Raw genomic sequence first — 218835 nt, 5'->3', positions numbered from 1 at the left:
TTTAGGCTTTCAGTGTTTTAAGATCTATATTATAGCTCAGGCAGCTGCTATACCAAACTGGGCTTCAGTCTTATCACTAGAATGTGTAACAGTAAAAATGAAGGCATATTTCATTACTAGTTTAAAAATACAAATAAATATGATTGCAAATAGGTAAAATATGAATACATATAAACAAAAGCCAATATCTTTTAGATTTTGTGCTGAGGTGACTGTATTCAGGAAGCTTGTTAAAATAAGATTAAAAAACAGTTTTCTAAACCATTTTCATAATTTAAAATATAACAAATAAACTGGAAATGACGTAAGGAAGATGCGTGAATAAGAGCTAAGGCTTGTTTGGTAAAATAATAAAGTTTTGCTTTTACGATGTTCATTTTTCTTCCTCCTCTGATCTGAATTGAAGCTTCATGGCTCTATTTTCTAACAGCTAAGAGAAGATCAAACATATTCTTGAAAAGTGGAAACTGTTATCCTCTGAAGGAAAGAAGATCATGATCACGTGCATAAGAGCAGATACCTTCCTTCAGGGATTGTAAAAACAGTTCTAAGGTCTAGAGATTCATTAGCGTAATTTTCTGTAACTTTTGAATTTTATTAGAGAATAGGAAGTATTCCACTAGCTTAGCAACACTCAGATGCTCTAAACTGGAGGATATCCATGTTAATCACTTCTGGAAACCAAAGAAGTAATTTCATCTTTTTAAGAAAAGTAATATTTTCTAAAGAGCCTAGCATCTGGCTGGGCATGGTGGCTCACGTCTGTAATCCCAGAACTTTGGGAGGCTGAGGTGGGTGGATCACGAGGTCAAAAAATCGAGACCATCCTGGCATGGCGGCATGCACCTGTAGTCCCAGTTACTCGGGAGGCTGAGGCAGGAGAATCTCTTGAACTTGTGAGGCGGAGGATACAGTGAGCTGAGATTGTGCCACTCCACTCCAGCCTGGCAACAGAGCAATACTCTTGTCTCCAAAAAAAAAAGAGCCTAGCGTCAATGGTAATATTGTGAGCATATATAATATATAAATGAGTATTGAGACTAATGCAGTTTGTGATTTTGTGCCAAAATAACTCTACATCCTATGTTGATGGTTTTATTAGAAGGCTGATAGTATAGGGGCTGAATGTATCTTGGTTCCAGAGAAGCATTTTATAAAGTCTCCCTGACAGCCATGTATAGAATTATGACATAGGAACTACATGGTAGGACCGCTGGACACAATCACCAATGATGGAGGAGCTCCATCCAGCCAGGGTTGATTAATGACTTCTTGTCAACTTGGTGGGAGGTCTGCAGCAATGTGACATGGGAGCACTCCTGGGACCTGTCCTGTTTTTCCTTTTTATAATCAGTTCCTTGGGTTGAAAGTGTGCTTATCACATTTTCAGCTGACACTAAGTGGGGGAGAGATTGCTAATAGCATAGGTGACAGAACCAAAACACAGTATCAACAGGTAGGAACAATGGACTAAGAGCTAGAAAACAGAATTCAATAAGGAGAAATGATAGTCTTTTGGGGCTAATAGTAAAATCAGTAAGTTTAATACTGGAGACGTCAGATTTGGTTAGGAAGCAGGGAAGAGGGATTTGATTTTTTCACCTATTTTTAGGCTATATGTATCTTCGGAATAATGAAGACATTTAAATAGAAAATCACTGTTTATGTCATGAGATCTGCAGTCCAGCCTTTCTTTGCCTTCCTTTGCATTAGAGTCATCTGGAGGACTGTGTCTATGTGAGAGTCTCATGTTTCAAGAGGTTCATAAAAACACTAGAGAGAAATCAGAAAGATAAACAAAAGAGTGAAAGAAGAGAAAACCAACACGTCCTAGATACTTATTCTGTGCCTGGCACTATCCTGCACTGGGAACTTCATATTTGTTCTCATAAGTCCTATGGCAAGGATACTGTATTCCTCAATTTGTAGATTCAAATAGATAGAGACTCAGAATTTAAGGAACTTGCTCAAAGATTAATGGCTAGCAAAGAGCCAAAGTGAGGTTTGAGTCTAGAACCGTGGTTGCTTAAGCCCAGACTCTACTTTCTCTTTTAGAGAAACCACCCAAATTTAGCATTGCATTCATATCTTTCAAACATTATCACATTATTCTACAGAAGAGGTAACACGTACCTATGTGGCTCTCCAGATACGAGAACCAAGGTCTTTGGTGCAATTTCTTAGGGCAACCAATTTATGCTTCATTTAAGGAAGAGGTTATAATGAGTGGAATTATTCAGCAGTGCAAAGATTTGTTCACATATATCTTGAATTTTCTTTTATTAGAGCTGTTTAAACAGAGATAGAAGATCATCTGTCATAGATATGTGGAAAAGATTCTTTACTCTCTCTTACTGACAGAGAGATCGAACTCAAAGACCTGCACCATCCCTTATAACACTAATGATGTTGAGTCTGTAATCCAAGGCCACAAGAAACTCAACTGTATTCAGAAAGAACGAGTTTGCCAACTTCTCTTCTTTAGTACTGTTAAGCTTCTGCTGTTCAATCCCATGTAGCATTCCAGGTTGCTGGAATTTGGTTTGCAGCTTCATAACTTGGTAACCTGTGACTACAGCTCAGTTACCTGAACCCTCTAGCATGAGTTTTCACGTGTCCACAATGGGGATGATAATAATGTCTTCAAATATTGTGCAAACATTAAATGAAACATTGATTTAAAAATACTAAGCATAATCCCAAGACCATAGCAAAATTACAGTAACTGTTAATTATTGATAGTAATAGTGTTAGGACTATAGTTATGATAAACAGAGTGACTACAGAAGTTTGCTGGGGGTTTACGTTTTCATTTTCTTTGTCTTCTCTCTCTCTCACTCTCTTTTTTTAATGCTTCAAGGATTTCAGGCTATTTAATGAGGCAGTTTGGACCTTGAGTGGACCAGGATTTCTGGGGTGCTGCCTTTCCTGTGACTCTCCTGCACAACTGACCTTAGAATCGAGACAGCGCTGGAAGAGCCCCCATGGTTCTGAGGAGAGAAGGAACACAAGCATGGAAATCCACTTAGTTTCACTTAGTTCAGCAAACAAATCAAGAACCATGAACCCCTTCTTTTTGTCTTCTTGCCATTTTTATTCTTATATGTCTTGTTAATCTTTGATATTTACACATGAGGCATGTTCCTTTTCACATATCATTCAAATAGTTTGGAAGTGTGTAAAATATAAAATAGGAGTCCTTCATCACCCCATATACTCAGTCCCCTCCTCAAGATGCACCTTCACAAATCCTCAATACCCTAAAGGACAGTGTGGTTGAGAATTTGATATGTATCCTTGCAGATGTATTTTTTTCTTCTGTCCAACCACAAAGAGTACCCACTTCACTGTTTCACTTATAGCCCCAACAATCATGTGAAGGGTTACCACTTTCCTTATGATGAATATAAAGATCATAAAGGTAGAGTGAGTGGCATACTGCCGTTATAGGCTGTATGTAGCAGTCAGGGTTGAAACTCTGACCTTGCTGTCTAAATCAGTGGATTCTTACCTCAACACCAGGCTGCCTTGGGGTTGTGAAAACTAGCCTTCTGAATGATGACATTAAAAAATCATTAAAAAAGAATATATGAAATCAAAATTGAATTCATTAATATTGGCCACTGAAGCTTCCACATTTAAGAGAAAACTAATCTTATAAAACTCTGTGAAAAAATATATAATCAAACCTTTTACTATCCAAAAATGTGTCATAATTATTTTCTTTAAAATGGAAGACAAAGCAATAACACTGCTAAATTTTTAAGAGCCAATTTAGACATTTTGGTATCTTATGTTTGGAATGAAGAATGATTTGATACATTCTCAGCTTCTAGCTAGTTTAGTCTTTTCCTACCACCAACTCGTGGGAGGAGTTCAATACACTGCAATTCAGAGGGAAGAAAATGTTTGTCTTTCTTCAAAATACTTCCTTTTTTAGGAGTTGTTTATTTAATAATCAGAATAAGACATTTTTTGCAGGCTTGGCAAGTGGCTACCAGTTTCGAGTTCATTCTGATTTGATTAATTGGACCACAGAGAAGACACGGGAGTAGAACTGACTAGATGTTTCCATTTTTTCGAAACTAAACATTTGGGTGCTGCTGCATTTTTTGCCTGTGTACACGAGACCACAGTGTTGTTATATGCTCTTAAATCCACTGTTGAATTTAGAACATTTCATGTTTTATTTTGTGACGCCTTTCCTTCCTGATGAGTAACCATTTGATTTTAAATTCAGAGCTCACTGTACATGAAATGTGCAGACCTAGGGTGACATGTCTATGACAAGTCCTCAGTGTGGCTAACAGGCTCTCCCATCTGTCACAGGATGACATGTGGTCAGGTTATACAGACTGGAGTTTCCCAGGCAACCGAGTCATGCCCTATGGGGATTCCTTGGGAAGTTGAAAAAAGAAGTTGGAGATGAGAGGTCTGGAGCCACCACGTCTCCTAGCCATTGTTTGCTTTCTTTTGTCTTTTCTCCTGCATTCCCCATGGTCATTCTCACCAGAGTCTCCAATGTGGGGAATACAATCCATTTCTGGTGCTCCAGAACGTTCTTGGGGGCACACAGAATTTTTAAAAACTGTAATAGTTTGACACTTTAGACTGTTCTTATAGTCACATTAGATAAAATCATTTTAAAGTTTGTAAAGTGAATCATAAATATAAGTAATGTAAGTTACATAAATAGAAGTAAATAGTTCAGGTGGTATTTGGCAAAACAAACAAAACTGAGGTCAGCACACAAGCCATTGGACTCGGTTTCCAAAATCTCTGCTATTCTAGTTTTTTTCTTTTCTGAAAATTCCCATTGTTTTTCTTATTTCTTAACAACAACAATAGTAATGATACCTAAAATTGAAAGCTTCTTAAGCTGATAAGCAACTTCAGCAAAGTCTCAGGATTCAAAATCAATGTGCAGAAATCACAAGCATTACTATACAGCAACAACAGACAAGCAGAGAGCCAAATCATGAATGAACTCCCATTCACAATTGCAACAAAGAGAACCAAATACCTAGGAATACAGCTAACAAGGGAGGTGAAGGACCTCTTCAAAGAGAACTGGAAACCACTGCTCAAGGAAATCAGAGAGGACACAAACAGACAGAAAAAGAATCCATGCTCATGGATAGGAAGAATCAATATCATGAAAATGGCCATACTGCCCAAAGCAATGTATAGATTCAATGCTATTCCTATTTTCTTTCAAATTCACAAAATGTGTATATATCTAATTATATGATCTTCTGTTACTATTTTTTTTTAACAAGGAGGAAGAGTTATTTGTTGGCTAGAGGGAGAGACTTATAAAATTGCCCCCCAGTTCATGTTAAGAGAGCTTAGTCTGGAGTCATATAAGCCTTTTTGTTAATCTCAGTTTCATCATTCCCTAATCTACTGGCCTTGGGTTAGCGGCCTTGGATTATCTGATCTTTTTGTACCTCAGTTTCTTTCTCCACAAAATGAGGAGAGCAACAGTACCTTCCCTGTAGAATTACTGTAAGGATTAAATGGCTACTGCATAAAAAAGGCTTAGCATGGTTCCCAGCACACAATGTAAGCACCCGATAAATTCTAGTTATTGTATGTTCTTCTCATTATCATCATGTTTCTAAGATGCTACTAGTCACACAATACATTCTTTTTCACAGTGGTTAACATGTGAAGAGAAGCATATTTCAGAATGATGGTGCATGATATCTCTATACTGAGATTTTGGAGCCATTATAAATACTGTCAGATTGCATTATTCATTAGTATTATCCTTTTTAATTTATGAGATTCCAGGCAATATCCTTGGTTCCGTGACTTCCTCCAAAGTAGAGCCAACTCATGCCTGTTGACTGGGAACACGTTGGCATTAATCTTCAAGTCATTGTTTAAGAGATGACATTTATGACATGCCACTCCCATGTTCTCAGAGGGTCAAGCAAAGAGAAAGTGAAATTCCTTGAATCAATCCTAAGAAAATATTTATTTCTATCCAAAGATGCAATAGTGTCATCAATTGTTCTTTATGTTTGTTTTCTAGTAACAACCCTGGTTTTTAAAATTGTTACATTTCAGCCATTAAATGGATAGGCACTCAATAAAATACAATGACAATAGCTCTCAGGTCACTCTCATTACTATTTCTTTTTTAATCCATGCAGATGTCTGATGCTAATTAAAATGTTAGTATAAAGAGAAGGCTGGTTAGGCTGATGGACCCAAGTGTTTGCAATGAGAGGTCCCTCTTACTTTTGCTGGGTTCACATAAACCAGAATGTATGAGTTCAAGGTTACTTCCAACCTCCTAGAAACACCTCATTTGTCCAGTCATGTTGGTGTCTCTTATAACTTTTGATATTTTTTGCCTTTTTAACTGTGTCGTAAAAGTGCATAGGGAGATGATAGCTCTAAGAGATGAGGTCTCTCAAACTAATATGGACTTTTAAAAATTGTAAGTGTAGGCAGGGTGAAAAAGTTCAGTGGAGAAATTGCAAAATCCATCCTGAGATGTGTAACACAGGGTAATACAGGGTTGCTTTTACTTCCCTAGAGAAAAGGAACACAACACAGATTGTCTAATCTGTCTTAAAAAAAAATCATGCCTTAATATTTCCCATTTCTTTGATGAGATAGAGGCTTAAAATTCATGCTCCAGGTTACTCCATGAAATGCATAACTCACACGTACGCCGTCTACTCCGCCCTGACTCCATTACTCTTAATACAAATGGGATTTCAGAAAAAATAATTATATGAGAAAGGAGATAGTTACCATTTATTCAACCAATGATTTATTCATTCATGACTCCCATAAATAACATTAAGAGCCAGCCTTGTGCCATCCACAGAGTAATAATTGCTAAGTTCACTGAGCATTTGCTAAGTGTCAAATATTACATTATTTAATCCGCATAGTACATACATGAGATATGAACCACCTTCTTTCCATTTTACAGACAGGGAACTGAGGCTTGGAGGAATAAGAAACTTGTTGAGATGGCAGAGCCAGACCTTGAATCCAATACAGTCTCTTTCACTCTTATTTTTTCATCCTTTTCCCTCCTTCTCTTCTTTCTTCTTCATGTTATTATAAAAAAATTTTATTGCACTTCTGCTACACGAGTCACAGGTACTGGAGTCCCTCCAGGCTGATCCTGAGACCTGTTGTCTTCTCACTTCAGACTTTCTTTGTAAGCTTCAACCCTGAGACTTAGCTGTGTGAGTCATGCCACATTTTGATATCTTCAGCCCAAACCTTTTCTCTGAGATCCTATTCTAATCTTACATCTTTAAATCTCAAGGGCCGCTAAAACTCAACATTTTAAAAACTTAACTCTGTGTGTCTCACCACCCACCCTGTCCGAAACCTGACGCTTTTCAGAGATGTTACCTCATTGAATAGTTTCCCCATTCCTCCAGGCATGCAAGCCAGAAATGAGACCCATCCTTGTCACCTTTGTCACTCTCACCTGGGACCTGTGATAGACTCTTCCCAAGACCTTGTAATTCCTTCGATGTCTTGAATCTCCCCCTCCACTATGCTGGTCTCCCCTATCTCATCTCTGGCCTGAACAACTGCAATGCCCTCCCAACAGTCCTCTTCCAATCCATTCTCCATGCATCAACCAGAATGGGATTTTTCCAAATGCCATTTGCTCCCATTGCCCCTCCCCCATCTTCAAACTCTCTAATGGTGGCCAGGCATGGTGGCTCACACCTGTAATCCCAGCACTTTGGGAGGCTGAGGCAGGCGGATCATGAGGTCAGGAGTTCGAGACCAGCCTGACTAACGTGGTGAAACCCCGTCTCTACTAAAAATACAAAAATTAGCTGGGCGTGGTGGTGCACACCTGTAATCCCAGCTACTCAGGAGGCTGAGGCAAGAGAATTGCTTGAACCCAGGAGGGGGAGGTTGCAGTGAGCCAATATCACACCACTGTACTCCAGCCTGGGCGGCAGAGTGAGACTGTCTAAAAAAAAACAAAAACAAAAACAAAAAAAAACTTCAATGGTTGCCTATTGATCTTACAATAAAGATCAACATTTTTAACATGACTCCAAGTATCTTTTAATCATCCTGTCTCATAATTCTATGCCCTTTGATTCCTCTACTCTGGCCACCCTGATCTTGTCAGTTGAGTGAGACATTTTCACCCAGATGCAAGGTCTTGGCATGTGCTGTTCCCTTTGCCTGAAAAAGCCACCTCCATTCCAAATTTTACCAATGTAATTTCTATGCTTCCTTTATATCTCAACTTAAGTATAATTTCCAAACTTAAGTTTTCCTTAATCTTGCATACCGGATCAGGTCTTTTGGTATTGTTATTTAAGAAACTTTATTTTAGGCTGGGCACGGTGGCTCATGCTTGTAATCCCAGCACTTTGGGAGGCCAAGGCAGGTGGATCACTTGAGGTTAGGTATTCAAGACCAGCCTGGCCAACATGGTGAAACCTCATCTCCACTAAAAATACAAAAATTAGCTGTGCAAGATGGCGCATGCCTGTAATCCCAGCTACTCAGGAGGCTGAGGCATGAAAATCGCTTGAACCTAGGAGGCAGAAGTTGCAGTGAGCCAAGATCGTGCCACTGCATTCTAACTTGGGCAACAGAGTGAGCCTCTGTCTTAAAAAAGGAAAAAATAAATAAATAAACCTTATTTTATTCAAAGCAGCTTAAATAATTAGTACTTATGTACTTATTTGTGTGTTTATTTAATATCAGTTCTCTTGACTAAGAGGTAAGCTCATGAGAACAAGAACCATGTCTGTTTTTATTTACCATTACATCCTCCAATGCCTAACGTAGATCCTAGTACATAGTAGTATTTCAATAAGTATTTAGGCAAATACATTGTGATAAAGCATGTGTCTTAGTCTGTTTGTGTTGCTATAAAGGAATACCCAAGGCTGGGTACTTTATAACAGGGGTCCCTAACCCCTGGGCCATGGATCAGTACCTGTCTGTGATCTGTTAGGAACTGGGCCGCACAGCAGGAGGTGAGCAGTGGGTGAGTGAAGCTTCATCTGTATTTATAGTTGCTCCCCATCGCTCTCATTACCACCTGAGCTCTGCCTCCTGTCAGATAAGCAGCGGTATTAGATTCTCATAGGAACACAAACTATGTTGTGATCTGTGCATGTAAGGGAAATAGGTTGTACACTCCTTAAGAGAATCTAATGCCTGATTGGTCACTGTCTCCTATCATCCCCAGATGGAACAGTCTAGTTGCAGGAAAAGAAGTTCAGGGCTCCCATTCATCCTACATTATGGCGAACTATATAATTATTTCATTATATGTTACAATGTAATCGTAATAGAAATAAAGTGTACAACAAATGTAATGCACTTGAATCATCCCAAAACCCTCATCCTGCCCCTAATCTGTAGAAAAATTGTCTTTCATGAAACTGGTCCCTAGTGTCAAAAAGGTTGGGAACTGCTGCTTTATAAGGAAAAGAAGTTCATTTGGCTCATGATTCCGCAGGCTGTACAAACAGCATGGCACCAGCATCTGCTTCTGGTGAGAGCCTCAGCCTGTTTCCACTCATGGTGGAAGGGGAAGGGGGACTGGTATGTGCAGAGATCTCATGAAGAGAGAGGGGACAAAGATGAGTGAGGGGATAGTCTTTCTAATAATCAGCTCTTGCAGGAACTAAGAAAGTAAGAATTCACTCATTAGCATGAGAAGGGCACCAAGACATTCACGAGGGATCCACCCCCATGACCAACACACCTCCCAATAAGCCCCGATCAATTTTCAACATGAGATTTGGGGGATAAATATCCAAACTATAGCAGCATGACAGGATTATTCTATAACTAAGCAAACTTTTGTGTTCTACTTACTTGTGAACAACAACAAGCACCACCTTTGTCTCTAGAGCAGGGATTCTCAAACTTTAGTGGTGATCAGAACCTCCTGCTGAACTTGTTAAAACAGAGCACTGGGTCCTACCCCCAGAGTTCCTGATTCGGAAGGTGTGGACTGAATGTATCGCAACTCTGCATGTTTAATGAGTTTCCTGGTGATGCCGATGCTGCTGGTCTGGGAACCACACTTTGAGAACGACTGTACTAGTCCATATGGAGTTTCAAAGGTCAGTCCCTACATCTCTGTGTTCCAACATTTTTGAGAAATCACCACTTCCTCATCACCACACTAGTCACAGCCTTGGATGCTCCAGGAAATGGACAGGCCTGCCCTTTCCTTGGTAGTTTCTAGACCTAGGAGAAGCTTCAGTATTTCCACAATTGTGTGTGGCACTGCTCAGGAATCCAGTTTCCAGCAGCAATTTGCCGAGCAGTAATTCTCCTGATTTTCAGCAGGGATAAGTGCCTGCAACTGAAAATAAAATGGGGAGGGAAAATGAGGAGGCTTAGGTTTCAAATGTCTTTCACTGAGGAATTAATTTTAAAGAGACACATAACAATAAAACATGAAATGAGTCCAGACACCATCATTCAGGGCAAGCTTTACTCTCTGAAACTGGCACTGTGCCAGCCTGGAGCCAGGTGCCTCTCTTGGATCTGAGTCAAGTGCCCTGTGGCCACCTATGAAGCACTCAGGTAGGATCCTGAAAGCCCCTCACCTCCAGCTGCCCGCTCGATCACTATTTCAGGTCCTGCCAGAGGACTCCCAGCTGGCTGGCCAGGGTCCAGCAGCTCAGGCTGGCTCCTTCCATCATCTGTGCTGCTGTAAGGAGGACAGGCAGGACCGTCAGGACATGAGAAGGCTATTGGACTCCCTTGTTTGCTTGCAGCTCACCTCAGAGAGGTATTGTTTACACATGATTACAGTGTTTATAGCTTATGATCTCAGGACTAGTGGCTGCAGAAAGAAACACGAGGGCCAGACAATCAACAGTGAGATCCAGGTTTTGATATCAAACAAAACAAAATAATAGGACATTTTTGGCAGGGAGGTGGGGTGGAATGGAAGAAGATCAACTGTACAGAGAGGGGCATTTATAACATGTCCTGAAAGCTGATGAGCTCACTGGTTTTAAGCTAATTCTACAAAGTGGGCCTCAGGTGCAACTCAGAGGGCAGGCAGGTGATGTGCTGTTTGCCCAAAGGGCATGTGTTTGAGTACATGCATGTCTAGTTGAATTGAAAGCAGAGGATTTGTGCTTGTTTTATCCAACATTTAAAAGTGCCTGGTGTGGTGGCCATGAAGATGTGCCTCATAAACATTCAACTACGGGGTGGGTAATTGACCAAGGGCACAGGCCACACTTCTAGTGGATGGCCCCTAGCCAGTGAGCAGTGAGTGTGTGTAGCAGAGTTACTAAGGCAGACTCATTTCTTTCTTATTGTTTTTTTTTTTTCGAAATGGATTCTCACTCTGTTGCCCAGGCTGGAGTGCAGTGATCCAATCTCGGCTCACTGCAACGTCTGCCTCCTGGGTTCAAGTGATTCTCCTGCCTCAGCTTCCCGAGTAGCTGGGATTACAGGTGCCTGTCACCATGCTCAGCTAATTTTTTGTATTTTTAGTAGAGACAGGGTTTTACCACGTTGGACAGGCTGGTCTCAAATTTCTGACCTCAAGTGATCTGCCCACCTCTGCCTCCCAAAGTGCTGGGATTACAGGCATGAGCCACTGCATCCAGCCAGGCAGACATATTTCTAAGAGACACGGGACTCCTCTAATGTGGCTTGAGTCCTTTTCTGTGGCTTCTAGAACCTTCCTTCTACTGCACGGATGTCTAAGTTGAGTTAGAAGTCTAAGTGTAAGTTGAGTCTAAGTCTATGGCTCAGTGTACCCATTTCCATTTTTTCCCTCTCTCCTTCACTTGGGGTCATGCCCACCCACATTATGATCTGACGAGTTTCCCAGCCTTTCCAGCTCCTTCCCTACTTCTTTTTGCAGACATTTTCCCTAAGATCCTTGCATGTTTAATCCTGGTAATATGAGAAGGCACAGAACATTCTTTACTTGTGTGAAGATATAGAAACATTTACTGAAAAGAGGTGGATAGAGATTCTAAGAAATTATTTTGTCAATTGATCCAGGGTCTCATCAACATCATCTACCAGGATTCTTGCTCTGTTTTCTTCCATTCATCAAGTTTGCCTCTGTCCAACATACACATGCTCACTCTCCTGCAGAGGGTCTTCAAGAAAGTTTCATCATCTCTGGGGAATAATTTGGCTTCTAAATCCCCTGCAATCATGGCTGCTTTTTAAACTTCCTTATCACTCACCTCAAGTGACAATCTGGCATCTCTAAATCAGCTACAGTGTTGGGATCATTAAATACACCAAACAAGATAGCTTAAATAATCTTTTTAACAGCCCTATGACACAGATAGTATGATTCCCAATTGCTTTTAAGCTGGCAGGCAATTGTGTATAGTGGTTATGAATCAAGGAAACATAAATCAAATGTTGTGTTGCCTTGGGAAAGTTACCCAATCATTCTGAGCTTACCCTCTACCATTTGTTTAAAAAGGAAGAGTGAGGGGAGAAGTAGACAGTAACACTGTAGGGTGACTGTAAAGATTATATAAATGAATATTGTATATGTGGAGTTGATGTAGGAGGCTACATCCTTTAATGCTTACCGGGTATTTACTATGATTATCACAAAAATAATTACAGTAAGAAAACATGGGTGGGCATGGTGGCTCATGCCTGTAATCACAGCACTTTGGGAGGCCAAGGCAGGCCAGTCACTTGAGGCCAGAGTATGAGAGCAGCATGGCCAACATGGTGAAACCCTGTCTCCACCAAAAATACAAAAATCAGCTGGGTATTATGATGCATGCTTGTAATCCCAGCTACTTGGGTGGCTGAGGCACAAGAACTTCTTGCACCCAGGAGGTGGAGGTTGCAGTGAGCTGAGATCACACTACTGCATTCCAGCCTGGGCAACAGAGCAAGAGTTGAACATTCTCAAATGTCTTGGAGAGGGGGAAAAAAAAACCAGGCACAAGGTATTTCCATCCCTTAGCACAAGATGTGACACATACATAGTACTTAATATTTGTGAAATGAAAAACCTTAAGTATTAAAGTTTCTCAATCTTGGCATAATTGACACTTTGGGCCAAATAAATTTTTCTTGGGGGGGTTCTGTCCTGTGAAGTGCAGAAGGTTGAGCAGCATCCTTGATCTCTGCACACGATATCCCAACAACAACCCCCAGCCTAGTTGTGATGATCAATAATGTCTCCAGACATTGCCATATGTTCCCTGGGTGGAGAATGTCCCCAGTAAAGAACCACCATTAAAGATAGTGTGTACATAGCTCCTGGATCTCAGAGTCTTGAAGTCCAGCAGAGAAGTCATTCTACTTTATTTTAATTTTTGCTTTAATTTTCTATGTCCTGTGACAGAGTTTGAAGAGCCCTATGGATGTTCAAAGAGCACAAGGAAGGTTTATAAATCCATACTGGAGAAGTTAGGAATGGTTTGGAAGGCTTCCCATGAAGAAATCTGAGCTCAGGCTGATGCCAAATTGAGTGCTTCTCAAATTATGACCTATAGAATTGACCTTTCATTGGTTACATTTATAAATAGACCCACTGGGTCAATCTGAACCCATTTTGAGAAGACTGGGCTTGGTTTCACTCCAGCTCCATGGTGGAGAGAATGCATTCCAGCTTTCACATTTTAGAAATTGACAACAACAGCAATTTTTTGTGTTAAGCTGAAGCTGATGATTAACGTTTCTGCCTTTTCAGGGAAATGACACCCTTGATAGCCATGAAGTAATTCATCTCTTCTCAGCTGCTGGTCACTTGGGGGAACTGGGCAAGCAGAATGGGGGGCTGAGATGCCCTCTGTCAGTTATTCTGTTCTACTGAGGAATGAGCCAAGGAATTAACAATCTTTTATTTCTTCAGAGCACATTAATAAGTTATTTGATATGCTCAGATAGGTCTGGAACCGAATGGGATGGAGGCTAAATAGTTCTGCACATAAAATAGGGAAAAGGGAGAGGAAGGGGAGTCTCTGGGGAATACAGAGACTCAGGAAACATGGTGGGTGGTCAGTTGACTTGTAAGAAACGGGATATCTAATACTCATTTTAAGTTGGTTTCCACCTGTGTAATGCAAACCTCATTCTATGATGGGGATGGTTGCCCAACATCATGAATGCACTTAATGCCACTGAATTCTACACTTTCAAATGTCTAAGATGGTCAATTTTATGTGACATGTATTTTACCACGATAAAATAAAACCAGTGTGAGTTTTCAAAATTTAACAACAGCCAAACACATGCGTGCATGCACACACATACGTGCATGCCTTCCTTGAGTGGTTTGGGACAAACTAAAGGAGCTACCTTCTATGTCTGGGTTGATGTAGGACAGAGGAAAGAACAGTGGAAAGTTAGGGTGGGTGAACATGAGGAAGCAGATCCCTAGGATGTCACTCAAGTCCTGGCAAGGATGCTAGACTTCCTACACTATATGGGATTAGGGATCACATTGATGGTGTTCACATTTCAAGGGACAGGATGAACTCAGCTGTCCTCTGGCTTATATAGAAGGATTAAAAAAAAAAAAAAAGATTCAGCTGAGATGGGAGAATCGTCTAAACCTTGGAGGTTCAGGCCGCAGTGAGCCAAGATTGCATACCACACTCCAGCCTGGGCAACTGGAGTGAGACCCTGTCTTAAAAAACAAACAAACAAAAAAAGAAACAAAACATGAGATTCAAGGAGACTGCATTTTGTGCTCTAGCCTGGAGTTTATCAACAATCATTTACATATTTATATTACCTGTCTCAGAGGGCTGTTGTAAGGGTCAAAGGAGTTAGCTATTCCAATTTAATACATACCAACTTATATTACTCCATGCTACCTTTTCACATACTATTAATGGTTTATTTTACATTGTGTTACATCCCTTTGATGGTTGTTGGCTTTGATTTTTGCTCTCTAAGGTTTTTTTTCCTTCGTAAATTTTCTCCTCCCGCTGGCATGTCTTGATTTCTGCTTCCTTTAACTCCTTTTCCCTAGAATTTAAGCATATACATGCCATTTTGGGTCAGGCTTGTGACTGGCAACGGGGATAGCCCATGTGAACTGTGAAGGTACTTTTTTCATGTAATTCTGACTATTAGGGATGACTTCCAAACCCATTTCCACTGAGGTGTTTTCTGGTCAAGCCTTCAGGGATGGCTATACAGACATCTGTTGGCAGTTTCCTGGAGTACAAGGGGCTTCTCTTCCTACATTAGAGCACCTAGAAACCTGAAATGACTGCTGGCATGACTGGGGGTGGTTCACACCCACTGGTCCAATGCCTCAGGCTACCCAATAAAGAACGGGGAGATGAACCTAGCATGTGTTTCTAGAATACAACAGACTCAGATCTAGTTTCATATTCTACCATTGCCTCTTATCCAAATTATGTCAGCTGGTAATTACTTCTTTGCACATTAGACAGTCTTGCTTTCATTTTCCAGATTAGAAAACTAATTTGATGCTTATTTTCCTTAAATGGTAATGTAAAATTTGGCCCCATTCCAGGGAAGCAATCAATGAATGAGAGTATGTTTAATCGTTATCACTACTCTTCATTTCTAAACCGAACTAGGGTCTCTCTCCCCTACTATGGAACTTTCTGAGATATAGTCATGCCTTGTCTTGCTTCTATTTTCCTGGTTCTACATTATCAATGAAAGTTAAGATACCCTTCATATGTAAAGCTGAATTCTAAATTGTAGTGCTTGTGAAAAGATAAGGCCTTCCAAATGTAACATTTAGCAGGTGGAATCACCAGGTCTGTGAGTGATAGCATGCATAAAATTTTAATTAGAATAAAAAGCATTTAGGCAACAGGTATTTATCGGGCACCTAACATTTGCAAGGTATAAGACAAATCATACCTGGACTCCAAAACCATGCTCTTTTGACTTCACTGTTCTGTGTCTACACATGGATGAGGAATACAGATGAAAAAAGAATCTGACAGACTTAGGTCATCATCCTGGCTCTGCCTCCTTGCTCTGTGACCTCAGCCAGTGATCTCACCTATCAGTGAGCCCCAGTTTCCTTATCTATTAAAGTGGATGAGTAATAACCCCCTTACGGTGTTGGTGGAGGATTGAAGGATTGGGGACCCTATGGAACATGAGTCCCCATTTCCTTTCCCCATTATATGGTGCAGATGTTGCTACTGCTTATCATAGCTTAGTAGCCCCATGACAAAGGGACATCCAAATTTTTGCTAAGTGCATTACGTTACACTCCTTTAATGGATTATGTCCCAGCCATTAATGATAATTGTTCAGGGAATCTTAACATCTGCAACATATTCCATATATAGTACTAGTCAAGGTAGAACACAAAAGTATACACAATGCATTCTCAACTATGTAAAACAGTGTTTACAGAAGGAAGATATACCACATCATGTTCACTCTGGTTATTTCTGAGGGGTGGATGAATGGCTGCGGAGTTACTTTTTTTTTTTTTTAAGAGACAGAGGCTGGGTGCGGTGGCTCACTCCTATAATCCCAGCACTTTAGGAGGCCGAGGTGGGCAGATCACCTGAGGTCGGGAGTTCCAGACCAGCCTGACCAACATGGAGAAATCCTGTCTCTACTAAAAATACAAAATTAGCTGGGCATGGTGGTGCATGCCTCTAATCCTAGCTACTCGGGAGACTGAGGCAGGAGAATTGCTTGAACCCGAGAGATGGAGGTTGCACTGAGCCAAGATTGCGCCATTGCACTCCATCCTGGGCAACAAGAGTGAAACTCCATTTCAATTTAAAAAAAGAGACAGGGTCTCACTATGCTGCCCAGGCTGGTCTCAAACTCCTGGGCTCAAGGGATCCTCCTGCCTTGGCCTCCCACAGTGGTAGGATTACAGGCATGAGCCACAGCACCTGAGCCATTCTTAGTCTCTCATTATACTTTTCTGTGTTTTTCAATGTTTTCAGGAAGAGCTTGTATTGATTTTGTCATAAAAAGCAAATACTTATTACTATTTTAAGTGAAGAAATATCTAAAATCCTTCCATATTAAGCCTACTAGTCGATTCTATAGTGTATGTGACAATTTATTTGTTTTTTAGGGGTGGAGAAGGGGAAAGTTGCTTTTGTTTCCTCTTTATTCTGTTTTTGTCTTCTTTATGTGCTTTTAAACAAAATAAACATTTCATAATTAAAGCAGTATGCTCAAAGCTGTGTGTTTGTGAGAGATCTTTCATTTACTATACAGTTAACTCACTGGGCAAAGCAATATTTAGGCAATTCTGAAGTGTTTCTTTATGTTATAGAGGGTAAGGGGGAGGGAGGCATTTCAATTGTAATGATTTTCCTCTATGTCATTTAGCAATTTTCCAGGACTATTTCATTATGGCCGTGCTGGGCCATTTGAGGTACCTGCTCTCTAATCAGCCCTGGCTGACTTCCAGTCAGCCTGGGCGGAAACTCACTAGGCACAGGGTTTAATTGGGGCCACCCACCACGGAAGCGCTTCTCCCCTTTGTCCAGAGAGATGGAAGCTCTTAATGTAGTACACATAAAAACATCCAATAGTGCAGAGCAGGCACAAGCAGGCTCTGATGTCCCAAGGCTGCTGTTATGTCCCAGTTCAATGTTAGCTTTTCAGACTTTTCCAAAGGGCTCCTCTCCTCTCAGGGACAATGTAAAATGCGAGACACTCCATCCAATCACAGGGGACGGTGGGACCCTGCAGAAAGAGAGCAATATAAAGTACTAGGTTGCTCTCTGGACACAACCCTTATGTTTGCAACCTCTCTAAATAGATCCCAGACTGCTTTAAAAATAAGACACATGTCCCTCCCCACTCCATCTCTTCTACTATTCTCCCTCTGGCACCTTGGATTCCTTAAATTAATTCCTTGTAAAAGCCAGTTGAGTTCCAATAATTAGTTTTAAATGATCTGCCTCTTGAAATTGTGCCTTGCAGTCTTGTGGAAACACCAGTCTCACGCGTGGTGGGGGCCAAGTCACTATGCAGCTCTTGGAAACAAATTGCCTGTGTAATAGGGTGCAGCTTCACACGGCACTCTCAGCAGGATGGTGACTGCGTAACTGGGTAGACAGGGTGTCCAGAGGCCAGATCGTGGTGGGTGTTTTGGGTGATGCAGAAAGTCAAGGGAGTTGCAACCTGTTTGTGTGCTTATAATGGGAAATGTTTAATTTGGATGTGAATGCAGCATCTGCAAGCCTCCTATTAGCTGTGCTTCGTGGGATCCCATAGCCAGCATCCTAGGAGTAAACAGTGTACTTGCTCTGCTCCACCCCCACCACATCGGGCGGAGGGATAAAGGAGACAGAGAGAATGGTAACAAGGCTACTACTTAACAAATGCTTAATGTGGCATTTCACCTGATGATCATGATCCCCACATCCATGTGAGACAGCACTATTATTTTCACCATCATGTAGAGAGGGAAACTGAAGGTTACTGAGGGCAGGGGACTCTCCGAGTGCATCCTGTTACTGTCAAGTTTCTGTGTGACTCTACAACAGCATTTCTCAGACATTAATGTGTGCACACACTCACCTGGGGGTCTGGCTCCAATGCAGGAAGCAGTAGGTCACCTGAGACTTTGCATATCTAATGTGCTCCCAGGTGACGCTGCTGTTGATGGTCTGGGGACTACATGCTGATCACAGAGAGGCTAGATGATGGTTGGTTCTCATCTGGCTGGCTCTTATATTCACCTGGAGCCAGAGGGCTTTAAAAAGAATTCCAATGTGCATTCAGACCCATTAACTCAGTATCTCCGGGGGCAGGACTTGCTCAATGAGCACCAAGGTTGAGAAGATCTGCTAAGGTGGGGAATTGTATGGCTAAATAGGTGAGGGCAAGTCTCAAGGCACTTAGACTTATTTGAACAACAACAATAATGTACAGTTTAGTTTAAAAGGGAAGGAGAAAAAGAAACCACTGTGTATTGGAGAGTGAGAGATGGAATGAAAATGAGGAAAAAACTGGGGAATGAGGGAAGGAATAAAAACAAATAAAATCTCTGGACATAGTTGATAGGCAGGTATGGAACCTGCTTGGTCATGGAAGTTCTCCCTTATGGGGTGCAGGAATAGTAGTAAGATTCCATAGTTGGTGTTGGCTTAAGGGGTGGTTCAAAGTGCCTGTTTCAACAGCCTGGATTGTTTTCCTTCTGCGCAATGAGGTTTCAATTTAACATATTATCAAGCATGTATGTGCTAGCCCTTAGTATTAGAAACAAAGATGGCAATGACATCTCCCTGCTCTAAACAGCTGACACAGCAGCATTAGTTGGGTTGGTGGTCACGGCCTCTATTGTACTGTCTCATTTTTATGACAGAGACCATAGGGGAATGGTGGGTTATTATGGGGACACTTGGAGGTGTGCTTAATCCAGCCTAGCTCAGCCAGGGTGGTCAGGGAAGTCTGCCTGGATGAGACAATTCCTTTTTTGAGTCTTTAAGGGTGGCAGATGCTAATGGTCAGAAATAAGGTAATTGCAACGAGTATGGAGAGGAACAGAGTCATTGAGAAAGCATGATTAGGTGACTCCTTACACCCCCCATATCCTAGGATGACTCCCAAGCTTCCCAGTTTGGGATTCTGGGCATATGGACAATAGCCGATGACCTATGCTTGGTGCCTTATCAAGTTTAAGGTGCCTCCGAATTCATTTAGTTAAAAATGCTCTGTAAGTGGTAGGGAATAAGTGTCTAGAGCTTGGCACAGAAATTTAGGCTGAAATAATAGACCTGGGACTCATCAGCAGATCAGATGGGCCCTGATTGCTCAGGAAAAGAGGAGATTACCTTGTGAGAAAAAATGAAGGATAAGGACCAAAGTCTGAAGCCCAATATTTAAGAGACAAAAAGGTCAAAAAAAATTTATCAGTAAAAATTAAAAAAAAGAGGCGTGGGGGGAACTCAGAAAAACAGGACAAAGTAATGACCTGGAAGCTATGGAGGTAAGAGGGTTTCAAAAAACAGGCAGTGGTCATTAGTTTCAAATGCTACAATGATTTAAAGATTAGCATGGGTTCTCTTTCTCTAGCATTTTTAATGGTTCTCTCTGAGTGAAAGGAGAAAGGTCTACATCTCTCTATTTCTATTCATTTATTCATAAACTTTATTGCACTTTTATTTAGAAGAACATGTGACTGGGGACAGAAGCCAGATTGCAGGTTGTTGAGAATGAATGTTAATTGACAAAGGATATAATGTACTTATCTTCACCTTCACAGCCAAGCCTTTTGAAAGAGCCCCCGGAGACAGTGTGAGTACATGGAAAGGATGCATGTAAATGGAAGAAAAAAGCAGAATTGGTAGCTTAGAAATTGTAATGCAGTTCATAGAAGTAGGTGGACTGAATCTTTGCTCCTATTTAGTTCCCCAATCTAAGATGAGAAAAGGCCTGGCTGGGTGCTGTAGCTCATGCCTGTAATCCTAGCACTTTGGGAGGCTGAGACGAGCATATTGTCTGAGCTCAGAAGTTCGAGACCAGCCTGGGCAACATGGTGAAACCTGGTCTCTACTAAAATACAAAAAATCAGCTGGGTTTGGTGGCGGGTGCCTGTAATCCCAGCTACTCAGGAGGCTGAGGCATGAGAATTGCTTGAACCTGGGAGGCAGAGGTTGCAGTGAGCTGAGATGGTGCCACTGCACTCCAACCTGGGTGACAAAGTGAAACTGTCTCAAAAAAAAAAAAAAAAAAGAAAAGAAAAGGGCTAAGGAGATGGCAACCCATGCTGGGCATGATGAATGGCTGTATCCTGCCTTGAGGTGAGCTAAAATGAAATCCAGTAGGTCTTAGGCTTCTTCATTCTGTCCCCACAAGACTTTATTAGCCCAGAGGGCTGCTCTTTTCCTAATTTTCATAGCTTCCAACTTTTGGTCACGTTTTTTGTGCCTATGCAATAGGGAACATCATTTTCTAATGCTCACCCAGTCACTGTTTCTGGGAATTGCAATTCTGAAATCAAATGGGCAATATCAGGGCTCAGACTGAAGTATTCACCTCTACACAAGAGTTCACAGCCTTAGGAAGGGATTGGCTACAGGAATAAGAATCAAAGGAAAGTTAAGAAAGAGGAAGAACACTACCATTCATTGAGCAGTAGTGGTTGAGGATTTGCATTAGACACTTTACGTATGTTGCCTTATTCAATCCTCATGAAAATAAATAGATGTGAGGTAGGCATTGCTCCCCTGTGTTAGAGATGGCCATGCTAAGACTTCATGTTTAACATCACATAGTAAAAGTACTGACAACTTTCAATGAAAGAAATAGAAATGCAACAGACTAATATAAAGGGGGAAATAGGGTTGGAGAAAGATTTCTTGGCTTAACTGGTGGTGATTTCAAGGATCAAAGGAGAAGAGACAGAAATATTGGCCTCAGACTGGAACTTGTGTATTTTCCTTTCTTTTCTACTTTTATCTGTATTTTCTTTTTGCAGCTCAGGAGGACAGCCAACAACTCCAGGTTTAAATCCCTTTATTCTTTCTGCTATATTTTGCTTCCTCCACGAATAAGAAATGAGTCAAAAGCATCCAAAAGCTTTAAGTCCTATTGACTAGGAGGTGTTGCTGGCATTCAAGTGCAAGTACTGTGGGTCATAATTCTTGGTTTGTGATAATATTTAGTTACATCAGAAATCCTGACCCACTTAATGGAAATACTTATAGGGATGCCCAAGAATGTGTATTTCTAACCATGTTCTGGGTGTTCTTGATTAGCAGTAGTACCCAATCCTTGCTGTTCCAGGACAAAGGCTTAGTGGGGCCAAGATGGTGTTAGAGATGAGAGTTTGAGAATCGTTGGGGCAGACATCTGAGCTTGTTCATGATGGGCTCATGATAGTGGAAAAGAAGGAGAAAATACTCCATGTAAACAAAAGTTATTTGCCTTTCTTAGGCAGCCTGATATTTTCCAGAGCTTTTACAAAGAATATATACCACTGTTCACTGTGCAGAGAGGTCAGAACTTGGCCTCCAGTTCACTTGTGGAAATTAGAAGTCTAGTTCTAATTCTACCTCTTCAGCCTCTGGCAAGCATGCTACTTTTAATAGTAGGGCTTGGGAAACGACTAAAAATAGACCAAAGAAAGCAAGCCCATGCAGCCAGAGTACAAAGAAACAGAGAAAATGAGATGAGCAGAGAAAACCTTATCAGATAGATAAGTCAGACAAGCACAGGTTTTAAAGGGAAGAAATGGATACCAACGTCCTCAGAAAGTTAAGCAGAAGAATAAATAGCAGGTGAAGGAGAGCAGTTGGTAATTGCTAAATTGTGTGTGATGATGGATCTATTTATAAAACTATTTAAACTAAGGGGTTCTGCTTCCTGTATTGTTGCTAATAAGTAAACAGAAGTTTGTTTCCTGTCACTCGTTTGAATTTCATTCTTTGTGTGGCAAAATAAACTCTTTATCTTTCTGGATGGTTATCTCTGGAGGGAAAACAGTTAGGACCTGCTGCTCTGTTCTCTTTCACCTCCTCTCTCTCCTCCCCATTGTTTTTGAGGTCTGGGTTGCTAACTGGACTGCATTTCTGAGACATTGACCAGAAAGTAGCCCTTAGGTCTTAGGCCTTCAAGGAGGTAAATCCATTTCCATCTCTCTCTTTTCCTTTTGGCTACTGTGTTGAAATAAGTTAAGCCTTGTGTTCTATTTTACCCTCTTCTAGGTTTAGATGTGTGACTATGGACATCTATCTCTTTGGACATCAAAATGTTTTCTACAGGAAAGTACTGGACACCCGTTCAGTAAGACCCAGCCCACTGTTTGATGCAGCTTTGAGCAGCTAGAGGAGGAAGAGTTTCCCTCTACTCGCTGACGGAAAAGGAGAGGAGCAAATAAGGAGTTAGTCAGTCATAGCACAGAAAGTCAACTGCACCGGAAGAGGCAGTAAGTGTTTCTTACTTTCCATGGAAGGGATGTTTGCATCTTCATGAATCCAGGGACAAAGGAAAGTGAGTAAGCAACGTGGTTTGCCATTTATTTTTTGATCTGTCTAGGAGGAGGCAAGTATCTTAATGTTATTTGGCAAAAAAAATAAAAATAAAAATAAAAATAAAAAAATAAAAAAGCTTATGTCAGTAGAAAAAGAAAATCAATGCCTAGAACTGTACCATTGATTTTAAAGGAAGAGAAAGGAGGAATATTTTTCGTGGTTAAGAGTGAAACACTGTGATCTCTCTATCTCAAATTTCCCCCCATTCCTCCCTCCCTCCCTCCCTCCCTCTGCTCCTCTTACAAACATTTATGAATGTCTGTTACGTGGCATATTCTGGGCTACGTCTGACAGAATACAACACATCAGCGATGAGCTCTGCCCCCCCATATCCCCATTAGTTTATTGCAAACTTCAGATAGCCATTGTAGTGTCCTAGATTTATCATTTTAAAATCAGGTAAGACTGACATTCCCAAGTAACTTAAAAGCTACTTTGCAGTTTATAACTCCAAGACTGGAGCATGGGCTCATGATTCTCTGTCACCATCTAGAGACAATTTATACATATTGCAGGGCCAGTTCCTGGAAAACTACGTATAAAATCATCCCAGAAGTTATGGCTTTGCAAGTATTTATCAGCCCTAAAAAAGAGACTAGACATCTACAAATGAATGGAACTGCAAGTTTTTATCTTCCAGGTCTAGAACTATGCAAGAAATGAGTCTCAGTTTCTGTGCCCAATCATGGAGGACTTGAATCTGTGGAGAGCAAAGATTGACTGGGGTATGGAAGAAGAGCTGTAAAATCAGTTAAGGATAAACTACTTACATTAGGTTCAAGAGGAGCCCTCTAGACTCTCAAAAAAAAATGGGCACTCAACAAAAAAATGTCACAGAATAGGACTGGGAATCTGTACTATTTATCCAGGTTCTCACCTAGGGGAATTTTACCCACCAGGAAACATTTGGAAATCTCACAACATTTTGTTGCATTTTGGGGGCTGCTACTGGCATTTAGTGAAGTAGAGGCCAGAAATGCTGCTAAACATCCTATGTTTATAATGTACAGGATGATAGCCCCTACCACAAATGATTATCCAGCCCAAATCTCAGTACTGCTGAGATTGAGAAATTCCACAATTGAGCATAGAGCATAGTTAAGGGTTGTTCTCCGAGACTTCAGCCCTGACCATGGCAAGTAACCTATATTGTTAGCCCTAAAAGAGGAGGATCAGAAAAATATGGACAATTTCATGCAAATGTATCTTAATGGAGAGACACAAATCAGGGCCATGGTTATTTTTAGCTGAGTGTGGACAAGCCCTTCACCCTCCAGGTTCCGTCAGTGTTCACCTGATGATGTCGCTGACAGTGCTGTCAATCCCAGTCTCCTGTTTTATTCAGTCCGTTGCTTGGTGATGTGACCTCCAGCAGTGTTTTACTGCATGTCTTTGATGTCCAGTTTCCTCTTGTGTCCAGTTCTTCATGGAATCATATGAAGCACTTAAGTCACTTGTGTCTGAATCACCCACAAGTGCTTACTACAAATGCATGCTTGGGCCCTACACCAAATCCATGGAATCAGAATCACAGTGCTTCATGGCCTGGAAATCTGCATTTTTAAGCTAGCATTACAGGTGATTTTGACGTATATTCAAGTTTGACACAGGATGTATGAAATAACAGAAATACACCATCACTTCTTAAAGTCCACTTATAATGTGCTTTGAAAAATATATTCACTTACCCCTCAGGCTATCCTTTTGATGTAGCATGTTGATTCCTATTTTACAGATTATAAAACAGAGGCCACAGAGCTTAACCAGATTAAGTAGGGAAACCCAAATGATTTGTTTAGCCCTGATGTTCTGTGAGGCTTAGCTTCATGTTCCTTAGGCAGACACATCACCTTCTCTGCCGCTACAGCCTGGGTTTACCTCTTCCCAGCTGCATTCCATAAAACCGACTATGTGTATTGAGCTATCACTTAATCGAGGCTTGACATAGACCTCATGTTAACTACTTCAGTACCCACAGGACTGAGCAGAGTAATACATCTACTTCCACTACCACTACCCTGGTCCAAGCAAGACACTGTCATTGTACCCCTTCATGCCAGCAACAGCTGCGTGGTTTGTTTCTCTCTGACCCTGCCTCAGCTCGTCCAATCCCTACACTCGCTCAAAAAATGGTTCACATTTTTTTATTATTGGATATGATGTTGCCTCCTACACATACACAAACCCACATTCATTTAAATCTAATGGTTTCCAACATGCTTCGCCCCAGCTTACAAGGTCCAGCTGACCCAGCAACTGCTGTGTTTGCTTCTTCCTCTGGCCTGTAACACTTTTCACGTGGCAATCACTTAACTACCTTGAGACCTTCACTTATGCTGTGCCCCCTGTCCTAACATGCAAGATCCTACTCCCCTCTTCCCTTATAAAACCGATCCACTCTCTCTGGCCTTATTTTAAGTGTCAGCTCCTAACAGATGCCTTGCACGTGTATGTATGCGTGTGTGTGTGTATATATATGTGTGTGTGTATATATACACCCACACACACACACACACACACACACACACACACACATCTTATCCCATCTAAATTAGATTCTGCTGCCATCTAATTTAGGAGACTATTCTTTTCCTTTTTAGTATTTGTGTTCATTTTGCTTCTATTACCGTTGTCGAGCTATCCAATCAGATTCGTTTCCACTGGCCCGTGAGACTGTATTTTGTTCACCTCTGCAAACAGGGATCAAAGGATCAAATAAATGTCTTGAGTAAACGAACAGGCACACAGCAAACTGGATGCACATTCCTAGTGATGGCGTGCGCTGTTTGTTATAACTGATTTCTGTGGGTTTGGGTATCTGGGGCCAAGATTCAATCTCGAAGAGTGGGAAGCACGGTCACGTCAAGAAGAGAGAGAGAGATCCGGGAGAAGAGGGAGGCCCCCGCGTGCCATGAGTTTTTACATGCTGCAGACAGTGACAGCTCATTGTTCTGGTCCTCCCGGCTGCCTCAGATTTGCTGACTCTGGGAAGCTAGGTCAGCTTGTGCGCATCTGAGCCTCCTTTTCCTCATCTTTATCAAGGAATTAATAATTCCCACCTGAAAAAGGTAGGGCCTGAGGCAAATGCGATACAGCAGGGGATAGCTCCCAGCACTTAGGAGGTGTTGAGGACGCTATCTTGACTCTTTGCCAGAAGAGTTGAAAATGAGAAGTCTGCACAGGCAGCGAAAAAGTCGCGCCACTCACCTGAGCCTTTCGTCTTCCGAACTCATCTCCCAGTGCGCTTAAATTACGTTTTCCAAGCCTGACCCTGGGCGCTCCCCTCCTTCTCATGGCGGTCGGTCCCTCCCTCCCTATCACTCCCACCCAGCCTCCCCGCCCCCTTCGCCCCCTCCCTCAGAGCTGGAGCCGGGAATCCCACGCCCTTGCACCAGCCCGGGGGCTCGGACGAGCCCGGGAGCCGCTGGTCGCCAATCACCGCGCGGTGGAGAGGCGGGCGCTCGGCTCCGGCGCGCTGGGGGAGCCAGCTGGCGCTGTCTTCCCCATCGCCTCAGACGCTCACACCGACACAGACAGACGCACAGACGGGCGGGCAGACACCGACAGTCTCCCAACCGTTTGCGCTCCAGTCCCGGCCCAGGGAGCCCCCCGTACCCTCTGGGGTGCCGCAAACTGCAGCTCGGCAGGCCCGCGCCGGGAGAAGGGAGGGCGCGCAGGCGGCCGGAGGAGGGGAGGTCCCAGCGCGCCCCCGCTGCGATGTGAACGGCGGCGGCTCTCACCTGGAGCCGCACCTGGGGCGCCGAGCTCCGGGGCCGCGGAAAGAATGCGCGCCGCCCGTGCGCTCCGCCTGCCGCGTCTGGCCACCCGCAGCCGCCGCGTCCGCACCTGACCATGGAGTGCGCCCTCCTGCTCGCGTGTGCCTTCCCGGCTGCGGGTTCGGGCCCGCCGAGGGGCCTGGCGGGACTGGGGCGCGTGGCCAAGGCAGGTGCCGCCGAGCGGAGCTCCGAGAGCGGGTGGCAGGGGGCGCCCGACGCCAGCCCCGCCGCGCCCCTCACGCGCGATGTCACCTTTTCTCTTGCAGGCGCTCCAGCTGTGCTGCCTCTGCTGTGCGTCGGTCGCCGCGGCCTTAGCCAGTGACAGCAGCAGCGGCGCCAGCGGATTAAATGATGGTTCGTATTTGCCCCCCATCCCCAAGAAGGGCCTTTCGCAGCACTTTGACCCTTCCTTCCCCCAAAGAGAGAAAAGATGGAAAAGCGCACCCCCTAACCTGGCAGGTGTGCGCTGTCTTGGAAATGGTTCCTGTTTGGAGAGGGGGGAAGGTTGGCAAGGACTGAACTTATCAAAAGAATCAACGCCCCGAGCTGCAAGTCACATAAAAGCAAATACTCTCCCTCCTTCACAGGTGGCTTGTTAAGAAGAACAAGAAAAAAAAAAAAATCCTAACTGCAGTGAGAAATTCGAAGGGAAGTGGACATTAACTAAGGAATTACTTATTTCCTCCCTCTCCTAACTCTTGTTGGGGGAAGCTAATTCTTAGTGGGAGATGAAAGAATGTGAGCCTCTTTCCTCTCTCCATCTTTCCTCATTTTTCTCTCGACTTCTGTTCCTTTTCTATCTCTTCTTTTTTTTTCATTTCTGCTTCCCTTGTTTTACGGATGTCTAAGGCTGCTTTTAGAGAGAGGAAAGCAGGTGACTTCAGGTCTCTGAGTCCTTTATCTATCTTTTCTGACGTTCGCCAGCCACAAACTTCCAGAAAATCCCTCACTTCTGACATTTATTAACTTCCCAGTGGAGCCCAGAGGGAAATCCTTGTTTTGATTGTTTCCCATCAGCTACAGGAGAACAGCTGATTCCTGACGCAAGGTGTCTAGGAAAACCTTACAGCTCAACCTGGATTCTTTAGAATTCTGTAATTTTTAGTTTTGCAAGGTTATCTCCTTTTCTTGTCAGGGGAATGGGGAGTGGGGCAGGATGGAGTCATGGAGAAGGGATTCACCTTTTGTCCAAACAGAGAGGCTGCAGTTTCTAAAACCACCCCTCATTCTTATATCAGGATCAGATGGCTGGAGGCCACGTCCGACCCAGCCACAACCTTGTAAGGACCTCACCCTTACTCACCTCCTGAAGTGGTCAATCAGAGATCACTCTTTACAGGGGACACTGACTGCCCTTCTTCCATCAAGAACCGAATGTAACCGACAGCCTGTTATTCTCCCCTTGGAAACAAGCTGGTAGCAGGTGTCTGGGGCCGTTTGATGGCTGGTTCCATAGAAGGCTGGCTGGATAACGTTCCTACAGAGCCTTCCAAGTAAGAGCAGGCAGAGTTTCAGATGATTTGGGACAAGAAGGTGAGACACAGACTTCCTGCATATGTCAGGAATCTTTTTCATAGTTAAGTTTTAGTTTGACAGAAGGAGAAGGTAGACTTTCTCTAAGAAATTGCACATAATCAAGAGCCACATCCCTTTAAAGCAATGTATCAGATTTTTAAGAGAAGAAAAATATTGTATGTCTGGCTCAGATTTTCAAGGTTAAGAGAGGGGAAAAACTTTTCCCCCCATTATTGTAAAATATGTATGTCAATTATACAGCATTTTTAGTTAAAGGAGGGAGTCAAGAAGAAAAATGGGAGTGGGAGGACATAAAGAATATAAAAATGAAAGCTGCCCAAGGAATAAGTCACAGATGGTTCATAAACAGAAGAAAATTATTGTCTATTGTGGAGAATTCTTTTTTAATGTGAGCCTAATTAGGCCATCACTCATTGATCTTTGCTAGCTACAGGGGCTCCACTATTCCTTAGTTTTTTTTTTTTTATTGGAGGAGGGGGAAGGTTGTTGACTGTTTAGGGAAAAGAGAAATTTCTCTTCCTTTTCCTCCTCCAGTAACTGGGGACCCAAGTGACTCAAACATACCTCGTCATTATTCAACAGCTTTCTAAACACTTTCCAAAGTAGTTTCCCATTCTGTGCCTTGAAAGTGGAAATGCAGGCTGTTTTTTAATGCACAGAGGGCATATTCCAAATCATTTTGTGGGATGATGCTTTTCAGCTTCAATGTTTGGTGAAAGAAAACAGTGTGCTGGCTTTGCTTTTCAAATAGCAAATTGTATTTTAGCTCCTCCTCTTTGGAACATTCAGCAATTAGTACTGCTCTAGGGAGCAGTGGTGAAGGTATTTTTAAACATGCCTTTCCAGGTGTCCCCTGATCTGACACTCCCCCACCAACATGCCTGAGCAATTTTATACATCAGACTATATAGGAGGGTTCTGACAATTTTGAGGCATTTTTGTGCATGCACTGTATTTTATGCTTACAATTAAATGGGATCATCCCTGTGAAAGCTCACAGTAAAATGCTAAGGGTGATACAAGTGCTGGAGTTTTCTTATCACACATAAATAATATTGGAAAAATGAAAATGCTGTTGCTTGTTAATGATCTGAAATATCATCTGAGGCTACCCCACACTGTGAGTTAGGACTTGAAATGTAAACTCTGCCTCTGCCAAAATGTTCCCGATTCAGTTTAAGCACAGAGAAATTAACCTCCTTGAAGAAATTTCCCGATTTTGTAGTTTTATGTTTATTAACTTTATCTTCAAAAAAATTAAATTTTATATATATGAATGGTTCTGTGGCCAATATTATAAAAGGCCCAGACCATTAAACATCAAAAGAATGTTCTAAATCTCTCTCCAGACAATGAGAGGTGTTACATTTTTCCACAGACATCCATGAAATTCATCAAAATTGTGCTTGGCTTTCGGGCACCTGTAGAAATGACTGTGGCCGAGTTAGTTGTAGAGACAGGTCTTCTGCTGCCTGTGCTGCTCTGAATTATATTTGATCTAGGTGCAAGGCAATAGGAACAAAGATATCTTTGAGCTTTGTGTTGCTCTTTGCCAGCTTGCTGGAAAGAGACCATTTGGAATTGTGGGCTCTGGGTGCTGACAGCTGAACTTTTCCCATTGCAGATTACGTCTTTGTCACGCCAGTAGAAGTAGACTCAGCCGGGTCATATATTTCACACGACATTTTGCACAACGGCAGGAAAAAGCGATCGGCGCAGAATGCCAGAAGCTCCCTGCACTACCGATTTTCAGCATTTGGACAGGAACTGCACTTAGAACTTAAGCCCTCGGCGATTTTGAGCAGTCACTTTATTGTCCAGGTACTTGGAAAAGATGGTGCTTCAGAGACTCAGAAACCCGAGGTGCAGCAATGCTTCTATCAGGGATTTATCAGAAATGACAGCTCCTCCTCTGTCGCTGTGTCTACGTGTGCTGGCTTGGTAAGTACACCCCAGTCTGAGTTGAGCTCCCTCTTTCGTGTTTTGTGTAACTTGAATGAACAGATGTCTGCAATATAAATGCTCTTCCAGCCAACTCCACACATTCACACTGTCAGCCTTGATACTTCTAATATTCTCAATTGAATTAATCTAATGTGCTCCCAGAAAAAGAAAATATAATAGAACTTTAATTACCATTTAGAACAATCTTTTGATGTTTAATGGTCTGGGACTTTTCATTCTCCATGTTTGAGATGATCCCCAAGGAAATTAACTTGATGGATGCCATTCGCTTTGTAATGTCCCGGGAGACCAGGCATTCTATAAATCTAACAAGCTTCATGCGTCTACATGGCTTTGAAATGGGAAAACTGTATTTCAATGCGAAATTGCATTCAGCAGCACTGGTAAGATCAACCTTCACTTTGCTGAAGGGAGGCCTTTTGTCTTCTTTGAACTAATCTGTTGCTGGTGTCCTGCTCACATAAGACATCCTTTTAGAATGTGGGGTGCTGTGTTCCTGGGCTGGCAGGATTAAATGTGGCATTCAGGGAAGCAGAACCTTTTAAAAGCATTTGGGACCAGTGTTATTTCCTCCCTATGTAATCCTCATCTGCTGAGCACCAGGCCAAGAATATCAGTGTAAATGATACTCTTCTCAGGATTCAATCAAATATACGAGGCGGTAAATGTTGTTCTGGGTTGATTTCATTCTGTGTTGTGATTGAGAAGTGTCTTGAATTGACAGAAGAGTTTGTGTGTGTTGAGACACATGGTGATTGTGCTCTGGCATGGCCAGAAGAAGGAAAATGTGAGAAAGCCCAAGTGAGGATGTAGTGAGTAATGTACATGGTACATCATGGCACAAAGCAAGAGGGGTGGCTTGGGTACGGGTGAATGCGGACTCCCATGTTCTTTGTTAGTTGAAACTTTCAGTTACTTTTTAATTTTTTCCCCCTATTATGGCCTGAAATTTAGCTAAAACCTTTCATTACAACCACAATCACGGTATTCTTTCTTTGGTCTATTTAAAATGATGAACATGGCTCACCATTGACCTATATATTATAACATGGTTACATGCCCCTGTGTGTGCACACATGACTATATCTTGTTTTTTTGTTTGTTTGTTTGTTTGTTTGTTTTGTTGTGGCACATCTCCTTCTCTTTACTTAGCATCCCCTTTGTATTTCTCTTTCTTCTGTCTATTCCGGTGTCCTAAAGGAGGAGTTTACACAACCCACCGTAGTGGCTTAAACTATCCCATTCCACATACCAGTAGTTGAAAGCAGTCTGCCCAGGTTCTAATTCTCAGACCAGCATTTACTCATAGGACCTTAGACAAATTGTTTAACTCTGTGTTAAGTAGAGTTAACTATGCCTTAGTTTCTTTATTTCTAAGATGGGAATAACAAGAGTTTACATCACAGGGCAGTGGGGATTCAATTATTTCTTATGTGGAAAGTGCCATAGCAGTTCCTGGCAGGGAATAATTTCTCTATAGCTGTTCTATTTTCAGCAAAATTTAGCCTCCTCATGTTTAGCACTCTCAGGACTTCACTCTGTGAGTGATGGGAAATCTTATCAATTGTCTCAAATTAATAATCTCATAGTAATAGATTAATATTATCAAAATTTCACATGAGTAGAATCATAAAATTTTTCTGTATGAAGATTTCATGATGTTTTTATCCATTTTTTTTTAAAACTTTTAGGTTCAGGGGTACAAGTGAAGGTTTGTCACGTGGGTGAACTCATGTCACAAGGGTTTGTTGTACAGATTATTTCATCACCCAGATATTAAGCCCAGTACCCAATGGTTATCTTTTCTGTTCCTCTATCTTCTCCGACCCTCCACCCCCAAGTAGACCTCAGTGTCTATTGTTCCCTTCTTTGTGTTCATGAGTTCTCATCATTTAGCTCCCACTTATAAGTGAGAACGTGGGATTTGAATTTCTCCTCCTGCGTTAGTTTGCTAATGATAATAGCCTTGCTCTCCATCCACGTTCCTGCAAAAGACCTGATCTCGTTTATTTTTATGGTTGCATAGTATTCCATGGTGTATATGTACCACATTTTCTTCATCCACTCTGTCATTGATGGGCATTTAGGTTGATTCCATGTCCTTGCTATGGTGAATAGTGCAGCAATAAACATTCACATGCATGTGTCTTTATGGTAGAATGGTTTATGTTCTTCTCATACCTAGTACTGGGACTGCTAGGTTGAATGGTATTTCTGCTTTTAGCTCTTTGAAAAATTGCCATACTGCTTTCCACAATGGTTGAACTAATTTACACCCCCACCAGCAGTTTGGGGCTGTTATGACTGAACATTCTTGTATATGCATTTTGATGAACGTATGGACACATTCTGTTGGATACATGCCTAAGAATAAAGTTGTTGAGTCACAGAGTATGTATAAATTGAGTTATTCCTTATCTGAAATGTTTGGGACCAGAAGTGTTGTGGATTTTCAATTTGGGGAGGATTTTGGAATATTTGCAGAATATATTCTGGTTGAGCATCTCTAATGCAAAAAATCTGAAATGCTCCAATAAGGATTTTCTTTGAGTGTCATATCAGTACTCAAAAGTTTCAGATTTTGGAGCATTTCAGATTTCAAATTTTTGGATTAGGGGTACTCAACTTGTATATGTTCAGCTTTAATGAGTACTGACAAGCAGCTTTTCAAAGTGGTTGTACTAATTTAAACTCTCATCACCAGTGTATGAGAGTTCCAGTTGCTCCAAATCCTCCTGAAGACTTGATATTGCCTATTTTTCCATTTTAGCTGTTCTGATTGATAGTTGTGAAGTAGTACCACATTATGGGTGTAGTTTGCATTGTTCTGATGGTTAATGAAATTGAAAGCACTTTTTTGTTTACATTTTCTTAGACATTGCTCAGCTTCTTTGGTTAATCAGGGGTTCATAACTCCTCTGAAATTAATTAGCATCTATAGTAATAGATTCAGAATCATAGATGATTCAAGAGTTCAGAAAAGGAACAAGCCTTTAACAGGCTTGTTGGAGAGACTCATCGAGTTAACATGCCAGGAGAGACAGCCACCCTTCTCCTATTAATACAGAGACCGAGAAGAGATGAATGAGACTGGGAGATGAAACTTTTTCACCTGAAGTTTATATATCAGTGTTTCTCTGAGTGGGGCCAGACCACTGGCCTTAGGGTCCTTTTGGATGTGGTAGCAATTTTCTAGTGTGCATGCAGTGTATATTAGGAAAGCGATGTCACCTTTAAATGATTTGACAAAGTACTAATAGGAATCTACCATTATCTTGTCTGCTAGAGAAGTCCCCAAAGAAAGTGGAAAATGGTAGAATGGTTATAATAGTGAATACGTATGTACGTACATACATATAAGCAGACATGCGTGCATACATACTCCAGCTAAAATTTTGCTAGCAGACTGTTAGCCTTAATAATTCAGAATTAACCTGTTTGAAATATTTGTAATAATTTCTTAAAATGCACCCACCTCCCCTGCCAACTCACAGGTCTCCCTTTATTCCAGAATTGAGGTAGTTGTTACTTACTTGGAATAATTCATTCATGAAACAGGGGTTGCACACTTCCCTGAGTAAAAACTGCCTACTGTTATGTTTAGAGATGATTGTTTTAAAATTTTGAATGCTTTTATAGGGTAACCTAGAAAAGCTCACCCCTGTTTTTTATACCAGGTGGCCTTATAATCTGTGAAGGTGCTAGGATTTGCAGCCTTTGTCCCAGAATCTCAGAGGTACAGATTAACCTAATCTAATGGTGATCTGCCATGTCTGTCCTTTCTACTATATCCAGCCTCCCTCTGACTAGCACAGTGATGAGAAAGTCATTACATCCAGCAAGCCATGACATTGGTGGAGACTCTTCATCTTGCTGTTGAACCACAGTCTTAAAATTTTTACCTGTATTTCTTAATTTTGTCTTCCAACAGAACAAACTTGCATGTTTCTTCCTATGTACTAAGAGATCTAAAAATTTTACTGCTCAAAAATCATCTGTCTTAGTGATCCTTTTTGTCAGGACAGTGATTATCAGAGTGTGAACAACTATGATTAGCTTCACTTGAAGGGCTGAAAATGTGAATTCCTTTGTCTACAACAGAAGCTCAGGGAGGCTGGACACAGGAAGGTGTATTTTTAATTCTCCAGATGATTCTGATGCATACGAATATCTGAGAACCACTTAGTGAAAATGCTTGTATTTTTGGAACTTGTTAGACACATTGACTCATCATTTTTTATTGTTCTTATATTTTTAGAGACAGGGTCTTACTCTGTCATCTGGGCTTGAGTACAGTGGTATAATCATGGCTCACTGGAGCCTCAACTTCCCAGGCTTAAGCAATACTCCCAACTCAGCCCCCCAAGTAGCTGGGACTACAGGCACGTACCACCACACCAGGCCAATTTTTGTAGAGGCGAGGTTTTGCCATGTTGCCCAGGCTGGCCTCAAATTTCTGGGCTCAAGCAATCTTCCTGCCTCAGCCTCCCAAAGTGCTGGGATTACCAGGCTTGAGCCACCACACCCCACCCTATCCTTTTTTCATTGGACAACTATTAGCCTCTAGTGTGTCAGGCACTGTTGAGAGCATGGTAGATGAAGCTTACCAACAAGATGCATGTTAGATCCAGGTCGTAGAGCTTACAATCTAGGGAAGAGAATGGAGCAATACTTTTAGACCTGGCAACTGCTATTTTTATTGTGAACCAAGCTGTGATTCAACCCTGAAACAAGGAGTTTACACAGTATGGTTTTAGAAAAGTGGGGAGCTGGTGAAGTTATTGCCAAAATGCAACCTCTCTGAGCTGTACAATGCATATTAGCATATTGACAAGTCAGAAATGTCTTATATTAAAGACACCTGTTTAACTCTGTTTATACCTATAGTTTCCCTAACTTCTTTGGCCAATGAAATTTTTTTTTTCCAAGGAGCATCTCTTCACAGTTTGGTGGTGACATGAAAAACATCAACACAATGGTACCCAAAATAGATACTATAATATTATGTATTAATTTTTAACTGTTAAGAGATGCTCCAGGAATAAGTGGTTTATGGTCATACAAGTTAGGGAAAATTTAGAGGTTTAAAGGAAGCTAAACAAACATCTTTAACATATTTCATACCTTTTAATACACTAATATGCATTGTGAAGTGCCAAGAGGTAGGATTTCCATACTAATTTGACCACTCCTCCCCACCAACTCCCCGTTTCTGTTTGTTTGTTTGTTTGATGTGGAGTCTCGCTGTGTTGCCCAGGCTGGAGTGCAGCGATCTCGGCCCACTGCAACCTCTGTCTCCCAGATTCAAGCAATTCTCCTGCCTCAGCCTCCCAAGCAGCTGGGATTACAGGCATCCACCACCACGCCTGGCTAATTTTTTTGTTATTTTTAGTAGAGATGGGGTTTCATCATTTTGGCCAGGCTGGTGTTGAACTCCTCACCTCAGGTGATCTGCCTACCTCAGCCTCCCAAAGTGCCAGAATTACAGGTGTGAGCCACCGTGCCCGGCCCACTCCTCCTCTTTTTGAACCACACTTCCATCAACATCTTGTACCAGGGTTCTGCGGTTCACGCTAAAAGAGCAATTCCTAAGTCTGAGATTATTTGTACTTTACTTGTACCTGGACATGTGTTCCCGTTGGGGAAATGCACCCCTTGCTTAAGAAATTCTAAACCAAGCTCCATTCTTCATGTGAAGATTGATTGAAAAGACATGCAAAAAGTGTCAGTCATATTGCATTTCTGCCCAGCTTTGTAATACATGGGTGAGTTTACCACTGATGAATAACTTCAGTGAAGGCCCAGCTGGCAAGAGTAGTGGACTGCTTTGCTGTTTCTCTTGGATCTTCTGCCCGGTGTCTGATTACCATCCAGCCTTAGCACTGCATCTGATGCTCTGAGTGGAGTATGTACCGTGATCAAGGCTGCCATGAGAACTCCCTCCAGCCTCAATTCCTGATGCATCATCCAATTTTGTCACTCGGTTTCCCCTCGTTTCTCTTTTCTTTGTCCCCAACAATTAAACCGTAAGTGGCGTTTCTCCCCCATGGCTGGCTGCACTAATGTCCCCATTGTATCTTTGTTTTACTGGTGGCCTTTTTTAGACTATGACTGCAGTGACCCATTCTCCAGAGAGCCTGGGTTCTTGCAGAACTTTGGAAACAATTGGATTTCAATAGGCGGTAGGGACGCTTTGATCTCCCCCTTTCAAAAGTATTTTATGACTCAGAAAGCTCAGTCATTGAGTTGTCTGTTGCTGGTCACTGCCTGCCAAACAGTCTTTACAAAGCTGATTTCCATTCATAAAAGGGCTGAAGTTGAATGACCTTCGTCCATGGCGGGCAGAAAGAAACTAGGCTCAGCTGCTTTGGAGGGCCTTGTTAGCTAGTAGGGGTTTGTTGAATTACATACACCCCCTTGGAGCTTTTCGGTCACTTGAGAGGATCATGTGAAGTTAAGGATTAGACTGGGTTGTATTTATGTGTTTTGTGAGACAGACAAACTGAAATCAGTGATGTTTTCTTAGGCTATTACTCATTTCATCAAGAAAGGTTAAAAAGGTTTTTTTTTGTTATTTTGTTCTGGCTTCTCTCCTCTTCAGACATGATTTGTGAAGAGAATTATTTGCTCATAACAAACTTGAAGCAAAATGCCAGATCAAACTTCTTTTTAAAAAGAAGAGCCAAGGTTCTTGCCAGAGAGCAGGACCCCAAGGTGACTAAGGCCAGTTTGAGGGGTCTCACATGGGAGGCTGAAAGGCCAGTCCTTCCTGCCTATGTTGCTTGCTTTTTTTTTTTTTTTTGAGATGGAGTTTCACTCTTGTTGCCCAGGCTGGAGTGCAATGGCATGATCTTGGCTCACTGCAACCTCTGCCTCACGGGTTCGAGCAATTCTCCTGCCTCAGCTTCCTGAGTAGCTAGGATTACAGGCATGCACTGCCATGTCCGGCTAATTTTGTATTTTTAGTTGAAATGGGGTTTCTCCATGTTGGTCAGGCTGGTCTTGAACTCCCAACCTTAGGTGATCTGACTGCCTTGGCCTCCCAAAGTGCTGGGATTACAGGCGTGAGCCACCGCGCCCGGCCTGCCTGCCTGCCTTTTCGGGTATGACCACTAAGGCATCAGGCTCCCCAAGTCCTGTGTTGTAAGTACTGGGCTTCCTTCATGTCTCTGGGCCTTGGTTTTCTCATCTGTAAAGTGGGAACAGTACCTCTTTTTCTCTCATAAGATTGTGAAGATTTATGATTGCTTAGCTTGGTGTTTGGTGGAAGCTCCATGCTTGATTAGTCTTGACTTTGAACTAGGAGAAGGTCTGGGAAGGAAATGGCCATTGAAGTCACCCACAACACACACATATTCTCTCTCTCTCTTTACCAGCTACCATCCCTGTCTTGCCTTAAGGCCTTTTAAAGTTCAACCCTGTCAGAACAGGAAATGAACACTTTGATACTGGCAATTCTGCTTGCGGGAATGTTTGGAGATCTTGTGGGAGTGGAAAGTAACCATTACTTTATAAACTGAAGACATAAAATGAGAGAAAAAGAATCAAAGAGGAGTATCAACAGATAGATAATGATTTGCATCAATTCATGTATGATGAAGCAGCATAGTGTAATGTCTTTGGACTGAGACTCTGAAGTTCCATCTCTTGTCTTTGCTAGCTACGTAACACAGGGAAAACTCTTTATCCTGGCTATGCTTTATTTCTTCATTGATAAGTCGAGGATAATGATAGTACTTCTCTCATGGGGGCTATGGATGCTTAATTGAAAGAAAAATATTCTATGTGCATAGTTAGAATGATATTATTACTATATCATTATCAAAACCGATGTCATTACCTGGCACATAGTAATAATATCAGTTGTGATAATGATATAGTACTAATTATCATTATTGCAGACCTTCCTCTGCAGAGGACTTTTCAAAATTGACTGCTGACAGTTCTTACAATCCACAGGCAGAAAAGAGTTTCAGCCTAGATAAAAACATAACAGTTAATATTTATTAACTACTCTGGCTATTAACACTGGAGCCATTGAGAAGAGATTCAGCTAAAACACACAGGGAGGCCTTTAGAACATTTAACTGCAAGCTGGCGTTATAAGTAGTTAACGTCTGAGGTGTAGGATATTTTTTAGTAAGGCACTTCAAAAGGACCTGAGCACTTGAAAAGAAAAATATGTGTGGGTCCCACCTCTGAACATTCAGTAGGTCCTGGGTAGAGCCTAGGGATTCAAGTTTAATAAAGGAAAGAAAAGCTTCACCTATGGGGGACTCAGAGTCATTGTCCTCAAGGTGTCTGAACAGGACCTTCAGTGGAAACGAGACTGCCTGAACCTCTCTGGGAGAGTTGTTTTTGCTTTGTGGAATGCATCACACCATGTAAGTGTGACTGTCAATGCACAGACTAGCATTACCTGGTAGGTATTCTAAGGAGGGAAGTGGGGTGGCTAGTGTGAATCAAAATGTAGAGATTGTTCTTGTTTATATATTGTAAGACTTTCAGTAGTAAGTAGAAAACTTCATCTCAGGCTATGTTAAGCATAAAAAAATATGCATTTTTTTGGCTCTGGAATAATCTTCCTAATTCATCCTTTCCTTCCTCTATCCCTCCCTCCTTTCTTCTTTCCTTTCTTCCCTTCTTCCTCCTTTTTTCTCTCCTTTCTTCTTTTCCTTCCTCCCTACCTCCTTCCTTTCTTTCTCCCTCCCTTCCTTCCTCTTTTTTTTTCACTCTCCTCTCTTCCCTCCCTCCCCATCTCCCTGCATCTCTTCCTTCCTCCCTTGTACTAGGATTGGCTAGCTTTCAACAAGGCTAGATCCAAGCTATCCAATGATGTCACCACTGTTGTCTTTCTCTTGGCTCTTCTTGCTTCTGCTTGGCTTCCTTCTGCATGTGTGGCCACCTGAGATGAAGATTTCAACACTTCCTTGGGTACCTGGCATCTGCGGTGACTTATTCAGCAATAACTCCACAGGTGGACCCTATATAATACCTGAGAAGAAGTATGTGGGGCTGAGAGCTTTATATGGTCTCTCACCTGTCTGCGGGCCTCAGTGGACCACATTAAATTTGTCTCTGTATCCAAACAAGACTAAACCATATTTTTATTTATGGATTGGTCTGTGAATTAATGCACAGAAGCAGGTCTGGAACGATGCATAGCAAACTGAGGGCTGCATAGTTTTTGGCTGGACACTCTTCATGAAACCAGAGCTTATTATTTCTGGAAGTTGTGTGTGTGGTTAAAACATACATAAATTGCATTAGCCAAACATCTTGTTTGGTGGGGGAAGAGGGATTAATTAAAAACAATGTATATTTTGGAGGTTTTTTTGCATAGATCTATTTTTTGTATAGATCTATCTTATTCTTTTAATTACTGCATATTTATTTTCTTCTGATTAATGTTTATTTCCAGGATTTTTTTGTGATGCTGCTGAAAAATAACATGGAGATATATGACACTTCTTAGTTGCATGCAATTGTATATTTTATGAGGAGGGTAGGGAGAGAGAGACCTACTTTGTGAAAAGCTGACATGTCAAATACATATGGGACATCAGCTATAGCCAGATATGGCTTACCAACAGTGATATTAGCCACCCAGTATCACCATCATTAATACCTGGCTTGTATAACATGCAAAGTTACTGAGAACTCATTTCATCCTTGTTTTCCATGAGCCTAGGGCAGTGCCTTAGAAAGTTCTCTCCAGAAGACCCTAAATGTGGGTGAAATTGCGTGGTTTCCCACCATCAGCAATAAACAGTTTAAGAGAAAGTGGTACTGATAAATATCTGAAGTCTAAATATAAACAGGCCTAATGATAGCACTAAGGCTTTCATGACCAAAAACATTTGCTTGGACTTTGTACACGTCTCTGTGAACAAACCCAGGAGTTCCTCTTCAGTCACATCAAGTTTTTCCCATGAAAGCCCGTTCCCACGGTTTTCTATCCAATTACAGGGCAAAATACACTCAAATACCATAATGCAAGTCTGGTGAGAGTGTTCTGTCTGGACAGCAAGCTCACCTCTCCTGAAGGGATGCTTTTGATGTATCTAAGGATTTCGTTTTCAGCTGAATTCCTTTGATTGCTTTTTCATGCTGCTGAGCTTGGGAATATTTTATCTGCCCCTTATTACCACTACAAGTCAAGGGGGCATGCTTTCTAATATAAATTATGTAGTGCACATCACTAATTTACTACAAGTCAGCTATGTGCACACCCTTATTTGAGAGACGGCACTTGAAAGGGATTGAGATAAGCTGGTAAAAGGAGATTATCTTTCTGCTGATTTACCGAGTTCTGCTATAACAGAGTACTTTTTAGTGTCTATGGGTTCACCCTGTGATTTTACAATTCCTCATCTCCTTTTTCTATTTAACTTTGCCTCTTCTAGGAGGTAAATGAAGTGTTACTCAAAATTAATTTTCTGTGGGTAAATACTGCATGCAGTCTTTTCTTCCCCCTGCCTTAATTATTGAGTCTACGTGTTTTATGCTGTGAAGAGACATAATGGGAAAAAAATATTACCACAATATACTTTCACTCTTTAAATATGCTAATGAATATCTCTACATCTTGTCACAGGGTTTTCCTTTTGTCATTGTTTTCCAGTAAAATGCATTGAAGTAGGATGAATTCCGTCCTTGTAAAAAGTTTCTTTTGTGTGTGAAACAACAAATGTCTGTTTAGTATTACATATTTAACCTCGGTGTGTATGACTAGCACATAAGTCTAGAACAGTGATTCTTAGTGCACGGAGCTTTAAAAAACACAGACGCTTATGCTCAGGTCTCACCCCAGAACAATTAGAGCAGAATGTCTGAGGATGGGGCCCAAACATCTGTGTTATTTTAAAGACTCCCCAGGGTAGTCCTAATGCACAGTTGAGTTTGAGAAACCCTGGGCTAGGTAAATGTTACGGGCTTTAGAGATGCAATCATCTTAGACATGGTGGTGTCACAGCTTAACATGGCAGGATGGTATGTTCAAATGCTAGTTATTTGATCTTGGAGAAATGACTTTTTGAAGACATATTATTTTGAAATAATTAGACTTACTAGTTGCAGCATGTATGCAGAGAGTTTCCACATACCCTTCACCCACCTTTGGGAAATTATCAAATTGTCTGAGAATCTAGTTTGCTCGTCTGTAAAGTGGAGATGGAAGAAAAAAAGGCTTCGAAGGGGTGTTGTGAGAATTGAGATAATGTGTCTAAAATGTAGGAGGTCGATGTCTTTTTTTTTTTTTTTTTTTTTAATCTGCGACAGAGTCTCACACTGTTGCCCGGGCTGGAGTGCAGTGGCGTGATGCGGTTTACTGCAACCTCCGCCTCCTGGGTTCAAGCAATTCTCCTGCCTCGGCCTCCCAAGTAGCTGGGATTACAGGCGCCACTACCATACCCAGCTAATTTTTTCTATTTTTAGTAGAGACGGGGTTTCACCATGTTGGCCAGGCTGGTCTCGAACTCCTGACCTCATGATTCACCTGCCTGTCAAAGTGCTGGGATTACAGGCATGAGTCACCGCACCTGGCGAGGTCAGCTTCTAAGACAGCCCCCAAAATTGCTGGCTCCCAGTGTACCGACACTTTCTCCAAGTATTCAGTCTATTTCTGGGAAGGAGTTTTTGCAGATGTAACCATGACTGCAGATTGGTTAACTTTAAGATAGGAAGATTTTCCAGGTAGGTCTGACCTAATTACGTGATCCCTTTAAATTTGATTGGGTCCAGAGGTCAAAGAGAGGAGAAGAAGTCAGAGAGGTTCATAGCTAGAGGGGTTTAGCATATGAGAAATTCTCCATTGTGGACTTTGGAGATGGAAGAGGCCATGACACAAGGCACATGGGGCTCTAGGGGTGAGAAGGGGGTGTCAGAGAGCTGAGTGACCTCTAGCTGACAGCAGGGAAAGGGGGCTTCAGTCCTACAACCAGAGGGAAGTGAATTCTGCCAACAGCCTGAGTGAGCTTAGCAGTGGAATCTTTCTTGGAGCCTCCAAAAAGGAATGTAGCCTGGGTGACATCCTGAAGACCCTAAGCAGGGAACACAGTCACACTGTACCCACACTTCAGACTTACACAACTGGGAGTTAATAATTGATTTTTTTTCCCCCTGAGATGGAGTCTAGCTCTGTCATCCAGGCTGGAGTGCAGTGGCATGATCTTGGCTCACTGCAGTCTCCGCCTCCTGGATTCAAGCATTTCTCCTGTCTCAGCCTTCTGAGTAGCTGGGATTACAGGCTCCTGCCACCGTGCCCAGCTAATTTTTGTATTTTTAGTAGAGACGGTGTTTCACCACGTTGGCCAGGCTGATCTCGAACTCCTGACCTTGTGATCCACCTGCCTGGACCTCCCAAAGTGCCGGGATTACAGGCGTGAGCTGCCGCACTCGGCGAATAATTGGGTGTTTTTAAGCTGCTGAGTTTGTGGTAATTTGTTAGGCAGCAATAGAAAACAAATACAGAAAATATCTATAGTGCCCACTCTTTGGCAGGTGTTCACCAAATAGTCCCCTTTTCAGATTCATGGCCATCTTAAATTATCCTGTCAATGACTTGTAAGACAGTAAGCCCAAAGAGAAGAAGCAAGTTTTCTTAGATATTCACTATTTAAAATTGCTTAGGAAATTGTTATGTTTAGCTCAGGGTTTCTCAGTCGGGCATTGGTGATGTGTTAGAATGGATAATTCTTTCTAGGGGGAAGCTGTCTGGAGACATATTGGTTTGTTAGGATGGATAATTCTTTCTTGTGCAGGGCATGTCTGTGCATTGTAGGAGGTTTAGCAGCATTCCAGGCCTCTCTACCCTTTAGATTCCAGTAGCAACCCCCAGTTATGTCAGCTAAAAATGTCTCCAGACATAGCCTAGTATCTTTCCTGGGGGCACAGTTGTCCCTAGCTGAGAACTACTCATAGAGCACAATCACAAACTCTATTCTTTACGACAGTGCACTTATATGAGTTTATTTTTTTCAGAGTAACCTGCTGTTTATTTCATTGTCATTATGAATAATGATTTCAGGTAATCTATGTTTGAGGTACTTAGCTGCTGAGACTATGTATGAATGGTGTGTGTGGGCTGGGAGTCGATTGGATGGCAGCAGAAAACCCATCTGGGAATGTTTTAATAGATGTGTATTTGCTTTTGAATTTCACAGCATGACAACCCAGACTCCTGAAAATGACTGGATCTCTAAAGAAACAGAGATGTATTTATAATAAAATTCACCCTTGCATTTTTATGAGGAAAGGGGCCTAACCACGTGGATGTAGATTTGAAATGTGGATTCTGTTTCTGGGCTTTTGCAGTTGACCTAAGACCAAAGTTAAATGTCCTCTATATTCTCTTGACCTGTAAGAATAGGAGCGATGAGCTGTTCTGAAAATGAAATAAGGGATGTTTCCTGTGCTTTGCAAATGTGTGCCCTTGCCTGAGAACCTTGGAAAGGTGTATTAGGTTTTTCTATCTATTGTATGTAGTTGGGCCACTTACACTTTTTTTATTATGATGATGATTATTATTATACTTTAAGTTTTAGCCTAGTGCTAGATGATGAGTTAGTGGGTGCAGCGCACCAGCATGGCACATGTATACATATGCCACTTACACTTTAGTTCTTTTAAAAATAGTCGCCATACTTGAAGAGGCAAAGAGCTCTTTTGCAATTGGATTGTTAGATGTGGAACCTAATTCTTCCATCTGCATAGACTCACCAGCTGACCTAATCATTTAACCTTTCTCTGCCGTCCCTTCGTTGAATAGACCCATCAGCTAACAGTGAGTAGTACACTGGCATTTATATAATTAGCAGCATGTTCTAAATTTCTCAATATCTTTATAAATATATAAGGTAAGCAAAGTCAAAGTCACTTTGGGCTTGTGTTTCTAGCTGCCAGTAACTAACAACTTGACATTTCTTTTTCTTTTCCCTCTATGCCTTCTTCCATTCTCCCATCCATCCACCCACACACCCACTCACCCACCCAGCTATCCACCCACCCACCTATCCTCCCATTCACACTTCTAAAACATTTTTCTCAGCCTACTGTATGTCTTCACATTATGACAGACTATAAGAATGCCAAAATGATAGTTTGATTCCTAAATTCTTGGACATTTCAATGTGAGGGTGAGCAGTAATGATGTCATAAGGATGCTGCAACAAAATTAATATTACAGTTAAGGTATGTGCAAAGGACCCTGGGAACACAAATAAGTGATGAGACTGATTTTTAAAGGGCAAGCAATGTAAGCAACTGCCTCTGTGCCCTTCATGATATATAAATACCGAGTAATCTTATGCTCAAGGCCATGTAAACTTCATTGCTCCCAGGTCAGTTAAAAACATGCGCAATTCTGACCACTTCTTACCACTGCTGCCATCACTGTTCTAAATCATTCTCATCTCTCACCTGGATTCCTGTAGCAGCTTCTTCTCTAATGACTCTTTCATCTCTTCTGTCCCTTTAGTCTATTCTTCTCATAGTGGTGAGATGACTTCATTTTCCTCTTCTCTACCAGCTCATGGCTTTACATTGAGCATAGTATATGTATCAGTCTGTTCTCATGCTGCTAATAGACAAATTACCCAAGACTGGGTAATTTATAAAGGAAAGAGGTTTAATGGATTCACAGTTCCAGATGCCTGGAGAGGTCTCACAATCATGGCTGAAGGCAAAGGAGAAGCAAAAGCACATCTTACATGGTGGCAGGCAAGAGAGCTTGTGCAGGGGAACTCCCATTTATAAAACCATCAGATCTCCTGAGTCTTACTCACTACCATGAGAACAGTATGGGGAAAACCACCCCCATGATTCAGTTATCTCCACCTGGCCCTGCCCTTGACATGTGGGGATTATTACAATTCAAGGTGACATTTGGGTAGGGACATAGCCCAACCGTATCAGTATATAATCCAGATTTCTTACCATGGCCTACAAAGTCCCTTGGATCTAACTTCCTATCTCTTCCATTATTGTGCATGCCACTGAGCTCTTCCACTGGGCTCCACTGCCTTTCAACATCCCCAGATGTCCTACCTCAGTGACTGCACTTGGAATGCTCTTCCCCCAGGTATCCATCTGATTATTTCTTCCCTCAGTTCCCTATGCAAATACTGTCATTCCAGAATGGTCTTCCCTGACACTCCCATCACTCCCCAACCCCCTTCTCTGCTGTAATTTTCTTTATATTATTTATTGCCCAGTGCTTGACTCACTTGTTTATCGCCTAGCATATTCTGCCTTCCACCTTGAATATCAGCTCCATGAGGGCTGAGGCTTTATCTCTGCTATTCACTGCTGTATTTCCAGTGGCTGGAATCATCCCTGGCAAGTAATAGGCACTCAAACGTTTGTTACATGAATGTATGTAATTATCCTGGCAATTTAGAAATAGATAAATTATTTCTATGTTTGAAGTGCTTCATACATTGGATATTTCTCATTTTTTCATCCATTGGGAAAAACATCAATGGCGTGTCTTTTATGTGGGGACTCAAAAATGACAGTGGCCACCTCTGATTTTTTTTTTTTTTTTTGCCTACCCAGCATTCATTACTCCAGTCATCTGATAACGTTGAAGCTTTCCTTAAGGATCTACCCTCCCCACCTCTTCCTCAAGTCCATGCAGTCTGTGGGAAGGTGACATGTTTTACATACTGACTAGTCAGAACATCAGATATCGTTGACCTAGAGTAGTTGGTTCAGAAATAAACAGGCAACAAGATCGGTGCCAATAAAAATCAAATTCTGGGACACCTGGGGTTAGCAAAGAGGATGGAAGATAATCCCAGGGTTGCTGGCAACCATCTTGCCCCCTGAGAGTAGGGTCATCATAGTGGTGATATGCAGCTATGCCTGAAATTAAAGTACTGTGGGTATCTTATGCATAAACCCCTCTCCACTTTTCTGTTAATCTAGTTTAACTTTCATTTCTGACATTTTGAAATGAAAGTCCAAACTATGATAGAAATGAATGAGTTATAGACACTTTCCGCAAAGAGCTCCTAGTCTCATAGAGGAAGCAGGCAAGCATAGTGCAATAAGCGCATTGAGCATATACTGGCTGACAGGTAGACGCAATGGGCAATTTGCCTACACACTTCATGAATCAACATTTATTGGGTGCAGTGCCCACAGCACAGAGTATTATGGCATCTAGCATTGTCAATATTTGTTCCTCACAGTGCATCTTGGATACATTACTGGTCTTGTTGATTCACTACTTTCTATGTCAGTTGTCTTGTTATTACTCACCTCTCTGTGTCTGCCAACAATAACTGCAGATGCTTTTAAAGTAGTAAATACAAGTGAGCACATTATGTGCCTGTCTGAGCAGTTGGAGGGAGACAGAGGCTTCATGGTTGGCTTAGAGGATGACTTCACACTCTATAACCATTTTTAATTGATTTCTTTTATTTGTTTGGATGATGACATGTGGGGTAATGATGTAAACCAAGAATTCTTATTGATGGATTACCATTGCTCAACCTTCATATGCAGTTCATTTGTGTCTTTGAAGATGTTTATTTGAATGAATCTAATTTTAGTATGCAGTAGATCTTTATTTTTAAATAATGACAACAGAAGTTTGTTTTATTCCCCCATGAAATCTCCTATTTCTTTTTTGTGATGTGTGGAACTCTACCATCTCTTTGCTTCAGGCTAGCGCTGTACAGTAGAAATATAATGCAAGTCAACCGATATAATTTTAAATTTTTTAGTAGCCATAGGAAAAAATAAAGCAAAAAGAAATAGGGAAAATTTATGTTGGTATTATATTTTAATCCAATTCCTTAAAACTGGTATTTCAAAATAATAATCGGCAAAAATTAATGAAATACTTTTATTTTTCACATGAGTCTTCAGAGTCCAGTGTGCATTTTATACTTAATGCACTTTCAGTTCAGACGAGCCACATTTCAAGTGTCCACTAAGGGCTGCTGTCTTGGGCAGTACAGGTATAGCCATTTCCTACCCTGAAGTTCCCTAACAGATACAGTGAAAGCAAACAGGTTGAGTAATAGTCCCTTTGTATTGACTGGTTTGCTAAAATTGTTTGTCCTTCAAACAGTAGTTTCAGAGAATATGCAGTTTTCAGCTGAATACTCTGATGTGGACAGGTTGATATTTTGGTTTGGAGGCACTTGGCCATTATATACTTACGTTGGTTCTGTTTCTCTGCAGAATTCTGGCTAATATGCACCCATTATATGGGTCATATAGTTTCTATGCAGAAATTTCTATGTCATCATATTTCTATGTAGTTGTATAGAAAACTGTACAATTCTGATGGCAAAAACTGAATTTAAAATAGAGACTAAATTAAATGTTTCTTTTGAAGATAAATGAAATAGGCCATGTTCTGAACATTTTCAGAACGTACATGTTGATTTTCTTCTAATTATGTTTGGTTAAAACTTGCTAGTTTAATTAACTTTTGCTTTTTTTTTTTTTCAGATGGAAACCTCTTTATTAAGTGTCAGCCTTATGGTTTGTTTTTGTAATAACTTTCTTAGTTATACTAAATAGCTATACTAAATAACATATTTAAGTATACTAAATAACATATTTAAGTATACTAAATAACATATGTAGAAAGCAAAGCAATTATAGTTTTAAAAATATCCATGGTCAGGAAATTAAAACCCAATGTCCCACTATTATAAATTTCCCTCCCTAATAGAGGGGTTGAGTGACAAAAATAATTCAGAGCAGTGGGCATTCAAAAATAAATTGTATCTGACTTGAGGTCACATTTAGTGTATCAGAAATTTTAGTTAACCTGTATTTCTACTCAAATGGATTTGAACAAATTTTCCTTGCTGGTGGCAATGCTAGCACTGAAGCAGATAATTTCCACAGAAAGGCAGGAGAAGTCACCCCAGGAGTAAGGTTTTTCTGCACTCTACCCTAGAGGTGGTTTCTTCCATAGCTGGAGAGTTAGAGCCTGTCTTTAGTTTTAATGTTTTATTCCCTTGCTGAGTCCTGGTTTCCTTAGGCCCAAAAAGTAGGGGAGGGTTTTCTCAGGAATACTTGAAATGAGGAGCAGGTCAGGTGGCCTTTATTCTACAGAAAGAATTATCAGTTTAGGGAAATAGCAGTGGGTGCTCTTCAGGTGTGACTCCTCTGTCTATTCTTGTTGCTAGGATGAGCATGAATGGGTGCATATTAGCCAGAATTCTGCATGGAAACAGAACCAACAAGTTTTTTTTTATACATATAAATGTATATGTGTGTGTGAGTGTGTAAAGAAATGCATTATAAGGGCCAGGCATGGTGTCTCATGCTTGCAATCACAGAGCTTTCAAAGACGGAGGCGGGAGCATTGCTTGAAACCAGGAGTTCAAGACCAGCCTGGGCAACATAGTGAGACCCTGTGATATGGTTTGGCTGTATCCCCACCCAAATCTCACCTTGAACTGTAGCTCCCATAATTTCTATGTGTTGTGGGAGGGACCTGGTGGGAGATAATTGAATCATGGGGGCATTTTCACCCATACTGTTCTTGTGGTAGTGAATAAGTCTCATGTGATCTGATGGTTTCATAAGGGGTTTTCCCTTTCCATTGGTTCTCATTCTCTCTTGCCTGCTGCCATGTAAGACGTGCGTTTCACCTTCCACCATGATTGTGAGACCTTCTCAGCCATGTGGAACTGTGAGCCCCTTAAACTTCTTTTCTTTTATAAATTGCCCTGTGTTGGGTATGTCTTTATTAGCAAAATGAAAACAGACTAATACACCCCATCTCTATAATACATGAAAGAAATAAATCAGCTGGGTATGGTGGCATACTTCTGTAGTACTAGCTACTTGGTAGGCTGAGGCAGGAGGATCGCTTGAGTCCATGAATTGCAGGCTGCCGTGAGTATGATAGTGCCACTGTACTCTAGCCTGAGTTACAGCGAGACCCTGTCTCAAAAAAAGAAATTTATTATACTATTATAATATTATTTGACTCATGCGTTATAAAGACTGAGAAGTCCCAAGACTCGTTGAGAAGATGGAGACCCAGAAAAGCCAATGGTACGAGTTACAGTCTGAGTTAGAAGGCAGCAGAAGATGCATATCCCAGCTCAGAGACAGAGGGATTCTTCCTTACTCAGTCTTTTTGTTCTATTTAGGCCTTCAGTGGATGAATGAGACCCACCTGGTGGATGAATGAGACCCATTGGGGAGGGCCATCTGCTTTACTCAGTCTACTGAATCAAATGTCTGTTTCACCTGGAAACACCCTCACAGACACACCCAGAATGATGCTTAAATCTTTGGGCACTGGCTGGGCTCGGTGGCTCCTGCCTGTAATCCCAGTGCTTTTGGGAGGCTAAGGCAGGTGAAACACGAGGTCAGGAGTTCAAGACCATCCTGGCCAACATGGTGAAACCCCGTCTCTATTAAAAATACCAAAAAATTAGCTGGGCTTGGTGGTGGGCACCTATAATCCCAGCTACTCAGGAGGCTGAGACAGGAGAATCGCTTGAGCCTGAGAGGCAGAGGTTGCAGTGAGCCAAGATTGCGCCACTGCACTCCAGCCCAGGTGACAGGGCAAGACTCTGTCTCAAAAAAAAAAAAAAAAAAAAAAAAAAATTCTGGATACTCTGTGGTCCATCAAGTTGACAAATAAAATTAACCATCACAAGGCCTTTTCACCATTCAATGGTAAAGTTGACTTTGCACCTCTTCATAACACACTCCAATTGTGTTTTCACATTTAGTCATGTGCTTATTTGAATAATGCCTGTCTCCTGTACTAGATGGCTAGTGTCATGAGTGTATGAACTCCAAAATAATGATCTATTATTAAATATTTTTAAAGTCCAAGTCTATCTACTGACTCATGAAATATGTCTCAAGCGCCAAGCAGGTCCAACCAGAGAGTATCCAGAAAGCAATATGGCCCTAGTGGTCCTGCAAAAAGGCGTTGGCATGAGACTGACTCCAGCATGTTCTTTCATACAGAATGCCAGGAAAGGTCTTGCTGATGAATTGACAGAGACCGGGAGATATATATATGTCAGGGAGCCAGCCATGTGGCTATGATCAGGAAGAGCACCCCAGCAGGATGGCAGCGAGTATGAATGCCCTGTGGCAAGGTGGAATGATTGGTATACTCCAGGAACCCAAATACTCAATAAGCATCAAGCATCACAATAAATCATTGCTGCCATACTACTCTGTTCCACTCATCACCTAAAACAGGTAGTCAGTTGATATTCATGTTTCATTGGCATTTGCGGGAAAATGAGGGTTTCAGTTGGAATAAGTGAGCCAATGGAAAAGATGTAATGGTCTTCCAAAACTAGTGAATAAACAGGGAGTATCTGAAAGGCCAGAATGTTATATTTTTTGCCACACTGTGAAGTTTGATGATAAAAAGGAAGGTTTTAGAATGATTTGTCGCACTAAATGCATTTCTGTTGCCATATTGGCTGGGTGCTAGAAGGGGTTCCCAGCTACCTGTACTCAGTCCTGGGTCTGGGTCCAGCTCATTTCTGAAAAGGGACATCCAGTGTTATTAGTTTCTCCTTTCTAATGCTCAATTTTATTGTTCTTATACCATCGGTTTCTCAGCAGGGATTACAACAAGCAAGGGCGGTCTCTGGCTACCTGCCAAGATGGTAGGGGGGTCGAGAGACTTGGTTTTAGTCCCAGGACTCAACAAATATTGTGTTCTTGTGCAAATTATTTCCCGTTTCTAGGCTTCAGTTTACTCATTTGAAGATAGGATTAGGGATGCAGTTCTCAAACTGCCATCTTTAGTGTACCTCCATAGGCCTTATTTGGAGTGCTTGATAAAAATTCAGATTCCTAGGCCCCATTCCAGATCTGTTGAATCTGTATTTTCAATAAGCATGCTAGAGGATCCTCATGCTCACCAAATTTTGAGAATCAGTGAAATTTTTTAAAAAAGATGAGGCCTAGTCATACATTTAAACATTTTTGATTCTTTGTAGGAATTTTTTTTTTTTTTTCAAATTTGGGTTGCAACCAATTCTTGGGTCATAAATCAATTCAGTTGGTTATGACCAACATTAATAAGAAAGAAAATATCATAGAGTAACATAAAATAGAAGAGACTACATCTGATTGTATAATATCTAGGAAGAATGGGTATTCGTAAAACTTTGTAGTGTGTTTGTGCACTGAGCCATGTTATAAAATGTGTGTGGGTGTGTGTGGTAATTCTTAGCCATGGCTTTTAGTCAAAATAGTTTGAGACACTATTATAGAGCATCAAAATTTAATAGATCTATACAGTCCTATATGTAATTGTCCCCCAGGTAAGTAGTATCGGGTGAGTCAATTTGATCCCACCCAGACAAATACTGAGAATTCTAGTACGGTAATATTAGCAGGAGGTATGGAATCACCGAATAAATCTTTTCTAGCACTATAGGTCTTAAAGATTATAAACGTCTCTATACATTGGTGCCTTTTTTTTTCTTTACTCCAAAAGCACAAGAAAGATTTCTATTAAGCATTTGAACCAAAATGGAGCATTTTTCCTCCCATGTTAGTAAATGCTTGCCTTTGATAGCCTAGCTTTTAGCTGAGCTGAGATTCAAGACAAGGCTTGTTTGATGAAGCAGACCCGTCAGAGTGGTTCACCATAAATGCCATAAACCTGTTGATTTAAGGGTTTCAGTGTATACTGTAGGTCATCAAGCCCCGAACAGAGCACATGGTTTTTGATCTCAGGATTCAGTTCTCCATTGTAAATCTGTCAGCCTTGGCTGTTGAGTCAGCTACTGCGAGCAGAATGTCTGTGATACTATTTATCCTGTCATATCAGCTTAGGAGAACAGTTTTTTGTTATTCTCTGTGGAATAAGCCAGTCCCCAGTTAAATGCTACTTTTGACACTAATGCAGTTTCTTATCTCTATTTTCTTCGGTGTCTGTTTCGTAGGACAAGGCTTCAGGCAATGTAGCTTTAGTCTAAAGGTTTTGACTAAAATGTGGCCACTTAGTTTGCAAGGTGCTTCTGCAATCCTACATACCGCTTTCTCTCCTTTGAAGAATATTTCAGTTTCTGCTTTAAAAATAATTAATGGAAATAGCATATATGTTTAGAAAGGTACACAAATAATGAGTACGTAGCCCTCCCATTATCCTCAGAGGATACGTTCCAGTACCTCCGGTGGATGCCTGAAACTGCAGATGGTACTGCACCCAATATTAAACTGTTTTTTCTTTATTTTTATATATATGTGTGTATATATATACACATACTTATGATAAAGTTTAACATAAATTAGGCACAGTAAGAGATTATCAATAATAATAAAATAGAACAAGTGTAACATATACTGTATTAAAAGTTATGTGACTATGGCCTTTCTCTCAATGTATCTTATAATTACTCATCTATTTTAAGACTGTGGTTGACTTTGAGTAACTGAAACCATGGAGAGTGAAATGTGGTTAAGGAGGAACTGTTGTATACAGCTAATTGATTTTCAGAAAGTGGCCACACTCCTCTAACCACCAACCAGATGAAAATATATCATGTCACCATCATTGCAAAAGCCTTCACTCATACCTTCTCTCAGTTCCAAATTGTCTCACTCCACAGACATAATTGCTACCATGACTTCTGTCACTGAAGGTTAGTTTTGCCTTTTTTTGAACTTTGTATACATGCAATCAATAGAGTGCTCTAATTCTCTAATTTGTCGAGTTTCTTTTGCTCAACAGTATGTTCATAATATCCATCCATATTGTTATATGTAGCTGTAGTTTATTCTCGTTTCTTCAAAGTATCTCACCTCATGAATAAACCACTATTTATCTATTTTTTTGTTGACAGACATTTGGGTTGTTTCTGGTTTGGGGATATTACAAATAATGCTGTTGTGACTATTCTTTTTGCAGGTCTTATGGTTCAAATGTACTCATTTCTGTTGGCTATATTTATCTAGAAATGGAATTTCTCGGTCATCTAGCATGTGCAAATTCAGCTTCGGTAGAAAATGTCAGTTTTCTGAAGTGGTTCTACCAATTTACATTCCCACAAACTCTCCACACAAGTTCCACATGTTCCTCATCTTTGCCAGTACTTGGTATTTTTGTGTTTTTAAAGTTTAATCTAGAGTATGCTTGGTATATCATATAGTAAATCTGTGTCTCTCTGATGACTAAAGAAGTTGAGCAAATTTTTCACATTTACTGGACATTTAGATATCCTCTTTTGTCAAATATCTCCCTAAGTTTTTTGCCATTTTTCTATTAGATTTTTCTGGGTATGGCATCTCTTTGGATAATAGTATTTTCTTGTACATCCTGGTATGCCTTTTTATCCTTTTAATGGCTTTTTAATAATGAATCACTTTTTAAATTTTAATTTCTCGCAATTTATCAGTCTCTGGCTTCCTGTATTAAAATGCTTTCTTACATCCAAGATCATGAAAATATTTTCCAATGTAAAATTCTATAAGTTATATTTATTTGCCTTTACATTTAGTTTATAATCTGCTTGGAATTGAGTTTTTGGATGATAGGAAATGCAGGTCTAGCTACCATTTTCTCCCAATTGGAAATTCACCTGATACAGCATTTTATCAGAAAGACACTACAGGCACACTACATTGCTAGCTGATACTTGTCATAGGTGATTGTGTATGTGTTGGTTTGTTTCTGAGTTCTGTATTTTATTTCACTTTTTAAAAAAGTCTTTATTCTAATACCACACCTTATTAATTATGGTAGCTTTGTAACATGTCTTACACGTATTTAGGAGTATAAGTCCCTCATCTTTGTACTTTTGGATTGTCGTGACTATATTGTGTTCTTTGCATTTTAGCGTTAGTTTGCCAATTTCTACCAAAATTCTGCTGGGGTATTTATTTGGACTGCATTGAATTTACAGGCTAATATTTATGTTATTGCTTTTCCGTCTATGAACATGGTACATCTAATTTGGTTAAGTCTTAAATTCTTTTCAGTGGTGTTTTGTAGTTTTCATTATAGAGATCTTGCTCATTCTTAGATTGTTATTCGTGCCTGTTTGATATTTTTATGCTATTTAAAATGGAATAATTGTATTTATTTTCTAATTTTCTGCTACAGATAGGTATAAATAAAGTTGATTTTTGTATATAGACTCTTATTAAGAACACTCTCACTTATCAATTGTAGAAGTTTACTTATAAATTCCTTTCTCTTCAATTTTTATTTAGATTCAGGAGGTATATATGTGCAGGTTTGTTACATGAGTGTTTTGCATGATGTTGAGGTCTGGGGTATGAATAATCCTGTCACCCAGGTAGTGAGCAGAGTACCCAATAGGTAGTTTTTCAGCCCTTTCTCTTCTCCCTTCCTCTCCCTTCTAGTAATCCCCAGTGTCTAATTTTCCTACTTTATATCCATATATACCCAATGTTTAGCTCCCCCTTGTGAGAACATGCAGTATTTGGCTTTCTGTTTCTTTGTTAATTTGCTTAGGATAATGGTGTCCAGTTGCATTCATGTTGCTGCAAAAAAAATGATATTCTTTTTTATGGCTGTGTGTGTATGTACAAAATTTTATTTGTCCAGTTCACTATTGATGGGCTTTTAGGTTGATTCTGCGTCTTTGCTATTGTGTATAGTGCCGTGATGAACATATGAGTGCGTGTGTCTTTTTGGTAGAATGATTTATTTTCCTTTGGGTATATACCTGGTAATGTTATAAATTCTTTTCAGTTTTCTTAATATACAATCATGTTTCCTATGAATAATGACAGTCCTCCCCTTCCCCCAATCTTCATGGATTTATTTGTTTATTTATTTATTGTTTATTGTAGTGTCAAGGACCTCAAGTGTGGTGATAATTACAAGTGATAAAAGCAAGCATCTTTGTTTCAATCGTGATCTTGGAGGGCAAGATTTTATTTCACTATTATACATGATGTTAACTGTGGGTTTCTTTTGAGATACCCTCTATCAGATTGATGATAACACCTTTTATTTGTAATTCTCTAATAATTTATACCTATACATTATATTTTCAGCATCTATTTTGACCATATGATTTTTCTCTTTTTTTCCTCAGTAAATGGATTGGTTTTCCAAATGTTAAGCCAGCTTTGGCTTTCTGGTATAAAACTTACTTGGTTATGATGTAGTGTCACTTTTAGTCATTGCTAGATTTCATTTGTAAATTTTTAAGATTTCACATCTGTATGTTTGTGAGAAAATTTGGTCTGTAATTTTACTGTTGTACCCTTGTCAGGTTTGGGTATCAAAGTTAGACTACCTTCATAAAGTGAATTGAAAAATGTGGATTTTTTTTCTACTGCTTGCTTTGGGTTTAATATTTCTTTCATTTTCTTACATAGATTATTAGATCGTCACTTTCTCATCTTCCAACCCTGATATATTTGGAAGTAGGATCTGTGAGAGTGTAGTGAAGGTTAAATGAGGTCATAAAGAAGGGGCTCTAATCTGATAGGACCAGTGTGTCTTTATAAGAAGAGGGAGAGATACCAGAGATCTCCTTCTCTACCATGTGAGGAAACAGTGAAAAGGTGACCATCTGTAACCTAGGAAGTCAGCCCTCATCAGGAACCATAGTGGCCAGAGCTTCGATATTAGACTTTTTAGCCTCCAGAACTGTAAGAAAATAACTTTCTGTTGTATAAGCCACATGGTGTATGGTATTTTGTTAGGAAAGTCCTGGCAGACAATACAAGAGGTTAATCACTCAAGATCTCCCATCTATTAAAGCAGAGGAATAACTTTTGTAGGCTTAATACTGCTTTCTCACTTAGGAAAAGTTGAAATTAAGAACACACAGGAAGGGATCATTTCCTAAGGTTTATGTCCTCAACATCAAATTGAGTTGAAACTTGACTACAGGCCATCTGCTCATTCAAAGCATTACAATAAATCTGTCCTATTGATGATCAAAATGAGAGCTGAATTGGATGCAGGATTGGACATTGCAAGCTGTTCTCCCAAGTGGGATGGAAAGGTGCTCGAGGTATTGAAAAGGATTCTGCTGTTTCAGTTTGATTTTCATTCAGGATTGAAAAATTTTGAATGCAGTTGACCATGAGCTCCCTGTCTGGACATGAATTTGGATCCACTTAGCTGTCAACATGTGTCTGAGGAGTCCACATTTTCTCTCCCAGTCCCAGCCCAGGGGTGGCCAAGTGCTGCTTCAAGACAAATGCTCCCTTTGTCTGGATTTTAATGTCACCTTTAGTCAGAGCTGATCTGCCCAAAATCACTCTGAATTTTTTCCTCACCAGTGGCTAAGGTAATTAACAGCAGTGCTAAAAACATTCCCCCGCTCTGGGGGCTCTGGCCTTGTTAATTAAGACACTGTTCAAACATCCTTTTCAGCAAAAATTCTTCTGTGATACTCCCAGACTGTGTTAAGGATTCATGCTTTGAGCTCTTGGGGCTTATCTTTGTCATCATGCTGCACTGCAGTTACCAGTTTACTTGGCCATCTTCCTAGTAGATAAGGAACTTCTTGAGGATAGAGAGTGATTATTCTCATCTTTGCAGCTTCAGAGCCTAGCATAGAATCAGTCACCTTAGACGCAAAGGATCACAGAGTGCACTCTGTGAGAAATACATTAGAAAACAAGATGGACAGAATGACGTGGTTTGGGTTTAGGGAAGTTATATCCTTTCATTACACAAACAGAACAGACAAAACAGTCCAGCACTGTTAACTACTCCATCTACTATGTATTTGAGAGTCAAATTATGTTTGCTCTTATTTCCAGTGTTGATTCTTAGATGACATTTAGCCCCATAGTAAATTTTCTAAGATTTCCTTTCTTCTTTCTTGTAATTTTATTATGGCCATTGGTTCTGCAGACTTATAGAGAAGAACTTATAGAGAAATCCTAGGTATGTATGATTATATAGTACAGTGGAATTGAGGTTTGCACTCAAAATCTGTTTCCCCCCTAAATCTAATTTTTTGTGACCCTGAAAAGGTATCCTCCAAATCTATTTGCTTGTTGCCCTGAAAAGTTCCACCTTCCCTTTGGTCATAGGCATCTATTGGCTTGTGGAGTTTGATAATTGTTTTAGCAGAAATGCAGAAGTCAGTTCAAGCTCTTGATTTATTCATTCACGTTTTTTTGCTCCTCCACCTCCTCCTCTTCCTCCTGTTAGGAGACACAGTTGTCTTTAAAGGGCAAAGCTTTTTGTTTCACAAGAATTACCTTCTGAAGAATTTTCATATTGTACTCTGCAGAAAGCAGAGGAAAAGGGAGGAAGGGAGGAAGGGAGGACGGTAGGGAGGGAGGGAGGGAGGGAGGGAGGAAGGGTGGGTTGCTTCCAGTTTAAAACTCCAATTGTCATTCAGATCTCTGCTCCAAGGTCACACTCTTAGGAAAGCCTTCCTTCCCAGCCAACCCTCTTCTCCAACTAGATTCACTCAAGTCCCTTTGTTTTGTACTTGCATGGCATCGTGTCCCTTCCTTTCAAGTTACTTATTTGAAATTGTGTGATTCCTTGGTTATTTGTCTCTCACTAGACTGTAAGTGCTGTGAGGAGGGCTGTGTCTGATTTTTCCCAGCATCTCTGATGTATATGAATATTCAACATATCTATTTTGAATGAATGAATGACTCAGTCTCCCCTAACAGATAGTAAACTGGCTGAGACACACAGGTCATTTAGATGTTGTTCAGAGGACCTGACTAAGCCATCAACAGGCTCTATTCCAGGCAGAGGGGCAGAGATATTCAGAGGGCAGGGAACTATTACTATTGACTTTTAACTACATTGGTCCCTAAACCTTCTCTCCTCCCATTCTCTGATTTTCTATCTTTTCATGTCATATCATAGTGGGATGTGTAGTGAGTTAGAAGCACAGAGTCTGAGGATAGATAATCTTGAGTTCAAATACTGGCTCTGCCACTTGATAAAATTGTTGTGACATTGAGAAAGTTGCTTACTCTTCATACTGCCTACCTCCAAATTTCATTATGTGGATTAAATGAGGTGACTTAAAGGATGCTCAATAAGTGCTGGTCGTTATTATTAACAATTAGCCTAAGGATAAAAAAATTCTTTCTGGACTAATGGTACTAACACTTTCTTAATAATTAATTATTTTCTTTCCCACTTATCTATATGACCCTGGGTAAGTCATTTGACCTCTTTGTGCATCAGTTGCCTTAACTACAAATTTGACATTATTATCTGTCACATCGTTATAGTGAGTATGAAATTGCATTAACACAAGTACAAATGTTTAAACAGTACTTGGCACATAATAAGCGGTTAATATAGTGGCTACTGTTTGTTGTAATTTATGGTAATGGTGAAAAATTATTAATAATGTATCACCATGTGATTGCTGTCCGGCAGTTGCTCCATGTGTATTTGAGAGAGGTTGTGTTTCAGTGACATTTGGGGCATTTCCCATGAGGAAGCTGGACACAAAGGTAAAAAATTCAGGGCATTCAACCTTGGCTGGAGTTCTTGGTCTTGAGCCAGGTACCTTTTAAAAAGGCAGAGAGTTAGAATAATTTTGTAAAGATGAGACCTGGAAGTCAAAACTTTGCTTTTTGGAGGCCAACAGTGCTCATCCAGCCTTCACTTTGTTTTGTGAAAATGTATTTTCTATCATTAGTCTTTAATTATTCAAGTTGATCAAATGAGGGAAGGGAAGGCATGTAAATAAATCTTCTACTTAAAGTTATTTTTAAAAGTTATTTACATTCTGCCTAAATGTGGGACTTAAATTTGCTCGCAGAGTTGAAATCCCCATTAGTGATCTCGGCCACCGCTTACAAGTAGATTCAGTTTTTTCCTTCTCAACCTCAAATGCTCCAGGCCCCACCCAGGGATTTGCAGGAGCCTGGAAAAGCCCTCTCTATGTTAGAACCTAACACACGTAGAAGGGTGTTCCAGGACTATCGGGATAACAGACATTGCTGGCCCCTAGGCCTGCTTCCAGAAGAGGACAGGAGTGCTCAGAGGTGGAGGGACTGGACATCTGCCAGTGGAATATTCCTTTCACTGGGCAGGAAGCAAGTGATGGGTCATATTTTGTGCTGCAGCAGGAAACTTAGGAAATTGAGTATCTCATTATATAACTAAAGTTCTTTGTATACCTGTGTGTTTGCAACGGTTCTAGAAGGAGACCGAGTGTATTAGTCAGCGTTCCGTAGAAAAACAGAACCCATAGGACATACAATTAGGTAGGTAGGTAGCTAGGGAACTTATTATAGGGATTGGCTCGTGCCACTATGGAAGCTGAAAATTTCCACAATATGCTGTCTGCAAACTAGAGAACCAGAAAAGATAGTGATGTGATTTGACCTGAGTCCGAACACCTGAAACCCAAGGGAGCCAAAGGTGTAACTCTTACTCCAAGGCTGACAGCCTGAGAATGTGGGGGCTGCTGATGTAAGTCCTAAACTACAGAAGTCCAAGAACCTGGAGTGTGGATGTCCTAGGGCAGAAGAAGATGGATATCCTTGCTCAAGAAAAGAGAGCGAGAGAGAGATCAAATTCATCCTTCCTCTTCATTTTCGTTCTGTCTAGACCCTCAAGAAATTAGATGATGCTTCTCTGTGTCAGTGAGGGTGAATCCTCTTTAGTCTACTGATTCCCATGCTTTCTCTTCCTTAAATGCCCTCATAGACACACCCAGAAATAACATTTACCAGCTATCTGAGAATCCCTTAGCCCAGTCAATTTGATACATAAAGTTCATCTTCACACAGAACTTGTCAATTCTAGTGTAGAGATGGAGAGCATACTACAGTGACTGAGGCTCTGCAGCCAGAATTCCAAACCTGGCTTCACCATTTGGTGACTGTGGGATTTGGGCAAATTATTTAAATGTTCTGTGCCTTCCTTTCTATATCTCTGAAATGGAATCAGTAATATCATCCATTTCAAAGGAATGATGAATTAATTTCAGTAAAGGTCTGAAAATGGCATCTAGTACACAGTAAACATATTTGCTATTATCTTGGATTATTGTGGCTTGATTTATGTTACAATTTGGTTTCTTTCTTTCTTTTGTTGTTGTTGTTATTGTTGTTGTTTTGAGATGGAGTTTAGCTGTTTTGCCCAGGCTGGAGTGAAGTGGTATGATCTCGGCTCACCGCAACCTCTGTCCCTGGGTTCAAGCAATTCTCCTGCCTCAGACTCCTGAGTAGCTGGTATTATAGGCACCCGCCACCACGCCTGGCTAATTTTGTATTTTTAGTAGAGACGTGGTTTCTCCATGTTGGCCAGGCTGGTCTCAAACTCCTGACCTCAGGTGATCCACCCACCTCAGCCTCCCAAAGTGCTAGAATTACAGGCCTGAGCCACCATGCCTGGCAATTTGGTTTCTTTCAAAATAGAGCCTGAGATAAGAATTTTGGGTGCAGGTAGTTTATTTGGGAGGTGATCCCAGGAAGCAGAAGTGAGCAGACAGAGAGAATGAGATAAGGAAGGAACAACAGCAGTATAAGAATGCTTTCTAGAGGATTCTTCTGAGGGCACTGTGAGTTAAATTCTGCCATAATCTCTTAAGAACCACAGAGAGGCCAGGCGTGGTGGCTCACTCCTGTAATCCCAGCACTTTGGGAGGCCGAGGCAGGCGGATCACGAGGTCAGGAGATCGAGACCACGGTGAAACCCTGTCTCTACTAAAAATACAAAAAATTAGCCGGGTGCGGTGACGGGCGCCTGTAGTCCCAGCTACTTAGGAGGCTGAGGCAGGAGAATGGCGTGAACCCGGGAGGCGGAGCTTGCAGTGAGCTGAGATTGCACCACTGCGCTCCAGCCTGGGCGACAGAGCGAGACTCCGTCTCAAAAAAAAAAAAAACAAAACACACACACACACACACACACACAGACACACACACACACACACACACACACACACAATTCCCCCTGAAATAGGATGTTCACTGGGTTCTACCCTCCATTAATCAGGGGTAGTCCCAGGGGTCTTAACTCACTCCATCCCCAAAGGATGGCTGGAGGCTAAGTAGACTCTGGGATAGAAGAAAAGCATGGGGAACAGGTGCGAAGATATGTAATGCTGGCTCTAGGTGGGATGTGGTCTGCTGGAGGCAAGGCTGAGCTTAGCCTGAACTGTCTACTGCAGCTGGAGCTGAGATGTGAGGAGCCTATAGGGAATGGGTATAAGACCATGGAGGTCTTCTATGAGACCCCAAATTGGGGGGTAGATTTTCAAGTATGCAGGGTCAGAGATTCCATTTTAAATTGTATTAGCTTATTTGAGATATCTGGCTATGGGGCGTTGATTAACCAGTGCCACCATAGAGTTCTTGATCCTTGAAAGCCTTTTTGCTTATTTTAAAGAGCCCATACCTGGCAAGATGTTCATATAAGCCACTCTCTTCCTAAAGATAGACTCCTATAGGATTCCAGATTGTACAGACAAAGCTATCTGTAATTAGTTTATACTAGAGACTATTACTTAGGGACATTACAGTTATAGTTGTAAATATCATCATTAGTAGGAGTGGTAGTAGCAGCAGCAGTAGTGGTAATCAAGTCATGGTTGCATCCTGAATATAAGTCATGGTTGCATCCTGAATAGTAGCTATTGACATGTTTTGAATGCTTAGTGTAACCAAGGCATTTTACTACTTTGTGCTCGGCAGCATATTACTTGCAGCCCCAGACAACTCTATGAAGTGTATAGTGTTTTCTTCTCCATTTCTCGATTGAAACAGCAAAAGGTCAGGGTGATTAAGCAACTTTCTAGAACCCTAATACTAGCAAGTAGTAGTAGAGTCTCTTAATGAAAAGAAACAAAAGACATCACTTAGTTTTATCTTCTAGGGTAGGGAAACAACAACATAAAAACTTAAGTCAGAACTCCTCTAGCTTCTCTGAGGCTTTCTTTTAAGAGATAAATGCTTCATTCACCTGAATTTAAGTGAAAAAGAAGTGTCTAGTTCTAACTCTGGGGGATTGAGGTGCTAAGTGATGTCAGAAGGACTTGGTGTCTCTCCATCTCTCTGGCCTACTTTCCTCCTTGTCTGCTTCATCCTCACCATCCCCCACTGCCTGAAGTGGTACCTAGCCTTACTACCTATCAGTTAACAGTTTCAGACCAAAGACAGCAATGTGCACAGCGCTGGTGCCTTGGCTGGGATTGAGATAGCCTCATCTCTAAGCCTGAGTAAAGTGGCATCCCCCACACCTGGTGGTGGGTCTAGCTTCTAGCTGAATCACATGGAATGAAAGTGGGGTGGGAGGCATTTCCCACAAAGGATTGTTCCTTTTGGCCTGCAAGAAAAGATAGCAGTCAGGTCAGGATGCTGATGGCCACTGAACAGGATCATGTCAGTTCTATTTCTACATACCTAAGTAAATTATTTTTTGTATTTTCAACATCTCCCTGCAGCAGCTACCCTATGACGGTTTTTCTCATCCCACCCAAACATCTAGGTGCATATTTTCAGTCTTCTCTCTCTTTAGGTCTTAAACTTACACTTCTTAACACAGTTTCATCTGTTTTCTACCTACAACAGTAGCTGTCAACCATGGAGAATTTTGTACCCCAGGGGGTATTCAGCAGTGGCTAGAGTTATTTTAGGTTATCATATTTCGGGGTGTGTACTAAGGTCATCAAGTGGGTAGAGGCCAGGAATGCTGCTAAACTTCCTGTAATGAATGCACTGACAGCCCCCAACCCCCAACAGCAAAGACTTACCTGACCCAAAATGTCAACAGTGCAGAGACTGAGAAACCGTGATCTAGACCAATGCCTTAAAATGGTCGTTACCAAAGTTATCACAGCCTCCTCGTTGCAAAGGTGGTGGGTTGCTCTCAGGCTTTAGGTTATCTGACTTTTCTGAAGTGTCTGGCAGCTTTGATCACTGCCTTCTGGAAGCCCTCCGTTTCTCTGTCGTGTGTGATTGTTATACCACTCCCTGGGGTTCCTGCTCTTCTCTCTCTCTTTCTCTTTCTCTCTTTATTTATTTTTGTTGTTGTTGTTGTTGTTGTTGTTGTTTTTGAGACAGAGTGTCTCTCTGTTTCTCAGGCTGTAGTGCAGTGGCGTGATCTTGGCTCACTGCAACCTCTGCCTCTCAGGTTCAAGTGATTCTTCTGCCTCAGGCTCCCAAGCAGCTGGGATTACAGGCATGCATCACCACATCCGGCTAATTTTTGTATTTTTAGTAGAGACGATATTTCATCATGTTGGCCAGGCTGGTCTTGAACTCCTAACCTCAGGTGATCTGCCTGCCTCGGCCTCCCAAAGTGCTGGGATTATAGGTGTGAGCCACCATGCCCGGCCCTTCCTCTTCTTTAGATTACTTCTTCCTGATTTCTTACCCTTACCATCCTTTATATTGGGTGTCCCAAACTCAAATCCTAAGGTCAGGGAGGATACACAAGTAGGTAAAGCAATTTTGCTGTACATAGGACAACACAGAGGACCCTGTGGCAGACAGGGACAGGAGGCTACATCTCAGTAGGGAAGGTGCTTACTGTCTTCAGTTTTTCAGGATCAAGGTCCAAGTGTTGCCTGCTTTGAGTTTTCCAGACAAGCCAACATCTGGATATGATGTGAAATCTTCCAATGTTTAATGTGGGCAACTTACTCAACATTTTTTGTAAGCTCTGCATGGGCAAAACAAAGCACATGTCTGCTACCAGTTTGCAATCATCCTAAATATCAACATTTTCTCTTTTTTTGTATAAATCCTATTTTCTTCTCATGCTCTGTATAGTGGGCAGTTTTACTCAGTTCTTGGAATAGATTAACATCACTGTGTTAATGACTCCAAATTCTATGAGACCTACATAACTATCTAGTTAAGAAGAAACCATTAAACTTGTCAAAAAGAAGAGCATTCCCTTTAGCATGGAGTTATTTCTTTCTTTTAATATAACATCTGCTGAATGATAATGAAAATGTTTGCAGTGGAAAAGTTATATTAATTATAGCATTTTAACATTATAGCCATGGCCTGTGGGAAGTCTAACATCCTTTATATTTGTACTTGGGAAACTTGGAAAAATGAGGACTCTGCCCTTCTTTTGTATACAGTGTATTTCACTTATGTAGGAATAAATACACAAAGTTTCTCCTTTCTACACAGTTGATTTTTCTTCTTTCCCATGTCTAACTTAGATTCTAAAGCTATTTTTTCTTTACTCTACATGTAGAAATAATTGTGTTAGATTTGGGACAGTATGGGTCTCCTAGAAAGCAATCCAGGCCGGCCGTGGTGGCTCACGCCTAAAATTCCAGCACTTTGGGAGGCTGAGGCAGGTGGATCACCTTAGGTCAGGAGTTCGAGACCAGCCTGGCCAACATGGTGAAACCTTAGCTCTACTAAAAATACAAAAAAATTAGCCAGGCGTGGTGGCGGGCGCCTGTAATCCCAGCTACTCAGGAGGCTGAGGCAAGAGAATCGCTTGAATCCAGGGGGCAGAGGTTGCAGTGAGCCAAGATTGTGCCACTGCACTGCAGCCTGGGAGACAGGGTGAGACTGTGTCTCAAAAAATTAAAAAAAAAAAAAAAGGCAATGAAGACTGGCACTTGTTTAGTGAACAAAGCTGGAATAGCGTTTAATGTGCAGCTCTCTGACAACAGTAATGTTTTTGGAATTCACCTGGTCTCTGTGTTTTACAAAACAATCTCCATATCTTACATGCCTTCTTGGAATTTGGATTTCCCCTGTCTGCTGGAATTTTGAACTTCCTCTCTGCAGGTTTTCTCTTGACCAGCTTCAACATTTGTTTTTCGATTAAGATACCTACCTTCAAATATTTCCTGTAGTTTTGGTCTAAAATGATTTTTCAGCCTTGTGTTTCTAATAACGACTTCCTTCAAAAATTATACTACTCATGTGAAACTGGTTCATAACCCATATGGTATCTGGAAATAGTTATTTTTAAATGGCTTTATGCTGAAGTGCAGTCATATTTTTTGTAGAAAGGCTGTGATCTGTTTTAAATTTACAGCAGTTTGAAGCCATATTGATAAATTTCTTTCTGCTGATATTTCAAATTTCCCTTTACGGCAAACACAGTAAGTTGATTAACCTTTTGACTTCCCTTGCAGTCAAGTGGCAATAGTTGTATTTACCCAACTGGAATGTCTAGAGATTAAAAATTCTCTGATTCTAGGTAAAACTTGGGTGGAGTATGATAGGCAGTTATAGATTATGATTTAGTAACAGAGCTTGGTCGTCAATGGCTAGTGAAAATTCTGGCTTTCCCAAAAGAGTTGGGTGCCCTTGGCATGTTGCTAAACTTCTTTTGAGGCTCGATTTTGTCATCTACAAAATATTAATGGTCTTGTCCCTACCCTAGGGTGCTGTTAGGAATACTAAATGACATTGAGTAGCTGGGTACCCTGCCTGACTCATAGTGGTAAATGCTTCAAAAACATTAGAAAATATCATGACTATCATTGAAGCTTGGAGTAGCAGTGGTATTAATAATATCATATCTAACTCATATCCACCACATTTCTCTAGACCTAAAAATACCAAAAGGCTTTTCCAATTCAAATTTCTCGAGGGTCTTATTGCCATTGTCTATTTCCATCCTTTCATTATTACTATTTTTTTTTAAATCCTTAGTGTCAGGGCAGGCGCTAGAGATAAAATGATTGACTTTTTAAAAGGTGTGATCTTTGCCCTTCTGGAATGTATAGCTTAAAACACTGTCAAGGTGAGTGTTTCCATTAAAGAATCATGGAGCTATGTTTTTAAAACTGGGGCAAGTGCTTCAAAAGAAAGGAGCATAGTGCTATGAAGTTATGCTTTATGGGGAGTGAACGCAGCCCTGAGGGAAAAGGTGATTCAGTTGAGAGGTGATAGGAAGATACCTTAACTAGGCAGAGAGGAAACCTCACCAGCAGCCCCAGTGGAGGGAATGACTTGTGCAAGATGCTCTGTAGGAGGAAGAAGTATGGCTGACTTGGGGAACCAATGAGGCTACCATGATGGAGCCACACAGAGTAGAAAGCCAAGTAACAGAGTCCTTGACAGGCTGCAGAGGTTTTCAGAGGCCAGTCCTAAGGACCTTACTGGTTTTCCAGAGAACTTTGGCCTCCCCTACAAACGCTCCCTACCCACCTTCCAACCCCATCTCAGGTCACATTTACTAACTGCTAATTGATTCAGAAAGACCTAAGAAGAGTTTCCAGTTTCCCCAAATGTGAATTTCACCAGCCTTCCTCAGGTCTCTTCTGGTATGGCAGCTTGCTGTATCCTTCCTTAGACCTCCTTGGACCAGAAATAAAGTTGTTGTGAAGCTCTGCTGTTGAGGGAAGATCATCCATAGTCCCACTAGCCACAGGCAAATGCAGCTTCATGTGCCTAGGGTTTTCTGCATGTTGAGAGCCTAGATAGAAATGGTGGAAGGAACATGGACTTGTAACTTACAAGCAGATGGTCATGTTGTCTTGCAGTTTTGCTGTGCACTCAAGAGTGAGGATGGCCCAGTTGGCTCACCCATGGAGCTTGTAAAAACACGGATGCTAAAGGACCATCTCAAGCCTGATGAATTAATGATGGCAATCCTACATTAATGTTTATCAGTTATAGTTTATTATCGGGTTGTAGAATTCCAAAAATATAAGAATTGCCTGCTTTTTATGCTAAATACTTTCTTGAAATTTTCGTGGTAAGTCAAATTTTGGGTGAGAACGCTATTTTATTCTTATTCAAAAAGTAATTTCAAATGCACTTAAGTGTTTATCTTAATCTGTAATAGATTTCCACCCTCCTCTTTCTGTATATTAAGGTATTTTTAAATACTGATCACTTCCTTTTCACACAAATTTCTAATGGTTTAGTTTTTTTTGCTTTCCCTGAAAACTTTCTTCTCCATTAACACTAATAACTAACATTTTTCTGTGTACCAGGTACTAGACAAATAACTAATCCTCATGCCGGCCCCCAAATAAAGCTATTGTCTTTTTCATCTTTTAAATAAGATCCCTGAAGCTCGGAGAGGATATATAACTGAAAAATGTCACCTAGCTAGTAACCAGAAATTAAAACTAGGTCTTATTTCTTACCTGTTCTATGACCACCAGCTGTCTCCAGACACAAAGCAATGAATAGTCCATAAACAAACACACTTAAATGGACTAGACTGCATTTAAAAACCCTTTGGAAATGGGATCATTATCCTCCCCACTTCCACCCCAGCAAATGGCTGCTAAGGATGCATTTTAATGTGCAGTGATATCAAGTTTAATGGATTCCAGGGGATCAATCTTTATAATGAAGCTGATGGTCTTGAAAAACAAATAAAATCGTCATCAATCATGTAATGCCCTGTTAACTTGAATCAAATATCTCAGCAGCAGTAATCCAATTAGACCACATGTATGGTTCATAGCCAGGACCAGCTGAATATGGTGTACATCCCGGCTAAGTAAATCCTACTGGATGGATATGTTCCTCATGCTTGGCTTCTGTTTGTCAAAGGACAGTTGAAGAAAGAATGGACCTACAGCCAAGAGTCGACAGTAGAGGCCTTTGGACCATAATGGGCCCAGCCCACAGAAGTGTTTTGTTTGGATGGTGTCTTAGTCCACTTGGGCTGCCATAACAGGGTAACTTATAAACAGCAGAAATGTATTTCTCACAGTTCTGGAAACTGGACGTCTGAGGGCAGGATGCTAGCATGGTCCAGTTCTGGAGAGGGCCCTCTTCTGGGTTATAGATTGTCACCTTCTTGCTGTGTCTTCACGTGGTGGAAGAAGCAAGGCAGCTCTCTGGGACCTCTTTTATAAGGGCACTCATCTTTCCATCTGCCTTTTGGATCTAATCACTTCCCAGGAGATCCTACCTCCTAAGACCATCATCTTGGTGATTGGGTTTCAACATGTGAATGTTGGAGTGATACAAACATTCAGATCATAGCAGCTAGTCTGTATGTCAGCTCAGGGTTTAGAACCCTGTCCATTCGTTCATGTGTAACAGTGTAAGCAGCCTAGCCCCTGCTGGCTCAAACCAGCCTGCTTCCCTATTGGATGAATGCAAACCCTCAGGCAGCCTTTCATGTTGAGACCACAGTATTAGGGCTATGGCGTAATAATGACTGCCCTGAACTTCGAGTTGTACCCAGGAGGGCTGCACATTGGGTTCTAGGCAGAGCATGGCCACTCCATGACATTGAACAAGTCATGTTCTGCTCTGGACATCTGTTTTCACCTCCATGGTGACCAGATGGTCCCTGGGTACTCTTTCAGTTTTAGAGTGCTTTAAATACGATTCATCAAAATGCAGCTGACTTTCAGTGAAATCATGACCAGCGCATTAACCCTTTGATGGTACCCATCGATTCCTGATTCTGGGTCCTTTTTTTTTCTTTACTGCCTACATTTTCCTGCTTTTTCAGATACCATGAGCTCTCCATACTGTCTAAAAGTTCCCTCTGCCAGCCCACTCATCAAGTCAGCATAGAAAAGGATTTAATAGATGCCATTTACGCCTTCTCATTTATTGCCTGATTAAACTGAAGAGTAAATGAAAGACATTCCTGTAGTGTCAGAAAGATGTAATTTTAGCACTTGATATTTTTGCACAGAGATCTGCCATCTAGGATGTAAATTCCATCAGGACAGAGGCACTCATTTATTCAACCAATATTTACGACGTCTACCCTATGCTAGGAACAGGGCTCGGCACTGGGAATACAGCAGTGCCTGTATCCCTGGTGCCTGCACTCTAGTGTAGAAATGGACCATAGGCAAAGGCATTTAGAATCTATCGAATCTGTTGGGGGTAAAGTGTAATGAAGGAAAGTGAAGCAGGGGGCAGGCATGGGAAGTGATGGGGTGGAGATTTCATACAGGGTGTTCAGGGAAGTTTTCTCTGAGGTGGACACGTGTAGGAGGAAATGAGGGTGTGAACCCAATGGGGAGAAGTGTTTAGGGCAGAATAAGCAGGACTTTAAAATGCTCCACACTGGAGCACCATACTGGGCATATTCCAAGATCAGCCATCAGGCCAGTGTAGCTGGGACTCAGTTAATGAGGGATGGGCACTAGGAAATGAAGTCAAAGAAGAAGGGGTGAGTTCAGGTCATGCAAATCACAAAATTAGCGTGACACCACTACTTGGCCATGATGAGAGCTTCAGCCTTTACTCCGAGCTGAACAGGAGCCAGCCAAGGGTTTGGAGCAGAGGAGTGGATGGTATCACGCGATTCTGTCTTCTGTCCCAGAGCATTATCAGGTGTGCCTGGCACATCTGTGTGGTCAGCAATTGATTACATGATTGTCTTGGTGTTGTTCGATTTTTCTGCACAATGACTGGGCGTCTTCAATGTGGAGAGACTGTTTTTCTGATACTAAAGTTTCTGGGAACATAGGTAATCAATGAAATGCATTTTTTCAATGGCAGTATCAATTACATTTATTAAAGTTAGAGCACCTCTGTCTGTTTCACCAAACCACCTTCTTTCCATGATGTGGATGGATCCCTTTGTGAGGCTCTTTAGAAAACTCAGAAAGTGAAATATCTGTATCACTTGATCTAAAATGAATTCCTGGGTCCCCTTGCCTGACCCCTTCATTAACAAAACAATACCTTTTCTTTCTGTTTAACTTGAAATCGAGTAGAGTTGTAGTTCTTGTTGTCATTTTCAGATATTGTCATTCTGTTTCTAACCCCAGCAGATTATAGGTTATTTACAAATTTCTTTGCAACTATTAAAAGGAAGATGAATTGAATCTCATTAGGATGACTCTTCCCCCTCTTCCTGGCCATTGGTACTCTGTTAGGAATACTCAAACAATTACTTGTTATTTGACATTGACAGGTTCCAGCTCATTTGTCCCAAGCCTCTTGTTTTTTTTTTTTTTGAGACTGAGTCTTGCGCTGTTGCCCAGGCTGGAGTGCAGTGGTGTGATCTCGACTTAACTGCAACTTCCACCTCCCAGGTTCAAGCGATTCTTCTGCTTCAGCCTTCCGAGTAGCTGGGACTACAGGCATGCACCTAATTTTTGTATTTTTAGTAGAGACAGAGTTTCACCATGTTGGCCAGTTTGGTCTTGAACTCCTGACCTCAGGTGATCTGCCCGCTTTGGCCTCCCAAAGTGCTGGGGTTACAGGCATGAGCCATCATGCCTGGCCTGTCTTTTAGTCTTATATAAAACAAAGGACTTATAAAGATTTGGTTTCTAATCTGGCACATTTCTCTTCCAAACTATTTGTGCGTTTAACTTATGCCTTTATGTAGATAGACACTCCTGATTTCAGAAGTGGCTTGATGTCTTTTAGATGAAAAGGAAAAACAAAATGTAAATGTTGAAAGGAGTCATGCACAATTGAGATTGGATAGAGTAGATGGAAGGATGGTGGCATGAGAAATGGCAGCATCACCGACATATTTGGCAATAATTTGCAATGCTGTTCCATAGAACTTTCCAGACTGTTTAGTATGGTAGCTGCCAACCACGTGGCTACTGGGCACTTGAAATATGCCTAGTATAACTGAGGCACTGAATTTCTCATTTTATTTCATTGTAATGGATCAAATTTAAATAACCACATATGGGTAGTGACTACTGTACTGAACAGTGCAGACCAGGTGGGGTAAAGGGAGTGTCTAAAGGAAGCCATCAGGGCTGGGTGATTCTTCTTTTTTTTTTTTTCTTTTTTTTTGAGATGGAGTCTTGCTCTGTCACCCAGGCTGAAGTGCAGTGGTGCGATCTCCACTCACTGCAACCTCCGTCTGCCGGGTTCAGGCAATTCTCCTGCCTCAGCCTGCTGAGTACCTGGGATTACAGGCACACGCCACCATGCCCGGCTAATTTTTGTGTTTTTAGTAGAGACGGCATTTCACCATTTCGGTCAGGCTGGTCTCAAACTCCTGACCTTGTGATCTGCCCGCCTCGGCCTCCGAAAGTACTGGGATTACAGATGTGAGCCATCGCACCTGGCAAGGGCGGGGTGATTCTTTGCAGATGATAAAAAGTGAGACCAATGGCTCTTCTCTGATCTACACAGTTACCTGCAAAAAAGATCTGAGTAACCTCCTTAAATTTTCTTCTCCACATATTACCAGTAGTTGAACCCTGATAAATCTACATTTATTATTATTTTTTAAATTTGTTTACTTTATCTTTACCATCATTGCTTGGTTTCCACTGCCGTTATTTCTTGCAGAAACCCAGGCAATAGCTTCTGATTGATTTCTTGGTCTCAGTTTTTGTCTTTGTTTTAATCCATCCTCCACAGTGCAGCCACAGCCACTCTTCTCTTTAAAATCCCTGAGGAGTCTGCATTTTTCTTAGGGTAAAGCTCAAAGTCCTTAGCATTAATGAGCATAGTAGATTTTGTAGATTTTATTCCAAGTTGTAGAATTCTGGCTATTTCAGTGTTGGCTGAACATCAGTTTTGCTAATATTTTTATTTTGAATCACATGTGGGCACACGTTATCTTATTAATATTTAGGGCTTCTAAAAACAATCTACCACTTTTTACTCCTAACAGCCTATGCATACCAGTGCACAGATCGATTCTATGCTTAAAAAATCAAATAGCTGCAAGCAACTGAGCTCCTGTCTCTATTTCACCTCTGCTCCCTCACATGGAGTTCCTTCCCCCATTCTCTCTTTGTTCACTTGGCTAACCTTAGCCTCTTTAAGGAAGGCAAAGATTCACCTCTTCTAAGAGACCTTTCGAAGAATTTATCAGGTGCCTTGAGTGGTCTTCCAAGTAGGCAGAAAACGGCTGTCTTGTGATGTCGGTGCAGCTAGAGGTCTTCCTGGTAAGAAACTGACTACCCTGAGGGCTTCATTCAGCCCTGCTCCATTACTTATTCGCAGGTCCTACTTCAGTGCCTGGCCCATTATAAATACAAACGTTTGTTGAACGAATTAACCTGACAGACACACACTGTCATGAGAGGAGTTTTCCGTAACACCATGCCACTCCCACAAAACAAAACTGTAACAAACAAAACCTACCCCCTCACTTAAGCTATAATCTTAGATGCATTTTGTGGAATTAGATCATGTAAAGATTGGACTCCTCTTTGTTTTTTGAGATAAAGTCTCACTCTGTCGCCTAGACTGGAGTGCAGTGGCACCATCAAGGCTCACTGAAGACTTGACCTTCCAGGCTCAAGTGATACTCCTGCTTCAGCCTCCTTCTTGACTAGCTGAGACCACAGGTATGTGCAACCATGCCTCGCTAATTTTTTGTATTTTTGGTAGAGATGGGGTTTCGCCATGTTGCCCAGGCTGCTCTCAGACTCCTGAGCTGAAACTATCCACCAACCTTGGCCTCCCAAAGTACTGGGACTACACGTGTGAGCCACTGTGCCCAGCCTACTCTTGTTTTTATTTGTTACTTAATCACATCAGTGATTCTCCACCTAATGACTTCTTCATTTAGTTGACTGCTGCCAGCTTCATTAGAAGTTGCTACCTTGACACAAAAGTACCATTTGGACATTAGTCATTAAATCGACAAACACTTATTCAGAATCTGTTAGGCATGAGATACTACTCCTGGTACCAGGAATCTGGGGATTAAAAAACTGGACCAGAATATACAAGGTTTCTCCTTTCTGCTTCCCTGAACATTGCTGAGGGGAAGAAAACAACCAGTCAATCAAGAAACCCAGTATTTTCAGACCGTGAAGCAGCAAATGAAATGGGCCCACTAGTCACTCACTGTGTGGCAGGCATTATTGTAAGTGATTTATATATATTTATGCCTTCAGTGCTCAGAGCAAGCCTGTATCCTTCATTTATCCTCATTCTGTGTTCAATAAACTGAGGCACAAAAATCAGTAACTCATCCAAGTTCACACGCCTTACAAGCAGTAGAGCCAGAATTTGAACCCACACATTTGGTTCCAGTCTGTGGCGTGATCACGATGTTTTCTGATATTATGACTTAAAGAGAAGTGTTTTTGATGAGATGGTCATAGAAGAGCTTTCTGGCCAGGCACAGTGGCTCATACCTGTAACCCCAGCACTTTGGGAGGCTGAGGCAGGCGGATCACTTGAGGTCATGAGTTCAGACCTAGTCTGGCCAACATGGTGAAACCCCATCTCCAATAAAAATACAAAAATTAGCTGGGCACAGTGGCAGGGACCTATAATCTCAGCGACTCAGGAGGCTGAGGCAGTAGAATCACTTGAACCCAGGAGGCGGAGGTTGCAGTGAGCTGAGATGGTGCCACTGCACTCCAGCCTGGGCAACAGAGTGAGACTGCATCTCAAAAGAAGAAAAGCTTTCTGAGTAGGTGAATCTAGCCTTGCAGAGTGCGTAGTGCCTACAGCTTCTACCAGAGAAAGACAGAAACAGGTTTAGCTGGTTTAAAGAACAGTGGAAAGCTCTGCCATCCTAGGAAGCAGTAAAGGATGGGGGTTGGGAGTAAGTGTAGTGGTGAGAGATAGCGCCATAGAGAATACAGGAGCAGGCACCATCTTTCTCATTCCAGCTTCATGGATGAGTCTGCAGCACCCAAATGGGGGCAGGAGTCATCAGTTAAAAAATAAACTCCTGGATAGAAAAGGTTGCTTTACTCACAGTCTTGTCGATGGACAAATGTAAGACATTGGCTGCCATCTCAGTTCACATGTTATCTTAGCTATGGTTGGAGAATCAAAACTTTTTAAAATTTTTTTGGCAGAAGTTAAAAAACTCAACATCCAGCTGCTGATTTTCTTAATGTGATCATGACAAGCCACTGATACGCAGCTTGTAATCGCCTCATTACAAGAAAGACATGGCAGTGGAAGCAGTTTGCATTCAAATGCTTTACATTAAAATGAAAAGGGATATGGAGTAATTTGCAGTGAAGGAGGTATGAATGGTCAGAGTTAGGACAGAGCTTCCTCTGTGTGTGTACTCTTGAGTAGTGCATTTTGAGATTGTTTCCAAGAAGCTGGTTATCTGCTTTTATTGGTAATCTGGAAGCCTAGACATATTTGGTTTATGAAATATAATTTATCCCGTGACAGCGATGACCTGAGCCATCTTAAATTTTGAAAAACATTGTAAAGTGATCCATGACCCATGACTATCCGACATGAGATGGAAATGAGCCAGAGTTTGGCAAGAAAGCCACTTTTCTTCCTGCCACACTGTACTTGTAACAGGAAGAGAATTTGCATGATGGTTAGGTGAGCCAAGAAAATCGATGACAGCAGGAGGAAAAAGTTGGAAATCACTGCATACATTCCATTTATCTCTCAGTTACATGTAGCGAGTTAACCGCATGTGCATTTGCCTAACACATCTTATCTATGTCCCTCTGCATCTGAATCTGGGTGGGGCATATTAGTATGCAAATAGCCCTCTGCTGTCATCCCCAGCATCTGTTTGGAGTGACATTTTGGATGCTACAGAAGGCAAGCATAGTTCACCCAACAGAAGTGTTTACCCATTTGCAGACTTCTGTAGTTTGTTGCTGTAGGACAGCACCAAGAATTTGCAGACTCACAGATTTCACAAAGTTAAATAAACTATGCTTCTATTCCAACTTTCCTCATGTTTTCTCATATTTGCATGTAATAAGTTACATGCAAATGTAATTACTGAGGAAAAACTATCTTTGGGTATATATGGATTTCTTAGCTTTGTGATAGGTGATCTGACAGCTATAAGAGAAGGAAAAAGAAACGCCCTAGCTAGCAAGATATGACTTTTGCATAAGAAATGCATCAACTATAAGGTTGAATTAGGGCAGGGGTCACAAAGTCAAATGTTCATAGGCACCAGACTAGTAATATAATGAGGGATGCAGAAGGGGTAGGGCTTTGATGAACTGGAGAGCTTATGCCACATCTTTATGGGGCGGCCACTCTCTAGCTGCTGCCCAGCAGTTGTACACACAAAATGGAATTTATGGCTTCTCTTGAAAAATTGGATGAAATGACAATATTGGGCTCAAATTCCTCTAGGGAAAAGTTAGCACAGAGAGGAACAAACAAAACCTGTCGAAGTCCAGGTTGGGCCTGCAGGTATAGGTTTGTAGTCTATTTTATAAAATTGGTTTTAAAACCTTAGAAATTTGGATCCTAAAGTCCAAGTTGGGTATAGGTATTTGCATCTTTAAGCCTGGTGGTCAGCCAGGTTGATGATGAGCTCTGAGCCCCTTAACTGGGCTCTGACAATATGCAGCAGCATCAAAACACTTTTACTGCTGAGTGTACACGAGGCTGTCCAGGGAGCTTGCTGTCTTGCGCAGAAATTGTACTTTGTATCACGGCAAGTTACATACATCCCAAGTGAAAAAGAAATAGAATTTCAGATGTGGAATAACCACTAAGTTACCAAGTCCAATCACTTCATCAAATAGATAGGAAAACTAAATGCTAGCCAGAAATGTTCTGCTACTAATCACTTTTGAGACTTTGGACAGTTCTTTGTTCTCCCCAGATCCCATTTCCTTCCTCTGTAAAATCAGGGGGATGGACTGCACAATTGCTAACATCTCTTAATCCTATGATTATTTTTCTTTGTTTTACCTCAAGGCAGGGGGTGAGGAGGGGCAGGAAAAGATAAATAACTGAGAAAAAATTGGGACCAGCTGTTTCCAACATGGTGGTCATGTCTGGCTCTTCCACCCCACCCCTGGGAGAGCTTGGGAAGTCCTGTCAATCATCCAGCTCCACTGTGCACCTGCCCAATGGGTTGATGCCACGTAGCGTACTTAATCACATCTCTTAACAGCTGATTCCTAGACTTCCAGCTCCAGCTGTCTGTTTAACAAATAAATGCTGTCAGTTCCAAGGGAGGCAGGGCAGGGTTGGGTGGAGAGCTTGACATAACCCATTACCACCACAGAAACAAGTAAAAACACGTGTCTTTCTGATAGTGTGCATCAGCAAGCCAGCAGCCTTGGGAAGGGAGAGCATCACTGATTCCAAAAATTGGAATCCCTGTCTTGCAAATGTGGTAGATGCTATTTATGCAGCACCAGCTTAGTTACAGAATACAAGTCAACTATTCCTTCTCAGAAAGTCACTATTTTCAGCAAACATGCATTGAGAATCAAGTATAAATTCCTTACTATCCAAACTTAGAAACCAAATACATTTGGATAATGATAATTTAAATAGCAAAGGAGTTAGACTTTCGATGACAAGGGATACTAATCTTATATCAAAATATTTATCTATGGCCAGGCATGGTGGCTCACTCCTGTAATCCCAACACTTTGGGAGGCTGAGGTGAGTGGATCGCTTAAGTTCAGGAGTTCGAGACCAGCCTGGTCAACATGGTGAAACCCTGTCTCTACTGAAAATCCAAAAATTAGACAGGCATGGTGGTGCACGTCTGTAATCCCAGCTACTTGGGAGGCTGAGGCAGGAGAATGCTTGAACCTGGGAAGCGGAGGTTGCAGTGAGCTGAGATCATTCCACTGCATTCCAGCTTGGGCAACAGAACAAGACTCTGTCTCAGAAAAAAAAAAAAAAACCTTATCTGAACTGATTTGTTATGGGGAGGTTAGATTTAAATATTTTGATAACTATATATGAAATGTTGAGATTTTTTAAAAAAATCTGAAGCAAAAATGGTATCAGAAGAAGAGCTGATGAACTGGATGTTAGATAATGTAGCTTACTATATACGTTTCTCTTCTTGTCTAAATTTTTGTCATATTTCACAGTAATGCCAGGCAGAATATAAAGGGTTAAATTAGTACAATCTTCACTGCTACAGGCAGTAGAAATGCCCCATAAGTTGGGTGTTAGCCAGGGTTTTCTATAACGTACATTGGTTTTTATGGCTTTTCCATTCAAAACCTTCAGACGTTCCCCAATGTACAGAAGTTCAAACACTACCCTCAGAGATGGTCTGCCCTAACTTTGTCCTCTTAGAGAATTTTGCATATTCCCCTATTCAGTCAGTATGATTTGAGTGTCACGCCAGTACCTTCTGAGTTCTAAGGGCACAAAATCAAATACAACATCAACTCTGCTTTGCCAGGGATTTATGTTACAGGGAAAGAGAGAGAAACTAGAGAAATAATTGTTTCCTTGATATGTGCTGTGAATGGTATGGAAGCCTACGAGGGGGCTGTGTAAATCAGAATGGTGAAATGGGAAAAGGATATAATGTTTCTGATTAATTGGATGTGTTTAGCTCCAGAAGTAGAGGAGTTTCTTAAATGTAGACGTTGAAGTCTTGCTTGTTTTTATGTCTCCCTTAGCACCATACATATTGCTTTATTTTTAGTTGATTAATACCAAAAATATTTACAGAGCTCCTACCAGCTGCCAAACAATGGACATAGGGAAGTCGGCAGAACAGGCACAAAGTCCCAGCCTTTAAGGAGCTAATAGGAGGGATGAACAGTAAACACAGAAGGAAACAGCTGCGTGTGGCACTCTCATGTCATGATAAAGGCTGTTATGGGGGAAAAAAGGCTGACTGAGAAAATGACAAGGTTGGCTTTGTTTCATTTGAAAGGATGCTTTGAACAGGTGACCTTTGAAGCATCCTATTGAAACAAAGCCAACCTTGTTTCCCCAGTCAGCTTTTTGGGCCAGGCACGGTGGCTCCGGTCTATAATCCCAGCGCTTTGGGAGGTCAAGGAGGGCGGATCACGATGTCAGGAGTTCAAGACCAGCCTGACCAAGATGGTGAAACCCCATCTCTACTAAAGTCACAAAAATTAGCCAGGCGTGGTGGTGGGTGCCTGTAATCCCAGCTACTTGGGAGGCTGAGGCAGATAATTGCTTGAACCTGGGAGGTGGAGGTTGCAGTGAGCTGAGATTGCGCCACTGCAATCCAGCCTGGGTGACAGAGGGAGACTCTGTCTCCAACAACAACAACAAAAAAGAGGTCGCCTTTGGACAAAAACCTACATGAAGTGAGATATCTAGGGGAAGAGCATTCTAGGCACAGGAAACAGCAAATGAAAAAAATCTGAGATGGGAACTTGGCTTTTTTATTTATAGAACAGCAATGGAGTGAATGTAGCTGGAATTCAGTTAAAAGAAAAAATAAGAGGTAGAAGATGCTAGAGAAGCTACTAGATGCTGCATTTGGATTGGACGGGGCTGCAAAGTGTCTTGAAATCCATTTCTCTTGGTCAAGAATTCATCTTGTAGTGATAGAGCATGATGGTGAATGACCCGTTAAAAGCGATGCTTTGGAAAAAACAACTCTGGAGCAAGGGAGAAGAGAGATTGTCAACAGGGAGAGGAGATAGGAGACCACTGCTAAGTCTAGGCTTGGGGCAATACATGACCAGACTGGAATGAGAACACAGGAGGGACAGAGAGAGGAGCTCAAGAGATTAGTTGTTCATCGCAATTTGTCAGTATTCTTAACTGCATAATGCCACATTCCATAGGATGTCAGTTTGGAGCAAAGAAGGATTGGAGGAGGGGAACACAACATTGGATCACAAAATTCACATTAAAGCACACAACTTACATGGATATGAGGTAGGATCTTCTCCTCCCAGACATTCAAGCCGCCGCTTTCCAAGGATGCTGACGTGTGAAGAGGAGTGTTATTAGCAGACCCAGCAGCAAAGCCTGGAATGATCCAGGGGGAAGGTTGGCTGCATGTTCCCATGTGAACTTCATGGAAAGTCTGGTTTCCATTAAATCGAGACATGCTAGCTGTCGTCTTGGTCATTCACAGTTCACCAACAGCCTTTGTGGCAGTCATGTGTTTTCCAAATGATAACCTTAAGCTTCCTTTGAAATGATCACATTCATAAGCATGGAGGAAAGAGGATTATGAGGCACAAGGGTGTCAAACAGCTTTCTTTCATCTTCCCTAGATTGAGAAAGTCTTCATGACCAAACCACTTGTAAAGGTCATGTAGCTTCAGTATCTGTCCTTTTAACTGGTTGTTAGGGGCCAGGCACGGTGGCTCACACCTGTAATCCCAGCACTTTGGGAGGCCGAGAGGGGCGGATCACGAGGTCAGGAGATCGAGACCATCCTGGCTAACACGGTGAAACCCCGTCTCTACTAAAAATACAAAAAATTAGCCAGGCGTGGTGGCGGGCGCCTGTAGTCCCAGCTACTCAGGAGGCTGAGGCAGGAGAATGGCATGAACCAGGGCAGCGGAGCTTGCAGTGAGCCGAGATCGCGCCACTGCACTCCAGCCTGGGCAACAGAGCGACTCTGTCTCAAAAAAACAAACAAACAAACAAACAAAAAACCAAAAACTGGTTGTTAGTGTGTATTTGGCTATCTCAGGGGCTGGGAAGATATGGTATCTTTTATTATTGTGGATATGTCTCTCCCAAATATATGTGGAGTATCTCTGGCATTCAGGATGTGGCGCGGCTGTTGCAAGGCAGAGTAGTCCAGTTCTGCCCTGAAAGTACGTAGAATATACCCCACAAAAGAGAGAATAAGAGCATTTCAGGGTGAAATCTGAACTAGATTGGTGATGACCAGTAAGGACACATTCCAGAGAACAATTGAGCCAGGTATGTCTGGATCCATGGGGGAAGCTTTCTCAGTGTCTCCACTAAACACAGGACTTTCTTTTTTCATACTTTTTGGTGTGAAAATTGAGAGGACTCTGATTTGTTTATTTATTATTTATTTTTTTGAGATGGAGTCTCGCTCTGTCACCCAGGGTGGACTGCAGTGGCATGATCTCGGCTCACTGCAACCTCCGCCTCCTGGGTTCAAGTGATTCCCCTGCCTCAGCCTCCTGAGTAGCTGGGATTACAGGCGTGCGTCACTACAGCTGGCTAATTTTTGTATTTTTAGTAGAGACGAGGTTTCACCATGTTGGTCAGGCTGGTCTCGAACTTCTGACCTCGTGATCCACCTGCCGCGGCCTCCCAAAGTGCTGGGATTACAGGCGTGAGCCACCCCACCCAGCCGACTCTCTGATTTTAATGCCACTTAACCTCAGCACTCACTTCTGAGAATGACCTGAGTTTACTTGCATCTCTTTGTTTTTCTGGTCCTTTTGAAGCAGGGAAAGGAACAGCAGGTACTTGGCGGGAGGCTAGGACCTTCTGCCATTATGCCAGCCCAAAACTGGTTTGTTGTTAAAGAGTCATACCTTCAGAGTCCAGCATTTCAGCTGTCCCCCACCCCCACCCTCTCTGGAACCTTTCCTGAATCTGAACAGAATGTGTGTTTTTTAAGAGTGTGGGCAGGCCATGGAGTCAGACAGCCCCCTGATATAGAAGTGTTAATAAAGTACCCATCAGGTAGAGCTGCAAGGCCAGGCATGGTGACTCACGCCTCTAATCCCAGCTCTGTTGGAGGCCAAGGCAGGCGGATTACCTGAGCCCAGGAGTTTGAGACCAGCCTGACCAACATGGTGAAACCCCGTCTCTACTAAAAATACAAAAATTCACCAGGCATGATGGCAGCACTTGTAATCCCAGCTACTCCGGAGGCGGAGGCAGGGAGGGTTGCTTGAACCCAGGAAGTGGAGGTTGCAGTGAGCTGATATCGTGTCACTGTACTCCAGCATGGGTGACAGAGCAAGACCCTGTCTCAATAAATAAAATAAAATATAAAATTAAAACAACAAAAAACAAATAGAGCTGCAGTGAGAGTCAGTTGAAATTCTGCAGATAAAATGCTATGTGCGGTGCCTGGTGCATAGGAACCACTGACCCCCAGATGGGTATGTTAAAGGAAGGCAGGGAGAATAAGAAGGAAGGGGCCATACCAACATCTGTTGATTATGATTAAACCACTGAGATTAATTTATAAATGCTGAAGCATAGGTTATGGCTGCTTATAAACTATATGCATTTTAACATTTTTACATTTAATTTTTTAATATTAAAATGTATGCAGTAGATGTTAAGAATATCAACCATTTTGCTATTAGTACATAGAGCTTAAAAAGAGTTTCTTAGAGGTACATACTCTTTTGAGAATGGGCACAGGCATAACTTGGACAGAATCTGCTTATACTTTCCAAACCAATACAGAGTTTTGAATACAGCCATGACGCTGTATTCTGGTCTCATGGGATTTGAGCTGTTGAAGTCATTAAGTGTTTATTTCAGTAGAGATTATAATTAGCTAAATCAATTTTCATCAATATGTTATTAATATCTATTAAGAGCTGCTAGATGACATTTACATCCGTACAGACGGTTATAGTTGAAGGGCTTTGAAGACAGAGACTGAATCTGTTAATCTTTGTGTCAGGAGCATAAACCACTGCATATAGTCAAAGTCATGTTAGTTAATGTTGTTCTGGAGCCCCAGTGGGTTAGTGAGTAAAGTGAAAGGATAATTCATTTTGAGCCTATTGGAGTATTTGAAGTAGCTGAACATCCCAGGTGAGGGAAGAGAAGAAAGCCAAGCATTTCTGAGGACCTCGGCAGCAAGACTTTTGGAACCTTTTTTCTAGTCTACCGTTATCAGCATGACTCAGAAAGTCACAGAGACTGAGAGTGCATAGACACTGCATGCCAAGATTGGAGATCAGGATTACTTGGACAAATCAACTTTGCCCAGTGATGCAGCTGCGTGAACCACAGGCGGAGAGGACTCAGTGAACATCTGTGAAGTGACCTTGAAGTGCTCAGGTGTTCACTGGGAAGGGGAGGGCCTTTACCTGACTCATCTTAAACAGATAGGGGCAGACACGGTGGCTTACACCTTTAATGCCAGTACTTTGAGAGGCCGAGGTGGGTGGATTACTTGAGGTCAGGAATTTGAGATCACCCTGGCCAACATGCTAAAACCCAGTCTCTACCAAAAAATACAAAATATTAGCCAGGTGTGGTGGCACGCACCTGTAGTTCCAGCTACTCAGGAGGCTGAGGTGGGAGAATCGCTTGAACCTGGGAGGTGGAGGTTGCAGTGAGCCGAAATAGCTCCACTGTACTCCAGCCTGGGTGACAGAGTGAGACTTTGTCTCAAAAAATAAATAAAATAAAAATAAACAGATAGCCAGCATATAAGGTGACACCTCTAGTCCATGGTCACAGTCTATTCTGCCACATTCTCCATAAAGTCCACTTTGCTTAGTTCTCCCAGCAATAGCCATTCATTTACTCTTTAAGGCCAGTAGCAAGCGTTCTTCTCCCCATGATGCTAGCCAAACCAAAAAGAGATTGTTGCTGCTTTTCAGTGGAGCAGGAGGATAAGAGATTGAGCCTTCAGAATGGACGAAGGCTGGAGTTAAACATTTGAATTGGTGAACCTTATGGTGGTGAAGTTAATAGGCCCAAGAAGGCGCCTCATGAGAGAAGCAGCCTCATAATTTCCTTGCCATTGGTCACTTCTCTTTCCCATCCCCACCAAAACACACCAACCAGTCAAAACTAAAACCTAGAGTCCTTGGATTGATCATCTGTCCAAGGTAGAAAAATTTATGGTTTCTCTTCTGTCTTTAAATATCTTCAGTTACTTCTGTAAGAATTTCATCAATATGTGTCTTTTCAGGTCTTCAAACCTTGCTTAGTTCTTTCATTGTTTTTCTCAATAAACTGAAAGAATATTTATGCTACTTCCCAGAATTTCAAGTCCAACTGAAGGGGAAAGTTATAATATAAACACACTGTTAGAAAAAGGCCAGACTTCTTGACTTCTTGTTCCCTCAAATAGTCAAATGTAATAATCATAATGATAATAAATATGTATTGAGTGTTATATATGTCCTGAGCACTATTTTTAGCACTTTTATTTCTTTTTTTATTTTTATTTTTTTGAGACACAGTTTCACTCTGTCACCCAGGTTGGAGTGCAGTGGTGTGATCTGGGCTCACTGCAACCTCCGTCACCTGGGTTCAAGTGATTCTTGTGCCTCAACCTCCCAAGTAGCTGGGATTACAGGCTCACACCGCCATGCTTGGGTAATTTTTGTATTTTCAGTGGAGTCAGGGTTTCGCCATTTTAGCCAGGCTAGTCTTAAACTCCTGACATCAAGTGATCCACCTGCCTCAGCCTCCCAACATGCTGGGATTACAGGTGTGAGCTACCGTGCCCAGCCTGTTTTTAGCACATTAAAAGTATTAACTCATTTAATCCTCTAAAAAATCATCTAAGTAAAGGGCTTGGTTTTTTTTTTTTTTGTTTTTTTTTGTTTTTGTTTTTGTTTTTGAGACAAGGCCTCACTCTGTCACCCACTGGACAGCATTGGTGCAATCACAGCTCACTGCAGCCTCAACCTCTTAGGTTAATGCAATTCTCCTACCTCAATCTCCTGAGTAGCTGGGACTATACCACATGCCACCACACACACCTGGCTAACATTTTATTTTAGTAGAGATGGATCTTGTGGTGTTTCCCAGGCTGATAAACTCCTGAGCTCGAGTGATCCTCCTGCCTTAGACTCACAAAGTGCTGGGATTACAGGCATGTGCTATAACACCTGGCCCATTGCTGCTGAATAAAATCCTAAACATCCTTTTACCAATGGTTTTCCTCAAAGACTTTCTCAGCATTTTCTTTACTTAGTCTTTAATTTTTCTGATGTTTCTTTCCCTCCATCCTCACCCCAGCCCCTGGACTATGAATTTCTATTTCATATTGATTATACTTTAAGTCTTTCCCTTATTCTGAACTGAGATTTCTCATTTGGGGCTATTCTTGTACATGTTGGGCAACAAATCAATGACTTACTCTTTAGTGTTCTTGCTTAGATTTAAAAAAATTTTTAAAGAATGTGACATCTTGACTGAGGTAAGAGCATTTTTTAGTTGTTGCAGATAGATTCAAAATTAAAAAGTGAAAAATAAATTAATTATTGATGACCACAAATATGTCTTTGCTAGTATTTTTCCAGGCAGCCTACTGGGGCTACTTTGTACTATCTGTGAATTAGTCTTTACTAAAAATAAAAACAGAATAATGATACTGCCCATGGGGCTGTTTTTATTATTATTTCAAATACTTCTTTAAGATATGCTTACATCATTCTATTTGAAGTTCTGGCTCTATTGTTACAAACATTATTCGTTCATTAGATCTTTTAAATTTTGATTATTTAATAGGTAGAAATAGTGGGATACAAATCACTTAAGACATGGTCCCTGCCTTCAGGAAGCTTATTTATAGCTTCCTAATTTTCTTGATCTTTAAAGCTCTTCACACTGAACTATTAAAAATTAATTGTGCACTCATCCTAACACTGAATTTGTCAGTTACATCTGGAGGCTGCAGTCTCCCTTTTTCTGTTAAATCTAAAGCCTGTGATGGAATTGAAATATGACCAATGAAGAGTATATTTTAAAGGAAACTTTAGGGAAAATTCATAAAGTGTGATTTATACCTGGCATGAGTCCTTTAAGAATTATTTTGGCCCTTGAGGCCGGATGAGGTGGCTCATGCCTGTAATCCCAGATCTTTGGGAGGCTGAGGCAGATGGATCACTTGAAGTCAGGAGTTCAAGACCAGCCTGGCCAATGTGATGAAACCTCATCTCTACTAAAAATACAAAACCTAGCCGAGAGTGGTGGTGGGCGCTTGTAAGCCCAGCTACTCAGGAGGCTGAGGCAGAAGAATCGCTTGAACCTGGGAGATAGAGGTTTCAGTGAGCTGAGATCACCCCACTGCACTCCAGCCTGGGTGTTGCAGGGAGACCCTGTCTCAAAAAAAAAAAAAAAAAAAAAAAGAATGATTTAGGCCCTTGAAATCTAAAATAGAAAACACCTGTTCACAAATAAAACACTTGTTTTTTTCTCATTTTAAAGAATAAAACATTAAACTATTTAAATAGAATATTGACTCTGGGTCAGAATCAATTTAATTTTTAAGCTTTAGCAGCTAAGTCACATAATGGAATTTCTGTATCTTCTGGAAAAGACAAAACACAATGCAGGAAGAAGCAATGTGAGTTGACCCTGCAGCACACAGAGTCCAGTAGCGGGCGCAACCCAGTCCTTTCCCTCGGCTTGACTCTTGTCTCTTGAGGGGAAGGGGTTGGTTCCCTGGGTGGAGAGTTGGGGCAGCTCTTCCACCACCATCAACCTTTGGCAGCCACATCTAAGTGGACTTGGGGCCTGATATGGTTTGGCTTTGTGTCCCCACCCAAATCTCACGTGGATTTGTAATTCCCAGTGTTGGAGGAAGGGTGGGAGGTGATTGGATCTTGGGGGTGGATTTCCCCCTTGCTATTCTCATGATAGTGAGTTTGCATGAGATCTGGTTGTTTAAAAGTGTGTAGCACATACCCCTTCACTCTCTCTTCCTTCTGCTCCAGCCATGTAAGATGTGTCTGCGGCCGGGTGCAGTGGCTCATGCCTGTAATCCCAGCACTTTGGGAGTCTGAGGCGGGTGGATCACCTGAGATCGGGAGTTCAAGACCAGCCGGATCAACATGGAGAAACCCCGTCTTTACTAAAAATACAAAATTAGCCGGGCGTGGTGGCCCATGCCTGTAATCCCAGCTACTCAGGAGACTGAGGCAGGAGAATCGCTTGAACCCGGGAGGCAGCGGTTGCAGTGAGCCGAGATCGTGCCATTGCAGTCCAAACTGGGCAACAAGAGCCAAACTCCGTCTCAAAAAAAAAAAAAAAAAAAAAAAAAAAAAAGGAAAGAAAGAAAAAACGACATAAAACCCTTTGCCTTCTGCCATGATTGGAAGTTTTGAAAGTTTCCTGAGGCTTCCAGTCATGCTTCTTGTACAGCCTGTGAAAACATGAGCCAATTATACCTCTTTTCTTTATAAATACCCAATTCTCAGGTAGTTCTTTATAGCAATGAGAGAACGATGAATCCAGGCCTTTCCTGTCCTTTATTGTAGGAGGAGCCTAAGGGCGTCCCCAGTCCATCTCCTTCTTAGCAGGCCACTTGGTCTCTGCTTTCTTCCTGTTCTCACCACCCCTTCCGCTCCTTAGCTCTGAGACATCAGTCTCTCAGTTCCATCATGGACTTCCCCATCGTGGACCAGGAGAGGACTTCCGGTCTCACAAGAAATGCCTCCTCAGAAAAGTGTTCCGTTACCTCCCCTCTAAAATTAGCTTCCCCGCTCCTCTCACCCCTTCTATTATTTTATCTCATGGAACTTTGCTCTTTTTCTTCCTACTTATTTTATTTTTTTGAGATGGACTCTCTCTCTTTCACCCAGGCCGGAGTGCGGTGGTGCGATTTTTTGTATTTTTGGTAAAGACGGGTTTTCATGCCTGTAATTCCAGCACTTTGGGAGGCTGAGGTGGGCGGATCCCCTGAGGTCAGGAGTTCGGGATCAGCCTGACCAATGTGGTGAAACCCCGTCTTTTTCTTTACACTTTATACAGAGGAATAATATTTCATTCCCATTTGTGATATTTGCTGGTTTAGCCCCTGGTTCCCCCATTGAATTGGAGGCCACGGGAGACCACAGATCTGTCTCATTCACTGTTACCAAGCCAGACTTTGCTTGTTTTCGATATCTCAAAATGCTTTAAACACTCCACAAATAAACAGATGGTTTCTTTTGGGTGTATTGGGTTTATATTTTTAAGCAATAAAATGTATTTATTTGGTTAGATTCCAAGGTTTTCTATCAAACTAAAGCAGAAAAATAATACTTTTCTTTTTTAATATCTAGCACTGTAAAATTCTTGTTTTGTTATAAAGAATTCTTCTAGATTTTTGTCCTTGTCACTCTGAATAGGAAGATGACAGGCTATGTGAGACAAAGTGTTTGTCTCAATATAGGATGCCCATTATTATTATTTTTTAAATTGCTTTCTCAGTGTGGAAGTTTTCTCTATGCATTTGAGTTGTCTGCAGTTTGCATGTAACAGGGAGAAAATAGAAAGCTTCCAAACCGGTTAGTCCAGTTAAAGCACTTAAGTGGCTTAAGCCTTTGATATTAGTTGAGCCAAGTAAGGAAGTTAGTAAGGCTGGAGGGCTTTCAGGGATAATTCACTTTTTTTTCCTTCTATTCTGTGAGGGACTTTAAATGGTGTTTTTGGTCTGCATGCAGCTTGAAAGAGGTGAGGGCATGGAGAGGGTCCTTCTCAGAGAATGAGGGACCTGAAATTCTGCCTGTGCTTCCTGCTGGGTTTTCCTCCCAGGGAGTTGTAAGGTTAGGTTAAGGTATTGCACTGAATGCTTATGGCTTCACGTCTGAAATATAGACAAGTTCATGTGCATTATAGTCTTGAAATTGTCACTTCCTATGTCTGGTTTCCTTCTCTGATATTGGCATGCCTTCAGCATCACCTCCACTCTGAAAAAAGTCTGGGGATGAAGAAACAATTTTTTTTTTTTTTTTTTGAGATGGAGTCTCACTCTGTTGCCCAGGTTGGAATGTAGTGGTGCAATCTCAGTGCGCTGCAAACTGCTCCTCCTGGGGTCAAGCCATTCTCCTGCCTCAGCCTCCTGAGTAGCTGGGATTACAGGTGCCTGCCACCACGCCGGGCTAATTTTCATATTTTTAGTAGAGATGAGGTTTCACCATGTTGGCTAGGCTGGTCTATAACTCCTGACCTCACGTGATCTGCACTCCTTGGCCTCCTGAAGTGCTGGGATTACAAGTGTGAGCCACCATGCCCTGCCTGGAGAAACAAATATTTACTAGCTGATAACAAGTGGCATGCATCAGAGATACTCAGGTGACCCCTGCTGTCACAGAGTGTGCAATAAAACTGCATATGAGGGATGGTGGGGAGAGGGTTGCATTTTGTTTCCTTATTGAAGATAGACATAAAGCCAGTAAACTGTGACCTGAGATTATTTGGAAGTGAGAGAGGATAATTTTCTTCATGTTATTTTTTTATTTCCATAGGTTTTTGGGGGACAGATGGTGTTTGGTTACATAAGTAAGTTCTTTAGTGGTGATTTGTGAGATTTTGGTGCACCCATCACCACCTGAGCAGTATACACCGCACCCAATTTGTACACTTTTATCCCTCATCTCCACTCCTACTCTTTCTCCCAAGTCTTCATAATCCATTATATCATTCTTATGCCTTTGCATGAGAGAGGATAACTTTTTTTTCTTTTCTTTTCTTTCTTTTTTTTTTTTTTCTTTTTTGAGGCAGGGTCTTGCCCTGCCGCCCAGGCTGGAGTGCAGTGGTGTGATCTCAGCTCACTGCAACCTCCGCCTCCCGTGTTCAAGCGATTGTCCTGCCTCAGCCTCCCGAGTAGCTGGGACTATATGCCTGGCTAGTTTTTGTATTTTTAGTAGAGACAGGGTTTCACTGTGTTAGCCAGGATGTTCTCAATCTCCTGACCTCAGCCTCCCAAAGTGCTGGGATTACAGGCATGAACCACCACACCTGGCTGAGAGGATAATTTTCAATAGGGTCGTGAGTACGGCTTCTCTGAGAAGATGGTGTTTAAATTGAGACATCAGCAATGAGCACCAGAAAGCCAAGTGAATTGATAGGAGAAGACTGTAGGGGAAAGAAAAAAAATGTGTGAAAATGCCATTTAGTATGGAAGAAGTTACTAGGTTCAAAAAGTGAAAGGAGCGTCCTGTTTAGAATGGTGTGAGAAGAGGAAGAGAGGACAGATAAAGCTGGCAGGTTCTGCAGGGAGTTGATTATGCAGAGATTAGTGGGTCAGGAATTTGTGATTAATACCAGAGTGAATGGAAGAAGTTGATTAGTGCTGGACAAGGACTCTGGCTGTTGTGGGGAAACCCTATTGGATAGGACAGGTGGGATTTGGGACGTCAATAGAAAGTGTCCAAATAAGAGACGCGAGCATCTACCAGCATGATGTGTGCTAGATCTGGAAGGGTGGGCTTCTCTGAGGTATATCCTGAAGATATGATGGCTGGGATTTCTCGGGTTGTGAAATCTGAGATTTTACTTATCTTGCCTATTGATTCTCTTGTCCCATAATCTTCATAAGGCCACGAATGTGAACCATTTCATTTACTTGTGTACCATTCTTGTTTATGGCAATGCCTGAAACAGGACCAGGACTCAGGTGCCCAGCATGTGCTTGTGAATGAAGACTCCGTCTTTGATTTCAGGCTCTACACATCATGTCGATGCCACAGCTCCTGAGATGACTATCCTGTGTTACCACAAATTACAAGATTTCATGATCTTAATGGCTGGATAGTATTCCATTGTGTATATATACCACATTTTTATTTGTTTGTTGACAGACACTTAGACTGATTCTGTGTCTTGGCTATTGTGACTAGTGCTGCAATAAACACTGGAGTGCAGATATCTCTTCAACATACTGAGTTCATTTCCTTTGAATAAATACCCGGTAGTGGGATTGCTGGATCATATGGTAGAACTATATTTAATTTTTAAAGGATCCTTCATACCATTTTCCATAATGGCTATACTAATTTACATTCCTGCCCACAATGTGTAGCAGTTCTCATTTCTCCACATCCATGCTAGCATTTATTGTCATTGTGATAATAGTCATTCTAATTGGGGTGAGGTAATATCTCATATGGTTTTGATTTGCATTTCCCTGAAAATTAGTGATGTTGAGCATTTTTTTCATATACCCCTGTTGGCCATGTATATGTCTTTTGAGAAGTATTTATTTAGGTTTTTTGGCCATCTTAAAAATCAGATTATTATTGTTATTTTTTGCTGATGAGTTGTTTGAGTTCCTTACATATTCTGGATATTAACTCTTATCGGGTACATAGTTTACAAATATTTTCTCCATCTGTGGGTTGTCTCCTTAGTCTATTGATTGTTTCCTTTCTTGTACAGAGGCTTTTTAGATTGATACACTTCCATTTCTCTGTTTTTGCTTTTGTTGCCTGTGCTTTTGAGTTTTTCTCCAAAAAATCCTTGCCCAGACCTATGTCATGAAGTATTTTCCCTATGTTTTCTTCTAGTAGTTTCATATCTCTTACTTAAGTCTTTAATCCACTTTGAGTTGATTTTGACATATGGTGAGAGGTAAGAGTCAAATTTCATTCTTCTGTATATGAATATCCAGTTTTTCCAGCATTATTTGTTGAAAAAACTGTCCTTTCCCCACTGTGTTTTTAGTGCCTTTGTTAAAAATTAATAGGCTGTAGATGAGTAGATTTATTTCAGGGTTCTCTTCTGTTCTGTTGTTTTATGTGTCTGTTTTATTCCTATGCCATGTTTTTTTGGTTACTGTAGCTTTCTAGTATATTTCAAAGTTGAGTAATGTGATGTTTCCAGCTGTGTTCCTTTTTGCTCAAGATTGCATTTGCTCTTCAGGGTCTTTTTGTGGTTCCATATGAATATTAGGATTGTGTTTTCTTTTTTCTTTTTCTCCGTTTTTGTTTTTGTTTTTGTTTTTGTTTTTGTTTTTAATTGAGTCAGAGTCTTGCTCTGTCACCCAGACTGGAGTGCAATAGAATGATTTCGGCCCACTGCAGCCTCCACCTTTCAGACTAAGGCAATCCTCCCAGCTCACCCTTCCAAGAAGCTGGTACCACAGGCATGCACCACCACACCTGGCTAATATTTGTAGTTTTTGTAGAGACAGGGTTTCACTATGTTGCCCAGGCTGATCTCAAATCCCAAAGTGCTGGGATTATAGGCATAAGTCACTGCATCCAGCCTTGTATAAACATTTTAAAAATATTCTTTCAATCCATGAACACAGAATATCTTCTTATTTATTTGCATTCTCTTCAATTTGTTTCATCAGTGTTTTATAGTTTTCATTGTAGAGATCTTCACCTCCTTGGTTAAATTGATTTGTGTGTGTGTGTATATGTATATATATATATATATCGTAGCTATTATAAATGGGATTGTTTTCTTGGTTTTTTTTGAGACAGAGTTTTGCTCTTAATGCCCACGCTGGAGTGCAGTGGCATGATCTCTGCTCACTGTAACCTCCGCCTCCTGAGTTCAAGCGATTCTCCTGTCTCAGCCTCCTGAGTAGTTGCGACTACAGATGCCCACCATCATGCCCGGCTAATTTTTGTATTTTTAGTAGAGACATGGTTTCACCATGTTGGCCAGGCTGGTCTCAGACTCCTGACCTCAAGTGATCCACCCACCTCGGCCTCCCAAAGTCCTGAGATTACAGGTGTGAGCCACTGCACTTGGCCACCTTCTTGATTTCTTTTTCAGATAGCTCACTGTTGGCATATAGAAATGCTACTGATGTTTTGTGTTGATTTTTGCGTCCTACAACTCTACTGTGTTCCTCTATTCTAATAGTTTTTTGATTGTTTCTTTAGAGTTTTCTCTTTATAAGATCATGTTATCTGAAAACAGGGACAATTTGGCTTCTTCCTTTCTAAGTTGAATGCCCTTTATTTCTTTCTCTTGCCTAATTGCTCTACCCAGGACTTCCAGTACTATGTAGAATAGAAGTGGTGAAAGTGGGCATCTTTGTCTTGTTCTGGATCTTAGAGGAAAGGCTTTCTTTCAACTTTTCCCCATTCTGTAGGATGTTAGCTGGGAGTTTGTCATATATGGCCTTTATTGTGTTGAGATGCACTTTTTCTATACCTAATTTGTTGAGAGTTTTTATCATGAAGAGATGTTAAATTTTATCAAATGCATTTTTTTGCATCTATTAAAATTATGTTTTTCGTTGTTGATTCTGTTAATGTGATATATCATGTTTGTTGATTAATGTATGTTAAACTATTGCAACCCTGAGATGAATTCCACTCGATCATGGTGAATGATCTGTTTAATGTGCTGTTGAATTTGGTTTGCTAGTATTTTGTTGAGGATTTCCACATCTGTGTTCATCAGGTATACTGACCCGTAGATTTCTTTTTGTTCTTGTCTGATTTGGGTATCAGGGTGATGCAGGCCATGTAGAATGAGTTTGGAAAACTACCCCCTCTTCAATTTGTTTTCAATAGTTTGCAAAGGATTGGTATTAGTTCTTCCTTAAATTTGATAGAAATCATCAGGGAAGCCATCTGGCCCTGGGCTTTTCTTTGATGGGAGACTTTTTATTACAGATTAAATCTCCTTAACTCGTTATTGGTTTGTTCAGATTTTCTGTTTCTTCATGTTTCAGTTTTGGTAGACTGTGTTTGTCCAGGATTTCTCTGTTCTTTCTTAGTTTTCAAATTCATTGGCGTTAACCACCTACATCCAAAATTAGATCCCAAAAATAACCCAACTTAATATTGCACCTCAAGGAATTTGAAAAATAACAACAAACTAAACCCAAAATTAATTAAAGGAAAGAAATAATAAAGATCCAAGCAGTAATAAATGAAATTTAGACTGAAAAAAGAATGTAAAAGTTCATGAAACAAAAAGTTGGTTTTTTAAAAAGATAAAATTGACAAATCTTTAGCTTAGACTATGAAAAAAAGATTAAAATAAAGTCAGAAATGAAAAATGTGACATAACTGATACCACAGAAATAAAAAGGATCCCATAAACATGTGAGGATATCAATAAAGCATAGACTTTGATCCAGCAGGTTTGGGGTGAGGCCCACGATTCTGAATCCCACAGGTTCCTGGGTGAGGCTGAAGCTACTAGTCTGCAGATTACACTTTCCCCAGCAGGGTCTTGGGTATCAGGGAACTCTGATATCTAGAGAAGATAGAGTACAACATTTGCTGAAAGAAAGACAAGGGTGCATCTTGGCTGCAAAATCAGGTACGAAGATATCCATACTGTGCCATCAACTTGGTAAATGAAATTGTGATTAAATGGGCTTCCCAGGGTCTCCCCTTTCTTCTTGATTTGGTAAATATGTCTCTTCATTATAGCACCACTCATCAGATTCTCTAGACCCCCACTTAGAGATCACATCACTCATGCCTTTCTCTGCCATCCTTGCTGATTTTTTTTAAAAACATTGATTTAGCAACTGTGAATCAAGATGGGCCAGAACTGGTGGCTCACACCTGTAATCTGAGCACTTTAGGAGGCTGAGGTAGGAGGATCACTTGAAGCCAGGAGTTTGAGACGAGCCTGGGCAATATAGACCGCATTTCTGAGCATAGTGGTGTGTACCTGTAGTCCCAGCTATTCAGGAGGCTGAGGCAGGAGGATTGCTTGAGACCAGTAGGTCAAGGCTACAGTGAGCCATGATAGTGCTATTGTACTCCAACCTAAGGGACAGAATGAAACCTAATCTCAAAAAAAAAAAAAAAAAGAAAAAAAGAAAAATCAAGTGTGAACCACTTGAGAATGAGTGGGGGTATTTTTATATTCATCACTCTATCCAGTGGTGAACATGGCATCTGCCAGGTCATAAATGCAATGCAGCAGAATGTCCATGGCTCAGCCCTTCAGGCACAAACATCAGGGCTGGCAGCCCAGTGGTTGTGAGCCCTGCCTCTGAAAGTAGAGAACTCTGGGTGCCCATGCTAGCTTTCCTACTTACTATCTTAGCTTCAATTTTCTCCTTTGTAAATGGGGGTGGTGATAATAGCAACTTGTCCAGCCAGGTACGGTGACTCATACCTGTAGTCCCAGCATTTTGGGAGGCCAAGAGTTCAAAACCAGCTTGGGCCACATTGACCCTGTTTCTATAAAAAGTGTAAAAGTGATTTGGCCGTGGTAGCACGTGCCTGTAGTCTCAGCTACTCCAGAGGCTGAGCTGGGAGGATCACTTGAGCCCAGGAGGTCAAGGCTGCAGTGGGCCATGTTTGTGCCACTGCTCTCCAGCTTTGGTTTTAAAGTGAGACCTGTCTCAATAATAATAGCAACTCGTTGTAATGGTGCAGATAAAAATGAGGCAATATGTGTGAAGCTTTTAGCTCCTGTGCCCACATACAGGAATTAGTCAGAAGCAGTTGTTGAAAACCAACCCTTGGCACAGGGATGCATGGAATCATGACTGTTTGCTTTGTGTTTGGCTTTTTAGTCAGGTTTAATAAGGACACGAAAAAATGAATTCCTCATCTCGCCATTACCTCAGCTTCTGGCCCAGGAACACAACTACAGCTCCCCTGCGGGTCACCATCCTCACGTACTGTACAAAAGGACAGCAGAGGAGAAGATCCAGCGGTACCGTGGCTACCCCGGCTCTGGCCGGAATTATCCTGGTTACTCCCCAAGTCACATTCCCCATGCATCTCAGAGTCGAGAGACAGAGTATCACCATCGAAGGTTGCAAAAGCAGCATTTTTGTGGACGACGCAAGAAATGTATGTAAGGAAACTTTTTCTTTTTCTGTTCTTATGTGGGCCTCGACAGGTTTTCCTGAGTGCTGTTGGGTGTACAAGCTTTGCAAGTCAAAATGGGGCTACCCTGAGCATCTGTCTTGGTGTAGGACCAGTAATTATCTCTCTCAGGCAAATGCTGGATGATCAATTATTCTAGGTTAAACTAGGAAAGATTTAGATAAGGTTTCTTTTTTACTCTTTTAGTATCTCCTACTTTCATGCCATAGGTCCCAGTCTTGATTTCTGTGCTTCCGAGAAAAGTACCTAGATTTCCAATGACAAAAGAAGACAGAGGTAAATGTCTAGGTGTGGTTGGATGTCTCCTTTGAGGACACAAAGGAGAGACTTCCAGAAACAAGAACATTAGCATGTGAGGGAGGTAGCTGTGAAACACAGGTATCCTTGAGCATGGTTTGTGACTTAGTTACAACCTTCGGCCGTTTCCAGACCAGCGATGTCCAATAGAAATGTAACACGAGCCTTAAATACAATTTTACATTTTCTAATAGCCACAAGTTTTAAAAGTTAAAAAAAAGGGTAAATGAATTTTAATAACATTTTATTTAACCCAACATGTACAAAATATTATCTCAACATGTAATCAGGATAACAAATTATTAGAGAGTTACATTATTTTTTCCTGTTAAGTTTTGGAAATCCAGCGTTTATTTTAAACTTACAGCACTTAAACCAGTCGATTCAGATGATAAATTTTTATTGGAAATACTTAATCTGCATTTAACTTGTATAAAATTAAGGTCAAAAAAGTAGATTTACATACTCAAGTTGTTTGGGACATACTTAAAACATTTAAAACATTTTCTTTTTGCTTGTTTTTTTGTTTTTGTTTTTGTTTTGTTTTGTTTGAGACAGTTTCACTCTTTCGCCCAGGCTGGAGTGAAGTGGCGCGATCTCTGCTCACTGCAACCTCCACCCCACCAGGTTCAAGCAATTCTCCTGCCTCAGACTCCCTACTAGGTGGAATTATAGGCGCACGCCAGCACGCCAAGCTAATTTTTGTATTTTTAGTAGAGATGGGGTTTCCCTGTGTTGGCCAGGCTGGTCTCAAACTCCTGACCTCAGGTGATCCACCCGCCTCGGTCTCCCAATTGTTAGCATTAAAGGCATGAGCCACTGCGCCCAGCCAAAAGATTTTCAATAGCTGAATCAAGTATTGCTTTTTAAACTTTTAAATTCTTCTGTGGCTCAGTAGCTGTGCATGGAAACTGTGCGCCAAGTTGGATACCACAGCCAGAAGAAGTTTATTCTCATGGAGAAGAGGAACTGGTATCACTAAGATATTAATCAGGAGGAATAATGAAAGAGTTTCTACCATTTTAACTGGTTTTTGAGTTTTTGGTATTATTGAAATATCCCCATTAAGGGGCATCCATTTAGCATATATAGAGTAATGATTTAGCCTGTATTAATGATAGTAATGATGTTTATAGTGGTAAGACATGTTTGATATGAGACATCAAAGCAAATCTTTACAACAACCTTATAAACAAGTGTCACCTGTTTTCATAGATAAGGAAACTGAGGCTCAACGTCACTGTGCTCATAAGTGGCCAACCTGAGTTTTTAAATCTAACTCTAAATAATTTTATCTTTTAATTTTACTCTGTAGGGAGCTAGTTTCACTATTACGGCTGGACCAGTGTTACAGTACTAAACTATTTCTGTACTAGTTAGTACACAGTTACTTCCCTGAGCTTTCCAGGTGCCATTTTTCTTCCCAGGAATGCTCGTAGTTGTGGCTGTCCATTAACTAAAGGCATCATGTCTGGCCGAGCAGGCACTTCTAGGTCTCTGCTCAATGGCTATGGCCAGTATCCATTCTGTTAACTTGGTGCGCACCCTTTGCCAGTTATGAAAAGTGTTTAATACAGTTTTTAATATCATCCCCAACTATGCTGTTTCCCTAATAACTAAGTCATTGTCACATCAAAGAGTTCTTACTGAGTGCTTCTTATGTGCTATGTTAAAGTCTGTGTTGATGAAATGAGAGTTTAAGACATGCCCACTATTTTAGAGCTGTTTACATTTTATTTAGAAAATAATGTATAAAGTGGTATATTTAATGAATTCAAAAATAATAAATTTAGATCCAAAGGATTAACACTATTTCTGCAGTTTTTGAGTAGTAAAATGAGCATTTTCTGCTTTCAAAATTTCTCCCCACAAAATTGATTTTTGTTGATCCATTCTACTAACTAGAATTATAGCTTGTTTTTGTTGTTTGAGATGAAATCTCACTCTGTCACCCAGAGACTCTATCTTAAAGGTAAATGCGTAGGTGTGGTTGGGTGTTTCTTTTGAGGACATAAAGGAGAGACTTCCTTATGGACTGCAGTGGGGTGATCTTGGCTCACTGCAACTTCTGCCTGCTGGGTTCAAGTGATCCGCCTGCCTCAGCCTCCCAAGTAGCTAGGATTACAAGCATGCACCACCATGCATGACTAATTTTTGTAATTTTAGTAGAGATGGGGTTTCACCATGTTGGCCAGGCTGGTGTCAAACTCCTGACCTCAAGTGATCCACCCACCTTTGCGTCTCAAATTGCTGGGATTACGGGCGTGAGCCACCACGCCTGGCCTAGAGCTCTTTTCTCTTCTTTTCTTTCCTTTGCTTTGCTTTGCTTTCCTTTGCTTTCCTTTTCTTTCTTCTTTTCTTTTCTTTCTTTCTTTTTTTTTCCTTTTAGAGCATTTTTGAGTTACTAAGTTCATCCATTATCCATTTATTTCTACCCACCTACCCATTTATCCATCCACCATCCATCCATCCACTCATCCATCCATCTATCCTGTCCATTCCATCCATCTACCCATCTGTGCATCCAAACATTTATTGAGTAGGCCCTTCTTGACCACATACTAGATGCAAGGCACCTGGGCAGGCACTGATAGCATCACTTGTTAGTGGATTGGTGGTGTGTTGGTTACATAGTTTCTCTTCTTCCCTTGTTTCAGTTTCTCTCTCAACTGTCTTATCCAGATATTCTCTAATATCCCTTCCAAATGCTCTTCTGTTCATCGTAGATGCTCCCAAGCCTCCCACAGAGGACACCTATCTAAGGTTTGATGAATATGGGAGCTCTGGGCGACCCAGAAGATCAGCTGGAAAATCACAAAAGGGCCTCAATGTGGAAACCCTCGTGGTGGCAGACAAGAAAATGGTGGAAAAGCATGGCAAGGGAAATGTCACCACATACATTCTCACAGTAATGAACATGGTAAGCGGGGGTGTCACAAACCTTCTGGCTCTCCAAAGAAAATAAATGTCATGGAATTCTCTTGCATGGGTTGAATAGCAGGTGTATTAGGTCGGTGCAAATGTAATTGCAGTTTCTGCCATTACTTTTAATAGCTACATATGTGGTTTTATTTTTTTAAGTTGAGTTTTGAGGAAATTGTATTTATATGTACATATATTTGGTAAAATTAAAGCCTGCGTACTTCAGTCAATATGTCTGATTGATTCCCCCTAAGGTTTTGAAAATTTTGAGATTTTGTTTGATTTCCATTGTTCCAACAGGTTTCTGGCCTATTTAAAGATGGGACTATTGGAAGTGACATAAACGTGGTTGTGGTGAGCCTAATTCTTCTGGAACAAGAACCTGTAAGTGGCAAACTTCATTTATGTCTTCATTCAGTCTGCCGTTCAGAATACATTTCTTGAACACCTACTGTGTTCACTAATCCATGTACTAGTCGTTAGCTGCTCAAATTTGAAACTAGGCTGACTCTCCTCAAAGTACAATTTTAAAAGATTGTGTAATCACACAATTAAACTAAAGCACCAGAAAAATATTTATATTTAAATATATTTATATATGCATATGTATACATAAATAATGGTACATAAGTACTAAATAATATACAAATAGATAATATAAATAAAAATATGAAATATAAATATGTTACATAAAATAAATCTTATGTAGGCTTCGCAAAGCAGGTGAATTTGGTCATAGATTTAAGGATTAGCTAGATTTTGCAAGTTTGATATGCTGAGTGATTGCTGGTAGATGCAGAAGGATATTTCAAAAATATACTGAAAATAAGACATCAGAAAATTATTGTAGTAAACCTACTGTATCCCCAGTACCATCTTAGGTAATACAGGGAATAAACAAGGGATATTTAACTGTCCTTGGATTGATCACAGTAAGATGCAAGACACAAACATGGGGCAAATTATGAAAACCAGAACATGTAATAAAGTGTTAAATTACATGGTACTCACTGCTTTGTAGTGTTTTGATGTTTAAACTCTGTTTCTCTGAGATAGCGATTACCATTCAAATGGCTATTTTTTAAGTCCCCCGAGGCTTTTCCTCTTCTTCTGTAACGCCAGTAAAAAACATAAAAAGCAGGAAGACACAGACAAGACAAAAGTTGATCTAATTGCCCAGGTGTGGAGAGCTACAGAAGTTAACAGCTTGTCAAATGGTTTTTGGAATTTTAGAAAGACAGAAAAGGCGTGTGCTGGTTAGGAGACACTTTTGTCTTTAGCCTACTAATAGGTTGCCCAAGGACCTTGAAGCCAGCCACATCCTAATTAACTGATAATTAAAGATCTTGTCTAAAAACCTTCAACTTGGCCAAGTCAACAGCTTTGACCAAGCAAACATTTGACAAATGATTATTTTAAGGGTAGGTCCTCTCTTATCCTTTGGAATCATATCATCATTTGTTTATTCATTCAGTGAATTTTCATTATATTGATTGATTGATTGTAATCTATGATGTGCCAGACGCTTTGCTGGGAATTTTGACATCTATGGAAATAATGATGAGGCTTTATGGAAAAGCCATTGAACTTCATCATTAATTTATTATCATGTTTTAAAAGTTGTAACGGTTTTATAAAGGTAGTACTAGGTAAGATGAACAAAGGTGTTCTAACTGATGCTAGGTTATTTTTTGTAGAACTATGATCAATCATAAATCACACTACAGAAACTTTGTAGTTGCTTTAAATATTGTGAGCATTTACCTAAAATAGAGATTTTCCTGTCTCCTACCTTAGCTCAAGTGTTTACTGATCTTTTTCCCTAGAAATATGTTTCTGTGTTTGCCTGTACAAATGGAATGATTCAGCATTCTCATCTCTGTGACAAATTCACACTTTGATTTGTGTGGGTTTCCCATAGGGAGGATTATTGATCAACCATCATGCAGACCAGTCTCTGAATAGTTTTTGTCAATGGCAGTCTGCCCTCATTGGAAAGAATGGCAAGAGACATGATCATGCCATCTTACTAACAGGATTTGATATTTGTTCTTGGAAGAATGAACCATGTGACACTCTAGGTATGGTATGAACAGATCCTTCACACACACCTGTTAGCTGAAAACACAGTATGGAAACTTTCTATGGATGATGGATAGCCCTTATGTTCCTTAATAAACAGACATAATATTTAAATTATGGAGTAACCTAATGTACCCTGTGGTGACTATTGTTCTTTTTAACTGAACTTAGAATGTGGGGAGCCCACTTAGTTTATTCATTTTGTATTTTTTTTAATTTGAGATGGAGTTTCACTCTTGTTGCCCAGGCTGGAGTGTAATGGCACAATCTCGGTTCACTACAACCTCCGCCTCCTGGGTTCAAGCAATTCTTCTGCCTCAGCCTCCCAAGTAGCTGGGATTACAGGCACCTGCCACCATGCCTGGCTAATTTTTGTATTTTTAGTAGAGACGGGTTTCCACCATGTTGGCCAGGCTGGTCTCGAACTCCTGACCTCAGGTGTTCCGCCCGCCTTGGTCTCCCAAAGTCCTGGGACTACAGGCATGAGCCACCTCACCTGGCTTGTATTTTTCTTTATTGATCCTACTGATGATCATTGAGGTGTGAGATACATTATTTAACTAGAAACTTGTAGGTTATTCTGTAAGCATCATGACCACAGAATCAGGTAGCTGAAGAGGATTTTACTGGGCTCCATGGTACCTAACTGTGCCACTAGGTAACAGTGCCTTTTTTAGAAGTTACTTGACTTTGAAGTACTCATTTCTTCCATATTTGTACAAGACAGTGATAGCAAGAATTGCATCTTTTATATCTATACTATATTCTAGTATATTCCATTGCACATAATAGGAATTCAACATTTTTTAAAAGTTGATGGATGGCTGTCTAAATCAGGAGTCAGCAAACTTTCTCTGTGAAGGGCCAGACAGTCAATATGTTAAGCTATGCAGGCCACAGGTCTCTGTGGCAGCTAGTCATTTCAGCTGTATTGTTCAAAAGCAGCCACAAGTAATATGTAAATAAATGAATGCAGATGTGTTTTAATAAAACTTTATGAATTTTTTTTATTTTTTTGAGATGGTGTCTTGTTCTTGTCACTCAGGCTGGAGTGCAGTGGCGTGATTTCGGCTCACTGCAACCTCTGCCTCCCATGTTCAAGTGATTCTCCTGCCTCAGCCTCCAGAGTAGCTGGGTTTACAGGCACCCACCACCACACCTGGCTAATTTTTGTATTTTTAGTAGAGACGGGTTTCACCATGTTGGCCAGGCTGGTCTCGAACTCCTGACCTCAAATGATCCACCCACCTCAGCCTCCCAGAGTGCTGGGATTACGGGCATGAGCCACTGTGCCAGGGCAGAAATTTTATTTTTTATGTTTCTCAAATTCTCTGCAGTTTCTCTGTTATGTCCTATAAATAAGTTTATTTTAACAATTAACCATTAATCACAGTCTTCAAAAACACAATGATTTTGGGAATTGTTCCATAGAAAGGGTTTTTGTAATGAAAGATGGTATATATCCATTCATATTCTGAATTTGGAATGTGCAAAGTGACATATGATAATCCAGTGCATTGTTTTCAAGAGAGATTCTGAGAAGCAGACAGTGTTATCTGTTATCCAGAGACCAAAATGTACTAAAAGGCTTGGAAAAAACAAAACACCAGAAATTCTATCAACTGTGGAAAAGGTCACTTACTTTAAGCAGTGTGTCCTAATGCAAAGGGCATGGGCTTTGACTTCCCATATGTCTGTGGTTGATTCCTGAGTGTAGAATTTATGACTCTGAGATCTTGAACAAGTTAATTCACCTCTCTGAGCTTTGGTTTCCTAAGCTATAAATACATACACACACAGATATATAATAGACATATAGCACAGTGTGTGAATTTGCAACCATTTATTTAGTGACGATGACGATGGTAGTAATGATAATGATCCCACCCCTTATTTGTGCCTTTGTATTAGATTTCCCAGCTGATCTCACTTCCGTCTTGACAATGAAGTGGGTACAATCCATTCACAAGCATGCATTTAATATTAGATGGGTACATAGATTTGTTCTACTGATTATTAGGACCCAAAACTGGAAAGAAAGATGTTCGCACACACTGTATTGTATTTGAAGATAGACTTAAGGGCTGGCCGGGATGCTTTTATAATGGCTCTTAGAGGGAAGTAACTTTGGGAACAGAAGCACTTACCACATTATAAAGAACCAGAGAAAAATGAATTTAATCTGCACATGTTGCTTAGACATTTTCATGTTTTCTGCTCTAGTAAAAGACCAGGATATGTGTTTTTCCTTGGAAAATACACCCTGAGCTGTGACGTTAATGCCACTGTTCAGTGAGCATTTTGCATTGGTTTTGCTATCATTCTATCCGTTGCTCTGACCTGAATGATAAACTCAGACAAGGCATATAAATATTCTGTGACTTACTAAACTAAATGTAAAATGGGAATTACAGTACTCATACTGACCTTACAGGGCTCTTACAAGGATCAATTGATAACAATATGTAACAAAAGCAAGAAAATAGGAAATGTTGCATTTATACATTATCATTACACAGGACAAAGAACTATAGATCTTTTTTTTTTTTTTTTTCCAAAAACACTGAATGCATTGATCTATTAAACTAAAACTGTGTAGAACATTTTGAGGACATAAATCATCATCATGTATCTGTGTGTGCAACCTTTGGATTCACATTTGAAACTGCTCTTTCAATAGGGTTTGCCCCCATCAGTGGAATGTGCTCTAAGTACCGAAGTTGTACCATCAATGAGGACACAGGACTTGGCCTTGCCTTCACCATCGCTCATGAGTCAGGGCACAAGTAAGTGCCTCTTTGAACCACTACTTTATGTGAAAACTAGTTGGGTGATTCATTGGTGTTCCTCTAACCGTTGTTGTTGACTTAGGCAGAACAAAGAGGATCAGTCTTGTGTAAAGCTTAGAATAGTTTCTGACTATACAAAGGGCTCACTAAAGGCTAGCTGTTGTTGATTTCATTCTCTTTAAACAGCAGCACTTAATAGCCACACAGTACTCCTTCGTGTGCACAGATGGGGTCTCTGGGCTGCTAGGCATTTGTTTATTTTTGTTCATGTTTTGCAGCAATGAAGACACTTCTAGCTGATTCTTTATGCACAGGAAGTAATCATGGAGAAAAATTAATTCCCAAAGTATAATGGCATGCTGCTTTTTAAAAAAACTTTTGCTGCATGTACTGAATATTCTTTTAGTTGGCAACATTGCATGTACTTAATATTCTTTTGATTGGTGTCACTAAATCTTCCTTTTATGATGGAGACAACGCTATAGAGAATTTTCAAACATTAGAGCAATAGCAGCTGCATTGGAACAAGTATAATACTTTACAAAATAATTATTTCAATGTGTAGTACTCTTCAGATATACCAGTTTAGGATGTTTGTGTGTGTGTACTTGTGTGTATATTTTATTCAACATACAGGAAATAACTCATATATTTTCAAAGCATCTAGTTAATTTTTGACTTAAAAGCAAACATCATTCAGTAACCATAGTTGGTATTTTTATATGTTGGTGCTGCTATCTTTTTTCTTTTTTTGAGACAGAGTCTCCGTCTGTCGCCCCGGCTGGAGTGCAGTGGCACGATCTCGGCTCGCTGCAACCTCCGCCTCCCGGGTTCAAGTGATTCTCCTGCCTCTGCCTCCTGAGTAGCTGGGATTACCAGTGCCCACTACCATGCCTGGCTAATTTTTATAGTTTTAGTACAGATGAGGTTTCACCATGTTGGTCATGCTGACTACAGGTGATCTGCCGACCTCGGTTTCCCAAAGTGCTGAGATTACAGGTGTGAGCCACCACGCCCGGACAGTGCCAGTATCTTCTATGAGCTACATTTATTATCTTTAGGAAATTTAAACCTTGATCATTGTTGTTATTGTTATCCAACAAATTTCCAACATTATTATACACACACACACACATTTAGACACACATGCACACTTTCCTAGATATGAATAAGCCAATTTTTAAAATTGTAAATGGAGAAGCGAAAATGCTCACTAAGAACAATGCTTCTCATACAAAGCAGGAAACAAAATATGTGTGCATATCAAATGTATGTCTAAGTTTGTTTTACCAGCATGAAGTCCAACCGAACAGGTGTCACTTTTCAAAATACTGGTCATTGAAAAATTTCATTATCTTTGCATATGTGTTAAAATTATCCAAAATCAAAATCCAACATTTTAGATAAGGAAAAGCAGAACATATTCTTCAGGTAGGATTCAGGAGAGAAGTCAGAGGTTGGGGGAAGGACAGATGGTAAAATAAAATACATACCTAAGTTCTAAATAACATGGACTTAAGAAGTTCTGAAACAGACAATTCCTGAGATATTTATATGGCATTTGGCATGTGCTAAAGAAAATATGTTATCATCTTCTAAAATGCTATTAAATTAAATTTAAGATTGTTAAGTTCAAAATTAAATTCCGACTTGATTTTCTTACGCACATAAAATTCCACTGAAGTTCTAAGTAAGTTCTTTTCCTCTAGCGTAATGGCTTCAATCTCTCCTACCCCATCTCTGTTTCTGGGATTCTTGCTGTTTCTTCTCGTGCTTTATTTATAGGTTTCTTTCTGTTTTTTACTTTCACAAATATATTTAGAAAGGGTGTCTCCCAAAGAAATCCCCTTAACGTCTTGGTTAGGTGAGAAGAAGAATTAAATTGGGAAAAGCTGAGGATAAGAAAATGCTTTCACTGAGTATACATTGACGTTAGTCAATACCTATTTTTGAGTGGTCACCTCTGAATACCTAAGGAAGTCACTGATAGGATAGCATACAGTTGCCCTGCTACTATTTTCCTGACAAAGTGGAAGGAATGCTGGAAAAATGGCCATATTATAGACATGGGTCACAAAAAAAGTCATATCTTTTATCGTAACATATTTATTTGGTATAGACTACTTTCAAAGGCGAACTCTATAAATGAAATTATATCAGGATAACATTTATTTACATAGGAGTCATATCTGCCTTATAAATATATGGTCTAAGACACAAGTTTTATTCTTTTAAATAATGAGATTAAGAACAATTTAAATTAATGATGAAATTCATATTTATATCCTTCCGTCCTCTGCATCCCTAAAAAAAAAAAAAAAAAAAAAAATTTCAGAAAAGACTTTTCTCTGTGCTGAATTTTTTAGAGAAGATCAAAGACTCTTATTTCCCCATCTTCTACCACTTTAACATCGCCTGAAGTAAGCTTTGTCTTTATGGTATGTATCCTATGTGGGTATGCACATTAATGTCACATTTATTCTTCCTGTCAGGAAATTTGAGAATTCTTCAGGTATAATGTGCATGATTTCTAGACAGTAGACCACCTAAAGTTTTTCTTCTATAATTACTAGACCCTTCTGTGATGAAACAAATTAAAGTTTTCTCATATAATACATCTGAAAGATAACAGTAATGGTCAAGATTTAATAGCCTTCAATAAAGGGGTTCAAGCATGTTAAAAAAATGTTTATTATAAGAGAGTTTAATTACAATTAGAGTTTGTGATTTCAGCTAATAAATTGATCATAGTTGGAGAGAAGTTTTTATACCATGCTAGCCTTATATATGAACAGTTCATAAACAACTTATAATCATCATCTCTCTGTACTTACTTCCTACTGACTCTGAACTTCTTTACCATAGTTCCGTGGTTGGTGACAAGATAAGAATTCTACTGTTTGAAACTAAATAATTTGGCTGTTCCATCACTTTGGCTTAGCTTATACCTAAATTTTAACTTGAGCAAAATTTTCCAGCCCATAAAACATGTAGCAGCTAGACCATTCTTTGATTCTGTGGTCAGGAAATAATATAACAAAGCCCTCAGCATTTTTAAAGTTTTCTGTGTGAATTTTATAACAATCTATAGTAATTTGCCTTTCTCTTTTCCAGTTTTAATAACTCTGTCTCTCACTTGGTTTTGTTGATGATCAATACATCTTTATTCTTCCTCAGATTATCCTTCAAAAAAATGGGTTCACAAAGCAGGATTTTGTTTTCTTCATTCTGTTTCAGCTTTGGTATGATTCACGATGGAGAAGGGAATCCCTGCAGAAAGGCTGAAGGCAATATCATGTCTCCCACACTGACCGGAAACAATGGAGTGTTTTCATGGTCTTCCTGCAGCCGCCAGTATCTCAAGAAATTCCTCAGGTATGACAGGTTAAATCCTGGGGTGCTCCTAGGTTTGGAGTGATGACAGAATTGTGCTCCATAGACCTGCAAACGAATACTCAGTGGAAATACCTTTTGACCTGTCAATAAACAGAAAGACAAATGATGATGATAATGATGATGGTGATGATGACATTGTTGAAAAAAATAGATTGAAGCCTAATGTTGTGCTAAATGTTCTCCACATATTTCCTCCTTCAATCCTCACAGCGATACTATTATCCTCAATCTAGAGTTGAGAAATCAAGTCTTAGGTTAATTGTGTTGCATAAGGTACTATCGCTGGTAAGTTGCAGACAGAAGACTCACACTTAGATCTGTTCTGACTCTAGGATCTCTACTCAACCATCTCTCCCCTGTGACTTCCAGAGGCTGCTAGGTATATTGTCTTTTTACTGTGACTAATTATTTCAATGTTATCGATCAATGTGTCATAGAGTATTTTAAAAATGCTCAAATGGTATGAGTGTGTGTTTGTGTTTTAATGAATAGAGCATTTTCTTCTTTGACTATTATGTTTGAAATGGCCAGGAGCTAGCTTTATGTCCAAATGATAGCCAAAGAAGATGGTAGCTATATAAAATGCTTTTAATAACACAGAAACCTTAAGTTGCATTAGTAAAAGTAGGAGTTTGGAAAGTTGTACTATTTAATTCATATTAAACAATTAACCCAAAGTTGAAATACACACACACACACACACACACACACACACAATCCTACCTTTATAATCTATATTGACCCACAAGGACACTTAGATGCTAATCCCATATCTCTTTGAACAGATGTTAGTGAAATTTCTTTGGGAATTGACACTTTTGATACTTTATTTTTAACCTGTACCACTGTGTATTATTTGCAAATGTTTAAAGAATTAGTAAGATCTATACACAAAGCATATTAAACGTGAAGATATCTAACCACATATGCCCAAAGGGTGGTAAAAAATCAACAGACTTTTTGTTAGTAAGCTTTGCCATGAAGATTTTCCTATTAGTTTTAAATTCATGGTTTGGTGACTAAAATTATTTTTTCCAACTCATGTAAGAATGCAATTAATAAGTATTAAAATCAAGATCAACTTAACATAGGCTGAATTTCCGTTAGTATGTAGTTAAATGCTTTTGTAGTTAAATGTTATAATAATGATAACAGCAGCAGCTAACTTTGCTTATTATGCTTTATGAAGCATGTTATATTTTCTCATTTGAACTGTGTAACAACCTTTATGAGAGTCATTGTCACTCATGAGCTGTGTAAGAGCTACATAACTTGGTCTTGGTTGCATGGTTGATTAGGACCCCCATCTGTCTCACTACAAAATTACACTTAACCACCATGATAATTAACTTCTCGGTGGTACCACATTTTAATTATTTAAGTAAGTGGAGATAAGGTGCTAAGAATATCCATGCCATCAGGACTGATTTTTGCTCTCAACAAGTCACAGTCAAACATATCTGAAGGAAATTTTTCTGCCTCATCCCCCAGTTCATTATTCCTCTTGATTCTTTAGGAATGTTATTTATTTTTGTCTGTAAGGCTTATTGTGAGTTAAAGTACATCTTTGACCTCTGCTCCATTATCTGTTTAAAAAAAGAAAATACTTGATTTAAAACTCCATGAAGACAGGTACTGTGTCTGTCTGGTTTATTTTGTACCTTTAGTGCTTTGTCTAAGGTTTGCCACAGAGTAGGGACTCAGTACAAATTGTCAAATATTGTTGAATAAGATTGTTGATGGGAGTTTTCAAATGTATTAACCTTTCCTGTCTCCTGTCAAATCCCAAGCCAAATCACTTGGATGACTAGAATTTTCAGCATCCTGTAAAACCCTTCCTGGCTGTGTACATTCCATCCTCTTAGACAGGACTCACTCTTTGGCATAAACATAGATTTGAACTTTAAACATATACCTGTTTCTAGAACCATGCTATATTTTTCTTTGCATGAATGCATTCAGAAGTGTGTTGTCGTAAATGGAAAGATCACAGATCAACAGAGTAATTAATAAGCATGTATTGTCATTACAGCACACCTCAGGCGGGGTGTCTAGTGGATGAGCCCAAGCAAGCAGGACAGTATAAATATCCGGACAAACTACCAGGACAGATTTATGATGCTGACACACAGTGTAAATGGCAATTTGGAGCAAAAGCCAAGTTATGCAGCCTTGGTTTTGTGAAGGTATGTTTGCTTGTGATTTCAAACTTACATTAAGACTCTGCAATGTGTCTGTGTCCCTAACAGAAGTGTAAACATTTGGTTTGCCAAGGCCAAGGGTTAGGTTCTGGGTTATCTCTACCGTGTCAGTTGTTTGGCATGATAATTAAGTGGCAATTTTACTGTCAATGAATTATCCAGGCCTATCCACATAGACCATGCCTGGTTTAAATACTGCTTGGTAGAAAATTCTTTCTCTTTAAATGAAGACTTTATCCCTACTAGTAAACCTGGGAACAATAGTTTGTACCTGCTGCTAATCACTGCTTTTGTTCTCTATATGATCCTATTCCCTGTTAATTTAATTCGTTTCAAATCATCACCATACCCAAATACATTATATGCCTTTTATAATATGGGATAACTATTAGCAGCTAGCTTTTTTAATATTGTCTATAAATTCAAGGTACATCTTTAGTAATATTAATAAGATTTTTGTGTCATCTTTTCTTCAAAGAATTATAAAAAAGATAATTGGGAAAGTACAAAAGTCCAGGTTATAGAAATGAGAGACACGTTGTTACACTTGGTCAAGAATGACATTTTACTGACAGTATTACAATCTCAACTTTACCAGAAAGTAAATTTGTTGTTGTTGTTGTCGTTGTTGTTGTTTTGAGACAGAGTCTCACTGTGTTGCCCAGGCTTGAGGGCAGTGGCACGATCTTGGCTCACTGCAAGCTCCGCCTCCCAGGTTCATGCCATTCTCCCGCCTCAGCCTCCTGAGTAGCCACCATGCTCGGCTAATTTTTTGTGTTTTTTTCAGTAGAGAAGGGATTTCACCGTGGTCTTGATCTCCTGACCTCGTGATCTCCCACCTCGGCCTCCCAAGTGCTGGGATTACAGGCATGAGCCACCCCGCCCGGCCCATACTAAAAAGTAGAATCATTTTTAAGTTGGTTTATTCCCAATATCCAAAGAGAAATATGGAAGTTCTAAGTAACTGAAAAATGCATGGAAATTATGGAGGTTTATAGCTCCTCTTTCCCCCTCTACTCCTGTTCCTCTTCTTCCTCCTCTTTCTCTCCCTATTCCTCCTTCTCTGCCACCACCACCACCATCACCATCACTATCACCATTTACTATCATCTTCAGCAGTTGCTAAGTGAGCCTGTGCCCCACATAAGGCATTCTACTTAAAGATTTATTTTACTTTACCTCAATCTTCACAAAAACCCTTCAAGGAAGAATTATTACCGCTTTTGACCTGGAGCTCAGAAAATATTTTCAACTTGCCCAAAGCCACAAACTTTTAAATGGTGGAATTTAACAAAACAAGTCACACACATTGATGTGAAATTTCCTCTTCTTCACCGGTGACTGGTACCAGTCACTATTACTAGTGTTTCCTAAACTTCAGTCATTAATATTCAGTCATTAATAACTACCTTCTTTATTTTAGTTGTGTTATCTCTATATTATTATTCATTTATTGCTTTTCTAGAAACCAATTCACATTCAAAACATAACTCCAGTCCGAAGAAATAATATTCATCAAATCATAGGTTTGAGATGGGATTACATTTTTTTTCTATTACAGTTTCAATGCATAACTATTAAAAAATTTTCCGGATGTCATTCACATTTTTTTGGTGTATCCTTCATGACACATGGAGCTTACTTTCAGAAATGCTGGTGAGCCTTCTGTAAAAACTAACAAATTGGCTGGGTGTAGTGGCTTATACTTATAATGTCAAGATTTGGGGAGGCCAAGGTGGGAGGATCACTTGAGGCCAGCAGTTTGAGAACAACCTGGGCAACAAAGTTAGACCCTCTCTTTACAAAAAATAAAAAAGTTAGCTGGGCTAGTGGCACGTACCTGTAGTTCCAACTACTAGGGAGGCTGAGGCAGGGGGATCACTTGAGCCCAGGAGTTTGAGGCTGAAGTGAAGGATGATAGCACTACTGTACTCCAGTCAGTACAGTCAGGCAACAGACTGAGACCCTATTTCTAAGAAAAAAAAAATTAACAGACTGTTCTATTTTCCTGTTAAGTTGATGGTTTTGGCAGAAGTTAAGTAGCCATTCACTTTGTTGAAAAAGTTTGTATTCTAATTTGCCTCTTGTTCACTTCATTCTAAAGGATTCATTATGTTATTTATTAATCACAAATTTATTACATACTATGCAGCAAAAGCACAGTTGGTAATAAGTATAATTTTCTTCAGAAATACAAAGGAGGTTCCTAAAATTACTATCATTCCTTCAGAACCATGTATTTGTGGGGTACCTGGTCTGTGTCAGGCAGTGTGCAGGGCTTAAACAACCTTTTTAAATTATAGATTGCTTTCTGGGACCTCACTATATTTTTAAAAGACAGCTTCTCATTCTGATGGTCTTTCATGGGAAGCAGAGCAAAGAGAAATGAAAATTCCAAAATAAAAGATTGAGTCAAACAAGGACAGGGAAGGTGAGAAAGACTTGCTTAAGAGAGAAATGATTTAAGATGGTGATGAGGTTAATGGAGAAGGTAGGGTGGTTTGATAGATTCTGAAGCTTGTTTTCCCCACACCTTAGCTTTTGGTATTGTTTTTAAACCTACTTATAACTTGAACCCATGGCCACACCTCTGAGGATCATAAATATTGCCAGGCTCTAGCCAGGAGGGATTTCCAAAGCAACAAAATCTCTTATTCATCCTGTCTAGTAGAAACAGTTTAGACCCGCTCTGGCAACGCAGGAAAGAGGTGAAGTTTGTCTTCAGGGCTTTTATTGTCCCATTATTACTTTCTAATCTTTTCCCCTCACTTTACTTTTTTTTTTCCTCCATGCCTCCTAGAAAGCATTGCATAGTGAAAGGGTTGCATAGTGATTAGAAGAACAACAACGAAAAGGAACTAATTATCAAAGTGTCCTCTCAGACCAGCAGATGCAGTGTATCGGCAAGACCTGAAACTTGTGAGAAATGTCTCGTCCCAGGCCTAAGGAATGAGAAATTTTGGGGCTAGGACCCAGAAACCCATATTCTAACAAAAGCTCTAGATGACCCTGATGCTCAGTCAAGATTGAGGGTCGCTGAGTTAGACAGTCTTCAATTTTGAACGTTCACACATACACATTTGCACACACAAATCTCTGGATTTGGGAGTCACAAAGACCTAGCTTTAAAATTTTGTTCCGAGATTTCCTATAAGCTTGGGGAAATGACTCAACCTCCCTTAGCCTTAGAGTTCACCTTTGAAAGGTGAAGATTACAATAGTTCCTCCATGGCTCATTGGTGAGGATTCATCTCTTGGTACAGTCGCATCACTTGATAAACAATACGGTTTCTTCTAACTCTCTTCCTTATGTCTTCAGCATCATCACCACCATCACATTTGACTCTTCTTCCCCAGTGGCTGCCCTGGTAAAGGCTCTGGGGCTGGCTCTTTTGGATCACTCATCCCCATCCTCCCCTCCTTTCCCAACCACGAGTTTTCTGTGTCTTCAGCATGCCAGACTTGATCTCTGTTCTCATCCAAAGTGTTGAAGAAAATGAGTTACGAATCTTTCTAATGGTTCTGTTATCTGGAAAGACTCAAAGCAGGATTCCCTCTGTAACAAGTGGAGAGAGCGCCCATTTGATTATTCTGCACTTTAGAAATGCTTACTGACTCCATGAGTGAGCTGATGCTGTTTGTCAGAGGGTCCCAAGCGCTGTCACAGACTGATCGAGACTTCTGTGCTGGTTATTTTACTAAGCTAGAAGTGAGCAGCTGAACAAATGCATCCTCTTTAGCTGACCCTGTACCTCAGTAGCCAGCACAGTTACTGTCACATAGCAGGAGCTCAGTTTTAATGTTTATTCATAGACCCACTGAGAGTTTGAAGCTGAGTAGAAATCGTGGGGAAGATATTTAAATTCTTGTGAATGTTCTCAGGCCTATCATTCTAGAGAGCATTGTATTGGAAGGATAGCAGGATCGGTGTATATTTCTTCTGTCAATCAAGAAAAATGACGAGACAAGTCTCAAGCATTTTAGGATATGTATCTGCCAAAGTTAAGGATGCACCCGGGAGACAGGTCTATGCCTTTTCCTGAAGATGATTTTGAGGGCTCCAACTTTAAAGGGGAAATGGCGGGAAATTGAGAAGTACACGATTTTCATGTAAGAGCAGGGTAGGGAACAATAGTTATTCATGACTTTGTCTGGCTCAGTGAACCGGCTTTTTTTTTTTTTTTTTTTTTTTTACATAAGATGACATAAACAAATGGGGCAGAGGAAAAATGCAGTGAAACTGCATTTTACATAAGATAAATATAGACACAGTGGGGCAGGGGAACAATCAGATATGCATTTGTGTCTGGTGGGCTGGGGTGACTGCACCTGTAAAGATAAGCTATCAATTTCCATTGCCATGGTGAAATTTTAACAGCTCACTAGGAATCTCCTTGTGGGCAAAATATGGGGGAGGTGTGTAGTTTTTCATCTTGTAGCCATCTTATTTAGGAACCGAAAGGGGGAGACAGGTTTGTGTGACCGAGTTCCCAGCTTGACTTTTCTATTTGGCTTAATGAGTTTGGGGTTCCAACATTTAACTTCCTTTCACACTTCTTTAAGAATTTGACATCAGGATTAATGAATGGAGAATAATTAGAAACTTCCTAGCATGGAATCATACTATTTGATACTATTATACTATTACTTTGTAACATACCAAGTTTACTGCATGCCATTTTAACTTCTATTAACTTTCCCCCATGCACTTACGCTCCAGTGATGTTGATCTTCTTGTGTGTTTTCCAAATATTTCCTTTTCCGTGTCTACAAGCCTTTGTATATGTTTGTTATTCTAGTATGCTGTGTGGCCACCCAGTGACACTTAATCATTTTTTTATTGTTGTTAAAGATTCAATTCAAGTGTTACCTCCTTATTTCCTCAGGGAGATTTAAACATTTATTTCTCTGGGCTCCAATTCCAGCTTATGTGTCCCTTTTATAAACTTGTGATACATTTTAACTGTGTATACACATCTCTTGCCTCTATTGGTAGAGAGTATCTGCCATGCCTAGCATGTGCTGGATGTCATATCAGATACTCAGTGTTATTTATTGGGCTTACAGTGATAACCAAAGCTCACATGTTTTAGCACTCCCACTTCCATAAAGTGGAAGATGTCCCCTCTGCCTCTTCTCTCATCCCTCCTCAAAGCAGCAGGAGTGACTTACCTGATTGACCAGTTTAAGACTATATCTGAGCAGGCATGCCACAGTACTGTCTCAGCATCTTCTCTCTTGTGCTGCCTGTCTGCAGGATGCACACTTCTCTTCTGCCACCCTGGAGGTTGCCTGCCTCGGATGGGAGACTTGTGTTTGCCTCCTCTACCTGCAAGTGTGAAGGGATAGTTGGTCTAATGCAGTGGAGATAGTGTTGGAAGACCTATTTGGCCACAGATCTCAGCCACATTCCCCAATTCATGATTATCAGTAATAAGGTTATTATCTAGATTTCCATTTCTTGGACTCCAGTGTCTTATTTATCTAGTGGTGGAAGAGACAGGAACATTATTTATTGTCCCCCCTGAATCCAGCAGAAAGGAAATTGAAGTTAAATAATCTGAGCAAGATTAGTCAGAAAGTGCTAGTATACAGGAAAACAAAAGGCCCTGGTTTTAGAGTCAAAATTGTAGTGATATCTATATGTGAATGAACTCTTAGAAAATTGAGGGTAAGATACTCTTTCCATCCTATAATAATAACTAATATTTATTCAGTGCTTATTATGTATCAGATAGTACTTTAAGCACACGATACATATTAATACTTCCATATCTTTGGGGGATGTGCTATTATTAACATTTTCTAGATAAGAAATCTAAAGTACATAAAAATAAATGTTTTACTAAGCTTTATATGAGCAAATGGCAGAATTAAAATTGGATCTGGGTAGCACATTCTATTAACCATTATACTATACTGCCTCTCATATTATCTACCTAGAAAAAATATAAAATGGTACCAGTGCCAATCCCCTTACCAAAAAAGGAGGGGAGGAGCAAAATACTAAATTAATATATCACAGAAGGAGACATACACATAGTCAATAAATGCATGAAATGGTACTCAATATCAATTGCTCTCAGGAATATATCAAATAATATATCAGAGAAGGAGACATACACATAGTCAATAAATGCATGAAATGGTACTCAATATCAATTGCTCTCAGGAATATATAAAAGAAATTATAATGGGGCACCACTGCACACTGACTGGAATGGAGAATATTAAAAAGATTGACAATACCAAATGATACCGAAGACCAGAAGCAACTGGAACTCTGCATATTGCTGATGAGTGTGTCAAGTGGTATAATCATTTTGGAAATGGTTTGACCGAGTTGTTTCAATGTAGAAAGTTAAACCTACCTTTACCCTTTGACCCAGCAAATGTACTCCATGGTATCTACCTGAAATAAATAAAGGACTGTGTTCATAAAAAGGCTTGTCCAAGAACATTCTCAGCTACTATTTGATTCATAGAAGCCAAAGACTAGATACTATTTAAACGTCCTGCAAAAGGTGAATGTGCAAGCAGATTAGATTTTGCTGTATTCATACAATGGAACTCCATTCATCAATAAAGAAGAATGAACTATTGATACACACAAAAACATGGATGACTGAAAAACATGCCGAACAAAAGAGTACATTCTGTATGGTTCCATTTATATGAAATTTAAGAGAATAGGCAACACTCACCTATTGGTGACCGAAATCAGAATGGTGGTTGCCCTAAGAAGGGAATTGACTGCAAAAGGGGACAGGGGAACTTTTTGGAGTGATGGAAATATTCTGCCTTGAATGTGGTGGTGTTTATAGTGGTGTATATATCTGCCAAAATGCATGGAACAGTACACTTAAAATGAATGCATATTATTGTATAAATCATACCTCTGTAAAGTTGATTTTTAAAATGGCATCGGGGCAATTCTTGGTGACTCCTACTTGTTAATTGTTATTTGTTACTTTTAAATTATTGCTTAGCTTAAAAACTTGGGCAATAAACTCAGGCATACATGGGCTTAAATCCAGGCCAACTAGAGACTTAACTGCTAAAAGAAGTTGGAAGAAGTTTCTTAATTTCTCTGAGTCTCAATTTTCTCATGAGCATGTTGAGGAGATAGTCATACTTTCGTCATGTGGCCACAATGATGATACAATGAAATAATTTATGCAAAACTCATTATCCAGTTTTTTTTAGCATATACTGTTTGCCAGGTTCTTTCATGTTATTATTTTTTTTAATTCTTGAAAGCTCTTAAAAATTCCAGAGTCTTTATTACAAATGAAGACTATTTTAAAATACAAAGTCTGTCATTTTTATTCATATATTGATTTACTGAAGCCTACTTTGTACCAGGCACTGTTTTGGGTGCTTGGGATACATCAGAGAGAAAACACAGTTCTGTACTCTCGTGGCTAGTGGGGGAGAAAACAAAACACAATAAACGTTATAAATAAGTCAATGATGTTGTAAATGAAGCCACAAGTGCTAAGTAAGTTTGGAATAAGATAAGGAAAATTGGAAGACTGACTGGTTGGTGGCTGATTAAATTTTTTAATATCGAGGTCACAGGAGGTGAAATTTAGGCAAAGACTTGAAGGAGGTAAGAGAGAGATGCAGATAGTTGAAGAAGTGGAACAGCCAGTGTAAAGACCCGCTTTGGGAGCAAAATTTGAGTGTTGGCAGAGCATCAGGGAGCCAGTGTGGCTAAACCAGAGTGAGCAAGACCTAAACTGGTAGGATACAGTGTCAGGGAGATACAGGGGGCTTGAGTGCATATGACTTTGTGGATGACAGTTAGGACTTTGGATTTTTCTCGTGATGAATTGACAAGACATAACAGGGTTTTGAGCAGAAAAGTGCCATGAGCTGACTGACACTGAGTTGATTTGGAAGGCTCTCCCTAACTGAGTGCCATCCAGCAGAACTCTCCATAATGATGCAAATGTTCTCTGTTATCCAATATGGTAGGTACTTACTACACATGAACCTGAAATGTGACCAGTGTGCCTGAGGAAGTGAATTCTTATTTTGATTTTAAGTAATGTAAATTCAGGTTTAACAAGCCACATGTAGAAAGTAACTATCATATTGGATAATACAGCTCTAGTCACTGTGTTGAGAATAAACTGGGCAAGGGTGCGGGTAAAAGCCTTTGAGGCTTGTGAGGAGGATCTGGCAGTGAGCTCCATGTCGGGTGGCTTGGAACAGGGTAGTAGAAATGGAAGGTGGCCATAATTGTTCAGATTCTGGAAATATTTTGAAGGCAAAGCCAATATGATTTCATGATCTGGTGGGGGTTTTCTTGATAGAATGTGAAAGAAACAGAAGAGTCAAAGATGACTCTAGGATTTTTTACCAGAACCAATGGGAATATAGAGGTGTCTTAGAGTGAGATGGGGACAGTGAAACATGGGACAGGTTTGGAGGAGCCAATGAAGAACTTTTATTTTGGATGTGTTCAGTTTGTAATGCTTCATAAAATTTGGTTTGCAAAAGCCATTAACATTTTCAGCATGTCAGGTTTTACTTGAAGGGGTATCCAGCCTATAGAATACAACTGGAGGACACAGCAAGTGACAGGACAGAATAATGGATAGCATTGGGACTCTTTCCTTTAAAATGTTGCCTAGTTTAAAAAAATCATATGCAGGCAACATGAGACCTTGGAGTCTCTGTGGTTATTTCTTTTTTTCCCTTAAATTATGACTTAAGTCCAGGGAATTATAGATAAGGGAAAGTTATTTGAATATGCTGGTAAAAAGAGGGGGGAGGTACAAGCAAAAAAAGTGCAAACTCTGATTTGCGTTTCCTTTGAAAGGGAGCCTTCTCAAGGGGCTTTCATGGTCGTCAGAGTATGTAGTTGGCTATAATTACCCTTGACTTCTGTACTCCACCGCAGAAGAAATAACATGTTCATGCAGCCTGTCTTATTTCACTCTGGAATCCCTGTGTTTTTTTTTTTGTTTTGCTTTGTTTTCCTGGTTCTCTCCAGCTGCCCCTTCTCTTGGTTCTGTGGCTTGGCATTGGCTACGACAGCTAGCCCTCCTTTTCTTTGGTCTGCCCTAGGGCCATTTTGGTGGCTGCCACATAGGCACTGGGTGTGGGTTATGGCTTTTTCCTGGCTGTAAGAAGAAAAACAATTTAGTTCTGAAAGCCTTTCTAAGTGTAGGTTTAATCATTTCAGTGCTATCTCTCATGCCTCCCATTTCACATAGGCGGCTCTCTTACCCACATTGATTGATTTCCCTCAAACTGAGGGTGACTCAATACGACAACACGTAGCGATGATGACTGTGATTCAGTTTGCTGGGAGGCTGCCTCATGCTTTCTGCTAATGTCAGTGGCAGGTTCACGGGAATATGTATATATTCTAGCTTAGGAGCTGTTTTGAGATTTGGGAATGGTACACGTGCCCACATCTGGGGCAGCTGGTGGTGTTGGTGTTTCTAAGTAGTGTCCTCAATATTCTTCCATTCTCCTTTTAGGGGAAGAATTTTATGGTCTACAAGACCAAAATTACTGTATGTGTATATATATATATATATATATACACACACACATACATATATATGTATGTATACATACATATATATATATACATCTGGTTTCCCTATGTTTTCTCAGTCCCATGGAAAGCTTTTTTTTTTGAGTGTTTGTGTAATATTTCTAAGCATATTCTTGCCATATTTTCTAACTGTAAAATCTACATGAAATGGAGTGTTTGGGGAATTAGGTGCCTGGTTCATTGAATTTTCAGGATTACAACAAGTAATGACAAAAATTATTTTTCTCCTCTCTGGTTGCTTATATTTTCTCCAAAATGTCCATCTTCACATTTTTATCTTTGGAAATAGAATGTGCCCACCAAAATGGGGTCACTTTGACCTTTCACAATGTTTCACAACATTCCATTAGTGCTATAATTGTAAATATCAACTTTAACTGTTAGAACGGAAAGTAATCTGGTTCTGTTTCTTTATAGACTAGAAAACTGAGGCCTGGAGAATTTGAGAGCCTTCCAATATCCATCAGTGGCAAATCCAGGCCTAGTGTAGTGGTTGTTACTAGACTCAGAAATCAGGCCAGCTTGAGGCCTGCCTTTGTTCCTGGCCAGCTGTGTGATTTTAAAAGTTCAACAGCATCAGAAGCTTGCTCAGTTTTTTCAGCTAAATGAGTTTAGATGAAGAATTAGTTCAGTTTCCACCACTAAAATGGTAGTAAAAGTATTAGTTCCCTATCTAAATAAATTTCCACAAACTTAGTGTGACTTAAGGCAACACACATTTATTATCTTATAGTTCTGGAAGTAGATATTTGAAAGGGCTAAAATCAGGCCAGGCAAGGTGGCTCATGTGAGCAATCCTAGCACTTTGGGAGGCCAAGGCGGGCAGATCACCTGAGGTTGGGAGTTCGAGACCAGCCTGGCCAACGTGGTGAAACCACGTCTCTACTAAAAATACAAAAAGTGGCCGGACATGGTGGTGCGTGCTTGTAATCCCAGTTACTCAGGAGGCTGAGGCAGGGATAATTGCTTGAACCCAGGAGGCGGGGGTTGCAGTGAGCCGAGATGGTGCCATTGCACTCCAGGCTGGGTGACAAGAGTGAAACTCACTCTCAAAAAAAAAAAAAAAGAAAGTAAGGTCTAAAATCAGTGCATTAGCAGGGTTTTGAAGGCCTTAGGGGAGAAGTCATTTTCATGCCTTTTTCAGCTTCTGGAAGCTGCCTGCATTCCTTGGCTCATGGCCCCTCCTTCATCTTCAAAGCCAGCAACATTCTCCTAGGTCTTTCTCAAGCTGTCATCTCTCTGGTTCTCTTCTAAGCTCCTCTTTCCCATATAAGGACTCTTGTGACTATGTTAGGCCCACCTGGAAAATTTAGGACAGTCTCTGCCTCTCCATTTCAATTGATGATGACCTCAATTGCATCTGTAACTTTAATTCTCCTTTGCTACACAACTTCACATATTCACAGGATCCCAGGATTAGTATGCGAACATCTTTGGGGGCCATTATTCTGTGTACCACAGTCTAGCATGAGAATGAAATTATTTCATAGGCCTGGTTTGAGAGTTAAATTGTCTACATATTTGAAAACTGCAATAGAGACGAAGAAGGTGGCCAGGCCTGGTGGCTCATGCTTGTAATCCCAACAGTTTGGGAGACTGAGGTGGGAGGATCACTTTAGGTTAGGAGTTTGAGATGAGACTGGGCCACAAAGCAAGAATCTGTCTCTACAGTCAGTCAGTCAATAAACTATAAACAGCACTCATAGAAAATGCTTCAGGTAAGCACATATAGGACCTTGAAAAAGCAACTGTAGAACATTTTTTAAAAAGATGAAAAAGGTAGTAATGATAGGCAGTATTTTTGAGAACTGCATGTGCCAGGCAAAACCATCACTTTACATGTAGTTCCTCATTTATCCTTGAGAATAAGTCTATAGAGTCAAGTGCTCATTTGATCGCTATTGTACAGGTGAGAAAACTGCAACTGAAAGGGATTCCATAACATGTCCATAGGGCATGAAACCAGGCATTTCAGGATGAAGACTTGAATCCGACTTGCTTTATTCCAATCTTGATGTATTCTGCTACGACGGTTATCATCATCACTATCATGAGAAACCAGATCTATCACTTCCAAGCCAAGTGTTCTCTAAATTAACTGTTGCTACCTACCAGCTGTTACAAAACACACATGAATATCTGGATACTGTAGAAACCCCCCACTTATATAGTTACTAAAACATATTAACTTTGGTGTTGCCAACTTCACTGGCCTCTACTTTCTGAATAATTGCTCTGATTTCAGCTACCCCAAAATATAATATTATATACAACATCTTTGAATATTTTTGTTTTTATTGTATATCACCATTAACAGCACCCCCCTTTTTTTTTATTTCAGGATATTTGCAAATCACTTTGGTGCCACCGAGTAGGCCACAGGTGTGAGACCAAGTTTATGCCCGCAGCAGAAGGGACCGTTTGTGGCTTGAGTATGGTAAACTGCATACTTGTTAGTTTTTAGCTCCAGAAATTTGATAAGGCATAGAATTCAAACTGTTTGTATTGTGACCTTAGGGTGAATGCTTTGGTAGTTTATATTCTCTGACTTCTCTTCATATTAACAACATTATATAGCAGCAATTACAAAGCTTAATGCTAATATAACCCAGGTAGCTCAATTGTTTAAGAAGATTTTTTTTTTCTTTTTTGTCTTCCTGTTTTAGATGGTGGCTTGGCTCAAAATATCTCTATTTCAATGAGCTTACAGGTTTCATTGCATACCATTTTCCTTTTAAACTTGTGGTATTTAAAAAGTCTCAGGGATCAGATGTCTTGTTAGTCAAGAAATGACTGTCCCTCCAGACCAAGGCTTCGGCTACTCAGCTCAACTCACAGGAGCTGTCATTGAGCTTTTGACATGCCCTATAGATTCCCATCATGTACAGTGACTTTCCTATTGAAGGGTAAGAGACGCCTCCACCTAGTGTGTACCTAAGGTCCTTTTGCTGGTGAGCATCTCCTACCCAGAGAACCACCTCCATTTTGAAAGATTATAGGAGATCTCAATATTTTTAATGAAGAACTCTCATATATTTCTATTTTTCTTCCTCTTTCTCAATAGAGTCTGGAGGGAGGGCAGGTTGCATTTGGGCTACTAGTAAATGATCCAGATTTGGGAAGTTCATTTGAAAGGCCAATCAAAGAGGAGCTATGAATGACAAGAGATAATGAGATGTTACAGGTTTGCTGATCTTAATTATTGACTCTGTCTCAAGGCAGTATAAACCTATACAGAAAAAAATGGTCATTGGTCCTTTAAAGTTATGTCAAGGCTGGGTGTGATAGCTCATACCTGTAATCCCAACACTTTGGGAGGCTGAGCAGGGAGGATTGCTTGAAGCCAGGAGTTCAAGAACAGGTAACACAGCGAGACCCTATCTCTACAAAAGCTTAAACAGGCTTGGTGGTGCGTGCCTGTAGTCCCAGCACTTTGGGAGGTTGAAGGAGGAGGATCGCTTCAACCCAGGAGTTTGAGGCTGTAGTGTGCTGTGATTATGCCACTGCACTCCATCCTGGGCCACAGAGCTAGGCCCTGTCTCTAAAAAAGAAAAAGTTATTTCATTCCACAATAATTTATTCATTACTAGATATGGGGAACAGGAGACTCTGGGGATGTAGAGATAAATAAACCAGAGTTGTATTTCTTTAAAAATTTACAGTCCAGGCGGGGCACAGTGGCTCATGCCTGTAATCCCATCACTTTGAGAGGCCAAGGTGGGTGGATCCCTTGAGGTCAGAAGTTCAAGACTAGCCTGGCCAACGTGGTGAAACCTTGGGACTACTAAAAATACAAAAATTTGCTGGGCGTGGTGGCACACACCTGAAATCCCAGCTACTTGGGAGGCTGAGGTATGAGAATCACTTGCATCCTGGAGGCAGAGGTTGCAGGAAGTGGAGATTGTGCCACTGAATTCCAGCCTGGGTGACAGAGCAAGACTCTCTCAAAAATAAATTAAAAATATAAAAATTTACAGTCTAGCAGGGGAAACATATACAGAAGGAAATAACTAATTCTCTCTTTAAAGACACCTTCTCTAAGCAGTAGTTGCTGTCGGGGCCCAGATGAAATGAGAGCTGAATCTTGCTTGAGATTAGCTATGCACTTAGAATAAACCACAACAAGTACATGCATCAAGATGGTTGTTGGGTTGTGGGTTAAAGTTCTTCAGTTAGATGATAAAAAGGACTTTTCAGAGAGAGGCCAACATCAGAGGCAAAGGCACAGATTTCTGATATTTGTTAGGACATTTATTCACTATCTCTTAAAAAGACTTGTAATTTTTAACTCTTTGTTTTAAAGAAAATGAACATTTTAAAAATTGAGGAGTTATGTGCAATTTTTAATCCGATAGTGGTCTTAGGGATTCCCAATGAGGACTGTTCTTGAAAATGTTAATAGAAATGTTGGGGCCATGATGATACAAAACAATGAATTAGTGGAATAATTTAAAATATAAATAGTGCTCAAGTCCTTTTTACTTTTGAGGCATCACAACTTAGAACTTGTGACTTGAGGATTAGTGTTTTGTTTTTTTTTTTAATTGAAAAAGCAACATCGTTACCTATAAGGGATACACAGGAAAATATTTATATAATGAATGAGAAAAATAAGTGATACATCACCTAGGTCTAAAGATTTATTACATAAGCACTTCAGGTATCTAAGTTCCAAGGGGGATAAAACGTACTTGTGTTAGGCTTCAGTAAACAGAACACGAGATAAATAAAGTCAGAAGTGGGAAAACAAATGTCTTGATACAACTGCCACACCACGTTATTTTAAAACACCAGGCTATAGTTATATACTGGTGAAAAGCCCTTAAGTGTAATGTCACCCTCAACAGAAAGCATCTTAATAAGTTCCATCCATCATCACTCCCGTGTAATGATTATTACATTCATATACGGTTTCCTCAGATTCTTCCTTCACCAGGGGATATCACTGGCTGCTTGTTAGACTGTAAATTTCATGAGGGCCAGTGCCCTGGTTTTACTTGTTTCATCTGGAGTGTCTGACACACAGTAGCAGGTACTCAATGTTTTGTTTGTTTCTCTGTAACTGGAACCCAACTCTGTCCTTCCTCTTTCTTCTCCAGTCCCTTGTCCTTCAGCGATATTTGTACTGTGAATACTCAGCCAACATGAGGCAGTATGAAAGTCACTTACTTTTTTTTTTTTTTTTTTGAGATGGAGTCTTGCTCTGTCGCCCAGGCTGGAGTGCAGTGGCATGATCTTGGCTCACTGCAGGCTCCATCTCCCGGGTTCACGCCATTCTCCTGCCTCAGCCTCCCGAGTAGCTGGAACTACAGGTGCCCGCCACCACGCCCGGCTAATTTTTTCTATTTTTTATTAGAGATGAGGTTTCACCGTATTAGCCAGGATGCTCTCGGTCTCCTGACCATGTGATCCATCCGCCTTGGCCTCCCAAAGTGCTGGGATTACAGGCCTGAGCCACCGCGCCCGGCCAAGCCACTTACTTTTATCTAGAAATATGTGTGCACGGAAAGAAAGGTTTGTACATGCTGTCTATAAAAAGATAATGGCCTAAGTCATGGCCATTCAATTGGAAATTAGATGTAGTGCCAGAAATATGTATGCTGGGCCTGGACGTGGTGGCTCATGCCTGTAATCTCAGCACTTTGGGGGGCCTCGGCGGGCATATCACTTTAGGCCAGGAGTTCGAGACTACACTGGTCAACATGGTGAAATTCCATCTCTACTAAAAATACAAAAAATTACCTGAGCATGCTGGTGCACGCCAGTAATCCCAGCTACTCCGGAAGCTGAGGCCCAAGAATTACTTAAATCCGGGAGGTGGAGGCTACAGTGTGCCAAGATCGTGCCACTGCACTTCAGCCTGGGTGACAGGGTGATAACCTGTCTAAAAACAACAACAACAACAACAAAGAAAAATATGTATGTATGAAAAGATGGAGCCAGGCGCGGTGGCTCACGCCTATAATCCCAGCACTTTCGGAGGCCAAGGTGGGTGGATCGCCTGATGTCAGGAGTTCAAGACCAGCCTGGCCAACGTGGTGAAACCCTGTCTCTGCTAAAAATACAAAAATTAGCTGGGTGTAGTGGCAGGCGCCTATAATCCCAGCTACTTGGAAGGCTGAGGCAGGAGAATCGCTTGAACCTGGGAGGCGGAGGTTGCAGTGAGCCGAGATCGCACCACTGCATTCCAGCATGGGCAACAAGAGTGAAACTTTGTCAAAAAAAAAAAAAAGAAAAGAAAAGAAAAGATGGATAAAATTACAGGTGTATATATTCTAAATTTGCATTTTCTATGTAGAATTTTACCTATTCATGTGAATGTGTGCAGGTCTGTGTGTACATTCCTTTATATTCCTGATTTCTACACTGATTAAAAGGCCAAATGGAGACAGTGTGATAGCAGCCTAACGTAATACTAGAACAAATACTGAAGTAATAGAACATCAAGTTAATTGAATGACTGGAAGAGATCTAAAAAACACATTTTCCAAAAAGAAATTAGATTAGAATTAAGGTACATTGGTCAGTAATTTGCCTCCAAGATGAGAAGTAGAAGTGTCCTGCTTAGGAGTTCTGGCTACTGAGTTAAATCCAGTCTCTTATACTTGCATAGTTATTTGAATAGATCTGTTTGGGTAGTTTGTGTCACTCTGAGCAAGTTAGCTAGTATTTCTTTGCTAAATTTCTCCTACTGAGGAAAACGGCTTTTAATTCAGTGCTTTGCAAGGATTAGATGAGATACTGCATGTGAAGCTCTCTGCATCATTTTTGGCACATAGAAGCAGCTTGATAACCTGTGGCTGCTGCTGCTGTTACTGTTATTGGCTATTGTAATTTTGTCTCAGCCACTGAACTCAGTCCAGTAGAGTCCTCGTGATTCCCGGTAGAAAAGATGCATGCTTATGGTAGGCAAAATCCTCAAATGACCGATAGCCTTCCCCAAAAACTTCTCAATAGTGTTATATGGTTTCATGCAAACTCTGAAATGGCAATTAATCCAGGGAAAAGAAAAATTAAAAACAGAAGAATTAATCAGCACATGGCAAGAATTTGAAGAAAGGAAGCAATATCTTAACCTAGATAGAGTGCGCTAGCAACCAAGCCACACAGTAAACAGTCATGAAGCCAAATGTATCGCAGGGGATAAGTGAAGATTTGAAAGTCAAACAACCTTCCCATAATTCTGTAACCGATCCCCCAATTCCTCAGCAAAACCTGGCATGGTCCAAACCCCAACCCTTTGGATCTAATTGCAGAGGCTTTTAGAAAAGAGCAGTTATGCTAAGTCATGCAGAACTTTCTCATAATCAAAGCACTGCAGGGGTTGGGGATTGGGGGTAGGCAACAAAAACAAAAAATAAAACAAAAACAAAAGAAACACTACCAGAGGCTAATGCATCCCCTAGGGAGAGATGACCAGCAAAGCCAGGAATTTGTTACAAAAAGGAGAACTAAAATGGAAAGGTTAATACAGAAAAAAGCTCTCCATCTAGCTTGTACAGATCATGGGCAAATGAAAGACCCTGGGCTAATTCATCAAAGACACTGCAAGAGCTCAAAGTCATCAGAGCATCTGAAGTGGGCACCTTTTATGTAGACAAAGGAAAAAGGATGCTATCTGAAGAGAACAATTTGTACAGACTGAGTTGTTCAGCTTTGTAAGAAATGCTCTATAGTGACGGGTTTGGAATAAGCAAAAATATAATGTATGTGTAATTGTATCTATTTTATGATAAGATAATCATTCAGAATGATAAATCGTGTTAATATCTTAACTGTTACTTCATGAATGAGTGATCCCAATTGTTCTTTCAGAATGATAAATTGTGTTAATATCTTAACTGTTTCTTCCTGAATGAGTGATCCGAATTGTTCTTTAAGTAGTGTTGTCTCTCAGTGGCAAGGCAGGCTTCCTTGTAACTTTATACTGACTCCCTTGGCTGTTAGGTGGAATCTTATCTGAACATGTCACCTCCACAGTTCACAAAGCCTATCATACTCAGCCTGTTGGTGAACAATGCCACTTCTCTCTAGATGTCAGCCTTTCAAAATGGATGTGGTCAATGCAGAGTAGTTGAGTGTTTTTAGAGCACAGCAGAGGAATTTATCAAGGTATCAGGCATTTTCCTTTTCTCCCAACAGACCTGTTTTTCCTGTTACTGTGCAGGTGTTGGCAACTCCCTGCGCTTTCCCAGGTGGTCTCTGACGGGAACCATCTTACACGTTCTTTTCACAGTGGTGTCGGCAAGGCCAGTGCGTAAAGTTTGGGGAGCTCGGGCCCCGGCCCATCCACGGCCAGTGGTCCGCCTGGTCGAAGTGGTCAGAATGTTCCCGGACATGTGGTGGAGGAGTCAAGTTCCAGGAGAGACACTGCAATAACCCCAAGTAAGCCTCCAGCAGAAAGTTAGTCTTTGCAAGGCCTTAACCTTCAGCCTGTAACACGCTGGTTTTTCTTGTTCATACTTTAAGTTTATTTTTTTATTTTTAATTATTATGGCTACATAATGGTTATACATATTTATGGGGTACATGTGATGTGTTGATACAACTATACAATGTGGAATGATCAAATCAGCATAATGAGGTATCCATCACTTCAAGCCTTTATTGTTTCTTTATTAAAAAAATTCCAATGTCATTTCTTTATTAGGCCCATTCCACTGTTTTAGTTATTTTAAGATATACAATGAATTGTTAACTATAGTCACCCTATTTGTGCTACTGAATACTAGATCTTACTCATTCTAACTATATTTTTGTACCCATTAACCATGCTGACATTACCATTCTCCCTCCCCACTACCCTTCCCAGCTCTGTCAATGCACTCTCTAGCTCTAGCTCTGTGAGTTCAATTTTTTTTTTTTTTTTTAGCTCTCACATGGGAGAAGATACAATATTTGTCTTTCTCCATTTGGCTTATTTCACTTAATATGATGTCCTCCAGTTCCATTCATGTTGCTGCAAATAACAGGATTTCATTTTTATAATGGCTGAATAGTATTAAATAGGATTCATAGTATTAAGTAGGATTAATACTATCATAATAGGCTGAATACCATTAATTCAAATAATACTATTATACTACATTATATATAATTACTATTAATATATAGTATATATACTACTATATACTATTAATATACAGTATATATACTACTATATACTATAATATACAGTATATATACTACTATATACTATAAAATACAGTATATATACTATATACTATAATGTACAGTATATATACTGTATATTATAATATATAGTGCATATACTGTACATTATAGTATATTATATATACTGTATACTATAGTATATAGTATATATACTGTATACTATAGTATATAGTATATTTACTGTATACTATAGTATATATACTGTATACTATAGTATACAGTATATATACTATAGTATATAGTAGTATACTATAGTATACAGTATATATATACTATATATATATACTATAGTATATGCACTATATACAGTATATAGTGTATATACACTATATACTATAGTATATATACTATATACTATAGTAGTATATATATACTATATACTATAATATATACTATATATACTACTATATAATATATACTATAATATCCAGTATATATACTATATAATATATACTATAATATACAGTATATATACTATATAATATATACTATAATATACAGTATATATACTATATAATATATACTATAATATACAGTATATATACTATATAATATATACTATAATATACAGTATATATATAATATATATACTATATATAATATAAATATGTAGTATATATAATAGTATAATATATGTAGTATTATTTATACTTTATATTATATATAGCATATATACTATATATTATATATAATATATAACACTATATATTATATGTAATATATAACACTATATATTATATATAATATATAACACTGTATATTATATGTAATATATAACACTATATATTATATATAATATATAACACTGTATATTATATATAATATATAACACTATATATTATATATAATATATAACACTATATATTATATATAATATATAACACTGTATATTATATATAGCATATATAGCACTGTATATTATATATAGCATATATTGCACTGTATATTATATATAGCATATATTGCACTGTATATTATATATAGCATATATGACACTATATTATATATAGTATATATGACACTATATATTACAGTATTTATATTTAGTATATAGGACACTATATATTATACTATTAATATACTAATATACTATATATAATATAGTATAATAGTATACTATATTATACTATTAATATATACTATTAATATATAGTATCTGTACTATACTATCTAGCAGCATTAGTAGGATGAATGGATAAAGAAAACATGGCACACTGTTCAATTATGGATATGTGCCATATTTTCTTTACTTATTCATCCACTGAGGGACTCTTAGGTTACTTCCATGTCTTGGTTATTGTGAATAATGCTGAATTGAACATGGGAATACAGATATCTCTATACACTGATTTCCCTTCTTTGGGGTATTCCTTCCTTTTGGGATTTTTTTGGGATGGCTTTTAGTTTTTTGAGGAACCACCGTGCTGATTTACATTCCCACCAACAGAACACACTGTTTTATTTTTTTTTTTTTGGTATTTCTTTTTTCATTATTATTTTACTTTAAGTTCCAAGATACATGTGCAGAATGTGCAGGTTTGTTATATAGGTATATAGCGCCATGGTGGTTTGCTGCACCTATCAACCCATCATCTAAGCTTTAAGCCCCACGTGCATTAGGTATTTGTTGTAAAGCTCTCCCTCCCCTTGCTCCCCACCATGCGACAGGCCCTAGTGTGAGAAAACACTGTTTTAAAGTGCCATTTTCTTCCCTCCGGTTAGTAACAATCAACCAGAGTTTTACTGTTTGCATATAAAGTCCATGTGCACCGAGGGAAGGTATGGTGGGCAGAAACCAAAACACAGCAGAGGAGTCATTCTCTACGGGACTGTGATGATCCAGTAAGACTCTGAGCTACTCTGTTCATCTAAACTAGGGTTCTACAGTCATATAATTAAATACTTGTGCTATCGTAGAACAGAAAAGTTTGGCCGGCAAACCTTGTGAGTGTCTCTCAAACTGGTGAACTGCAGAAAGTATGCTGATTTGCCTTGCAGGAATGTACATCAACACGTGTTGACAGATCTGCCTGACTTTTCAAGAGAAACCAGAAATACGGAAAAATGCTGATGTGAAATTTCCCAATTTTAAAAATATTGACAGCAAATTCAATTTTCTTCAAACACAGAAAGTCCCACTGTGACAACTAGTCAAATCAGCTGTGGATTGCAATTGGCCTGTGGTCACCTGTGGGCACTCTTTGGTCTGGTCATACTGGAGTCTGAACTGCAGTTTGTGCTCTGTGCACATGAAGGTGGTTTTATGTTACTTTTATATGCTCTAACTCCCACATGAAACATGTGTGAGATGTAGATTTTCCAGTTGGCAGAATGATGTAGACAGAGCCCAGATTTTGGCGATAGATAGAAAGACTCTAAACCCTGTGTCTGCCACTTCTAAACTCTGTGGCTTTGTAAAAGTCATTTGACTTGGGTTTATGTATAAAAAAATGTAGAAGATAACCTTGGAAGGTTGGAGGAGGATTAGAAATTGCATCTTTAGAATGCCTGACAGACTGGGGAACATTCAGTGGGCATTCACCAAAAGGTTCTGGGATCTGTGTGGTTTTCATCATCCTCATCCCAAGCTCACCAGGAGGACGGGGTCACAGAGGGTCAGCCCACCGAAGCAGGGTGGAGAGGCAGAGCCTTTACTGACGAAACTGACTTTTGAAGAATGTGATGGAGTGAGAAGAATGTGATGGAAACTTGGAAAACAGATTTAATTTACAACATAATTTAAGTTGGTAGCATAGTGCAGAGGATGAGAACATAGACTCTGAAGTTTGACAGACCATTTCTGCATCCTGACCCTAACACTTCTGATCTATGACCACAGACAACTTAGTCTTCCTGCTCCAGATTCCTCACTTATAAAAACGGGATAACGATAGTACCTATGTCAACTGAGTTAACATTTGTGAAGTGCTTTAGAAGAGGGTCTGACATGTCATTAGCATTGCGTAACTATTTGGTGAATTGAGAAATAATGACACTAGAGCAAAAGGACATTTTAAAAAAGATGAATGGTACTTCATTTGAGTCAGCAGTCTGAGTTAGATAAAAATTCTATTTTTTCCCCAAAATATAAAGCAGAGTTTGGAGACACTTTGCCCATCACGTGTTAGGTGCTGCTTCGAATATCGCAGGCTAAAATAGAGCTTTTCAATGTCAGCACTATTGACATGGGCTGGCAAATTCTTTGTTTTGGAGATTTGTCCTGTACATGGTAAGATGTCTAGCAGCATCCCTGCCCTTGACCTACTAGTACCAGTAGGATGCACTCTTCTTCCCACCACCCACCAAACTGTGACAACCAAAAATGTCTCCAGACATTGCCAAATGTCCTATATGGGACAAAATAATCTCTGATTGGGACTCACAGATGTAATCAGGCCCAGTGACTGAATATAATGATAAGGAGGCTGGTGATGCATTTGCAACTTATACCAGGTTATTGTTTTAATAACAGTATTAAAACAATGATGTTGTTTTAGTATCTCCTGGTTTAAGCAGGAGGGTAGTTATTTAACCTCCTGATACTTTGAATGCAGCCATGTCTTAAGTTGAGTTGTTAAAATCATCATATTACTTTACATTTGTGAAGTATAGTTCATGGATCTGGTTTTCATCCATTACAACATTTTACAATCTCAATATTTTCCCAAGAAAGACATAGATTACCTAATTCAATAGCTCTGCTGGTAAAGTGCATGAATGATGCCCCTGAGATTTAAATTAAAACCTCTCTCATATCTGTAGGATTGAGAGCTCTCATTATAATAGGGCATTGTTCATGGAAACAACATATTGTAATTTAGAGATGCCTAATAGAATAATTAATCACTAAAGTATTTTCATTCAGTGCAGTTTTATCATTTAAAACAAGATGAAAAATAAATCAGGATACTGTTTACTTTAACTCTGCATGAAGCCATAAATAAAACAAGTAGATGATAGGCTCTCCCAAGACAACTGAATTAATTGTTCTGTCTCTGTTCTTATTTCACTCTGTTGCAGTAATGCTGTTTTTTCTCCCTATTTCAAGTTATGGATTTCTTTCTTGCTTCAGTTTAAGCATTTGGTTCTATTCACATCACTCAGTGTAGCCATTTTCATTGTCTCATCCGAGAAGCAGTGTGAGGTTTCTGTTTCATATAAAGGTGTTTTTCCCAGAACAGACTTTATTTCTTGAAAAATGAATGATTCTTGGCTGATTCATAGATTTACCAGTTTTTTTTTGTTGACTGCTATCTGGCTCTGGAATGGCCAATGCCAGGCACACAGGGACATCCTTTGTCCCATGTAAGTGGTAAATAGTTTTAACTGACGGAAGCCCTGTTTTTCATTGAGCCCTCCTATGCCTCAGGGACCTTCCCAATGTCCTTCTTCAGGCATTTGTTCTCAATCGGGTTAGAACTGACACGTGAGTTGAAACCTGCTGCCTAATCCAATTATTTCACAGATGAGTAACCAGGGGAGGAAGAGGGCCCCATTCACGGTAGCAACTCTTGCTCAAGTCCCCATGCTGGTAATGGCAGAGTCAGATTAAGTTCCCATAGTCTTAATCCTTTGACATTTTTCATTTTTTCTGGTTCCTTGTTTGTTAAACTATCACCCCATAAGGGATCCTAGTGAAATTCCTATAAACTCTCCAAGAAAATTATTAGTGATATGCTAAGGTGTTCTAGAACTTTTCTAAAACCTGAGTCTATTTGAGAAAGAATTGTCTGCTAACTCTAACACAACTTAGCTCATGGAGTTAGGAGGAAAATCATGGCCCCAGAAGAATAATTGAATCTAATTGGTGGTGTATTTTCCCACCAGTAATATCACGGCTCAGCTGGTTATCAGAATCACCAGGTGTGTTTTTAAAAATACTGATTTCTGAATCTTCCATATCTCATATTCTTATTGAGAAAGTGGGTGGAGGTCCTCAGGAATCTGTATATGTATATAGTTTAACAGAGCTCTCCAAGTGATTCTAATACTCTTCCAAGCAACACCATTGTAACTATTTGTAGTCAGGACTTGATAAATGATGCAGAAGCAAATGATGGTATGCTCTTTATAGTTGTCTAATATAAGGACAAAATCATGTGCCTAGGTTTTTGTTTTCTATTTCTATATTTCTTTTTAATATTAAACAACTTCTTACACCAAGACATATCATGATAGAATTGTCTGTTAGGCTAACACTTATGTTCAAAGCTGCAGAAAAATATTGCCTATATTTTTATGGAAATGGCCAAATGCTTGCTAGCAATTACTTTTGATCACTTTGACCATATCCCATAATTAAAAATGAAATGTATTAGTATATAAAAATCAGATCACATAATACTCAGCACAGGGTGGGTACTCAATACAAAAGCATAAGGCATTTAAAAATAGTTATAATTTATTTATTCTGACTCTGCCCTAGATACTGCCCTACATTCTTTACAAAGGTTGGATCAGTTAATTGTCACAACTGTTCCTATTTTGCAAATGAGGAGGTTAAATAAGATCACCTAAATTTAAGCTGGGAGGAGGCAGAGAATACTGTATTTAAATCAGGGTCTGGCCATGTTTGATGGATCATGCTTGTAATTCCAGCACTTGGGAAGGCCAAGGCAGAAGGATTGCTTGAGGCCAGGAGTTTGAGACCAGCCTGGGCAACACAGCCCCTCATCTGTATAAAAATTTTAAAAATTTGCCAGGCATGGTGGCACATGCCTGTAGTCCTAACTACTCAGGAGGCTGAGGCAGGAGGATTACTTGAGTTCAGGAATTTGAGGCTGCAGTGAGCCATGATTGTGCCAGTTCACTCCAGCCTGGGTGATAGAGCAAGACTCTGTCTCAAAATTAAAAAAAAAAAAAGAGAGAATCTCCCTCATTGTAAAAGGCCAGCTCCCTAAACATTGCACCTTACTGTCTATTCTTTCTTTCCATACCCGGCCCCATGGCCTAAGAACTCAGTTAAATGCAGGCATAGTTAAGTATGAAAAAAATCCTGGACTGAGTCCACAGGCCTGAGCTTGAGCTCGTCTCTGTTTCTTTCTAGCTGTGTGACCCTCTTTCAACAAGTTTTGTAAGCTCTTGTCAGCTGGTTCTCACTTCATCTATGAAAGGAGGACAATGGCTGTATGAATTTGGTGGTCTTTTCCACGTTACAAGTTCTATAAGTCGATAAAGTAACACCTTGCAGTCCTCTTTCACTTCATTAACTACATAGAGCCCAAATGAGGTTTATTCGTTAAATCACAGAAAGTCTTAAACTGAGAAATTAGTTTTAAATATGCCTTGTAAAGATGACCGGAATATTGAGGCTATGATATAGCACTTAAAGATTTTTCTAAGTGCTTTTCAGATAATCATTTAAGAAGTCTTCAGGGATTTGATTTATCACAATGGCTGCAGCATGTTTAAGTAGTTGCTCCAGAGTGTTTTAAAATAGCATAAAAATCTCATTCTGGCCGCGTGACATTTCCCGTTTCTGTTGAATCCATTTTAGCGTGCAGTTATAGGAGGATGGGATAAATTAATTACGCTGAAGCAACTCCAGGGCTGTTTTAGAGCATGCTTGTGCCTCCTAAAGAGACAAGGAATTTTAATCACATAAATTTATTAACCTGGAGCCGCCTTTCATGTTATACAAGATGATCCATAGTTGAGTTTTGGCCTTCAGAGAAAACCTCAAAATGGGAGGAGTGACAAGAAGCCACATCTTTGTGCACGGAGTAAGCTGGGTACGATGTTATGCGTAATTTTCAATGTGGTGGTGCTCTTTTTCCTTTATTTTGCTTTCTGGTTTTTGCAGATTAGAATCTGCCTACCAAGATCTTAAAGAGCTTGCCTTTACATCGTCATTATTTATGTTCTAATGGAATTGTCTACTCTGGAAATCCATTTCCCATTGTGCTTGGCAGGAAAGGAGTAGGCCACCTGCAAAGCTGAAAAGTGACTATGCTGATGAAAACAAGAGAATGTTTTCCCTCTGGTTTCAGAATCAATCAGAAGAAACACACAACAGTCATATTATACTCAAAATATCTCTATGACTGACAGCTGGATTGGGGAGAGCAGCAAATGGTGCTTTCTGTTCCTTCTCCCCAGTGTGCTGACGTTCTATGTAATAGGTGCATGGCAAAGTGTGGGAAGATACTGAGAGTATTAGGAAATGGGAGAAAGCTGGAGAGGTAGCTTGGGTCCATGTTTGAACAGCTTCTGATGCCAAGAGATAGGGTATGTGCATGTAGCAGACGAGCACACATATACAGTAAAAGAACATTTAGGTGTGTTTACAGATTTCCTTAACACAGGGGCTAATATGATGAGGGTCAGGAATATCCCTTCAGTTAGAATAACGGTCTCCAGTTTTATCCAGGTTGCTGTGAATGCCATTATTTCATTACTTTTTTACGGCTGGGTAGTAGTCCATGGTCTATATACACCACATTTTCTTTACTCGTTGATTGATGGGCATTTGGGCTGGTTCCATATTTTTGCAATTGCAAATTGTGCTGCCATAAACTCAGGAATGGAAAACCAAACATTGTATGTTCTCATTCATATGTGGGAGCTAAGGTATGAGGATGCAAAGGCATAAGAATGATACATTGGACTTTGGGAACTCAAGGGAAAGGGTAGGGGGTGGCAAGGGATAAAAGACTACACAATGGGTCCAGGGTACACTGATCGGGTGAGGGGTGCACAAAAATCTCAGAAATGACTACTAAAGAACTTTTTTATGTAACCAAACAACCTATTGAAATAAAAAAATCAAAAATTAAAAAATTGTTCTACCATAAAGACACATGCAGGTATATGTTCATTGTAGCACTAGTCGTGATAGCAAAGGCATGGAATCAACCTGAATGCCCATCAACAGCAGACTGGATAAAGAAATGTGGTACATATGCACCATGGAATACTATGCAGCCAAAACAAAAGAATGAGATCATGTCCTTTGCTGTCAGATGGATAGAGCTGGAGGTCATTCTTGTAAGCCAACTAAGGCGGGAACAGAAAACCAAATGTCACATATTCTTCCTTATAAGTGGGAGCTAAACATTGAGTACATATGGACCCAAAGATTGAGAGTGGAGGGTTGGAGGAGGAAGAGGATTGAAAAACTACATATCAGATATTATGCTTATTACCTGGGTGATGAAACAGTCTGTATACCAAACCCCTGCGAGACGCAATTTAACTGTATAACAAAACTTTACATGTACCCCTGAACCTAAAATAAAAGTTTTAAAAAATTTAAAAAATTTAAAAACAAAAGAATATCCTTTCAGGCTGGGTGCATTGGTTCACACCTGTAATCCCCACACTTTGGGAGCCTGATGGGGGTGGATCACTTGAACCGAGGAGTTTGAGACTGGCCTGGGCAACATGGCGAAACCACATCTCAACAAAAAGTACAAGAATTAGCCAGGTGTAGTGGTGCATGCCTCCAGTCCCAGCTACTTGGGAGGCTGAGGTAGGAGGCTAACCTGAGCCAGAGAGGTGGAGGCAGCAGTGAGCCAAGATCACGCCACTGCATTCCAGACTGGGCAACAGTGTGAGACCCTATCTCAAAAATAATAATAAAATAAAAAGTAAAACTTCTTTCATCAGTGTTTAAGGAAATGAACAGAATGTAAATATTGGATTGGTGATGGCAAATAAATTTGATTTAGCATGCCAATTTTAATGAGTGAACAGTGGTAATGAAAAGAACTAGAAAAAAATCCCCTGATTGATTAGTTATGTCTAGCCTAGATTCAAGAAGGAAGGTGTTAAGTTGTATGCTATGTACTTCCATTCCTGTAATAGACTGTATGCCTTTGCATACACTGTGGCAGTGCTCATCTTCATTGCCTCTCTTCATATTATTGCATGTGACTAATAATGAGCCCTTTGATTACTAACATTAAAGTTCATTAATTTCATTTTCAGGCCTCAGTATGGTGGCTTATTCTGTCCAGGTTCTAGCCGTATTTATCAGCTGTGCAATATTAACCCTTGCAATGAAAATAGCTTGGATTTTCGGGCTCAACAGTGTGCAGAATATAACAGCAAACCTTTCCGTGGATGGTTCTACCAGTGGAAACCCTATACAAAAGTGGAAGGTAATTTGGTCTCTATGACATTCAAATAAGTCTCTATGTGGATAATAATGTGATTGACCAATACAGAAGAAATTGCTGCTTGTATCAAAGAGTTTGAATGTTTACCTTTCACTCCCCAGACCCATCCTGGCTCAGTGTTTCATTCCATGGGTTTTGTTTATTTTTCCACTGTTGTTTTTTTTTTTTTCCCCCTATAAGATACCTCTTGTCTCCCACATCTGTAAACCCAAGGTTTCATATGTTTGGAATGAACTCATGTTTCTCAACTTACCTTTGACATTTTGGCAATTAAGTCTCCCAGGGATCTTAATTGAAATTGGTATGAACTGTCCAGACCAAAAACTCATGAAACCATATATACCCCATAGAGGCACCGTACACAGTAACTGACATGTCAGTTGATTACAAGCATGGGAAGGCCTGTGTGTAGAGTGTGTGCATGCACGCAGACACACACACAGAATCATAAATAAAAATTATACTAGGTTCTTGGTACTTACTATACTTAAAGTTATGGCTTATATTTTACTTTTTAAATTAATGTGTCTTTATTTTGACTGAATAATAAAACATTAGTTACAGCAGAAGAGTTTAATGTAGTTGCTCTTACCTATGTAGAATAAGCTGTCATCATCCTAGTTGTTTCATTACTTCCATCCATTAGATTTATCAAAACTGTTACGCTGTCTTGAAACAGGGTTATATGTGAATCCCAACTGCCCATGTGTAGAATGGAAAGAGACTAAGTTTAATGACAATCCATGGGCTGTTCTGTGCAAAAGCGCAACATGAACCTATATTAATCAGTGATCATAAAGGAAGCTAATATAATTACAGGCATCACTATAACAAGTAGAGCCTCCAAATCGAAAGAGAGGATTGTGCAGCTTTGCTCAGTATCAGCCTAGCCATTTCAGGAGCACTGATGTGGTTTTGGGTCATGACTGTTTGCCAGGAAGTATAGATAGAGACAGACATGACAATTCCAAAGCTGTGTCTTAGGAGGAAGTAATGAGGTACCTATAGAGGTTTACTGTACATGAGAAACGACTTACATTCAAAACTTCAAAGAGCTATTGAATAGGAAGGATGTTCAATTTATTTCAAATTGCTTTAGATAACAGAATTAATTCAAGGGCTGAGAACATTCTAGCCATATTGTCTCCTCAGAGAGACCTTCCTTAACAGCCTGTCAACATATTCTTCCTTCATATTGTTTTCTGAACCCTTTACCCCGTTTTATTCTTCATAGCTCTTCTCAGTGCATGGATGTATTTTTATGTGGTCATTTATCTGTTATCTTCCTCCCCACAAGAATTTAGGTTCCACAAGGACTAAGCCTTTGTCTATCTTGAGCTTGCTTATATCTCCAGCATCCAAGAACAGCACTTGGTATATATTTATGTAATGGTTATAACTTTTGAAATGAATGAATAAGTAAATAAATATTAACTGTCCAAAATGAAAATATACTCCCTCTGTAAGTAACAAGGTCCCCATCACTAGAGGCATTCTACCAGGAGCTGAGTGATTTCGTAGGAAGCATGCTGCACAGCAGGTCCCAGCGGATGCTGCAGTTGCTTCCTATTCCAGACTTGGAAGATTTCCTTTCTGTTGGTTGTATACTCTTGAGGTCCCATGCTTCCTACCTGTGGTTCTTTCTCCATGACTCTGTTGTCCCTCCTTTTACTTCCTCTTCTGTTCTTTGCTTTTGGTTTGGCTTCGTGGATATTCCTTGGCCTTTATCACATTACATCTTTCATTCAAACATAGTGTTTATGAAATCAGTCCTGTTATCGCCCTTAAAGAAATTCTGTGTTGAAGATATAAGGAGAAAGTTAAACAAATAAATTTTGCAATTTAGAAAATGCTTGCTGGTGTCAAAGTTCTTTCACTAATTTTATTGCAGTTTCCACTGAGTAGGGAGCATGCAATTTCATTCATGCATGCAACAGATGTTTACTGAACTCTTTTTGTGTAGGAGACACTTTGCTAGATGCAGAGCAGAATGCACTGAATCAAACATAGACTCCCTGCCTTAGGATCTTACCTCTCAGTGGAGGGAGACAGAAACGTTAAGGCTTTCTAGTCTCTCCTTGTCTCCTTTTGATACTTATATCAGAGGAGACTGACCATGACTTGAATGTCTTGTGACATTCCTGCAATTTAGAAGAACAAGGGAAGACTTTTTCATAAATGTGGACAATCTCTGTGCTACAGGAGTGAGGTTTTTTCCCGTCTTTCCTCTGTGTTTTTAATGGACTCATAAACTCACCCAGGAATCTGTGCTTTTAAAAAAAAAAAAAAAGGAACTTTCTAAAACTTGTTAATTTCTGGAAATGATAGAGAAAAGAAAGGGCATATATGTCATCCAACTCCCTAATCTCATGTGCAAAAATTACGCATTAAATAAAGCTGCTATTAAAAAAAATTATAGATGGGAGAGAACCTTTTAACCCACCCACGCATGTGCATATTTGGACTGTGATAATTTAACTCCTTTCACGTTTGAGTTTTTAGTTTGTCTTTTATTGAGAGGTTTTATGAAGCACAACTATTTGCAAACTGTTTACACGTTTGTAAAACTGTTGTTAGGGATATCGCTCAATATCACCCACAGAAGGTCTCCTGTGAGAAACGTTATCTGGAATTCCTGGCCAAGAAGAGCTCTTTCTATTTGAGAAATTGGCATAGGAACTCCTTTCTGATAACAAGAGCTCTATAAATATAATTTTTTTTTAATTTTTGCCTTTGATATCAGAAACATCTCAGGGACTTAAGGGCCAAGAGAAGTTACCTTTTTGTAGCCTTCAGGACGAGTTTATTTGCTTTCTCTTCATTTTTATGACATGGTTTTTTTTCTCTATATGTTTTACAAACATGACTAACCGTATGCCTTTTCTCCCTGGTGCCTGAAACCTTTTCTCTTAACAGACTGAGTAAATATCTAAAGTAATCCATGCTCTAAATCAGGGTCATCAAACTATGGGCTGCTGGCCAAATCTGGTGTGTATTTGTTTCATCAGATTTTATTAGAACACAGCCACACTACTTCATTTCTGTATTGTCAGTGGCTGACCATCAGGCCTTTGAAACCTGAAAGGTTTACTATCCAGGGAGGCTGGATAGTAACCCATCGATCATGTGTATGGTGACTATCCCTAAGGATGAGAAAAATAAAATTGTTACGTATTACTCTTAAATTAGTTTTATATGGATTGTTACATGGGACTCATGCTTCGAAAGCCACATCATATGGGCTTATATGTGCAAACACACACATTTTCCATATTCATCATGATAGCTTTCTAAGTAAATTTAATTCATTCTTTTGACAATCCTATCATTTTTCCTTAGTTTCCTCTTGACCATTTCCTATCTTGATCTCTTTGTTTCTAGAGGAAGATCGATGCAAACTGTACTGCAAGGCTGAGAACTTTGAATTTTTTTTTGCAATGTCCGGCAAAGTGAAAGATGGAACTCCCTGCTCCCCAAACAAAAATGATGTTTGTATTGACGGGGTTTGTGAAGTAAGAGAACGTTTCTGCTTTGGAGTGTATGAGCATGCTTGTGTTTTATCATATCGTGTGTACCGTGAACAGTGGTGTGAGAGATTGTGTGTCTGGAGAAGAGCAGGTGGCATGGAGCGAAAGAGCAAAGTGTTTCACTGGATTCGAGCACCATATCTTTTTTTTTTTTTTTTTTTTTTTTGAGATGAAATTTCACTCTGTCACCCAGGCTGGAGTGCAATGGTGCGATCTTAGCTCACTGTAACCTCTGCCTCCTGGGTTCAAGTGATTCTCCTGCCTCAGCCTCCTGAGTAGCTGGGATTACAGGTGCATGCCACCACACCTGGCTAATTTTGTATTTTTAGTAGAGACGGGATTTCGCCATGTTGGCCCGACTGGTCTTGAACTCCTGACTTCAGGTGATCTGCCCGCTTCAGCCTCCCAAAGTGCTGGGATTATAGGCGTGAGCCACCACGCCTGGCCGAGCACCATATCTACGTTCCTCATTTACTTGTTGCATGAGCCTTGTCCAATTATTTTAGTTTATTTTTTACTCTACTTGCACATATATAGAATGGAGATGATGCTATATCCTGCTTTGCACAGGAGTTGTAAAAATGAAATAAGAATGTAAATAATAAACTTTTATTGCATGTGTACTAAGTACCTTTACTATATGATTAGAATCTCACAAATGTATTTTGAAATACTATTTTTCCCCAGTTATTTTTCCTTTCACTTTGAGTGCTCATTTTCTCTTCCATTTTAATTTTAGTTTGAGCCCTTTGATCTTTTAAGGGTGTATGTTTGTACACATGCATGCATGTGTATTGTCCAGCATTTTCATATTTGAGTTACACAGCTGGCCTGAATAATCTCAGCTGGTATTAGTAGCAATAGTGACTTTTTATTCCAGTTTCATTGATGAAGAGTCTAAGCCTTAGATGAGTTATACAACTTGCTCAGTCATCTAATAATGTCAGGGGAGGGATTTGAACCCCAAGTGAGTCCAACTTGAGGCTGTGATTTTTAACCATAAGCTGTACTGCTTCCCTAATGTTCTGTAAATACAGAGAACCATATACCTCTTAATTATTCCCAGCCTCTGGCTTCTCTGATCTTTTATTTTCTCACGTTTTTTGTTTTTGTCACAGCTAGTGGGATGTGATCATGAACTAGGCTCTAAAGCAGTTTCAGATGCTTGTGGCGTTTGCAAAGGTGATAATTCAACTTGCAAGTTTTATAAAGGCCTGTACCTCAACCAGCATAAAGCAAATGGTGAGAGATGCTGCTGTTTGTTATTGTTAATGAGATACAACTTTTGCTACCAAACAAGTTTGAGTCACGCCAAATGTGGTTGAGCCTTTTACTAGTTCACTGGACACACTAGTGATGGTGGCATTTTTCACTTGTGCAAGAGTAAGGGAGATAGTTGTGAGGAATTTCGTCGATACATTACCTCGTAGAAACATGCCAAATAAATGCCTTTCTGCTTTGCATTTTTAGTATGCCGACCAGGCCCCATGTATGTCCAAGTGCATTTGTTAAGCAAAGAAACATTGTGAAACTTATGTGATCTCTACTCACAGTGCTAAATGAATATTTGAAGCAGTTATCTAAATATGTTGAGTGAAATTAAACTTTTGATCCCTGTTTTCTGAATTTCATCACTGAAGATACATGGTTCTAAGCTTCTTCCAGACAGATTTTTTTTTTTTGAGACAGAGTCTTGCTCTGTCACCCAGGCTGGAGTGCAGTAGTGTGATCTCAGCTCACTGCAACCTCCACATCCCAGGTTCAAGCAATTCTCCTGCCTCACCCTCTTGAGTAGCTGGGATTACAGGCACCTGCCACCATGTCCAGCTAATTTTTGTATTTTTAGTAAAGGTAGGGTTTCACCACACTGGCCAGGCTGGTCTCAAACTCCTGACCTTGGGTGATCCGCCCACTTTGGTCTTAGATTTTTGAAAAGTCTTCTTGAATTTTGTGGCCTTTTGTGGTCTGGGAAGGAGAAGAGTGTATTTGTTCTCCACAGAAAACATAGTTGGAAGGCTTTGGGAAGCCACATACATTTTCTCTAGTGTTCTTACTATTTGGACAATGAAATCATTGATCATGTTTACTTCATAGAGTAAGAATGAATTTAGATAATGATTTAAAAACCTCACTCTATAAAACTGAACACTACATGTCGGGCCATTTCTAGTCCCTTTTCTCCAATGCATGGGGTGGAATTCAGACATGTTCTCTTCTTTCCATTTAGAATATTATCCGGTGGTCCTCATTCCAGCTGGCGCCCGAAGCATCGAAATCCAGGAGCTGCAGGTTTCCTCCAGTTACCTCGCAGTTCGAAGCCTCAGTCAAAAGTATTACCTCACCGGGGGCTGGAGCATCGACTGGCCTGGGGAGTTCCCCTTCGCTGGGACCACGTTTGAATACCAGCGCTCTTTCAACCGCCCGGAACGTCTGTACGCGCCAGGGCCCACAAATGAGACGCTGGTCTTTGAAGTAAGCCCCTTCTGTGTATTCAGTTCTCAGTGCTTCTTGCTACATTTATATCGTTGACTGCAATTTGAGCCAGAACTCCAGTCCTTCTAGTTCAAAGGTGTTTCCTGGCCGGGCATGGTGGCTCATGCCTGTAATCCCAGCACTTTGGGAGGCTGAGGTGGGCGGATCAGCTGAGGGCAGGAGTTGGAGACCACCCTAGCCAACGTGGTGAAAACCCATCTCTATTAAAAATACAAAAATTAGCCAGGTGTGGTGGCACGCGCCTGTAATCCCAGCTATTAGTGGGGGCTGAGGCGGGAGAATTGCTTGAACCTAGGAGGCGGAAGTTGCAGTGAGCCAAGATGTGCCACTGCACTCCAGCCTGGGCAACAGAGCAAGACTGTTTCAAAACAACAACAACAACAAAAGGTGTTTCCTAATAGGCTAAATTTCAAAGTGTAAAGGGGAGAAGACAGTGATTCCATTTGGGGGAAGAGGACAGGAACCCAAATGGCCTCCAAGAGAATGGGTTGATTTTCATATTTAGAGGTCAACCTTTCACCAATATGCTTGGGTTTCAAGAACGCCAAAGAATGTAGCAAGAATACTTTTTATATTATGCTGGTTTGTCTATGTCTGCCATTTGGATGCTCCATTGTAGCTATTCATAACATAGGTCAACTGGCCTAGGAGAAGGGGTTAATAGTAGAGAAAATGCTTGCCTGGGTGTCAGCAGAGTTTCATCATACTAAACTACCATGATTTTGTAGTTTGTAGCTTCCCCACAGGTAAGAAAAGGGAAAAAAGGTAAAAAAAATGATAATTAAAAGAACCAACATATCTGGAAATGACTCTGCAAGGCTGTTATCATAGAAACATTTTCTTTAGTCCTCATGATGTCTCTGAGTGCTTTTTCTCCATTTGTAAAATGGGGCTGACTGTTGGCTCTTACAAGCAAGCGATTTGCTTCAGTTTGTATAGAAATGATACTGAGCACTTGCATATCCAGCTACTCTTAGGAGTCATGTTAAGTTTCAGTTTGTTACCTGTGAAACTAAGGTAGAAAATGGACTTCACTAACCAGAAAAATAAGGAATCAAGTGTGAAAAAAAAAGATTAAAAGACTTGCCTATCTCATACAGCTAGGGAAAAAAACAGAGCTGAACTGGAGTCAGAGTCTTTTCCACCCAGGAGTATGAGATCTATGTAACACTCAGATTACTGTTCTCTTCTCAAATAAACACAGGATCAGTGTAACTGTTATTATTATTATCGTTGTTATCATGACTGTAATAGAGTAGGTTCAGGCATTCTGTGATCAGTTTCATGCATTCATTTCCTGAATGCCCACAACCACCTTAGGAAGGTAGGTATTGTTACTTAATCCCCATTGTACAGATGAGAAAACCGAGCCTTAAACAGACTGTGTTACATGTAAGTGGTAGGACTGAGGTTTGAACGTAAGTCTTCCTGGCTCACTTGGCCACACCATTATCTTAATATAGCACCAATACTGGCAAGGCTCAGCTACTTGTCATTATATGGTTTTTCTCATTGTGAAATGGTTGCCTCTGTGGGAGGTACAAAGCCTACTAGAGGTGGGAAATAGATAGTTTGCTCTTTGGAGACATCTGTCATCCAGATTTGAATGCATAAAACACTGAGAACATACCCATGTATTTTGACCAATACTGACATAGATCTGTGGTAACTAGAGGGTTGATCTGAAAACTGACTATTAGGAAGATTGTGTTCATAAACTTGTCCGATGATTTTTACTTAAAATAATTTATTTTCCTCTATCTTATATATGTTAATTCACATAAGACTATTGGCACTTACTGTGTTCTTGGTGCTGAGGAAAGCGACATAGTGCTTGTTTTCTGGGCTGACAGCATGCTGTGTCCTCAATCATCTCAGGGTATTTTGGTCAGATTAGTGATGAATAAGGCAATTTTTCAGAGGTAGCTACTTCTTCTGTCTAAACTGAAGCACTCAATTTATCATCTTTCTCAGTTCCATGCACAGCGGGCCTGGATAATTCTTTGAACAAATACCGTGCTACCATGATATTGGTAATGACCTTCTGCAGCTCACAGTGGTTCATGGGGAAAGCAATAGAAATGAATTTCTCTTACCCAGTGTGTGGGAGTTTGTGTTCTGTGTGTTGAGTTATGGTGGGTGAAATTAGATGACATCTTGAAATTTCCCTCATGGATTCTTAGATTTGCTAGAACTTCAGAAAGCAGAATAGTGAAAATGTCCACACATTAGGAAATCACCCGAGGCAGGTGGATCACTTGAGGCCAGGAGTTCGAGACCAGCTGGGCCAACGTGGCGGAACCCCATCTCTACTAAAAATACAAAAATTAGCTGGGTGTGGTGGCGCATGCCTGTAATCCCAGCTAGTCGGGAGGCTGAGGCAGGAGAATCACTTGAACCTGGGAGGCACAGGTTGCAGTGAGCCGAGATTGCATCACTGCACTCTAGCCTGGGCAAAAGAGTGAGTGAGACTCCATCTCAAACAAAAGAAATCACTGCGTTCCTCTGTGTCACATGCACTGAGCTGCTCTTGAGTTTCACATTGACAGTAAACTGGGTATAGAGTAGTGGATAAACAGAAAAGAAAATCCTCCTGCTATAATGAAACTTAGAGTGTTGGAGGGTACAGTACAGCACTACACAAATGAATATATAAATGAAGGCAGATGTACAGATTGTGGTAGGTTCTTTGAGAGAAAATAAAGTATGAGATAAAAAAACAGACTTTTTGAATTAGAGAGTTGGTGAGGAATTATCTGAGAATTACCATGTGAGGTGAAACTTGAAGGATGAGAAGACCCAACCAGGTAAAGAGCAGAGGAAATTCACGCGGAGGAAGCAACAATTTAAAACTCCATGTGGGCTGGGTATGGTGGCTCACCCCTGTAATCCCAGCACTTTGGGATGCTGAGGTAGGTGGATTGCTTGAGACCAGGAGTATGAGACCAGACTGGCCTACATGGTGAAGTCCTGTTTCTACTAAAACAAAAATTAGCCAGGCGTGGTGGTGCATGCCTGTAGTCCCAGCTACTTGGGAGGATGAGGCAGGAGAATCATTTGAGCTTGGGAGGCAGAGGCTGCAATAAGCCGAGATCGCACCACTGCACTCCAGCCTGGGTGGCAGAGTGAGACTCTCTCCAAATAAATAAATAAAACCTGATGTGGAGAATCAACTTAATATTTTATAAGAACTAAAAAATAGGAGAATCTAGCTATAGTGTAGTCAGAAAAGAAAGTATTGAGGTGTGAGATGGGTATAGTCAGGGGGTGGCCCACACATAATACAAACCATGGTAAGGAGTTTGGATTTCATCCCATTAACAACATCAGGATGTCAAGGAAGAGGGTGGTTTACACCATCCTGGCCAATATGGTGAAACCTCATCTCTACTGAAAAATACAAAAATTAGCTGGGTATGGTGGCGCATGCCTATAGTCCCAGCTACTCAACAGGCTGAGGCAGAAGAAGCACTTGAACCCAGGAGGCAGAGGTTGCAGTGAGCCGAGATTGCACTACTGCACTCCAGCCTGGCATCACAGCGAGACTCTGTCTCAAAAAAAAAAAAAATTCAACCAGGCTGCTATGTAAATAAGTGATTGGAGAGGCAAGAAGTAAACTGGGGAAATAGGAAAATGGTTCTTGAATTCCAGGTAAGGAGTAATAGACGCTGAAACAGATGGTGACTGTGAAGGTGGCAGGAAGTGGATCTGTTTGCAGTGTATTATGGTAGAGAACTGGAAGCTAGAAAAGTTACTAGACATGTATAAGAAATGAACTCTGAGGGAGAAAGATGTGAGAGAGTCTCAGGTTTCTTCCCTGAGCATCTGGAGGATGGTTTTACCACTATCATTGTCTTGAGGATGACTGGAAACAGGTTTAGGGATGGGGAAAAATTCCATTTTAGCCACCATATATTTGCAATGTACCTTAGATATTCAAGAGTAGCTGTCAAGTAGGCGGTTGAGTGTGTGTTTAAAATGCATGAAAAAAGCCTTGGAATGAATATGCAAATCAGTTCCTAAAAATACCTAAAGTGTAGTATAGTAGTATATCATTTGTTAACTGAGCAGGGCACTTGGATCCAAGTTTTCTTTGATAAGCTGCCTCTTGGGAGTAGCCAAATAATTGCAATATCCAGAATGTGCCTTGTGAAGAAATGTTGAGCCTTGGTTGACACCACCAATAAAGAGGAGCATGCACCTGTCACGGAGAGGCGTGCTTGTGCTGGAAACAGGATCTTCACAGATATCATGGAATTTGTATATAGATGCAAATCTCTCATCACGCTGGCATCTTGTCATGTATTTTTGCCCTGCACCTGCACACCCACAGGCGTGAGTGGAGATGCCCTCATTCATGGCAACAGGGATGGCATCCTAGCTGTTCTTCCTGCTGTTGCTCCAATCGTATATGTTTCTATCCAGATTTTAAGGTATTTAAAATCCGTCTGAATCTCATACGCAAGAGCTATGCAAATTCAGTTTACAATAGGCTTTGCTACTTTATTCCCTTGATGACATTTGAGACCCTCTGTGGAGGCAATCAGAGAAACCCACTAAGTGCCAGTTTCATAGTTTTAAGACCATGCAATCTATTATTCAGATTTCAAAAGCATCGCATTTTCCATAATGTCAAAGGACTATTAGTAGATGATACAGAAATTTTTTTTTAGGCCATGATGGTAGAAAATGAAGGATTAGTCTCCAAGAGTAGTGATTAAGTAGCACTAGCCTTAAATATTTACTAAGGAAGAACAGTAGCAGACAGTTAAAAATAAAACACATAACCTTAAATTCCAAGATGTTCTACACACAGAATGGCTGAGAGTACAGACTCTTAACTAGCTACATAACTTAGGCAAGTTTCTTAATCTCTGTGTCACTTAATGTCTATATTTGTAAAATGGGCAAACAATACCAGCTAATTATTAGGGCCATGATGAGGATAACTGAAGATAAGTTCAGTGCCTACAAAATACTTAGCCCATAATGTTAATTACTATTGCCATTATTTTGCCTTCTGAGCATATCACATATATTTTATATATATATATATATATATATATATATATATGAAACCTGAGACCATATTTAGCAAACTGGTGATCACAAGTCAAGTTCAGCCTTAGGCCCGCACTATCTATCAATCGTATGTATATATGTACATATATATATATACACACACACACACATACACACACATTTTTTTTTTTTTGAGACAGAGTTTTGCTCTTGTTGCCCAGGCTGGAGTGCAATGGCACAATCTTGGCTCACTGCAACCTCCGCCTACTGGGTCCAAGCGATTCTTCTGCCTCAGCCTCCCAAGTAGCTGGGATTACAGGCGTGCACTACCATGCCCAGCTAATTTTGTATATGTTTTTTAGTAGAGATGGGGTTTCACCATGTTGGTCACGCTGGTCTGGAACTCCTGACCTCAAGTAATCCACCCGCCTCGGCCTCCCAAAGTGCTGGGATTACTGGTGTGCACCACGCCCAGCCATGTATAATATTAAAATGGAGAAAATAGATTAAAGCTTTAATATCAGGTGACTTATACATATGAATTTTTGAAACTCTTAAGAAAACCTCTAGTCCCAGGAGATACTTGAGTTTGCAGCCTTGATCGTTGAGTTAACTCCCATCATCTTCCTAACTGGAGATACCCAGTCCCATCAGTCCATCTGTTTGGTGGACGTCCCTCAAAGATCTCATACCACCTACTCAAGAGAAGCTGTTATTAGGAAATGTTCTTCCAGCCCCCTCAGCATTTTTATTTGAGAGGAAGATACTAGCATTTCCCAATCAAAATAGACTATGGCCAGGATAGTTTGGAGCTCAACAGTGAATCCAGCCCCTGATATTATACTTTAATTAAACCTAAGGCATAGAAATTGAACTCTCTTATTAAAGATTTCTGGATTTTTTAAGTCCTTTTTTAGATACATTGTGTTACCTGTTTCTTTTCTACTAAGCATCTGAGCAGCAGACTTCTTTTTCTTTTGAGGGGCTTTTTCGGCTTGAAGGTATCAGTTTTAGAGAGCAGGACTTCATTAATTTTTGCCAAGAGGCCTTCGATCCACCTCAAAGCAAATGTACACAAACCAAGTTCTGTAGCTGAAAGTGAACCTGAATAGGGAAACAGGGGTACATGCATCTGACAGTCTCAGCCGTGTGCAGTCAGAGCAAAGTGCAAATCACTCCTGATGAGAAATACGTTTTTTACCGCTTCATGACAAGCAACCATTTTTTCTGTTGTTCGTCTCTCCAGTTTTGGTCATAAACACAGAACCATTCCAGCAGTCTTCCACAATTCTGTTTGTAATTTAAGTTTTTTTTTTTTTAAACCTTGAGTCATTTATTTATTTATTTATTTATTTTATTTTTATTATACTTTAAGTTCTAGGGCACATGTGCACAATGTACAGGTTTGTTACATATGTATACATGTGCCATGTTGGTGTGCTGTACCCATTAACTCGTCATTTACGTTAGGTATATCTCCTAATGCTATCCTTCCCCCCTGCCCCCACCCGACGACAGGCCCCGGTGTGTGTTCTTCCCCTTCCTGTGTCCAAGTATTCTCATTGTTCAATTCCCACCTATGAGTGAGAACATGTGGTGTTTGATTTTTTGTCCTTGTGATAGTTTGCTGAGAATGATGGTTTCCAGCTCCATCCATGTTCCTGCAAAGGACATGAACTCAACATTTTTTATGGCTGCATAGTATTCCATGGTGCATATGTGCCACATTTTCTTAATCCAGTCCATCATTCTTGGACATTTGGGTTGGTTCCGAGTCTTTGCTATTGTGAATAGTGCCGCAATAAATATACGTGTGTGTGTGTCTTTATAGCAGCATGATTTATAATCCTTTGGGTATATACCCAGTAATGGGATTGCGGGGTCAAATGGTATTTCTAGTTCAAGATCCCTGAGGAATCGCCACACTGTCTTCCACAATGGTTGAACTAGTTTACAGTCCCACCAACGGTGTAAAAGTGTTCCTATTTCTCCACATCCTCTCCAGCACCTGTTGTTTCCTGACTTTTTAATGATCGCCATTCTAACTGGTATGAGATGGTATCTTATTGTGGTTTTGATTTGCATGTCTCTGATGGCCAGTGATGATGAGCATTTTTTCATATTTGGCTGCATATTCGTACTTTATTTAATCCATGCATAGCTCTGTATGTCATTCATCAACATGATTTAGCCCTGACAAAAAGTAAACTTTAAGATTTTTCACCAGGTGTAAGATTTTTCCTGATAGTTAGAAGTTTTTTTTGAGACGGCCGAGTGCGGTGGCTCACGCCTGCAATCCCAGCACTTTGGGAGGCCAAGGCGGGTAGATCACCTGAGGTCAGGAGTTCGAGACCAGCCCAGCCAACATGGTGAACCCTTGTCTCTATTAAAAATACAAAAATTAGCTGGGCATGGTGGCGGGCGCCTATAATCCTAGGTACTGGGGAGGCTGAGGCAGGGAGAATTTCTTGAACCCAGGAGGCAGAGGTTGCGGTGAGCCAAGACCGTGCCATTGCACTCCAGCCTGGGCGACGAGAACAAAACTCCGTCTCAAAAAAAACAAAAAAAAAAAGAAAAGTTTTTTTTGAGGAATGGAAGATTGGCCTCCACTGGTGATAGAGTTCTCTCGAATTGATCCGGTTCATCAATCTATCTCTTTGTAAATAATACGGACAGCACCTTGAGTGACAACAACAACAAAAATAAGATGTAAGGACAAATGTTGAGTAGATCTAAATAAAATCATAAAAACGAAGTCTTCCCCAGGTTCAATTGGATATGTATAATATGTTTTTAAAAATAATTATTTACTACTACATAAAAGAATAAGAACTACAGCAATATCTCCAGTAATACAAAATTGTCGTTTCACCACAGTGGAATAAGGTCATGTTTGCCTGGCTATTGTTTTCCAAAATCTTTCTTTATGCACTCATTCTACCAATAGATTCAAGAAAAACTTAATGTCCAAGGAATTTGACCTATCTGAAAGCAATCTAAATGGAAACTTGTATGATTAATTGGACGTGCCTTGCTTGTATTTTTAAAGGAGTTATGGTTTCATTCAAAAGTTGCAAATATATTCAAAGCAAAAAAAAAAGAAAACTCCAGTAATCTAGTATTTTGTCTATGATATCTTTTCAAATAATTTAGGTTAATGCCTTTGGTATTTAAATTACACTTTATTGTTCTCTAGAGAACATCATCAAATTGCTGGTCAGTTTTTAGCACATGCTTGTATCTCTCTAAAATGGATGGAACACAGATATTCTAAAAACATAAAATTATAATAAGCAATAAATTATATTTTCCCAAAAGTGGACTGTATATTGATATCCAAGTGATCCATGGCTGTATTCTTTAAAGGAAGTTGAATAAAGTTCATAGGCCTTTCCATACAACAGCTATGAAGAGCCAAAATGAATACTTTTGGAGCCAAACATATATTTACTCCAATACAAAAATATTAAATCTATTTTATAATCTTGTGAAATGCTAAAATCACTGTGGGAACCTACTAAAATGAAAAATGCTGTTCCATCCACAGAAAGAATAAATCTATGAATGAAAGCACCATCTCTTTTGGCCACCTAAAATTATTGTATATTCACTAAGTCCTTATGATGATGTAAAATTCAGCAGAAGTGTATGTTTTCCACAACACGTGAGGATGCCACTGTGAGAGTAATGTTCCTCTTTTTTTTCCCTTTCATATGTATGACATCATATTCTTCCCATATCTTAGCTAAATTTCATTTTCATCTGCCTTCATGTGTATCAATGTAGGTAATTACCATCAAAACAATTTTCTTCTGTTCACTTCCTCTCATTGTCTGGTTTAAAAAACATTCAGTGTCCAGCCCTGTGTTAGATATTGGAGATGCACAATCAGGCCAGGTGCAAAAATTCCAGCACTTTGGGAGGCTGAGGCAGGTGGATTGCTTGAGCATGGGTGTTTGAGACCAGCCTGGGAAACATGAAAAAACCCCCGTCTCCATGAGAATACAAAAATTAGCTGGGAGTTGTGGTGCATGCTGCTAGTCCCAGCTATTCCAGAGGCTGAGGAGGGAGGATCCCTTGAACCCAGGAGGCTGAGACTGCAGTAAGCTGTGATTGTGCCACTGTACTCCAGCCTGGGCAACAGAGACCCTGTCTCCAAAAAAAAAAGAAAAAAAGGTTAAGACATAAATCTTTTCACCAAAACTTTACAGCCTTAAGTCTTTAAATAATGTAAAAAACAAGCATTGGTACGTGGATTCCATTCTTTTGGGAAGCAACATGGGTTAGACAAGAAGCATCTGCATAAATAGCTGGGATATAGGTTGCTCTGCTACAAACTATGTGACTTTGGAAAAATCACTGAAATGATCAGGGTCCCAGTTTCCTCATTTCAGAAATGATTTCCCCAGACTGAACTAATGTCTTCTACTGTGTCTATACTACTGTCCTGAAGTACTTTTAGAGCACCCCCAAACCCTATGTTATCAGACAATGACTCATTTATACTTGTAGCTTCCACAATTGGCACAGTGTCTGGAACATCGTGGGATGTTTAAGAAAATGTATGGAGTGAACAACATCCAATGATAAAATTCATTCGTTGCAATCTTCTTTCAAATTGAAAAATTTTACATGGAAGCAAAACATAAAAGGAGAGCTTCTTTCACTGAAGCCAGGAGTGAAGGGACCAGAACCCAGCCTGTCCTTGCCCCATTTCAGCACTGAAATCCTCTGAAGATCCTGAGGCTTCTGTAACACACATTTTAAAAACCACTGTATCTGATCATCTCTTGAGACTGGCCTTGACAACCACATGGTTTAAAGTTAAGTACAGCAAATAGCATTTAAAGTAATGAAATTTGATCTCCTAAAATGCATTTGAGGAATCAATGTGCTTCCTAAAACACTTGCTTTCCTGAAGTGAATAACTTACACCTAGGAAGTCACTGACCAGTTAGTTCACAGTGGACTTACCTCAATCTAGATGAATAGCAATTTGCCCTTTCAAGGTGTTGAGTTTGCCAATCATTCCACTTATTTCTTGGTGTTTTGTAGTACAAGGCAGGATAATGCGATCCTGGAAATAATTGACTGCTGTCAGTTAACCCCAAGAAATAAGTGCATGGTTTGATGCCAAATAAAAGTGTCTTCTGCTTCTGGTTATTTTTATATGTCAAAACTTTATAGGATGTCTTCCTGGGAAGCTAAAAATTTAAGCTAAATAGAAAACAGACCTTCACTTTTATCACTAAGTCACATGCCAGTCCAATTTTAAAATGCAGTCTGTATTACAGACATCCATTCTCCTTGGGTCCTTGGTTCTAGATGGTTTCAACATGTGCAACAGGTGGATGACAATTTATACAGTGCTGGCCCCATTGATTTCCTTGGTGTCAAAGGGATATACCTCAGGGTAATCAAGGATTTGTATGATTGTCTTAGGTCTTAAATTTCTTAGGCATTATTTAAATCAATCAAGTTTTTGATCTTGAAATACGTACACATATATGCATATAAGTGACTTGGAGAAAAGGAGATAATTTTCTTGACCAAGTGTTATATTTCTGTATTTCCCAGAAAAAAAAAAACTAGCCAGCTACATGCGCACGTTAGCATAAAAATAAATATTGATTTAGCAGTCACATAGTTTCTGAGATCACTATGAATATAGTTAATATAAAACTAAATAATTTCCATGTATTTCAACTTATTTTCTACAACATAAGTCTGGCATAAAGACTAAGGGATGTCTCACTGAACTAGTGTACTTGTTAGTCATCCAGAAGATTTAAAAGGTAGCTTTTATTTTAATAGAGTTTAGGATATTATGTATCAGTGACTGCATTATGTTTATTTTATTGGGTTTGGGAATACTGAGAAAAACTAAATCTATTTTAATTCTCCACTCCTGAATATCTAAATTAAGTGTGTGTGTGTTGTAAGAAATTAAATTTTCAAGTGATTGAATTGTGAAAACTGAAGATCAGAGTGAAACTTTACACAAGGCTTTGTTGACAGTTCATCTGAAGTAGACACATACATATGCTGGGCTTTTTGAGTATGCCTGAAAACAATGTTTTTCCATCTTGAGGTTTAGGTGTAGGTAATTTAAGGTCACTGACTTTGTCCTTTGTTTAAGCAATATGGAAAAGGCCTGTTTCATACACAGTTTTAGGAGACCTTGGCAATAAGGATTAAAATGTACACAAGTTTTTTTTTTTTTTTTTCATGATTAGCTAAGGTATCCACTTAGAGATGACACATTCTCTAGAAGTGACTAGAGATGAGGTATCTTACTAGTTCATGCTCCTCCTTTCTCTCCTCTTCCTTTTCCCCCATTTCAATCTTTCTCTGTCTCTTTGTCTGTATCTCTCTCACCCACATACACACACACAACAATGAATGAGTCACATTCTCTATCAAGCTGTCATGCAGTTGGAGTGGAGGTGAGGAAATTCATCATGAGTGTTTCATTATGAAGTAACTTCATCCCTGTCTGATAAACAAAGTGATTCAGTATGACATGATAATACAGGTTGCTATTGTATGGCTGAAATATGACCACCTGTGTTTTCACAGCATTCCTTTTTTAAAAAGTTTTAAAAAATAGAAAAGCTCTCGTTTATGTTAGGAATTTTTTTCTCTATGTTTAGCAGAAGAAGAGGGCGTTTAACTCTTTGAAAGCCCATTCCTAGTGTAATAAGGGAGAATCCTGAAGCTGAAAACGACAGCAGCCTTTCTCATGATAGTAAGTGAGAAATAGGTTAACCACAGCCTAGTTTCAAGGCAAGAAGAGACATCTAAAGAAAATTACTATAATAAACAACTTCCTGCACTCTTTGGCCAAAGGAGATGACAGGGTGGTGGGGACCAGGTGGACAGGCACATTGATCAATGAGATGACAGTGTGAGCACCACTGACGAAGTATTACCTTGTCATCCAGCTCCTTTGTGACCCTGCCTGCTGAATTCTCCCCAAGGTAAAGGGGCTGAAATGAGTAAGGAAGTGCCTCAAGATACAATCAGTGTAAGGGAAGGGAGATTAGCCAAGTAGCATGGACTGAGTGAAGACACAAGACACAAAAGAAGCAGAGAAGTAATGGAGAATTAATTCAGAACAGATGATAGAATAGTCAGGCTCGAGAGGACGATTCAGAGGTACTTTTGCGATGGCACGTCATTTGTCTAGAGATTGCCATTTGCTATTTGAAGTGGGGGCCTCCAGTTAATTCATGGCAAATACTTTTGTGACGGGTTAGAGAACACTATTTCTCCCCACTACACTCTGAGGAATGTTGATGAGTTGAATTAGAACTGTAGTCAAGGTTCAATGTGTCAGCCCACACCTTTGAAGCTGCCTAACAGATGCATTTCCAAATCCCTGATCAGGGTCTTTGTATTACTGTCTCTTGTCAAATTCAATCACTCACACATAATAGCAATGATGATACCTGGTCATGTTCTTCCAGCTTTGAAGCAAATAAGTCAAAGAAAATGGGCTGAATTCTAACACAAGTTTCCAAAAATCACATGAGCTTACAAAAACATGAATCCACACCACAAAACCATTCTTTCCGTGAGACACAGGAGTGTAAGGTGCAATTTGGGCTTTATCAAGAAAAGGCCAACCAATAAAGTCTATTATATTTCAGTTGTTAAAACAATGATTATAAATAAATCCAGGGGAAAATTGATTGAGGAGATCAAGTATTCTTAAATTAGATGCCAGTATGTTCAAGAAATAAAATTCTTAGGTTCAAACCCAGTGTCACAAAGTAAATGTCACAGCACACCAGGGAGGCCCAGTGTTGTCTTTCCAGCAGTTAACACAGTTTTTAGAATTTTAAATTAGAATCCTGGGCTTGGTGTTTCAAAGCTTGAGAGGCAATGTTGTGAGAGTGAAGATGTGAGGTTTTAGGGTTAAACAAGACCAGAGACTTGAGTCCCATTGCTGTGACTTATTAGCTATGTGACTTTGAGTATTGGTTTATTAGTCTACACTATTGGAATTAATAGCACCTTCTTCTTAATGTCGTTATCAATTTTAAATGAGATAATGCATGTACAATGCTTTGCCTGGCACATAATAAGCACTCAATAGGCATTGTTAATTTTAAAGCAATCGAATACATTATTGAGGACAGGAATTGAGTTTCCTAGCATGCATTAAATAAAAAGCTAGTCTTTAAAATTTATCCATAACCTTTATGGTAAAATGAGGACAACTTCTTGAAGAAGAAGAAAAAAAGAGGCCTTAAATAATGAAACAAATACAAAGCTGACTGAAGGAATTTTAAAAAGTTTTAACATTAAAAATTAAAAGTGGGGACGAAAGAAAGAGAATCATTTACCCGTGATTATTGAAGATATCCTTTGTTTTAATTTTATGTGCCTTAAACAGAAACTGCATCCCCTTCCTTCAGAGAGTTGTTGGTAGATTCCAGCCCCTGTCTGTGGTTTTCCAACTTAAGAAGCTGTAAATTTTATAACTCTGCACCCTGCGGTTAGAGCTGCTGAGTGTTGTGTCTGAAGTCAGGTGGTTTGTGTGTTAAAGGTAGACATTAAACATCTCTATGGAGGACCTGGAAGCATTTAAGGAGGTTGCTTGCCAGCTGTAAATTGGAGACTCCATGCCAGTTGGCTGGAAAATTCTCTGGACTAAGTCCAGTTAAGTAGATTGAATCACTGGCGGTCTTTCCAAATTTGTGCATTTAACAGCTTGGCTATACACTCCGACATGCGGCACGGGGTTGTAAGCAATGGCATTATTGTGATGTGGTGCCATTACGGGAGGGATGCGGTGCTCCTGTACCCTGAGCATGTTTGTGTTCTCCAGGAATGCTGAGAAAAGCAATGGACTACTCTTGACATGGTCACCGAAAATGTTCTAAAATGTGAACAATGGGAATGATCATTTTCAAGTTACATATTGCCCAAGATGTGTTCCCTGGCATTCGTAGAGGAAGTTAGCATCTTAGGTGGTTCTATGCACACCTCTCCAGGGTTGTCCTGTTTCCCCACATCAGTGGGAGAGGCTGTCTGTGGTTTGGTTGATGGTGATGGACACACTAAAGCACGTGCTGAGATATAATCAAGGCCACCAAATTGGGGGCTATATTCTCCAACCATGAAACGAGAGAGAAGTCATTGTCAGATTGCAGGGTCATTTCGAATTTGAAAAATTTTTAATTGTGTCTTAAAACTGATCCAGGTGAGAAAACCTGGATTTAGCTGGGCAGGACTAGCTTCATGGGCATGGGACCTGCCCAGCTGCAGAGGACGTTGTGCTTAGAAGCGCCCTTTGGTTTAATGCTTCACTGTCACTGTCTTGAAATTCTTAATTTTTTCAAACAATGACTGTTGAATTTTCATTTTGCACTGGGCTTTAGAAATTATGTAGCAGTTTTTGAGGGTGGATTTGATTTGAGAAAATTCTGATTTTTTTTTAAGAACAGGGTGAAAGAGAAACTTTCCCACAGAGATTCTATGAGACAAGTGGACAATAATCTCCAAAGGTTTAAGTATTTGCAGGCATCAAACAGTAAGAGATAAGAGGATTTCTAGGATACTCTTGGTCACTGTTCTTCTCAACACAGAATAAAGATGGGGGCAAAGAGCATCTTACTTATTGAGAAGCAAATAATATGCTACAATTGGCACATACTTATCTTTTATATATTTGTCTTGGTACTTATTTGTTTAAGTTTTTACTTCCTTTACAAGGCCTTTACGAGCTGATGTTAAGTAAATTCTTACATCAGCTTTCTGCTGGTTTGTACAAATATTGTCTTTCGGTCTACATGATAACACATTGAACTCTGCATGTGAATTTATAGCTACACATACATTAAAGGCAAACCTTGAGTCATTTGATTTTTGTAAAGTTAAGAGGCCTTCATTTATGTATTCATTGAATGCATTAATATGTTAAGGAAATAAACTATAAACAATATGCTCTATATGCTACTGGCCATAAAACTGTAATAGTAACACACATACACAGGCATACAAATAGCTACTATGTATTTTATGAGTTAATTTAAAGCTGCACGTTCCTAAGAACATGTACAGCAAATTGTGTAAGTTATTTCTCTTTTTCTTTTGGCCAGATACATGAGTTTTGTATTACCATGATATTATGAAATGGATTTGTTCCCTTACTGCTGTTTAATATTCTGATCATTGCTGGTCTTACCTTTAGTTCAAGGATTTTACTTTGCTGAGGATCCTCATTTTCAAGTTTAGGAAAAGGGATGTGGGAAACACAGTGTAACAGTTTGTCTTTTTCAGAGGGGGGAATAGAAATCTTCAAAGAAAACAGAAGTATTTGATTGTTTTTGTTTTTGAGACAGTGTCTCACTCTATGGCCCAGGCTGGAGTGCAGTGGTGTGACTATAGCTCACTGCAGCTTCCAACTCCTGAGCTCAAGCAGCCCCCTGCCTCAGCCTCCCAAGTAGCTGGGACTATAGGCACACACTACAACACCTAGCTAGTTTTTTAAAATTTTATTTTAGAAATGGGGTCTTGCTGTGTTGCCCAGGCTGATATTGAACTTCTGAGCTCAAAAGATCCTACTGCCTCAGCTTCCCAAAGTGCCTGGCCAGAAACTCAAATTTTGTTGCTTTGTGTCTTCTTCGCTATAATCATCACCGAGATTTGTTATTAATAAGTGATAGCTACAAAGCTTCTTTAGATGATAATGTGATTTCCTCCCCCACCTCAGATTTACTAAAACATTTCAATTCCTTTTATAGGATCTGTAGCACTTGATTTTTTGAGATGGAGTGTTGCTCTGTCGCCCAGGCTGGAGGGCAGTTGCGTGATCTCGGCTCACTGCAAGCTCCGCCTCCTGAGTTCACGCCCTTCTCCTGCCTCAGCCTCCCGAGTAGGTGGGACTACAGGTGCCCACCACCAGGCCTGGCTTGTTTTTTAATATTTTTAGTAGAGATGGGGTTTCACCATGTTAGAATGGTCTCGATCTCCTAACCTCGTGATCCACCCACCTCGGCCTCCCAAAGTACTGGGATTACAGGCGCGAGCCCCCGCGTCCGGCCCTAGCACTTGATTTTTAACCCAAATAACTGTGACTGTGTTTTTTTAATATATGAATCTGTCTCATCTTCTCCACTGGGGGATATCACTTCTCCCCCTCCCGAAAGTCATTTTTTTTTTTATTGTCTTGACCGTGGAGGTCACAAGAGACATGATGGTGGCTTAGATCAGGGCAGGAGCAACAACATATGAGGTGGTAAGATATGAGAGAGGATAAAAGTTAAAGTAACACCATTTCTGATCTATTAAATATGAGTGTCTGTCAGAAAAAGAGAAGTCTAAAATGGCTCCAAGTTTTTATTTTGGCCTAAACAACTGGAAGGGTATTCCCTATGAGCAGCCTTTCAGGGAGGCAGAAAAAAGTTAGACATTGATATACTCTTAAGCATTCAAGTGGAGATGCCAAGTAGACAATGTAGTATGGAAGATGGGTGTCAGAGGCGGGGTGTCATCCGTAGCCATGCATCCAGTATGGTAGCCATTAGTCACACATGGTTATTTAAATTAAAAGGCTTTTGACTTCAACCACACGAGTGCATTTCAAGCACTCAGTAGCCATACGTGGGGCAACTACGGTGGTCACATCCTGGTGGAGATGAGGGGAGATGGAATCAGTGTGTAGTAAAGAACTTGGACTTGGAGCCAGGACAGGGCATCCTGAGTGACAGCAGGGGAGGAAGAGGAGGATACGGATACAGACACAGAGAAACATTTGACAATGGGAGATTGTGTGAGTTCCCTTCTTGTTGGTTGCATTGATAATTTTGTATGGTTGGCTTGAGTGAAGGTCTGGGGAAGCTTGACATGTGGTTGTTTTTGCTTAATACTGGTGACACTTTTATCATCACAGTCTTTTTCTTAAACACATTTTTTTTTCTTGAACACATCCTGCTGTTCACAGCAACATTTAAAAATGTTTTGCAGTGAAACCACAGGCCATGTATGGCTTAGGCTCTAGAATCTGTCTAAAAGGTGAAAGGGGAATATATTTCAAATGTCTGTTGAAAATTTGTCAAACTACTTTTTTAATCAGCAGAACATAAGTCCTAGAAGCTCAAAAGGCAAGAACTAATGTTCTTTTATATTTTCTTTGCGTTTTTATTGGGGATCTGTTCCCCTATGGCAGAAAATATTAGGATCTAGTTTGAATGGGAGGAATGGGGTGATACTAGAAAGTGCAGTTGAGTAAGTTAATTTCTTTCTGTATAGCATTTATACTTAAGCTTGCCCCTACTATGTGCGTATGTGTGTGATGCGACCTCTTTGTACTGCAATACCATTCTGCCTTGTGGGCCTTAGCGCACTGTAACTCTTATGCATTGCACTCACATTGTATTGCCACACAAGTAAATACGGTACAGTGCATAATTTTCTGTGGTACAAGGTCTCTGCATTTTTGTTGCATAAAAAAAAGGCAAAATAAGTGCTACATTTGAAATACTGCTTTAACCGAATATGAAATTGAATTATTAACCAGCATCAGGATCATCTTCTGAATGTAAAACTGCTCTCACAATTCTAGTTTGACCATGAATAAAACTGTAAAGTTTCTGTATTTACTTAATATCAGATGAAAACATTAACAGAAACACTGCAGGAAAGCATACTATTTATTCAAAAATACTGTGGAAATAAGGAAAGCATAGTATTTATTCAACATGTGTGAAATGTTGTGTTAAGTTGAACACAGGGTTCCAAGAACAGCTGTATGACTTAGCTGCGAAAGTTAAAAAAAAAAAAAAAAAAAAAGCAAAGACTAGAAAGATCTTCAAAATAAAAGACTCCTAAGACTTTGATTTCAAGATTTTTTTTTATTGGCAACTGATAACTGGGCATTTGTTCATGTAATGGTACTACCTGTTGTGTTTTGTATTGATTTGGTTTTGGATGGGGGAACACAGATCCATCTATTAACATTTGATTATTTCTAGGAGGCATCGAGATTTGTTTTGTTGCTCTACAAACTGATGTGTACACCATGGAATCTTAAGAGTTAGTCATAATACTCCTGGAGACATTTAAGCCAGTAGCAAAATAGAAGTCATTTTGTACCATCCTAAAGAGTGATCTGGTGAAATGAAGGGCCTTGAACAGCTGCCACCCACCAAACTCTAATGGAGGTGGGATCCCACCCGAGGGAGACAGAGCCAGGGGTTCCTATTTTTTAACTGGCAATCAGCTTTGCCTCTTGGGCATGAATGCCCAGTTCTAGTGGTAAAGAATTTTCCACAAGATTCATGGAGTGGGAAAGAACCAGCTATTTATATTCATGCTTTCAGCTTGGAAAAGAAAAAAGAAGAAAGAGGAGTAGTTAAGAGGGCATTAAGAAGGCAGACAGATGCTTTTCCTACATCAAAAACAAGGTGATACATTGCATTGTGTAGGCACATTTTGGTTGGTGGCTTTACTTAAGCTCAGTCCCTAGTCACTTGTGTGATCTTGCACAAGTTCTTTCTCTCCAGTTTTTTTTTTTTTCAATGAAAATATAGGCAGCTACATTATAGAGTTGTTAGAAGAATGTTTTATGATGCATTAAGAATGGCTGCAGAGTGCTTGGCACTTGGGAAGTGCCCAATATGTGATTGCTCTTATTTTAGTAGTCAGACTTTATGGGATCAGATTTATCCTAAGTTGTTGCCTTTTTGGAGGTTAAGTCTATTCTAATGCATGTATTCCAATTGCTGATTCTGAACATGTTTCTTTTCTTCTTATCTGCTCATCCTAGCACACAGTTAACAAATTCTCTTTGGGAAAATTTTCTATGGAAAGTATATTGGAAACACATTTGGATTCTGAAGTTGATGATAGCAACTCTAAGTGGGGGTATTCTGTGGGTTTTGGAGTGTTTCCCTTGTTTCAACTTCCACTAGCACCCAGGAGAGAGCTTGTAAATTGTGACCTAGGATAGATCATAAAAATATATATATGTAGATTCAGTTTTAACTATTTTCTGTAGGGTACGACTATGTGTGTTCACCATGCTAGGTTTTTAAGTTAGGGTTTAGACCCAACAGTATAACCTTTCTTTCTTCTTTATGATACATATATGTGTGTGAGTGTGTGTGTGTATGTATGTGTTTGTGTATACGTTATGGGCTTATGGCAAATGTCAATCGTGTTTTGCTCTTTAGCATCTACCTAAATCACAGTTTTGATAACATGAAGGGACACATTTTAAAGTGTCCTGGGAAAGCTTTAAGTCAACATAAAACATACTTGGGAACAATGAAGTATACCAATGTTAAGGTCAAAATGTCATGTAAATATCTTTAAAATGTTCAGTAAGATTTCTGGAATTCCAGGGTCTGACCTGTATCTTGATCTCTGATTTTTATCTTACACTGTCCAGATTCTGATGCAAGGCAAAAATCCAGGGATAGCTTGGAAGTATGCACTTCCCAAGGTCATGAATGGAACTCCACCAGCCACAAAAAGACCTGCCTATACCTGGAGTATCGTGCAGTCAGAGTGCTCCGTCTCCTGTGGTGGAGGTAGATGATTTTCTCATTCTGTCTCCAAAGTCTGTCTCTCTTAAAACAGGTTCTTTCACTCCAGGCGTCTTTAACATAATATGGTTTAAATAAGCCACCCAAGAACTGTCTTTTATGAGAACCATCACCATAAAAGCAAATATTATGGCATTAGTTAAGGGTTTTCCTATGTGGTAAGGAATCAACTCTCACAAAGCTCAAATCAACCACAACCAAGGCTCAAAAGTTACACATCTAAAACTTATGGGAAAAACATATAAAATATATTGAATTATTTACAAATAGAAGCATATTTATATTATATATATATGTTTAATTTTCAGCTTTTAGTTTCCGCCAGTCTTGGCTTTTCTGTCATTATTAACCTTCCATTTGGAAGTTATAAAAGCTAGGGTCAAGGCAAGTGAGGACGCATACATGGCAAACTTAAGATGTCTATCTGAAACATGGATATCCCCTCAGGGGTAAGGTCAGCAAAGGTTCTCTCACTAGAGGAATGGATTAAATCTGAGACAACCCTTGCAAGGAAGGAACAACAGCAACCATCTACTGGGTGAGTAGAAGGAAGGCGTTTTATTTAGATGTGAACAATGTCACATATTTGGGGGTTAAACCATTGTCACACTTGCTCATTTGGGAGGAAGAACAAGTGCCCAAAATAAGTTCCTGAAACCACAGCATGAATGTTGGTCTCTCATTTCCTATTATTCAGAGCACCTGGTGACAGTGAGACTTCCTACTGGTTCCATCCCACTAAGCATAATAAGGCTTAGAATCAGAGACAGAGCAAAGATACAGAAAATGAAGAAATTCTTATGTCTGAAAGGCCTATCTGTAGGTCCATGCTAATTAACAAAGTATGAAAAAATACTTTTTTAGGATACATATATAAAATAATTAAAAGGTAATACATTTTCTAGTAATACCCATTTTAAAAGCAATGGGCTATTAAGAAGAAAGGTAATCCCCATAATTTGTAAACAGGCAATAGCCAATGTTAATATTTTGATCTATATCATTTGTTTCCCTAGGCACATGTAAGCAAACATGTGTTTGACAGACTCACATACCGTGAGTATCATTTTGTATCCCTCTGTACTGAAATCATGTTATAGACATCTCTTCACACTGTTTCATTTAGTCACAGATTATGAGGTCTTTCTCATATCCAGTGTTTCTTGAGAACATTTCCAATAGCTTTCTGGTATTCCAGGGAGAGCACAGTGCCTTGGGAAGGAGAGAAGTTTGATTTGCTTTCCACTTACAGAATCTAAATCCAGCCAAGAGGAGGATGCAGAGGAAGCCAGTTGTGAAATTCTCGCCTTGCCCTGCCTTAGCAACCCCTTCGCATGACTCACAGACCCTGGTGTGTCCTGTGTCCAAGAGAAAAAGAATTCAGATGAATAAGTCCTATTAAAGTCAACGGTTAACTTCAAGGAATGTTGATTTTTTGTTTTTGTTATTTTTTCTTGAGATAGGATCTCACTCTGTCACCCAGGCTGGAATGCAGTAGCACAATTACGGCTCACTGCTGCCTCGACCTCTGGGGCTCAAGCCATCCTCCTACCTCACCGTCCTAAGTAGCTTGGACTGCAGGTGCCTGCCACTATGCCTGGCCCGTTTTTTTCTTTTTTATAGAGATGGGGTTTTGCCATGTTGCCCAGGCTGGTGTCAAACTCCTGGCCTCAAGCAGTCCGCCTTCCTTGACCTCCCAAAGTGCTGGGATTATCAGTGTGAGCCATCGTGCCCGGCCTTGATGTGGTTTTCGTAAGTGCCTCCTGAAAGCAAACCTGCTTCAGCCCCAGGAGCTGGACTAACTGCTAATCATTATAGCAGGAGTGACTTATTCTTTCTCAGATTATATTTGAAGACAAAGTTCCAATGTAAATAAAAAACACAATTCAAAGGGGAGGCAGCATCTCTATTTGGGGAACTAAAAAATACAATTATTCACACATTTTTAAAAAAATATATGCCCCTGATAAGAAGTCCTGAAATTAATGTTGAAAGCAAGGCAGTGGGATGCCACTAAGGAAGCAAAAGCAGAGGCCGGGTGCAGTGGCTCATGACTATAATACCAGCACTTTGGGGGCTGAGGCCGGTGAATCACTGAGGTCAGGAGTTCAAGACCAGCCTGACTAACATGGCCGTCTCTACTAAAAATACAAAAATTAGCTGGGTATGGTGTCACACACCTGTAATCCCAGGTATCTGGGAGGCTGAGGCAGGAGAATCGCTTGAACCCGGGAGGCAGAGGTTGCAGTGAGCCAAGATCACGCCACTGCACTCCAGCCTGGGCGACAGAATGAGACTCCATCTCAAAAAAAAAAAAAAAAAAAAAAAAAAGCAAAAGCAGAGCCCTGGCTGATAGGTTTTAATACATATTTAGTGAGTTCTACTCTTTGCTTTTATGTGCCCCATGCTCTTAAGAAGTATGAGATATTTCATGTTAAGGCAAAATCTTAGGGTTTCCATATATAACTCACGAATGGTTTTTCTTTGAAGAACATTAATCTGATAATAAAGTTTGCCTGGGATGTTACCCTTTATAGTCATTCTGTTTTCAAAAGGTTGTATTTATCAATTTATGGTTCTAGTATCCACATCAGTCTTGAAAACCAATAATCTACATGTTACAATTATTAAAATATAAAATATATTATTTTAGGGAGGGGAATGGAATTCAAATTAGTTGCAAATTTCATCAAAAGGAAGCGTTCCACAAAATATTTGGATTCCATATCTGAAATAAAATATCACAATGCTGGTAAATCAGAAGCTAAACTTAGAACCAAATTGAAATAATAATCTGTAATTTTCACTTTGTCACTTCTGATGTCTTACCAGGTTACATAAATGTAAAGGCCATTTGCTTGCGAGATCAAAATACTCAAGTCAATTCCTCATTCTGCAGTGCAAAAACCAAGCCAGTAACTGAGCCCAAAATCTGCAACGCTTTCTCCTGCCCGGCTTAGTAAGTCATTTGGAAGTGTCTTTTTGTTTAGTTTTGTACTTGTATGCCTTCATTGTTGTTATGAGATGATGAAAGCTCACTGTGAATACTGCTAATGGAAAGTGATTCAAAGGTAGACGCAATACTTTAAAAAGTAATAGAAGATGATGAGCTAGGCATGGTGGCACGTGTGTGGTCCTAGCTACTTGGGAGGCTGAAGAGGGAAGATCAGTAGAACCCAGGAGTTCCAGGCTCCAGTGAGTCATGATTGTGCCACTTACATATTAGCCTGGGTGAAAGAGTGAGATCTTGTCTCTAAAAGAAATTTTTTTAAAAAAGATGGTTGAAGTTTACATTTGAGTTGAAAAATACAAATTTACTTTTGGTACTCACTTGACTTTGGCTTGATAGCCAGGAATAAATTTACTGGCTATTTAAAAGCAAGCTTGCTTGGGATATGAAGACCTCTTTTTTTTTGGAGGGGAGGAGGAACAAGGAGTCTCACTCTGTTGCCCAGGCTGGAGTACAGTGGCCTCATGATAGCTCACTGCCACCTCTGCCTACTGGATTCAAGCAATTATTGTGCCTCAGCCACCTTAGTAGCTGGGATTACAGGTGCACGTCACCACACCTAGCTAATTGTTGTATTTTTAGTAGAGACGGGGTTTTGCCATGTTGGCCAGGCTGGCCTCAAGTGATCTGCCTGTTTTCAGCATCCCAAAGTTCTGGCATTACAGGCGTGAGGTGCTTTTTTCTTTTAACCTTTGCATAGGGATTCCTCTTCTCTGAATGGAATCAGACAGATATTTAAATAACACAGAATCCTAAATTAGTTCAATTTGCGTGCGGTTGTGTGCCTAACTTTTTTGTAAATGGTCCAAGAATTTAAAAATCATAATATTATGCGGGCCATGAAACCCCAAATGCAAAATTACACAGTAGCAAGACACAAAATAAAAAGAATGGGGTATAGGCCAAGTGGTAACTCCACCGCTGATGATGGCAGCCTTGGAGGGGCTCAGTGAGTTTGTTCTTGGATTGACTTTAGCCACACTATTGTTTGAAGACTAATTTTAAGTAATCTTCCCAGTTAAAGGGAGTCTCTTTCATGTGATTTATCTTCTGCCAAATATATTTATATAAAATGGATGGGAGTTTCTTCTAAAGCAGTGTTGCATTCACCAATGTTTTAGATCATCTTCATAAGTAGTGTTTGGTTTGTGGTGATGCAATCGTATTACACAATCTTTATATATAAAGATGTGCGTATATGTGTGTGTATATATATATACACACACACACTTTTTTTTTTCTTGTAAATAATAGTGCATTTGTCATAATCTGAGGCTGAGGCAGGAGAATCACTTGAGCCTGGGAGGCAGAGGTTGCAGTGAGCTGAGATCGAGCCATTGCACTCCAGCCTGGGCAACAAGAGCAAGACTCCATCTCAAAAACAAAAAAAGTTTCAATTGATAACCGTTCAAATATATACCAAGTCTCAGACAGATAGCTATTAAAAAAAAACTGGTCTGGCAAATTTTAAAGAAAATGAAGGTAGGTATTTAACCTATCACTAAATTCAGGTGTAATCAGAAAAGTAATTTGGGGAAGTACCCACTTAAAAATATCCTCTGTGAGACCTTCTCTAAATGTACCCCTCTCTCCTGCACAAACCTCCCTCTCTTTCTCTCTCATTGATGACTGTTCCATGAGCCTCCTCATTGTATTTTATGTTGACTTCCATTGCAGCACTTATCAGAAAGTACTGTCTTTATTTGTTCACATATCCACCTCTTTACTGTGTTATAGGCTCCTTAATGGAAAGAAGGCTGCTGCCTTAATTTTTCTAATCCTAATGCTTAGGAGAGTCCCTGACACATAGTTAAAATCCCAACAAATTTGGCTCAATGAATTGTGCAGATTTTAAAGTGGCATGTATTTCTTCTCATGCAGAGGCGGGAGTATATTTGTAGAACTGTGGGATGATTAAATGTGATTATTTATATCTCAATCACATTAGTATAAGCCTCTGGATCCCTCAAAGAACAATTAGAATAACTTATCTTATTGGTTCTGAAATTGATTCATGGCTTCCATAGGTGGTTTACCTTTCACAGTAACTGCTTTGGAAGTTATCATACAAAGTTTGGCTTCATTGGTAATGTTTGTTTTGCACTGAAAGCTGGATGCCAGGTGAATGGAGTACATGCAGCAAGGCCTGTGCTGGAGGCCAGCAGAGCCGAAAGATCCAGTGTGTGCAAAAGAAGCCCTTCCAAAAGGAGGAAGCAGTGTTGCATTCTCTCTGTCCAGTGAGCACACCCACTCAGGTCCAAGCCTGCAACAGCCATGCCTGCCCTCCACAATGGAGCCTTGGACCCTGGTCTCAGGTAACAGGAGAAAACTTGGGAGTTACTATTCTCGGTCCCCATGAAGGCAAAAGTAGAGGTGTCTTTGCTCTCCACTGGGCTCTTGGCAGTTTACATGTTCATGGAAATCACCCTGAGTTCATGTGCCTGGGAATCTGCATTTTAACTAATGTTCTTTAGGAAATCTGAAGTTTTGGCACCCCTCTCCCAGAGCTTAGAATCCTCCTTAGAGGAACAGAAATTGGAGTGTGGGGGCCATTTAGGCCAGACTCGTGAGCACAGCTAGAAAGGATTCCAGTATCAGAAGACTGGCTACTGAATTCTCCAAAGCAAATGGGAAACGCAAATACAAAGAATGAAGCATCGAAGAGATATTTAACTCTTGCTTCAATGGGAAAGAGGTAAAGTTAGAAGAATACAGAGAAAAGTAGGGCATAAAGTTTGCTATGGTCACAAATTCCCAGTGAAAGCCATAAAATTTTAAAGTTAGAAGGGACAGAGAGCTACCTTGTCGTTCACAGCTCAGAATTCCCTCTAAAGCAAAGGTTCTCAACCGTGGGTAAGTTTGCCTACCAGGAGACATTTTGATGTCACAACTTGGGGAGATGAGTGCTCCTGGCATCTAGTGGGTAGAGGTGAATGTCCTACACAGCCCAGGCCAGCTCCTCACCACAAAGAATTATCTGATCCAAAATGTCAGTGGTGCTGAAGGGAAGAAGCCCTTCCCTACAGCTTCCCTTGCAGATGATAGCTCAACCACTGCTCAATCACTGCTGGCAAACAAATTATGGGGAAGAATGAAAAAACGGCAAGAGTTTTACCACCTGAACCATGGGGCCAGGTAGCAGCCACTGATGACAGTTCTTCTGTGTTTTCCTTTAGCGTATATTACATGCTGGAGGGTGCTGCTTTCTGATTAATTTCAGCAATACACTACCAGAGGTCAGAGTAGGGCTTTATTTTTTAATGTTAGGACATATCTGTTAGCACAAGGGTCCCCAACCCCCAGGTCATGAACAAGTACCTGTTTGTGGTCTGTAAGGAACTGGGCTGCCCAGCAGGAGATGAGCAGCAGGCCAGCATCACAGACTAAACTCCACCTCCTGTCAAATCAGTGGCAGCGTTAGGTTCTCAGAGGAGTTTGAACCCTGTTGTGAACTGCACAGGTGACGGATCTAGGATGCATGTTACTTATGAGAATCTCATGCGTGATGATCTGAGGTGGAACAGTTTTATCCCCAAAGCACCACCCTGCCCGTCCATGGAAATACAGTGTTCTGCAAAAGCCGACCCTGGTGCCAAAGAAATTGGAGACTGATACGTTAGGGAATTAGGGGTCAGGAGGGAGAGAGAATATTTTTGAGCTTGTTTAGGGGTTCTTTCAAATGAGAGAATATATTCCTTTATAGCAGAGGGTAAATCTAAATAGTACATGGTGTTGAGTCTAGTCTCTTTCTTTGCAGTTAGCAATATAATTTACAGAAAGAATTCAAATAATTGTTTTAGCCAGATATGTATGGTGGGTAATGGGAATGGGGGTGGTTAAGTAGATCTCGTAAAAAGAGCTTTAGTTCATGGAGTTTATCCCACCTTTCACAGGAATATATTTAGTGTGTTGTTTTTTTTTTTAATGTGGCTACTGAAACCTAATGGGAATGCAAATAGAACTTTTTTGTCTTCTCAAGTGTTCCAAGACCTGTGGACGAGGGGTGAGGAAGCGTGAACTCCTCTGCAAGGGCTCTGCCGCAGAAACCCTCCCCGAGAGCCAGTGTACCAGTCTCCCCAGACCTGAGCTGCAGGAGGGCTGTGTGCTTGGACGATGCCCCAAGAACAGCCGGCTACAGTGGGTCGCTTCTTCGTGGAGCGAGGTATGGATTAGAAGTCACTGCTGGGTCAGGAGATTGAGACCATCCTGGCTAACACAGTGAAACCCTGTCTCTACTAAAAATACAAAAAATTAGCCAGGCAAGGTGGCAGGCGCCTGTAGTCTGATCTACTGGGGAGGCTGAGGCAGGAGCATGGCGTGAACCCAGGAGGCGGAGTTTGCAGTGAGCTGAGATTGCGCCACTGCACTCCAGCCTGGGCGACAGAGTGAGACTCTGTCTCAAAAAAAAAAGTCACTGCTGGAGGTTTCTTGAGATGCTCAGCTGACCTGCTAGCATCTAGGCTCACAAAACTCCTTTGTGTTGCACACATTGATACCAAATGCCTGCTACTTCCCAGTTCTCTCCTGATTTCTTCACGAAACATTGCTAAAGCACCCCCACATTGATCAAGCCTATGTCTGGGCAGTAGGGGCGCAAGACTTCATAAAGCACACGCAGAGAAAGCACACGTCAAGTGACTTGATAGAAGTCTGTCATTTTATGGGAGAGCTCAAGCTTCACCCAAGCCGGTCTTTGGGAAGAACCCTTGTCAGAAGAGACTTTCTAGGGAGCATGGCCTGAAAAATGAGCAGGAATCAAAGCAAAAGGGGATTTGGGGCAAGGTTGTCCCAGACAGAGGGTGCAGCCTCTACACAGGAGTGATGACAGGGGACTGCACATTTAGTAAAGAAGGGACATGGGATGGGGTGGAAAAATCATGAGGGCCTTGGGTGACACACTAGAAATATCTCTCACAAATACTGGGGAGTAAATTTTTTATTTTTGAGACAGGGTCTTGCTCTGTTGTCCTAGAGTGCAGTGGCAAAATCTCAGCTCACTGCAGCCTCCACCTCCCTCGCTCAGGTAATCTGCTGCCTCGGACTAGAGGCATGCACCACTATACCTGGCTAATTTTTATAGAGATGTGGTTTCACCATGTTGCTGAGGCTTCACCATGTTGCTGAGGCTGGTCTTGAACTCCTGGGCTCAAGTGATCCACCTGCCCCAGACTTCCAAACTGCTGTGATTACAGGCCTGAGCCACTGCACCCAGCCTAAAAGGATATTTTTCCTAAAAGGATACTTTTGACCCTCATCATGTTACCTCCTGTGTGTGAGAGGTTGGGTATATTTAAAGAGCAATTATTTGCTGTACAGTGGTTTTTCCCATTAAGCTCTGAATCCTTTTCTCTGGCCCTTACCCTCTTCAACTCAGATTCCTAACTCCTCAGGCCTTAGGTAGACCTGGACCTGTAAGTGTGTAACCCTAAACCTGGAAATTCTTTTGCCCATCTTGCCTTTCTCCTGGACTCCATCTCACACCCATGTGGCATCCCAAGGTTCCTTTTTTACTTTATGAGGCTAATGATCTGTGTGATTTTGGGAAAGTCAGTTCCGTTCTCTGAACTTTGGTTTCCTTACCTATAGCATGAGGTACTTGGCTGCTGTATCTGTAAGATCCTCGAGTGAGTGTGGTTGACCTTGTGTAATCCCATCCCTCCTATTTCATGTGGATGGTGCAACCTTATGTCAAACTGCCTCTGTCCAGAAGATGTGATCCTGGCAGTCTTCACTTTTACACATCCTGTCTTGGCTCCTAGTGTTCTGCAACCTGTGGTTTGGGTGTGAGGAAGAGGGAGATGAAGTGCAGCGAGAAGGGCTTCCAGGGAAAGCTGATAACTTTCCCAGAGCGAAGATGCCGTAATATTAAGAAACCAAATCTGGACTTGGAAGAGACCTGCAACCGACGGGCTTGCCCAGCCCATCCAGTGTACAACATGGTAGCTGGATGGTATTCATTGCCGTGGCAGCAGGTGGGTACAGGCCGATTGAGGAGGTGTCTATTCAAGTGAGATGTCGAAAAATGAGGCGTTCTGCAAACAGTTGCTCTTAGTCTGTTAATGGTTGTCTAAGTAAAAACAACTAAGGGCTCAAGTTCTGAAGGCAGAATGGGTTTTGTTCTTTGGCCCTGGGCAGGTAACAATCTGTAAACCTCAGTTTTCACATCTAGAAAATCATTATCTGGGAGAGTTGATTTGTTTTTGTTCATCAGAAAATGTATGTAAAACACTTACCACCAGGCCAGTTATACACTGCTAATGTTGGTCATTGCTGTTGCTACGGAAACTACCACTCGAGTCTTTCTGTTTTAGAAATGCTGCTCACAGCCTTTACTCATTTGGTTCTTACATCATGTTTCTGAACAATGTAATAGCTAATATTTGTCAAGCTATTACTATGCACGGTGCTAAGTACTCCTATTCAGGGGTAGTATGGTCCCTAAAGCTCAGAATGTCAGGCAATTCAGCCAAGGATACTTCGCTTTTAAACTTATCAGATGCTAGAGGCACCCTTCTTTTCAGAAGACTTGGGTGAAACTTTAGCTAGGATTGGTGTGTGACGCGGTCCTTCCAGCATTCCACCCAGCAGATGTTGCTGCACAGCTGTTCAGTTCAGAGGACTCGGGTGCTCCCCACCTCACCATTAATCACAGAGTCCGGGTAGAGGTATCAATATGTACGTACGTTATCTATCTGGGAGGATCTGGAAACCAACACATGGATGAGAGGAAAGGAAATTAGCCTGATTTTCTCTGGCCAGGCATTGTGCTAGGTGTTACACATATTGCTGGGGATTTCTTTTTAAAATTGACTCTAATAAGTTTATTTAGATTAAGGGGTCAGCAAACAGTTGCCACCCAGCCAAATCTGCTCCCCCAATACCTGCCTGTTTTTATAAAGTTTAACTGGAATGTAGCCATGTTCATTTGCTTAATATATTGACCACAGCTGCTTTAGTGCTACAACGGCAGTGAGGAGTACTTGCAACAGAGGCCGTATGCCTATACAGCCTGAAATATTTACTATCTATCTTCCCCTTTAAAGGAAAAGTTTACAAACTCCTAGTTTAGATAATTTGATAACAAGACTTGCCCTTAAATTTTAATTGAGACAGAAACTACAGTCAATTATAATGCATATGTACATTTAAGAAAAATTAATGTAGTAACTTTTTAAAATAAGAAAAATCCATTTAAAGGGCTACATTTTTCCCTGGTTTTCCTTTTGTTATGAAGTATCTTTATAAATTTTTCATATGGCTGTCTGGAAGAAAGACAGTTGAGTTGTCTACTTTTGAAAATTTTTAATTGCACACTGAAATCAGCGACTCCTAAGAAGCACCAACTCTGTCATGCCAACTCAGAATGTGGCTGGGCACCGAGGACCTAATTCCAGAGCTGTCTCTGACCATTTCTTTTTCTGTCCCAGTTTTGAACTATGTCCTCCACTACTGCAGCTGCACAGATTGTCTGGAATTCTTTAAATCCTGTGATTAACTCCCTAGGTGTGTCTGTATTTGTTTCTGCATTCTTAGAGCAGCTTCTGTATTTCTGGAGCTTCTCTTCTTTATGAGTGAGTCACTTAACTGGGAGACACACACTCTTGGGCTAGATAGATAGCATTTGCCTAAAACCCTTCTAATCAGATCAAAGGGATCACACTTGTTAGGATAGATGCTGTGGACTGTAAGCACATGTGCCTGGCTCCAGCCAATCTGTTTCATCAGCAGGCATCTTGTTAATGTCATGAAGCATGGGAATTCCTTCTGTTTGATGTCACTGACCTCAGTAGAGTGTTTCTGACTCCTTCCTCTTCTCTCTGCTGCAGTGCACAGTCACCTGTGGGGGAGGGGTCCAGACCCGGTCAGTCCACTGTGTTCAGCAAGGCCGGCCTTCCTCAAGTTGTCTGCTCCATCAGAAACCTCCGGTGCTACGAGCCTGTAATACAAACTTCTGTCCAGCTCCTGAAAAGAGAGGTAAAAAGGCACCATGCTCCAGTCAACTTTACTAGTCTTTAGATAATTTTTTCAAAGGCTACTTTGTTAGTAGTGCAGCCTGTGACATTGTACAACTCTAGGGTAAGCCATTCACCCGAAGTCTATGTGACAGTGCTCCCTGGAGTTGTATAAGGCACCACTCTGGGGAAGTTGCTGTCCAAATAATCTTTTTCAGACAGTCTCAGTCTGTCATGCAGGTGGGAGTACACAGCTCACTGTAACCTCTGCCTCCCGGGTTCATGCCATTCTCCTGCCTCAGCCTCCTGAGTAGCTGGGATTATAGGTGTGCACCACCACGCCTGGCTAATTTTTGAATTTTTAGTAGAGACAGGGTTTCACCATGTTGGCCAGGCTGATCTCGAACTCCTGGCCTCAAGTTCTGGGTTTACTGTCACAAGCCACATGCCCAGCCTATCCTAGTGATCTTGTTTGCATGGGTCTGAAGGGAATATTTAATTGCTACAATAATGCTTTTTAACCATTATTAATTTGAAAATGGGAACATAAAGGTGAACAACAATAGCCCTCAAGGAGCTCATATTTTAATGGAGGAGACAACTATAATCCATATATAAAGATGTTCATGTTTGTTGAAGATATAAAAAATTCAGAAATCAAAAGTAATAGTCATCAGTGAATATGTATTGCCCTAGGACTATACCTAAATGTTTTCTTAAAGTTAGTTCAAGGGAAGTGCAGTGAGTACTGATAGGAAAATGGAAAGTCTGAGTAAACTGTACCATTCTTCACTATTTGAAGTAATCTGACAAATGCCAGGAAATATCTTTCAGCCTAATCTGCTTGCCTCGTGCTAAAGAATCTTGCACAAGACCAAAAAAAAAATAGCTCTGTAGCAGTTACTCAGAGCCAGATCATCCTAGTCCATGCTGGGATACTACATAGGGAAGAAATGAGCAAGCGGTCATGTTCTTCCAGACTATCAGTGATTTCTCATTTCCACCCTTAATTACCAAAGAAAGATTCAGCCTAGAAGGCCACCAGCACCCCCAACGACAATGACCAATTATGAAATTGCCCAACAGTATCTCCTGGAAGGATGGGGAAAGTCAACATGCACGTATGGTCCAAGGAGGCCATTTGTCTTGTTATTTTTGGCTCACCCAGCACCTAATACCACAATGGGCACGCAACAGGTACTCAATAAGTCTTAAATGAATAAATGCATGAGTGTAGGGCTACATGAAAGATCATGTGAAAAGTGCTGTGAGGTCCTCGATCTTGTTCAAAGCCAAGTCACCAAGCACCTTATATACCTCCAGCACTCTTCTAGGGATGAAAGAATACAGCTGGGTCCTATTCTTAAAAGGTCCTGTTCTTAAAAGAAAGCTACAACAACAAATAAGTGGTGGAATATTCACAGTGTTACAGTGATGGTCAGTTCTACCTGTGGTGCTGGAATGAGGGGAGTCATAGGGTGCATATGAGAAATGGCTTATTAAAAGAGGAGCTTGGCTGAGTGCTGTGGCTCACACCTGTAATCCCAACACTTTGGGAGGCTGAGGCGGGTGGATCACCTGAGGTCCGGAGTTTGAGACCAGCCTGGCTAATATGGTGAAACCCCGTCTCTACTAAGAATATAAAAACTAGCTGGGTGTGGTGGCAGGTGCCCGTAGGCCTAGCTACTGGGGAGGTGGGAGGATCTCTTGAACCCAGGAGGTGAAGGTTGCAGTGACCCGAGATTGCACCACTGCACTCCAGCCTGGGCTTTTTTTGAGACCCTGTCTCAAAAAGAGGAGTTTCTCTCTGTGCCTCATGGCTGAGTCAGGTGGCTTTTGGAAGAATAAAGGATACGAGCCCACGTGTTTGTTCTGACCCAAAAATGTGGCCTACAGTTTACTAAGTTGAGGATTTTCTCCCATTCCCATCCCAAGTATAGGGATGATTACATGCTTGGCAGGGTGACTACTATGAATGTCGTTTGAGTGTATTTTCTGGCTGTGAGTTTTCAGAAAACATTAGTGAGCAGTAAGGAGGCGCATGGTGACGGAAGAAGATTCCGTTCTTTGCCTCTTCTCTGAGCCCCCCACTGTGGACCAGGTACGGTACTCTGCTAGGCACTGTGAGAGTTTCCTCCCCTTATGGAGCTTCCACTTGGGTAGAAGTTTCTACCCATTGTAGTCACTTAAACTAGACCCTAGAGAAGACCATTCTGCCCATGGCTGCATCCTCCTGTCATCCAGTGTCACCAAACAGCTTTGTTGTCCCCCAGATCCCTGCCCATACTGAGTGCCAGTCTAGGGGCAGTCATTGTATATCATCATCAGTGTGTGATGCCTTATCTGGGTATCTTGGTTGGATCTCCACCTTGGGGAAGCCATCCTTATGGTTGCACTGTACATATTATACATAAAATTCTCTTCAGAAAAGAGAGAAGGCCCTAAAGCAGTCATACCACCCAGAGACTTGTGTCACACTGCATTGAAACTGGGTGTTTACGTGTCTGGAAGCTACCTGGGCTGCAGACTAGTCATATTAAGTTAAGGATGAGCAGGCACTCAATACTAATAAGCTGCTCCTCATGGAATCCCACATCTTCAGATGGGGGCAGGCAGCATTGTACAGTGGAAGGAGCAAGGACCCTAAAATCATAAAAATAGAGTTGAATCCACACTGACTTGACACTCAGTAGCTATGGAGCTAGCTATGGAGCTTTGAGCAAGTTTTGAACTTTCTGAGCATTCATAAAACTGGGAAATAATGCTTACTTCGAAAGACTGTTTTGAGTATTAAAGAAGGTAATTCCATTTTTCACACATGTCTTTAGTGCTTACTGTGAACCAGAAACTGTTCTGGGGTCTGATTACAAAATAAACAGGCACGGCTCCCACCTTCTGACAAGCTTGCTTCAAAATGGAAACGGACAACAAATCAACCAATTAGCACACAGTGTCAGAAAGTAAAGTAGCAGGGGTGAAGGGGTGAGGAAATAGGAAAACACCTTCAGATTATAATGATCAGGCACGACCACTTGATTATTTAGCACTTAAACAGAGACCTCAAGGAAGGTGAACCACATATGGCTCTAGGAGAGTGTTCCTGGCAGAGAGACCCCAAAGTCCCCGAGGCAGGAATATACTAATCTAATTGAGGAATGGCACGATGCTTGGAGTACAAGAAACAAGGTGAAGAGTGGTTAAGCAATACATGAAAAGTGGGACTGGAGGCCTTGTCAGTCAGTGTAAGGATTTCAGATTTAACGCTGAGTACGATGGAAGCCAATGGAGAACTTTGAGCAGAAGAGAAGAGCAATAGGATCTAGCTTTAGGAAGATTACTGGCAGTTAAGGTGAAAGGAGTGCAGGTTGTCTCGAGTAGAACAAGGACTTGTCAACTCTGCCAGGAAGCGGTTGGAGGAGGTTCCACTAGAGCAGTGGCAGTACTGAAGAGGTTGGATGCTGGGTGCATTTTAAAGATTGAGCCAAGAGTATCTGCTGATTGCATGGAGAACGTGAAGCAAAGAAATGATTCCAAGGTCATCTTCAATAGTGTAAATGAAATACCTGACTCACAGTAGAAGCTCAAACAACCAGCTGTTAGTAATTATAATCAAAAAAAGCACTTATACTGACAGAATAGTAATACATCTCACTTCTCCTGCCTGACTTACTTACATGAAGGGGATGTATAAAAAGGAATTTTAGGCAGAAAAATCAAGGCTTGAAGAAGGAACTCTAAGCATTTCTGAATTATGTGTAGTGTATACTCTAAATATTTTTAAAGTCAAAACTGTGCCTTAAAAATACAGTAAAATGGCCGGGGGTGTGCCTCACACCTGTAATTCCAGCACTTTGGGAGGCTGAGGCAGACGGATCACCCGAGGTCAGGAGTTCGAGACCAGCGTGACCAACATGGTGAAACCCCATCTCTACTAAAAATACAAAAATTAACTGGGCGTGGTGGTGGGTGCCTGTAATCCCAGCTACCCAGGAGGCTTACGCAGGAGAACCATTTGAATACATGAGGCGGAGGATGCAGTGAGCCGAGATTATACCATTGCACTCCAGCCTGGGCAACAAGAGCAAAATTCCATCTCAAACAAAACAGTGAAATGACTGGGCCCTTGCTCCTACAACATGCACTTATGTTTACATACCCATTCACTTGCATTTCCTATCTCCTGAGGCCCATCTGAGTAAGAATTCTTGATGTACAGTGAAATAATCACATCTGTCCTGCTCATTGAACAACTAAAGAAATTAGAAAGGACTGGTGTTGACTTAAATTTATTTACTTGCAAACTGGTTGAGATTGACTTAAACCTACACAGACTGTTGGAGACCCGGCTTTTTCAGTTAATCTCAACCCATTTGCAGGCAAATAAGGTGGCTTGACTCCCAATACATCAGGCTTCTTGCTCCTGAAATTATAGTTCGTGGACCAGCAGCACACCCTCCCTTAATGCTCCCCTCTGACAGCCCTTCTCAATCAGAACCAGCGGTACTAGTGGTACAACAATATCCTTAGGGGATCCCTAAAGCACCATTTTAGGGTATTTCCCTGGACACTGAATTCCATGGTAGCTCCCAGGCTACATAGGGAGGATCAGACATTGATCTTGGATTAGATGTGACATTTTTTAAAAACAAATCATTTAATTTTGCTAATGGTCAGAGTCTTTTCTTGGCATCTAAATCCTGCCCCTACCTCACCCCCCTACCAAAGTCCCAATGTTTAATGGGAAAAACCACATAGAGGCACAAGGGAGGTGGGCCCAAGACCTTTGTTCTGTAGGCCCTCACCTTAAGAAAAAGGTGCTATGTTAATATTAATAAATCATAATATGCAAATCACCAAAGGCTGGGCCCGGTGGATCACACCTGTAATCCCAGTACTTTGGGAGGCCGAAGCAGGCAGATCACTTGAGCTCAGGAATTTGAGACCAGCCTGGCCAGCATGGTGGAAAACCCCGTCTCTACTAAAAATACAAAAATTAGCTGGGCTTGGTGGCACTTGCCTATAGTCCCTGCTACTTGGGAAGCTTAGGCAGGAGAATCGTTTGAACCTGGGCAGCAGAGATTGCAGTGAGCGGAGATCACACCACACCACTGCACTCCAGCCTAGGTAACAGAGTGAGACTCCATCTCAAAAAAAAAAAAAAAGAAAAAGGATAGACACCCTAGCCAACATGCTAAATATATTTTCTTATTTTAGAGGATCCATCCTGCGTAGATTTCTTCAACTGGTGTCACCTAGTTCCTCAGCATGGTGTCTGCAACCACAAGTTTTACGGAAAACAATGCTGCAAGTCATGCACAAGGAAGATCTGATCTTGGTGTCCTCCCCAGCACCTTAGGGCCAGGGGCTTACCTTTCAACCTCTAGAGAGACCAGCTGCCTTTGAGACCAGGAGCTGAGCACCGAGAACCATCTGTGAGCTGCCGCTGTGATGAAGGAGCCTGCTCTGAGGAACAGACAGGTTGCCAGTAGGCTTCTAGCTCAATTCCCTGAAGCACGTGGTACTCTGAAGCACTTGAAAATGGGAAGCGATGACAAATCTGACTTTAAAAAAAATCTTTGATTTGCACTGTTATATGCAAGAAGTGGTGAATCACACTGAGATACGTCGATTTGGGGAGAGACCCCCTTTTGAACTTCAAAGGGTTCAAGGGCAAAGACATCTGTTTTAAAAAGGTCCTTTATGACTTCAGGTCAAAGACTGAGACTCAGAACTTTCAAATCTGGATGGAATACCTTGCCTAACTGTTGCGTGGAGTTCACAGTTCGACTAACCCTGTGAACACCCAAGCCAGGAGTTCTATGAGAAGCCAAATGGTGCTCGCAATTGTGCTTGCTGCTGGACTGGCAAGCTTCATGTTATGTTTATTTGGTGTGCGTGTGTCTTTATTATTTTGTGTAAACTATATTCTGCTTATAGAGAGTCTCTGAGACTAAAATTGACAACTTGAAAAGTATTCCAAGGAATATTATGAAAATAGGGCAACATGGACTGTTTAAGATCTCCATGTAATTGAAATTCATGCAAGGAAACAACTCATAGAAAAGATAAATATGGATGCCCTTCACATGTTATCAACCTCGTAACTTTTGGTGCTTGCTGAATCAGTCCATGAAAAGCTACAGCCCGCTCTTTGGGAATGCTACATACCCATTTCTGGTATTTAAAAAATATCTAGGAGGAGCTAAATGACAAAACACAGCAGTGTTTTGAGGGAGAAAGGACCATCATTTATAATGCTCTGTACATACTACCAGAGCTGCTTGGAAAATTAAAGGCCACTTGTGGCTTTTTCCTACCAACTGATACGTTTAAATTTGCCCTAGGATTGAGCTAACAGCAAAAAAAAAAAAAAAAAAAAGAGAGAAAGAAAGGAGTAAACAGTGGTAATAAAAAAATCCATCTGTCTTCTTGCTATGTTAATATTAATAAATCATAATATGACAAGACCCTCACTGAATAAGAGTATTTTCAGTCATCAGAAGCCAGCTGTTGGTAGGCATTAATGAGTTTAAAATTGTTCTCAATTGAAAAAACATCACACTATTTTGCCAAAACCAAAGTAATTATAATACTGTGTCCTCCTGTAATTTTTTGAGAAGTGGTTATAAAGGGCATATTTACATAAATTCTACTTTATTCCTCAACTTCTTTGATGAATGTAACCCAATTTTACTTCTTTAAAAAGTCTCAATTCAAGCTGGATTAGCCAGCTCAGCATAATCAACTAGACAGTGGTTTGTTAAATTTAGCAGCATACTTCGTTCCCATTCTAATTAAAGTCATGAGTTCTTGAATCCCAGAGAAATAATGCTTAGGAACTTCTCTCAATCTGCTTGGCTTGGCCTAGAGAAGTGGCCATTTTATCAACAGGAAAAAAAAAAATTTTCTCTACTACAACCCCGTTGCCTTCTGAAAAACAGCAAGTTATTTCTTTATATAATTATCATTTTATTATTTTATGGAAAATTAATTTATTAATTAATAGCCTATTATGTGTTCTCACTTGCTTCTCTAAGTAATATTTTGAGATAAAATGTTGAATAAAACCATGGATTATAGAGAAAAGTCAAAATATATGTGTAATATTTAATTATTTTATAAGTTTTATAATAAAGTATTCCATTTCTTTATCTTTGACAGCTTGTTAAGTTCTTGAATAAGTTAGTGAAAAGTCCATAATTTCAAAGGTAATTTAACTGTATAAATGTCACTCAGGACTCTTAGAGAATGGTTGGGTGCAGCGGTTCACCTCGGTAATCCCAGCACTTCGGGAGGCCAAGGCAGACGGATCACCTGAGTCCAGGAGTTCGAAACCAGCCTGGCCAACATGGCAAAACCCTGTCTCTATTGAAAATACAAAAAAAGTAGCCAGCTGTGGTGGCACACAGCTGTAGTCCTAGCTACTTGGGAGGCTGAGGCTGCAGTGAGAGGAGATTGGGCCACACCACTCCCCGCTGGGTGACAGACAGAGACTCTGTCTCAACAACAACAAATCTACAGAGTAACTTCATTGAGAAGAGGAAAGATAGATAAGCTATTCAACAACTAGTGATTTTTCTTGTTTGCCTTTGAAGAAATCAAAGTATGAAATGCTAGGATGAAACAGATGACACATTTACCCTCTTGAGGACACACTATTTTGTTCCCCTGTAATTGTCATGAGAACATTTGTGGAAATCATCTAAGATAAAACTACCATAAATGTATTTTTACATTTAAAAGTCATTCTAGTAAAATATTTTTGTAAAAATAAAGAGGGGGAAGGGAAGGATGGGCAGGAAAACATGAAAAAAATAAAAAGTAATTGTTCTTGGCTTTTTGAAATTTTGAATCATTAAACCAGTGGAGAATAAGAACTGGGCAAAGTTATGTCCAATTGATCTGAAAATACTGTATTTTTCCCTGCATCTGTGATTACATGTGTGTCTACATAAGTTCATATGCGTATCTTTATAGTTAAGAGAATTTTTATATAATTTATTGCTATTTAGCAAACAAAAAATTATGATTAAGAATGGAAAATGGAATAGATGCAGATAAAATACGTGACAGAAAAAAAGATATTTTGTTCTTTTTTTGAGACAGAGTTTCACTCTTGTTGCCCAGGCTGGAGTGCAATGATAGGATCTCAACACCCTGCAACCTCCGCCTCCCAGGTTCAAGCGATTTTCCTGCCTCAGCCTCCCAAGTAGCTGGGATTACAGGTGCCCACCACCACGCCCAGAAAAAAAAATTGTCTTTATACCTTTTGGTAATAAGCAACCACATATTAGTGTTTAATGGGAATCAGGTATTGTACTGAACTATTTATATATGTTATCTCATTTAATCCTAACAATAGCCCACTTAGGAAGATACTATTGTTCTTTGTTGGCAGGTGACAACTCGGATTCAGAGACATTACGTATTTAGCCCTAGTACACAGTCACTGAGTGATGGGGTCAGGACTCAAACCCAAATCCATTGGGGTTCTCGTGACTGTGTTGCGTTACCCTGGGATAGAGAAAGAAAAAGAAGGGCATGCAGGCCTTAGAACTCTACTTTTTGCCCCCTGAGATGCATGTGAATGGAGTTTGACAATAAGTGATTTAACAATGATAAATTACGGGCAGAGCTGGGAATTTCATATGGGGAACTGGGGTTGAGAAATAATAAATCCTTACCTAGTCTTTTCAACAAAGTATACTTAAAGACTTGTTGCATATCTAAGTCTTTATCTGTAATAATTGCTTTGCTCTGGGATGATAGTATTTCCTGGGCAATCACACCAGAGTATCTGGAGCCTGCAACTCCAAGTCCATTAAGATGGAGGGAAAGCATGAGCGAGAATTCTCTTGGCATGGGTTCTATATGCTAACGGTAGAAAGACGATACCACACCAGGAAAAAAAAAAAGTTGTCTTTCTTTATAGCTTTTGGTAATAAGCAACCACATATTAGTGTTTAATGGGAATCAGATATTGTAATAAACTATTTATATATGTTATCTCATTTAATCCTCACAATAGCCCAATACACCACAATACCTCACAATACACCAGCATGTATTATGTAAGACATGGTTTATGAAAATTTATAACACAGAACCCATTATTGCTAAGTGTGATGTGGAAAAGGTCATCTAATTATGTGCTATATGGTTTTATCTTTGAAAATGTAAAAATATGCATAAGGATTCCATGCTTTGTCTGTTTTACCTTATCTTTCCCCTAAGATCTTAATTCCTTGAATACCTCTATGGTCTCCACTGGTGCTGAGGGTCAACACCTAAGACGGTTTTCGTCAGTCACCCCTGGATCTGGGTGACTGACACCTTCTTCCTCCTGAGAGGACCACAGACTCCTGAGAGGTGATTCTCAAACTGTTGTCACTCAATTGCTATCATCATGAGTTTTCCCCATAAGCACGTATCACCTCTACCAACTTTTAAATCTATTTAAGTAAAAATATGATTTGCTGTAAAAAATATTTCAGCCAGGCACGGCGGCTCATGCCTATAATCCCAGCACTTTGGGAGGCTGAGGCAGGCCGATCACCTGAGGTCAGGAATTCAAGACCACCCTGGCCAACGTGGTGAAACCCTGTCTCTACTAAAAATACAAAAATCAGCCGGGCTTGGTGGTGGCACCTGTAGTCCCAGATACTCGGGATGTTGAGGCAGGAGAATCACTTGAACCCAGGAGGCAGAGGCTGCAGTGAGCTGAGATCGCATCATTGCACTCCAACCGCGGGGGATAGAGTGAGACTCCATCTGGAAACCATCGTTCTCAGCAAACTAACACAAGAACAGAAAACCAAACACTGCATGTTCTCACTCATAAGTGGGAGTTGCACAATGAGAACACATGGACACAGGGAGGGGAGCATCACACACCAGGGCCTGTCAGGGGGCGGGGGGTGGCTAGGGGAGGGATAACATTAGCAGAAATACCTAATGTAGGTGATGGGTAGGTGGGTGCAGCAAACAACCATGGCATGTGTATGTAACAAAACTGCATGATTTGCACGTGTACCCGAGAGCTTAAAGTATAATTTAAAAAAAAAAAGTAAAAGAAATTATTTTCTCTAAAAAAAGAAATTATTTTAAAATCAACTGTTTTATAACTCCTTTAAACATAGAATCGATAGAACATGGCATAAAGGGTAGCCGCAAAAGCCAAATATTTACATTTGTTAATTTTAATTACAAAATAAAATACAGTCACTACAAATGGTTTACAAAACTCATCTGAAAATAAAAGAATTCCTCAATGACACTAAGTGACCTGTTCATAGTTTCTCAAGAATAGTCAGCTTAATATCACTAAGTTTAGAATAAAGATGGGATGTTATGTAAGATTATCTTGAATCCCAATTCACAATTGCACAGAGAAAAAGCAAATTATGTCCACTTAATTGTGCCTTTGCTGATAGAGCTCGACATTGAGGATCATGATGTAAGTGACATTTGCTCAACCAATTTTTGTAGAAAAGGCTTCAAAAGCAATATCTACAGTGTGTTTCTCTGAATCTGCCCAGCTATTTGTTAGTTTCCACAGTGGCATAGTGCCTTACTCATCTACAACCACCATATTGTTTGAACGTCATGAAGAGATACTTGCAGAGTGTCCTAAGTGTTTCCTTATACTATTATTTTTTTCTTGAGTCAGAATCTTGCTCTGTCATTCAGGCTGGGGTGCAGTGGCACAATCTCGGTTCACTGCAACCTCTGCCTCCCAGGCTCAAGAGATTCTCCTGCCTCAGCCTCCCAAGTAGCTGGGACAACAGGCGTATACCACCATGCCCAGCTAATTTTCTATTTTTAGTAGAGACAGGGTTTCGCCATGTTGGCCAGGCTAGTCTCGAACTCCTGGCCTCAAGCTATCTGCCTGCCTTGGTCTCTCAAAGTGCTGGTATTACAGGTATGAACCACTGTGCTCGGCGCTCTTAAACTTTGTTTAATGAGGGACACAGTCAAGTGTGTAATCAGTTCATTCAATAACAAAAAGTCATTTTTGTAATTGTTGGTTGGTTTTATGAACAAATTAGGTTTAAAAATTGTTCCCAACATTATAATTGGGATTAAAATGAGACACCAATATCTAGGAAAAGGAGATCCTGCATGTCTCTTCTTCCCACCCCTGTTTCATTCAACCCCTGTTCTTCTCTTCTTCACACAGCCTTGGCCTACCCATTAAGGCCATCTCTGCCCCATACAGGTTAGGAGATCGCTTGACATTGTCTCATGTTGCACTGCAATGCCCATGCCACACAATGGAAAATGCTATTCTAGATCAAACCACGTGGTCTTCCTCAACCCTCCATTCTGATGGCAAATAGACTTTTTAAAACTGGTGTGCAGTACAAGGAGTGGTCCATTAACAGTCACAGCACTTGGGGAGATGATCTCTGAAGATGAACCAGAGACATGGGCTGTTCCTCATGGAGACAAGGCCCAGGCCCAGTTCCCCCTTTGTCTCTTCCTATCCCTTCTTTCATGTGGCTGGACTACAGGAAGGAGCGGGCAGCGCCCACTTGGCAGAAGGCCTAGCTCTACTGTTCTTCAGTGTGTCCCTCAGTTCCTGCAGACTCTCCATATCCTAGCAGCTGAGAGTCTCCTCTTCCTAGAAAGGAGGTCTTCTCTCCCCTGTCCCCATGCCTTTTGAAAGCCAAGCTGGCTGCAGAGTAAGATGCAGGACAATGGTTTCTAAGTAACTAGCTGCATCACTATCACCTAAAGTTATTTTATACAAAAACTTTCCAGGTCCCTTTCAAGAAACAGAATTCATTAAGCCTGAGGGTGGGGCCTGGGAATTTATATTTTAAAAGGCACTCAAGTTTTTCTCAAGAATAGCTAGGTTTGGAACCACCGGTCTGAGGCCAAAAAATAAAATAGGAAGTGCTTGGATGTGTTTTCTTAGACAAAGGAGTGCCTGTGGTTGCATGCCATCCCATGCAGCTGTGCAGTGGTTGGGCCAAATTTAGCTAATAATCAAGTGACCCTTTGCCTCTCTCATCTTCTGCATGTACATTTTACCTGCATGTACATTTCACCAGTAAAGTATTAGTTGGTCAAGATAAGAATTCACAGGCAGAGACCCCACGTGCTGGTGATCTTAGTTTATTCTCATTCTCAGGCAAGCCAGGAGCACCTGCACTCACTCAGGTTTGGAGGGTGGGGAGCAGAAACATTGAAAACAATTGACCATTTTTCTCAGTAAAGCACCCACATGCAAGAGCTAGATTACTGTGCTTTAAAAAAATACTTTTTTTAAAAAAAGAGTGTATAATAGAAAAGCTGAAGAAATACCCATTGGAATATGCCTTTCGCAAGCTACTCCCAAGGCTTCATGTGTGAGTGTTTACAGAGAAATGTGCAGTCAAGACAGAATGACAGCTGCTATCCTATTTCCTGCTTGGTCATTAGGTGCCAAGAGGTGAATTAATCATTTTTTAATGGATGGTGCCAACTGTCAACATCCTTATAAATTGCGAGAAATGCATTGGTTGCCTTGACTAAATGAAATGGTAACTTCAGGTTTTGTACAACAGAAAACCAAAAAAACAAAAAAAAACAAAAAAACAAAAAAAAAGTTATATAGGGAAAAGCCACTAGAATGATGTTTTTGGCCCAGCTCAAGAAGTTAGGTTCATTGTTTGTGCTTTACTTGGCCTCTGATTTCTGTTTAATGGCTAATTTTATTAATTCACAGTCTTTGTATTTTTTAAGATTGATTCCAGATATTTAAATATTAACGTGTTGTTTATGTATATATCCACATAGTCTGAAACCAATAAAGAAATAACTGTTATTGTTTTCAGCAAATTTCTTTCTTTGTTATGATGCCCATATTGTGAGGGCTTTTATTACTCACAGCTAGGCCTGCTGAGAAGATAGACATTTCACATTTTCTTAGACGTTATATTTGTTTTAGTGCTATAAGTCCCTCTGACATGCAGAGTCACCCTTTCATAGTTTGGTCTGCCTTAACTAATGTTTTTCTTGCATTTTTGCTAACTAAAATGCATTTATTCTTTTGACGAGTATGTATTGAGTGTCAACTGCAATGTGAGCTCCAAGCACAGAAAAATATCTTGTTCCTGACCCAAATGGACTTTACTTAAAAATACAGAAGGCAATGTTACAAGGTCATATAGTCCTAATATTAAAAACAAAAACAAAAACAAAAAGAACCTCACTTTTACATTGATCCGGTTAGCATTTGAAAATGCTTGTTTCAGTCTGTAATTGTGAATATCATATATGCACAGCAGGATCATGCAAAAGTGTTTTTAACCTCCTCCACAATAATAGTATCACAAAATTATGGCATTAAGCAGAAAGGAGTCCACTTGAAAACTGATAGAAATGAAGAACTGGAAGAGAATTTAGAGCTCATTTATCTCCCCCATTTCACAGGTATAGAAACTGACACCCAAATATCTTACAGCCTTTCCTAAGATTACTCAGTGATTTAAAAGTTAGGTCAATTAAGGGACAATTTTTAGGTAAGCATACTTTTTGCTGTATTATAAAAATATTGATTTTTGCCTGACAGGTAGATATTTTTGTTGAGCTTAAGGACAAGTTTGATGAGTAGTGAGTTTAAAATAAAAGCCTAGTAAGAAACATTTCTTAATTCATATATGTGATATTATCTGAAGTTCCCTTTCCCCCCAAAAAAATGCTCTGCTACCATAAAAAACACAAGAATATTGTCATCCTCCCTCTGTGTAGGGAAAAGGTGACATTATGAAATCTATCATCCTCCCTCTGTGTAGGGAAAAGGTGACATTATGAAATCTATCATCCTCCCTCTGTGTAGGGAAAAGGTGACATTATGAAATTATCCATTTTTAAAACTATCTGACCCATTCCCTTTCCAAAAGTCAAATATCTTCAGGGAACTGAACTATTGCTTACTCTGCTTTGAACCATGAATTAAGAATAACGTTGAATGCTGCGAACTTTATACTAAAACCACTAGACACTCAATGGGTGAATTTTATGGTATGTAAGTTATATCTCAATAAAACTGTTTAAATAAAAAGAATATGCTTGCAATGAGGACTATCTATTCTCACACCTATTGTTGTTGTGATGTCAATGACAGGGTCCTCAAAGGAGCAAGCCTGTTTCTGTGGACAAGAGTTCAAGATTCTGAACTCAGGTTACATAAAACAGTCGCAGTGATGGGGCTCTGCCATTGGCATTACACGTGACTTGTTCAACCTACTTTTAAGAGTTTGGCAGGAGCAGCAACATCTGTTTTTGCAGTCATCTCTATCCCAAGAGGGAAAAATATCCATGATAAGGCTAGGGTTGGAGAGGGCAGAAGGTAGGAAAAACTAATTTGGTATTATCCCCTTCTTTCTATCCTACTGGTTAATAGGAAAAAATACTTAGAGGAAAGAATTGTGGACACACTGTTCTTTCATGTCTTGTGGATTTTATGAAATATTTTTTAAAATCTGCTTTAAGAATCATCTGATGAAGTTTTAATGTTTTGCTTATTTTCAGAAAATTTTCCTAGGACTTGTCTGTTAAACCAAGAATAACAATGTATTAAGATGTTAGAGTTCCCAAAGACTAGCAACAGAAGTAGGCAGAACAGAAAGAAGCAATGATGATATAATGATAACAACTGACATCAATGCTCATCTGCTATGAGCAAGGGATATACTTTGTATTTTCCACATATTAATCTGAATTTTTGTAATTATCTGCATCTTAAGACATGAAATAATTACTGACTCTCCTAATTATGCACGTGAACCAAGACTCACAGACATTTCATACAATGGCACGGGATTCGTAAAGAGCCTATTATGTTGACTAAGAGCAAGGCATTTGCATCCCTACGAACCTCAAGTTCATATCCTGAGTTCCCCCAAAGAATCCATCTGGTCAACAGCAATGCCATTTCATTTATTTGAGCCTTAATTTCTTCATTTAGGAATAGGCATTTAATCATTTATTCAATGAAAGTTAGCGCCATTTATACTGGATTCTACAAAGTTTAATAGATATACACAAGTTTTCTGCCCTCACTGGGCTCATGACTCACAGATGTGGACCATCACTAACCAAGGAATCCTACAAAATTACAACCAAGAGAAGCCTAAGCAGAAAAGATGTATGATTGCAGCAGAAGCTACATGGTGCTCTCAACGTATCTGCTTGGTTCACTTAGCCATTTTCTTGCATCAGCCTGTGGTGTAATTCTACTCCCAAAGCTAGCACCTGCATTTCTTCTTCCATGGGCAGGCTCACACTGCCAGCACTCACTTTGGCTGCAAGCACAGAAAACCACAAGTGCGTGGAAATTTACTCTCCCATCCAGCTGGGTGCAGGCTTGCAACCAATGTGTCATTCATTCGTTGGCAATTGACCTAGTCAGGAGTAACTTTAGTAACCAGAATTGTTTTGAATTTTTTATAAGGTTTTGTTTTCTAAAGGGATGTAGCTGGTACCTAGTAATACTCAACAAATGGTAACTATAAAATGACAAGAGAAAGGAAGACAGTTACTGAAGAAGGCAACAGATGCTCTAGCAACAACAAAGGATATTTTGAGGGTAAAAGAAGGGTTTATGCACAGGGGTAGAGAAGACTTCTTAACATTGGTAAGAATAGTATTTTTGATATGACCCCCAAAGCACAGGCAACAAAAGCAAAAATAGACATGGGGGGTTGTATCCAACTTAAGAGCTTCTTCACAAATGAAATAGTCAATAGAATAAAAAAGTCAACCTAAAGAATGACAGAAAATATCTGTGAATCATCTATCTGCTAAGGGGTTAATATCCAAAATATATAAGGAACTCATATAACTCAATAGAAAAAAAAGAAATCAACACTTATAATTTAATTTTAAAATGTGCACAGGACCTGAATAGACATTTCTCAAAAGAAGATATACAAATGGCTAACAGGTATGTAAAAATGTGATCAACATCACCAATTATCAGGGAAACACAAACCCACAATGAGGGTTTGATACCTCATACCTATTAGAATGGCTGTGAAAAAGACAAAACAGTAAGTGTTAGGATATGGAGAAAAGGAATCCTTGTACACTATTGATTAAAAGGTAAAGTAATACAACCATCATAGAAAACGATATACAGGTTCTTCAAAAAACTAAAAATAGAATTAAATATTTGATCCAGCAATCCCACTTCTGTGCATATATCCAAAGGAAATGGAATCAGTATGTTGAAGAGATATCTGCATTCCAGTATTCATTGCAGCATTATTCACAAAGCAAAGTTATAGAAGCAAACTAAGTGGCCATTGATGGATGCATGGATAAAGAAAATGTGTTTATATATACCATGGAATATTCTTTACTCCTAAAGAAATCGTGCTATTTGTGACAGCATGGATGAACCTAGAAGACATTGTGCTAAGTAAAATAAGCCAGATAGAGAAAGGCAAATACTGCATGCTCTCACTTATGTATAAAATCTAAAGTACTCGGATACATAGAAGCAAAGAGTAAAATGGTTGGGGTGAGGGACAAGGGGAAATTGGGAGATGTTAGTCGAAGTATCCAAAGTTTCAGTTATAAGATGAAGTTATAAGTTCCGGAGATCTAGCATACAACATGGTGATCAAGTCTACAGTTTATGTTATAGACTTGAAATTTGCTAAGAGGGCAGATCTTAAATATTTTCACCACATAAAAGAAGAAAAGGAAAAAAAGAAAGGGAAGGAGGGAGGGAAAAAGGTAGGAAAGAAGAAAAGAAAAAGGGAAGAGAGAGGTAACTAGATGGGTGATGGATATGTTATTAGCTTAATTGTGCTGATCATTTCACAGTGTATACATACATCAAGAAGTCAAGTCATACATGTTAAATATATACAATTCCTATTTGTCAATGATACCTCAATAAAGCTGAGAAAGAAAGAATTTTATGGTTTTGAAGTTTTGCAGGAAATAACGATAAGCAGGTTGATTCGTGGATGAGATTTTGTGAGGCCTTGGATCATCGAACCTCAGCTGCCAACCTCTTGGCACAGGTGCATGGCTGAGGTCCTCAAAGGACTGAGAGCTGGCAGCCTGAGGAGTGGTCAGCTGCCAACCCTTTCCTCTCTGCCGAGTGGGAAGAAGTTGGTTCCTGTGCAACCATTAATTAAATCCTGAATGGGTGGGCACTTTTAACGTCTTTTCCAGTGTCACGGTCTTGCTAGCAGAGTTCATAACTGAACTGCAGCCAACCTCAGTCAGGGAACAGGAAACAAAATGTGGCTAGGGCCAAAGTACTTGTTCTCCATCCAAATGTAGTCACCCAGGTAGAGGTCTCAGTTGGAGGTCAGCCTGTAATTCTCAATGGATCCATTGTTTCCACCCATCTCCCCTCTGCAATGTCCGGAAGACATGAAATAGGATTTGGGGCAAGATTAATATGCTGCTTTACTATATTGTCTCTCTGGAAGGCACACTTTGGGTATTGTTTGCTAGCACAAAGAGTCTTTCAGAGTCGCCTTGTAAAGGATTGCTTTTTGGAAGATTATATTTGAGAGTTAGGTGTCTCAGTATCAACAGGATAAAGTGGCAGGGAGATTTAGCAGTGATCTAGATAATCTTATCAACCCAGATAATTCAGACTTTGGTTTTACTGCCTTCAAATGCAGTAGCCAAATAATCACCAGCTAGCTTAATTCCTTTCCACACAAAAAAAGAGGGCTGACACTTACTAAGCCCCAATTATGGGCCCAGATACTCTCCTAGGCACTTTATCTGTACTCTTTCCTTTAATTCTCATATCAAATCCCTTATTATAATTTCCTCCCTTTTAAGTAGGAGGAAAATGAAGTTCAGTAAAGTTAAATAATTCACTTAAAATCACACAGAAAATAAATGATGTAACTAGGTTTAGAATTTAGTTTTTCAGGCTAAAGTAAAGGTCTTTCTACTTAGAAAGGAAGTAGAAGAAGCCAACTTTTAAAATAACAAGTCAATAATATGATCTATTTAGATATTGTCTGTGGCTGCTACTTACTATTTGATGGTAGAAGCTTCCTGCAAACCTACTCCTAAACAGATAAAGTTTAGCTAAAACATGGGGGGGGGGAAGAAACCTACCTAAAAATTCTAGAAAGTAAATATAAGCAGAAATGTTGAGAAAAGTCAAGTGTGGAGAAGTAAAGTGCAAAAAGTTTTCTTTCTTCTCTCTTTTCTTTTTTCTTATTTATGGCTTTATCTTGAGGGCAGTTTATACACACAGCACAGCATCTGGATGAGAGGGGCTAGAATCCCCATAGAATTTCTGGATGAAAGAACTAAGGAAAGGAACCCCAAATATCAGGTCAGGCTCCCAGATAAAAAGGGAGGAATCCCACCTAAATGGGCGATGTAAAAAAAGGGCATTTCCTAATCCTGAATATGAATTTCGTATAAATCTCTGACCTGGAGAACACCATGCATGTGTGGGAAAACTCAAAGCATCACAGCAAAGCCTTAAAGAATTAAATTGAAATTTGAACTAATAACCACAGTAAATGAAACAGAGCTTATACTTTGGGTCTGATCTAATGAATTATCTGCTAAAATAAAATCATTGTTCCTCAGAGGAATGTAACAGAACCCAGAGGCCTTCACATTATAACAGTATGCCCAGGATCCAATCCAAAATTACTCAACAAAGAACTGACTAATATGAATCATTTCTATAGGAAAAGATGATCAACATATGCCAACCCCAAAATGACCCAGATGGTAGGAGAATCCATGTGTTTAAAGTTACATAAGAACTTTAGAGCAGATCATAGAACCATCCTTGATAATAACAAGAATGCGTTCAAAATGAAAAAAGGATAGAAATATTATCAGGGAAATATAAAATATAAAGAACCAAATGAATATTTTAGAATTGAAAAATATTAACAATAAAAATTTACTGCCTGAGTTTAATGAAATAATAGATATGACAAACGAAAGAAACAGTGAACTTGAAGATAGATTAATAGAACATATCCAATCTGTAGACAGAAAGATAAATGATTTAAAAAAACAAGGAGCTGGGATAATGGTGGGGTAAGGACCTCCAAAAATCACTCCCTCCATAAAAGCAATGAGTGGGGAGGGGCCAAGATGGACGAGTAGAAGCAGCTGCGGGCTGTGGCTCTCCCTGAGAGGAAGGAAAATGTCAAATAAATTCTCCACCTTCACCTGAGGTATCCAGGTTCTGGCATTGGGACTGAATAGGCAGTTGGTACCACCCACAGACAGTGAGGAAAAGTAAGGTGGGGTGACAGCCCACCTGGGGGTGGCATAGGGTAAGGGGAGATCTCCCTCCCCCAGCTAAAGGAGGCAGTGAGTGAGTGTGCTACCCCACCTGGGAAAGCACACATTTCCCATGCATCTTTGCAACTCGTTGATCAGGAGATCCCCTCCTGAGCCCATGCCACCAGGGCCTTGGGTCCCAAACACAGAGCTGTGCAGACTCTCAGTGGCTGCTCGGGCAGCCAATGAGACAGGGGAGTTGTTTTGGATACTCCAGCCCTGGGACTTCTGGTGAGGCAAGAAGGCAGCTGAAGCCAGGGAGCCAAGTGGCATCATTCAACAGGCCCTGCTCCCACAGAACCTTACCAGCTAAGATCCACTGGCTTGGAATCCCTGGCTGGCCAGTAGCAGCAGGCTGGAGACTGCCTAAGATAACCAATTTCCAGGGGGAGGGGTGGCTGCCATCTCTGCAGCTCCAGTCAACTGTTTTCCCCCACCGGTGCCAAGGAAACTGGGTGGTTTGGATGGAGAGGAATTCCCCACAGTGCAGCACAGTGGCTGTGCCAGATTTGGCCAGACTGCTACTTTAAGTGGGACCCTGATCCATCCCTCATCATCAGGAGGGGCTTCCCCACCAGAATTTCAGCAACTCCAGCCAGGGATTCATGGACAGATCTTTGATCTCCCTGGGACAGAGCCCCTATTCAGAGGAATGGCTGCAATCTTCGTGGTTCAGCCTATTTAATCTTTCCTGCCAGCTGGCTCTGGAGAGTCTGGACAGCACAGAGCACCCACTCTGCCAAGGGGCAGCAAGACTGCTTCTTTAAGTGGGTCCCTGATCTCATTTCTCCTGTCTGGGTGAGACCTCCCAACAGGGGTCTCCAGATACCTCATACAGGAACGTTCCAGCCAGCATCAGGTAGGTGCGCATATGGGACAGAGCTCCCAGAGGAAGGAGCAGGTGGCCATCTTTGCTGTTTTGTAGCCTCCACTGGTGATACCTCCAGGTGTGGGAGGGCCCCAGGTGAATAGGGTCTGGAGTGAACCCCCAGCAAACTGCAGGAGCTCTACACAAGAGGAGCCTGAATGTTAGAAGAAAAAACAAAGCAACAAAACAAAACATCAACAAAAAAAGACCTCACAAAAAAACCCATCCAAAGGCCAGCAGGCCTCACAGATTGAAGGTAGATAAGCCCACAAAGATGAGGAAAAAAATCAACACAAAAATGCTGAAAACTCAAAAAGCCAGAGTGCCTCTTCTCCTCCAAATGATCGCAACACCTCTCCAGCAAGGACACAGAACTGGGCTGAGACTGGGGTGGATTAATTGACAGAAGCAGGCTTCAGAAGGTGGGTAATAGTGAACTTCACTAAGCTAAAGGAGCATGTTCTAACCCAATGCAAAGAAGCTAAGAACCATGATAAAACATTACAGGAGCCGATAACCAGAATAAACAGTTTATGGAAGAAAATAAATGCCCTGATAGAGTTGAAAAAACACAACATGAGAACTTTGCAATGCAATCACAAGTGTCAAGAACCAAATAGAACAAGCAGAAGAAAGAATCTCAGAGCTTCAAGACTATTTTCCTGAAAAAAAACAGGCACACAACATTAGAGAAAAAGGAATGAAAAGGAATGAACAAAACCTTTGAGAAATGTGAGGTTATGTAAAAAGACCAAACCTACGACTGACTGGGGTACCTGAAAGAGATGGGAAAAACAGAACCAACTTAGAAAATATACCATCCAGGAGGACTTCCCCAACCTAAAAAGACAGGCCCACACTCAAATTCAGGAAATCCAGAGAACCCCAGTATAATATTCCCTGAGAAAATCAACCCCAAGACATATAATCATCAGATTCTCTAAGGTTGAAATGGAAGAAAAAATGTTAAGGGCAGCCAGAGAGAAAGGCCAGGTAACCTACAAAGGGAAGTCCATTAGACTAATAGCAGACCTCTCAGCAGAAATCCTTCAAGCCAGAAGAGATTGGGGGCCAATATTCAACATTCTTCAAAGAATTTCCAACCAAGAATTTCATATCTGGACAAACTAAGCTTCATAAGCAAAGGAGAAATAAAATACTTTTCAGGCAAGCAAATGCTGAGGGAATGCATCACCACCAGGCCTGCCTTGCAAGAGCTCCTTAAGGAAGCACTAAATATAGAAAGGAAAAACCATTACCAGCCACTACAAAAACACACTGAAGTTCACAGACCAATGACACCATGAAGCAACTACATAAACATGTCTGCAAAATAACCAGCTAGCATCATGATGACAGAATCAAATTCACACATAACAATATTAACTTTAAATATAAATGGCCTAAATGTTCCAATTAAAAGACACAGAATGGCAGGCTGGATAAAGACCCACCAGTGTGCCATATTCAAGAGACCCATCTTACGTGCAAAGACACACATAGGCTCAAAATAAAGGGATGAAGGAAAATTTACCAAGCAAATGGAAAACAGAAAACAGTAGGGTTTGCAATCCTAGTTGCTGACAAAAGACTTTAAACAAAAAAAAAATCAAAAACGACAAATACATTTATTACTAATCATAAAGAGATCAATTCAACAAGAAGTGCTAACTATCCTAAATGTAAATGCACCCAACACAGGAGAATCCAGATTCATAAAACAAGTTTTTAGAGACCTACAAATAGACTCCCACACAATAATAGTAGAAGAACACCCTACTGTCAATTTTAGACCGATCACTGAGACAAAATTAACTAAGATATTCAGGACCTAAACTCAGCTCTGGATCAAGTGGACCTGATAGGTATCTACAGAACTCTCCACCTAAAAACAACGGAATATACATTCTTCTCAGGCCACATGGCACTTACTTTAAAATTGATCACTTAATTGGAAGTAAAACACTCCTCAGCAAATGCAAAAGAACTGAAATTATAACAGTTTCTCAGACCAGCGCAATCAAATTAGAACTCAAGATTAAGAAACTCACTCAAAACCACACTACTACATGGAAATTGAACAGCCTGCTCCTGAATGACTCCTGGGTAAATAATGAAATTAAAGCAGAAATCAAGAAGTTCTTTGAAACTAATGAGAACAAAAAGACAACATACCAAAATCTCTGGGAAGCAGCTAAAACTATGTTAAGCGGGAAACTTACAGCACTAATTGCCCACATCAAAAAGCTAGAAAGATCTCAAATTAACACTTAACATCACAGCTAAAAGAACTACAGAACCAAAAGCAAACAAACCCCAAAGCTTGCAGAAGACAAGAAATAACCAAGATCAGAACAGAATGGAAGGAGATAAAGACAAAAAAAAAAACCTTCAAAAAAATAAATAAATAAACGCATCCAGGAGCCGGTTTTTTTTTTTTTTTTTAAAAATTAATAAAATAGATAGACCACAAGCTGACTAATAACAAGAAAAGAGAAAAGAGTTAAATAGACACAATCAGAAATGATAAAGAGGATATCACCACTGACCCCACAGAAATACAAACAACCATCAGAAAATACTATAAACACCTCTATGCAAATAAACTAGAAAATCTAAAATGAACTGATAAATTCCTGGATACATACACCCTCCCAAGACTGAACCAGGAAGAAGTTGAATCCCTGAATAGACCAATAACGAGTTCTGAAATTAAGACAGTAATAAATAGTCTACTAAGCAAAAAAAAGCCTAGGACCAACAGATTTACAACTGAATTCTACCAGAGGTACAAAGAGGAGCTGGTAGCATTTCTTCTGAAACTATTCAAACAATTGAAAAGAAGGGACTCCTCCCTAATTCACTTTATGAGGCTGGCATCATCCTGATACTAAAACAGGGCAGAGATAAAACAACAAAAAAAGAGAACTTCAGGCCAATATCCCTCATGAACATTGATGTAAAAATCCTCAATAAAATACTGGCAAACCAAATCCAGTAGCACATCAAAAAGCTTATCCACCGTAATCAAGTCAGCTTAATCCCTGGGATGCAAGGTTGGTTCAACACATGCAAATCAATAAATGTAATTCATCACATAAACAGAACTAAAGACAAAAACCACGATTAACTCAATAGATGCACAAAAGGGCTTTGATAAAATTCAACCTCCCTTAATGTTAAAAACTCTCAAACTAGGTATTGAAGGAATATAACTCAAAATAATAAGAGCCACTTACGATAAACCCACAGCCAATATCATACTGAATGGGCAAAGGCTGGAAACATTCCCTTTGAAAACCAACACGCAACAAGAATGCCCTCTCTCACCAATCCTACTCAAAACAGTATTAGAAATTCTGGCCATGAGACAAGAGAAAGAAATAAGGGGTATTAAAATAGGAATAGAGAAAGTCAAATTGTCTTTGTTTGCAGATGACATGATCCTTTATGTAGAAAACCTTATCGTCTCAGCCCAAAAGCTTAAGCTGATAAGCAACTTCATCAAATCTAAGGATACAAAATCAGTGTCCAAAAATCACAAGCATTCCTATATACCAACAACAGACAAGCAGTGAGCCAAATCATGAATGAACTCCCACTCACAATTGCTACAAAGAGAATAAAATACACAGGATTACAGCTAACAAGAGAAGTAAAGGACCGCTTCAAGGAGAACTATTGCTGAAGGAAATCAGCGAGGACACAAACAAATAGAAAAACATTCCATGCTCATGGATAGGAAGAATCAGTATTGTGAAAATGGCCACAATGCCCAAAGTAATTTATAGATGCAATGCTATTTCCATTCAAACTACCATTGATATTCTTCACAGAATTAGAAAAAAACTATTTCAAAATTCATATGGGACCAAAATAGACCCTGTGTAACCAAGACAATCATAAGTAAAAAGAGCAAAGCTGGAGGCGTCATGCTACCCAACTTCAAACCATACTGTAAGGCTATAGTAACCAAAACAACGTGGTACTGGTACAAAAACAGACACATAGACAAATGAAACAGATTAGAGAACTCAGAAATAAGACTGCACATCTACAACCATCTGATCTTCAACAAACCTGACAAAAGCAAGCAATGAGGAAAATATTCCCTATTTAATAAATATTTAATAACTGGCTAGCCATATCCAGAAAATTGAAAGTGGACCCCTTCCTTACACCTTATACAAAAATTAACTCAAGATGGATTAAGGAATTAAATGTAAAACCCAAAACTATAAAAATCCTAGAAAAAATCCAGGCAATAAATAGACACAGGACATAGGCACGGGCAAAGATTTCATGAGAAAAATGCCAAAAGCAATTGCAACAAAAGCAAAAATTGACAAATAGGATCCAATTAAAGAGCTACTGCACAGCAAAAGAAACTATCATCAGAGTGAACAGATGACCTACAGAATGGGAGAAAATTTTTGCAATCTATCCATCTGACAAAGGTCTAATATCCAGAATCTACAAGAAACTTGAATTTACAAGAAAACAACCCCATTAAAAACTAGCCAAAGGACATGAACAGACACTTCTCAAAAGAAGTCATTTACACAGCCAACAAACACATGAAAAAAGCTCAACATCACTGACTATTAAAGAAACACAAATCAAAACCACAATGCGATAACATCTCACACAGTCAGAATGGCAATTATTTAAAAATCAAGGAACAACAGATGCTGGCATGGCTGTGAAGAAATAGGAATGCTTTTACACTGTTGGTGGGAACATAAATTAATTCAGTCATTGTGAAAGACTGTGGCAATTCCTCAAAGGTCTAGAATCAGAAATGCCATTTGACCCAGCAATCCCATTACTGGGTATATACCCAAAGGAATAAAAATCATTCTATTATAAACATACATGCATGCATATGTTCACTGCAGCACTATTCACAATAGCAATGTTATGGAATTAACCCAAATGCCCATCAATGATAGACTAGATAAAGAAAATGTGGTATGTATACACCATGGAATACTATGCAGCCATAAAAAGGAATGAAATAATGTCATTTGCAGGGACATGGATGGACCTGGAAGCCATTAACCTCAGCAAACTAACACAGGAACAGAAAACCAAACACCGCATGTTCTCACTTATAAATGGGAGCTGAACGATGAGAACACATGGACACTGGGAGAGGAACAACACACACTGGGGCCTGTGTGGGGGTGGGGAGGAGGGAGGGAGAGCATCAGGAGAAATAGCTAATGCATGTTGGGCTTAATACCTAGGTGATGGGTTGATAGGTGCAGCAAACCACCATGGCATGTGTTTACCTTTGTAACAAACCTGCACATCCTGCACATGTATCCCAGAACTTAATATTTCAAAAATTTTTAAAAAGCAAAGAGAACATTGGAAAAAAAATGGAATCAATCTTTTCAGAACTCAAAATTAACCAAAGACTTGCAGCAATCCAGTGGCCATTTTGTTCAAGAACAATAGCTGAATATTTTTAAGAACAGTGAGTTCTGTAGCGTTTGACTTGTTCTATTCCTACTTTTCTCTCCCCAGCAACACGGTAGCCTTGAAAACCAAGAGTCTGCAATCATAATGAAAACCAACAACCTGGTCACTGGAGGGAACAGAATGGCACTGGGGATCCTTCCAAGCACAATTCTCAGAATTGTTATCTTTTGACCTGTCTAGGGTGCCTTGGAAAACCCCATTCACAAGACTTGTCTCTAATTGACCTGACTCAGATCATTCAATGCAGACTTTTTCTTGGAGACACTTGTAAAAAAAAAAAAACAATCATTAGCAATTAGTTAACACTGTGGCTGCCTGAGATGTTGGATAACATTTGGGGAAAACGATTGGCTAATCAAAAGTCTTAAAAGAAAATTTATGAGGAATGAGAGGTCCATAGGAGCTTTGAAAAGTTCTAACATATTCCTGGAATTCAAGAAGGCCATGTACACGTGTAGGGCTGAGCACATGCCCACAGCTGCACATGTTCAGGAAATACCTAAAAATCCATACCTAGACTGACATGGAGGCTCTGCATAGGCAGCAAGCAAAGGCTAAGGCAGAGTTGTAAACTGCCTTGCTGAGTACGGAAAGCATACTGCAACATGAAAACAGAGCTCTTGGCAAAAACAGATATTTGTATTTATTGTTTACATGCATTTAAGAAAATCTCTGTCGAAACATTATCTGACCACTAAACAGTGCAGAGACTTCAGTGGCCACACATGAGAAAAAATACAGTCTTACAGAGTTAGTTCAGAAAAGTTATTAAAGCAAATACCAAGAGCAACAAAAACAAATAGGAAGAGCAGAAAAACAAACCATGGAAAGTGGGAGAAATATGATTTTCAGACTGCCATACTATATTTTTTAAGTTGTAAAGTTTCCAATGACAGCAACAACAAAATACAAAACATTTAAAGAGCAAAAAAATATAGTTGTTGCACTGGGGAAAAAAAAGAATAAAAATTGTTCATGTGCACATATTGAGCTTAGTAAAAAAAGTCTTTAAATCGGCAATTTCAAGTATTTCAAAAATGAAAAAAATTATATCAATAAACAAAAGTATGAGAACTATAGTAAAATATGAGAATGATGTCTCACCAAATAAAGAGATCACAATTATTTAAAAATAGAAATAAAAATTCTAGAGTTTAAAAAGTCCAATAAAAATTTACTAGAAAGACTAGATAGCAGAGTTGATCAGGCAGGATAAGAATCAGCAAACTTCAGTTGAACATAAATCAACTGAAATTATTTAGTCTGAGAACAGAAAGAAAAAAGAAAAAAAATTAACAGAGCCTCAGAGACTTATGGGATACCGTCAAGCATACCAATGAACCCATAATGGAAATCCCAGATGGACAGGAGAAAAAAAGAAAGAATATTTAAACAAATGATAGCTGAAAACTCTCCAAATTTGGTTTAGAAAAGTAATTTACACCTTCAAGAATCTCAATGAACTCCAGGTAGGAAAAACATCTATATACTTAATAATAACATTTCATAGTTAAAGCCAAACATAGGATCTTAAAAACAGCAAAAAGGAAGTAACTCGTCACATACAAGTGATCTTGAATAAGATGAATAGCTGATTTCTCTCTAGGAGTTATAGATTTCAGAAGGCAGTATGAAGGCATATTCAAAGTCCTGAAAGAAAAGACTGTCAACCAAAAGTCTACACCCAGAAAGACTATTCATCAATAATAAAGGAGAAATTAAGGCACTCACAAATAATAAAAAACAAACATATTTTGTCACTAGCAGACCTATTCAACATGAAATATTAAAGGAAGTACTTTAGGCTAAAATGAAAGGACACTAGATAGTAACCCCAACTCTTAAGAAGAAGAGTGCCATAGAAACATATAGGCAAATGCAGAAGACTACTACACACTTTTGAAGTTAAACTGATATAAATCCAGACTAGATTGTTAAGATCTTAATTACAATCTCCAAACCCCTAAGAAAATTATTCATAAAATATAGTGAAAGAAATTACAGGAGAAATAAAATGGCACACTAGAAAATATATGTTAAACACAAAAGGAGGAATTAATAGAGGAATAGAGGAATACAATAATACATAAGCTACACAAAAAATAAACAGCAAAAAAGGCAGCTATAAATCATACCTAATAATTACATTAAATATAAATTGATTAAATAGCCAAGTAAAAGGAGAGATTGGCTGAATAGATTTAAAAAAATAATGCAACTACAAGCTGTCTACAAGAGACACATTTTAGATTCAAAGATACAAATAAGTTGAAATTAAGAGGGTAGGAAAAATATTCAAAGGGTAACAAATGAGAGTTGGAGTGGCTGTACTAAAATTAAATAAACAGACTTTAAGAACAAAAAATGTTACTAGACACAAAGAACATTTTTTAATAATAATGGATATGTCCACCAACAAGATATGAACACTGAAATCGTACAGAGTATGTTCTCTTACAAAAATGTATTACATTAAGGTAGAGAACCATAAGATATCTATGAAAATCCCAAATATTTAATAATTAAGCAACACAATTCTAAATAATACTGGTCAAAGAACAAACCACACGAAACATTAAAACACATTTTGTGTTGAGTTGCATTGCTAAACCAATGCTTAAAAGGAAACCAATGGCATTGAATGTTCATATCAAAAAGAAGAAAGGTATAAAATCATAAACCAGAGATTACATTCTGGGAAGCTAGATGAAAGAGAACAAAGTGATCCTACAGTACAAGCCATGAATACAGTATGAAATAAAAAGCAGAAATCAACAAAATAGAAAACAAGTAATTAAGAAAATTTAAAAAGCCAAAATCTAGTTATATTAAACAACAAAACTAACAACCCCCCTAGACAAGCTGATTAAGAAACAAAAGAGAAACACGAATCACAACTGGCAGAACTAAAAGGAGGGATTATCACTACAGATGCTAAAGAACACTGAAGGATAATAAGGTCATATTTTTGACCGACTTTACTCCAAAAACCCAATAACCTAGATAAAATTTCTAAATTCCTTGAAAAACACAACCTACCAAAATTATCACAAATAGCCTTTATCTTTTAAACTGATTTAATTTATTAGCAAAAGCCTTCCCACAAAGAAAACTTGAGGCCCAAGGAGTTTTACTGGTGAATTCTAGCAAACTTTCAAGGAAGAAATAACACTAATAGTACACATTTTAAAAAAATAGAAGAGGCTGAGACATTGACCAATTTGTTTGAGGAAACTTACAGCAATAAACACCTATGTCAAAAAAGCAAGAAAGATCTCAAACAACCTAGTACCTCAGATGAACTAGAAAAACAAATTAAGCTCAAAATTAGAAGAAATAAATCAATAAAATTAGAACAAATAAATGGAGACTAGAAAAATAATTTAAAAATTAACTAAGAGTTAGATTTTTGAAAAGATAAAATCAGCAAACCTTTAACTAGACTGCTTTAATAAAAGAGATGACTCAATACATACAATCAGAAGTGAAATAGGAAACATTACAAGTGATACCACAAAAATACAAAAGACTGTAAGAGATTACTGTGAACAACTGTATGCCAATCAACTGGACAGCCTAAAAGAAATGGATAAATTACCAGACACAAGTAACCTAGCAAGACTGAATAATGAAGAAACATAAAATCTGAACAAATCAATAATGAAGAAAAAGATTTAATCAGTAATAAAAAGTCTTCCATCAAAGAAAAGCCTAGGACATGATGACTTTACAGGTGAATTCTACCAAACATTTAAAGGAAAACTAACACTACTCTTTCTGAAATTCTTTCAAAAAATTGAAGAGGAAGAAATACAGGTTGTGTGTCCCTTATCTAAAGTGTTTGGAGGCCGGGCACAGTGGCTCACTCCTGTAATCCCAGCGCTTGGGGAAGCTGAGGCAGGTGGATCGCCTGAGGCCAGGAGTTCAGGACCAGCCTGGCCAACATGGTGAAACCCTGTCTCTACTAAAAATACAAAAATGAGCCAGACATGGTGGTGTGTGCCTGTAATCCCAGCTACTCGGCAGGCTGAGGCAGGAGAATGTCTTGAACCCGGGAGGCAGAGGTTGCAGTGAGCCAAGATCATGCCACTGCACTCCAGCCTGGGCGATAGAGTGAGACTCTGTCTAAAAATAAAATAAAATAAAATGTTTGGGACCAGTAGTATTTCAGATTTTAGTTTAAGAATTTGGAATATTTGCATTATACTTAGCAGTTGAGCACCCCAAATCAGAAAATTCAAAATTTATAATGTTCCAATAAGCATTCTTAGAGCATCATATTGGCGCTCAAAAAGTTTCAGATTTTGGGGCACTCAACCTGCACTTTAAAACTCATAGTACAATACCAGCATTACCCTGATACCAAAGCCAGACAAGGACATTACAAGAAAATGATAGGCCAAAATCCATGATGAACATAGATGCAAAAATTCTCAACAAAATACTAGTAAACTAAATTCAACATCATGCTAAAAAGATCATTCACCATGATCAAATGGAACTTATCCCAGGGTTGCAAGGATGGTTTAACGTACATGAATCAACAAACATGATATGTCACATTAAGAGAATCAAGGACAAACATAGTAAGTCACATTAATAGAATCAAGGACAAACACCATATGATAATTTCAATAGATGCAGAAAATGCATTTAATAAAATTCTTCTGCTGAGCAGTTGTATTACTCTGTTCTCATGCCGCTATGAAGAAATACCCAAGACTGGGTAACTTATAAAGGAGAGAGGTTTAATCAACTTGCAGGGCTGGAGAGGCCTCAGAAAACTTACAATCATGGCAGAAGGGGAAGCAAACACATCCTTCTTCACATGGTGGCAGGAAGGAGAAGAATGAGAGCAAGCGAAGGGGAGAAGCCCCTTATAAAACCATCAGATCTCAGGAGAACTTACTCACTATTATAAGAATAACTTGGGGAAAACCACCGCCATTATTCAATTACCTCCCACCGGATCCCTCCCACCAGATGTGAGGATTATGGGAACTACAGTTCAAGATGAGATTTGGGTGGGGACACAACCAAACCATATTAGCAGTCTAGGAAAAAAAAGAAAAAAAACCCTCAACATGTCTTCATAAAAACTCTCAACAAATTAAGTATAGAAAAAACACACCTCAACACAATAAAGGCTGTATATGACAAAACCCCAGCTAACATCATAAACAATGGGGAAAAGTTGAACACTTTTCCTGTAAGACCAGGAACAAGTGTAGGATGCACATGCTTTCCACTTCCATGCAACATAGTATTGGAAGTCCTTGACTAGAATAGTTAGACAAGAGAAAGGAAAAAAAAAGACATTTAAATAGGAGAGAAAGAAGTAAAATTGTCTGTTTGCTGATATCATGACATGATGATCTTTTTTATAGAAAATCCTACAGATTCCACAAAAATATGTGAGAATAAATGAATAAAGTTCCAAGATATAAAACCAACATAAAAAATCAATAGCATTTCTAAGCAAAAAAAAAAAAAAAAACCAGGGGTTTCAATCCTAGTCTCTGATAAAACAGACTTTAAACCAACAAAGATCAAAAGAGACAAAGAAGGCCAATACATAATGATAAAGGGATCAATTCAACAAGAAGAGCTATCCTAAATATATATGCAGCCAATACAGGAGCACCCAGATTCCATAAAGCAAGAACTTAGAGACCTACAAAGAGACTGAGACTTCCACACAATAATAATGGGAGAATTTAACACCCCACTGTCAATATAAAACAGATCAAGGAGACAGAAGATTAACAAGAATATCCAGGACTTGAGTTCAGCTCTGCACTAAATGGACCTAACAGACATCTACAGAACTCTCCATCCCAAATCAACAGAATATACATTCTTCTCAGCACCGCATCACACTTGTTCCAAAATTGACCACATAGTTGGAAGTAAAGCACTCCTCAGCAAATGTAAAAGAACAGAAATCACAACAAACTGTCTCTCAGACCACAGTGCAATCAAATTAGAACTCAGGATTAAGAAACTCACTCAAACCGCACAACTACATGGAAACTCAACAACCTGCTCCTGAATTACTACTGTGTAAATAATGAAATGAAGGCAGAAATAAAGATGTTCTTTGAAACCAATGAGAACAAAGACACAACACACCAGAATCTCTAGGACACATTTAAAGCAGTGTGTAGAGGGAAATTTATAGCACTAAATGCCCACAAGAGAAAGCAGAAAAGATCAAAATCGACACCCTAACATCACAATTAAAAGAACTAGAGAAGCAAGAGCAAACACATTCAAAAGCTAGCAGAAGGCAAGAAATAACTAAGATCAGAGCAGGAATGAAGGAGATAGAGACACAAAAACCCTTCAAAAAATCAATGAATCCAGGAGCTGGTTTTTTGAAAAGATCAACAAAATTGATAGCGCTAGCAAGACTAATAAAGAAGAAAAGAGAGAAGAATCAAATAGATGCCATAAAAAATGACAAAGGGGATATCACCACCAATCCCACAAAAGTACAAACTACCATCAGAGAATACTATAAACACCTCTAGGCAAATAAACTAGAAAATCTAGAAGAAATGGATACATTCCTGGACATATACACCCTCCTGAGACTAAACCAGGAAGAAGTTGAATCTCTGAATAGACAAATAATAGGCTCTGAAATTAAGGCAATAACCAATGGCCTACCAACTAAAATAAGTCCAGGACCAGACAGATTCACAGCCGAATTCTACCAGATCTACAAAGAGGAGCCGGTACCATTCCTTCTGAAACTATTCCAATCAATAGAAAAAGAGGGAATCCTCCCTAACTCATTTTATGAGGCCAGCATCATCCTGATATCAAAGCCGGGCAGAGACACACACACAAAAAAGAGAATTTTAGACCAATATCCCTGATGAACATTGATGCAAAAATCCTCAATAAAATACTGGCAAACCGAATCCAGCAGCACATCAAAAAACTTATCCACCATGATCAAGTTGGCTTCATCCCTGGGATGCAAGGCTGGTTCAACATATGCAAATCAATAAATGTAATCAATCACATAAACAGAACCAACAACAAAAACCACATGATTATCTCAATAGATGCAGAAAAGGCCTTTGACAAAATTCAACAGCCTTTCATGCTAAAAACTCTCAATAAGCTAGGTATTGTTGGAACCTATCTCAAAATAATAAGAGCTATTTATGACAAACCCACAGCCAATATCATACTGAATGGGCAAAAACTGGAAGCATTCCCTTTGAAAACCGGCACAAGACAGGGATGTCCTCTCTCACCACTCCTATTCAACATAGTGTTGGAAGTTCTGGGCAGGGCAATCAGGCAAGAGAAAGAAATAAAGGATATTCAATTAGGAAAAGAGGAAGTCAAATTGTCCCTGTTTGCAGATGACATGATTGTATATATAGAAAACCCCATCATCTCAGCCCAAAATCTCCTTAAGGTGATAAGCAACTTCGGCAGTCTGAGGATACAAAATCAATGTGTAAAAATCACAAGCATTCCTATACACCAATAACAGACAAACAGCCAAATCATGAGTGAACTCCCATTCACAATTGCTACAAAGAGAATAAAATACCTAGGAATCCAACTTGCAAGGGATGTGAAGGACCTCTTCAAGAACTACAAACCACTGCTCAATGAAATAGAGGAGGACACAAACAAATGGAAGAACATTCCATTCTCATGGATAGGAAGAATCAATATTGTGAAAATGGCCATACTGCCCAAGGTAATTTGTAGATTCAATGCCATCCCCATCAAGCTACCAATGACTTTCTTCACAGAATTGGAAAAAACTACTTTAAAGTTCACATGGAACCCAAAAAGAGACCACAATGCCAAGACAATCCTAAGCAAAAAGAATAAAGCTGGAGGCATCATGCTACCTGACTTCAAACTATACTACAAGGCTACAGTAACCAAAACAGCATGGTACTGGTACTAAAAGAGAGATATAGACCAATGGAACAGAACAGAGGCCTCAGAAATGCACCACACATCTACAACCAACTGATCTTTGACAAACCTGACAAAAACAAGAAATGGAGAAAAGATTCCCTATTTAATAAATGGTGCTGGGAAAACTGGCTAGCCATATGTAGAAAGCTAAAACTCGATCCCTTCCTTACACCTTATACAAAAATTAATTCAAGATGGATTAAAGACTTAAATGTCAGACCTAAAACCATTCAAACCCTGGAAGAAAACCTAGGCAATACCATTCAGGACATAGGCATGGGCAAGGACTTCATGTCTCAAACACCAAAAGCAATGGGAACAAAAGCCAAAATTGACAAATGGGATCTAATTAAACTAAAGAGCTTCTGCACAACAAAAGAAACTACCATCAGAGTGAACAGACAACCTACAGAATGGGAGAAAATTTTTGCAATCTACTCATCTGACAAAGGGCTAATATCCAGAATCTACAAAGAACTTAAATTTACAAGAAGAAAACAAGCCCATCAAAAAGTGGGCAAAGGATATAAACAGACACTTCTCAAAAGAAGACATTTATGCAGCCAACAGACACATGAAAAAATGCGCATCATCACTGGTCATCAGAGAAATGCAAATCAAAACCACAGTGAGATACCATCTCGCACCAGTTAGAATGGCGATCATTAAAAAGTGAGGAAACAACAGATGCTGGAGAGGATATAGAGAAATAGTAACACTTTTTACACTTTTGGTGGGAGTGTAAACTAGTTCAACCATTGGGGAAGACAGTGTGGCAATTCCTCAAGGATCTAGAACTAGAAATACCATTTGACCCAGTGATCCCATTACTGGGTATATACCCAAAGGATTATAAATCATGCTACTATAAAGACACATACACACGTATGTTTATTATGGCACTATTCACAATAGCAAAGACTTGGAACCAACCCATATATCCAGCAATGATAGACTGGATTAAGAAAATGTGGCACATATACACCATGGAATACTAAGCAGACATAAAAAAGGATGAGTTCATGTCCTTTGTGGGGACATGGATGATGCTGGAAACCATCATTCTCAGCAAACTATCCCAAGGACAGAAAACCAAACACTGCATGTTCTCACTCAAAGGTGGGAATTGAAAAATGAGAACACTTGGACACAGGGCAGGGAACATCACACACCAGGGCCTGTCATAGGGTGGGGACTGGGGGAGGGACAGCATTAGAAGAAATATCTAATGTAAATGACGAGTTGATGGGTGCAGCAAACCAACAAGGCACATGTATACCTATGTAACAAACCTGCACGTTGTGCACATGTACCCTAGAACTTAAAGTATAATTTTTAAAAAAATCAATAGCATTTCTAGACACTAAAAATGAACTATTAGAAAAAGAAATCAAGAAAATAATTCCATTTACAATAGTTACAAAAAATAAAATACTTAGAAATAAATTTAACCAAAGAGGTGAAATAGATCTACAATGAAAACTATAAAACATTGATGAAGAAGTTAAAAAAGATACAAATAAATATCAAAATATTCCACGTTCATTGATTGGAAAAATTAATATTGTTAAAATGTACACACATACCCAAAGTGATACACGGATTTAATGCAATCTCTACGAAAATTCTAATGTCATTTTTCACAGAAATAGAAAAAAAAAATCCTAAAACTTGTATGAAATCACACACACAAAAAACACCCTAAGCAGCCAAGGCAACCTTAAGGAAAAAGAACAAAGCTGGAGGCATCATACTATCTGAATTCAAAATATAATACAAAACTAAAGTAATTAAAATAGCATGGTACTGTCATCAAAATACACACATTTAACCAATGGAACACAATACAGAGCCCAGAAATGAACCCATATATTTATGGCTAATTGATTTTTGAACACACACAATGGGGTAAGGACAGTCTCTTCAATAAAGAGTTGGGAAAACTTGAAATTCACCTGCAGATGAATGAAATTGGACCCTATTTCACACCCTATTAAAAAAAATCAACTCAAAACAGATTAAAGACTTAAATGTAAGTCCTGAAATTATCATACTAGAGGAAAAAAGGGAGAAAGTTACATTACATTTGTCTAGGCAAAGATCTTTTGGATTGACCCCAAAAGCTTTGGCAACAAAAGTAAAAATAGGGAAATGTGATTACATCAAACTAAAAAGCGCTACACATCAAAGAAAACAATCAAGAGTAAAGAGATGGCCAGGCATGGTGGCTCATGTCTGTAATCCCAGCACTTTGGGAAGCTGAGGTGGATCACATGAGGTCAGGAGTTTGAGACCACCCTGGCCAACATGGTGAAACCCCATCTCTACTAAAAATACAAAAATTAGCTGGGTGTAGTGGCATGTGCCTGTCATCCCAGCTACTTGGGAGGCTGAGGCAGGAGAAATGCTTGAACCTGGGAGGCGGAAGTTGCAGTAAGCTGAAATCAAGCCACTGTACTCCAGCCTAGGTGACACAGTGAGACTCTGTCTCAAAAAAAAAAAAAAAAAAAAAAAAAAGAATAAAGAGATAACTTACAGAAAGAGAAAAATTATTTGCAAGCCATACATCTAATAACAGTTTAACATCTAAAATATATAAGGAACTATAAAAACTCAATAGCAAATAATCCAATAACCCAATTTAAATTACTGAATAGACATTACTCAAAAGGTGACATAAAAATGGCCAACAGACATACAAAAACACACTCAACAGTACTGTTCATTAGAGAAATGCAAATTAAAACCACAATAATCTATCACCGCACACCTGTCAGAATGGTTATTATCAAAAAAGATGAAAGATAGGTGTTGATGAGGATGTGGAGACAAAGGAACTGTTGCATACTGTTGGTGGGAATGTAAATTAGTACAATCAATATAAAAAACTATATAGTGGTTCTTCAAAAAACTAAAAATAGAATGATCATGAAGTCCAGCAATCCCACTTCTGGGTATATATCTGAAGAAATTAAAATCAGTATGTTGAAGAGATATCTACACACCCATGTCATTGCAGCATTATTCACAATGAGCCAAGACCTGGAATCAACCTAAGCATCCATCAATGGTTGATATTATACAAGAAAATATGGTATTATACACAATGAAATATTATTCAGCCATTAAAAGAAGGAAATTCTGTCATTTGTGGCAATATGAATAAACTTGGAGGACATTATGCTAAGTTAAGTGAGAGACACAGAAAGACAAAAACTACATGGTCTTACGTATATGCAGAATCTAAAACCAGTGAAGTCATAGAAATAGACAACAGAATAATGGTTACCAGAGGCTGGGGGAAGGTGGAATGGGGAGATGGTTCAAGGTACAAAGTTTCAGTTAGGAGAAATAAGGTTTTTTGAAATCTACTGCATAGCATATTAACTGCAGTTGATAATAATGTATAGTTCAAAGTTGCTAAGTAGATTTTAAATGTTCTCATTACAAAAATGATAAGTATTTGAGGTGGATATATGTATCGGCTTGACTGAATCATTACACATTATACACACATATCATATTACTTTGTAATCCACAAATATATATAACTTATTTTATGATAAAATAAAAAGATTACTGACACATGCTACAACATGTATGAATTTTTAAAACATTTTGCAAAGTGAAAGAAGCCACATATCATTTCATTCCTATAAAATGTCCAAAATATTGAAACCTATAGACTCAAAGTCGATTAGTGGTTTCCTAGGGATAAGAAGAGCCTAGGGGTCACGGGGTTGATAAAGTGTACAGAGTTTCTTGCTGGGTGATGAAATGTTCTCAAATTGAGTTTGAAGATGGTTGTGAATGTATCAGAATCATAGAATTTTGCACTTTAAATGGGTGAATTGTGTTTTTAAAAAAAGGGGTCTCTGGAGATCGCTAGTACAGGGGTTTTCATCTAGGGGTGCATATTGGAATCACTTGAAAATCTTCTAAAATACATGTTCGTAGGCCAGTGTACATTTTCTACACTTGATCTTAGCCAAAAGGCGGAGAAGTGATCCAATGCAGATTTTCTAAATACAAGTATCTGGGAGTGAGGTCAGAGTTTTTGACTCTTTTAAGCATACAAAGGTAATTCTAGTATGCAGTCAGGATAGAGAACCCTGGCCCCAACCGAATGCCATTCAACGTAAGTTGCCTGGCTAGCCTAAGGCAAAGCTGACACTAGAACCTGATTTTCCATGACTTCTAGTCTGATGGCTTTCTATGGACTACGCTGTCTCTCAAAAATCATCAATTCAGCCCAATTCTCAACAAGTAATGGAGCCCAATATTTTGTTGTCTGAGGATCTTGGATGTCTGAGGGTCATTACTCAAAGAAAAAGATCTTAAGATTTACTGTCTCGGTAGGGCACAGCGGCTCAAGCCTGTAATCCCAACACTTTGGGAGGCTGAGGTTGGAGGATAGCTTGAGGCCAGGAGTTCGAAACCTGCCTGGTCACCAAAGTGAGATCCCATCTCTACAAGAGAAATTTAAAAAAATAGCTGGGCATTGTGATGTGCACCTGTAGTCCTAGCTACTCAGGAGACTGAGGCAGAGGATTGCTTCAGCGCAGGAGTTCAAGGCTACAAGTGAGCCATGATCCTACCATTGTACTCCAGCCTGAGCAGAGTGACACCTTACCTCAAAAAATGAAAACAAAAATCATCTCTACTTTCTGAATTGAGTAGATATAATTAAGTACAGTAATTACCAGGTACATAACCATGGTACATTGGAAAGAAGACCATAATGGAAGCCAAGAAACCTAGAGTTTAGACTTTGCACTAATTCTCTGTGAATTTGATTCATTCTCATACCCTTTTTGAGCCCTGGATATCATTAGAGCTTGTGCTTCTCAACCCCAAATGTATATTATGATAACCTGAAGATAACGTAAAAAATATGCCCATGCCCCACCGCCAGAGACTCTGATTCCTCTGATTTGGGATAGAGCTGTAAATTCCCCAGGTTATTCTAATACTCAGTAAGGCTGAGAATCTTTGGTTTGGTTCCAACAACATTGTAGATGAGTCATTTAAGGGCTCTCCCAAGCCCCTGAATCTTCGATAATTCTATGATGATTTCCATTCTCACTGAAAATCTTAGAATGACTTCAGCCTATTGTGTAAGTAGCCTTAAAGTGCAATAGCTAAAGCTATTATTTATCCGCATTGGGTGGGTTCAGCAAGCAAAGATTGAAAACATCTGTGCTCAGTATTAGTTGCTGCAGTGACTTGGGACACAATGAGGATGAGCAGAAGTGTTCTTCAGGGAACTTGTTGGCCAACTCAGACTAAACCTTTTAGATGTCACTGATGCCATGCTAGCAGCAAATGCCCTGCCTACACCTTGGTGGTGAGTTTGGTGCAATGAGGCTGACTGCAGTAAAGTTCTCTTAATCCACAGATAGCTTATTTTCCTTCTCCTCACTCAGGAACATCTGAAAACCCATGCTGATACTGGCACAACTGCCAACAATGAGAACTACTTGCACCAATTTTAGACGGTGATGGTCATAGACAAATGAGACTGGGGACTTCAGTGAGCCCTGATCTACACAGATTAAAAAAAAATACAGCTTAAATTCAAGGTTGAATTTTAAAAAGTCATTGTTCTCTCTCTGTCCACTTTCCAATTCCATTTCTCACTCCTAGTTTTATTTTATTATTTTGAGATGGAGTCTCACTCTGTCACCCAGGCTGGAGTGCAATGGCACGATCTTGGCTGACTGCAACCTCTGCCTCCCGGGTTCAAGCAATTATCCCGCCTCAGCCTCCCAAGTAGCTGGGATTTCAGGCACCCGCCACCACGCCCATCTAATTTTTGTACTTTTAGTAGAGACAGGGTTTCACCACGTTGGCTAGGCTGGTCTCAAACTCCTGACCTCAGGTGATCCACCCACCTCGGCCTTCCAAAGTACTGAGATTATAGGCATGAGCCACTGCGCCCAGCCTCACTCCTAGTTTTATAATAGAATATTGATCTTCAGCCCTCAGCAAAGCCTTTGCCATTGCATTTATTTTTCCTTCTCCAGGAAATATACACCCCTCTCTGGAAGTTAGGATCTTGCGTGGAGAATAGAAAACACTGGAGTTCAGCAAGTAATGAGGCTTCCTCCAAGTGTTCCCTTTTTTTAAAGAGCTCTTGTCTACCCATACCTGGTACCAAATGCCTGAGTCTTGTTTTAGTGTTTCGAAGTCAACACAGGAAGGGCGCGGTGGCTCACGCCTGTAACCCCAGCACTTTGGGAGGCAGAGGCGGGCGTATCACCTGAGGTTGGGAGGTCAAGACCAGCCTGGCCAACATGGAGAAACCCCATCTCTACTAAAAATACAAAATTAGCCGGACGTGATGGTGCATGCCTGTAATCCCAGCTACTCGGGAGGCTGAAGAAGGAGAATAGCTTGAAGCAGGAGAATCGCTTGAACCCCGGAGGGAGAGGTTGCAGTGAACCAAGATCGCACCACTGTACTCCAGCCCGGGTGACGAGCAAAACTCCATCCAAAAAAATATATATGTAATATACATATATTTATATTTATATTAGGAAAGCACACATATATGTGTGTGTGTGTGTGTGTGTGTATGCACACACACACAGGTGCTTTCCTAGTCACTTCTGACCCATTTAAGCCATTCATTCTATATTGTTATTCTTCAAGAAAGACGTGAATGATGAGGGTAGAGATTGAAGATTATTAAAGTGACAAAAGAATAAAAAGAAAAATATACTCAAGCGATTTAATTCTCTTGTTTTTATCAAGGTTTATTAACTCTCTTATCTAGTGTCTTCCATGAAAAGTATGTGTTAAAATGAGGCCTCAGTTTTTCCCATTTGCTAAACACTAAATTTGGGCACCATAATTTCCAGTGCTTTTTACTGTTCTAATAGTTGTAACTTCCATCTTATCCCAAGTTTTTCCTATAGAAAAGTATTCTTTTCAATTTCCTATTAAAAGTATACTTATTTTAGTGTTTAATTTAAAAATATATATATGATGCCTTTTACTCTATCTTAGGTGCTGTTTCTACTTTGGTTTTTATTAGTATCGATTTTGGCCCCGAAACAAGGTTAGGGATAATGAGATGAGAAAAGTGAGATTAATTCATTAAAATATTCCTTAAGTACCTGTTATTTGCCAAAATTTAGAATTAAAAACAGTAGAGAAGATGTGGCCCTTTCTTTTACATACCTCTTGGTAGAGAGATAGACTTTGTACTTTACAATAAAAATGCATCTTTTTATAAGAGTATATACAAAATGCTCTAGGAAAACAAAAAGAAAATGATTAGTTCTGTTTATAGATTCAGAGAAGGCTCCACAAAGTTGGTTGCATTTGAGATGATTCTGCAAGGAGGGACAGGATATTTCTTGGTAGAGGAGAGGCAAGAACAATCAAGGCAAAAGGAACAGCGTGTTCCAAGTTATGGGCATCACAACTGGCTTCCAGAAACTCCCTCAGTGACCTCTGTCTCCTGGTATTCATGCCTTTGTGTAAGTTCCCTCTCACACTGAAAAAAGCTGACCTGTATAACTTATAAAATATTGCTGAAATAATTGTGATTTCCAAGGCTAGGCCATAACAAATATTGGGCTTTGGCCTTGCTCCCTCTTGGACTTTAGATTCTGCAGGAAGCCAGTTACCATGTTGTGATGGTCCTCAAGCAGTCCATGAAGAAGGACTGAGGTTTCCTGACAACCACTGGGCTATGTGAGAAAGCCTTCCAGAAGCAGATTCCCCAGCCCAGCCGAGTATTCAGATAACTACAGCCCCACCTCCAATCTTTCTTGCAGCCTGATGAGAGACCTCAAGCCAGAACCACACAGCTAACCATTTCTGAATTTCCATGCAATAAATGCATAATGTTATAAGCCACTATGTTTTGGGTTAATTTGTTACACAGCAATAAATAGCTAATATAGGTGGCATCTAAGTTTATGTCATGCTCTAACATAAGGAGGAGGATGAAAAGGAGCGGGGTCTAAAGGGAAAGAGGAAGATCATGTTGGAAAGGTTTCGTAGTTGGAATGAATCACAATAACTATAAAAAAAGCCATTGTTGATTCTGGCAATTAAGTGATACAATCATACGTATGAGTTAGAAAATAAATGCCTAGACATGACAGCATAATCTGAAGAAAGGTGCTGGCAAATGTGGAATTATGAATAAATTATAATGAAGTTTTTTTCTCTTGGATTCTTTGTGCCTACCTTAAGGTCAACCTTAAAAGTTACAAGGAAATGTATAGATTCCCACCTCCTTTTCTCTACAAGACTCTCATCCACAGCCTGCTTGAGTGATTACTTTCTTGCCTTTTTCAGCAGCTCCAGGGATGGGAGTTCACCACCAGTTGAACCAGCCACCAACATGTTAATTTCAAGAGCTATATTACTCCCTATAATTATAACAGACTACCAGACTGGATTTTAGGCTTGTCTGTTCCACTAAAGAACTGGTGACTCTGGGACTAGAATTTGTAAGATCAGTGTAGACTAGGATGGGATTTACAATTCTGGTGCCAGCTACTAATCTTCTTGTTCTTTTGAGACAATCATCATCTTCATCTTTATTATATCTGTAATAATGTAATTATTCTGAGCTCAATCTCGACAGATACTTATTAGCTCTAGGCTGGTGTCTGAGAAATAGAGTAATTGAGACTATTTTTACCACCATTTCTAAATCTGGCTTTACAAAATTGAGCACTATATGGCCAGGTGCGATGGCTCATGTCTGTAATCCCAGCACCTTGGGGGGCCGAGGTCGGTGGATCACATGAGGTCAGTAGTTTGAGACAAGCCTAGCCAACGTGGTGAAAACCCATCTCTACTAAAAATACAAAAATTAGCCAGGTGTGGTGGTGGGCACTTGTAATCCTAGCTTCTTGGGTGGCTGAGGCAGGAGAATCACTTGAACTTGAGAGGCATAGGCTGCAGTGAACTGAGAGAGCACCACTGCGCTCTATCCTGGGTGACAGAGTGAGACTGTGTCTGAAAAAAAAAAAATCAGCACTATAATCATCAAAACTCATCTCAGTCTCCCTCTACTTGACATCTTTTTTGCAGCTTTTAAAAAGATTTGAGAGAGCATTGGATTGAAAGGAGAAGTTCGGTATTGATTTGTAGTTTTCTGAATACTCCAGAGAATTTATACTGTGCCAGATCCCATGTCATTCCATCCTGATAGCCCTCAAGTGGCCATCAATGGAGGAGGTTGAAAGGGTGCAGTCCCAGGATGTCTATGATGAAGATGAGGTCACGGCTAATCAAGACTTGGCTTAGACCAAGCCCCGCTAGAGGAAGCAGAAGCAGCAATCCAGCTTGTATTAATGCCTTGCCTCTCTAGCCTAGGGTTACAATACTTGGCAACCATGAGAGCCTGTTAAGTAATTTGGAGGTCCATACAGTTGCTTAATCAGTGGGTCCAATCATCTGGGATTTTAATAACTGTTAATCATTCAGTGTATTATATGATCCTTGTAGGTCCTGCCAAGACAATTTCATGAGAGAGGAAACAGTAATGGAACCAAGACTAGAAGGTCACCTTGTATCTTGTTTTACAAAGGACCTTAAGCTTAATGTCGTATTTATGTTGGTATTATGCTAAACTTGGTCATGCATTTGATCATTAAAACTTTATTTCAGAATATATAACAGGAGGCCCTTTAAGCTTCAAAACTGTAGTAGAAAATGGGCTTTAAAGTCAGACTGACCTACCTTCAAATCAGGCATTTGTTGGAACATCTAGATTAAATGTGGCAAGGAATACATTGAACTGACAACTTCCAGCTGCAAGGCCTTCAGAACACACCTCAGCTTCTGACCTCCCCGCATGATCCTGGATACTGGAGCATGACTATTCTGCCCAGTTTCAGGCACTTCTAATGGGCACTTTTTCCTCTGGAGATCCCTGTTGTATTGGCCAACACTTCCTCAGATGTGCATCATGTTTCTGTGGCTATCCTCGCCAAATCCTGTATCCTCATCTCTTTCTCTTTATATGTATCAGATCCACATTGCAGTCTGAAGGATTTTGTGCTTAATTCTGGTTCCTTCCTGCTTTATCTTTCAAAAGCATCACTTATGCAAACAATAAACCACTTGCACTCCTGACTCTGTCTGGGTGTCTGCTTCCCAAAAGACCCAACTGACCACAGTAAGTTACTTATACTCTGAGAGTCAATTTCTTCCTCTTTCAAACTGCATTGCTACCATATACATCATTCAAATTAGAAGAGGTTAAATGAGGTAAAATGCCTAAAGTGTCCTGGCTCATAGTAGATCATCATCAAGTTTTTTGGGTTTCTTTCCTGCACTCAGTTCACTAGTGGCATCTTTTTTTCTGGTTTTTGTTTTATAACCACTTATATTAAAATAAGATACATTCTTCACTTTCGTTCACCAACTATAATATTCCTAGAAGAGCATTTGCCAACAAACAGAGTATGCGATGCTGGAAACACACAATTACAGAAGAGTCCGTAAGCATTTTGAGGGTGGGGCTTTGGGTTTTCCAAGTGCTATGATGAATGTAAATGCAGGGCATCTGAGGGCCATGGAAGAGTGGCATCTATCCTGCCATGTCAAGAAAAACCACCTGGGATGAAAACACTTGGTTTGAATGTGGAAGAAGGAGTGTAAGTTCATCAATCAAAATAATAGGTTGTCACCAGAAACAGGAGCACCCTTTGCCAATCCTCAAGGACACTGGAGAACAAGGTGAGCCAGAGAAAGCCAAGATTGCCCACAGATGTTTTAGGGCAAATTGGGGAGGGGAGAAAAGGTGTCCCAGCTGAGCAGTCCTAAGAGAGGTTCATGACTGGAGTTATTGGCCTCATTTCACAGAAGGAAGCTGAGTGGTACCCAGGGGGGCAAAACACTTGGCCCAAGTTCACAGAGTAGTAAAGTCACTGAGCCACCCTGAGACACAGTGCAGGTGTTTGATGGTCCTTTACCTGCAAGTGTATGGACCCCTTTTCCCCAAAAAGGGGGTTACTGATGTGATTCAGACACATCACAAATGGGTCCTAATTAGCTGATCCCACATGGGAACAGGGAGATGAGTGCAGTAAATAACCTCAAAATCAATGCTTAAAGCTTTTTATGGGGAGAGATTCCCTGTGCTCAATAGTTCAGGGAATTGGAGCTGCTTTAAAACACTTCTGGAGCAACAGAAGCCAATGTACACATTCACAGCTTTCAGTTCCCCCAAATCAATTATGCTTAAGTGATGTTAAGGGCCTGACAGAGCCACAAAAGCAAAAACAGTCTTTAGCCCCAAAATGGAAGCTGATCCTCGTGCCTTAATCTATGCCAGTGTGACTGGCCCTATTTGCAGGCCCAGGTCTGATTCTCATGGCTCTTGAGGATTTAAGTAAAATCCTTCACATAATGTAAATTAGGGTTTATGTCAATGCTATTTATTTTAATATAAGAAAAAGAAAGAAAATACCCAAATCCCTAGAATCCAGGACACAAGGCTGCCTCAGCAGTAAGAGTATTTTCCCGAAGAATGAGGGTGACATTGATGTTGGCATGAGGGGTGAAGTGCAGCCCCATTAAAAGAGCCAGATGGGTTTGGGCTACTTCCAACCCCTGATGGTGTTCATTGGTGCAAGGAAGCTAATGCAAACCATACAAGACCAGAGGCTACTACAAGAGGCTGCAGGCCGGGCAAGGTGGCTCATGCTCATAATCCCAGCACTTTTGGAGGCCTGAGACAGGCAGATCACCTTCAGCTGTTTGAGACCAGCCTGGCCAACATGGTGAATCTCCATCCCTACTAAAAATATAAAAATTAGCTGGGTGTGGTGGCACATGCCTGTAGTCCCAGCTATTTGGGAGGCTGAGGCAAGAGGATCTTGAACCCGGGAGGTGGAGGTTGCAGTGAGCCAAGATCGCACCACTACACTCCAGCCTAGGTGACAGAGCAAGACTCTCTCCGCCAAAAAAGGAGGCTACAGTGATAAACTATGGAACTACTGCAGGATTAAAAGCAGGTACTAGATTACTGGATGCTATTCGTCTAAAAAGAAACATCATCTCATGCTGGGTAAGAACACAGAGACCAATCTAGCTTCACTCTTCTTTCTTTCTTTCTAGATGGAGAAATGCAGGCAGAATTAGATTCCAAACTTTCTGGTTTCCAGACCATCAGTCTTATTTGGTTCCCCTACTCAGAGGGCAATGAAAGGCTTCTGCTTCCAAGTTTTTCTCTCCATTTAGGTGGCAAAAATGGGATACAATACCCGAAAAAAAGGCTGCCCTGTGAACAGAAGGAAAATATGGCATTGGCAGCAATAAAAATGTTGCAAAGCACATTTTAGATTTTGCAGATCATCATCTTCTTTGCTCATATGAGGATGGGTATTTTACTCACATGGCTTTATGTAAATGTAGATCTGTCAGTTGTTCATGCCAGGGGGCTTAAAATTGACAGGTGTAGCCTCTTATCAACAAAGGGAGCACCGCCCCTTATATGTGATGCTGAAACTACAGAAAGAAACACTGAACACAGTTGACGTGAGTAGAGAGAAAAAAAAAGATTTTCAAAGTGGAAAAGTCTCTTGGGAGATCACCTAGTTCAGTATGTTCCAAAGAATATTCCAGGGGATGGTGATTTGCTACTATAGCGGGAAATTTTAGTTTAATCCAAATTAAACAAGTTTCTTCACTGCAGGACTTCTCAGGGTCTTTACTATAGTATGTATTGAAGATTTCCACAAAAAAAGAACATAAGATGCAAAGTTTCCCAGACTTCCGTGTCCACTGACACCCTTTTCATATTGAGGACAATCTCATGGGCCTAATAATGTTGATCTTCTCCAAAATCAGATGAAAACACAAAACAAAACAACGTGCACGTGTATGATCATTGTAGCACTATTTACAACAGCAAAGACATGGAATCAACCCAAATGCCCATCAATGATAGACTAGATAAAGAAAATGTGGTTACACATATACCACGGAATACTATGCAGCCATAAAAAGGAATGAGATCATGTCCTTTGCAGGAACATG

At 40.0% G+C, this 218835-nt stretch overlaps 1 protein-coding gene and 1 long non-coding RNA gene across 5 annotated transcripts, besides 4 other annotated features; one reads left to right on the top strand and one right to left on the bottom strand.

Annotated features, from left to right (window-relative positions):
- Nucleotides 26270-26770: an enhancer, noted in NCBI's record as "H3K4me1 hESC enhancer chr16:77468627-77469127 (GRCh37/hg19 assembly coordinates)". NCBI's record gives its function as "activates a minimal SCP1, AML or CMV promoter by ChIP-STARR-seq in naive H9 embryonic stem cells {active_cell/tissue: H9 hESC(naive)}" and the evidence as "EXISTENCE:reporter gene assay evidence [ECO:0000049][PMID:30033119]".
- On the top strand, nucleotides 26466-179372 carry ADAMTS18 (ADAM metallopeptidase with thrombospondin type 1 motif 18). 4 transcript variants are annotated; one of them, NM_199355.4, is made up of 23 exons: nucleotides 26466-26894; nucleotides 26995-27082; nucleotides 29889-30205; nucleotides 93777-94059; nucleotides 97119-97312; nucleotides 97615-97698; nucleotides 99236-99395; nucleotides 102077-102182; nucleotides 105423-105560; nucleotides 107614-107767; nucleotides 119701-119796; nucleotides 125596-125744; nucleotides 135462-135634; nucleotides 139034-139164; nucleotides 140298-140421; nucleotides 141407-141651; nucleotides 161096-161237; nucleotides 164085-164211; nucleotides 166373-166577; nucleotides 168242-168424; nucleotides 170022-170234; nucleotides 172089-172236; nucleotides 177429-179372. In NM_199355.4, the coding sequence occupies exons 1-23, from the start codon at nucleotides 26805-26807 to the stop codon at nucleotides 177542-177544; spliced, it is 3666 nt and encodes a 1221-aa protein (NP_955387.1). In that variant the 5' UTR covers nucleotides 26466-26804; the 3' UTR covers nucleotides 177545-179372. The 4 variants fall into 4 exon arrangements, with proteins under 4 accessions (NP_955387.1, NP_001313287.1, XP_047289628.1 ...); NM_001326358.2 differs by having other exon boundaries at nucleotides 93777-94063; XM_047433672.1 differs by lacking the exons at nucleotides 26466-26894; nucleotides 26995-27082; nucleotides 29889-30205; nucleotides 170022-170234 and having other exon boundaries at nucleotides 93777-94063.
- Nucleotides 152875-154074: an enhancer, noted in NCBI's record as "BRD4-independent group 4 enhancer chr16:77341323-77342522 (GRCh37/hg19 assembly coordinates)". NCBI's record gives its function as "activates an origin of replication core promoter dependent on BRD2, P300/CBP, MED14 and CDK7 cofactors, and independent of BRD4, by STARR-seq in HCT116 cells {active_cell/tissue: HCT116}" and the evidence as "EXISTENCE:reporter gene assay evidence [ECO:0000049][PMID:35650434]".
- Nucleotides 158887-159056: an enhancer, noted in NCBI's record as "experimental_45289 CRE fragment used in MPRA reporter constructs". NCBI's record gives its function as "activates a minimal promoter by MPRAs in K562 erythroleukemia cells, with activity observed for the non-introgressed 16:77336426 variant allele {active_cell/tissue: K562}" and the evidence as "EXISTENCE:reporter gene assay evidence [ECO:0000049][PMID:34662402]".
- On the bottom strand, nucleotides 159538-172224 carry LOC124903727 (uncharacterized). The gene is made up of 2 exons (XR_007065122.1): nucleotides 172045-172224; nucleotides 159538-162610 (listed from the first exon to the last, which is right to left on the bottom strand). It is a non-coding gene; the product is annotated as an uncharacterized LOC124903727 (long non-coding RNA).
- Nucleotides 171228-172427: an enhancer, noted in NCBI's record as "CDK7 strongly-dependent group 2 enhancer chr16:77322970-77324169 (GRCh37/hg19 assembly coordinates)". NCBI's record gives its function as "activates an origin of replication core promoter dependent on BRD2, BRD4, P300/CBP, MED14 and CDK7 cofactors, with strong dependence on CDK7, by STARR-seq in HCT116 cells {active_cell/tissue: HCT116}" and the evidence as "EXISTENCE:reporter gene assay evidence [ECO:0000049][PMID:35650434]".

The sequence above is a fragment of the Homo sapiens genome, chromosome 16 (assembly GCF_000001405.40).
Source record: "Homo sapiens chromosome 16, GRCh38.p14 Primary Assembly".
In the NCBI taxonomy this organism is placed as follows: domain Eukaryota; kingdom Metazoa; phylum Chordata; class Mammalia; order Primates; family Hominidae; genus Homo; species Homo sapiens.
Note: the sequence above shows the minus strand (reverse complement) of the source record. Positions and strands in the feature narration are given on the sequence as shown.

What these genes read in the sequence shown, in the direction of transcription:
- ADAMTS18 (NM_199355.4), top strand. Translation starts at nt 26,805, where the DNA reads ATGGAGTGCGCCCTCCTGCTCGCGTGTGCCTTCCCGGCTGCGGGTTCG. An exon ending in TGAACCATGTGACACTCTAG is followed by an intron (nt 99,396 to 102,076) that starts GTATGGTATGAA and finishes CTCTTTCAATAG; the next exon opens with GGTTTGCCCCCATCAGTGGA. An exon ending in GCCTTGGACCCTGGTCTCAG is followed by an intron (nt 166,578 to 168,241) that starts GTAACAGGAGAA and finishes TGTCTTCTCAAG; the next exon opens with TGTTCCAAGACCTGTGGACG.